Genomic DNA, 217,748 nt, shown 5'->3' with positions numbered 1-217,748 from the left:
GGAGTGGAGCGGAGAATTAAAGTGACAGGCCACCGGAAGCTCGGGGTCCTCTTTTAGTTTGGACCAAAAAAAACCGAATTGGACTGGGAAGCTCGGGGTCACGCTTATCGACTGAATGGAGGTGTTCCGCAAAGCGGTCACCCAATCTGTATTTGGTCTCCCCAATGTAGAGGAGACCGCATCGTGAGCAGCGAATACAGTACAGGTAGACTATCCTTTATCCGAAAACCTCGGGACCAGCCGAGTTTCGGATAAAGGAGAATTTCGGATTTCGGAAGGTGGGTCGGCGGGGGTCCGCGGGGTGGTCGGCGGGGGGTCGTGCGCACGACTTACGCTGATGCTCAGCGTAAGTCAGTCGGGGTCGGCGGTTGTCGGGGCTGGCGGGGTCGGCGGTTGTCGGGGCTGGCGGGGTCCGCGGGGGGGTCGGCGGTTGTCGGGGCTGGCAGGGTCGGCGGTTGTCGGGGCCGGCGGGGTCCGCGGGGGGGTCGGCGGTTGTCGGGGCTGGCGGGGTTGGCGGTTGTCGGGGCCGGCGGGGTCCGCGGGGGGGTCGGCGGTTGTCGGGGCTGGCAGGGTCGGCGGTTGTCGGGGCTGGCGGGGTCCGCGGGGGGGTCGGCGGTTGTCGGGGCTGGCGGGGTCGGCGGTTGTCGGGGCCGGCGGGGTCCGCGGGGGGGTCGGCGGTTGTCGGGGCTGGCGGGGTCGGCGGTTGTCGGGGCTGGTGGGGTCGGCGGTTGTCGGGGCTGGCGGGGTCGGCGGTTGTCGGGGCTGGCGGGGTCGGCGGGGGGTCGTGCGCACGACTTACCCTTTATCCGAACTTCCGCAACCGGAACCCTCTAAAAACCGAAGGTTTTTTCGTTCAGCGTAAGTCGTACGCACGACTTACGCTGAACGAAAAAACCTTCGGTTTTTAGAGGGTTTCGGTTTTCAGAAGTCCGGATAAAGGGTAGTCTACCTGTATACTAAATTGCAAGAAGTAGAAGTAAATCGCTGTTTCACCTGGAAGGAGTGTTTGGGGCCCTGGTCAGTGGGAAGGGAGGAGGTAAAAGGGCAGGTGTTGCATCTCCTGCGCTTGCACAGGAAGGTGCAGTGGGAAGGGGAAGGTGTGTTGGGGGTGATAGAGCAGTGGACCAGGGTGTCGCGGAGGGAGTGGTCCCTTCGGAATGCTGAAAGTGGAGGGGGGGGGCGGGAGATAGTTTGATGTCGTGATCCCACTACCACTCAACATCGAGTTCATCAATTTCAGACTATAACCTTGGCCCCTATTTTTTTTTCCTTTTTTCTTTTTTTTTTCTCTCACATGACAGCTGTTGGTGATTCTGCCATTGCCATTTACACCTCATTTAGTGTCATCTACTGTCTTTTAATCTTTCCAGCCTTCCACCCTATCACAGACCTTCCCTTTTGTTCTTTCCTCCCCTCCTCCCTTTCCCTGCCCCTACACTTGCTTAAAAATCTATTACCTCTCTAATTTTTTCCAGTTCTGACGAAGGGTCATTGACCTGAAACGTTAACTCTGTTTCTCTCTCCACAGATGCTGCCTGACCTGCTGAGTATTTCCAGCATTTTCTGTTTTTATTTCAGATTTCCAGCATCTGCAGTATTTAGCTTTTCCAATATTTTTATAACTAATAAACTAAAGTGTTCAAAGAAAATACAAAAACAAACACAATTGTTTTTAATGTCCCTATGAATTTTCTGCTGGGTTACTCGCAGCTGTGTCCAGAATAGTGTTGTTGGTGTGGGGGGATGGTGGGGGGGCGGGGGGTGAGGTGAATGGACAGGTGTTGCATTCTTGTCAGGGAAAGGGTATCATGTATTGAAGTGCTGGAAACATTGGGGAAACCAATCGCAGATTAGGTGGTTGCTTTCCCAAACACTTCCGTTCTGTCTGTAGGTGCAACCCTGAGCACCCTGTCATTTCCCTGTCGTCCCATTCTGAACTCTCCATCCTTGGCCTTTTACACTATTCTAATGAAGTTCAACGTAAGCAGGAGGAGCAGCATTTTTCATGGGCACTTTTCAGCTCTCTGGCCTTAACATTGACTTTAATTACTTCAGACCTTAACTTTAACTCCCGCTTTCTTTATGGCAGGAGATGCTGATGATGTGAGATTGGTTGTGTCAGTGTTTCTGGGGGCGGGGGTTAGATAGGTTGGAGCTTGAGGTGCGGACCCTCTGTTGGAGTACTGTGCTGACGAGCTCAGCCAGTCACACGTTTTCTGTAGCTCTTAAATGTCTTTCATTTAATTTATTAAGCTTCATCCTATTATCTCATGTTACTATCACCTCAGCCATTTAACTATCTTCTACTTTCCTATTAAGCACTTTGCAGGTCATTCTACTTCTGCTCTCATGTATTTTCCTCCTCTCTTCCCTTTGTTTGGCACCTTTTCAGATGCTTTTCATCTGTAATTCTTTTCCGTTCTGATGATGGGGGTTACATCTAAAATGATAGCTTTTAATTTGTCTTTTTTCTCCATGGATACTGATGAACCGCCGAGTGGTTCAGGCATTTTGTTTATGGGGGAAATATCTCATCTGTTTCTCTGGTAGGTGGCACCACATCACCACAAACTCCCGAAAGAGCTGCAGTTTTACAATTCTACTCATTGCTTCTACCTTAGAACAACTGCAACATTATTTTTGGAGTTCTTTATGCTGCCCAACAGAATCAGGAAATGCGCAGAAGCAGAGTCTATTTTTAATTCATCATATTATTGGAATCAACTTTTGAAAAGATTGTCACTTTGCAGATTTTTCCTTTTACATAAAGTTTTTAAGAGTTAACTTTTGCATATCTCTATAAAGAAAGAAAGACTTGCATTCGCCATTTGTCCCAGTGATCCCAAAGGAAAACAATCATATTCTTGCAGTTATTTACAGGTTTAAAAGTTTTTTAAAAAACTAGAAATTTAAACTAGCTTTGTGAGAAATCATTAAAATTCCCTCTGCAATAACAACAGAAGATGCTGGAAAAACTCAACAGGCCAGGCAACATCCGTGGAGAGAGAAACAGAGTCAATGTTTCAGGTCGAAACCCTTCTTCAGAACTGAGAAAAAAAGGCAGGAAATGAAACAGATTAAAAGGCCAGTTTGGGGGCTGGGAAATGGGGGAGGGGATGAAAGAACAAAAGGGAAGTGAAGAGACATTAAGAGGCATTCAAGGCGAGACAAGATGGTAATATCACAGGTAAAGAGACAAAAGATGGCTCTAGATGAAGTGTGAAATGCACTGGCAGAATGAGAGACAGCTGCCATGTGGGAGAGAAAAAAAGGAAAAGGCAAAGGTGTGGATAAAAAATATACAGAAATATAATAGGGGCCGAGGTTATGATCTGAAATTGTTGAACTCGATATTGAGTCCGGAAGGCTGTAAAGTGCCTAGTCGGAAGATGAGGTGCTGTTCCTCGAGCTTACGCTGAGCTTCCGTGGAACAATGCAAGAGGCCGTGAACGGTGAGGTCTGAGTGGGAATGGAGCGATGAATTGAAATGACAGGCGACCGGAAGCTCGGGGTTACCCTTACGGACTGAACGGAGGTGTTCCGCAAAGCGGTCACCCAATCAATGTTCCCTCTGAATTGTCTTTGTTGTGCGTGGCCTGTTCAGTTCAATGCGTAGTCCCTTTAAATTTTCTGTGTCTGCGTGGTATTTCAGACGGAAAAGCTCGTGAGCAGCCACGCGGTACCTTCCAGATTACTGCGTGGCCGCGCACGTGCGCAGCTTAGAGGGAACATTGGCACCCACCCAATATTTTAACTTCAATACTGATTAATGGGCTGTTCAAAATGGTGGATAGGATCTCCTGGGGTGGTGATGATAAGCTATAAATATATGGGGATGTTACAGTAGACCAGATGGGAAAAAAGGATATTGATAAAATAAACTTAAAAAGTGTATTTTTTTAATTGGAATTGGCAGATCTTTGAACAAACAATATACTTGATAGTAAATCATCAAAGATGCGATTCGTAAGACTTGTGAGTGAGGCCTGCACAACTCAATTATGACATCAATTCCATATTTATTGGCTTGCAATCGAGTAGGTGTGAAAGTGTAAAAAAAAACATACCAATGTAGTTTACGTAGTTCTTATACCATAATATATTTAAATAGCCAAACAGTGTTTGGAATGTTTGAGCAGATGTTCCTGTATGAGAGAATAGCCCATAGAACCAAACTGTCCTTGGGAAATATTGAGGCTGGATCTATGACTCATAAGAGAATGACTTCTAGAATAGCCTTCAGAAAGGGAGGGAATATGCTGGGAGAGAGGTAACTGATGCTTACCAGTGCTAATTGCATGGACATCAACAACAAAGGGGGTGCCCACATCTGTTCAGGCAAGTGTGGTAACGTTCATAGGAAAACTGAGAAACTAAAGGGAGCGCCAGCAGAGCTGTCATGTAACAGTGATAAGAAAGGTGGTGAGTGTCTTTATAGACAATACTTGGCCCATGTGATCTCCTGGTCTGGTTTTGACTGCATGAGGGGTTCGGAGAGGAATATTGCAGCTTATTTTTTTCCCTTATTGGCCCTGGTTGTTATTGTGCCTCTCCAAGGAGATTGCATGTCTGCAGCGAGGTGGAGGGGTGGGGAGGAAGTGTCTAGTCATGATGCTCCAGCTGTCATGGTGTGTGGGACGGGCTTGATGGACCAGCTGGTCTCTTCCTGCTGTCAATTTTGTATGTTCGTATTATAAAGGGAGAGCGAATACACCTAGATGGGGGGGCTACGGTAAATCCTCCACAGAAGAAAGAACTACCCAGTCGGTGTAGTTCGCAGGACAGAGGTAATCCGTTGCTAAGGTTACCCCCATAGCGGCAATGTAATGCAGTGTCCTGTTACTGCTCCGGGCGTGTTGCTGCTTTGCTGGAATTTTAAAATCCTCATCCTTATTTTAAAACCCTCCATGGCCTCGCCCCTCCCTGTCTCTGTAACCTCCTCTGAGATCTCTGCGCTCCTCCAATTCTGGCCTCATGCACATCCCCAATTTTCATCGCTCTACCATCAGTGGCCGTGCCTTCAGCTGCCAAGGCCCTAAGCTCTGGAATTCCCTGCCTAAACCTGTCCGCCTCGCTACCTCTCTTTCCTCCTTTAAGACGCTCCTGAAAACCTACCTCTTTGACCAAGCTTTTGGTCACCTGCCCTAATATTTCCTATGCGGTACGGTGTCAAATTTTGTTTGATAATGTTCTTATAGAGTGCACTGGGATGTTTTACTATGTTAAAGGCATTATTTAAATACAAGTCGTTATACTTGAAGTCTGTCATAAATAAAGATTACATTAATTTTTTTTAAATAGCAGTTGTGTGTGATTCGACAGCCCTGAACACAAATTATATTTAGAGACACAGTACACATATCATTTGACTAACTATTATTATTCCTTTTATTTTCATGAGGTCATGAATCTCATGAGGGGAAAAGGATGCAAATAATCATCTTCTAAAGTAGCCAGTGGACATTTGTAATTTAGTGAACAGTGTCAGTGGCACCTGGCATTTCAGTGTTTGCAACTGTTGTGATGTCAAACTTGGGCAACCTCCCTGCTCCTGAAATCAATACATGGACTGATGGAGCCAGGAGCTAAATTTGTGATTTTATATTAAGTAACATCTTAAGTATGAGCTTATTTCAGCACTTGGAAACTGTCTCTTTCAGCTGCTCGCTAGTGCACAGTACACACCATGGTTTGTATGCTTCCTCTTTTAGTTTTAAAAAGTACGATTTGAAATGGAGATTTTTTTCTTAGCTTAGCAGTAATAGTGGATTTGAATGTATATTTTATATTTTTCCTACTTTTGCACAGTTGCTGCAATCTTTAAGGAAACCTTTTCCAGAAACCCTAGCCCTCATGTTCACGACGTGGATTTTCAATGGTAGATTGCATGTGTTGGTGGCCTTGTTTTATTTTTAAATTAAAAAGTGTTTCTGTTTCTAGTCGCATCGCAAGTTCTCGGCCCCCAGGCACGGGCACATGGGTTTTCTTCCTCGTAAGAGAAGTAGCAGACACAGAGGGAAAGTGAAAACCTGGCCTAAGGATGATCCCAGCAAGCCTGTGCATTTGACAGCTTTCCTGGGCTACAAAGCCGGCATGACTCATATTTTGCGGGAAATACAAAGACCTGGCCAGAGTAAGGATTTGACTTATTTTACTGCGTTGACCCCTGTAACGTTCTGTACATGTAATGTTCTGTCCGTGTAAAGTTCTGTCCATGTAATGTTCTGTCCGTGTAATGTTCTGTACATGTAATGTTCTGTCCGTGTAATGTTCTGTCCGTGTAATACCATGTTGTCTGAAATATGGCACCTCCGACAGTGCAGCACTCCCTCACTGGTGTGTCAGTGTAGATCTTGTGCTGGAGTGGTGCTTGAACCTACAGCCTTCTGACTCAGAGGCGAGACTGCTACCCATTGATCCATGGCCGGAGGTTGTGGGTTGAAGTTCCACTCCAGAGACGTGAGCACAAAATCTACGCTGACACTCCAGTGCAGTACTGAGGTAGAAAACAGATTATCTGGTCGTTATCTCATTGCTGTTTGTGGGAGCTTGCTGTGCGCAAATTGGCTGTCGCGTTTCCTACATTGCAACAGTGACTACACTTCAAAAAGTACTTCATTGGCTGTAAAGCACTTTGAGACATCCTGAGGTCGTGAAAGGTGCTATATAAATGCAAGTTATTTCTTTTTCTTTCTTTAATGTCAGTCATTAATGCCATACGACTGCCTATTACTGGTTCTGATGAAGGGTCCCAGACCTGAAACGTTAACTCTGTTTCTCTCTCCATGGATGCTGCCTAGCCTGCTGAGTATTTCCAGCATTTTCTGTTGTTATTGCCTATTATTAGGTTTGGGTTTTGCACTATCTCTTACATTATATTTTGCTGTTAATGACTGTTTTGGGTACAATTTCTAACATATGCTTCACTTACAACAACTTGCTTGGAGGTGCCGTCACCTGTGATCCCACTCCACTATTGTAACAATGGCGGAGCATGGCTTCCAATGCACCTGGGAGCACAGTGCCTGACCCCCTCCAAAATTTCCAGGGTCAGGCAATTTGCACATTGTTTTCAGGCTGCTTGCACCAGTGTTAGTGCAACTGGGGCACCCGTTTACAAAAGCAAAATGCTGCGGATGCTGGAGATCTGAAATAAAAACAGAAAATGCTGGAAATACTCAGCAGGTCAGGCAGCATCCGTGGAGAGAGAAACAGAGTTAACGTTTCAGGTCGATGACCCTTCGTCAGGACTGGAAAAAGCTGGAGATGGAACAGATTTTTAAGCAAGTTTAGGAGCAGGGAAAGGGGGGAGGGGAGGAAAGAACAAAAGGGAAGGTCTGTGATAGGATGGAAGACAGGAGAGATTAAGAGACTTTAAGAGGCATTAAGAGAGATTAAAGAGATGGTGCAAGGCAAAAGGAGATGGTAATGGGATGAGTTAAGAATCAAAAGATGGCTCTAGATGAAGTGTAAATGGCACTGGCAGAATGAAAGACAGCTGTCATGTGGGAGAGGGAAAATAAATAAATAAATAAATAAAATAAAATAAATGGAAAAAAAGGATAGGGGCCGAGGTTATGGTCTGAAATTGTTGAACTCTATGTTGAGTCCAGAAGGCTGTAAAGTGCCTAATTGAAAGATGAGGTGCTGTTCCTTACGTTGAGCTTCATTTGAACAATGCAAGAGGCCGAGGATAGTGAGGCCTGAGTGGGAGTGGAGCAGACAATTAAAGTGACAGGCGACCGGAAGCTCGGGGTCACCCTTATGGACTGAATGGAGGTGTTCTGCAAAGTGATCACCCAATCTGCGTTTGGTCTCCCCAATGTAGAGGAGACCGCATCGTGAGCAGCGAATACAGTATACTAAATTGCGAGAAGTACAAGTAAATCGCTGTTTCACCTGGAAGGAGTGTTTGGGGTCCTGGACAGTGGGAAGGGGGGAGGTAAAAGGGCAGGTGTTGCATCTCCTCCGCTTGCACGGGAAGGTACCAGGTGAAGGGGAAGGTGTGTTGGGGGTGCTAGAGGAGTGGACCAGGGTGTCGCGGAAGGAGCGGTCCCTTCGGAATGCTGGGGGAATCCCGTTTGGTGAGGTGGGGGAGGGAGGGGGTCTGGAAAATGTGGTGGTGGCCAGCTGCCTGGGGGAAGAGCCATCAGGTCCTGCTGAAGATTCGAGTGCAGATTTCAAACTGGCCTCTTTATAGGAAGGCTGATTTCACATGAAACTGGCCTGAAATACTCTCGTGGACTCCTCTGCCACCAATGAAAAGTAGGGTGCATACAGTATTGTGGGGGCACTGAAGGCGGCACCAGTGGGAATTCCAGTGGGCAATGCCATCTGGCCAGTACCATCTCTATGTCTGATGTCAGGCTGCAACAACCACCTACCCACTGAGGAACTCCCAGCGATACATCCAATAGGCGTAATGGGGGCCCGCCTTAATTCCCACCCCAATTTCCACCTCCGCGAAGCTCCGCCCACACCAAATCTGCTGGTAGGTTTGTGGACTTTCAGGGACACTATGTTATGCAGCCAAACACAGCAGGCATTTTGTGTACAACAGTGTCCCACAAGCAGCAATGTCTAATAGGTGGATTAGCTTCCCCCATCTGTACTTATTGAGCGACATAATGATAAGCATTAGCAAACAAACAGAAAACTATTATTCAAATGATTTTGCGAAGTGGGTACCTTTCTATCCACTCTGAGCTATTTTTTTTGAGGTGTAGAGCATGTTTTTGAACTGGATATTTTAATATTACAGAGATTTCAAAACGAGAAGTAGTAGAAGCTGTTACTATAATTGATACTCCACCATTGGTAGTGGTTGGGATTGTTGGGTATGTGGAGACTCCAAGGGGACTGCGGACATTTAAGACAATCTTTGCAGAACACATCAGTGACGAGTGCAAGCGGCGTTTCTACAAGAACTGGTAATAAGAATTTTTCTCTTTTGTTTTAATATCTCCTTTCTGAAGTTCATGTGTACAGATAAATATGAGTGGGTGATTGGTCAAAAGAAGACACGCTGTAAATTTTCTGGCCCCTGGCTCGTTTGGCGCTCCACATCTCGCTGGGGGTACAGCCCGTTTGGACACAAGCTCCCTGCAAACCATAAGAAAGGCCAAGGATCAGAAGAAACCATTTGGCCCATCAAAATGTGTTGCTCTCCCATCCCAGCATCCAATTGTATTTTGAATCCCCCTAATGTGTTTAACTCTGTCATCTCACTTGCCAGACTATTCCAAATGTTTACCAGCCTTTGAGTAAAGAACCTCAAGGCCCTTCTCTCTATCACTTCCAGGGCTTGGATGGTTCCCTTGTGCTTTGAGGACCTAAACTAGACACAGTACTTGAAATCTGGAGGACTATGTGGCTTCAATGTGATGGCCTCAAACTTATATTTTTCTAGTATCTGCTTTAAACTTTAATTTCACTAACTTAAATGTATCTCTCTGGTCCTACTGAACAGACTTAACTTGAAGTAATATTCTCGGTTCACTTTATCTATACCATTCAATTCTTTACATATATCAATTTACCCCTTCCCACCACCGCCCCCCGCCCATCTTAATCTTCTTTTTCCTCTCTTGACTGTGGAGCTTAAGCATTCCTAATGCCCAGCGCGTACAAACATTTTTTAATGGTTCTCACTACTTGCATCAAGAAGATCTACACTCTCACTGGATTGCATAGGAACATAGGAACAGGAATAGGCCATTCAGCCCCCTGAGTTCCGCCATTCAAACAGGTCATGGCGGATCTGCAGCTTGACTTTTTTTGCACAGGCAGGACATTTGTGGGACATACAAAAGTGCAAAAATGAACATTCAAAAAGAAGGGCGAGGAAAGAACATAAGACGTAGGAGCAGGAGTAGGTTATTTGGCCCCTCGAGCCATCAAAGTTCACCTTATCTAGTGGACAGCGAAAGCTTGTGCACCATTCTCCAGGGGCTAACTCCAGGGGAATGAAGCAAAACCAGAGGGAAAAAAAAAACTTGTCACTTTCAGGATAAGCTCTGGGAAGTTCCTCACTGACTTCATAAGACAATCAAGCAAGTTCCAGGAGACCGTGGTTACCTTCCTCAGGGCATCGTTACGTCTCTTTTAAAGATCTGGGGTCCGATTTACGTTTCCGGCCCAACAAGGAAGGAGGCATTGCTGGATCTGGTTCTGGGGAATGAGGTGGGTCAAGTGAAGCAAGTGTCAGTAGGGGAACATTTAGGGGACAGTGATCATAGTATCATAAGGTTTAGACTAGCTATGGAAAAGGACAGGGAGCAATCTAGAGTAAAAATACTTAATTGGAGGAAGGCCAATTTCACTGGGTTGAGAACGGATCTGGCCCGGGCCCGGGCCCCCCCAAAAAGCTGTAGAAGCTACATCATTACATAAATTTAAAACAGAAATAGACAGTTTCCTAGAAGTAAAGGGAATTAAGGGTTACGGGGAGTGGGCAGGAATTTGGACATGAGTCTAGGTTCGGATCGGACATGGCCCTGTGGGTAGCGGAGCGGGCCCAGGGGCCGTGTAGCCTGATCCTGCTCCTATTTCGTGTGTCTAATTCTGTTAGATTCAGGAGATGGTTCTGTGATAGTAGATTGGCGGTTAGGATCAGATCAGCCATGATCTTATTGAATGGCGGAGCAGGCTCGAGGGGCCGATTGGCCTACTCCTGCTCTTATTTCTTATGTTCTTATGGAATCAAAGATTGGCAGGCAAAACTGTAACAGAACAATGGGCTGCCTTTAAAGAGGAGATGGTTCGGGTACAGTCGAGGTATATTCCCATGAGGGGGAAAGGTAGGACAACCAAAGTCAAAGCTCCCTGGATGACGAAAGCGACAGAGAGTAAGATGAAGCAAAGAAAAGACGCGTATGACAGATGTCAGATTGAGAATACAAGTGAGAACCAGGCTGAATATAGAAAGATCAGAGGGGAAGTGAAAAAGAAAATAAGAGGGGCAAAGAGAGAGTATGAGAATAGACTGGCAGCTAACATAAAAGGGAATTCAAAAGTCTTCTGTAGCCATATAAATAGTAAACGGGTAGTAAGAGGAGGGGTGGGGCTGATTAGGGACCAAAAAGGAGACCTACGCATGGAGGCAGAGGGCATGGCTGAGGTACTAAATGAGTACTTTGCATCTGTCTTCACCAAGGAAAAAGATGCTGCCAAAGTCATAGTGAAAGAGGAGGTCGTGGAGATACCGGATGAGATAAGAATTGATAAAGAGGAGGTACTAGAAAGGCTGTCTGAACTTAAAGTTGATAAGTCACCAGGACTGGATGGGATGCATCCTAGGATGCTGAGGGAAGTTAAGGTGGAAATTGCGGAGGTACTGGCCATAATCTTCCAATCCTCCTTAGAAATGGGGGTGGTGCCAGAGGACTGGAGAATTGCAAATGTTACACCCTTGTTCAAAAAAGGGTGTAAAGATAAACCCAACAACTACAGGCCAGTCAGTTTAACCTTGGTAGTGGGGAAGCTTTTGGAAACGATAATCAGGGACAAAGTTAACAGTTACTTGGACAAGTGTGGTTTAATTAATGAAAGCCAGCACAGATTTGTTAAAGGCAAATCGTGTTTAACTAACTTATCGTGTTTTTTGATGAGGTAACAGAGAGGGTTGATGAGGGCAATACGGTTGATGTGGTGTACATGGATTTCCAAAGGCGTTTGATAAAGTGCCACATAATAGGCTTGCCAGCAAAGTTGAAGCCCATGGAATAAAAGGGACAGAGGCAGCATGGATACGAAATTGGCTAAGTGACAGGAAACAAGAGAGTATTGGTGAACGGTTGTTTTTCGGACTGGAGGAAGTTATACAGTGGTGCTCCCCAGGGGTTGGTACTAGGACCATTACTTTTCTTGATATATATTAATGACTTGGACTTGGGCATACAGGGCACAATTTCAAAATTTGCAGATGACACAAAACTAGGAAGTATAGTGAACAGTGAGGAGGATAGTGATAGACTTCAAGAAGACATAGACCAGCTGGTGAAATGGGCGAACACGTGGCAGATGAAATTTAATGCAGAAAAGTGCGAAATTATACATTTTGGTAGGAAGAACGAGGAAAGGCAATATACACTAAAGGATACAATTCTAAAGGGGGGGCATGAACAGAGAGACCGGGGGTATATGTGCACAAATCATTGAAGGTGGCAGGGCAGGTTGAGAAAGTGGTTAGAAAAGCATACGGGATCCTGGGCTTCATAAATAGAGGCATAGAGTACAAAAGCAAGGAAGTTATGATGAACCTTTATAAAACACTGGTTCGGCCTCAACTGGAGAATTGTGTCCAATTCTGGGCACTGCAGTTTAGGAAGGATGTGAAGGCCTTAGAGAGGGTGCAGAAAAGGTTTACGAGAATGGTTCCAGGGATGAGGGACTTCAGTTACGTGGATAGACTGGAGAGGCTGGGGTTGTTCTCCTTAGAGCAGAGAAGGTTGAGAGGAGATTTGATAGAGGTGTTCAAAATCATGAGGGGTCTGGACAGAGTAGATAGAGAGAAACTGTTCCCATTGGCGGAAGGGCCAAGAACCAGAGGACACAGATGTAAGGTGATTGGCAGAAGAACCAAAGGTGACATGAGGAAAAACCTTTTTATGCTGCGAGTGGTTAGAATCTGTAATGCACTGCCTGAAAGGGTGGTCGAGGCAGGTTCAATTGTGGCTTTCAAAAGGGAGTTGGCTAAGTACCCGAAGGAAAACATTTTGCAGGGCTACGGGGAAAGGGCGGGGGAGTGAGACTTGCAGAGAGCCGGTACGGGCTCGACGGGCTGAATGGCCTCCTACTATGCTGTAACCATTCTATGAATCTATGATTCTATGACTTTGACTTTTGGGCGACCGACTAACTGCTTGTAACCACAGCCGATCACCTGTACCCGCCGTCGATTGCCTGCACCCATGGCCGATTGCCTGTCAATGTGCATCACAGAACTCTGCCCAGTATTCCACTTGGGGCCTCTTGATTTCTGCCCATAAATTGAGAAGAGCCAATTGGAAAATCCAGGCTTGTGATATAACTTATTGATGGGACTTTTGGTCTCATGACTTTGAACTGGATAATTAGTATATGTTCAATATAACATATGCTACTGTACATGTCATATCTCCTTGTACAATTAGGTATAAGAGCAAGAAGAAAGCCTTTACTAAATACAGCAAGAAATGGCAGGACGAGGTGGGGAGAAAACAACTGGAGAAAGATTTTGAATCCATGAAGAAGTATTGCAAGATCATCAGAGTCATTGTTCATACTCAGGTGAAAACTGTATTGTTTCTCCATTGTCCATATTTATCTTTCCCATTTGTAACCACTCATATTTATGTACCTTTCACAACAGGGAGCAGAGTAGGTACCAACATGATTTCAGAGGCAGTGCTGCTGTGGGGGACTACGGTCTCCCGCGTAAAGAAATAGGCAACACAGCGAGCTACAAGAAATAGGTCTTTACTCCAACTCTCACAATATAGTACTGAATTCGTAAAGCCCGCGAACCTGTGATGACTCACGGATTGGTCACCTGCTGAAACCTGATTGGTTTTCCTTCTCTCAGCAGCAGGCAAGTCTGAACATGCCTTATTCCTCTCAGCTTGCAACTGTCTTGCGGGGGGAGGGGAATACAGCAGTTAAAAGGGGATTATACAGGTTTATCTACATACACACAGTGTTTCCCCAATGTGGCAATACGCCCCCCCAGAATCCTCGTTAACTGTAAAAGTCAGTCTCTGCGGAGGTTTGACCAAGCGGCCGTAGCGGCTGTAGTAGCCATCTGGCGTGTGAGGAGGGCTGTCTGGGAGGTTGGCCGGTTGGTTCGTCGGCTGGTCTGGCGGCTGGTCTGCCGGTGGGCTGGCTGGACGGGCTGCCGGCGAAGGTGGGGCGGCGGCCGGGAAGTAAGGTTCTGGTGTGTCTTGGTCCTCTTGTGGGGCCGCCGCCAACGCGGGAGGTCTGCCCCGCCGTGGGGGAAGAGCCGGCCGAAATGGGAAGCTGAGGTCCAGGTGCGCCGGTTTGAGGCGGTCTACTGAAATAAGGTCCGGCTTCCCGCCGACGTCGATAAGAAAAGCTTTGTCCCCCGTCTCCAATACTGGAAAGGGGCCGGTGTATAGTGCCTGCAGCGGGCCTCTGTGCGCGTCCCGGCGCACGAAGACGAACTCCGCATGTCGTAAGTCTCGAGGCACGTAGGACGGCTGCGGGCCATGTTGCGAAGTGGGCACTGGACGGAATTGCTGGGCCGCGTCCTGGTGCAGGGAAAGCTGTCTGGCGGCCGACCACGGCTCCGTTGTCAGGGGGAGGAAGTCGCCTGGTACTCTGAGCGGTTGGCCGTAGACCATCTCGGCCGCGGAGGCGCGGAGGTCCTCTTTGGGCGCGGTGCGCAATCCCAGGAGGACCCAGGGTAGTTTGTCGATCCAGCTGGTGTCGGCCAGGCTGGCGCGGAGGGAGGCTTTCAAGGAACGATGAAAGTGCTCGCAGAGCCCGTTGGCCTGCGGGTGGTAGGCTGTTGTCCTGTGCAACTTGGTGCCGAGGCCAGCGGTGATGGCATTCCACAAGTGGGAGGTGAACTGGGGGCCTCTGTCCGAGGATATGTCGGTCGGCACGCCGAACCAGGCCACCCATGTCGAGACGAATGCTCGCGCGACGTCGGTCGTGGTGGTGGAGGCGAGGGGAATCGCCTCGGGCCATCTGGTGGTGCGGTCGACGATCGTGAGCAGGTGTGTGAAACCGTGCGATGGCGGCAAGTGGCCTACCAGATCGACGTGGACGTGGTCGAAACGCCTCTCGGGCACCGGGAAACACTCCAATGGCGCCTTGGTGTGCTGCTGTACCTTAGCGCGCTGACACGCCACGCATGTGTTGGTCCAGTCTCTCACATCCTTGTGGAGTCCAGGCCAGACGAACTTGGCGGACATGAGTTTCTGAGACGCACGCATCCCTGGATGTGAGAGGCCGTGGATGATGTCGAAAACTCGCTTGCGCCAGGCAGATGGGACGACCGGCCGAGGCGAGGGGACTGAGACGTCGCACAGGAGGGTTGTGCCTGCTGCGTGGAAGTGGATGTCGGCCAGAGTGAGGCTGGTGGTTGACGTCCTGAGGGCCTGGATCTCCGCGTCGGCGGCCTGGTCTCTCGCCATGCTGGCGTAGTCGACGCCCAGGTGCACTGCGTGGAGCGAGGGTCTTGAGAGGCAGTCGGCCACCAAATTGTCCTTGCCGGCGACGTGGCGGATGTCCGTGGTGAACTCCGAGATGAAGTTGAGTTGGCGCTGTTGGCGCGCGGACCAGGGTTCGGTTACTTTGGCCATGGCGAAAGTGAGCGGCTTGTGGTCCACAAATGCAGTGAACGGCCGGCCTTCCAGAAGGAAACGGAAGTGCCGGATCGCCAGGAACAGGGCCAGGAGCTCTCTGTCGAACGTGCTGTAGGCCTGCTCGTTCTTGCGCAGCTGTCGGCTGAAAAATGCCAGTGGCTGCCACGCGCCTTCGACCCACTGTTGCTGGACGGCGCCAACGGCGTAATCCGAGGCGTCCGTGGTGAGGGCGGTCTTGGCGCCCGGGATGGGGTGGGCCAGTAGTGTGGCGTTGGCCAAGGCGCTTTTGGTCTGGTGGAAGGCTGTCGCCATCCCGCCGGACCAGGTGAGTTGCACTTTGCCCGTTTTGCCCCTGGTGGCTTCGTAGAGGGGGCGCATGAGTGAGGCGGCCTTGGGCGCGAAACGGTGATCGAAATTGACCATCCCCAAAAATTCCTGCAGCGCCTTGACCGAGGTGGGCTGGGGAAAGTCCGCCACCGCCTGCACCTTGGAAGGTAGGGGAATGGCTCCCCTTGGTGAGATTCTGTGGCCGAGAAAGTCAATTTGGGCTGCTCCGAACTGGCATTTGGCCGGGTTGACGATTAGCCCGTGTTGGCTGAGGCGCTGGAAAAGAGAGCGCAAATGCGCGATGTGCTCGGCCTTGCTGGTACTAGCCATGAGGATATCGTCCAGATAGACGAACAGGAAGCTCAGGTCCCGTAGGACGGAGTCCATGAGCCGTTGGAAGGCCTGTGCGGCATTCTTGAGCCCGAAGGGCATGCGCAGGAACTCGAACAGTCCGAAGGGGGTGATGACCGCCGTCTTCTGGACGTATCATGGTGGGCGGGGACCTGATGGTAGCCGCGAATCAGGTCGACCTTGGAAAAGACCGACTTTCCTGCTAGGTGTGCCGAGAAGTCTTGGATGTGCGGAATGGGGTATCTATCGAGCGTGGTGGCATCGTTGAGCCGTCTGTAGTCGCCGCAGGGGCACCAGCCACCACCCGGCTTGGGCACAATGTGGAGGGGGGATGACCAGGGGCTGTTCGAGCGGTGGATGATGCCCAGTTTCTCCATCGTGGCGAATTCTTCCTTGGCCACCGCCATCTTGGCTGGGTCCAGGCGTCTGCCTCGGGCGAACACTGGTGGTCCCGTAGTGGCGATGTGGTGCTCGACACCATGCTTGACTGCCGCGGCTGAGAAGGTCGGTTGTGTGAGCCTCGGGAAATCTGCGAGTAGGCGGGCGTAGTCATCATGCGCCGGGGCGGAGCAGGACCCGATGAGGGCCGGGCTGTTGCTCTGCTGGCAGGCCAGTGAAGCGAAAGTTGCTGCGTCGATCAGGCGCCTGTCGCGGACGTCGACCAGGAGTCCGTGGGCGCAAAGAAAATCGGCGCCCAGCAAGGGATGTGCCACCGAGGCTGTCACGAAATCCCACGTAAATCGCTGGCCGTTGAAACAAACCTCGGCCCGTCGCTTTCTGAAAGTAGCGATGGCTGCGCCATTTGCCGCCACGAGGGGTGGGCCGCTGTGGCCTGCCTGGATGTCGAGCTGGGAGGCAGGAATTATGCTGCATTGGGCTCCGGTGTCGCAGAGGAATCTGCGCCCTGAAAGGGAGTCGGTTATGTACAGCAGTTTACCTGCGGTGCCGATGGCCATCATGGCGGCGGGGGTGCGGTCGAGCGGGCCTAGGCGGCGGCGCGGGGCTGGTGCGTTGGGCCGGGCGGCCATCTTGGTTTGATCGAAAGAGCAGGGGTGCTCTGCAGCGTTGGGCCTTGTGGCCGAAACGCGCGTGGTAGTAGCATAGTTCTGCGGCCTAGCGTGGCGGCGCGCGCTCGGTGGTGTCGGGGAGCCTCGCGGCTGCACAGCCGAGTTGGGCGACGGCGAAGACTTTGTCCGTGGCGGCTGCCAGTTGTACGCAGTCCGTGATCGGGGACCCCGCGAGGGCAGTCTGTACCTGCTGAGGAAGCAGGCTGAGGAAAAGGGCCCGAAACAAGAAGCACTGCGGTTCCGAGCCCAGGAGCGCAAGCATTCGGCTCATCAACTGGGTCGGGGTAGAGTCGCCGAGGCCTGGTAGTGAGAGAAGCCTGCGGGCCCTCTCCTCACTGGACAGGCCGTAAGCCTGCAGCAAGCGGCCCTTAATGGTTGAGTACTTGCCGGTCTGTGGTGGGTTCCCCAGCAGGTCGAGAATTTCGGCGGCGGTGGAGCTTGCTAGTGCTGAGACTACGTGGAGGTACCTTTCTTCATCGTCTTGAACCCTGCGAAGGGTGAATTGGGCCTCCGTGTGTGCGAACCAAGCCGGTGCTTGGTGTTCCCAGAAGGTGGGGAGCTTCAAGGACACGGCGCCGGCCGACATCGGGCTGCTGCTGGTTGCCGTCGGGTCGTTGCTGGCCTCTGTAGGGCTGCGTGAGTCGGGGGCTTCGGCCGCCGACATTCGGGGTCACCAATGTGGGGGACTACGGTCTCCCGCGTAAAGAAATAGGCAACACAGCGAGCTACAAGAAATAGGTCTTTACTCCAACTCTCACAATACAGTACTGAATTCGTAAAGCCCGCGAACCTGTGATGACTCACGGATTGGTCACCTGCTGAAACCTGATTGGTTTTCCTTCTCGCAGCAGCAGGCAAGTCTGAACATGCCTTATTCCTCTCAGCTTGCAACTGTCTTGCGGGGGGAGGTGAATACAGCAGTTAAAAGGGGATTATACAGGTTTATCTACATACACACAGTGTTTCCCCACTGCCATGTTGACTGTCTAGCATGTTACATATTTAAGACAGAGTAGACAGCATCTTTGCAACTAGTGGCTTGGCCGAGAATTGTTGGAACTCACTTCAGCCACTTGCTGGGATTTCAAGCCTATGCTATTGCACCTTAAGCACTGTGCCTCAGCCCAAGCCCAGAATCTGAGCGGGCTACAGTATGATCTTACCAATATTAGAAGAATCACTTTTTTCAAATTTCAAAACAACTGTATGGTACTGACAAATTAAGTTGCAAAGAAGTTAGATGTAGCAAAATATACTTATATCAGGAATTGATACTGCCCCCCCTCCCCCCACACAGAGTCAGCAATCAGTGTAATCTCTCAAATCAGGGAAACTGACGAAAACTTCAGCTCTTCCGCAGTAATTACACTGGCCCAGAAATTCGAGTCTCCACGGGTGAGTACGCACAGGGTATTCACCCGTAAGCCCAATGGAAGTGCTGGTTTCCTGCATGCACTGCGCATGTGCGGGAAACCGGCACTTTCGTTCCCCTGAAAGCAGGGGTTCAGAGGTCGAACACGTGCGTGGGAGAGGCTGCGCGTGCGCATCGCACTTAGGTTTTTTTACAGGTTTTCCCGGGAGGGTAAGTCTCCAGAAGTTAGACATGTAAAAAGCAGGTGTAAGGCCTGCTTTTTACAAGGTAAGTGGTGAATTAATTAAAATTAAAACATTTTTCCACAGGTTTATTATTTTTAAATACTTTAAAGCAAGGTAAGTTTATTTTTAGCCCCGTTAGAAAATAAAATAATTTTTTCAAATATTTAAATTATTGTTTAAAATAGTTATTTCATGTAATTTATAGTTTATTTAAAAATGTGATTAAAAAAAAAATTATTTGAAGATTTAGTGATGTTTAGGGCCGTAGTATTTATAAGCTTTGACAGCTCTTCCTGTCAATCTTATGAATGGAGCATTCCCTGCTCTGATTGGCTCCCCATGGCCCACGTGATCTCAGGGGCCACATCGAACTAACTGCGCCCCGGGATACGCAAGCACTGCACGCCGACAGCTGGAGCAGGCCCCGGATCGGAATTCCACGCGGGCCCACAGCTCAACGGCAGGCGTGCAAAGTAAGTGCAGGTCGGGGGCTTGCACCCGCGGGAAGCCCCCGACCCAAATTTCTGGGCCACTGTTAAATTCCCCACTCAAAGTTAGACCCAAAGGGATTAGGTGTAACTAGGGTTTTAACTGCGTGTTAACTGCTAAATAAATGGCAAGGGCCTGAAAAACTGATTTTAATTTGGTGCAGTGTATAATTTATCCATTTTAATAAAAATTAAAACATTTTAAGAAACTTAAAAAAAAACTTGTTAAAATTTGAAAGTTAGCATTTTAAGAGTTTACTCACGTCCTTGTTCGCAGTCTGTGAGAATTCTGCATTTTGATTGGCTGCTTACACAGCTTGTTGACGTCACAGCAGCTCGCACTAGGGGATCCCCACTATACTCCGTTGATTTGAATTGAATGTCGGAAAACCTGAAGTTCTTGACACAGAGATCGCGAGATTCTTGTGCGAAGCTTACCTCCGGGCCACGGCGAACACTTTCTTTTTGCCGCTGACCGCGAATTCCGGGCCACTGCATTTAGTGCAATTCATAAATGTAATGACAATCATTCAAATTTTAAAGAAAAAGAAAGACTTGCACTTATATAGCACCTTTCATAACCTCAGGAAGTCCCAAAGTGCTTTACAGCCAATTAAGTACTGTTGAAGTGTAGTCACTGCTGTAATGTAGGAAATGTGGCAGTCAATTTGTGCACAGCAAGGTCCCACAAACAGCAATGTAATAATGGCCAGATAATTTTTTTTAATGCAGGTTGAATGATAAATACTGGCCAGGACACTGTTTATTGTTATTTTCATTCTGAATTTATGCTCACAAATTTTAGGTAAATACAGCACAAACTTCAAAAAATGTATAGATTAGCAAAAGCACTGATTAGCTATTGGGATTTTTTGTTTTCCTGCCTGCGTTGCATGGGTACCTATGGTTTTGTTGAGTGTCTAATGGATACTGATCAGGAAACTTTTTAAATCAGTTCTAAATCTGCCTGCTGCATGTATTGTTAAAAATGTATTATTGTGCCAGGTTTTGCTGGACTAATGCCTCAATGTTCAGGAGAGTGGGCCAGAGAGGATAAAATCAGGACACATTCTGGACTTCAGAAACTGTGGGATGGGATTGGCCATAAAAGTAAATCTGATGTAAGCATCTATCACATCATTGTAATACAGTCCACAATTAGTATGTTACATTATGTCTGCTGCGATTTCTCATTGAAGTTGTAGTCCATCTTATAGATAGAACAAGGGATAGAGCCAAGTTTCATCGAGTAACTTACTCGGTTTTTGGTGATTCATAGAAACATAGATACATAGAAGATAGGAGCAGGAGTAGGCCATTCGGCCCTTCAAGCCTGCTCCGCCATTCAATGAGATCATGGCTGATCATCCAAATTCAGTACCCTGTCCCTGCCTTCTCCCCATATCCCTTGATCCCTTTAGCCTTAAGAAATATATCCAACTCTTTCTTGAATATATTTAATGAACTGGCCTCCACCGCCCTCTGTGGCAGAGAATTCCACAGGTTCACCACTCTCTGGGTGAAGAAATTCCTCCTCATTTCAGTCCTAAATGGCTTACCCCTTATCCTTAGACTATGACCCCTGGTTCTGGACTCCCCCGCCATCAGAAACATCCTTCCTGTATCTAGCCTGACAGAATTTTATAGGTTTCGATGAGATCCCCTCTCAATCTTCTAAACTCCAGTGAGTATAAGTCCAATCGACACAATCTCTGTTTTTCTTCTGGATTAGAATGGTTTACCATATTAATCATTTTCCCATGAACCAAATTACATATAATAATAACAGTAACAGTTTGCATTTATATAGCACCTAAAATGCAAAAGGCTTTTGAAGGAGGGAGAAAGGTAGGATGATGGAAGGTATTAGGGAGAGCATTCCACAGTTAAGGCGTAAGTTGGAATAGAGAGTAGGGGGTGGGGGGGGAGGCGGTTTGCAAAGGAGTCTAACGTTGGGAGAGCGGCAGTAGCAAGCAGGATCATAGGGCTGAATAAGATTGCAGAGGTAAGGAGCGTGAGGCCATGGAGAGATTTTTAGATTCAGACAATGATTTTGAAATCAATGCATTGGGAATAGGAAGCTAATTAAGGTTGACAAGGACAGTGGTGATAGGGGAAAGGGGACTTAGAATGAGATAGGATGTGGGTGGCAGAGTTTTTGGATGAGTTGCAGCTTATGATGGGCTGAATACAGGAGGTTGGCAAAAAGAGCATTGGAGTCTGGAGATGACAGTGCACCAATAATGCAGGCTCTTACAGTCAGGGCAAGTGAATTATTTCTCTGACAGGAATTTCAACTAATAAGGGTTAGTGATCGGTGAGGGATTCTCTGAGCAACTGATGAATCTCATCAGACGTATGGCTAACAGATTCAAACTGTACCACAATTTTATAGTCACATATAAACCCTCCGTACGGCAGCACTCGCCCTGGTGTACTCTACAGCGGAGTACCACTCTCCGGCATGGCTATCAAGTCCGCATGTCAAATCCGTTGATGTCCAGCTGAATTCTACTATGAGAATTATCACTGGTACGCTTTTATCGACACCAACACCTTGGCTGCCCGTGCTTGCAAACATCGCACCACCATACCTACGCCGCGAATATGTAGTCTCCAGAGAATACAACTGCTACACCAGCAAAGACATGTCGATCCAGGCTGACTTGAACAACCTACCACCAACCCGTCTCAAATCTAGAAGGCCATTTTGGACTGTTGCCAAAGCCCTTCAGCGACCTCCCCTCAGCCTTGATGACCAATGGCGAAATGCTTGGAAGAACTGCGACATATGGAATGGATTCCTTATAGAGGACCCCACAGTACAACCTGAAGGATCAAACCTTCCTCGCAAACAGTGGACAACCATCAACCGCCTCAGAACCGGTCATGGTAAATGCTGCCACCTTCTCCATAGATGGAAGATTAAAGCACCCCCATCATGTGACTGTGGAGCTCCTAATCAGACCCTGGAGCACATCATTGAGCACTGCCCTCAGAGGAAATTCGCAGGCAGCCTACAAGATATCCACACTGTTACACCAGAAGCTTTGGCCTGGACATCTGACTTAGATATTGGTATTTGATTTGCTTTGCTACTACCACAGGAAAGAAGAAGAAGAAGTCACAAGGTTGTGAAGCAAGCATTTTAATTACTATACTGTTGGTCCATACTTTATTTTTATACTTTTGCTTGGAGACAATCACTGCCAGATTGAGCATGCACTGATGGAAGATGATACCGAGGGGCGGGGGAGGGGGAGGGATCCTATTTTGCTGCAAGCTGGGTGGAATATCCAATCTTGCACCAGCTCTTTACCCTCCCAGGAACTGGAATCTTTAAGCTGTAACTCAAATTAACTTTTTACCCTCATTCAACTCCTATGTCTCCATTTATTCTTTTGAAAATGGTGATGGTAAACTTTTAATCCAGTAAAAGTCTGGAGCTACCTTCATACTATGGATTCACTTCCACTAGGGGGTGCTTTTTGTACTGCTAGGAATCATTTCACTTTTACCATTAATAACCTTGGTTATTAAGGACCATAAGGAAGGTCCATAAGGTAGTCCTTGCGCTTTTTCTGTAGGCTGGATTCAAATTGGTATCTTCAGGGAAATAGGGGCTAATTATAAAGATCAATCCAAAAGCTTGTTCTGTTTGGAATGGCGTCCTTGTTGCAGTGTTACGTGCCGTACCTCAGTCCCCATACTTGTCTCTGAACTTACTCTGAATTTGCATTTGATAGGATTTAAGAAAAATTTTATTTGACGATCTAACCTCAAATCCTCTCTCCTTTAACATTCATAATCTGACTTCATCTAGTTTTGATAACCTGCCCCATAATTGGCTGTGAAGTGCTTTGGGACGTCTTGAAAGGCTCTATATAAATTCAACTTCTTTCTTCTTAACAGAATCATCTGTGGTCAGGATGTACCATTCTATAGATTGCATTGATCAAGGGGGTAGACTGAAGATGACTCCTAAATTACCATCTAATTAGCTGAAATATCCAGGCTGAATGTAGGGGCTGACCACAGAGAGACAGAGTAGAGGGGATAAGGAACAAAATCCCATTAAATTAAATGCTTAGGTCATGGTACTGCTGTCACTTGACCTTTTAACATTTTTTCCCCCATTAGATGAGACTGCTGCCTTTGCATCAGAAAAAGGCCCACATCATGGAAATCCAATTGAATGGAGGAACCATTGCGGAGAAAGCGGACTGGGCACACGAGAAACTGGAAAAACAGATCCTAGTGAGCACTATCTTTCATCAAAATGAAATGATAGATGTAATTGGTGTCACCAAAGGAAAGGGATTCAAAGGTAACTCAGACACTTGTTAACCCTCCAGGATTCTGCTGCAATCTTTAAATATAATATGAAAGTCAGTCGCCCCATTTAAAAAACCTTGGGCTAGAAATGGAATGGGCGGTATCTTTAGAAAAGTTTGAGAATTAGCGCCATACTTTAGACTGCAGCAAATTTCATGCTAACTGCTCAAAGAAATGATTGGAGCTAAATCAAACATTAAAGCCCAAACTCATTGGCGTTACAATCAAAGGGTGGACCAATATCGCGTGCAGTCTAATTGCAAGTCATCATTGCCACAGGCTAATTCCAGTTCTTAAAGGGGAGGTTCATTGATGCTGTAGAACTTCATTCTCAGCATTGCTGGCTGTGCAGCTGTCTCAGCAAGCAGCAACAGGTCAAGTAGAAGGAGCCGGTCGACTCAAGCAGCTGTACTGATGGCAGATCCACGCCCCAGGGAGAGAGCCCGCAGATTCTGTGATGAAGCATTGGAGGCGTTGGTGTTCACTGTGGAGAGACGGAGGGCGGCGCTGTACCCGGCAAGTGGCAGGAGACCCTTGCCCCAAGTCTTCCGCACCATGTGGAGGGAGGTAGCCCAGCACATCTTGGGCAACACTGTGGTCCCCAGGACCCATACACAATGCAGGAAGAAATTTAAAGACCTCACTCGGGTGGTCAGGGTGAGTGAATGCTTCAACAAATGTTCCATACCATCTGAACCACAGTCTTCACACGCTGCCCAAAGCACCACACCCCCAGCACTCACCCACCATCAATCTCTACCTACCAACACTCACACCCACATCTCACACCTTGCACACAATGACAGCTATTCAGCTATGGCAGGCACATCATCCAGACACATTGGTCCACACTCACTCACACACTTTCCTTTTTCTTGCAGGCCAAGGTGGCTCACAACAGGAGGGAGTGCACAGGCAGGGGACAAGCCGACACCCAATCACTGTCTCCGCTGGAGAATCGAGTGCTGCAGATTATTGGGCGCCAGGTGGTGGGCGCCGTGGCCACCGGCGACGTTGACCCCCTTGGGGACAACAATGGTATGTTCATCCCTACTCCTTCTTCTCACATTCCACCTCCCCCTCACCACACAAGCGTTTTGCACTTTCCAGCTAATCATGCTGTCTCCATGAATTTCTCCCTTCCTGCCCCCCTCCCCTCACCTTAACCTGACTCTTGTGCCTTTATGCTTTCAGATAATCAGCAAGCACGTGAGCAGCCTGTTCCTGAGGGCACCGTAGAGAGCGAGGCGGGATAAGAGGAAGAGGAAGAACACACCGCGTCACTGCATGTCTCACCCGCAGACACCAGCTCAGATACTGGCACTACGCATTCTTTAGAGGCTAGTATAGTAGCAGGATCTGCACAGGGTGAGACACTGTGGACGAGCGGGCTGCAGCAAGGCCAGGGGGAAAGGGCAGCTCAGGGGCCAGCTCCCCGGAGAGCGATTTCGTGCGCGAGTTCTGCTGCACAGGACTCAAATGAAGACTTTGATGGGGAGGTGTTTAGAGGAAGGGTGATGGGCATGCTCACGGACATGATAGGTGAAATGGCAAGGGTGCCCGAGAGCCTCTCGGCAATGGTAAGGAGCATGGAGGAGTCCGCCTCCAACATTGCACAAGGCTCTTTGCACACCATGGAGACCATCATTTCTAGGCTGCAAAGGATGGTAGACTCCCAGAGAGACCGTGGTGACCCAGACCTGATGCCGCGTGTGATGGGCGATCTGGCAGCTTCCATTGCAGCACAGGTGGAAGTGACGCAATGTCTTTGTGCTGTAATGTTGTCTCAGCTTGATGCCACACAAGCTCTGGCTGCTGCTATCGTGGCTGGGTCTACCAACGTCAACCGGGGCTTTCATGGTGTAGCAGCAGGCCAGCAATCTGTGCTCCAACAGATTGCTAGGGATGCTGAGATGCTGCCTCGGGCGAGTGGCGGTGGGTCAGTGGAGCAGAAGCTGCTGTCCTCTCTCAGGATGACAGCATTCCTGCTCCCACCACTGCTACTCTGCCATTGCCCTTGTCGCTGCCTGTCATCCAGCTAGCCCAGACTGCTGCCATGCTGAGGTGGTGCAGTCTACAGCTGGGCCTTCCAGACCCAGAGCTGGTCCAGGGCGTCCTGCAAGGCCATCTGAAGTCTCCTGCACAGACACTCGGCAGCCTTCCACCAGCCACAGTGGGGCCAACACTTTGTAGAAGCACTAGTGTAGGCAAAGGCACAGTAACGAGAGGCACTAAGGGATTGCACAAGGGTGAATAGTTAATATTAGAAACATAGAAACATAGAAGATAGGAGCAGGAGTAGGCCATTCGGCCCTTCGAGCCTGCTCCGCCATTCAATGAGATCATGGCTGATCATCCAAATTCAGTACCCTGTCCCTGCCTTCTCCCCATATCCCTTGATCCCTTTAGCCTTAAGAAATATATCCAACTCTTTTTTGAATATATTTAATGAACTGGCCTCCACCGCCCTCTGTGGCAGAGAATTCCACAGGTTCACCACTCTCTGGGTGAAGAAATTCCTCCTCATCTCAGTCCTAAATGGCTTACCCCTTATCCTTAGACTATGACCCCTGGTTCTGGACTCCCCGGCCATCATAAACATCCTTCCTGCATCTAGTCTGTCCAGGCCTGACAGAATTTTATAAGTTTTGATGAGATCCCCTCTCAATCTTCTAAACTCCAGTGAATATAAGCCCAATCGACACAATCTCTCCTCATACGTCATTCCTGCCATCCCAGGTATCAGCCTGGTGAATCTTCGCTGCACTCCTTCCATGACAAGAACGTCCTTCCTCAGGTAAGGCGACCAAAACTGCACACAGTACTCAAGGTGCGGTCTCACCAAGGCCCTGTACAACTGTAGCAAGACATCCTTGTTCCTGTACTCGAACCCTCTTGCTACGAAGGCCAACATACCATTTGCCTTCTTAACCGCCTGCTGCACCTGCATGCTTACCTTCAGCGACTGGTGCACAAGAACACCCAGGTCTCTTTGCACTTCCCCTTCTCCCAATCTATTGCCATTCAAATAATAATCTGCCTTCCTGTTTTTGCCACCAAAGTGGATAACCTCACATTTATCCACATTATAGTGCATTTGCCATGTTTCTGCCCAATCACCCAATCTGTCCAAATCGTACTGGAGTTTCACGACATCCTCCTCACAGCTTACCCTCCCACCCAGCTTTGTGTCGTCTGCAAATTTGGAGATATTACATCCAATTCCCTCGTCCAGATCATTAATATATATTGTGAACAGCTGGGGTCCTAGGACCGATCCTTGTGGTACCCCACTAGTCACTGCCTGCCACTCGGAAAACGACCCGTTTATTCCAACTCTTTGCTTTCTGTCCACCAACCAGTTCTCTATCCAAGTCAATACCTTGCCCCCAATCCCATGTGCCTTAATTTTGCACGCTAGGGACCTTATCGAAAGCCTTCTGAAAGTCCGTTGTTATAAATATGTGTTGGCTGATTATTAATTCAGTTTGGATTTTTTTTGTGGAGTCTCTCATTTCAGCTTTGCGCTGTGATATGGCTTGCGACAGGGATGGAATGATGGGAATGTGGTGAACAACGGGGATCCGGGGTTTAATTTATTTGAACCGCAGTCTGATGAGGCCGATTGAGTGACTGCCTCCTCCCTCGCTCCTGTTCCTCCTCCTCCTCCCTCACTCCTGTTCCTCCTCCTCCTCCCTCGCTCCTGTTCCCTCTCCTCCTCCTCCTCCATCGCTCCTGTTCCTTCTCCTCCCTCCCTCGCTCCTGTTCCTCCTCCTCTTCCTCCTCCTCCTCTCTCGCTCCTGTTCCTTCTCCTCCTCCCTCGCTCCTTTTCCTCCTCCTCCTCCCTCGCTCCTGTTCCTCCTCCTCCTCCCTCGCTCCTGTTCCTCCTCCTCCTCCCTCGCTCCTGTTCCTCCTCCTCCTCCTCCATCGCTGCTGTTCCTCCTCCTCCCTCCCTCGCTCCTGTTGCTCCTCCTCCTCCCTCGCTCCTGTTCCTCCTCCTCCTCCCTCGCTCCTGTTCCTCCTCCTCCTCCTTCCTCACTCCTGTTCCTCCTCCTCCCTCCCTCGTTCCTGTTGCTCCTCCTCCTCCCTCGCTCCTTTTCCTCCTCCTCCCTCGCTCCTGTTCCTCCTCCTCCTCCCTCGCTCCTGTTCCTCCTCCTCCTCCTTCCTCACTCCTGTTCCTCCTCCTCCTCCCTCGCGCCTGTTCCTCCTCCTCCTCCCTCGCTCCTGTTTCTTCTCCTCCGCCCTCGTTCCTGTTCCTCCTCCTCCTCCTCCCTCGCTCCTTTTCCTCCTCCTCCTCCTCCCTCGCTCCTTTTCCTCCTCCCTCGCTCCTGTTCCTCCTCCTCCTCCTCCCTCGCTCCTGTTCCTCCTCCTCCTCCTCCCTCGCTCCTGTTCCTCCTCCTGCTCCTCCCTCGCTCCTGTTCCTCCTCCTCCTCCCTCGCTCCTTTTCCTCCTCCCTCGCTCCTGTTCCCCCTCCTCCTCCCTCGCTCCTGTTCCTCCTCCTCCTCCCTCGCTCCTGTTCCTCCTCCCTTGCTCCTGTTCCTCCTCCTCCTCCCTCGCTCCTGTTCCTCCTCCTCCTCCCTTGCTCCTGTTCCTCCTCCCTCGCTCCTGTTCCTCCGCTTCCTCCCTCGCTCCTGTTCCTCCTCCCTCGCTCCTGTTCCTCCTCCTCCTCCCTCGCTCCTGTTCCTCCTCCTCCCTCGCTCCTGTTCCTCCTCCTCCTCCCTCGCTCCTGTTCCTCCTCCTCCTCCCTCGCTCCTGTTCCTCCTCCTCCTCCTCCCTCGCTTGTCCTCCTCCTCCTCCTCCTCCCTCGCTCCTGTTCCGCCTCCTCCTCCCTCGCTCCTGTTCCTCCTCCTCCTCCTCCCTCGCTCCTATTCCTCCTCCTCCTCCTCCCTCGCTCCTGTTCCTCCTCCTCCTCCTCCCTCGCTTGTCCTCCTCCTCTTCCTCTTCCTCCTCATCCTCCTCCTCCTCCTACTCTCCCTCTTTTTCCTCCTGAGGTGGTTCCGCAATCCCTGGTGGCAAGGGCTAGGCCCTCATGATGGCCAAGTTGTGGAGCATGCAGCAGACCACCATGAACTGAGACACCCGCTTAGCCGAGTACTGGAGGGCTCCTCCCAAGTGCTGAAGGCAGCGGAAACGTTGCTTGAGCCCCCCGTCGGTCTGCTCAATGATGTTCCTGTTGGCGGCATGTCTCTCATTATATGAGTGTTGGGCAGGAGTGTTGGGGTTGTGGAGGGGAGTCATGAGCCAGGTGGAGAGCGGATAGCCCTTGTCTCCGAGCAGCCAGCCGCGAGCTTGATGTGGTGGCTGGAAGAGTGCTGGCACACTGGTCTGGTGTAGGATGAAGGCACCGTGGCTGCTGCCAGAATAGCGGGCATTCACATTGAGGATTCGCTGTCTGGTTGCACACCAACTGCACAATCAGGGAGTGGTAGCCTTTGTGGTTACGGAAGATCTCAGGATTGTTATGCGGTGCCCGCAAAGGTTGCAGTCATTTGCGCCCTGCACCATGGGGAATCCCGATATCCTGGCAAAGTCACATGCATGCACGCTCGTCCTGTTTCTCACTGGTAATGGGGAAGGAAATGTAGTCCCTTCTCCTACCGTAGAGAGCCTCTGTGACCTCCCGGATGCAGTGATGGACAGTGAACTGCGAGATGTTAGCTATGTCTCCTGTTGCAGACTGGAAGGATCCGCTGGCGCAGAAATTGAGGGCGACGGTGACCTTGACTGCCACTGAGAGAGCCGTGGTCACTCTGGTCTGAGGCTGGAGGTCTGGGCGCAGGAGGTGACAGGGTTCTGTGACCACCTCCTAGGCGAAGCGAAGCCTTCTAATACACCGCTCCTCACTTAATTGGAGGTAGGGGAATTGCTCTCGGAATAGCCTCGGAGGGTAAGGCCTCCTGTTGAGAGCCCTGATGGCCCTCCTCTTTCCGCTGGCCACATGTTCCAATCTTTCTCGTTGCCTCTGCTCCCTCCTCAGTAGATCCTGGAGGGCGAGGTCGACTGCCAGTACAGCCCCCATTAATGTAACCAAGCAGCTTGATATTTTGTAAGAATAAATGTAACTACTTTTTAGTTACCACAGCACCCCTGATACAAAAGAATCTTTAAATTACTGAATTAAACTGTTTCACAATGTCAAACTGACAAGGAAGCAGTGAAACAGCACTAACCTGAGAGCTGTGACTCATTACTCATGATCCCTTTAAATAATGTCCCTGAAGCCGGCATCCGCCTACTTGATGCCTCCTCTCCCTGTCGCTGTCGGGGCGAGGCGCTAAGGTAGGTGGCGAAAATCAGTTTTGCAGATCGGGCGCCCAGTGAGCATTGCACGCTCACTGACGTCACGATCTGCCTGGTGTTGAAGTCCCCGACGGTAACTCGTACCGACGGCGCAACGGCGGGGGGGGGGGGGCTTATTTGTCGTGCGTTGCTGCAACAGGAGACATAGCTAACATCTCTGCATCCGGGAGGTCACAGAGGCTCTCTACGGTAGGAGAAGGGACTACATTTCCTTCCCCATTACCAGTACTGCATCAGCGCCCCATTACCTCCCTCTGCAGGCGCTAATGGGAGGCGCTAACCAGCTGAATTTTTCCCCCATTGTTTTTCAACTGTTTAAAGATTAGTGACAGAAAGTAAAGGCTTTAGCACTAATTACAAGTTCTACAGTAAAATTCACCAATCCGAGTTGGCAGCCAAGCTCAAAGGGCGCCCAGTTTTGCCAGAACACTACAACATTCTCCCACCTGCACTCACTCCCTGGGAGCGCAGGATCCAGAGCCAGCTTTATTCTCCGATGGACTAACTGCAAAGGAAATGTTCTAATGTTAGTGGGGCTTGGACTCCCTTAGGACATCATTCATTCTAATGTTTGATAGTTGACCAAACATTGTAAGTAATTGAATTATATGCAAACAGTTGTCAGCATAAGTGGAATGGTGGGGGTGTATAAGCTGAACCGTAGTGCATAAGTTCGAGGAAGTGTTACTAGAACACTACAGAACGCCGTCGAGACATGAAATATTACGGTACATTTTCTGAGACTCCATGTCTGGCAGAGTCTCACTCAACACGGACATCCATTAGAGAATTGGGTGCTGAGGTGAGCTTGCCCGTTTTCCGAGCTGTGCGATTTGTTTTGGCTGTTATTTTAAGGGCGGGAAAACCAGCAGGGCACAAATTGCTGATGTTGGTCTCCACACCCAGCTCTCTGACCAGTGATCCTGTTAGGTCTGCCATGGAGTCTCGTGAAATTGAAGCTAGTTTTCCAAATTTACAGCACAGAAACAGGCTAGGTCGATGATCAGCCATGATCTTATTGAATGGTGGAGCAGGCTGGAGGGGCCGTATGGCGGAGCAGGCTGGAGGGGCCGTATGGCGGAGCAGGCTGGAGGGGCCGTATGGCGGAGCAGGCTGGAGGAGCCGTATGGCGGAGCAGGCTGGAGGGGCCGTATGGCGGAACAGGCTGGAGGGGCCGTATGGCGGAGCAGGCTGGAGGGGCCGTATGGCGGAGCAGGCTGGAGGGGCCGTATGGCGGAGCAGGCTGGAGGGGCCGTATGGCGGAGCAGGCTGGAGGGGCCGCATGGCGGAGCAGGCTGGAGGGGCCGCATGGTGGAGCAGGCTGGAGGTGCCGTATGGCGGAGCAGGCTGGAGGGGCCGTATGGCGGAGCAGGCTGGAGGGGCCGTATGGCGGAGCAGGCTTGAGGGGCCGTATGGCGGAGCAGGCTGGAGGGGCCGTATGGCGGAGCAGGCTGGAGGGGCCGTATGGCGGAGCAGGCTGGAGGTGCCGTACGGTGGAGCAGGCTCGAGGGGCCGTACGGCGGAGCAGGCTCGAGGGGCCTTATGGCGGAGCAGGCTGGAGGGGCCGTATGGCGGAGCAGGCTGGAGGGGCCGTATGGCGGAGCAGGCTGGAGGGGCCGTATGGCGGAGCAGGCTGGAGGGGCCGTATGGCGGAGCAGGCTGGAGGGGCCGTATGGCGGAGCAGGCTGGAGGGGCCGTATGGCGGAGCAGGCTCGAGGGGCAGTATGGCGGAGCAGGCTGGAGGGGCCGTATGGCGGAGCAGGCTGGAGGGGCCGTATGGCGGAGCAGGCTGGAGGGGCCGTATGGCAGAGCAGGCTCGAGGGGCCGTATGGCGGAGCAGGCTCGAGGGGCCGTATGGCGGAGCAGGCTGGAGGGGCCGTATGGCGGAGCAGGCTGGAGGGGCCGTATGGCGGAGCAGGCTCGAGGGGCCATATGGCGGAGCAGGCTCAAGGGGCCGTATGGCGGAGCAGGCTCAAGGGGCCGTATGGCGGAGCAGGCTCAAGGGGCCGTATGGCGGAGCAGGCTCGAGGGGCCGTATGGCGGAGCAGGCTCGAGGGGCTGTATGGCCCACTCCTGCTCCTATTTCTTATGTTCTTCTGTTCTTCTGTTATCCAGCCTGACTGGTCCGTGCTGGTGTTTTTATGCGCCACACGAGCCTCCTCCCACTCCCATACTTAGGATAAGACACTGAGGAAGTGGATTGGATTCCCGGAAGGTTGCAGATTTTACATGACTGAGCTGGGGAAACACTTAAAAAAAGCAACGCTATGGGGTGTAGAGAAACACGGTTGAAATTTTTGAAACAGTAGATGGGATCGATGGGGTTGGATGTAGAATTATTGTATGTAAAGACAGGAGATTTCTACAATACAAGAGTGACTCCATTTCAAAAGCACTTAATTGACTGTAAAGCACTTTGGGACGTCCAGTGGTTGTGAAAGGCGCTATAGAAATGCAAGTCTTTCTTTCTTTCTTTTATTATTATATAAGCTATCAAGTTTACTTAATAACAGACACACGTTCAGTAGATTTGCTGCAAAATATTCCAATATTGATTGGAAATGTAACTCGAAAAAAATCTCAATTTATTTCTTGTTTATTCACAGGTGTCACCTCCCGCTGGCACACCAAAAAGCTGCCACGGAAGACCCACAAAGGTTTGCGAAAGGTCGCTTGCATTGGGGCCTGGCATCCAGCTCGAGTTGGGTACACTATTGCCCGCGCAGGGCAAAAGGGTTACTTCCACCGTACAGAGACCAATAAGAAGGTAATACTTCAAATGCACAGGGCAGGTGCACCTTACAGCTTTAGACTTTGCGCGGGAAGACCTTCTCCATTTTATATACTTCACATCCAATTGTAAATTCTAAAGACGCTGTTAACTGTTTCATTACCAATAGCAAACAGAGGAAACCTTCCCCCATCCTATGCTAGCTTTTCCGTGCTCAAACTCCCAGAGCTGCACTCAGGATAAGACAACTCACGTGAGATTCCCCACCTCCTCCCCCACCACACCCCAAAAGTGAGATTACTGAGGTTCCACTGTACATTGGGATTTAAGTCATTACAGGCTGGGTTTCCCTCTGGGGTGTTTTTAACCGCTGGAGGTGGGTCAGGTGGGACTTCTGCCCGCTTCTCCTATGTGCCTCACCCATTTACCTGGATCAGACTTAATTCAAGGTGCAGGGTGGGCTCCCACCGAGAACGCTACCACGTTACTACACAAAGGGAGCCTGTCACTGCAAGGAAGGAAAATCCACCGATGCTGCAGTGGGACACCCGCTGCACTGCCAAAAGGAGATGGAGGCAGCAGTAAAAGGGGTCCATTCCTCCACAAGGCTCTGCATGGGCCACGGGCACCTTTGGGCAGGAGGGAGGGGAGAGGTGGCTGCTACCAGACCTTCTCCGTCCATCAGTGTCTTCGGCAGTCTTTCCAGTGCTGCCCCTGCATGTACCTCCACCTCTCTTCTGGCATTGGCTTGGCTCGGTGTTACTCCACTGGGGAGGTAGGGAAATGGGCAGTTTCCCCAGCTCTGCCCCTGCTCTGCCATCATTTAAATGTGGTGGGTCTGCCAAGGGTCGGGTGGATGAGTTCTTTGTTTGGGTAAGAGGGAGAAAAATCTGAGGTGTTGATTTCAGCGGTGGGCACCTGGTAGTAGGACTTCCTGTCCATTTTCCTTCCTCCACCACCGTTATAAACTCCAGCCCCACATTTTCAGCGTTAAATTCTTACCCCTTTAAGCTTCTGACAAAATAGAACTTCCATGCCGTTCTGAATCGCTTTTCAATTATTTAATTCCATGTCTTCCAAACAGCAGCACAATCATGCACACGTGTTTTGCTCTATTGGAACATGTCACCATGGTACAGTAATGAACCACATCAAAATTACACCACTGCAGAGGCTGCATAACAACGGTTATAGGGAGACCAAGTGGGAGAAGCAATCAACACTTTTTGCTTTGCAGTTTGCAAAACGTCTGAACGAGTTCATGTATGTGGGTCATTTCAAAGTTAGGCACGTTATAAGGGCCTGAAGGCTTGCTGCGTACGAAAAAGTTTAAAATCTTTTGGCAAATTCTGAACTATTTTGGGGGCCTTTGAAGTTTCAGTGATGTAATTCCAAACTTACAGCCCATCCCGATTCCCCACCTAAGCGTGCATTGATCACGCGTGAGCCCCGACAGCAAGAGCCCTAAGCAAAAATCCGGTCCTCGCCTTATGTCCACGTGTGCACTTCTAGGAAGGTCGGCAGATAATGAGAAGGTGCAGGAACGCAGGCCAATTTTTACTGCCTTAACCCACAGGCACTGAAGGTGAACATAGCACCTGCTTGCTTTGTTACAAATGATCAAAGGACCACACTTTGAACACCCCTGGCTGTTTTATTTTCAAAAACAGCTCTTTGGGCTACATGTTTAGAATTGTCTCTTCATTCCATCTTTTCATTTTTGACTTAGTGAAATCCTGCAGTGTCCCAGCTGATCCATGTAAGGGCTGGGCTGCAGGTCAGGCCAATGCATTTCCTGGTTTGAAACTGCCTCTAATCCTAATTATTGCCAGGCGGGCTACTTTTTCCTTAAAGTCTTAAAAAAAAAGAGGTAAATTCTTTTAATGCCCATCCGTAGATACCACAAGAAGCATGAAACCAAATTTAGAAGCCTGCATGCATTTGTTATAGAGTAAATAAAAATAAATAAAATCACTTGCACTAATGTTATGTAGACAAACATGGCAGCCAGTTTTGTGCATAGCAAAATCTACAAATGCAAATGAGACAAATGAGCAGCTGAAATGTTTTTGCTGGTGTTATTAAGATGGGACGCTGGCCTAAATAGAGTCAGAACGGCACAGAAGGAGGCCATTCGGCCCATCAAATATGGCGAGACCATCTTGCTCTTCCTTGAATAGTGCCATGGGCTCTTTTAAGTCCACGTGAAGAGGTAGATGGGGCCTTGGTTTTATGCCTCGTCCCAGAGGCAGCACCTCCGATGATCCCTCAGCACTGCGCTGAGTGTCAGCCTAGATTAATGGGCACATTGTTAATTGTAAAAACCACCTGAATGTTTTTCCACCAGATATATCGCATTGGACAAGGTATCCACATAGAAGATGGCAAAGTTATGAAAAATAACGCTTCCACTCATTACGATATGACTGATAAGAGCATCACTCCAATGGTGAGTCACTTTGAACAATCTCACTTGTAATAGAGCAGATATCTGCAAATTGGCAAATTGGAGGTCCAGTAAAATGGTCACTGTCCTCCTTACACACCATCCTGAGCTCTTTCACTTGGACCACTTCATTTCTCAGCAATATTGGGGGGGGAGGACTTTTCCAGGGGGTCAGCGGGTGCAATCGGTGGTGGGTCGGGTGGGAAAGTGATTTTTTTTGACAGCGGATCAGGACCCTGCTGTCAACCCGCCACCACGCGCCTTTACCAAATGTTGAGTTTGTCAGCGCTGAGCAGACCAGACACGCAGCGGTGGGGGAGGCAATTCAGGTTATTATGACCTTGTTAACAGAGGATTAACAACAATTTTGAGCTCACCTTTATACTTTCCCAGTTCGCCAACGGGGTCCACGCTGCTCAGGGATCACGTCTGTTAAGCTGGGCGGGAGTTGAATGGCCATGGAATCATCTCATTACTTGACAGCTTGAAATGTGCTATAAAAGCTCCCATCTCACAGCTGTTTATTTTCCAAGCTCAGAGGCTGTTGCTCACTCCATTTGGAAGACAGATTGAGCTTTATGCAGGTTGCAAGTGTTTGGAGCAAACTCTCTGTCCAGTGTCACCTCAATGGAACAACCTCTCTCACCATTGACAGATCGCTTCTGTCATCTCAACCTCACCTGCCATCTATTCCATCAGCATGGGTATGGTTTCTACTCTCTCACCTTGGTTCTCAGAATCTAACGACAATCAGCCCCAACACCAGTATCACCAGGCACACCAGCAGCACCAACAACAATAGCAACCTTCTCCGCAATGAGCTGGTGCTGCACAGGACAGAGGTCATCAACACCCGAGCACATTGTTGCCCGGGACACTAGGAATGGTTTCACCATGGCCAGATTTACTTCACTTGACGCTGTACACCTTGGCTGCCATATGATGCGCCAGGTTGGCACCACCCCACACCTACAACATAAAGCATCCCGACAATATCCAAGCCATTCCTTTTACACTCATCAGCATTGCGGGGGTACCGTTATGTCACACCATTCACTGCAACTCACTAAGCCACTTCCAAAGGTGTACACATATCTGTCCAAGAACGCAAAGTGTTGAAAATAAAGATTTCAATATTTGACAGCACATTAACAGAAACTTCACATGAATATTGGCTAAAACACACAAGTACCTACCCTTGTGTGTTGTTAGTTGGTATGTTTGGGCTAGGATGAGGGTGAGTGTACGTGGTAGCTAGTGAGATGGGGTAGTGATAATTTAGATAGAGAGGGATGGTTGGAGGTGCAAGATAAGTTGGTGTGAGTAAGGATGTGCAGGAGTAGGGTAGAGAAGGCAGAGTGATGGGGATGTGATGAGTGGCACAGCAGGAGGAGGTTGAGTGTGGCTTTGCAGTAACGTTTCGTGATTATTGAGATCATTGAAAGGTTTACGGCACTGCAGCCTTGTCCTCCTGACCACATCCCTGCTTGTTCCCTCCTGTGCAATGTGCAGCCAGGCTGCGTTGGTCTCCTGGGGAGGCCTCTTCTGCCCATTGGAAGGGAAGGGAACCTCCCTGTGTGTTGTCATGGGAGAGCCTGGGTGCAGCCGTGCACCTCTGTGCAGTTTCTTGTCAGTGTTTGTAGCACCTCAATGCTGTAGAACACTGACAGCACAACTGTCTAAGTAAATTTGCGCATGGCCCCTTTAAGGAAACCGGCTGATGACGCATCATCAAGAGATGTCATCAGACCCGCTTCCTTCAATTGGACCGGGAAACGCGCTGGGCGGGCTTAACACACCCAATCAGGGGAAAGTCATGTCAGAGGCTGGGATGGAGCCAGCAGCGAGGCCGCGACCCGCCACTGACCTCACCCGCCACAGACTGGCCAAGGTAGGGAAAATCGCAGCCATTGTATCTGTAATTGGATGGCCACTAAATACTGTGTCCATAGATACAGACAATACAGTTGTATTAATGTGTGTGTAAACAAACAATACACACTGTACGTGCAATTATTATTATAATAATCTAACAGCATGCACAATAACAATGGCCTAAAATTTATTATTTGCAACAGTAAAATAAATGGTCTAACACCTGTGTTAAAATAATGGAATGTCATCCGTTAATATTACTGACAGTAAAGGGGTGGATTTTGTGCTTCTCCAGCTGGGAGATGTCGGTGCTGGTAAATGGAAGATTCCATTGTTTGTACCAGTGCCAATATGAAGCACTCTCAGGTCAGGTAAATGTTCACATTCGATGCAAAGTGAAGCTACCTCTCCTCTGCCCAACAGTGTGCTTTAACCCCAGCTGCAGAAGAACCCCACCTGCTGTACCAGTCTGATGTTTTTCCATTTTCTGCCCTAATCTCTCTTGATGTATCAGGGTTGTTTGATCTAGCATCTCTCGCTTTCAAAGGGGACCGTTACCTCTTTTAAGCACATCCTCTGTTTCATCGCTCAGCTAAGATTGGGAACTCACCATCTGGCACACTAATGTCCTCCAGAGAAGAGGGAACATGCCACCCCTACTCGATCTGGCCTACATGTGACTTACATCCCAAACCATGTGGTTGGCACTTAATATCCTCGGCGCAACTAGGGATGGGCAATAAATACTGGCTTGCCGACATTGCCTACATCCCTGCCCAACTGATTCAACATCTCACCGTTAAGGGTGCATAAAGAGATATAAATGGATTACAGTTTAATGGGAGAGTTGTGTGAATCAACAGTTCATTTTGCTTTGAATGTTCAACTAACTGAAAGCTGCTCTCATGCTATCAATGCTGATTCCTTTGTCTGTCAATCATGTTTATAACAGTCCGTTAGTATTACCTTATGCTCTGTCGAGTACCAGGTTCAAACACTGTACGGCTAATTCAATCAATGGGCATTTGCAATTTAGATTTTATCAACTGTACCGTTCACAAACACAGACACTATCCAATAATGTTGTTGCAATATTTAGGTTTAAGTTACTGGTCTATTCTTGTGCTTTAAACAAAATGGATGATGATACAGTTGATTTTTTTTGTTCTAGGGTGGGTTTCCACATTATGGTGAAGTGAACAATGACTATGTTATGGTAAAAGGATGTGTTCTTGGAACAAAGAAGCGTGTGCTTACACTCAGAAAGGTACAGCATCCTCTTCAGTGTATGTTTGGCAATGTGGTGGGAGAATGAGCATTTCTAATTTTGCTGGCACATTTGGAACATTTTCCCGTCACTGAATTTTTCTCAGTCTATTCCTAAGCACCGAATGCGCATTATCAAAATAATTCTTTGCATGATGGATGGGAACAGCGGCCCAGAAATTGGATTGGACCTGAATCGGGGCGTGATCCTGGTGCAGCGCACACTGCAGGTGCTCAGTGGAAGGACCACAGCAAATTGGTCCACCGGCCTCATTCGGATAGTACTGGCGAGCTGCGGGCGCCAGTCACGGCCCAGGCGGCAGCTCGCGGTCCCGGTCGGGGGGGTGGTGGGGGATGGGCAGCAAGATCGGCTGGCTTGGGAGCCACCTGAGGTACTTAGGAGAGCTCGGGAAGGGAGCTGAAGGAAGGCGGGGTGGGTGGTGAAGGTAATCAGGAGGGGGCAATGTGGTAGGCAGCACTGGTCCACGGACTTAATCTCCTCCCGGCTCCACAATAAGGTAAATAATAAAAGTTCAATCTTACCCTTTCAGGTGGCAGCCTCCAGCGGTATCTTTAAGGACTGTTGTTTCTTTTTATTCGTTTATGAGATGTGGGCGTCGCTGGTGAGGCCAGCATTAATTGCCCATCCCTTATTGCCCTTGAGAAGATGGTGGTGAACTGCCTTCTTGAACCGCTGCAGTCCGTGTGGTGATGGTACTCCCACAGTGCTGTTAGGTAGGAAGTTCCAGGATTTTGACCCAGCGAATAATGAAGGATCGGCGATATACTTCTAAGTCAGGATGGTGTGTGACTTGGAGGGGAACTTGGAGGTGATGGTGTTCCCATGCACCAGCTGCCCTTGTTCTTCAGGGTGGTAGAGGTCGCGGGTTTGGGAGGTGCTGGCGAAGAAGCCTTGGCGAGTTGCTGCAGTGCATCTTGTAGATGGTACACACTGCAGCCACGGTACGCCGGTGGTGGAGGGAGTGAATGTTTAAGGTGGTGGATGGGGTGCCAATCAAGCGGGCTGCTTTGTCCTGGATGGTGTCGAGCTTCTTGAGTGTTGTTGGAGCTGCACTCATCCAGGCAAGTGGAGAGTATTCCATCACTTTAGTTTGGCTGCTAAGCGCCTGAAGAAACTGACCGCTGTATGCACGCTGTGGTCATACCCAATCGAATTTTACAAAGGGGGCCTTAAGCAAGTGTTAGGCCCCCGATTTGCATATGCAAAGGCTTTGACACGCCCATGATACCTATAGAGGAGCTGTAACCAATATGGGGGGGCGGTAAAACAGGCACAGCACAATCCAATTTCTAGGCCAGTGAGTTTAAAAAGGGAAAATTTACGTCCTTGAACAAAGCATGAGATTTCCATGGAATCATCGGAGAGGACAACACGGGAGTCATAAGAACAGGTAAAATACCTCAGCAATTACATGGCTGGCGGTCTATGTAAAGTACAGAAGGAATAACATCACTGAGCATTGGCGTTTAGTTAATTGTATATTGTTGCCACTTAACATTCTAAATGCATTCATGATTCTTGATAAGCAAGTGGGTGAAAGATTATCGGGGGTAGGCGGGAATGTGGAGTAATCAGATCAGCCATTATCTTATTGAATGGCGGAGCAGGCTCGAGGGGCCAAGTGGCCTACTCCTGCTCCTAATTCGTATGTTCGTATGATTCTATTATTTTACATAACAATTCTGGTGTAGCTGAAAAATGTATATTCAGGGTTGATGTCTACTTTTCTATTACAGTCTCTTCTGGTTCACACTAAACGGAGTGATGTTGAATCAATTGAGCTCAAGTTCATTGACACAACTTCCAAATTTGGCTACGGACACTTCCAGACGCCCGAGGAGAAGAGAGCTTTCATGGTAAGCTCGCTGAAGAGCCCTACAATATAGTTTGAACTCCGTGGGGTAGATTTTATCTTTGTGCGATCATGTAAAACAGATGATAGTGATTCGGCAGCCCATTTAAAGATCGCATGGATGAACTACAGAATTTGTTCATCCCTGTTTGGCATAAAAATAAAACAAAAAAGGTGACTCAACCGTGGCTAATAAGGGAAATTAGGAATAGCATGAGATCCAAGGAGAGGACATATGAATTGGCTAGAAAAAGCAGTAAACCTGAGGATTGGGAGCAGTTTAGGATTCAGCAAAGGAGGACAAAGGGATTAATTAAGAGGTGGAAAATAGAGTATGAGAGTAAGCTTTCAGGGAACATAAAAACTGACTGTAAAAGCTTCTATAGATATGTGAAGAGAAAAAGATTGGTGAAGTCAAGCATAGGTCCCTTGCAGTCAGAATCAGGGGAATTTAGAATGGGGAACAAAGAAATGGCAGACCAATTAAATACATACTTTGGTTCTGTCTTCACAAAGGAGGACACAAATAACCTCCCAGAGATGTCGGGGAACATAGGGTCTAATGAGAGGGAGGAACTGAAAGAAATCAGTATTTGTAGGGAAATGGTGTTAGGGAAATTGACGGGATTGAAGGCTGATAAATCCCCAGGGCCTGATAATCTACATCCTAGGATACTTAAGGAAATGGCCCTAGAAATATTAGATGCATTGCTGGTCATCTTCCAAAATTCTATAGATTCTGGAACAGTTCCCATGGATTGGAGGGTAGCTAATGTTACCCCACTATTCAAAAAAGGTGGTAGAGAGAAAACGGGAATTATAAACCGGTAAGCCTGACATCGGTAGTGGGGAAAATGCTAGAGTCCATTATAAAAGATGTAATAGCAGAGCACTTGGAAAACAGTGACAGGATCGGACAAAGTCAACATGGATTTACAAAAGGTAAATCGTGCTTGACTAATCTACTGGAATTTTTGGAGGATGTAACTGGGATTGGGGGCAAGGTACTGACTTGGATAGAGAACTGGTTGGCAGACAGGAAGCAAAGAGTTGGAATAAACGGGTCTTTTTCCGAGTGGCAGGCAGTGACTAGTGGGGTACCGCAGGGATCGGTCCTAGGACCCCAGCTATTCACAATATATTAATGATCTAAGTTTGCGGACAACACAAAGCTGGGTGGGCATGTGTGCTGTGAGGAGGATGCCGAGAAACTCCAGTATGATTTGGACAGGTTGGGTGATTGGGCAGATGCATGGCAGATGCAGTATAATGTGGATAAATGCGAGGTTATCCACTTTGGTGGCAAAAACAGGAAGGCAGATTATTATCTGAACGGCAATAGATTGGGAGAAGGGGAAGTGCAACGAGACCTGGGTGTCCTTGTGCACCAGTCGCTGAAGGTAAGCATGCAGGTGCAGCAGGCAATTAAGAAGGCAAATGGTATGTTGGCCCTCGTAGCGAGCGGATTCGAGTACAGGAAAAAGGATGTCTTGCTGCAATTGTACAGGGCCTTGGTGAGACCACATCTTGAGTATTGTGTGCAGTTTTGGTCGCCTTATCTGAGGAAGGATGTTCTTGCCATGGAGGGAGTGCAGCGAAGATTCACCAGACTGATACCTGGGATGGCAGGAATGATGTATGAGGAGCGATTGGGTCGATTGGGCTTATACTCGCTGGAGTTTAGAAGAATGAGAGGGGATCTCATTGAAACTTATAAAATTCTAACGGGACTAGACAGACTAGATGCAGGAAGGATGTTCCCGATGGCCGGGGAGTCCAGAACCAGGGGTCAGAGTCTAAGGATAAGGGGTAAGCCATTTAGGACAGAGATGAGGAGGAATTTCTTCACCCAGAGAGTGGTGAACCTGTGGAATTCTCTACCACAGAAGGCAGTAGAGACCAATTCATTAAATATATTCAAGAAGGAGTTAGATATATTTCTTGAGGCTAAAGGGATCAAGGGATATGGGGAGAAGGCAGGGACAGGGTACTGAATTTGGATGATCAGCCATTGAATGGCGGAGCAGGCTCGAGGGGCCGAATGGCCTACTCCTGCTCCTATCTTCTATGTTTCTATGTTTTACATCTCTCCCGATTTTCCATTGAAGTCCGCGGGATTACAAATCGGGAGAGATTTAAAACGGGCTGCCGATTTGCTATCACCTGCTTTGCACTATCGCACAAAGTCAGGATCTACCCCAGAGTCAAAATGTGCTGCAGAGATGATGGATGTGACAGGGCTTGGGATTAGGCATGGCTTGCTGGAGATAGGGATGTTATAAAGAGGAGAAAATGGTGAAAATCAAATAATTATCAAGGAGGGACCTCACCATAGCAATATGAGATGAATTTTGGATATTTCAAGTATATTTATCCATAATAATTTTTTTAGTATATAGTCATAACTGGTGCAGTGTATATGTTGAAACACCCTCAAAGCCTCCTTGAAAAAGTGCAACATCCCCACCGACACTTGGGAATCCCTGGTCCAAGACTGCACTAAGTGGAGGAGAAGCATCCGGGAAGGTGCCGAACACCTCGAATCTCTTCGCCGGGAGCAAGCGGAAGGCAAGCGCAAATAGTGGAAGGAGTGCACATCAACCCAAGCACCCCACCCACCCGCCCCTTCAACCACCGTCTGCCCCACCTGTGACAGAGACTGTAGGTCCCGCATTGGACTCATCAGTCACCTGAGAGCTCAGTTTTAGTGTGGAAGCAAGTCATCCTCGGTTCCGAGGGGCTGCCTAGGAAGAAGAAGAACTGATCTGATCTCACCAGATTTAATTTGTGAGGGACTATTTTATTTAAACAGAGTACATAGTAATCATTTTTGAATTAAAAAATGTGGAAACCACATTCTGCATGGTATGCTATAGTATTGAAGATAAGTTAATGCTGTACATTGGAGATCAGAATAGGAGGCAAATCATTTAAAATTCAATCATTATTCTCTTTATTCAGGGGCCACTCAAGAAAGATTTGTTGCAAGGGAAAGCCAGTGTCCCGATCGATTCTTAACAGCTACAGATATGAAGAACCGTGTCTGTCACTGAATTGCTCACAAAGCTGATAATAAAAAATCATTTGATGCTCAGTCTCTGTTTTTTATTAAGTGACTCGTTACTTTGTCTTTATTGCTTCATATACGGCGGCAGCACTTCACATGAAAATAAAACAAAATGAGACTTTATTCAGGAAATACTGTCAAGTGATGAAATAATCAACGCACTACATATTTCTACTTTCTGTAATATTTAATAATATGACAAAAAATAAGCAATTTTAAAGCTGAAAGCAATTTTAGGTAATGCAGTTTAGCTTTCATTGCTATCCCCACACACACACCGAATAACTAGTAGTGGTAGCTGCAAGCCTCAACTGTTCTCTCTTTTGCAGTCTGTTGTCTCCCTGGGGGCAATTTTCAACATGTCAGTCACCCATTCCTTACTCGAGAAGCAGGCAGCCAGCAGGGGGAAGGGGCACTTTCGTCATTCCAAGGCCTGTCTAATGTACTTTTCAGGTGGGCCTGTAAAGGGCCGAGCAGCCTGCCGGCCTGTTTTGGGCGTAAGGTTTCTTAAATATGCAAATCTGCGCCCTACGCCAGTTGTAGGACCCCAATTGCAATTTTTCAGGTACAAGTGGACAGAGTGCGTGCTGGCCTTGCTCCGCCTATTCGTACCAGGTGTTGAACAGCCTAACCAGTGGTCTTCAAAAGCAGCCGAGGAAATTAAAAATGTTGTTGGGTCAAGAGGAGCTGGTTTTGGGCCGCTCCGCTGACTTCACGCCTGTTTCAGGCGGATGTTGAAGATCGGCCCCCATTTGACTTCTGAAACACGTTAGAGAGACGGTGCCAAATAACGTCCTGTACCCGCCCAGGAGTCACGGTACTGTTAACCTGCAGCGATGGCAGTGTTTACTCAGAGTAATTTCAGCTCTACTTGCCCTGTTGTTGCGGTTTAATAACTGAATTCGTAGATTAATTTATAGCATCATTACTCACGCCCAGCCATCCTAATCATCTAAAGAATTCAGTTTGCTCCGGGTAATGTTGTTTTATTCCTCGAAGTAGTTTCGTTTCAATCTCTATTTCAAATTTTTGTCAGTCTTCCAAAATCCTTTAATCAGTAATATAACGGACAAGTGACCACTTAATCTGGTTCTGGCGCTGTTGCTGGAGGGGAGGAATGTTGACCAGGAATAACGCTGTGGAATCTTTTACAATCCAACTGAACCACCAAGAATAGGCAGATGGGACCTCAGTTGAATGACTTCTGTGAAAAATGGCATAACAATGCTGCCCCCCCTCAGTGCTGCGCTGAAGTGCCAGTTGAGAAAACACTCAACATGGCTTGACTTTAACACTGATAAGTTGTGTTGCTTTTAACCTCTGTGGCGCATTTATTGGTTATTGAATGGTGCCCACATACATGTGTACATCTTATACAAATAGAAGAAAGAAAGATTGCATTTATATAGCGCCTTTCACGGCCACCAGATGTCTCAAAGCGCTTTACAGCCAATTAAGTACTTTTTTTTTTAAAGTGGAGTCACTGTTGTAATGCGGGAAATGCGGCAGCCAATTTGCGCACAGCAAGCTCCCACATACAGCAATATGATAATGATGAGATAATCTGTTTTTTGTTATGTTGGTTGAGGGACAAATATTGGCCAGGACACCAGGGGTAACTCCCCTGCTCTTCTTCGAAATAGTGCCATGGGATCTTTTACGTCCGCCTGAGAGGGCAGACGGGGTCTTGGTTTAACGTCTCATCCAAAAGACGGCACCTCCGACAGTGCAGCACTCCCTCAGCACTGCACTGGAGCGTTAGTCCTTGGTTTATAGTATAATTACTCACTCAAGTCCCTGGAGTGGGACTTAAACCCACAACCTTCTGACGCAGAGGCAAGTGTGCTACCCACTGAGCCACAGCTGACACCGTCATTAAACCTTAGCGATATTAGCGGAGCTGATTGAATTACAGTTTTTTCGTTGTATTCTGGGAAATCTGTGGAAGAATGACAAAATTTTATAAAAGCCATAACCACTGGCTGAAAGGGTGTGGAAGCAGATACAGTGGTAACTTTAAAAGGGAATCGGAGATATACTTGAAAAAAAAAATTGCAGGGCTATGGGGAAAGACCAGGGGAGTGGGACTAATTGGATAGCTTTACCAAAGAGCCGGTAGAGTCACGATGGGCCAAATGTCCTTCTGTGCTCTATGATTTTGTGATTCAGAGTCTTTTGTAATGCAGATAACAGAATTCAGTCTCTTCTTGAGCAGTACATTACTATACTAAAGTGTTGGACCACTGGACCTCTTACAGAATGTGCTCAAAATGTAAAGGGAGTCCCCCAAGGAACAGGATGGCACACAACTGATGATGCATTAATGTCATAACTTCACTTCAAGTACTCGCTTACCCTTGGGCGTCCTACACTTTAGACCAACACCAGCATAAAGCGCTCTTAATGTAAACAATGTCCCAAGATACACCTCTTTACAGATATGGACAGCAAAATAAAAAAAGCTGGTAATGTGTGGCGATGTGAGAGAGAGAGAGATGGGTGGGTGAAAATTGGATATGGCCCGTTTACGAGCCCCAACCGGGAGGCCCATAGCCGTCCCTAAATTGGTCCTCGGGCCTCATTAACATTCCTTGCGTGAGGTGCTGTGCCTGTCATGCCTCCACAGGCAGCTCGGGCATTTCATTAAAGTAGAGCCTGAAGGTAAGGCCCAGAACGGAGTTTGGAGCGGCAATCATAAGGACTGTAGAGTCAAGGAAGCACTTCTGCTCCTCTTGGCTCGTACATAAAGTATCTTTTGGTGACCTTCACTGCTTAGGTCGCTGCGACCGCTTAAGAATCCTGAGCTGATCAAAACCACTTTTTTGAAAGTGGGCTTGAAAGAGACATTAGACCTCTCATTGATATATGTAAGGGGCCTAATGCTTGTTTCAGGTGGCCGCCTGCAAAGCCACCTTTACCAATATAGCAGCTTCCATAACGCCTGTCCATTTTTGCTCTTTCAGGTGTCTAGAGAACCATAAAAGAAACACAAGAAAGTTGTAGCTTGAGGTCAAAGCCAATCAAGACCAGCAGAAAGCAAAATGCCCTGGGCACAACTTTCCAGAAGAATATGGCTTGGGCATGGCACATGGATGACATCTCCGCCAGGGCATCAGCCAGGCCGGTCCAATTGTGAGCCCTCTGGGTGTATGGATATAATGATCCACTGAGTCTGAAGGTTGTGGGTTCAAGTCCCACTCCAGGGACCCCATCGCATAAAGCTAGTCTGACACTCGAGGGAGTGCTGCACTGTCGGAGGTGCCATCTTTTGGATGAGACGTTAAACCGAGGCCCCGCCTGCTCTCACAGGTGGATGGAAAAGATCCCATGGCACTATTTCAAAGAAGAGCAGGGGAGTTATCCCCGGTGTCCTGGCCAATATTCATCCCTCAACCAACATAACAAAAACAGACTATTTGGTCATTATCATTTGGTCAGGCGTTGTGGGAGCTTGCTGTGCGCAAATTGGCTGCCACGTTTCCCACATTACAACAGTGACTCCACTTCATTGGCTGTAAAGCGCTTTGAGACGCCCGGTGGTCGTGAAAGGCGCTATATAAATGCAAGTCTTTCTTTTTTTTTTCTTTTTCACTTCCTTTTCCCAGATACAGTACTGTAAAATCCCTTGTGATTTGGTTGGTGTGGACAGTGGAGAGGGGATTCTGAAGAACTCGGCTTTCTCTCTAAGCCTGCCGTTCTGTTATAGCCCATGGCATGCTGCTTCACTCTGCTTCTTTCTCAGGCTCTGAGCTGTTTCTCTGAGAGTTTGAGGCAACACATTGCATTCATACAGTGCCAATTTAATCAATACCAGAATTAGTTGGGATTTTGTTCTCCTTCAACACTTTTGAAGAAAAAGTCCCACTGCTTTTCAGCATTGGTTCTGAGGAGTGGTTGGCAGTCGGTTAAGTTATGTTTTTGTCTCCCTGAGCCACGTTTTAATGGTGTACCTCCTCAATCTTTTATTTTGTCCGAATTACCCGTGATGTGTCAGGGTATCACAGCAGCTCTACTGCCAGGATCCCTTTTTCATCCGTTTGCCATTTTTGCTGCTCCCATTAGTGCACCGGTCAGCTGTGCACTGACCAGCTCTCGGTCATCAGAGGTTTTGCAGAATTTAGGTGGGTGATGTTTTCTGCTGAATGAGGCAGCCCAGTGAGCCCGTCTGTAATCCCAGCCTTATGTTCTGGACGGTTAGAAGCACGTTGGGAGGTTCAGCAGGACTGACAGATGGTCACTTCCCCACCCTTGGATCTGAGGAGCTGTTGGGCCACATCTGGTGTTACAATGGCATAGCCAAACATGTCTTGGGAGTTGAAGCTGCTTCTGTGATAAATGGACTCTGTGGGTTTGAGGATGCTGAAGCCCAGATCCTCAGTTATGTCCAGTAATTATTTGCCTTAAGTGTTAATGGACTGGATGGATCTCACACGGGATATTTTGCATTGATGTCCCCAAGGAGTGGCTTGTTGTTTCCAAATGGAAGAGGTCTCCTGAATAGCTCCCAAGGTGGGAAAGACCGTGGTGGACAGTAGACAGACATAGGTCCTCATTCCAGGTAAACTTTGGTACATACTCCAGGCCGCAGGTAGCACCCAAGACATCAGTTTCATTGTACCCCAGGCTGCGGTGTATGAGGAGGGCTGTTCAGTCTCCTATCATGTCTGTACTATAGCTTGAGAGAATGCCAAACCTATAGAAGTTAAGCTCACACATATTTGCTCAATTTGAGTGAAACCGCTCTATAAACTATAGTGGTTAATGAGCATCTTCACTTTCACTTAGGTGAATGGGTAAACTTCATCTCCGTGAACATTTTGGGATACAGTATATGAGTAATTTGAGACATGACATGCGGTAAGTGTTGTATTCTTAGGAGCAACAGTTGACTTTGGACCTCTGGTTCCCAAAGCTCTCCATTAATGGGGTTTTCTTTGTGTCATGCCTGGGTCCATTGTAGACTAATTGATAAAGATTAATTGCCATTGATTAGTCAACAACTCCATTATTGTTGTATCTTGCGAATCCTAGGATGGTAGAAAGTGAACAACATGAACCTTGGTCTATTTTTGTCCAGCAATTCTTATGCTATGAAATGAATCTGTTTAATTGCATTCCATTCCATTGTAACTCATTAATACTTGCTGTGTACATTTGTTACGTGCCTTTCCCACCTATGAAAGTATTGCCATAATGAACCCTTGCCAGTGCAATATGTTGTATGTAATAATGACAGGTTCATTTAGGAAGAGGCCGCACAGAACTGCAAAATTTCCTAGGCATCAGTAACACCAGTAAATAAGTTTGCTCCAGTACCACACAATGAACCTTTTGAAATTCACAGTCTGCAGGGGTAACTATATATTTTTGCTTTATTTAAAAAATACCACATGCATCTTTCTTTACATGAATGCCTTCTGGCGATAGACCACTAATACAAAGAGAATTCTTTAAAAAGAAAACACACTATTACTGTACTAGTGACATTAATCAGGATTATTGCACTTAACACGGTGGCTTATTACACCCAAGCCTCAATAAACAAGACATGATGAATAGGCAACACATTTCTTTGTACGAATACCGTAACATGCATGAATAAAAGAGGGAAAGTGTTTTCAGTTTGTACCAAAAATTCAAAGGGTTTACAATATCACTTTTCTATCCTTTGTAACCGAAGAAGCTGTCCAATAAATTATTATGAATCGTTACATGAATATTTAGGGTAGACGATCATTTCAAAAGTAGCCCCCGCACACTGACTCTCTTGCAGGTCATTTCTCATGCAGACATTTTTGATAAATACGCACAGTGTTTTAGAATGAGCACAAATCCCGCCACCAAATCTGAGCTTATCTGAGCTTGAGCCGTTCCAATTGAACAAAGCATAAACTGTGCTTCACGAGTTCTGGTAAATTCCCGTTGCCACTGGGCTCTTATATCTGCCGTGAAATAGAAATGTGTGCAGCCGAGCAGATCTTTTAGTCTGGGGGGCGGGGGGGGTGGGGGTCAGAGCGATTTTGCAGCTGGATTTGATGGGAGTCACACTCTTCCATACCCAGCCAGCAATCCGTAGATCCTAGTGAGAGGATTCTTCTCACTTCGCTGCAAGATAATCTTTTGTACTGGTAAGCTGCGGGATTTTGGTTGTTTAAGCTGCATCAGCGCTTGAGGTTCTCTCGGCTTTGCCTCTTATCAACTTTGCGCTTAAATTCTCTGGGCTTCTGTAAGTGGAGTACGTCCATTTGGCGAGAGAGGGTGCCCTACTGTAGTGGATTGCTCAGTAGTTTGGTTTTGAGGTTCTGAAGCATGTTTTTGGGTTCCCATGCATGGTGCACACCCAGCTGCCAAAAATAAAAATCATTTTCTCTTTTGCAGCATATACACACCACCACTCGGGATATGAGAGAGATTGGAGTTTGGGTGGGACTTTGAACTCCTGGGCTGGAAAGTGGCCTAGCGAGTGGCCGGGAGATTTTAATGGCAAACAACAGGAAAAGCGGAGGGGAAGTGGTAGAAAGTCAAGCCGCCCAAAGTAAGTGCGGATGCAGGAATGGGGGGAGGGCGGAGCGGGAGTTCTGGGCATTCAGTGATTTGGAGAATGGCGGTGGGGGGGGGGGTGAAGAGTCTGGGCAGGGAAGGCCGACTTGTGGGGCCCAGGGGAGAACTCCTAATCCTCCTGGCCCCAAAAAGGAAAGTTTAAAACCTAGCTTACTAGGCCTCTTTCGATAGTCTGACTAGCCTCTTGCTGTAGGTGCGCCTGCTAACTTCCTAGTTAAGATGGCGCCGGGGTCTTATTGACATAATAGCGTTGCATAAATTTGCATCAATGTATGAGGCTCCCAGCTAACTTCGACAGGGGCTTTAGACACCTGAGAAAACAGGCATTTTAAAATCACAAATCAGGGATGAAGCAGGTAATGCCCCCCACCCAACAGAAACTGGGCAGGGGAAGTTAAAGTGCTGCCCTTTGTGTATGGAACAGGGGGGAAGGATTTTCGTGTAATTTTATTCTGTACAGAAGGACGGTCGTTGTATTAAATAAATTGTCCTCTGAAATCTATAAATTTAGCAAAAATTCATTAAATTTTGCAATTAAGTTTATAGATTTTAAGAAATAATTCTTCCCCTTTTCCTTGTGTGAAAACTTTTTTATTTAAAGACATCCATAGCAGGGTAAATAAGTTGAGACTGTGCAAACCAAAACAATAAAAATACCAACTATCTGCACCAATTCCTGAATGTTGACTATAAAATATCCAGCTCAGGGAAGGATAAACAATCGAGGGTTCCACTTCCCACCCTTGATTGCCATCCAGTGACTTCTGTTGGAAAGTGTATGTGTGCGGGTGCTGGGTGAAGACAGAATCAGGCTCAGCTATGAAGCTCTCCATGTTTGAATGAAAAAGAAAGCCTTGCATTTATATAGAGCCTTTCACCTCCTCAGGACGTCCCAAAGTGCTTTATAACCAATGAAGTACCTTTGAAGTGTAGTCACTGTGGTAATGTAGGAAACGCATCAGCCAGTCTGCGAATGAACTATCAATACTCACTGCCTACTGTGACACGTGTAAAACAGACACCTCACCTAAGTGCTGAAGGGTCTCTGGTACCCACGGCACTGGACCCCCAGCATGAATCACCACTGTCAGGAGCAGAAGGAGGAAAAGGGAGACATTTCAGGTAGGAAAATGCACAGTGGAAGTCTTCTAGAATAAACTTGGATGCTCCAAGTGCTAATTCTATATTTAGTGCCTCACAATACATTTTGAATGCTACGAATGGAGGAACCATTCACACCCACACACAGCTCAATCATTACCAAAGAATATGCACCAAAGGGGGCACAAATTCAAAAAGGAGCCAATTCGATCAGATTTGGTCCTCCATTTGCAATTTGCGAGCATACTGGGGAGAGGGGAAAACAATCCAGTTTTCTTGGTAGACTTCAGTGGGGAAAAAATAAATCACCTTTCCCCCAAACTTTTCTATTTCCAGGAACCAGTTCTTAGAATCTGTCGGCAGAGTCAAAGGAGGCTTCTCTGGTGACTTCCTCTGGAGATTGCCTCGACTGGTCTGGCTTATCAAGGCCAGAGTGCATGATAGGAATATAGATATCGTCCATGTTTGGCATCACAAAAACTTTCTGTAATTAAAAAGGTAGACTGCATTAGGATTACAGAAAGCGAACTTCAATTCATGGTACATGCATCTTACTACAAACTAGATGCAGGAAGGATGGTCCCGATGGCGGGGGAGTCCAGAACCAGGGGTCACAGTCTAAGGATAAGGGGTAAGCCATTTAGGACTGAGATGAGGAGGAATTTCTTCACCCAGAGAGTGGTAAACCTATGGAATTCTCTACCACAGAAGGCAGTAGAGGCCAATTCATTAAATATATTCAAGAAGGAGGTGGATATAGTTCTTGAGGCTAAAGGGATCAAGGGATATGGGGAGAAAGCAGGGACAGGGTACTGAATTTGGATGATCAGCCATGATCTCATTAAATGGCGGAGCGGGCTCGAGGGGCTGAATGGCTTACTCCCGCTCCTATCTTCTATGTTTCCTTGTTTCTGTACTACAAGTCCATTGGCCCATCATAGTTTACCTTTCAATTATCTCCTTTCTCTTCTGTAAGCTAACTTTCTACATCATTTTCACAATTTAATAACCATGAGTTCTTTCATATGTCATGAAAAGTATCAGAAAATCACCTGATAAGGAGATTAAATGTGGATTGAATAATTTAGACCTGGGGAATTACTGCAGTGTGAATTAAGCTAAAACTTTTTTTGTTTTTCCAAAAACCTAGCACTCTTTCTCTAGTGGTGATATTACTGAGGCTCTCAGTCGGCCTGATACATTGGCAGTTGCTCACTGTCCTCAGTTGCCACCCCATTCACGCTTAGAATTAGTTTCCAAAATTTTGACCTAAGACATGGGTGAATAAATGTAATGTGAGCAGGATCTTATAGGCAGAAAAGCATTGAAAAAGACTGAATTAACATGTGGCATAAAAGCTTTCTCCCCACTTGTAGTCCACGAGGAAAAGTTACTTCCTACGGTGGCACAATTCAGTTTGAGATACGTTGATCCCTCAAAGAAGTGATGAAGTGGTGATAAGTGGGCTCTACTGAGAAAAGGCAGAATTATGATTATATGATTTCAAATGCCACTCAAGTCCTCAGACTGTTAAAATGTCAAATTCCTGTTAACAGATGGGAATGCCTTCTGATTCCTTCCTACCTGGAACTCGTGCTGCAATTTCTTCTCAATCCACTCAGTCACATGTGTGAAGGTCACCTCCCGTTCGCCCAGCTTGGGCCGCACCTTAAATTCCAGTCGAGGAGGAGTCCGGAAACTGTACCTAATTACAAGAAACACAGCTAGTATTAGTGTCCTTTTTTCCCATTAAGTTTCTCAACCCATTCGATGATCTTGTTTTAGGATGTAGTTATACTGTCTATGCAAAGACAGTCATGTTCAGCCCCTATTATTTTTGTATAGTTATTTCATTACTAATAAGAGGTGTGAAAACATATTTGTTCTCCAATAGTGAAAAGTCACTCATAACTTGTAAACAGATAAGCAGCTAATTCTCAAATGCTTGCATTTTGCTGTAATGTCGCCCCGAGTCCAGCTTGTGTCCTTTTTTCAGTAAAACACAACTCTTATTCTTAAATGTTGTGGTATTGGGACTCCCATTCTGATCTAATGCGGCAAAATAAATGATATGAATGGGCTACCCCTGTCCCAGTAATATCACAGAGTTGTTTTAAAACAGTGTTCTGTTGTTCACTTGAGTAGTAACGAATTCAGTCTTCCGGTTATAGTCATTTTATTCTTTAACTTCACCATACATAGCAATTTACAAGCTGAGTATAGTCACAGATAGACACGCAAACCTAGGCATGGGTCCCTTCTCGTGCTCCTTGAACAAAGGAAAAAGCTTATATTTATGCACTGTTTTCTTATCAAACTGGAACTGGCATTTTCTTCAACATGCATCAATAATGTTAGATGCATGTAAAAACACTGTGGCCTTGCTGTGGTAAGCATAACCCTTCTAGTCTCTAGACATTCTTATCATAACATTTCTCATCTAAACATTCTTTTATAAACATATCCAAGGCCGGTTGGTTGCGAACACCGGCTGTTGCCAAGTGGAAATCTGTATCTCTCTCTCTCTCTCTCTAATGATGCCAACCACATTTTTTCCTCCTATTACTGAATTAACTAAGCATGAACACCTTTCAGAAGCTGAATTAATGGAGTTCCATATGCCAACATGCTGCCGCTCGATCCCTTGACTATTAGGACTTCACTTCTTAAAAAAAGCAGATTCATTTGTAGTAAGAATAACCTCAGAACCTCACATTTAAACTTGCAATCAAAACATGCAACATTTTTATTAATGGAGAGGGGCCCTGGTTCAATTTGAGCACGAGAACAGAGATGGTAATATACAGTCCACTGTCCCTACTTGTCCATTGTCCAGTGTTTATTGTTCCACAGTGTCCATTCCATTATATTTACATCACAGAAGGGAAGGGAAAAATGTGCACAAACTGTCTACTTCTGGCCTGCATGGACCAAAGTATAAGGTCAAGAAATGATTAGGAAACAGTGCTAAGTATACACATAGCTCTAACATTTGGATCTGTGTGCTAAATCAGACAAAATGGTTCATAAATCATCCCCGTCTTCATGCTTCAATGTAGCAGGTATCAACATCAACCTAAGCCTCAGCGTTGTGGCCGATTTTCTCAGTTAGTGAGGAACTGCCACGTGTGGCACTTTGCCATACAGACCAAGTCGCTTAGGTTTGTTTGTCATGTTTGTGGGATGCCAGGAGGGGTAATACAATTAGCCTCAGCATCCCTGGGCTAGAGGGGGGGGGGGGGGGGAGGGGGAATTGGCCAAGATTTGAGCTCGCTATTAAACAACTCTTGGAAGATATGCACATTTGGAAGTTTAATGAGGACAGGTCGAATGTGATGGCCCTTATGTTGGAATAGCATGTTTTAGCTTGAGAGCAGGCAAAGGATAATACACACTTCTGCATGGGAGCATTGCATATTGATGATGAATTTAAATTGGCCCGGTGAGCTGCATTGTTAAAAAGAAGTGATTGATTTCTGAGTAATAAGAGATAATTAGACAAATAAACTGCCTAGGATCTGAATCTAATTGCGTCAAATCTTGTTTGACAAAACTGAGCACTGATTGAGGTTGTTTATACTCGTGAATTCCCCTTTGGCTCTAGTCTGCCACTGCAGGAAGTAATTCAAGTAGGTCAGTTTTGATTAATTGGGAAGAACATTAAAAAAAAAAATCTTTCTTTATTGTAGCTTGGACATCAAATTAAAGTGAAAAATGTTCTCCCCTGTTCTTCAGTTTTCCTATTTTGTTGTGCCACTCTAGGTGTTGGAGGCTTATAGGGATTCTGTGAAGGTTGTCATCATGGATTCGTGTTCAAAAGATGCTCAGGAGAACTGCTTGCACTCAGATAAATGGCCCGGATATTGCGGTCAGCGGCAAAGTGACGGCACTCGCCGCTGACCTCAAAGAAAGCTGCCCACAAAGATTTAATGGTCTCTGTGGCATCGATTTCACTTTTCCTGACGTTAATTTGAATCTGACGCCAACTCTAGGGGATCTCTAGTGTCCAGCAACAGTGATGTCATCAAGCAGGCTAAGCAGTCAATCACATTGAAGAATTCTCACAGACAGCAAACCAGGAAGTAAAATGCACTGATTTTCCTTCACTTTTTAATAATTTTACAGAGAGTAAAATAATGATTGGGACATACCCATGGGATTAAGGTGCAAGCTGAAATATCATAAACAAACTTCAAAAGAAATTATTTAAAAACATGGGCCGCGATTTTGCCGGCACTCAGAGTGTGGGTTTGGAGGCGGGTCCGCTGTCAAAATCAAAATGATTGACACCGGGTTGGGAGCCCGCTCCGAACCTGCCTCCATGTAAGTTTCCAAAGTGTCGGGTCTGCGACTTCAGAACAGACCCAACGCCAAGCGATGGGGGAGGCATTTAAGATAGTTAAGTGCTTGTTAACTACTATTTTGTCAGCCTATTTCTATTTTCCCACTTTTTTAACTGGGTTCACATCGTTCGGAGATCACGTCAAGTAAGTAGGTCGGGTTCTCTGTCTCCCCATTGCTGTGAATAGGTGACAGCTGCAAAAGTGGTATGAAAGCTACCATTTCACAGCTGTTCACTTTCCAATGTCAGAAGCTTGAGCCTTCAGGACTTGGAGGACAGATTGAGCTTTATGCAGTTTGGAAGTGTTTGGAATAAATTCTCTATCCACTGTCACCTCCTTGGAGCAAGCTCTCTCACCATTGACATATCACTTCTGTCATCTCAACTTCAGCTGCCATCTATTCCAGCAACCATCGGTGCCCTTGAAAAAATCTCATCTTGGTCCTCTGAATCCCTCCACGATCAGCCCCAGCATCAACATCACCAGGCACACCAGCATCACCAACAACAATAGCAACCTTCTCCGCAATCACCTGATACTGCACAGGACACAGGGCATCAGCTCCCGACAACATTGCTGCCCGGGAGGCCAGCGATGGCATCACCATGGCCAGATTTACTTCACTTGATGCTGTACACCCTGGCTGCCACATGATGCGCCAGGTTGACATCACCCCACACCAGCAGCATAAAGCATCCCTATAATTTCCAAGCCATTCCTTTCACACTCATCACAATTGGGGGGGGGGAGAGGCGGAGTTATGTCTCAACATTCACTGGAACTCACTAAGACACTTCCAAAAGTGAGCACAGATCAGTCCAATAAGGTAAAGTGTAGAAAATATAGATTTCAATGTTTGACAACACATTAACAGAAACTTCACATGAACATTGGCTAAACCACCCAGGTGCCTACCCTTGTGTGTTGTTAGTTTGTATGCTTGCAGTAGGTTGACGGTGAGTGTGAGGGGTGGCTAGTGAGATGGGGAAGTGATAATGTAGATAGAGAGGGATGGGTGGGGGTGCAAGGTGAGTTGGTCTGAGTAAAGATGTGCAGGAGTAGGGTAGGGAAGGCAGAGTGATGGGGATGTGATGAGTGGCACAGCAGGATGAGGTTGAGTGTGGCTTGGCAGTAACGTTTCGTGATCTGCTGAGATCATTGAAAGGTTTACGCCACTACAGCCTGGTCCTCCTGACGACATCCCTGCTTGTGCCCTTCTGTACAATGTGCAACCAGCTGTGTTGGTCTCCTGGGGAGGTCTCTTCCGCCTATGGGAAGGGAAGAGAACCTCCCTGCGTGTTGTGACTCCCTCCATAAGCATATGGAGGGAGTTATGGGAGAGCCTGGGTGCAGCCCTGCACCTTTGTGCAGTGACTGTCAGTGTTTGCAGCACCTCAATGCTGTAGAACACTGACAGCAGAAATGTCAAAATCAATTTGGACATGGCCCCTTTAAGGAAACCGGCTGATGACACGTCATCAAATGACGTCATCAGACTTGCTTCCTATTAATTGGCCGGGAACCTCGCAGGGTGGGCTTAACAAGCCCTATTAACGTAAAATCACTTGGAGCGTGCGGGCTGCAGTAGGCAGCGGGCTAGGACCGCAACACCGACCCCGGCCGACCCGGACCCGCCTCAGTTGGCAAAATCGCGGCCATGGAATTTTTATCATAATGGAAAAATTTGACATTCCACAAATATAAAATTAGGTTCCAGGGACAGAACGGTTGTTCAGCAGTAATTATGACTTAGTACGCCATTAAAAACCCAGTTACACCTCATTCAACAAGGCTTAACTTTTTCGGGGTTTTTAAAGAACGTTATTCCAGTGTAAAAGCTTAAGTTCTCGTCCATTCAGTGACTTCAATTGATTGCTGGCTCTGGGGAGTTCAACATCATACCCTGTGGAGGAGCAGGGAATGACTGACAGTAACTTCTGGACTTCTGCGTTTAACCCCGCATGTGCAGACTCCAGAAGTTGCTGTCTGATTCACAGAGTAACGACAGCAAATGCTGATAGTTACAACTGCAAATTCCAGGTCCTTGTTTTTTGAAACAAATAGTTTTAAATATTGAGCTTGTTCTGTTTAACTGCTGATTCATTATTGCATCTGTATAATTTTACTTTTTGCAATAAACTCAATTAATAGTTTCCATATGGTCCATATATTCAAAACAGAAGTCAATAGATTTCTGACTAGTAAGGGCATCAAGGGATATGGTGATAGGGCCGGTGAATGGAGTTGAGGCAGAAGATCAGCCATGATCTCATTGAATGGCGGAGCAGGCTCGAAGGGCTGAATGGCCTAATCCTGCTCCTATTTCTTATGTTCCTATGTCTGCTAGTGTGGTGGTTTCCACTGATTTGGAGACAGCCAGAGAACACAGTTAGTGGGCTGTACTGTCTCTGATGTATACCTCAATGGTTTAAGTTTTTTTAATGCATTCATTTTGGGGATTTGGGTGTCACTAACAAAGCCAGCATTTATTACCCATCCCTAGTTGCCCATGAGAAGGTGGTGGTGAGTCTTACTTTTTGAGCTGCTGCAGTCCATGAAGAAGGCTCACCGCGCAGACCTTCTCAAGGACAACTAGAGATGGGCAATAAATGCTGGCCTTGCTAGCGACACCCATATCCCGAGAATGAATATTAAAGAAGAATGTGGTAATTGTTTGCTCGGTGGCATGCTATCTCATATACTAACATAAGATTAAGGTGTGGTTCATAGGAAATGCAGGGTTGCTTGTGGTGCTGACATTTTGCCTTGAACATGAGCAAGAAATATTGGGAAGAGGCCTAGATTTTAACAATGGCTTGGTGCCAATGGAACTGTCTGCTGGCATGAATCAGCACCTGCAGGAGAGAATATTTTGGAAGAAGAAAACTGATTTTGCCAGATATCTTTCATTCTGTGAATGACTATACTGTATTTATATATAAATTTATATATAAATGGAAATACACATTTTTGGCATTTAATAATGAGACAAGTTTCACAAATTCAGCACAACCTGAAAATAAATTGAAACTTCTTGTATTTTTAATGACCGTGCTTATTATATTTTACTAATCGTTATTCATTACAGAAGTTGATTACGTGACCTTATCTCCAGACACAAGCCTGCTGGTTGTTTTTTAAGACGGGTCTTTGACATGATAAATGTGGGCACTACAGGTTGAAGTCTCTATGGCGCCTTATTCGTTTGTGAAGGTCAGTTTATCTCAATTTACTTCACCCATTCCATTAGACTGCACGCAGTAGCTGCAGGCATATAGATTGCTAGTAGAAGTGAGCTGCAGCTGGTATCCAGTCACATTCACTTTCTATTAAAGGTACTTAGTGATTTACTGAACCCCCCAGGCCCAAGACGATTGAGCACTTAAAGCACAACTGAGGTGTAAGGACGGTTTTCTCATTTACCCGGGGAGCTGCCATCTGCAGAACTGCCCATTGCTTCTTGTGGGTGATTGGAATACAGCATTCCCAGAGCTTCAAAGGTGGCGAGTTCTGCTGTTCAACATGCCACTGGTGAGGACTCCCTCTTACCTGCTGTCCACCTGGTGAGGACTTCAAAACCTGTGCTTGTCAGTTGTCTAATGACCAACATGTGCCTATACTCAGGGGGAAGATAAGTGGGTGATTTTGAAGTTGAGGTGGTTCCAAGATGACACACCTGGCAATGGAATTTTATAATCAAGTTAACCCTCAGTGGTGCAATTGATAATCCAATACCTGTACCATGCAGGTCCACAGTGACGTAATAAAACTCACTACGCACATGGTTCGAGTATAAAGCAAGGCTTTAATCAACTTGTTTCAGAACATGGAGGTCTAGTTGTACTTCACTAGTTCCTGCCTTACAAAATGTCCCTGAGCAAGCTGGGCCCACGCCCGAGTATTTATACTCCTTGGACGGCGCCACCAGCTGGCCGTCCAGTGTTATTTCAGGAGAAGTTTCTTTATGCTGATGAGATTTATAATACACAGTACACCAGGAGACTGTCGATGATTAACCAGCCAGCCAGCCTAGTATATAAACAGAATCTGGTGGGGTAGACCTGTCGCTGGAGCTAGGATTCTTCCTACTTGCTTCCAGATATTCAGATAACCCTACAAGTCAATGGTTGAATGGATAGGGTTATCCTAGCTGGACATTCAATGGGAAGTTTACCAATACTTTGAACTGATCAGCTGGCTGGTTTTGGCTGAGAAAACCCAACCAGTACCCCTGCGCACATCTTAGGGTCAACTGTGCCTGAGCTCTCCAGATTCAGATAAGTCCAGCGTGTCCCTATGGGGAAAGTGGGCGTATTCCATACTGGGCAAACAAATTCTGCAGGAGTAGATATCCCAATAGCTTGCTTTGGATACTCTGAAACATGGTGTTGGGTTTCTGTGCATGTCAGATACCCAGCTAACCAAAAAAAAAAAACAAGGTGCTGGATTTCACGTGAATCATAACAAATATGAAACATGGCTGTATGACAAGACTGGGTAGTTACAATATTAATAGAGAGGTCAGTGGTAAAGGGAGGGGACTGGAATGCGAATGGTAATAAAGAAGTTCCAATTGGGACAGTTAAGGATGGACTGGATTCTGCCTGCAAGTCAGTTAATGTGAATAAGACAGAAATACCATACCGAGTTCTGCATAGAGCGGGCTGCTTGCTTTGTATAAGCTGCGTTCTTCAAGAGAATTTCTTGATGTCAATCAATAAACTAATTTTAAACCAGAACTTTACTTTACTGTCAGTTTATACATCCCTGTGTTTGGGCCACACAACAGTGTGTGAGAACAATGTGTGAGAATTCTTTAAATATTAATAAATCGTGAATAAAATATATTACTTTTGGTTTGTTTCTGCACCGTACATATGGAATGGTATAAATAGCGTTTGTACTATTTTGTGAACTCAAAAGACACGTTTGCTCATCAGTGCTAAAGGTGAAAGTGAGTTATGACAATCTTCGGCAAAGAAAGGAGATTGAAAAGAGCGGGCTTCATAGCTGCAAGGCTTTAGCTGTTGGATTGGGAGACAGAGGTTTGAATTCTAGCCATGACTGACAGTTGCCTGAAGGCTTCCTCTATTAGATGAGTGCATCATTTTTGGTCATGTCATCTATGGGAGCTGAAAACTATGTTTAGGCGGGGCCCTTCACAACCCCAACCAAGCAGTCAGGATAGGAGTGCCACTGAAGACTCCCATAAAAATACTTAGCGTTTTACCATCTCGCCTTCTTAAACAAAGCGGACAACATGGATACACAGGCCTTGGGGAGAGAAAAGGGGAAAATTGTGGGTAGGGAAAGAAGGCAAGAGAAAGGAGATTTATGAAATGTTATAAAAGTACATGTGAAAAGCAAACCTCAATAACAAAGAGAGGTGACTAACGGGAAGCAATGAGATCTGAATGATGTGTAATGTGTGCAGGACCCAAAAAAGATTAAAATATATCATGTCACAAATATTTTGAAAAACATAGAAGGAAACCGCTAGTTTGTTTGGTGTTTTGAAGATTTACCATAAACTAACAGTGTCTGGCCTGAGGGCTGGTGTTCTTTCACGACACTGAAAGCATGGTAACTCATGAGTTCATTATTTTGTCACCTGATTAGTTGTCTAGCTTCACAAGTTCCCCTTGAAAATAACATTTTGATTGTGGATTTTATTTTCCCATTAGGTGATGTAGCTGAAAACTGCCTCAAAAAATTGTTTCACCTCAAAAATAATTCTTACATCACATTTATTATATAAGAACAAGAAAATGCCATTCAGCCCAACTAGCTCACACTGCTGTTTTAGATCTATGTACAAGGGCATGCTCCAGCCAGCTTCATCGCCATCCTGTCCTAGTACTTGCCCATATCTACATAAGAACATAAGAAATATGAGCAGGGGTAGGCCAATTGGCCCTTCGAGCCTGCTCCGCCATTCAATAAGATCATGGCTGATCTTCTACCTCATCTCCACTTTCCTGCACTATCCCCATATCCCTAGATTCCCTTAATATTCAAAAATCTATCGATCTCTGTCTTGAATATACTCAATGATTGAGCCTCCACAGCCCTATGGGGTAGAGAATTCCAAAGATTCACCACCCTCTGAGTGAAGAAACTTCCCCTCATCTCAGTCCTAAATGGCCGACCCCTTATTCTGAGACTGTGACCCCTGGTCCTAGACTCCCCAGCCAGGGGAACCATCCTCCCTGCATCTACCCTGTCAAGCCCTGTAAGAATTTTGTATGTTCCAATGAGATCACCTTTCATTCTTCTAAACTTTGAGAATATAGGCCTAGTCTACTCAATCTCTCCTCATAGGACAATCCCCCCCCATCCCAGGAATCAGTCTGGTGAACCTTTGTAGCACTCCCTCTATGGCGAGTATATCCTCTCTACTTGCTATCTAAAACAATCCGCAAATGCTTTGGTTGTCTTCGTCTTGATTCTCGTACGTTAAGCCGATTGCCAAGTGGCGCATAACTGCCTGTTATTCATGCTGTGAGTTATTATTTTACTGAGCAAGGACACTGCTCCCCTCTACCACAGAGCAGGGAGAATTGGAACGGTTCACTTTCAAGTGGCAGTATGGGACGTACCATATTCGGTCAGTAGGAGGAGGTGGAATGTTGACAGCCAGCACTCCCGCTAGCTCCTGGACCTCTACGGTCAGCAGCAGTGGCGTGTTCGACACTTCCTCTATTTTCTTCTTGATGAACTCATTCTCTGTGGCTTTTTGAAAGTATTTTGATTTGGCAATCTTATCCACAAATCTGAGAATCTTTCTGCTGGTGCTGCTCCCTGCAGCATACCTGAAAGAACAAGGAAGTTTAGTTGTACAAATGGCGTGAGTTATTTCTTGGTCTCTTTTAGTCTTTCGTGGGCTGCATTCCACCCCTCCCTCCCTCCCCCACCCCCATTAATCCTCCTTCAGGTGAAATCAAGCAGTGGCCTGCTCTGTGTGACGCCCCTTCTCAGCAGCAATAATGCACGTCACATGAGTGAAAACAGGATGAGAGTTCGCTGTCTGGTTGCCATCAGCTGTTGAATGAGAAGCCTCATGATAAGCAAACTGTTCCCTTCATCAAGCTGCTTCTGTTCAACCACAGAAGTCAAGAGAATGAATCAGGTATTCCAGCTAACATGGTGCCTCGGAACGGGAGTGCCCTGTACTCTCACAGCTATATTTTATACTGTTGGAAAATTGAGAACACTGAACAGGTGGAAGAAAGGATTACTAAGCTGTACCACAGTTGAGAGGTACCCAAGAGTGAAGCGCAAGCTACTTACAGTCACCTTAATCACAAGAGTGTATTATGGTCTTGAATACATTTTCAGTAACAATATACACAGTTAAAGTGTCAGCTGTGGCTGAGTCAGAAGGTTGTGGGTTCGAGTCCCACTCCAGGGACTTGAGCACATAAAGCTAGGCTGACACTCCAGTGCAGTGCTGAGGGAGTGCTGCACTGTCGGAGGTGCCGTCTTTTGGATGAGACATTAAACCGAGGCCCCGTCTGCTCTCTCAGGTGGATGTAAAAGCTCCCACGGGCACTATTTTGAAGAAGAGCAGGGGAGTTATCCCCGATGTCCTGGTCAATATTTATCCCTCAACCAACATCACTAAAACAGATTATCTGGTCATTATCACATTGCTGTTTGTGGGAGCTTGCTGTGTGCAAATTGGCTGCCGCGTTTCCCACATTACAACAGTGACTACACTTCAAAAGTACTTAATTAGCTTTGAGACGTCCGATGGTCGTGAAAGGCGCTATATAAATGCAAGTCTCTCTTTTTAATATATGCCCTTTATTTGTTATTTTAAGGCTTTACAGTAGGACCCTCATATCTTCCGTTACTGCTGCTATTAGGTCATCTGATCTTTTCCCTGTTGCGCCATGACACGTAATGGTCTAAATGTCAGAGATTATGACAGAATTTGAATATATAAATATAATTCATCATAAATGGGATTATGTTTGCAATGGTCTCTATACAGACCTGCGGCTCCATAAAATAGCTATTTTAGAACTAAACCATTCCAGCTTTTTAAAGTTATAATAAATGCCTTCTTTTGAAAAAAAGTACAAAAATGTGAAATATGCTGGGTGAAGACTACCCGCCAGTCCACTGTGACAGAGTAACAGCAGCACTGCCCATAAACATCTACCGGATAATGAAGAAGATCCCAACTTACACCTCCACACCAGGTGGACCTAGTTTGTCTCCAATGCTTCCTTGTGGTTCTGCTGTAGGCAATTCCTCTTCGTCTGAAGATCCAGCACTTGAAGATTCCTCATCACTGTCTGCCAGCACAAATGCCCGGGGCTTAGATCTGCAGGAAGGAAGAGGTAAGCATTAGCATATCAACACATCAGCAAAAAGGCAGACTTCACACCCAAAGTGATTAAATCCATCAGCACGATATTTATTAGCTATTGTCGCACCCAATTTCTTCCCTTAGTCCTGCCGGAAGCATTATTTTAGTCATCAAATAAACTCAATCCGTGACAGGCGGACCGCCAGCGATTGTAATAATGAGCTCCAGCTCGGCGAGTTGTTCTCATTAAGTGATTCCCCAGAGGCCTTGCGCTGCCCCAAATACGCCAATCACATCTTGCTGCTCTTTCCTGCATTGATGGCTGAACGAGTGGAGCTTCCTGGGACCACAAAGACACGAGGATGCAATGGTCGGAAGGCCTGAACTTGGAGAATGTGGCTGTTTGTGAGGAGCGGCTCCGGAGGACCACGAGCGGGAAGAGCAAAAGGTGTAATTTCTCTCCGCCTCTGCTTGATTCCCAACATTGGAATTCTCATGGTGAAGGATCTCCCCACTGGTAAGGGAAAACACATTGCTGGGCTTCTGTCACATGCCCATGTGTTGCCTGGCCCCTTTGTGAGCTGTTGAAGAAGAATGACCCAGCAAGACCCATACAGAGAGAAAATGGATTAAAAAAAACCTGAAATAAAAAATAATAGAGTGCGGCTATTTGTAAAATAATAAATATAACAATGAGGGAGCACTTTAAATATATCCTGAAATGATTTACAAGTTGCTGACTAATCATTCTTTCTTCCCACTTTGCAGGAAATATGACTACTAGTCACCAGAAGCACTGTCTTCGCTAGTTTATTAGATCAATGATGAATATCTCACGCTGCATGATTTTTGACACTGTGATTTTTCGATTGCCATTGTTTTAAACCAGCATTAAAATAATGCCCAGTTGAAAATCTAGGCTTGTGTGTAAAAGGAAAGACGAAACGAAAGGGTGTGGGGACAAATCAAACAATAAATAGCATCTTAAAATAATTATCTTAAAATAACTGTTGTTCTTATTTATCTAGTCTCTTTATTGTTTTATAAGGCTGATTTTCTGAGCTCTTGTTGCCGGGGGAGACATGACCATGGGTCACACAGCCCATGGCTTTCTGCCAATTCAGCGATGATTGGGGGGGAGGGGTGATGGGGGGGGGAGGGAAGGGGTGATTGGGGGGGAGGGGAGCGGTGATTGGGGGGTGATTGGGGGAGGGGAGGGGTGATTGGGGGAAGGGAGGGGTGATGGGGGTGGAGGGGAGCGGTGATGGGGGTGGAGGGGAGCGGTGATTGGGAGGGAGGGGAGCGGTGATTGGGGGGGAGGGGAGCGGTGATTGGGGGGAGGGGAGGGGTGATGGGGTGGAGGGGAGCAGTGAATGGGGGGGAGGGGAGCGGTGATTGGGGGGAGGGGAGCGGTGATTGGGGGAGGGGAGCGGTGACTGGGGGGAGGGGAGCGGTGATTGGGAGGGAGGTTAGTGATTGGCAGCAATTGGGAAGGGTAGCGAGGGGCGGTGGGGGGAGAGACGTAGTAGAGCAAATAGACCTACTTTGTGAAAAGACATCCACTGATTTGTGATACTAGAATAAGCTCCAAGATTGATTCACACCAGTTTCTTTAGTGACCAGATTTCACATCTTAAATTACATAACGTTTTGAAAAGAAATCTCTGATTCCCATAAATCCCATTATACAATATCACAACGAGGATATAATTATAAAATTAAAGAGCTGCCGCAGCAAAAACAGCCTTATCCATCCACCTAATTTGCTAAAAACTTACAGTCACACAATCCTGTGCGACTTTTACTAATTTAGAATTTTCCTGAACCGTCACAAAGGCTGTCAAGTCAGCCGAGCAGATTTTCTGAATTGCACTATCGCAGTAATAAACATTGGAGATTGAAGAAGGGATTCAGTGACATTCAGCTTAGAGCATGACCTGAATAAAGCAAATGAACACTGAATCAGAGTGAGGTCTCCTATCTTAATCCGCAGTGTTTTAATCATGCCACAGTATCACCACAGCTTGCCATCCAGATGAAGCAAATGGATTGCGTTGGATATAGTGGATAAGATAGGGGAAAGCTTCCACACTGTGCTGCCTCAGGTAAACTGGCTGAAACAAAATAATATACCAATGAGAAATATTCTCCTGCCTGACACAGCCATGCCCTTACATTTAAAGATAGGAAGAGTTGGTAGAACGTGCAGTGTAAGAAGACTTTCCTTTTTCATGAGAATTTATTTTGTAATAGCATATTATTTCCTTTCTGAATTAATAGATGTAGCAATGCAGATTGAACAGTCGCTATGTTGCTTTTGTGGGATTTTTCTATACTTCTGGGTAATTACTAGGGACGAGAGCTCAGAAACATTTACAATTTCAAATTTGGACTGGAATAGCACAAAAATCTTGGCCCTGAAAATCCACACAAGGGTGGATTCCACTTTAAGAGTTGAGTCGCGCCCACTGGGAATCTCTGCCACAGGCCTTGTTGGACTTTCCGGGGACATGGGGGAGGTTCCCTCGCTACGCTTACCAATGGCACATGCCCTGCGCCACTAGAGATGCAACTAGGATGCCCATCATAGCTGGAAATCCTGGCAGAGGCTGTCAGCTCCAAGAGGTTGCCAGGTTCCACCACCCCCCCCTTCAGAAAGAATTGATAGGTGCCTCTCCCATGGTCCCACATATGCCATTCGGCAGCGTGTATGCCACCGCTGGACCTACGTTTGGTCCCACTGGGAATGGACTGGGAATGAAAGAACTTCCGATGTGGGGAATTCCCTGTCCCTCCCTCTTTACGCAGACAGCCATGATTTGGGCAGGCAGAAGCTCTTCCCCAGCAGGACAATTGGGAATTTCCAACTTTTTAAGGTGATGACGTAAGAAAACTACTAGGCACTTGGTCTAAGCGTTAAACAAAGCTTTAATCAACTGTTTTTCAACATGGAGATCTAGTTGTGTCCTTCACTAGTTCCTGTTAAAGAATGTCCTGAGCAAGCTGGGCCCATGCCCGAGTATTTATACTCTCCCTGGACAGTGCCACCAGCAGGCCACCCAATATTATTTCAGAAGTCATTTCCACATGAATGACAAGATTCATGTCAGGTGGTACTTGGCTTATCCTGGTCCCAGGCTAACTTGTGGTTCCTTTTGACGGACTCCTGTTGAAGTTCCATCAGGAGTATGCCAGAAGAGCTGTGGATTTTTGGGCGGTGTCGGCCAGCTGTACAACTGGGGGCGGGGGGGGGCAAGCCCCAAGCCCGATCCTGCATTCATCTGGCGTCCTCACCTTTCCGTCTGGTTCTACAACAGTGACACAGCACCAGCTTTCTAAGGTAAGCCTCGTCAGGACAGGCTAAGAATTGTGTGAAAATTCAATGGTCACAGCCTTGGGGCAAACTGTCCATCAACAAACATGTGTATCCACGTGTATATGTACGCCCATGCATATACGTGTGACTGGGAAGATCATTTTGTTTGGATGTAAATGGCAGGGGCTTATAGAAAAGATTAGCACTAGATTGTACAAAGTATTGAGCAGGTACAGGAACCAGGACCGGAAACGTCCAGCAGTTTTTGGCTCCACTCAAATCTGACAGAATTTTTTTTTGACTCGTCAGATTTCCTGATGGTTCATCGTGGTCCTTGTTCATTTCCTGTGGTCTTTGATCAGTGCGCTGCATTTCCTCAGTAGTAGAAGGAGGCTCTTTCCCAACTGGACACCTGCATTTTAAATTAATTTCAGATTTGGATTCTCCCAAAGTGCTACTAGGGAGGGAAGGTGAACAAAATTCAATCGAGTTTCACATGGGTCTTTCCTACATCATTATCTACAGCGCATCTTTTATGACCAGTCAGACGGTGAAAGCAGAACTTTGGTTTCACTCACATAAAAGCACCTTTTAATAATTTTCTATTTGTGCAATAAAGTAAAACAACAAATGTTGGGGTGTAGAGCAAGGAGTATAACATATAAATCTAGAGAGGTCATTTTAAAACTGTATTTGGCACTGGTGAGGCCACGTCTGGAGTACTGTGTGCAGTTTTGGTCTCCCTATTTCAGAAAGGATATTCAGTTATTGGAGGGGGTTACAAAGGAGGGGGTTACAAAGGAGGGGGTTACAAAGGAGGGCTGCACGGTTGATCCCAGAACTTAAGGGAATGACGCATGAGGAAAGATGGACTACCATGTGTCTTTTCTCCCTTGAAAAGAGAAGACCGAGAGGGAATATGATAGACATGTTTAAAATGATGAAAAGGTTTGGACAAATTGGATCCAAGCAAGCTTTTCTGCCATGTACAGAATTTAAGTATGAGGGGTCATATTTACAAATTGAGAACAATAAAAATGGGAAATGCCTTTTACTAAACTAGTGGCGTATGTGGAACAGATTTCCAGCACAGGTGGTGGAACAAGAAATCTTAATGGGTTTTGAGAAGGAACTTAGAGAGGTTCTTGCCAGCAAATGGGATTTGGGGTTATTAGAAATGGACCATGGGAATACTCTGTGGAATTGGTGGGCTAGATGGACCAAAGGCTGGGCCCGTGCCCGAGTATTTATACTCTCCCTGGACAGCGCCGCCCGTAGGCCACTCAATATTATTTCACAAATCTTTCTTTCATGAATGACTGATTCATGTCAAAGCCCACAATCTATCTGACTTGAATTCAATGGCAAGTTATGCTGGCCGGACACAGAGTGGCATTGGCAGTGGCTGTCAGACGAGGGTGTTTCAAAATGTAGCTGGAGAAAACGGGGGGGGGGCGGGGGGAAGTATGAAAAGATCATTCAATTTATAGTTGTGTTTTATATCGGGTAAGAGTTCTAGCTTGCGTACTTTTCAGTCATGAATATAATAATTTTCAGGTTCTTGGGTTTGCTAGTCAGGCAAACATCAGGAATAAAATTCAGAATCTGCTTACCCTTCTGTTCTTGTGTCCGCCAGTCTCACCCCCTCCGGCACCGACTCTTTCCCCAACTTGCACAAGTTCATTTTGGTTTCCAGCGTCATCTGCAATACCCCGGTGTACGCAATTTCCAAATCCACCCACAGCCCTGTGAAAGGACAGAGCCAGTGACACACACAGTCATTCCTTTCAAAAGGAACCCTTCCTCCTGAGGTTCTCCTCTGATAGCAGCACCTCCATTATACGTTCTCCAAATAGCCGCCAGAATTAGGGTTCCCAACTCTGGAGCTTTCATCACAAGACCTCGTCCCCACCATTGGTCACCTGATAAGTCCACCCTCACAAGACACCACCTTCCCACATTAATTGGAAAGTGAACAGACTCTTCATTACTTGATTGGAGGATTCTTGACTGTCAGACAAATTGCCTCTTTTCAAATCTCCAATACTTTATTAACTAGCAAACAAAAGTTTTCGAACAAAATGAAAAAAAACATTGGCCTCGAAATTCAGTTGTTTGCGCCAGCCGGTAACGCCTTAGGAGGAGGAGATGTTGGGCGCTAGGCGGCTAGTGGCCGGGCGCAGCGTGATCTGCGCCTCTCCCCAACTTCACTAAAGATTTAGCGGCGGCGCAAAGCCTTTGCGCGCGCTCAGCTGCGCGCGCAGATCCTGACGTCATTTCATCATGCAACGCCCTTTGCTCGCCCCAAACCGGAAATTAAGTGGCGCCGCCCTATTGTGCGCCTGGCGCCCCTAGCGACTGGTAGAAGGGAACGGTTCTCAGTCGATGCGGGGCGCGGGGGGCGCAAATTAAAGGGCACTCCTCCTGCAGTAGAAAAGGCAGCCATTTTGCAGGACTCCTTTTGCAGAGAGACAAAGGTAGAGAGCTTTCTGCTTTGGCTCAACACTCGCACAGGTACTTGTGGCTTCAGGCCACAGCTTTCCACTTGTCTTTACCTTCAGTGTCATATCATTGATTGCAAACATATAATGGGGGCTGCAATGGGTGCAAACGTTGGCCTTCTCCATTGCATTCAAAGGGCTCACAGACGCCGTGAGAGAGTGGCAGTCATGGCCAGACGGAGAGGGGGCAACAGGCGTCGGCAAAGGAGGCCTTACCCACCCAGGGTATACCGCCAGCAGTTCTCCTATCTGAACATGTCTGACGAGCAGTGTGTTCGGAGGCTGCGATTCCGAAGGGCGGTGGTCACTGAGATCTGCCACCTGCTTGGCGGTGGTCTGCAGCCACATCTGAGGAGCAGGACGTCTCTATCGGTGGCAGTGAAGGTGACGGTGGCTCTCAACTTCTATGCCACCGGCTCCTTCCAATCCGCTACTGGGAACATTTCCAACATCTCCCAGTTCGCCGTGCATTGCTGCATCCGCCAGGTGACCAATGCCCTTTTCAGAAGGAGACGTCAGTTCATCTCCTTCTCCATGGCCCTTGTCAAGCAGCAACAGCGTGCAATGGGCTTTGCAGCATTAGCGGGCTTCCCCATGGTGCAGGGCGTCATTGACTGCACGCATGTGGCTTTGCGGGCACCTCTGGAGAATGCCGAGGATTACCGCAACCGGAAGGGCTACCATTCGCTCAACGTTCCGCTGGTGTGTGACCACAGGCAGCTCATCCTAGCTGTCAATGCCCGCTTTCCAGGCAGCAGCCACGATGCCTTCATCCTGCGCCAGACTTCTGTGGCAGACATGTTCCAGGCCCAGCCTCATCCACGAGGATGGCTTCTCAGGGACAAAGGCTATCCTTTGTGTACCTGGCTGATGACCCCGCTCCATGCGCCCAGCACCCCTGCTGAAGAGGGATACAATGACAGCCATCAAGCAACCAGGAACATCATTGAGCAAACAATCGGCGTCCTGAAGCAACGGTTCCGCTGTCTGGATCGTTCCGGAGGAGCCCTACAATATTCGCCGGAGCGAGTCTCCCATTTCGTGGTCGTGTGCTGCATGCTGCACAACCTGGCTATCCGCAGGACTCAGCCACTGCCACCAGAGATTGGAGGACCACCTGAGGAGGAGGAGGAGGAGGAGGAGGACCAGCACAGGAGGGAGGCAGAAAGTGCAAGGCCCGCCCGTCGGCGGCTTATTGAACGTCGGTTCTAGGCCCCCTCTCAGGGAATGGCTTGTGCCAATGTCACCAGATGAATGTAGCCGCTCCACAAGCCCTCAGCCGAGCAGGGCAACCAGGACTTGCAAAATAAAGCATGGGCAGTGCGATTTAAGAACATTTATTACTTGGAAACCTCTGCCCTTCCCACATTACAAACTAATGGAGAGACGCCCCCTCCAAAAACACAAAACGAACAGTCTCGGCCTTTCCAAAAACACAAAACGAACAGTCTCGGCCTTTCCAAAAAAAGAAATACACCAGTGTCGGCCTTTCAAAAAAAAGACAACTACACCAGTCTCGGCCTTTCAACAAACACAAAGCATTTGGCCAGACCTTCTACTTTTTGCCCTGCGAGGGTGATGCCTTTCGCATCCGTGACTGGCCCCTGCCCGCCCTGCAGCTCCTCCTCAATGGGACCCCAGTGGCTGCAGCAAGGCTGGGGGAAGGCTGCTGAGGGTCAGATGGCGAGACGGCAGATGCCCTTGGGGGTCGGCCTGGACCAGCTCTGGCCCTGGAGGGGCCGGCTGCTGACTGCTCCAACTCTGCTTGGGCGGCAGCAGTCTGTCCAGCGGCTGGTGGCAGCTGCAATGGAGGAGTGGCAGTGTCGGCTGCAGGAATGGTGCCAACCTGACAGATCACAGGTACTCCCTGGTCGCCTGAGACATTGGCACTCGCACGGGCCAGCACTGCAGCATGCGCAGCAAACTGCTGAAGAACAGACTGCTGGGCTGCTGCTGCGCGGCGAGTGCCCTGGCGATGCCTGGCCGATCCAGCGAGGGTGGCAGCAGTTAGTGCCCGTGTGGCCCTGGTCTGTGTCCGCATGACACCAGCCAGTGAATGGACGGCACGACTGAGCACTTGGCTAGAAGCCGCCTGTGCTGCCGCAAAGTCCTGCAGACTCCTGGCCTGTGCTGCTCCGAATTCCTGCACACTCCTTGACAGAGACTCTATGGAGTCAGGCATCCTTGCCACTGCAGCCATGAGCTCAGTGTGCCTGCGCTCAGCCTGGACGGCCATTTCCTCTAGGAGGCGCACCTCCTCTGCGCTGACCGTCGCAGGACTGGAGGCCGCACTCACCCTCTGGGGAGAAGTCCGCCGAGCTTCCCCACCCCTCCCGCGTTGCTGCAGGCCGCTGGGCCCCGGAGCTTCACTCTCCTCCGACCCTTCCCCCCGGCTCCCCTCCAGGGAAGACGTGTCCCCTTCATCGCCATGGGCTGCCTCGGCTGAGGGTGGCACTGATGGGCCGGCTTCCTCTTCCTCCTCCTCGAATTCTGAATCACTGACAGTGGCAGCTTGAGGGCCCGCCTCCTCACCTGGCGATTCACCATCTGAAAGCAGGGAGGCACAAGAGTTGCTTTAGAATGAGGACAGGGCGGCAGCGAGGGAGGCATGAGTGCTGCCATGCACTGCATTGGTCGGACAGTGGCAAAGGATGCTGTTCTGAGGCGCAAGTGGAAAGAGAGAGGTCAAAAAGGTGATGCCCTTACCATTGGGGCCCAGAACAGGGTTGGCATCTCTACTGGCGACGGGGCCAATCAGCCGGCCTGCCATAATGCGCTCCACATGCTGGTCGAGGTCGGAGAGCTCTTTGAGGTCAGGACGGCCTCCCCCGGTCTCACGCTGCTTCCTCCGGTTGTGCGCCACCTTGGCCTGCAAGAGAAAGGACGGCCTCTAAGTTCAGTGTGAAGCCCTGATCTTGTCTGCACTGCCTCCCATGGTGGACTAGCCCTGACAGTGTGAAGCCCTGATCTTGTCTGCACTGCCTCCCATGGTGGACTGGCCCTGACAGTGTGAAGCCCTGATCTTGTCTGCACTGCCTCCCATGGTGGACTAGCCCTGACAGTGTGAAGCCCTGATCTTGGCTGTACTGCCTCCCATGGTCGAATAGCTTGTACAGTGTGTAAAGTGCTGAATGTGCAAGTGATTTTCATGACAGTCCCATAGCTGCTGGATGAGGGCTGGCCATTAGGGCTTTCAGGTCCCTTTGCCCATAAACTGAGGTGCACATGCAGGGATGAGGAGGACACTGGAAAGGGTACTCACCCTGACAACCCGAGTGAGGTCGTTGAACTTTTTCCGGCATTGCACAGGAGTCCTGGCAACCACGCTGTTGGAGGTCACCCTGTTTGACACCTCCCTCCAGGCTTTCCGGTAGGCGCTGGGCAGCGGCCTCCTGCCACCTTCAGGGAACAGAACATTGTGCCTGCGCTCCACTCCGCCAACCAGCACCCTCAGGTCGCCGTCGCTGAAGCGCTGCACTCTCTCCCTGGCCTTCTCCATAGCCCTGAGCGTTGCACAGATGAAGCAGAAGTGGTCAGGCCTAGCTTCAGGGCTGCAGTGTGCAGGGCGTGGCAGGCAAACAAATCCACCCTCCCCCTTTAAGAGCTGACCGGCGCCAGAGTGTCTGCCGTCAATCAGCAACTCGCCGCACCTGCGCTGCGCCCGCCCTCGGGGGTATCGCCCCGGACCGCCGGCTTAGCGCCTAATGATAGTCGTGCATCGCCTGTTTTAGCGCAGCAGCAACCTCTTGGGGCGATGCGACTATCGGCGAAGGTGGCGCGAACTTGCGCCGTGCGCAAACTTTAGCGGCCGCCCGACTGTAGCGCCCCGAACGTGGCTATACTGAATTTCTAGGCCATTTTTTTTAAAGCCCCTATGATTTTTCTCCTGGGTTGGTCACAGCAGTGTCCTGGAGATTAATCCTTAATTCCTGGAGAATCCAGGGCAATCCTGGATTGTCGATCCTGATGTTTCCGTTGTTGCTGTTATTCCATCTCCTTTTCTTGGTGAATAATTTGACACATTAAGGTCAATTCTTGTCTTCGCCGCAATGCCGATCTTACTCGCTACCAGGCTGACGGCCGCCTTGACCTGTCCATCCCGTTTGTCGAGATTTCCATCCGCCTGTTCTACGTCCCACGCGATTTGCAAGCCATTGATTTCGATGGAATGAAAATCGTACGGGTTCTGTAACAGGCGGGCGAAGCGATCAGCCAGATTACTGCCCATGTGGTGAAGACAAATTTCCCTGAATGTAATGCTTCTTTTATTTGTTTTATACCTTCCTGTGCCTTGGGTGTTGCTGCGCTACATGGGTACGACCAGATTCTCACTTATCCGCCAACTTCTAACGGCGCTTGATGTCATCACCATATGATACCACTAACTTTGCTGTAACGGTGGTTTATGTGAAAGAGAATGGACTTAAATATCCAACCGTTGAGCTCAGACACAGTGGCCAGGATTTACCACTTGTGCCCTCCCCAGACTGCGATTCACCCTCTCCCCCCACCTCATTCATTATAAATGACAGAGAAATCACGGGCTGGCAGGTGCATAAGTGGAAAATCACAGCCAGTAGTTTGTTCAGGAGGTCAAGTAGTTTCTAACCTATGGCACATGCCCCACTCCTTCCCGACCAAGTTCAGAACATAAACACCACGTTGTTGCTTCATTTCCCCCTCTCCATTCGCCACTGTCAATAAACTCATTCGACATACGGTGAAGCAAACTGAGTCAACACTGGCAGGTTTGAGGCACTTTTCAGTATAACTGGACCACAGATGGAAGGAGCCCAGGATTGAGCTGTAGAGGCAGGTTAATCTTTTGCCTAATCCAGATAAGCACAACCGAATGCATATGTGAGAACTGCAGATAAAATCAGACCGTTTTCATCACAGATTACACAGAACAAAGCAGAAATCATCTCAATGAAAATAATCTACAGACGGATAGCCTTTTAGAAAGGTTGCACGTTTCAATCTAACTCATAATTTACAAATTTAGGAATTCCTTGGGCTATTCCTCTGGATAGCCAAGGGGATAAGTAACCTGCAGGAATTCATGCAAATTCACATGTCCACATTTATAATTGGAAACTGCCTATGTAAACTTATAATGCTGTTATTACACCCTCCCGCCAGTGGTAGCGCTGCAGCACCACTGCTGGGCGGAAGGTGCGATTACAGCGTGACAGGTTTACATAGGCAGTTTCCATTATAAATGTGCATATAGGAATTTTGTAGTGAAACAGTTGACAGGAACTGCTCAGAGAGGCGAGATATTTTTTTATATATTGTGGATAGCAATGTTGAAATGTTAATATGCAAACCACTCAGCTGAATTGGCCTACAGGTAACAGATTTTATTATTATACACATCAAACACTAAGACGGAAGGAAGGAGAAAGCACAACATTATCATTTACTGCATAAGATCACGTGGACATGGAAAAGCATCAGAAAATATATTTGTTTATTTTTTTTTTTAAACGATGGGCCAAGGCCCAGGGTGTCTAGACTATATACAACCTTGCTACAAAATACTGGGGTCAATTTTAACTGTTCCTGTCGGGCAGGAATCAGGCTGCAGCAAGTCAGCTACCGGTTTCACCCTTGGCAGGAACATTTAGGGCTGGATTTTAATACTGGAGGCGTGTAGGAGGCGGGACTGCAACCTTTGGGGTTGTAGTCCCGCCTCCATTGAGTTGTGGCCAACCCACGCGATTTTCACTTGATTGACCTTGTTGAGCCCCCGCCCAACAGGCTCAGCAGGCCAATTAAGGGCCACCCGGCAACAGGTGACATCAGAGATTGACATTTCATCTGTCAAAAGCTTTTGACAGATGAAATATCAGCGTTTAACAGCTCTGTGAAGCTGTCAAACACTGACAATCTGCACTCCAAGTTAATTCCTTCCTGTCAGGATGATTTAGAGATCTCTCCAGAACAGAAAGCTGAATGCTGCAACTTTTGACAGCTCGCGGCCATTCTGCTTTCTGTGCCAGTGAGATGAGGGACTCCCGAGACCTGAGGGAAGGAAGGCTGTAAAGGTAAATAAAGGTAAGTAAAACTTCTTTAAACACTTTACAAACACCAAACACACTTACCTCTGAACTCATGCACCCATCACTCACCTGAACACTGGACCTCTCGAGCCCTCCAAGCCCTTCAGCCCGATGGCCCGCCTCGCTAACTTGGTGTGGTTTGGAGCCGTCGGGCAGCCCACACTTCAGGGCCAAAAATAGGGATTAGGCTAAAAACTGCCTGTTAACTACCTATTAACAGGTAGTTAATTGGCACTAATCCCCTTCCCGCCTCGGGGAGGCGGCTCCCAGCACAGATCGGGTATCCGCCTCCTTTGAAACTGGCATGGAGGTGGGTTGGGGGCGGGAAGGGTTCATGCCCCCTGATTTTGAGATTTTAACCCCCCACATGCCTCCAATCCCGCCTCTACGGCCCAATGAAAATCCTGCCCTTAGAGTCGACCTCACTATTAATCACGCAACTCATCTCACCTTGGCACAATTCTGAATCTCATAGGAGAGAGTGGGGCTCAGCATGCTGAGGCGGATATCTGTGGCCTGAATATATAAATGGACTATCTTCCTCCTGAACACCCTCATTTTAAAAGTCTTGGAAAAACATGAACTGCGCATTTTGCATCGGTTCCCCTTCCCCAAAAATTCAGTCTATGTTGTGTTCTGTAAGCATGAAAAGGCAAACAATATTCCCAGAAATGTGCGATTCATCCCCTCACTTCCTGCTCCACTAACACAGTTACAGATGAATGATGTGAATGGGTAGTTTGAGTCTCATTCACACAGCTGCTCAACTAATTGAAATAAGGTTTTAGTAAATTTAGTAAACCGAAGGAGCTATCTAAGGATGGATTTTTTTTAAATGGTAAAGCATAAATAAATATTCCAAATGGGAGAACAATTAGGGCACCAGGAGGAGGAACATTGCTACCCTGAAAACCTCTGTATAGCATCTAAATTTTATTAGGCAAACGAGTCTCACAGTTAAAGTTCTTTTTCTTCCTCCCTGCCTCTCCAATTATTTCTGTGGTACATGAAGCTGCTCTTGTGTATTTTTGCCCAGGTGGCCATTCTTCAAGTGGGACCCTTTGAACAGGCCATTCCATCATGGAAGCTACCACAGCCAGATCTGATCCTGCACTCGCCCAACAGCCACACCTGTCGACTTTGCAGCAGAGGTCGCCGCTGACAGTCTGAAATTGGGAATCCGAACCGATTTCTTTCTCCCCTTCCCTATCCCGGTGGTGCAGAGCTTAATTTAAGTGCCCCTATCAGTGTCTTGCCTGAGATCAGCTCAGTAGGAGCAGCGCAGGGATCAAACTTGTGACCTTCTTGGTATGGCTTAATATATCTACACACTGAGCAACAGCTGGAAGTCCGCCTGGTGTTGTGTGCGGGTGCCTGTGTTGGGAGTGATAGCTCTTTTCATTGCTTTGCTGCAAACTCTGTACTGCTAATGCAAATCCCCAGCTAATCTTTAAGCATATGCATCCGATACTTCACAACCATGAACAGCAGCCGAAAGTACAGGAAAACATTCAAGATACATATAGACACCCAGGCGGCTTGAGAATCGAGCCCATAGGATCGAGCAAGCATATCATTGCTGCAAACTTCAGGTTTCTGTCCTTTCAAAAGGGACAAACTGCAACTGATTTTATGCAACTGACTTCAACTTAGGAGGAAATGAGTTAAGGATTTGATTTTATATATACGCAAAACTTTACTGTTTGAGAATAATGAAATAACCGGTACTCTAATTATTGATTGTTACCTCGTCTGACCTAGCAGTTCCCTGATGATGATGATAAACAGCTTTGTTGTCTGCCAGGAAATTCTGAGTAGCTTGAATCTACTCACCTTTTTGATTGACAGATGGGCTGGAAGTGCGGATGACCACAGGTAGCGATGTCCCCATGTCCAACTCTGTGAGCGTGAGCTCATTCATAAAGTATGGCAGCTAGTATAAGATATAAAGTCAAATAAAACTGCTTAATAACTCGACTGCATTCTTAAATAACATTTGACATAATTGATATACTAGTCCGTGATCATCTAAATTTTCAATTTATTGTCAACAAGAACTTGCCTTTATATAGCACCTTTAACATAGTAAAATGCCCCAAGGTGCTTCATAGGAGTATTATCAGACAAAAATTGACACCGAGTCACATAGGAGATATTAGGACAGGTAATTTGGTCAAAGGAGGAGGTTTTAATGAGTGTCTTAAAGGAGGAGAGAGAGGTGGAGAGGAATTCTAGAGTTTAGGGCCTAGACAGCAGAAGGCATTGCCGCTAATGGTGAGGCGAAGGAAGTGAGGGATGCTCAAGAGGCCAGAACAGGAGGAACACAGAGTACTTGGAGATTTGGAGGGCTGGAGGAGGTTAGAGAGATAAGGAGGGGCGAGGCCATGGACGAATTTGAACACAAAGATGAGAATTTTAAATTTGAGGCGTTGCTGGACTGAGAGCCAATATAAATTAGCGAGAATAGGAATCACAATTACAGCCATTAACACCACTTTATCAAAGTATGGTACATTGGCAGTGGACAGCAGCACCAGAAATGTTACCCTTTCTCGGTGTCAGAGCTAAAATGGATAGAAACAGATTTCTCTACAGCAGGGCCTTTGACCATGTTCAGTAGTATGGACACATTCCCACTGGAAGGTGCAGCTTGTCTGCATGGCCAGGCTGGAGGGAATGACTGGACGGTGCACGGAACAATGACTGCCCAGGAACGATTACAAGGCAGCTGTCTGATTGAAAGGTTCAGACGAAGCAATAAACTACAGAGTCAGACTTCAGCAGTTTTAAACTTTAATCTGAACTCAAACACCCTTGAAATCACTCCCATGCGTTGGTTATTTATATATAGTCTGTTTTTCAGACAGTGACAGGTGTCACGACAGACGGAAACCATTGCACTTAACATGGACGAAGCAGGACAACATGTTCAATAATGGATTAATGATGGTGAGAGAATCAGTGCAAATTTATTGAGTGATACACTGGGAAATAAGATGCAGTATATATTGAATATGTCTAACAAAAGTCTTGAATTCAAAGGTTCTGATCACATACCAAATCACAAATTGAAGTGTTTCAGATTATATTCTTGTTTTCCTTAACCCTTTCTTGTCATTTTTTCCTGAAGACGTTTAATCCCTGCTGAGACACTTTTCCAAAGGTGTCACATGCTCTCAGGGAACGTTGCGCCACTAGCCTTGTTCACGTGTGAACCTAGACAGTGAGCGCTGGTAAACTATTTGACCACGGGCAGCATCACCTCTGAGACCGCTATTTCCCTTACCCGTTGTGCATACATGTATACTTCCAGCGAGGGGTTGTTGGATAGCAATCAGGATAGGGGGAACTGTATAACATTAATCAGGGCCAGTGTGGTCTCCTGGACTAGTTTCGATCACCTACGGTGGATCGGAGAGTAATTTTCCAGCCTTTCCCCCTCTCCCCCCCCCCCCTAATGTTCCTGGGTTTATAATCTGGTTTTTCGCCTCTCCCAGGAGATCACATGGTTTCGGGTGGGGAGTGTATCTATTGTGATGCTCAAGGCATCACAGTTGTGTGGGACAGGCGGGATGGACCAGTGGGTCTTTTCCTGTCCGTAAGTTCGTAACCCTGGCCAGTTTTCACCTTCATAAGTCAGGGGCACCGAGACCAATCGTAGCAGCCCACAGACCGGGAATTTTCCTGGACTGAGCTACTCGCTGGATGAACTGGCTGAGGCAGTCTGTATTTGCTCAGAATATATAGGGTCGAACTTATTCCAATTATTCACAGGACGTTTCGGGTAATGAGGCAGCCGCGTCCCGCAACCAACCATACAACTGGGACTGATTTACTATTGAACCACATGATTTGAGCTACAGTGGGGCTGAGTTTATTTTACCGCATGTTACAGGCCAACAGCAGTCTCTGGACAGGTACCAGCTCATACGTCTGTTACCCAGAGTTAAGTTGATGACTTCTGGTCTTATCAGTGCTATCAATGGTGTCAAAGGTACTGTCTCACTGGTAATAGCTCGGGCTGCTCCATGTTACTTCTCAGACCGCACAGCCTCCCTATATAAAAAAAGACTGTGTATTTATATAGTGCCGTTGATGAACTCAGGATGTCCCAAAGCGTTTTATAGCCAATGAAGTCCTTTGGAAGTGCAGTCACTGTTGTAATGTAGGAAATGTGACAGCAAGCTCCCACAAACAGCAATGAGTTCATTGCCAGATAATCTGTTTTTAGTGACGTTGGTTGAGGGATAAATAGTGGCCAGACACTGGGGATAACTCCCCTACTCTTCTTCGAAATAGTGCCACGGGATCTTTTACGTCCGCCTGAAGGGGCAGACGGGGCCTCGGTTGAACATCTCATCTGAAAGATGGCACCTCCGACAGTGCAGCACTCCCTCAGCACTGCACTGGGAGTGTCAACCTAGATTTTGTGCTCAAGTCTCTGGAGCGGGACTTGAACCCACAACTTTCAGACGCAGTAGGAGGCAAGAGTGCTACCCACTGACACTGTGATTAGTGAGTAGAATGAGACTGCTCTCTTCAGACCAGATGTTTTTATAATGTAAATCATGTTTTTCTTCTTTTTTGTTATTATAAGAATAAATCCACTTGAAGTGTTAGCACAGGTACGCTGGGCCAAACGAGTTCCCTCTGTGCTGTATTTTTTATGATTCTACTAATGCAGTAATTTGCACACCAAACTTAACCTGAGAGAGCTGGTTGATGCCAGTATCCGTCGTGCTGAGAGGCTCACTGAACTCTGCAGCCATTTCCATTACACACAGCAGCCACTCTGAACATTCATTCAGCTCACCCTGATCTTGCTTAGTTTCTTCTGAACTTTGCAAGCAACTTGATCTGCCCAGTACTTTTCCCGTAAAAAGTCCCAGAAGATCCGTCCAATCACTGCGTTTATCCAGGACACTTGGGGTTCCCCACCGACTGGGACATCACCAGGCATCTGAGAGACAGAGGGAAAAAAGCACTGAAGTCAAACAGGAGCTCGTCAGATAGGATTTCTTGCAGGACACGCAAGAAGAACATTTTTGAGTACTGCTTATAATGGACTGGTTTGATTGTGAGTGATTTGTCCATTATGCACAGCTGTCCGATTTATCCCTCAAGGAACAGCTGGCACAGAGTAAATTAAAACTGTGGGGGGAATTTTAACTCAACGGCCTGGCAGAAACTGGGCAGGGGGCGCGGTTAAAATGGAATGGGAGACTTACCCGCTGGCCTCCCGGCCTGATCCTTCTGACTGCCATTTTAACTTGCACGTGCCAAGGACACTTGTTTAAATATGTAGATCGGATCCCGATGACGTCATTGGGACTGGACTGCAATATTAACCCCAGGCCTTCAGAGAGGATGTTTCCCCTCGTGGGGAAATCTAGAACTCGGGGGCACAGTTTTAGGATTAAGGGTCTCCCTTTTAGAACTGAGATGAGGAGGAATTTCTTCTCTCAGAGGGTCGTAAATCTGTGGAATTCTCTGCCCCAGAGAGCCGTGGAGGCTGGGTCATTAAATACATTTAAGGTGGAGATAGACAGATTTTTGCAAGATAAAGGAGTGAAGGGTTATGGGGAGCGGGCAGGGAAGTGACTTTGAGCCCAAGATCAGCCGTGATCTTATTGAATGGCGGAGCAGGCTCGAGGGGCCAAGTGGCCTATCCCTGCTCCTATTTCTTATGTTCTTATCTCTGCCCGACACACCTGCCTGGAACAGGAGTCGGGGCAAGAAGAGGCCCAAAAAGGTAGATCTGTTTAAGTTTTTTGTAGTTTCCCTGTAGGACAGCAGAAGCAGGATTGCTCCTCTGGGCCCTACAAAAAACCCTGCCCAGGCCTCCCTCCGCCCAACTGGAATCGCCTCTGGATCTCCCCCCCGACCACTTACGTTATACTAAGGACCGTTCCCTTGGGTTCCTGCTGCCCGCCGGCCTCATTATTTGCGCCAGCTTCGGGCAGGAATCCGTCCTGCAGAATAATAATGAGGCCCGGCCGCTAAGATCGTCTGGGCTTCCCGCTGTCACTCATGGACCGACCGACCACTCGCTAGCCCACGTTCCCACCAGGGAGTCAAAATCGGCCCCCTGAACGTCAGGACCAGCTGTAATATCAGCGGCAATGCACTGGCAGTTCCAGGTGCACCTGTAGCTGCCCTTGAATCCCTGTTGACATGAATCTTGTCATTCATGTGGAAATGACTTATGAAATGATACTGGGCAGCCTGCTGGTGGCGCTGTCCAGGGAGGGTATAAATACTCGGGCACGGGCCCAGCTTGCTCAGGACATTCTTTAACAGGAACTAGTGAAGGACACAACTAGATCTCCATGTTGAAAAACAGTTGATTAAAGCCTTGTTTAATACTCAGACCAAGTGCCTAGTAGTTTTCTTACATCACCTGTAATAGCATTGCTAGCTGTGATGCCATCTCTGTCACCGCGCTTAAATGACCGCAGATATGTTCGACAGCACACAATACCCATAATGTCTATACTTGCAGTGCCATTAACTGCCCCAGTATGAGAAAGTACTAGATGACTTCCATCCCAGGAGGCTGTCATCCTCCTTATTTCTTCCTCTCACGGGGGAAGCATTTAGATGGAGCACATGAACAGGAAGTAGAAGGCATGCATCATACATCATCATAAAAGGGGAAAAACGGAAGGGGGCGGGGGGATCAAAAAAAAGACTGAGCACACCTGCTCAACACAGTGTAAAGGTTCATAGATTTTGCTCAACTAGGTGTCATGAGAGTTCATTTGGTAATAACCAACATTCATGTAGTAGCGAAGCACAGCAGTGCTACTCGTAGGTGTTCAAATAAGCTGAAGGCAATGTTGGGTTTGCAAAAGTTTTGGGCACATGTGCAGTTGACTGTTCTGTCTGGGATATTAGAGAGACTTAAGTGAAGGTGTCTTCAATGAGAGCTGGCTTTATGACTCTTGCAGGTTGTGTGGGTGGCTCGGCATGATTCACCGATGAACTGTAGATTGAAAGATTTGACATTCATCTCCCACTCTTCATTGGAAAGACTCCATGGCTAAACACTTCAAAGCAGCTGTCATCTTGACAGACACTCAGAGAGCTGTCATGTCCTGAAGCAGCTTCGAAGCCTGGCTGCAGGAGACAGCACAGTTCTGTCATGGACTCACTTGGGAAATGAAGGGGGGGGGGGATTTGCAGCAATCAGTAAATTGGTTGGGCGGTGGGCAGGTGCCTGCTGGAAGTCTAAAATTGCAGCGGGGTCCTAAATGCACTTTAGAACCCTGATTTAAATATTTTAATGAGGCTCCCACCTATTTTGGGCAGAAGCACTGGCCGCCTAAATTGAGGGCTGCTCAAAAATTGCATCAGGTGGGCCTCGGGCACAAAATCGGCACAATTAATAAAATAAAATCATTTTGAGCCGCTATCACCCTATTCATACTGAACAATAGGGAAGAAAGTTCGCTCCAAAGTTTCTAAAGGCACATCTCCTGAGGTATAGCCAAATAACTCATCTTTGGCCAGTGTAAATGGGATGCCTCATAAGTGCAGGTCCTTATTGATCCTCTAGTCTTCTGCTTCTTGGTTCCTTTTCTGCAATCCATTCAGTTTAGCTCCCCAATTCAACCGGCTCCACAGAAATGCCCCTTTACCAGGCAAGATTCTGTAAGGTGTAGCAGACCGTAGTAATCTTGACCAGTCTGTAGGCAGAACTCTGCCAGATTTGTCAGTAAACCAGGATCTTTGCTTAAGCATCCAAATCACATCCTCCATCGAGATTCAAGCAGCTCTGTACCTTTCTTCAGGTTTGGCCCATGTTTCTCAAAGGGGTCATTCGCCTTGTCCCACTAGCAAGCATCCATCTAGTTTTCCTGGCACCCCAATGGGGCACAACTGATTCCTGTAAAATGAATGAACCGGGCGGTGGGGGGGGGGGGGCGGTTGGGAGGTGGTGGCAAGCATTAATGTGCGTGGTTTTCTTCCTGCGGTCATATACCAACTGATGCAGTGGAAGCCTTTTCTGTTCATAAAGAGGCACCCTCTGAGGTTAGGTGCTCATATGGTCAGATGAGCGCCATCAATAATGGCCTGCACTTTAGGATTCCAGCCAGACGGTACAAGTGCAGGGCTCCTTCATGCTGCTGACTGTTTTCCATAGGGAAATTAATGAAGTCATTCACCCAAAACAAAAGATGTTGGTTAACTGCACAATGCACTGATAAATTGCAGAATGAAACACCATGTGCACTACCAGCCTTATTTGTGCTTCCCTTTTCCATCAACCACAACTACGACCTTTAGCAGATTTTCTTTTAAAAAACACTGACAATTTATCATGTTATTCATTTAAAGAAAAAAACTTTATGGGATGCCTTTTAAGAACAGAGCTTTCTTTGTACTTAACAGGTATTTGAAAAATATTAGAAAAATTTCTTCCATTTGGAAGGATTTCATGATGAAAAACTTCAAGGCAGCCGTCATGTTGACTGCCATTCAGTGCTGCCATGTCCTGGAAATGGATTCTAGGGCTGGTTGCAGGAGATCGCACAGTTCTGTCATGGTTGCCCTCAGTTTCCAAAGATATGCCTCCTCAGACTTATCCAAATAGTCATCCTTGGCCAGGATGAATCAGTGGCCTTATAAGGGCAGGTTCTTATCGATTTGCCTGTGGAGTAAAAAAAAACCTCCATTTCACATCTCCCCTGATCTTCTTGTTCCTCCTCCTGTGTAGGTACAGAGGGGTGTCCAATGGGACAGCCAACCTTAGGCAGTGCAATAGCAGTGCTGCATTGCCTCACACTTGGCAATGGGAGATGAAACGCAGCTTGAACAACCTGGGAATACATGCAACACAACAAACAAGGCAAAACAAGTCACCGAATCAAACTATGGCTCCTTCCTGCAACGACAAAACTGCATCCCTTAAAGAAAAGGCACCCAACAGAGCAAAGGGAACATGTCAAGCTGCACCCATTTGAAGAGGGCGCTCCGCGATCTGAGCATTTATAAGGCACTGAGAACACATTACAGGGCCAAGACTGAATTAATATTTTTTACATGGCTTTAATGAGGCTGTGGTACATCTGATGCGCAGCCCCTCAGTGTCACAAGTGCTTCCCTACCACATTATTATGTGCTGTACATAAGGATGCACAGCAGGCCTTAGCACCTGACAACACAGCTACAGGCCCCAGTATATAATGAAGCTTCACGTTCTGCAGTTCAGCTTATAAAAGAGAAGGCTTAACATTTAATCAGGTATTCAGCCACTACGACCCCACTATGATTTGTACTCAATCATTTTATTCTGAAAGGCAAATATGGGAGTAAATCATTGACCCGTTACTTAATTCAGCTGCAATCAAAAGTATATCATTGTCCTCCCTACACATTGCGTGCTCAACATTTTTTTTTACTGCAAATATGTATCGTATATCACTTTTGAAAAGTCTCGTAAGTTCTTATGGGCAGTTAAAGAGAACAGGGTATCTGATTTAAAAGCATAATTACAGGTAAAAATGTTTGCACTGATTTCTACACATTTAGTGCAATGTTTCTGTTATAAATTTAACTTGGGTTAAAATTGTTAGCCTTCACAGAATTTTAAGATATTTGATCAAATGAATCTTTCTACCGAGACCTCTGGTTTTTCTTATCACCTCCTGCTAGCTGTAATCCCTCTTGTCCTGTGTTTCTCTATTTGCAGGTCAGTCCTCATATCTTGGCTCTGTTTGCTCCGCTCCAGGGGAGGTTTTTCCCTCCTGTACTATTATAGCAGCAGCCATTTCCCAGATGGGCAGACAAAATGAAAGCACAGCTGAATCTTGGTTAATAACTTGCCAAGAAAATGTACGCCGGGATCAGGATTTCTATCCACACCAGTTGAAAATGGGCAATTACAAAAATCTTTGTGTCAGTACCTCTTTCATCAATCATTCAGCATTTCAACATAAATTTAAAAAAAACACTTCACATAAAGTGTATTTGAGACAAAATTGACTATACTTCTAAAATGTGCCAATGTCCCGAGGTAGGGTTTGGCAACAGTTTGACTCCATCTAATGTGCTGAATATTTCAACGTGAATGGGAACAATTTATATTTCATTATAAATGTTATCAGGAATTCTGTAGAATGGAGGTGAATGGGACATAAGAAATAAACAACAGAAAATGCTGGAAACACTCAGCAGGCCAAGTGGCATCCATGGAGAGAGAAACAGAATTAGCGTTTCAGGTCTGTGACCCTTCGAAGGGTCACAGACCTGAAACGTTAACTCTGTTTCTCTCTCCACGGATGCTGCCTGGCCTGCTGAGTGTTTCCAGCATTTTTTGCAGTTACAGGAAACTCTTTGTTATCCGGCACCGACAGGACCGGCGTGGTGCCGGTTGATCAAAAAGTCCGGATTACAGAGAGGTATACTTACTAAGGTACGAGAGCCCCGTACACGGCCACAGATCCAAGCGTCCCTGTTGCATGGCAACAGGTGCAGGAACCCCGGTTACATGGCCACAGATCCAGGAACCCCGGTTACACGGTCACTAATATGAAGTAAAACTTACCTGAACCTACTGCTGAATTTTGCCGGTTAAGAGAGATTTCCGGTTATTTAGGTGCCGATAAAAAGAGAGTTTCCTGTATTTCAGATTTCCAGCATCCGCAGTATTTTGCTTATTGTGAATGGGACATAGTTTGTAATGTTGGAAATGTACATTTAAATCATGAGGCAAATAAACTTTAACAGTAAAATGATTCTTCATTCTCTGCACTGTTCAGCAGCTCTATATCTTGGCTATAGTCTCTCACCTTTGGCTGATGCCTCTACATTCTGAGGGGAGTTATAGATAAAGCTGTAATTTGTTCACAGGATTTTAAAATTAAAATGGTGGTGCAGTCAAAGTAAACAATGTCAAAATTCTTGCTGGCACTGCTTTCGAGCTAAGGAGCAGCAAAGGAGTGCTGTGAGATACAAATCTGTGAATTGGCAAACTGCTTCATACGTATGTAGCTAGCCAGGTATTGGCCTTCAACCTGATCGACTGTAACTTTCCTAGACAGAATATAGCCCTATTGATTGATATTACAGAAAATGGGAAAAAAGAGGCTGGGGAATATTTACTGTTAACATGGTACAAATTGCTGAAGAGTGTATGTGTGTATATATATATATATAAAAGATAAGAACTTGCATTTATACAGCGCTATTCACAACCTCAGGACATCCCAAAGGTCTTTACAGCCAATTAAATACTTTTGAAGTGTAGTCACTGTTGAAATGTAGGAAACGCAGCAACCGATTAGCGCACAGCAAGCTCCCGCAAACAACGTGGTAATGACCAGATCATCTGCTTTTAGTGTTGATTGAGGGATAAATATAGGCCAGGGCACCAGGCCAATATATGTGTGTATAAAGCAACAAGGGACCTTAGGAAGGCTTAGACAGAGCATGAAGCAACATGAAGTGTAACTGCAAAGTACATCAGAAGTAAGAGGATAGTAAAGAGAGGGGTGGGGACACTATGAGCCAATAAAACGGTTCCCATGGAGTGCTCGGTCGCTGCTGTTGTTCAGGCGCGAAAGAGGAGCAAATTAAAATGAACCTCAGGGCAGACCACACCCATACCCACCTGCGCAGGTGGCATCCTGGAGCCATGACAGATTGTTGGAGAGGCTGTACGGGGAGGGCGCAATTCTCCACCTTTTCTGGTCATTCCCAAAGATCCGGCCTTGCTAGCTTTAGGTGCCATTTGACATCAAGAAAATCACCTAGCAACCAGAGCAGTGCACTGCCTCATGGGCGATCAGAATGGGAAGGCCCTCGATCCTAACACTGGCAAGCTTTTTGTCTTCCACTTAACCGTAGTACATTGGCGCAACTCATTAAGGTGGCAACGTTAGGACCTCCAACCCACCAGGTGGATTGAGGCACGTCGGAGAATCGCTCAGTGTGAGGAGGTCACCTGAGGTAAACCAGGAGAAATTGTTCAAAATTCCTTTTCCTGACTTATTGCTAGCAGCGAGACTGCACATCAACAGCAGCCGCCCCCCCTCCCCATATATATATGCAACACATCATGCACCTGGATGCAGTCCACCCTGCCCAAATAAGATAACTGTCCAAGACTTTGTGGCACATTGAAAAACTACCAAACACTTGCACAGTGGGTGAGTTCAGCAGGACACACGAGCACCATGGTTACTACCTGGAATCAGTCCCAGGGTAGTTCACAACTCCAGCTGCTCAGTAAAGGCTCACCCATTACCACAATGTACGTGCCGTGTGCACTGTACGCTATGGGCCTGAAACTCTGGGGGCCAGAGAGAGTGGAGAGCAGGGATTCGGCCCCGTGTAACCTGCCCAAGAAATTCTAAAAGAGGGAGGAGGAGTGGGTGAGCATCCACCCGCCCCCTACCTCAAGGTGGTGCATCTGGAGGAGTTCTCAGGCTGCTACCAATTCTGCACTTTATGCCCGTGTAAGGCCCAATGAAACTCTCACCAACTGTGATCTGGCGTAAGTTCTACTGAGGTCCATGGAAAGGCTTCGGAACCAGCCCTTGTACGGCCCAATGAAACTCTCACCAACTGTGATCTGCCGTAGGTTCTATTGAGGTCCATGGAAAGGCTTCAGAACCAGCCACCACTAAGGTAATCGATCCCTGAGAGATAAAAGTGCATTTTGTCACTAGGCTACCCATTCCCTGATCTTCGGGGTATATCTGCCCCCTTTAAACGACTGACCACCTCTTCTGGTGCTGCAGTGCAAGCCCCCAGAGCACTGCTGGGGTTGTGTGGTTGGGAAGCCCCCTCTTAGCGACGGGCCTCGTCAATGACCCCTGACCCAGGGTTGGGGGTTAGGGTGGAGTCAGAGGGGTGGGTGAAAGTCTGGCCCTGCTGGCACTGCACCCCGAGCAAGAGAATCCAGCCCTGTATATTTTCACTGTTTTTAATGGAGAAGGCTATCAATAACCACAGGGAGAGAACTCTGACTGCCAGCCTGCGAACCGGCGCCATCTCATCCGCCATGAGCAAAATATTGGTTAGGTCACCGTTAGATACTGAGTGCAGTTTTGGGCACCCCATTATAGAAAGGAAATTAAAGCATACAGCATGGATTCACCGGGGATGCCAAATTATATTTATGATGACGAGATACTACAGAGTGATTGATTGATGTTTGGAAAGCAGGAACTTCAGATTTGTACAGTTTAAAAATAATTTTTAATGGTTCTTTGGCCAAAGGTCCAGCCCAGTAATATCTTGGCAATGACAAGTTCAAAGCCCCTGCCAGTGTGGACACCACAGTAACGCTGGAAATGGTGCAGGCGCTCACCCTTCTATGCAAACGACACCAGCTCTGGTGTTTGGGATAGGGTCTGGGCCACAGGAGATTGTCAGCTGGAAGTCCCACCCTGCCATACTTCCAGCGGTGGAGGGGGGCCTCAGAAATGTTTCCTAACCGTTGCTCAGTTTCTCTGACACTAGGGATCAGTCTCATGGTCCTTCTCTGCACCACCTCCAGGACTTGGATGTTTCCATTGTACCATGGTCCTTGTGTTCAAATCGCTCCATGGCCGCACCCCCTCCCTATCTCTGTGACCTCCTCCAACCCTTTGAGAAATCTGTGCTCCTCCAATTCTGGCCTCTTGAACATCCCCGTTTACTTTTGCCCTCCATTGACAGCCGTGCCTTCAGCTGCCTCTGCCCTAAGCTCTGGAATTCCCTCCCTGACCTTCTTCCCCTTTCTACCTCTCTCTCTCCTCCTTTAAGACGCTCCTTAAAACCTATCTCTTTGACCAAACCTGATCTAACATCTCCTTATGTGGCTCGGCGTCAAATTTTGTATGATTACTCTCCTGTGAAGCGACTTGAGACGTTTTACTTCTTAAAGGCCCTAAGGGGAGAAATTGGTTACCTTTGCGCCTCCCGTTATTGCCTCCAGGGGGGCGATAACGGGGCGCTAACCACTTACCGCCCAGGCACGGCGAGAATATCGCCTCCCGCTAAATTTGTTGGGAGGTTTGTGGCGGTGGTATGGCGTTGCGCCCCGATTTCCTTCACCTGGAGATCGTGACGTCATTGCTGCGCGCATCGCCCCGGTTGCACCCCGGACCCGAACTTTGGTTCCGCCCCCTGCAGCATCGCCGGGCGACAACGCCGACAGCTGCAGGAGGCGTTGTTCGGAAGGCCGGGCGCTTCGGGGGCAAAGGTTAAAGAGGAGGTTGCCGAGGTAAGTGCCTAAACTTTTTTAACTGTGTGGGTCAATTTTTTTCCTTCTCCTGGGCTGTGATCGATCAGCCTGGCACTCTGCCTCCATTGGGGCCCAGCTGACTGGTCCCAATGAAGAGCCTGCAGCGATGGCCCTTCCCTTTAAGGGAGGGAAGGAGCCTCGGAACGCGGCAGCGCTGCACAACCAACGTCCCGCCTGCGTCCTTTAGTGCTCCAGGAAGGAAGTGGAGCGCTTGATTTAGTGTTCCACTTCCTTCCTGGAGAGCTAAACCTAATTTCGCGAAAGATGGGAATCATTAGTGCCTGGCGCTATGTTTCCCAGCTTTCATAAGAACATAAGAAATAGGAGCAGGAGTAGGCCATTCGGCCCTTCGAGCCTGCTCCGCCATTCAAAGAGATCATGGCTGATCTTCTGCCTCAACTCCATTCACCGGCCCTATCGCCATATCCCTTGATGCCCTTACTAGTCAGAAATCTATCAACTTCTGTTTTGAATATACCCAATGACTGAGCCTCCACAGCCCTCTGGGGTAGTGAATTCCAAAGATTCTTCTCATCTCAGTCCTGAATGGCCTACCCTTTATCCTGAAGCTTGGCCCCTGGTTCTAGACTCCCCAGCCAAGGGAAAAATTCTCCCAGCATCCACCCTATCAAGCCCTGTAATAATTTTGTATGCTTCAACGAGATCCCCTCTCATTCTTCTGAATTCAAGAGAATACAGGCCTAGTTTACTCAATCTCTTCTCATACGACAGTCCCACCATCCCAGGAATCAATCTCGTGAACCTTCGTTGCACTCCTTCTATGGCAAGTATATCCTTCCTTAGGTAAGGAGACCAAAATTGTACACAGTACTCCAGGTGTGGTCTCACCAAGGCCCTATATAATTGGAGTAAGACTTCTTTACTCCTGTACTCAAATCTTTTCAAAGGTTACCACCCCCAAACATGGCGATAATGAATTTCTCCCCCTATATATATGCAAGTTGTTGGTGTTGACTGGAATTGTACACAATACTTAAGATGGGACCTAATCAGAGCCTCAGTCTTATACTGTACTGATATGACAGTACAGTTCAACATTCTGTTTGTTTGGTTGGTTATTGCAGAACCAAAGCCCCTAGAACTCTTTCAGTCTCTTCTCTAGCCAGTTCAACATTATTGAGGAAGTATGTCTGCATTTCTTCTTCAACCTTGTACTTGTAGTTATCTGTATTGAATCACATCTTCCATAATTCTACTTAGCTCCCTCTAGAGTTCCTCAGCTGCTTCATCAGATTTGACTGCATCCCTTCCCCGATCTGCCAAATTGACCAACTTGCATTGCATTTCTGAAGCCAAGTTGCTTCTATAGATTAGAAATGGCACCAATTCCTGGGGCAGTTCACTCAGTACAACTCCCGGCCTGGCATTATTTCCCTTCCTGTCTTTCAGCAAAGATTAAATAACCTGCAGGAAGTCTATGATCATGCAAGTTGGTTCAGTCCATTGAATTGGCTCAATGCTTGAATGACCCTTACTTGGTCAAAGTTTTCTTTTAACTGTTTTAAAATCTTACTGTTGCATGTGCTCTAACTGACCTTTTGTGTTATTCATGGTTTCACTGATGACACCGTACCAGTGTCAATGCTGGACTGACTTCATGCCCGAGTGGCTTCTTTTGTTGTCCTCATCCATCTCCAGGCCACCAAAGAGCCTAGCATGGTGACTTTAATCGCTGCCCTTTGGCATCTCCCCTTTGTATTTGTGCCGCTGGATTTCAAAAATAATGTATTCCATGAGCTAAACCAAAAACATTCCAGTTACAAAGTGAGTGCAGCGCTAGGGTTAAAAGAGAAGTCCCTGAGAGTCTTGATAGATTCAGAAAACGTTCCTTTAGATTGGAAAATTGCACGTCACCCCGCTATTTAAGAAAGTTGAGAGAGGGAAACCATGGAATTATAGACCAGTTAGCCCAACACCTTTGCGGGAAATTACTAGTGGGAAAAATTCAGTTGGTTGCGACTCCCGTTAGCGCCTTAAGAGGGCGCTAACGGGACGCAAACCAACTAGCGCCCGGGCGCGGCACTGCCCACGCCTCCCGCAAAATTTAGCGGGAGGTTAGTGGTGGCGCTAACCGGTAGCGTCCTGTGGCGCTGCGCCATTGGCGATGATGTCATTGGTGTGCGCAGCGTTCCACTCACGCCCCGGCCACGATCTTCGGGAGCGCCCCCTGATTTACCGCCGGACGCTATGTCCGACGGGGTCAGGGGGGCGTACCTGTGGCCTGGGAGGCGCAATTTAAAGGCGAGGTGCAGGGCGGCCATTTTTGTTACTGCGTTCCTGTCCCAGACCTCCTGAAACACGCCCCCCCCACCGTGGAGTGCTGGCTGCGCTCCAAGAGTCCGGCACTTCTCTTGAGTGCCGGGCTCTTTTGCCTGCACTCCCGATCCCCGGGGGCCCAGCTGGGCCCCAGGTCGCACTGCACAAGGCCCCTCCCCTTTAAGAAGGGGAGGAAGGCCTGCAATACCGTGGTGCGATGTGCCGCAGCGTAACGCCGCAATATTGACTCACAGCGCCCCAAGAGGGATGCGGGGCACCTCCAGTAGCACCCTGCTTCCCTCTTTGGGCGCAACCACTCAATTTCCGGCGCGGGGACGCTAATTTTTCCAGGGCGCTACTTTTAGCGCCCCGGCGAAGTTAGATTGGGGCGCTACTCAATTTTTAGCCGCTAGAGTTTATAATTAAGGATAGAGTGACTGAACACCTTGAACATTTTCAGCTGATCAGAGAGAGCCAGCATGGATTTGTAAAGGGTAGGTCATGCCTAACGAAGCTGATTGAATTTTTTGAAGAGGCGACTAAAGATGTGGACAGGGCAATGTCTAGGGATGTTATTTATATGGACTTCCAGAAGGCATTCAATAAAGTCCCTCATAAGAGACTGTTAGCTAAAGTTGAAGCTCATGGAATTGAGGACAAATTATTGACTTGGTTAGGAGATTGGCTGAGCAGCAGGAGACAGAGAGTAGGGATAATGGGCAGGTACTCTAATTGGCAGGATGTGATTAGTGGCACCTCACAGGGATCTGTGTTGGGGCCTCAACTATTCATAAGAACATAAGAAGTAGGAGCAGGAGTAGGCCATACGGCCCCTCGGGCCTGCTCTGCCATTCAATAGGATCATGGCTGATCCGAATCTAGACTCACGTCCACTTCCCTGCCCTCTCCCCGTAACCCCTAATTCCCTTATCTGCTAGGAAACTGTCTATCTCCGTTTTAAATTTATTTAATGTTGCAGCTTCCACAGCTCTCTGGGGTAGCAAATTCCATAGATTTATTACCCTCTGAGTGAAGAAGTTTCTCCTCATCTCAGTTTTGAAAGGGCAGCCCCTTATTCTAAGATTATGCCCCCTAGTTCTAATCTCACCCATCAGTGGAAACATCCTCACCGCATCCACCCGATCAAGCCCCCTCACAATCTTATATGTTTCGATAAGATCGCCTCTCATTCTTCTGAACTCCAATGAGTAGAGGCCCAACCTACTCAACCTTTCCTCATACGTCAACCCCCTCATCTCCGGAATCAACCGAGTGAACCTTCTCTGAACTGCCTCGAGAGCAAGTATATCTTTTCTTAAATATGGAAATCAAAACTGCACGCAGTATTCCAGGTGTGGCCTCACCAATACCCTGTATAACTGCAGCAAGACTTCCCTATTTTTATACTCCATCCCCCTTGCAATAAAAGCCAAGATTCCATTGGCCTTCCTGATCACCTGCTGCACCTGCATACTAACTTTTTGTGTTTCATGCACCAGGACCCCCAGATCCCTTTGTACTGTAGCACTTTGCAGTTTCTCTCCATTTAGATAATAACTTGCTCTTTGATTTTTTCTGCCAAAGTGCATAACCTCACACTTTCCAATATTATATTCCATCTGCCAAATCTCTGCCCACTCACTTAGCCTGTCTATGTCCTTTTGCAGGTTTTTTATGTCCTCCTCACCTCACTGCTTTCCCTCCCATCTTTGTATCGTCGGCAAACTTGGATATGTTGCACTCGGTCCCTTCCTCCAAATCATTAATATAGATTGTAAAGAGTTGGGGTCCCAGCACTGACCCCTGCGGAACACCACTAGTTACTGATTGCCAGCCCGAGAACGAACCATTTATCCCAACTCTTTGTTTTCTGTTAGATAGCCAATCTTCCACCCATGCCAATATATTACCCCCAATCCCGTGATTTCTTATCTTGATCAGTAATCTTTTGTGTGGAACCTTGTCAAATGCCTTTTGGAAGTTCAAATACACTACATCCACTGGTTCCTCTTTATCCACCCTGTTTGTTATGTCCTCAAAGAATTCGAGCAAATTTGTCAAACATGACTTCCCCTTCGTAAAACCATGCTGACTCTGTCCTATTAAATTATGTTTATCCAAATGCTCTGTTACTGTTTCCTTAATAATGGACTCCAACATTTTGCCAACCACAGATGTTAGGCTAACTGGTCTATAGTTTCCAGCTTTTTGTCTACTTCCCTTCTTAAATAAGGGTGTTACATTAGCAGTTTTGCAATCTGCCGGGACCTTTCCTGAGTCCAGGGAGTTTTGGAAAATAATCACCAATGCATCCACAATCCCTACCGCCACTTCTTTCAAGACCCTAGGATGTAGGCCATCAGGTCCGGGGGATTTATCCGCCTTAAGTCCCATTATTTTACCGAGTACCATCTCCTTAGTGATTTTAATCGTGTTTAGCTCCCCCCCCCATTGCCCCCTGTTTGTCCAGTGTTGGGATATTTTTAGTGTCCTCTACTGTAAAGACTCATACAAAATATTTGTTCAGCGTCTTTGCTATCTCCATGTTCCCCACCACTAGTTTCCTGGTCTCATCCTCTAAGGGACCAACGTTCACTTTAGCCACCCTTTTTCTTTTCATATAGCTGTAGAAACTCTTGCTATCTGTTTTTATATTTTTTGCTAGTTTACTTTCATAATCTATCTTCCCTTTCTTAATTAATCTTTTAGTTATTGTTTGCTGGCTTTTAAATGCTTCCCAATCTTCTAACCTCCCACTAGATTTGGCTACTTTATATGCCCTTGTTTTCAGTCGGATACTATCCTTTATTACTTTACTAAGCCACAGATGGCTGTCTTTTCTTTTACTCCCCTTTTTCCTCAGTGGAATATATTTATCTTGAAAGATGTGAAATATCTCCTTGAATGTAGACCACTGCTCTTGTATCGTCTTACACTTTAATCTGTTTTCCCAGTCCACTTTAGTCAATTCTACTCTCATAACTTCATAGTCTCCTTTATTTAAGCTCAGTATGCTGGTTTGAGATCCAACTCTCTCACCCTCAAACTGAATTTGGAATTCAACCATATTATGGTCACTCATTCCAAGGGGATCCTTTACTAGGACATTTTTTATTAATCCTGTCTCATTACACAGGACCAGATCTAAGGTTGCCTGCCCCCTGGTTGGTTCAGTTACATACTGCTCAAGGAACCAAATTTAGTAATGACTTGGATGATGGGATAGAGAGCCACATATCCAAGTTTGTGATGACACAAAGATAGGTGGCATTGTGAGCAGTGTAGATGGAACCATAAAATTACAAAGAGATATTAATAGATTAAGTGAATGGGCAAAACTGTGGCAAATGAATTTCAGTATCGGCAAGTGTGAGGTCATCCACTTTGGACCTAAAAAGGATAGATCAGAGTACTTTCTAAATGGTGAAAAGCTAGAAACAGTGGAGGTCCAACGAGACTTGGGGGTCCATGTACATAGATCATTAAAATGTCATGGACAGGTACAGAAAATAATCAAAAAGGCTAATGGAATGCTGGCATTTATATCTAGAGGATTAGAATACAAGGGGCAGAAGTCATGCTACAGCTATACAAAGCCCTGGTTAGACCACACCTGAAGCACTGTGAGCAGTTCTGGGCACCACACCTTAGGAGGGATATACTGACCTTGGCGGAAGTGCAGTGTAGATTTACGAGAATTATACCTGGATTCCATGGGTTAAATTATGAGGAAAGATTGCACAAACTAGGGTTGGATTCCCTGGAATTTAGAAGATTAAGTGGCGATCTGATCGAAGTTTTCAAGATATTATGGGGAACTGATAGGGTAGATAGAGCGAAATGATTTCCACTGGATGGGGAATCTAGGACTAGGGGTCATAGTCTAAAAATTAGAGCCAGACCTTTCAGGAGTGAAGTTAGGAAACACTTCTACAGGCAAAGAGTGGTAGAAGTTTGGAACTCTCTTCCGCAAATAGCAATTGATGCTGGGTCAATTATTAATTTTAAATCTGAGATTGGTAGATTTCTGTTAACCAAAGGTACTAAAGGATATGGGCAAACCCAGGTATATGGAGTTAGGTCACAGATCAGCCTTGATCTCATTGAACGACAGAACAGGCTCGAGGGGCTAAATGGCCTACACCTGTTCCACTGTTCCTACATTCCTGGATGTGCACAATTTTAAAATGTCTGTCTCAACAAAGAGTTATGTTTGGAGCATAGTAGATTCTTAACACATATTTGCCTCAAGCTAAATGTACTGCAGTATAATGTGGATAAATGCAAGGTTATCCACTTCGGTGGCAAAAACAGGAAGACAGATTATTATCTGAACGGCAATAGATTGGGAAAAGGGGAAGTGCAACGAGACCCGGGTGTCCTTGTGCACCAGCCGCTGAAGGTAAGCATGCAGCTGCAGCAGGCAGTTAAGAAGGCAAATGGTATGTTGGCCTTCATAGCAAGAGGACGAGAGTACAGGAGCAAGGATGTCTTGCTGCAGTTGTACAGAGCCTTGGTGAGACCACACCTTGAGTATTGTGTGCAGTTTTGGTCGCCTTATCTGAGGAAGGATGTTCTTGCCATGGAGAGAGTGCAGCGAAGATTCACCAGACTGATACCTGGGATGGCAGGAATGACGTATGAGAGATTGGGTCGATTAGGCTTATATTCGCTAGAGTTTAGAAGAATGAGAGGGGATCTCATTGAAACATAAAATTCTAACAGGACTAGACAGACTAGATGCAGGAAGGATGTTCCCGATGGCCGGGGAGTCCAGAACCAGGGGTCACAGTCTAAGGATAAGGGGCAAGCCATTTAGGACTGAGATGAGGAGGAATTTCTTCACCCAGAGAGTGGTGAACCTGTGGAATTCTCTGCCACACAAGGCAGTTGAGGCCAATTCATTAAATATATTCAAGAAGGAGTTGGATATATTTCTTGAGGCTAAAGTGATCAAGGGATATGGGGAGAAAGCAGGGACAGGGTACTGAATTTGGATGATCAGCCATGATCTCATTGAATGGCGGAGTGGGCTCGAGGGGCCGAATGGCCTACTCCTGCTCCTATCGTCTATGTTTCTATGTTTACTTCTCATCACCGTTTTGCTACAATTACCTGACTTGATTTTGCTTCAAAGCACTTTATCATTTACTAGCGGTTGCTAGGCAATAACCCAATAACCTAGCAACCTGCAGTAGTTTTAGAAAAAGGGGACTAATAATGTCAGTATTAGCGTTCATGGTTTGGTGCCTCTAACATTAGAGTGTCAGACTCCTGCACAGAGTCCAAAGCCAAACAGCATTGATTACTGATGCTTGAACTCAGCTATTCCTTCTTGGTGAGAAGGTGGTTCAGGGTTCGAATCCTGCTCCAGACAGTCCCGGCGATTGGAGACTGGAGCTCTGGCTCTGAATCCTGGGTTGACATCCAACGGGATACTCACGACCGGTGGGTGTAAGAGGCCTTCCCTCATCGCTTGGGTTGTGGTAACCCACAATCCCCTCCTCTCTCCCTTGCCATATAGGACTAACCACCCTATTGGCTGGTATAAAGATGGTAAAGACCATGGAAGAAGCGTTCAGATCGCAGCCTGTCAGACTGTTAAATCAGCCTGTGAGTCCTTCTACAACAACAACTTGCATTTATATTGCGCCTTTACAAAGGCATCACAAGGCTCTTCAATAGGTGCGAAATCAGACAAACAAGTTGACATCAAGCCAAAGAAGGAGACATTAGGACTGGTGACCAAAAGCTTGATCAAAGAGATCGTTTGTAAGGAGCCTCTTAAAGGAGGAGAGTGAGGTGGAGAGGTTTAGGGAGGGAATTCCAGAGTTTATGGCCTAGATAACAGAAGACATGCCTGCCAATGGTGGGGCAAAGGAAGTTGGGAATGCGCAAGAGGCCAGAATTGGAGGAACGCAGAGCTCTCGGAGGCTTGTAGGGCTGGAGGAGGAAACAGAGATAGGGAGGGGTGAGGACATGGGAGGGATTTGAACACAATAATGAGAATTTTAAATTTGAGGCATTAGTGGACTGGGAGCCAATGTAGGTCAGTGAGCACGGGGGTGGTAGGTGAACGGAGCTTGGTGCCACTTAGCTGAGCTGTCAATCTCAGTCACATTGGCCCCGACCTTAACTAGGGCAGGTTTGGTAAGTGGGGGGGGGGCGGAGTTTCGGTCGGGAAACCCAGAAGTGCATGTTGCCCAGCATGCTGTTGAGCTTTGACTCCACAGTGTGTGTATTTTTTTTTTTACAGTAGGATCCCTGCCCAGATGTCAACCTGATTGACAGGCTTGGCTTCCAGTTGGGCGGGGAGCACTCCGGAGCAGGCAGCAGCCCCAGGTAAGGAGCCTGCAGCTGTTAGTGGGGGCGTGGGGTGGGGGTGGAGGGGTCCGATCTCTGATCCTGGGGGTTCCGATCCCTGACCTCGGGGGTTCCAATACCTGACCCCGGGGAGGTGGGAGGTGTGATCCCCGACTCCGCGGCAAGGTCAGATCCTGGGGGGAGGTCCAATCCCCGATCCGGGGGAGGTCCAATCCCCGATCGGAGATGGGCGGGTCTGATAGGGGGTGTTCAATCCAAGGGAAGAAGGTAAGCTTGGGGAGGCCTGGGGGGGGGGGGTGTTGGGGGAGAAGCACTCCTACTCCTCCTGGCCCACACAAGTGTTGTAAGGGCACTTACCTTTTCCCCAAAGCTGTCCTCGCCTCCCTTGAGCTTCCTAGTTTCCCGAGGCCTGGGAAACCCAGCTGGCCAGGGGGAAATCTTTAAAACAGGTTAAATCTGAGGCTGCCATCCTCATTAAAATATTTAAATGGCCACTCCACCTCCTGGGAGCGGGTTGGCTACCCGCCCCTTGTCCCGCCTCCGATAAACCCGGAAGTGGGCGGGCTGGAGGCGGGTTTGAGATTTAAAATTTTTTAACATCTCATCCGACCCCCAACCCACAGGTTTTTTGGGGATTAAGATTCACGCCATAGTTTTAGGTGGGTCTGCACGGAAACAGGGAACTTTTCCACAGGAGAATGGAAAGTAGAAGATTGAGTTGCCTTCAAGGCATTCTCGTACATCTTCTAGTGGCTGGTGGAAGAGGAGGATCAGTGGAGACCCAAAAAGCAGGTTCCCCCTCCCCCCCTCACTGCCTTGTCTCCTGCAGTTGGTACATGACCTGGGAAAGGTCCGTGTAAGGGGGGGAGGGGATAACATGAAAGCGTAAACAGGTATAGACTGTCACTAAGTGCACCTGTATGTCGATTTTACAAATATTTTAAACAAGCGAGTCAAACTTTGTTTGGAGTAAATAATTCATTTAAAATAAATGTATTACGCTCAGCCTTTGAGTCAGCGCCCCAGCTGTTTTAAACAGGAGAATTAGGGGAAATAGGGAAAGCTGGATGAGTGCATGAGAAAGGAATAGAAGGTTATGCAGGTAGGGTTAGCTGAAGGAGGCTCGTGTGGAGCAGAAACACCAGCCCAGACCTATTGGGCCGAGCGGCCGGTTTCTGGGCTGTAAATTCTTTGTGATTAGTCATTACTCGCAGAAGTTTCAGATCCAGTGACAGGAAGAAGTACAACTTTTCTCTTCAAGTGTAGTTAAGGCTGTTTTGTTCTCAGTTGAATCAACAATCTAAATAAATTCCCTGCGCTGGTGGATGATAAAAATGTAGAGATGAAAGTGGGGAGGAGGGGAATATGCTTTAAAGGTTTTCAAACTGCCACTGTAAATGCTAGTTTCAATTTTCTCGGTGGAGGCGAGTGACATTGAAAACTGTAGTGTATGTACCTTTAAGAGAGAACTACTTTTACAGCTCCTGTATACTGTAGTACCGGCAGTGACCACACCTGTATATAAGCCTTGAGCATGCCTCTGTACCCCAGTCTTGAGACTACCCTACTCCAGTAAATACCTGTTGATTGTTAAGTTACAGCATCCGTGTGGTTATTGAAAAACATCATACTCTCAGAATCACGGATCTAACAAAAACCAACTTGCTGATTTATTTTGTACAGCATGCATTTGACAATAATCTGGCAAACCTTCTGACAAAGGCCATTGCGACACAGCGGTGAGGTTTAAAGGTCTTGCCTACACAGCTGGCCCCACAGTGCTCAATGGGCCAGCTGTGTGCATGTTATTAACACTGTGCTCGCTTATCTTCACAAGCCCAAGTGCGCGGTAGCTTTTTCCCCCTTTTGTCTTACCTGGTTCTTGGTGGGGCTGCTGGTGGCGCTATGGTCGGGGCTCCGCAAAGGGCTGGAGCTGTCGGAGGCAGTCAACTTCGACATGTATGTGCTGTAGTCCAGCAGAATCTTCTGCCTGATGTTTCCAGCCAAGTCCTTGGTTTTAAAAAGGGAGGGGAGATCTTCCGAGCTGCCTCTGCTGCTGCTGTTGCTGTTGCTGTAAGCCAATCTCCCCAACGGGCTGGAGCCGAGATTCGGTGCAAGACCTGTAAGGTAAATTAAATGGTCTAAGCAGGCAAAAAATGCCACAAGCCTCAGTTTGCGCAGTTTCCCGAATTGCACACTTTAGGGGTGCAGGGGTAATTTTGATTTTGGGCAAAGGTGTAAAACGTGCGTTATCAGCCCGACCATCCGTTAAACACCTCTCCTGATATTCATTTCTGTTGTAGTCAATGGAAAATCGTCTAAAAAGTCAAAATTGCCTCCCTGACGTGCATCAGGAGTGGAAAAAAGGAAGATCTCTCCTACAATAGCAAAATACTGCGGATGCTGGAAATCTGAAATAACAAGCACTCAGGAGGCCAGACAGCATCCGTGGAGAGAGAAACAAGAGTTAACGTTTCAGGTCGGTGACCCTTCGTCAGAACTGGAAAAGGTTAGAGATGTAACAGGTTTTAAGCAGGTGCAGAGGCGGGGAGAGGGGGAGAGGGGGAGAGGGGGAGGGGAGGAAGGAATTGAAGGAACGTTCTGTGCCAGGTTAGGAGGCAGGAGAGATTAAATGTTGCAAATGGGGATGGCAGAATCATCAACAGCCACCTGAAAAATGGGGGCAGGGGTTATAGTCTGCAATTGTTGAACTCAATGTTAAGTCCAGATCTCTCCTAGATGTGCTGACTGCTTATAACTTCCTATTTTCCTTATGGTAAATAAAATATTCAGAGCTACATTAACAACCAAGCAATAAATACAATTATGCAAGATATTAGAAACATCTTTCTTAAGTAATCATGAATAACAACTGCCCTCACAAAATGGACATCTTTAAGTATTTGGGGATTTAGGCAATGTTTTCTTGTTCCCTTCCACCCCCGCACCCCCCCGCCCCTCAGTTTAACGAGTTTTCAACTTGCTGCTTCAGCTAAGAACTTTTTTCACTAGGCCACAGGCTGTTGCCATGGCTCTAAGCACCAGCCTTTCTGCGGGGATTGTCCAGCACATGGCTGCCACTGTACAGAACCTCAACAAAGTTTTTACCTCCGAGTATTTTACACTATGTCAGACAATCAAAATACACCAGGCATTTAACTTTAAAGCAGTTTTAAGTAGAGTAAAACCTGGTATACAATCCACAACTCCGGGCATGTTTGTATATCTGCTCAACATAGCGGTGTGATAGAGTTTTATGGATGGGGTGAGCATCAGGTTATGGGTGTGACATTTGCATTAGTGCAACCTATACACTGAACTTTATCATAATTATAATACTGGTTAAATTAAAATTAAGTACACCAAATACCTGGAGTATTAGCAACAAAACTTAGACAGAGCACTGTAAAATAAAATGGATGATAAGCTTGTTGAATATATGAAAGATATTTTTGAGAAAGTTTGGACAGCTACAGTAGAAGTAATTCAACACTTCTAAAACTCAACCATTATTTTGTTAAACAGGAGAAGAGACAAAATAAATGATGGGTTAAAAGTTGGGTGATGCTAAGCTTGGATTTTAAAAGTCTGTATATTGTAGAAATGGAAGAATCAGGTAAGTAAGGAGTTCCAAAATGTTGCGGTCCTGAGTAAACCCAAGTTAGAGAATGAGACAGCACTTTAGTTATTGCATAATCCTGTACATATATATCAAAGTTTGTGTTACTGCTCAAATCAGCATCAATGCAAGTTTTATTACCAGGTTTTCCACCTCCCCTGCTGAGGTTCTGCCTGTCCTCGGATTGCATTCTCGAAGCCAGCAGGAAGTATCTAAACCATTCTTCTTTTTCCCTTCCTGTTCTTCCAAAGAGGAAAAGGGCACTTTCCCCGCCTTCCCCGGGAGGTCTCAGCAGGACCTCTGGTGTCGGAGTTTGTCTTGTGATTTCTGGCTTCTCCCTCTGCTCTTCAGCGTCCATATCTGTCTTCAACTCTCTGTCTCCAGAACATTTGAATTTATAGGCCTCAGACTCACTGAGGAAAATACAGATTGGGTACTTCTTGTTCCACATTCTTTTCTTTGCAAGGCCAGGTGGGACGAGAAAAATCTGCAGAAAAAGTAACAACTTAAGAAAGAACACATGAAAAGACAAAAGGCCATTTAGTCCATCAAGCCCATTTCTTCTGCGACCCATGTACAATCTGCACAATCATGGGCTCTGCCCAAATCATTTCATTTCCTGAGGTAAAGTTGTTCCAACTTTCTCCCTACCCTTCCAAGGTAAATCAAACAAAACTTCAGAATGCTATCATTGTCACATTGCCAACCATTCAAGAACCATCACATTACACAGAAATATAGCTCAGAAACAGGACATGCGGTGTTTATACTCCACACCAGCCTCCTCCCACCCTACTTCATCTAACCCTATCCTTCTATTCCTTTCTCCCTCATGTACTTATCTAGTTTTCCCTTGAAGCATTTGTTCTCCATCTCTATCTGCACTTTTTCTTATGGCTTTCAATGCTCTTCCTAAACATACATTCAGCCAGCTCTTTGTTACAGCTGTTGATTGACATTGCATTAAGTGCTTTTACAGGGAGTGAGCAGCGGACATCAATTCCTCATATCTATCACACTGAGAAAGAAAAGCATTCCTTTCTAACTTTACTTGAGGCAAGTAGCATTTGTGCTCATGTCCTCTAAGTTGCACTTAGTGTGTTAGTGCGCCAGCTCCCGGCACACAGCTCACACACAGCCAGTGGCAGCACAAGAATAAACTTATCACACTCTCTGAGGGTTATTTGTAACTTGGTTTTCCCAGTTTCAACTGAAGTAGATCCGACAAGTTTATGTCGGAGTTACCGTCGGCTACGTGAGACTTGCATCAGGATCCAATGCGTTGGCACAGGATTGAACAGCTTATCTGCATGGCTGCCATTCTCCCGGGTCCCCAGTGCAATGGTGCAGTTGCAGCAATGTGAGACTAATGCCCACCAACATCGAAGGAGGCTGATCCTGTGAGAAATCCTGGGGTCAACCAATTTAAATAGTGCTAGTTGAGCAAGAGTGAAATTCCCGGCAGCAGGGGGCCAGATACTCCGTGGGAATGGTGGAAAATTCAGGAAATTCTGACAGGACTGGACAGACTAGATGCAGGAAGGATGTTCCCGATGGTCAGGGAGTCCAGAACCAGGGGTCACAGTCTAAGGATAAGGGGTAAGCCATTTAGGACAGAAATCAGGTGGAATTTCTTCACCCAGAGAGTGGTGAACCTGTGGAATTCTCTACCACACAAGGCAGTTGAGGCCAATTCATTAAATATATTCAAGAAGGAGTTAGATATATTTCTTAAGGCTAAAGGGATCAAGGGATATGGGGAGAAAGCAGGGACAGGGTACTGAATTTGGATGATCAGCCATGATCTCATTGAATGGCGGAGCAGGCTCGAGAGGCCGAATGGCCTACTCCTGCTCCTATCTTCTATGTTTCTATGTTTCTATGAAAGGAGCAGAACAAGGCACAACTTCCGTACTTAATGGGTTGAATGCAGTTCAAGGGCTGAGAAGGTTCTTGGACTAGGCACTGAAATGGCTGGTGTAACATCTAACTTCTCTGAGGCTGATGTGGAAGTGCTGCTGTTCCGAATTAAAGAAAGTAGGCTTGCAATAGTTGGAGTACCAGAGAAGAAGCCATCACATGTAGCGGCACAGGCCATGTGGAAGGAGGTGGCTGTGAGTGGCACCTCCATAACCCCAAGGACCCCACTGCAGTGTTGAAAGCAGTTTGATAGCATCACCAGGTCAGCAAAGGTAAGAGTTTTTTCAGATGAATAACAGGACAGATAACTGAATCATGGGGGTATTCCCTAGAACGATAGGTATGCAATCTCCTTCGGGGTGTCACATGGAGCCATGTCCCTTGCCCCGCTTGGCGGTACTCATGTCAAGTGTCTCACGCCCTGGAATGCATGCTAGGACATTGAAGTCTCCCATCCTAGGTCCTTGCTCCTTTACACCTACCATCCGTTCGTCAAATCCTAACTGATTGTGACTGCTGGAGACTGCAGCAACCAATTAACGCCATGGATTCGTCCTGCAGATGAAGACATCACACGATGCCAGGGAATGCCAGACCACTAGGGGAGGACGTGCAAATGTCCAATATTTGATACAACATGGAGAGGAGGTAAAGGCAAAAATTAGCAACACCTCTAGCCTGGCAGCTGGTGTTGGAGATTTGCGAGTCTCTGTGCCTTCAGTAGGCTAGTGAGAACATAAACCTTTTCTTATTTAATGTTTCTATGTATTCTTCACCAGCTACCAGTTTCCACATAAGACAGCCACAAAGTTGCTGGTAAAGATAAAATGCTGCTCAAGCCCACCAAGGTTAACTCCAGGACACAGCTGGGAAGATGGCTGCAGAATAAAGCCTTGCAGTCCCCTCTACCTTTGGGAATACTGGTGACCACACACTACCTTGTTATTCTTCCTTGCATTCAGCAGCCCAGTGGCACCTGCTCGAGGGAGTACGGATAGTGTAGGTGTGGAACTGACACATGGTGAGACACAAAATACAAGGAAACCAGAAGATGCAGATGTGGAAGTGGAGGCTCATGTGGTTGGACAGAGGTGTACACCATGTCAGCCCCTGGCTGCAGAATAGCCAGGTGATGATCTCAGGGATCACGCCATGAAGAGAAGGAAGCTAGCAAAGCATCAGACACATATGATGGTTCTATGCAGCCTCTCCCAAGATGTGCAGCAAATGGTTGGGACTGCCCTGCCATGCACCAACATTCAACTCATTCAACAGAATTAAGGACTTGGCTGACTGTCTGGAGAGGTTTTTTCACCTTTGAAGCCAGGAAGCACATCGGTCCAGAGTAGAGAAAAAAGAAAGAGTTGCATTTCTATAGCACCTTTCATGACCTCAGGCCATCCCAAAGCACTTTACAGCCAATTAAGTACTTTTGAAGTGTAGTCACTGTTGTAATGTAGGAAATCCTGGCCTAAATACAATGCCCACTCCATTGCTCTGGCAAATTACCTGAACCCCACCCTCAGAAATGTACCTTCTGAACCATTGTAATGTGCACAGTTCTGGACTCCATATTACTAAAAGGATATAGAGGCACCAGAGAAGGCACAAACAAGATTTACAAGGATGACACCAGAATTTAGAGGTTATACCTATCAGGAAAGATTGAACAGGCGGGGCCTCTTTTCTCTAGAGGGGTGATCTGATCGAGGTCTCTAAGATTATGAAAGAGTTTGATAGGGTAGACGAAGAGAAGACGTTTCTGTTTGTGGGGGAGTCCAAAACTAGGGGCCATAAATATTAGATAGTCACTAATAAATCCAATAGAGAATTCAGGAGAAACTTCTTGACCCAGAGAGTGGTGAGAATGTGGAACTTGCTACCACAAGGAGTAGTTGAGGCGAATAGTATAGATTCATTTACGGGGGAAGCTAGATAAACACACGAGGGAGAAAGGAATAGAAAGTTATGCTGATAGGGTTAGATTGAAGAGGGGTGGGAGGAGGCGCGTGTGGAGCATAAACACTGGCATGGACTAGTTGGACTGAATGGCCTGGTTGGACCGAATGGCCTGTTTCTGTGTTGCACATTCTATATCATTCTAAGTAACACTTCCATCTCCAGCTTTTATAAATTCAAGTTATGAGGTATTTTGCGTTCTTCAGCAAGTGGAATACCGGCTACTGGTGTGAAGAATAATTCTGGTATACACCAAGTTTTTAGGAATATTGAGGCTCTTGCATTTGATGGGATGAGATAAAGAAAAGCTCAGAGCTTTTCAAAGAAAATTCTCACCTACCTTGCTGTCAGCTAGGTCACAAGATCGATGGCTGACGAATGCCACATCATGTTTGCCTTCATCAAAGGTTGCACGGCGAGAGATATTGCTTCTTGGGTAGGACAGTTTCAGTGCCGTGCCCTCGAGTGTCACATAGGCGGAAAAGGTCAGTGATGGATGGTAAGTCTCGGGATCATAGTTATAGATTTCATTCATCCAGCCCTGTAATAAAGAGAGACAGACAGATAGGAAAATGCAACACCTGACTCGCCTGCTATTGTGCACGCAAAATCCATACATACTCTGAAATCGGCAAGAAGTTGTCCTTTGTTAGACTGCACAAAATTGACTTCCTGAGGCAGATGGAGCAAGGCAACTGTTTAGAGCTACGTGCGCCCCATAAACATAATTCAATCAATTCCTGTGCCAAAAGTTATGCTTTTGTTTGTAAGATATGTGTTTATTGATGAGTGAAAGGTTTTTGTCGTGCAGGTTTTTGAACCCATTTGGGTGAAATCGATATTGCGGCATCAAATTTTCCTGATTAAAGGCTATAGGATTGAAATTACTCAGATTTGTGTCACAGCCTTGCAGGGTAGTACAAGGATCAGAGTGCTGCTTTATTACAACCGGTATCATCACAAATACAGTCACAAAGAATTCAATGTTGTAATATCTATATTTGCTATTTTCTGAGATGTTAATAAGGAAACTACACAGAGGGTGGAAGTTGCATCTTTTAGTTTCTCCTTCTCTGAACTCGTGGTAGAACGTGCTTGTATTAAAATCACGAGGATTATCAATTAAAGAGATAGACAGAATGTAATGATCTAAATATTGTAAAACTGTTATTACCAACATACTGAACATTGACAATACGAGTTTCTAGTGTCAGCTGTGGCTCAGTGGGTAGCACTCTCGCCTCTGAGTCAGAAGCTTGTGGCTTCAAGTCCCACTCCAGAGACTTCAGCACAAAATCCAGGCTGACACTCCAGTGCAGTGCTGAGGGAGTGCTGCACTGTCGGAGGTGCCGTCTTTCAGATGGGACATTAAACTGAGGCCCCGTCTTCGCAGGTGGATGTAAAAGATCTCATGGCACTATTTCAAGAAAAGAATGGAGTTTTCACTGGTGTCCTGGCCAATATTTATCCCTCAACCAACATCAATACAACAGATTATCTGGCCATTATCTCATTGAAGTTTGTGTGCAAATTGGCTGCTGCGTTTCCTACATTACAACAGTGACCTTGCTTCAAAAATACTTAATTGGTTGTAAAGCGTTTGGGGCGTCCCGAGGTTGTGAAAGGTGCTATATAAATACAAATCTTTCTTTCTTTGACCACCCTGCTACTGCTTGATTTCGGGCTGTAGCGGGGCACAACATTCATCCTTGAGTGTCAATAGGCTATTGGACCATGGGGATATGACAGCTAGGTCCATTCCTTTCCTCACTTGGCATTCACACATAAGCCTTTTCCATCAGGAATCACTGGACAGTGATCATGATTGCCAACCATGGCTAATTTTCCTCTCCCTCCCTAATTTCAGGAATGCTGAAGCCAATTATAGCACTCCATAATGCTGCCCCAGTTGAGATCAATTTGCTTTGTATTTGTGACTTGCCAGTGAGTCTGGGTCCTATCTGATCTGTATGGCGCATTTTCACACTGGGTATTGCGCTTACCAATGAAACCATTGGGGAGAACTCAGCCCCCCAAAAAATGCGTGATCCAATGATCCCGGCAGTTATGCTGGGATCCTTCCCGTCGGTAACCTCAGCTGCCAGAGAATGTGGAGTCAAGAGGAGGCGTCCCAATTTAAATACCAGTGGTGGGTATTATGTCCGTGTGTAATTGAGACACGGACTGCAGGAGTTGGTTATAACAGGTCTTTACTGAGTGGAGACAAACTGGAACTACTATGCAAAAGTTACTACACAGGCTTATATACAGGGGTGGTCACTACTGGTACTGCAGTATACAGGGGCTGCAGAATATAGTTCCTTCTGCAAAGTACATACACTACAATTCCTCCCCTTTTAGCTAAACAGTACATAACATTCGATTAATAATTAAATAACATATTTACAATTACAGTTGCTAGATACATTAGCTGAAGTTAAGCAATTATAAGTTCAGTCTTTGAGGAGGCTTCCTGATTCTGTCTGGATAACGCCTCTTTGGGGTATCAGGTTCTTCTGGCAAAGTTGATTCGGGATCAACGTTGTTGTTTGGGTCGTCTGCTTCTAATATCACCGATTCTGAGGTAGATGCAATTGGTACTTCGGTTTCATCACCAGGTGTATCGGATCGTGGTGTGGAATTGACGTTTTCCAGTGACTCTAGAATCTGGTCAGCATGGCGTCTTACAATGCTCTCTCCAACGTCCACGGTATACATTAGAGGTCCTTGCCGTGTACAGATCGTTCCTGGCTGCCATTTCTCTGTGCGGTAGTCCCGGGCCAAAACTGGTTGACCTATCTTAAAACTCCTGGTCGGCCTTTCATTCATATTCTGAAACTGCCTGTTCTCCACATCTCTTCTGATGTTTGGCTTAACCAAATCCAAGCGGCATCGTAGTCTTCGATTGAAGAACATCATGGCTGGAGTTTGGTTGGTAACCGCATGTGTCGCATTCCGGTAGGCAAACAAGAAGTTATCCACCTTGTGTTGTAGGGGTATGTCTTCATTACACATTGCCTTGATAGCCTTCTTGAATGTTTGAACGAACCTCTCAGCCAATCCATTGGTGGCTGGATGATATGGGGCGGATGTGTAATGCTTAACACCATTGTTCTTTAAGAACCTCCGGAACTCTTCAGACACAAACTGTGGTCCATTTTCGGAGCAAATCTATTCAGGCAGCCCATTTCTGGCGAATATGGTTTGTAAGACTGTGATAGTTTTTTCTGTGGTGGTTGAGGACATTTTTATTACCTCTGGCCACTTTGAATGTGCATCCACCGCAATTAAAACATCGAGTCCATAAAGGGACCAGCAAAATCAATGTGCACCCTTTGCCATGGAGATGAGGGCCACTCCCATGGATGTAGAGGGGCTTGTGGTGGGGCGTTTTGGACCTTCTGGCATCCTGTACAGCTCTTGGTCATCTCTTCGATTTCTCTATCGATTCCCGGCCACCACACAAATGCTCTGGCTAAGTTCTTCATTTTTACCCCTCCCAGATGACCCTCATGAAGCTCATTGAGCACTCTATCCTTCAATTTGGGTGGAATTACTACTCTGGATCCACACATCAAGGTTCCTCGGCACACTGACAGCTGTTCTCTTCTCGGCGAGAATGCTGGCAACAGTGGTTCGCCATGTGCTGGCCATCCCTTCACCATTAAATCATAGACCCTGGAGAGTGTCGGGTCATTTCGTGTTTCCTTTTCTATGTTTGCATTCGTCACAGGGAGACATTCGACTATGGTCGAGTGGAATACACAGGCCAGTTGGCCAACTCTGAATTAAAGCCTATGTTGAGAGCAGTGGGAAAGGAATGAATGTTTTAGGCACGAAGGGCCGAATGGCCTACTCCTGCTCCTATCTTCTATGTATCTCCACTGGATCCACTGCAGGTGCTTCTTCCACCGTCGGCAACGGTAGGCGCGACAATCCATCAGCATTTCCATGCTGCTTAGTTCCTTTGTACTCGATGTCATATTGGTGTGCCCCTAGGAAAAGGGACCACCTCTGTAGCCGTTGTGCTGTCATTATCGGGACGCCCTTCTGAGGGTTGAAAATGGAGACAAGAGGTTGATGATCAGTTAGTAGAGTAAATTTCTGACCGTGCAGGTAGTGATTGAACTTCTTCAACCCCCACACCAGGCTGAGGGCCTCTCTGTCAATCTGGGCGTAGTTACGCTCGGCTGAAGTTAACGAGCGTGACGCAAAAGCTATCGGCCTCTCTGAACCATCAAGGAATTTATGTGACGGTACCGCTCCAATGCCGTAGGGAGACGCATCACACGCCAGTCTTATCGGTAGTGATGGGTTGTAGTGAGCCAATACTTCTCTTGAAGTGATTAGGTCTTTACTCTTCTGAAAGGCCCACTTACATTCATCGCTCCATTTCCATGCTACTCCAGTTTGTAGTAGGGCGTTCAGTGGGTGCAGAATTGTGGACAAATTCGGCAAAAACGTATGGTAGTAATTCACCAATCCGAGGAATGACCTCAGTTGCGACACATTTTCAGGCGCTGGAGCCTTAACTACCGCTTCAATTTTGTCAGGGGACTTATGAAACCCCTCTTCATCAATCACATGGCCACAATACGATATCTGTTTCTTAAAAAACTCGCACTTGGGGCGATTGGCTCATAGCCCATGTTCTCTTAGTCTAGTGAGCACCTGCTCTAGGTTGGCAAGGTGTTCACTGTCATCTTCACCTGTCACTAGGATGTCGTCCAAGTAACATTGAGTCCCCGGAATCCCTTGCAGGACTTGTTCCATCGCTCTTTGCCATATCGCCGGAGCTGATGCTGCTCCGAATACCAGTCGATTATACTGGTAAAGACCTTTGTGAGTGTTTATCGTGAGATACTTCCTAGAGGATTCTTCAACCTCCATCTGCAAATATGCTTGTGCTAGGTCAATTTTTGTAAAACGCTTCCCTCCAGATAATGAGGCAAAAATATCTTCTATCCTCGGGAGAGGATATTGTACTGTGTGAAGGACTGGGTTCACTGTCACCTTGAAGTCCCCACAGATGCGAACCTTCCTTGGCTCCTCAGACTTATTGTTTAACGTTTTCTTCATGACAGGAATGATGGGTGTTGCCCACTCGCTCCAGTCTACCTTAGATAACACGCCTGCATTCTCCAGATTCTCCAGCTCTGACTCGACGGCTGGGCGAATTGCATATGGTACCGGTCTTGCTTTGAAAAACTTGGGAATTGCATTCTCTTCTATTTTTATCGAGGCGGTTACGCCTTTAAGAGTTCCCAGTTCTTGTTGAAATACCTCTTTGGCATTAGCTAAGATTTTTGACAATCGTCCAGGTGTGACTTCGTCATCCTTTTTACCAGCCACCGTCAGTGCCTGAATGGAGTGCCAGTCTAAACTTATCTTTCTGATCCATTCACGTCCCAATAATGGTGGTCCACCATCTTGCAGTATGTACAGATACAATTTCTGTATTTCCTTGCCGTTGTATTCGACAGGCACCCTTATTTTCCCTCTGGGGTATACTTTTTGCCCCGTATACGTCTTCAAGACAATGGATGTCTCTTTCAAGGGTATGTGTGAGAATAGCCGCTCGTAGTCTCGTCGATTCATGACGGTCAGGGCTGATCCTGTATCCAATTCCATTTTGACTTGGGACCCTGCTATCATGAGGGTGACCCAAATGGTTCGGTGATCCTCTTTTGCGATTACGTTGTGAAGTTTGAGACAGCTTAGTCTCTTGTTCCCGGATTCACTATCGCTCATCTGGTCTTCGGAACTACTGTCCGTCATCTTTTGTACTTTCCTGTACTGTTCCTTAGTAGCCTTTTTGCTGTCGTTAGTCTTCTTCCCAGACCTGCAAACTCGTGCAATGTGTCCCATCTTTCCGCATTGCCTGCATATTTTGTCCTTGGACCAGCAGTCCTTCTGGTCATGGGTTGTTCTGCCGCAGCGATAACATTTTTCAAATCCCCGTGTCATTTCGTGGGTGCCGTATTCCTGTGGCTTTTGCTGTATTTCCGCAGCTCCCCTTGCTGCTGCTTCGTACGATACTGCCACGCTGAAAGCCTTATCTAGCGTCAGCTCTTTCTCTGAGAGTAACCTCTTCTGGGTTCCTTCACTCAGGAGTCCACAGACAAATTTGTCCCGTAGGGTATCTGCCAGTCCTGCTCCGAACTGGCAGTGCTTTGATAGCTTGCGTAGTTCCGTAAGGTAATCAGCATTGCTCTCATCTTTATGCTGATTTCTCCTGTGGAATTTAAATCTTTCTGCTATCAGCAGCGGTGTAGGATTTAGGTGTTCCTGTAGGATATCAACAATTTCGTTAAAACTCTTCGCCATTGGTTTGGCTGGAGTAATCAGGTTCCACAATAGGCCGTACGTTCTTGCGCCCATTAAGTTTAGTAGTACCGATGCCTTTTTCTCATCAGCTACTTCGTTTGCCTCGCAATATACTTCGACTCTTTCCACATACGTGGTCCAGTCTTCTATTGCATTATCGAAGGCAGTGATATTGCCAGTCTTCGGCATCTTGGAAATCTAAGATGGCGCCTCCCGTGCTTTGCCTTCTTCCCCGATTTAACAAAATGGCGCCTCCCGCACTTTCCGTCTTCCCCGCTGCTGCTAGCGCTGTTGCTGGCGTTTTATGCCTTGATGGCGACGCCCTATGGTCTTCGCGCACTTCCCCCCGCGCTGCTGCTAACGCCGCTCTCTGCAGTTCCCGTGGCAAACTGCAGCTCCTCGCGGCTTTCTGCGCTTCTAATTTCTTTTATTTCCCCGTCGTCGGAGCAACCCTGCGGGACACTTTCCTCCCTCTTCTCGGGTCTGTACGCTGCCCGGCTTCGTAGCACCGGCCGCGCCCTGTGTGCTCCACCCTCTCTCTCTCCTCTTCCCGACAACGCTGCTCGGCCCCGTTGAAAAGCCACCCGATCGAGCTCTAGCCCGCCGCAGCCCAGGATGGATCAGTGTACTACCTGCCACCAGCCCGATTAGCTGGAACACCATAGACAGGATAACCAAGCCCCGCTCTCGACAGCCTCGCCTGCAAATCTTCAACTCCGATGAATCAGAGGCGGTTGCCCAGAGTCGACGCCCGTTTCTTCTGTTTGTTTTATTTATTTATTTATTTATTTATTTCTTCCTTCTGGCCTCGACCTCTGACAACTTCGCTTCAGGGATGGATCCCCATGAGGTGGTGCAGACTGTAGGTAAGTTCGGATCTGCTCGTCGCCAGTATTATGTCCGTGTGTAATTGAGACACGGACTGCAGGAGTTGGTTATAACAGGTCTTTACTGAGTGGAGACAAAACTGGAACTACTATGCAAAAGTTACTACACAGGCTTATATACAGGGGTGGTCACTACTGGTACTGCAGTATACAGGGGCTGCAGAATATAGTTCCTTCTGCAAAGTCCATACACTACAGCGGGTGCCTGTGACTATGAGGGGGCACCAGACCTGGCATAAGAGACTGAAAACTGCTACCCTGGTGCCCAGGCTGGGAGGTGTGCCAGGCCCAGCACCGAGAAGGAAGCACACCGTGCCTCTGGTGAGCTGTTTTGTACGGGAACAGTAGGTAACAATTAAACAAAACAAAATGACCAGTCCACTTCGGAAGTCCAGGCCACGGTTCTCAGACTGGACACTCATGGTGGGCCCCACAGCAACAACCGGTGCTCCTCTTTCGTCTCGGCATACCAGCTTCTGGGCAGGGGTTCCACCACAAACAAAGGCCAGAAGAATCTTCACCTTCAGACTGGGACCCAGCACATCCGGCTGCTGGTCTGTTTCCCGACACTTCTGCCGCACTCCCATTGGAGTTATGGTGGGACTGTGCCATAAAGGCCAAAGACTTTCAGCCCCCTTCTCTTTTTTTGTACCAATGGACAAGCTATTCCAGTGTCTTGCTGCTCCTCCCCCCACCCCCCCAAGCAGGGCGACAAACTGCAATGTCACAAATGAAACGTCTCCCCAGTGGAATGGCTGTTAGTGGATGCGCGATGGTACTCGTGAATAAACACTGTCCTTTCGACAAAGCTCTCTGTAAAGGAAAAGAAGATGGAAGTTGGAACCCTTGACTCATCATTAAAGCTATCCATGGCTTATCATTCTTAAGTTTCCTTTCAAGTAATTGGCATTCTGCTTTGACATTGCCTGCCGAGGCTGTCGTATCTCTCGGAATCTGCTGACGCCACTGTCTTGAGACAGAGACTTGGATTAAGACCATGCTGCAGAACCGGTGGCTGTGAAGAACCTTCCTTCAGATTTATCAGCCGATCAGCTTGCACCATTATCAGAAGACATCTGACCCGGGAGGGAGTTATTACAGCTGAAGCGAGCTAGGTGCGAGGAAAGCCTGAACTCGATGTAACTCGCCGATTTTAAAGACAATCCCATAGCCTTTACATTCAGACTTTTGTTTACTATCGTGGAATGATTTGGCATCATGCGTAAAAATATTATCGAATTATTCAGAAAATGGTGTAGATCAGCACTGTGGCTGTGCACACTCCTGAACAAATTGGATCTGGTCCAAGCTGTGTACCTATACATGGAGTATACTTGCACAGAGTTTGATGCATACAGCAAGTGACGGATAGGATTGGCTGCTTTTCAACAGCAAAAATTATGTCAGCTTGGTTCAGTTGGTAGCAGGTCAGAGGCTGAGTATTCTGTGGCGAGTGTCTCACCTCCTGACTCCCCAAAGCCTTTCTACCATCTACAAGGCACAAGTCAGGAGTGTGATGGAATACTCTCCACTTGCCTGGATGAGTGCAGCTCCAACAACACTCAAGAAGCTCAACACCATTCAGGATAAAGCAGCCCGCTTGATTGGCACCCCGACCACCACCTTAAACATTCACTCCCTTCACCACCGCTGTACTGTGGCTGCAGTGTGTACCATCTACAAGATGCACTGCAGCAACTCGTCAAGGCTTCTTTGACAGCACCTCCTAAACCCACGACCTCTTCCACCTAGAAGGACAAGGGCATCAGGCGCATGGGAACACCACCACCTCCAAGTTCACCTCCAAGTCACACACCATCCTGACTTGGAAGTATATTGCCGATCCTTCATCGTCGCTGGGTCAAAATCCTGGAACTCCCTCCCTAACAGCACTGTGGGAGTACCTTCACCGCACAGACTGCAGCGGTTCAAGAAGGCGGCTCACCACCACCTTCTCGAGGGCAATTTGGGATGGGCAATAAATGCTGGCCTTGCCAGTGACGCTCACATCCCATAAATGAATTAAAACAACCTCTCGCCTCTGAGTCAGAAAGTTGTGGATTCAAGCCCCCGCTGCAGGACGTAGTCTAGGCTGGAGCCTCAGTGCAGTACTGAGGCGGTGCTGCATGGTTCGAGATGCTGCTCTCCAATGAGATATTAAACTGAGGCCTCGTCTGCCCATTCCAATGGATGTAAAAGATTGTATGGCGCTCTTTGAAGAACACCGGGGCATTCTCCGTGGCCTGGCTGGTTCTCCCAGTGCCGTGGACAAAAGTCTTCTCTCACCTGACACCACCAACAACAAATTAACTGGGCACTTGCAAATTGGCTGCCATGCTTGCCTACACACACGGCCACCCCTCAAAAGTAATTTGTTGTTTCTAAAGCACTTTGAGACATCCCGATTTCTTTCTTCCTTTCGCAGGTTGTATCGTGTTTTAGGTCTAAGCCCTGATTGTTGCGCACTGGCTTCATTTCATATTATCAAAATTCTGGCATCTAGCGCACGTTCATCATTATTAAAGGTGTTCACACTTCAAAAACAACACACCTCAGTAAGGCAAAAAAAAAAAAAATCACGATTGGCTCAAGTAACCACTCTATCTGTTAAGTCAACCACACTGGTCAGCTCACGTATCCCATTGACTAAATGTGAAGCAATCAAAAACCAATTCCCTTCACGAGGCAGATAAGAAAGCTTCTAATGGGCAACAAGCAAGCAATACAAAACCACCCAGTCAAATTACTCATTTTATTTAAAACCGTCAATCTGACATCAGCAATTGCAAGAAAACGAGTCAATCCATTAGTTCAAATAAGTTCTTCATACTTTTTTTTTGGCTGCCATTTTCCTTCTTTGCATGAGAATGACATGTATGACACAATAAAAGAATTGCTTAATTCTGGGGGGTGGGGGGGGGGGGAAATCACTAAACCTACACATACAATTGATCTTTTAAGAATTGGCCTGGCCTACTGGGGCCTGGGGCTTGATTTGGAAATTTCACCTGGGCCCTAAGTGTTGCAGATTCCCAGCTACTGTAAGCAGATTCTGTGCGTGTGAGAGGCGCATAAAGGGAGTTGTAGTTCTCACGTGCCTCCATTGGAACTACAGCACCTGGAGAGCACCATGACAACCTGTGCTACATGACTCCCGGGTAGAAGATTTACCAATTGCAACTGTGAGATTCGAGCAGCCGGGGGGAAACAAAATTGCTTTTTTTTTTTAACAATTAAATAAAATTTCTGAATGGTTGCGTATTCTTTGTGTCATTGAAGGGGGAGGGGATGCTCTGGGACCATGTTTGCTTTGGGACCAGAAGGAGATGTTTGTGAGGTATTTTGTTGCTGACTGCAGACATTGCTGCAGGAGTTAGCCAGTCAACCAAATCCAAATCATGACCATCTGTTGAAGGTATTTGTCATTGGAGACTCGACAGTGGGAAGGTCTCCAAGTGCTGTGCTTCATTAGTGATAGCTTCAGCAAGAACTATAAATCACTTTTAAAAGTAACCGGGAGACAAAAAATATATTTTATAATCAAGTAAATGAGGTAAAAAAGGGAATGGCTTAAGGGAGGGAAGAATAACCAAAGAGATGAGGTTCTTGCCATCTTAAGCAGATACTGTAAATCCACCATGGGAGGTAGAACAAAAAATAGAGCTAATTAACTGCGACTAAGGGGTTTTTAAGGGAGGAAAGAACAAAGTTACATTCATCTTAAGCAGGATTTGTACAGCGATAGGTGAATGGAATTATAAATATTAGAGCTAATGAACTTCCTCGCCAAGCGATCCCAGGGGTTAGAATGTCCTGAGGAATTTGCAGGGTAAGTGGCAAGGGAACCTCATTAGCATTGTGCAGGAGGGTGTAAGCACCACTGTGGATGCATTTATGGTGCTTGTATTCTCCATGCCCACAGAAACATTATCGCTTGCCTGCCTGGGTGGGGGCGGGGTTGCCAGACCCTCCCCTGCCTGACCCTGAATACGTTTCCCTAGTCAAGGGGGCCAATCTGGATTTTTTAAATTTCAATTTTCTCTCTTAAGGAATCCAGGCTGCTGACCTGGCCTGGTCCCCACTGGTGGGGGGCGGGGGGGGGGGGGGTCGCATAGGCCCTTGTGGAGCCTGGTATGCCTCCACTCACTCGTTTTACCACCCTCCACTGATACTCTGTATCCCCAAACCAGCCTGAGCACTGGGAGAGCCCGGAGTAGGAAGTCCCCACCCCTGGCATCGAGACAATGGGGACCATTTTTAACTTTGCCTGTGCATTAATGTGGCAGAGCTGATTTTCCCACAACCCCCCCCCCCCCACTCCCCCAGCATAGACCTGCCAATTTCAATGGAGCAAAAATCAGGTGGGCTCTAGAACAGACGAAAGATTTGCTCCGCCAGGTTATGGGGTTGAAAGTTACCCCCCAATCACATAGCACGGGACGAGAGTTAAATGCAGTTCAGGCCAAGTAGAGGTGGCAGATTCCCTTCCTTGAAGGATGTCAGTGAGCTCTTTTAAAAATATATAAATATCTCAAGATTCAATATTACTGTATCCCTATAAAGCTGATGACGTTCATAGGTTGTGATAGCAGATATAAGTTTTGCACAGTGGCAGCTTTACATTCAGTCCAAACTGTGTAAATATTTGCATATAATGTTACCATTATGGACACCCTTCATCATGTTGTGTGGCACTACCACCGTGCTAAATGGGATAGATTCAGAACAGAAATGGCATCTCAAAACTGGGCATCCATGAGGCGCTGTGGTGTATTCCACCACAATCTGTAACCTCATGGCCCAGCATATCCCTCACTCTACCATTACCATCAAGCCAGGGAACCAACCCTGGTTCAATAAGGAGTGTAGAAGAGCATGCCAGGAGCAGCCCAGGTGTACCTAAAAATGAGGTGCTAACCTGGGAAAGCTAAAACACAGGACTACATGCATGCTAAAATACGGAAGCCGCATGCTATAGACAGGGCTATGCGATCCCACAATCAACAGATTAGATCAAAGCTCTGCAGTCCTGCCACATCCAGTCGTGAATGGTGGCGGACCATTAAACAACTAACGGGAGGAGGAGGCTCCATGAATATCCCCATCCTCAATGATGGTGGAGCCCAGCACGTGAGTGCAAACGACAAGGCTGAAGCATTTGCAACCATCTTCAACCAGAAGTGCTGAGTGGATGATCCATATCGGCCTACTCCTGAGGTCCCCACCATCACAGAAGCCAGTCTGCAGCCAATTCAATTCACTCCACGTGATATCAAGAAACGGCTGAGCGCACTGGATACAGCAAAGGCTATGGGCCCCGACAACATCCCGGCTATCATGTTGAAGAGTTGTGCTCCAGAACTAGCCGCATCTCTAGCCAAGCTGTTCCAGTACAGCTACAACACTGGAATGTGGAAAACTGCCCAGGTATGTCCTGTCCACAAAAAGCAGGACAAATTCAACCTGGCCAATTACCGCCCCATCAGCCTACTCTCAATCATCAGCAAAGTGATGGAAGATGTCATCGACAGTGCTATCAAGCGGCACTTACTCACCAATAATCTGCTCACAGATGCCCAGTTTGGGTTCCGCCAAGACCACTTTGCTCCCGACCTCATTACAGCATTGGCCCAAACATGGACAAAGGAGCTAAATTCCAGAGGTGAGGTGAGAGTGACGGCCCTTGACATCAAGGCAGCATTTGACCGAGTGTGGAATCAAGGAGCCCTAGTAAAACTGAAGTCAATGGGAATCGGGGGGAAAACGCTCCACAGGCTGGAGTCATACCTAGCACAAAGGAAGATGGTTGTGATGGTTGAAGGTCAATCATCACAGCCCCAGGAAATCACTGCAGGTGTTCCTCAGGGCAGTGTCCTAGGCCCAACCATCTTCAGCTGCTTCATATGGCAGCACAGTGTTCAGCACCATTCACAACTCCGCAGATAATGAAGCAGTCCATGCCCGCATGCAACAAGACCTGGATGATGTTCAGGCTTGGGCTGATAAGTGGCAGGTAACATTTGCGCCAAATTTGCAGACGACACAAAGCTGGGTGGGAGGGTATGCTGTGAGGAGGATGTCGTGAAACTCCAGTACGATTTGGACAGGTTGGGTGATTGGGCAGAAACATGGCAAATGCACTATAATGTGGATAAATGTGAGATTATCCACTTTGGTGGCAAAAACAGGAAGGCAGATTATTATTTGAATGGCAATAGATTGGGAGAAGGGGAAGTGCAAAGAGACCTGGATGTTCTTGTGCACTAGTCGCTGAAGGTAAGCATGCAGGTGCAGCAGGCGGTTAAGAAGGCAAATGGCATGTTGGCCTTCGTAGCAAGAGGGTTCGAGTACAGGAACAAGGATGTCTTGCTGCAGTTGTACAGGGCCTTGGTGAGACCGCACCTTGAGTATTGTGTGCAGTTTTGGTCACCTTATCTGAGGAAGGATGTTCTTGCCATGGAAGGAGTGCAGCGAAGATTCACCAGGCTGATACCTGGGATGGCAGGAATGACGTATGAGGAGAGATTGTGTCGATTGGGCTTGTACTCACTGGAGTTTAGAAGATTGAGAGGGGATCTCATCAAAACCTATAAAATTCTGTCAGGCCTGGACAGGCTAGATGCAGGAAGGATGTTCCCGATGGCCGGGGAGTCCAGAACTAGGGATCATAGTCTAAGAATAAGGGGTAAGCCATTTAGGACTGAGATGAGGAGGAATTTCTTCACCCAGAGAGTGGTGAACCTGTGGAATTCTCTGCCACAGAGGGCGGTGGAGGCCAGTTCATTAAATATATTCAAGAAGGAGTTGGATACATTTCTTAAGGCTAAAGAGATCAAGGGATATGGGGAGAAGGCAGGGACAGGGTACTGAATTTGGATGATCAGCCATGATCTCATTGAATGGCGGAGCAGGCTCGAGGGGCTGAATGGCCTACTCCTGCTCCTATCTTCTATGTTTCTATGTTTCTATGTTTGCCAGTGATGCCCACATCCCATATACGTATAAAAAAAAGACTCCTGGTTTTTTGGGTCTTGTCAATCCACAAGCAAAATGAAGCTCGATAGCACCTTTCGTGACACACTACCCCTTTACTCTTAAGTTTTGAAAACATTGGGGGCTAAATTGGGGCATGTAGCGCCGTGTGGCCACCTAATGCTTGAAAATGAGGACTAAGATGCATGTGTACACTTCCGATGGGAAGTGTGCAGGGCGCCATCTTGGTAAAGGGGGATTGTGTGCGCGCACCTCACTAACGTCGGCAGCATGCAGAGCAGCGAGATGATGACATCAATCAGTGTGCATCGCTAATTTGATGCCATGCTGCCATTTTCTAACTGCACACTCCAGCCAACACCCTGTCTTAACCTCGAACAACTGGGCACGACGTTAAACGGCACGAAGGACATCACCCCCCCTCCCCCATGCTGCAGCGCTATTTAAAGGGATCATGAACTACCTACAGGTTAGTTGTTGGATTATTTCTTCTGGCTGCTGGTGTAATTGTCTGTATTTTTGGAGCTTTCCTATACTGGCCTAAAGTTTGAATACTCTACAGGGAGCGGTCTGGCTGGTCTTGAAGTCATTCTTTGGTCATTTAAAATCTTGTGCTGAAACAAGTTGCTTCCAGACATGGGTGGCCTGGAGGGCTTCCTCCTAGAATTGAACACGACTGGGAGAATGAAGAGAGGCCACGCAGAGAAGGACAAGCTTCTAGAAGAGGAAGGAGGAGGAGGGGGGAAGAGAGGATCTCAGCAGGAGGCCAAATATGCCGAGGATCTTCAGTGAGCAATTCTCTTACCTCACGCGAGGATCAATGCATGAGACATCTTTGCTTCACAAACGAGGTCGTGACTGAAATCTGCCAACTGCTGCAGCCATAACTGTATCCTCAAAGTAGGGCAAGGACAACATTGCCTGTGGCTGTCAAGGTGACCATGGCTCTTAACTTTTATGCGTCTGGCTCAGTGGCTGTAGCATGTGTGATGGAAGGCTGCTGACCTCTAATTGAGAAGGCTGCAGATGGCCTTGCAGGGCGACCTTGAGCAGCTCCGGGACTAGACGGCCCGGGTTCAGACTGCAACATCTTGTCCTGGGCTGCAGCAGTCTGGGCTGGCTGACTGACGAGCAACAGCAAGGGCGCTGGCGGAGTGGCAGAGGTGGGAGCAGGAATGCTGTGATCCTGAGAGAGGACTGCAGGTTCCAGGTCCATGGAGCCACTGCCACTCTCCCAGGCAGCACCTCAGCAATCCTGGTGATTACATAGAATTACATAGGACATGCAGCACAGAAACAGGCCATTCAGCCCAACCAGTCCCTGCCGGTGTTTATGCTCCACTCGAGCCTCCTCCCGTCTTTCCTCATCTAACCCTATCAGCGTAACCCTCTATTCAATTTTTCCTCATATGCTTATCTAACCACCTCTTAAATGCATCTAATCTATTCGCTTCAACCACTCCCTGTGGTTGCGAGTTCCACATTCTCACCACTCTCTGGGTAAAGTCGTTTCTTCTGAATTCCCTATTTGATTTCTTGGTGACTATTTTATATTGATGGCCTCTAGTTTTGCTCTTCCCCACAAGTGGAAACACTCTCTCTGTATCCACTCTATCAAAATCTTTCATGATTTTAAAGACCTTTATTAGGTCACCACTCACCCTTCTCTTTTCAAAATCTTTTGAAAATCTAGATAAATTACATCTACTACATTACCTTTGTCTACTTTTTCTGTTACCTCTTCAAAAAATTCAGTTAGGTTGGTCAAGCAAGACTTCCCTTTTGAAATCCAAGCTGACTATTTATTATTATATTTTTCATTTCTAGATGTTCTTCTATTTTCTCCTTTAGTAGGGTTTCCATTATTTTCCTACCACTGATGTTAAGCTGACTTGCCTTTACTTCTCTGAACATGTTCTATTTCCCTTCTTAAATATAGGTATTATGTTAGCTATCCACCAGTCCTCTGGCACTATACCTTTTTCTAATGAATTACTCAATATGTGTAGTAATGCCTCTGCTATTTCTTCCCTAGATTCTTTTAAATTGCACGGATGTAATCCATCCGGACCAGGGGTTTTATCCTCTTTGAGTTTCATTAGTTTATTTAGTATATCTCGTAATTTTATTTTAAATACAGTTAACTCATTACTAATCTCATCATCCAATGCCATGTTCTATATCTGTGGTAAATACTGAAGCAAATTAATTATTTAATATTTCTGCCATCTCTCTATTGCTGTCTGTGGTATTATCCTTTCCATCCCCTAGTGCCCTATTCCCATCCCAATCTTCCTTTTTCTATTTATGTGCCTGTAAAATATTTTACTATTTTGTTTTATGTTCCTTGATAATTTAATTTCATAAGTCCCTCTTTGCCTTCCTAATTGTTTTTTTTAAATTTCTCTCCTAATCCCTTTATATTCTCCCTTATCATGCTCTCCCCTGCTGTCCATGTACTTAACATATGCCTCTTTCCTTACCCTCAGTTTTTCCCTTATGGCATTATTAATCCATGGTGTCTCATTAGTGTTACATAAGAAATAGGAGCAGGGGTCGGCCATTTGGCCCCTCGAGCCTGCTCCGCCATTCAATAAGATAATGGCTGATCTTCTACCTCACCTTCCACTTTCCTGCACTATCCCCATATCCCTTGAATCCCATAATATCCAAAAATCTATCGATCTCTGTCTTGAATATACTCAACAACTGAGTCTCCACAGCCCTCTGGGGGTAGAGAATTCCAAAGGTTCACCACCCTCTGAGTGAAGAAATTTCTTCTCATCTCAGTCCTAAATGGCCGACCTCTTATTCTGAGACTGTGACCCTGGTTCTAGACTCCACAGCCAGAGGAAACATCCTCCCTGCATCTCCCCTGTCAAGCCCTGTAAGAATTTTATATGTTTTGGAGAACAGATTGATGGACTGCTGTGATGCCCTGGAATCCCCTTTGAACAGTGGTATTCAGTGCCATGATGGCAGCAGTCTGAGGTTGCAGTGCAGCAGTCCGAGATTCACTGCAGCACTCAGACCTTTGATGGAAGCTGCTTGTGCTGCAAATGAAACGGTGATATCAGCCACCAGATGCTGCATCATAGTGGATTCCACAGGTGTGCTGATGGAGGTGACCACCTGTTCTGTGTTGGAAAGGATGGGCTCCAAGCTCTGTGCAAAGCCCTGTGCCAAGTTGGCCCATCGAGTTCCTCATCCGAGTCCTCTGCAGCAGAACTAGTGTGAGACCTCACCCTCCGGCGCTATCCTTTCCCCCCCGCCCTGCCTCCTGCGCACTTGTGCTCAGTGTCTCACCACGTGCCAATCCTTCCTCTATCCTAGCTTGCAAATACATGCAGTGTCAGTCTCCGAGATGTTGGCTGCGAGTGTAAGATCGAGTGACGGTGTGTCTTCATCTTCACGGTCTTCTTCCTCTTCCTCCTCTGACTGGGAAGGTTCCAGTTCTTGTCCCTTTTTCATTTCAGTTGTCCGAGGGTTGGGTTGTGGTAAGGGGAGAGGAGAAAGTAAGAAGTGCATACTTATACCATCTGCAGCTTGTGAGTCAGAAGAGATTGTGGGATGAGGGAGAAGTGGAAGAGAGAAGGAGGATTAGGTATGCAGATACCCTCATTATTGATCCCTCCAGCCCCACCAGTGTCCATGGCCTCAGCAATGCTCCTTCCCATGAAGACCAGCACTGTCTCCTCCATGGGAGTTAAAACATGCAGGTGCGTTTGTCCTCCTCCAGTTCTTTGCTGCTGCCTCCTGTTATGTGCCACCTTCTCCTGCAAGAAAGAGGGAAGTGTGTCAATGAGTGTCATGCAATATGTTTGGGTGATGTGGCTGTCATGGTTGAATAGCTGCCAGTGTGTGCGAACTGTAAGTTGTAGGTGTGAGGCTTGCAACAGTGCTACGTGTGTGAGGCTGAGGTAAAGCATATGAATTGAAGGGTTGAGTACTGATTGATAGAAATTGTTGGTAGGTGGGTGATGGGGGTGTAGTGAATTGAGGCTAGTGGTGCAGTTGGTAGGATATGCCATTTGAAGTTTGGATTCGCTCAACTTGACAACTCACGTCAGATCATTAAATTTCTTCCCGCACTGCATCCGTGTTCTTGGAGCTACACTCCTGGCATTGACCTACATTACTTCTCCCCACTGCTTCCCCACCAGCAGCCCTACCCCTCCAGATATAGGATGTCTCCCCTTCTCGCACCAATACCTCCCGTACATTGTCAGAAAACCTTGGTGCATGCTCTCTCGCATGTTCAGCCATTCCTCAAAGTATCAGAGCATAGATTCACTTTTCAAGGGACTCCCACTACTTCTTGCAGCCACAAAGCACCTCCCCTTTAAGCTGTGCAGGCTGCCTTTAAGTAGCACTAGCCACTCGCGCTATGGGGCTTTATTTACCGTGCTGTTTGCATTGTAATGAACAGGCATGGGTTAATCACATATTTTCGGGTGTTATCCCATTTAACTTCACTTAAGTCAAACGTAGCATGTCCTGAAATAAAAACAGAAAATGCTGGAAACACTCAACAGGTCAGGTAGCATCTGTGGAGAGAGAGAAACAGAGTTAACGTTTCAGGTTGATGACCCGTCATCAGAATGTAGCATGTCCTGACACTGGTCATTTATATAATTATATTTTGATTTCTGAAAATAACTTTAAAACCTGCACTAGGCTAGTCGGAAGTTCCAAAACTATTTACTTATTCCTTTCAAAGGCTGGCAATGCTAGAAATCTGAAATATAAACGGGAAATGCTGGAAATACTCAGCCGAATTCATATACTCATAAAATACTTATTCCTTTCACATTGTTATTATTAGTGCCTGCCTATTGTACCAAGCAATTCACTTTATCGCATTATACGAAGCGATTAGTCTTCTTTGCTGAAGCAATAATCTTATAGTCTTGATTACATGTTTGTACAATATGGAAACAAAACCTTCAGCTGCCTTTGCAGCTGAAAAGATAATAAGAATATTTAGCAATCATTTTTCATTGTAAAATGCTGCTTCTTTGCAATTCATTTTAAAAGTGATATACCTATCAATTCATCCAATGAAAAGCGACGAGTTAAGATAGTAACTATAGGTTTTTATTGGCTAAATAACAGAGCCCACCCTCGTGGGTGATCGGGTCCAACAAGGAGGAATACCAGCCAGTTGACCACCTTTATACCTGGGCAAGCAGGCGGAGCCATGGGCGGAGTCAGCTGTGGTCAGCCCAGGTATAACAGCGTGACAAGAGGTGACTTTGTGTAGTGACACAACAGTGTAAACAGTGATAACCATAGTGTAACGATATAAACAGTGATAACCATAGTGTAACGATAGTGAACGATAAAAGTGGTTTACCACAAAAAGTATAATGTCCTGGGAATGCGCAGGCTCCCGGAGGGGAGACTGTCTTTGAATCGCTTACTCATATAACTGTATCTACTTTTTTTGACAAGCTAATGGTATCTGTGGGCACAACCGAAAACAGTCTAAATGACTTTGAAAACCAATATCCGAATTTTCAGAGGCCGCCTACAACCAGTCTGTGTTCGCCAATGATTCAGCTCCTCCCTCGAGGGTGATGGGTATATTTTGTGAATCTAGATTCTCCCAGATTTGCTGCTCACACCCCTGAGCTCCAAGGATTGCAACATTGCATTCTTATTCTTATTATAGCCAGTCTATAGATCCAGTCTATTCCAATCAGTATGCATCAGGGAGCCAAGGGTTTGGGTCTGCAGACATATTGATAAATTGATGGAAACTGTCCTGGAAAAAGCAATTTACAAGAAAAGATAAATAATATTTTCCACATGTATGTTTCTCATATAATTTCAAGTGGGAGGAGAAAACGTATGATTCCCCACCACCTGCACGCTCCAGTTGCCCTGGATTTTTTTAGCCCTGATTTTAACCCCCTCCAGTGCCCAACGGGAAAGGGGGGGGGGTGTGGGGATTTAAAATGGCCACCATGACCTACTCCCCCAATCAGCGCATTTTAGCAGGCACGTAAATTGGATGCTGTAATATTTAAGGTAGCGGCTATACCAATTTTTGATACATCAAGTGGAGAAAAAAACAACAGCACCGATATGATGAGCCAAATGGCCTGTTTCTGCACCGGAACATTCGGATTCCATGTTGTTAGCGTGAATGGTTGAACATTCTTGTGTCCTAAATAACAACAGAAAATGCTGGAAAAACTCAGCAGGCCAGGAAACATCCATGGAGAGAGAAATAGAGTCTTGTGTCCTATATGTGGTGGTATTATGCTCTTTTCATATCGATCAGTTGTACACTTTCTGAAATTATAGATGGGTGCCACATAAAATTCAGTTTCTTGACTAGATCACAAGGAAAGCTTATTGTAGTGTATGTACCTTGAAGAAGGAACTATATTCTGCAGCCCCTGTATACTGCAGTACCAGTAGTGACCACCCCTGTATATAGCCTGTGTAGTAACTTTGTATAGTAGTTCCAGTTTTGTCTCCATTCAGTAAACACCTGTTATAATCAACTCCTGCAGTCCGTGTCTCAATTACACATGGACGTTACACTGGCGATGAACAGATCCGAACTTATCTACAGTTCTGCACCACCTCACGGGGATCCATCCCTGAAGCGAAGTTGTCAGAGGTCGAGGCCAGAAGGAAGAAATCCAAAAAGAAAAAAAACCCAAAAAACAGAAGAAACAGACGTCGACCGTGGATACCGCCCTCTGATTCATCGAATTCGAAGATTTGCAGGAGAGGCTGTCGAGAGCTGGGCTTGGTTATCCAGTCTATGGTGTTCCAGCTAATCGGGCTGGTGGCAGGTAGTACACTGATCCTTCCTGGGCTGCGGCGGGCTAGAGCTCGATCGGGTGGCTTTTCAACGGGACCGAGCAGCGTTGTCGGGAAGAGGAGAGAGAGAGAGAGGGTGGAGCACACAGGGCGCGGCCGGTGCTACGAAGCCGGGCAGCGTACAGACCCGAGAAGAGGGAGGAAAGTGTCCCATAGGGTCTGCTCTGACGACGGGAACAGTAATTAAAATTAAAGAAATTAGAAGCGCAGAAAGCCGCGAGGAGCTGCAGTTTGCCACGGGGACCGCGGAGAGCGGCGTTGGCAGCAGCACGGGGGGGAAGTGCGCGAAGACCATAGGGCGTCGCCATCAAGGCATAAAAACACCAGCAACAGCACTAGCAGCAGCGGAAAAGGCAAAGCGCGGGACGCGCCATTTTGTTCAATCGGGGAAGAAGGCAAAGCGCGGGAGGCGCCATCTTAGATCTCCAAGATGCCGAAGACTGGCAATATCACTGCCTTCGATAATGCAATAGAAGACTGGGCCACATATGTGGAAAGAGTCAAAGTATATTGCAAGGCAAATGAAGTAGCCGATGAGAAAAAGGCATCGGTACTACTAAACTTAATGGGCGCAAGAACGTACGGCCTATTGCGGAACCTGATCACTCCAGTCAAACCGATGGCGAAGAGTTTTAACGAAATTGTTGATATCCTACAGGAACACCTAAATCCTACACCGCTGCTGATAGCAGAAAGATTTAAATTCCACAGGAGAAATCAGCATAAAGATGAGAGCAATGCTGATTACCTTACGGAACTACGCAAGCTATCAAAGCACTGCCAGTTCGGAGTAGGACTGGCAGATACCCTACGGGACAAATTTGTCTGTGGACTCCTGAGTGAAGGAACCCAGAAGAGGTTACTCTCAGAGAAAGAGCTGACGCTAGATAAGGCTTTCAGCGTGGCAGTATCGTACGAAGTAGCAGCAAGGGGAGCTGCGGAAATACAGCAAAAGCCACAGGAATACGGCACCCATGAAATGACACGGGGGTTTGAAAAATGTTATCGCTGCGGCAGAACAACCCATGACCAGAAGGACTGCTGGTCCAAGGACAAAACATGCAGGCAATGCGGAAAGATGGGACACATTGCACGAGTTTGCAGGTCCGGGAAGAAGACTAACAACAACAAAAAGACTACTAAGGAAAAGTACAGGAAAGTACAAAAGATGACGGACAGTAGTTCCGAAGACCAGAAGAGCAATAGTGAATCCGGGAACAAGAGACTAAGCTGTCTCAAACTACACAACGTAATCACAAAAGAGGATCACCGAACCATTTGGGTCACCCTCACGATAGCAGGGTCCCAAGTCAAAATGGAATTGGATACAGGATCAACCCTGACCGTCATGAATCGACGAGACTACGAGCGGCTATTCTCACACATACCCTTGAAAGACACATCCATTGTCTTGAAGGCATATACGGGGCAGAAAGTATACCCCAGAGGGAAAATAAGGGTGCCTGTCGAATACAACGGCAAGGAAATACAGAAATTGTATCTGTACATACTGCAAGATGGTGGACCACCATTATTGGGACGTGAATGGATCAGAAAGATAAGTTTAGACTGGCACTCCATTCAGGCACTGACGGTGGCTGGTAAAAAGGATGACGACGTCACACCTGGACGATTGCCAAAAATCTTGGCTAACGCTAAAGAGGTATTTCAACAAGAACTGGGAACTCTTAAAGGTGTAACTGCCTCGATAAAAATAGAAGAGAATGCAATTCCCAAGTTTTTCAAAGCAAGACCGGTACCGTATGCAATTCGCCCAGCCGTCGAGGCAGAGCTGGAGAATCTGGAGAATGCAGACGTGTTAACTAAGGTAGACTGGAGCGAGTGGACGACACCCATCGTTCCTGTCATGAAGAAAACGTTAAACAATAAGGCCTAGAAATTCAGTTGTTTGCGCCAGCCGCTAGCGCCTTAGGAGGAGGAGATGTGGGGCACTAGGCGGCTAGCGGCCGGGCGCAGCGCGATCTGCGCCTCTCGCCAACTTCAGTAAAGATTTAGCGGCGGCGCAAAGCCTTTGCGCACGCTCAGCTGCGCGCGCAGATCCTGACGTCATTTCATCGTGCAACGCCCTTTGTTCGCCCCAAACCGGAAATTCAGTGGCGCCGGCCTATTGTGCGCCTGGCGCCCCTAGCGACTGGTAGAGGGGAACGGTTCCCAGTCGCTGCGGGGCGCGGGGGGCACTAATTAAAGGGCACTCCTCCTGCAGTAGAAATGGCAGCCATTTTGCAACACTCCTTCTTTGTGAGAGACGGATCTTTGCAGAGAGACAAAGGTAGAGAGCTTTCTGGTTTGGCTCAACACTCGCACAGGTACTTGTGGCTTCAGGCCACAGCTTTGCACTTGTCTTTAACTTCAGAGCCATAGCATTGATTGGAAACATATAATGGGGGCTGCAATGGGTGCAAACGTTGGCCTTCTCCATAGTCCTGGGCGTTGTACAGATCAAGCAGCAGTGGTCAGGCCTTGCTTCAGGGCTGCAGTTTGCAGGGCGTGGCAGGCAAACAAATCCACCCTCCCCCTTTAAGAGCTCACCGGCGCCAGAGTGTCTGCCGTCAATCAGCAACTCGCCGAACCTGTGCTGCGCCCGCCCTCGGGGGTATCGCCCCGGGCCACCGGCTTAGCGCCTAATGATAGTCGTGCATCGCCTGTTTTAGCGCAGCAGCAACCTCTTGGGGCGATGCCACTGAATATCGGCGAAGGTGGCGCGAAGTTGCGCCGGGCGCAAACTTTAGCGGCCGCCCGGCTGTAGCGCCCCAAACGTGGCTATACTGAATTTCTAGGCCTAAGTCTGAGTAGCCAAGGAAGGTTCGCATCTGTGGGGACTTCAAGGTGACTGTGAACCCAGTCCTTCACACAGTACTATATCCTCTTCCGAGGATAGAAGATATTTTCGCCTCACTATCTGGAGGGAAACGTTTTACAAAAATTGACTTAGCGCAAGCATATTTGCAGATGGAGGTTGAAGAATCCTCTAGGAAATATCTCACGATAAACACTCAGAAAGGTCTTTACCAGTATAATCGACTGGTATTTGGAGTTGCATCAGCTCCGGCTATATGGCAAAGAGCGATGGAACAAGTCCTGCAAGGGATTCCGGGGACTCAATGTTACTTGGACGACATCCTAGTGACAGGTGAAAATGACAGTGAACACCTTGCCAACCTAGAGCAGGTGCTCACTAGACTAAGAGAACATGGGCTACGAGCCAATCGCCCCAAGTGCGAGTTTTTTAAGAAACAAATATCGTATTGTGGCCACGTGATTGATGAAGAGGGGTTACATAAGTCCCCTGACAAAATTGAAGCGGTAGTTAAGGCTCCAGCGCCTGAAAATGTGTCGCAACTGAGGTCATTCCTCGGATTGGTGAATTACTACCATAAGTTTTTGCCGAATTTGTCCACAATTCTGCACCCACTGAACGCCCTGCTACAAACTGGAGTAGCATGGAAATGGAGCGATGAATGTAAGCGGGCCTTTCAGAAGTGTGCAGATCGTTCCTGGCTGCCATTTCTCTGTGTGGTAGTCCCGGGCCAAGAGAAGTATTGGCTCACTACAACCCATCACTACCGATAAGACTGGCGTGTGATGCGTCTCCCTACGGCGTTGGAGCGGTACTGTCACAAATCCCTTGATGGTTCAGAGAGGCCGATAGCTTTTGCGTCACGCTCGTTAACTGCAGCCGAGCGTAACTACGCCCAGATTGACAGAGAGGCCCTTAGCCTGGTGTGGGGGGTGAAGAAGTTCAATCACTACCTGCACGGACAGAAATTTACTCTACTAACTGATCATCAACCTCTTGTCTCCATTTTAAACCCTCAGAAGGGCGTCCCGATAATGACAGCACAATGGCTACAGAGGTGGTCCCTTTTCCTAGGGGCACACCAATATGACATCGAGTACAAAGGAACTAAACAGCATAGGAATGCTGATGGATTGTCGCACCTACCGTTGCCGACGGTGGAAGAAGCACCTGCAGTGGATCCTGTGGAGATATTCCACTCGACCATAGTTGAATGTCTACCTGTGACGAATGCAAACATAGAAAAGGAAACACGAAATGACCCGACACTCTCCAGGGTCTATGATTTAACGGTGAAGGGATGGCCAGCACATGGCGAACCACTGTTGCCAGCATTCTCGCCGAGAAGAGAACAGCTGTCAGTGTGCCGAGGAACCTTGATGTGTGGATCCAGAGTAGTAATTCCACCCAAATTGAAGGATAGAGTGCTCAATGAGCTTCATGCGGGTCATCTGGGAGGGGTAAAAATGAAGAACTTAGCCAGAGCGTTTGTGTGGTGGCCGGGAATCGATAGAGAAATCGAAGAGATGACCAAGAGCTGTACAGGATGCCAGAAGGTCCAAAACGCCCCACCACAAGCCCCTCTACATCCATGGGAGTGGCCCTCATCTCCATGGCAAAGGGTACACATTGATTTTGCTGGTCCATTTATGGACTCGATGTTTTTAATTGCGGTGGATGCACATTCAAAGTGGCCAGAGGTAATAAAAATGTCCTCAACCACCACAGAAAAAACTATCACAGTCTTACAAACCATATTCGCCAGAAATGGGCTGCCTGAACAGATTTGCTCCGACAATGGGCCACAGTTTGTGTCTGAAGAGTTCCGGAGGTTCTTAAAGAACAATGGTGTTAAGCATTACACATCCGCCCCATATCATCCAGCCACCAATGGATTGGCTGAGAGGTTCGTTCAAACATTCAAGAAGGCTATCAAGGCAATGTGTAATGAAGACATACCCCTACAACACAAGGTGGATAACTTCTTGTTTGCCTACCGGAATGCGACACATGCGGTTACCAACCAAACTCCAGCCATGATGTTCTTCAATCGAAGACTAAGATGCCGCTTGGATCTGGTTAAGCCAAACATCAGAAGAGATGTGGAGAACAGGCAGTTTCAGAATATGAATGGAAGGCCAACCAGGAGTTTTAAGATAGGTCAACCAGTTTTGGCCCGGGACTACCGCACAGAGAAATGGCAGCCAGGAACGATCTGCACACGGCAAGGACCTCTAATGTGTACCGTGGACATTGGAGAGAGCATTGTAAGACACCATGCTGACCAGATTCTAGAGTCACTGGAAAACATCAAATCTACACCACGATCCTATACACCTGGTGATGAAACCGAAGTACCAATTGCATCTACCTCAGAATCGGTGATATTGGAAGCAGACGAACCAAACAACGACGTTGATCCCGAATCAACTTTGCCAGAAGAACCTGATACCCCAAAGAGGCGTTATCCGGACAGAATCAGGAAGCCTCCTCAAAGACTGAATTTATAATTGATTAATTTCAGCTAATGTATATAGCAACAGTAATTGTAAATATGTTATTTAATTATTAATCGAATGTTATGTACTGTTTAGCTAAAAGGGGAGGAATTGTAGTGTATGTACCTTGAAGAAGGAACTATATTCTGCAGCCCCTGTATACTGCAGTACCAGTAGTGACCACCCCTGTATATAAGCCTGTGTAGTAACTTTGTATAGTAGTTCCAGTTTTGTCTCCATTCAGTAAACACCTGTTATAACCAACTCCTGCAGTCCGTGTCTCAATTACACACAGACGTTACACTTATATACTTAGGCGTCATTCACCAGGTGATTGAAAGTGAAGAATATTAATATTTAAAACGTTTCAACTGTTTAGCCTCATTTATAGGCACATAAACACAAATGAAATAAAGCTTAGAGCAAGGAAGCCTACAGCTGTTATGATTCAGATATTTGGCACCTCACGATGGAGTTACAAATTGTGAAAACTCAGTAATTGCATCATTTATTTTTCTTATTGTGAACTGGTTTGTGCTGAGACACAGAGCTCCACAATGTCACACAATGTCAGTTGGATCACAATCAAAGGGCGGGCAGGCAGGATGCTGTTATAATGGGAGATTAATCACAAAGCCTGTAACATCACTGCAAGGCTTATTTTCTGATTCTCGGTAATTGGCTCCGGCCCTGAAGCTGAGCAAAAGGCAAAGATCAGAAGGCGAGGAGAGCTGAAAGCAAGTCGCACGAGTTGCTGGCCCCAGTCTGATGCAGTCTGCTTGACGTGCGCGGCCCGCATGATGTGATGGTCCAAATCGATCAGTTCTGCCGAACACGCAACAGAAAGTTGTTTTGCTGGTGATGATTCAGATATTTAACACCTCACGATGCGCGACATACAAAGTATGAATAAATTAGCGCACTGAGAAGACAGACTCAATGGCCTACAAATTTTTGTCAGGCAGTGGTACAAAGCGGGCGGTATCGGATTGGCCACCCGTTATACACAGCGTCCTATATCGGTTTCATTGCAGTCATTGAAACTGAATACCAGATGCTGCATCTAACGAGACAAATTTAACGGATGTTGTTAATTCCTTATACACAGCCGCATTTTATTTTCGAATGTATATATTTTTTGTATCCCTCACTTTGGTTATTTTCCTTCATCTTTAAATCTCCTGTGCCCCATATTATTTTTCTAGTTAATTATGCCTCTGAATCCCTGGCCTGCTTGCCACAGTTGGGATGAGTTTCATCAGCTCCAGTCTGGATTCTGAAGTGAACCGTTTGTTAACTGCGTCACCTCCATTTTCACCATGTAGCCCAGACGTGTGCAGGCGGCTTGGCCGAGCCGTCCCTTATTGAAGCTAAATAAGAATGGCACAGGTTGACGCTCCTTCCGCTTCTCCCACTCTCGCTGTCGGAAAGAGCTCAACTTCCACTCCCGGCTCCCACTGAGAGCTTAGCAGAGATCAAAATTCCCCCGTGTGGGGAATCTCGGCTACAAAGCTATGTCCGAGCACTCCACAGGGCATTCTATTACTGTGATTTTCCATAACTATATCCTGCAAATACCAGGGTCGGTTACTACTGGGTGGGAGAGTGTGCTGTGAGGAGGGTGCCCTGAAAATCCAGTATGATCTGGACAGGTTGGGTGATTGGGCAGAAGCAGGGCAGATGCAATATAATGTGGATAAATGCGAGGTTATCCACTTTGGTGGTAAAAACAGGAAGGCAGATTATTATCTGAATGGCAATAGATTGGGAGAAGGGGAAGTGCAACGAGACCTGGGTGTCCTTGTGCGCCAGTCGCTGAAGGTAAGCATGCAGGTGCAGCAGGCGGTTAAGAAGGCAAATGGTATGTTGGCCTTCGTAGCGAGAGGGTTTGAGTACAGGAACAAGGATGTCTTGCTGCAGTTGTACAAGGCCTTGGTGAGACCACACCTTGAGTATTGTGTGCAGTTTTGGTCGCCTTATCTGAGGAAGGACGTTCTTGCCATGGAAGGAGTTGAGCGAAGATTCACCAGGCTGATACCTGGGATGGCAGGAATGACATACGAGGAGAGATTGGGTTGATTGGGCTTGTACTCACTGGAGTTTAGAAGAATGAGAGGGGATCTCATTGAAACTTATAAAATTCTGTCAGGACTAGACAGATTAGATGCAGGAAGGATGTTCCCGATGGCCGGGGAGTCTAGAACCAGGGGTCACAGTCTAAGGATAAGGGGTAAGCCATTTAGGACAGAGATGAGGAGGAATTTCTTCACCCAGAGAGTTGTGAACCTGTGGAATTCTCTACCACGGAAGGCAGTTGAGGCCAGTTCATTAAATATATTCAAGGAGTTAGATATATTTCTTAAGGCTAAAGGGATCAAGGGATATGGGGAGAAAGCAGGGACAGGGTACTGAATTTGGATGATCAGCCATGATCTCATTGAATGGCGGAGCAGGCTCGAGGGGCCGAATGGCCTACTCCTGCTCCTATCTTCTATGTTTCTATGTGTTACTCTTCCTGCAGAAGGGAGTCTTTCATCAACCCAATATTTAAAAAGCAAATGTAGCTGCTGATTAACCTGCCAATCTCAGTTGATAGAAAGGACTCTTATTTGGATCTAATTTTTTCTGATGCTAACCACTCTTAAAAAGTGCCCCCCGCCCCGCTACATTTCTTTAAAGGGGGTTTGCAATCTGGAGGGGATTTTGCCAGCCCTGGGGAGGCGGGTTTGGAGGCGTGACTGTCGGGAAAATGGCAGAATCTGGGGGCGGGTACCCAACCTGCCTCCGTGCCATCTTCCCAGGAGGCGGGTACCCGACCCGCGCCGGGTCCCATCTCCTGGAGGTGGGAAGGGGATTACAGCCACTTAACTGCCTGTTAACAGGTAGTTAACAGACAGTTAAGAGGATTATCCCCATTTTTCAATCAGAGGTGTGGGCTTCCCGGCATTGGGAAACCCCGCCAGGGTCAACGTAGCGAGCAGTGGGTCTGCGGGGGTCGGAGGGGTCCAAAAGTGCGCTGTGGAGGTGAGTGATGGGAGCAAGTGTGGAGAGGTGAGTATGTGAGGTGAGTGAAAAGTGTTAGAAAAAGTTTACTTACCTTTGTTTCTTCTTGCAGGCTTCAATCGTTGGGGATCCGGAGGCTCCGGCATCTCCACGGCAGAGATGACAGAATGGCTGCTGCATTCTCCAATGCAACCGCCATCTGCTTTCTGCTCAGGAACTAGGTTTGGTGAGCCTTGAGTACAAGAACTCACCAAACAACAGAGAATGTTAGTGTTTAACAGCTTCTCAAAGCTGTCAAACAATGACAATTCATCTGTCAAAAATTTTTGACACATGAAATATCATACGCTGACGTTCTCTGTCACCGGCTTCCCCTTAATTGGCCTGCTAAGCCCACTGGGTGGGCTTAACAAGGTCAATCAAGGGAAAATAGCGTGGGTTGGCCACAAGTCGATGGAGGCGGGACTAAAACCCGACAAGCAGCAGTCCTGCCTCCAACGCGCCCCCATTGGCAAAATCACCCCCGTACGTCACTCTTTCTAATCACTAATCTCACTCCTCATATTTCTTCACTGTTGGCAGACTTACTGCTGAATGTAGCAGCGTTCACTGGAGGCTATATGGCTCTCCTGGCTGAATAACAGCAGGAGGTAACACATTTGCACGCCGATTCACCTGGTCATCCAGACAGGAGCTGATAAAACTCATTCCAACTGTGGCAGGCAGCCCAGGGATACAATGACACGAGGGACTGGTGGGAATCCAGTACTGGAATTAGTAAGTAACCAGATCTCCTTACATGACATTTTCAACTACGCAAATAGTAAGCTCAGTACATTGGGCTGAAATAGAGCACTCATGGCAGATATTTGAGACACAGGGTTCCCTACATTTCTCAATGTAAGGGCTTTCCTATGCAGAGAGCTGAACTTGACACTTACCCACAGTGGCGTGTAAAGCAAAGCGGTCTGCACAGAGTGGGATTAAACGGAGTGGACTTGAACAGAGTGTTTTATTTGGGAATTTGGAAAGAGTGGGATTTCGGAGAAGAGGGGGAAGGAGTTGTTGCTTTTTGCCTACACTACTTGTAGTGCATTGTGTTACAGGGTAGATATTTAATTTCAGTACCCTTAACTTAATCTAGATCAAGTAAGTAGTCAAGAAACTACACTGTAAACGAAGTTACCTAATTACAAATTTAATTAAATTTAATTAAATAAAACAAGGTCATATAGGGATGGCAGTGCAGGTGGTGTGCCGTAACTGCAGCATGTGGGAGTTTGTGGAGAGCACTGTGATCCCAGACAACCATGTTTGCAGTAAGTGCCTGCATCTTGAGGAACTTCAGCTCAGAGTTTTTGAGCTGGAGTCTGAGGTGCAGATATTGCGGGGCATCAGGGATGGGGAGAGTTACCTGGACACTTTGATCCAGGAGACAGTCACACCCCTTAGGTTAAGTAGTGGTACAGGTCTGGTTAGTGGTCAGGGACAGGAGGGTGTGACTGCAACTCAGGCAGGTAAGGGGACCCCAGGTGCAGTGCTGGAGGAGCCTCAGCCTTTGCCCTTGTCCAACAGGTATGAAGTTCTTGCTGCCTGTGTGGATGAGTGAAAAGCCTGCAGGATGGATGAGCAAGCTGACCATGGCGCAGGAGGCCATTCAAGTGTGGGGAGGGAAAGGGAATGTAGTTGTGGTAGGGGACAGTATAGTCAGGGGGATAGATACAGTTCTCTGCAGCCACGACCGAGAGTTCCGAAAGTTGTGTTGCCTGCCAGGGTTAAAGACATCTCCTCGCAGCTGGAGAAGAACTTGGAGTGGGAGGGGGAGGATCCAGTTGTCGTGGTCCAAGTAGGAACCAACGACATAGGTAGAACTAGGAATGAGGCTCTGCTAAGGGAGCTTGAGAAGCTAGGATCCAAATTAAAAAGCAGAACCTCAAAGGTAATAATCTCTGGATTGTTACCTGAGCCATGCGCAAATTGGCATAGGGACAAACAGATTAGAGGTTTAAATGCATGGCTCAACGAGTGTGTGGGAGGAAGGGGTTTCAGTTCAGGGGCACTGGCACCAGTATTGGGGAAAGAGGGAGCTGTTCCATTGGGATGGGCTCCACTTAAACCGGGCTGGGACCAGGTCCTGGTGAACCAAATAACTAGGGCAGTAGACAGAGCTTTAAACTAATGAAGGGGGTGGGAGGATTCAGGAAAGAGTAAATTTAAAAGCAGCGAGAGAAGTGTCAAGGCTCTAGAGCAGAGTAGAGTTTTGGGTAAAAATACCCAGAGTGGGTCGGGAAGGGACAGAGAGAGTAACAAAGGTAATAGGGCATCAGTGACTAAGGTGACATCAGGGAAAAATAGAAACATGTCAGAGCTAAAGGCATTATATCTGAATGCACGAAGCATTCGCATCAAAATAGATGAATTAATAACGCAGATAGAAATGAACAGGTTTGATCTAATAGCCATAACAGAGACGTGGTTGCAAAGTGACCAAGGTTGGGAACTAAATATTCCAGGATACTTAACTTTTAGAAGAGATAGGCAAAATGGAAAAGGAGGAGGGGTAGCCCTGATAATAAAGGATGGGATGGAGACAGTAGAGAGAAAGGATCTGAGCTCTGAAAATCAAGAAGTAGAATCAGTTTGGGTGGAGCTAAGAAACAGCAAGGGGCAGAAAACATTGGTGGGAGTTGTTTATAGGCCCCCAAACAGTAGTTGTAATGTATGGCAGAGTATAAATCAGGAAATTAGAGGTGCATGTAACAAGGGCAATACCGTAATCATGGGGGACTTTAATCTACATATAGACTGGGCAAACCAAATTTGCAGTAATAGTGTGGAGGACGAATTCATGGAATGTATGCAAGATAGTTTTCCAGACCAGTATACTGAGGAACCAACTAGGGAACAGGCTATTTTAGATCTAGTATTGCGCAATGAGAAACGGTTTATTAATAAACTTGTATTAAAGGGGCCTTTAGGGAAGCGTGACCATAATACGATAGAATTTTATATTGAGTTTGAAAGTGATTTAGTTAAATCCGAAACTAGGGTCTTAAATCTAAACAAAGCAAACTACTTAGGTATGAGGGGCGAGTGTATAAGGTAGATTGGGAAACTACATTAAAAGGTATGACAGTAGACAAGCAATTGCTAACATTTAAAGAATTAATACATAATTTCCACCAAATATACATTCCTTTAAGGCACAAAAACCCCACAGGAAAAGTGGTCCAACCGTGGTTAACAAGAGGAGTTAAAGATAGTATTAGATCAAAGGAAGAGGCTTAAAATGTTGCCAAAAAGAGCAGTAAGGCTGAGGATTGGGAGGATTTTAGAATTCAGCAAAGGAGGACCAAGAAATTGATAAAGAAACGGAAAATAGAATACGAGAGTAAACTAGCGAAAGACATAAAAACAGACTGTAAAAGCTTCTACAGGTATGTAAAAAGGAAAAGATTAGCGAAAGTAAATGTGGGTCCCTTATAGGCTGAGACAGGAGAAATTATAATGGGGAATAAGGAAATGGCAGAGAAATTAAACAAATACTTTGTGTCTGTCTTCACGGAAGACACAAAAAACTTCCTGGAAATAGTGGAGAACTAAGGCTCTAGCGAGAATGAGGAACTGAAAGAAATTCGTTTTTGTAAAAAATATTACTGGAGAAATTAATGGGACTGAAAGCCGATAAATCCCCTGGACCTGATGGCCTACATCCTATGGTTTTGAAAGAGGTGGCTATCGAGATAGTGGATGCATTGGTTGTCATTTTCCAAAATTCCATTGATTCTAGAATAGATCCTATGGATTGGAAGGTAGCAAATGTAACCCCACTATTTAAGAAAGGAGGGAGAGAGAAAACAGGGAACTACAGACCAGTTAGCCTGACATCAGTAGTAGGGAAAGTGCTAGAATCTATTATTAAGGACGTGGTAACAGGGCACTTAGAAAATAATAATAGGATTGGGTAGAGTCAACATGGATTTATGAAAGGGAAATCATGTTTGACAAATCTGTTAGAGTTTTTTGAGGTTGTAACTAGCAGAATAGATAAGGGGGAACCAGTGGATTTGGATTTTCAGAAGGCATTCGATAAGGTGCCACACAAGAGGTTATTAAACAAAATTAGGGCTCATGGGATTGGGAATAATATACAAGCATGGATTGAGGATTGGTTAACGGACAGAAAACAGAGAATAGGAATAAACGGGTCATTTTCAGATTAGCAGGCTGTAACTAGTGGGGTACTGCAAGGATCAGTGCTTGGGCCTCAGCTATTCACAATCTACATCATTGGACAAATGGGACCAAGTGTAATATGTTCAAGTTTGCTGATGATACAAAGCTGGGTGGGAATGTAAGTTGTGAGGAGGATGCAAGAAGGCTTCAAGGGGATACAGACAGGCTAAGTGAGTGGGCAAGTGTGGTAAACCACTGTTGTTAGTATTGTTGTTCACCACTGTTGTTAGTACTGTTGTTCACTGTTAGTACTGTTGTTCACTCTTGCATATTGTTGTACTTGTCTGTGCATGCCTCAGCTGACTCCGCCCCTGGCTCCACCCTCATGGCTGGGTATAAAGGTCGCTGCTCGGCAGCCCCCGGCCCTTTTGGATACCAGGCAACCACAAGAGGCATGCTCTGTTCTTTGGTAATAAAAGCCTGTTTATTACTTCCAGTCTTTTGTAGCAATTGATAGTGCATCAGCAAGTACATGGCAAATGGAATATAATGTAGAGAAAGGTGAAGTTATCCACTCTGGTAGGAAAAATAGAAAAGCAGAGTATTTTTTAAATGGTGAGAGATTGGGAAATGTTGGTGTTCAGAGGGACCTGAGTGTCCTTGTACACAAATCACTGAAAGTTAACAAGCAGGTACAGCAAGCAATTAGGAAAGCAAATGGTGTGTTGGCCTTTATTACAAGATGATTTGAGTATAAGAGTAAAGATGTCTTACTGCAATTATATAGGGCCCTGGTGAGACCACACCTGGAGTATTGTGTACAATTTTGGTCTCCTTACCTAAGGAAGGATATACTTGCCATAGAGGGAGTGCAACAAAGGTTCACCAGACTGGTTCCTGGGATAGGGGGATTGTCCTATGAGGAGAGATTGAGTAGACTAGGCCTATATGCTCTAGAGTTTAGAAGAATGAGAGGTGAGCTCATTAAAACATACAAAATTCTTACTGGGCTTGACAGGGTAGATGCAGGGAGCATGTTTCCCCTGGCTGGGGAGTCTAGAACCAGGGGTCACAGTCTCAGAATAAGGGGTCGGCCATTTAGGACTGAGATGAGCAGAAATTTCTTCACTCAGAGGGTGGTGAATCTTTGGAATTCTCTACCGCAGAGGGCTGTGGAGGCTCAGTCGTTGAGTATATTCAAGACAGAGATCGATAGATTTTTGGATATTAAGGGAATCAAGGGATATGGGGATAGTGCAGGAAAGTGGAGATGAGGTAGAAGATCAGCCATGATCTTATTGAATGGCAGAGCAGGCTCGTGGGGCCAAATGGCCTCCTCTTGCTCCTATTTCTTATGTTCTTATGTTCAAATGCTTTCGTTACTCTGCCGCTTATACTGTGATTAGTGTCTTTATGTGGATTGGATGGGCTCACCAGGTTAAATCCGCTAAAGAACATTAGACAGTACTTATCAGCGCCTTGCATAAATATATATGCCTTCAACCTTAGAGCATTGCATGACTGCAGTGAATTATCTAAAGTTACCTGACAGAGAAAACCTTAACACTCTAGTATGTTTCTAATGCATGCGGCAATATGTTAGTATATAAGCTAAAGGCAGGGTTACAAAGAGAGCTCAAAGCAAAGCATCTTAAACTTGGGTTTGTCGTGTTCTACAAATAACTGCCCGCGTATAAATATGTGGGTAAATTCACTGATCACATGCTCCTGTAACCCTATAATTGCATAACCGACTTATTGTTAGTGATTAGATTGAAGATTTAATGCCGCCTGGATATTGCCATTTCCAATTTTAAGTGAGGTTGCGAGACAGGCAGCTAAGCTGTTTGCTCAAAGTCGGCGGGTCCCAATTCACAAATACTATTTGGGGTTCGATGACATCACTAGGCCCTGACAGTGATTTTTAACTTCACCCTCGCAGATAAACTGGCGCGCCTTTCCCGCCAGGTGAAGAGAATTGGGAAGCTGAAAAGGCCCTCCAAGTAAGTTTTATTTCTAACTTTCCTTTGTGGGTCCAGGAGGAGCAGGAGTACTCTTGCGGGCCCCACAAGGAAAATTTAGGCCTCCCCTGCCCCAGACTATCTCCGCACCACCCCCACCCCCCCACCCCCCTTCTCGACTGCAAGAACCCCTGGAACCCTCTTCCCTACACGAACCTGAGTGCTGGAGATCAGAAAGCACTTCCTGCCCGCCTATAGACCCTGATTTCACTGACCCTGTGTTTGAAAGGAGCTTGCTCTGCTAACATGAAATGCTTTTCCACAAACACTAATTGGGGTAGAGACTATTGCATCATTTAAGGGGAAATCGAATAAATATTTCAAGCAGAGGAGGATACAAGTTTTGCGGAGAGACAGAGTGTAGTGGTTTTAGTTTTTGATTGCACTAGCAAAGACCCGACACAGATATGGTGGGCCAAATGATCTCCTTCTATGTTGTAAACTTCTACCGGCTCTTGGAGCATGGTAATACTTTCTACACTCAAACTATTTTTCGTCCAGATCACACTATGAGAGGAATATCCAGAGTATATTGAACAGCTATTTACGTGTGCCTTTGTTGATGCAAAAAGCCCACTCTTTGTTCAAAAGTGAAATAACTAGATTGAACTAAGAAGAAACTATTTTGGTCACTGTGCGGTCTTTACCTCCTTTGAATGCTCTTCCGCCATGATCGTTAGCCATGAATATGCGCCCTCCATTCAGATTTAGAGAACAACAAAGGGATCACATTTGGGGTTACTTGCTTGATTGAAAGGAGCATCTGCTGCCGCATTAGACGGATAATCAGTCTTCACTGACCCAGAAGAGGACTGGTGAAACTCACCCCACACACAGTAAATTGTACCAGAGTACAATAGCTTCAGGTCTACAATTGCAAGAACAAGGCAAAAGTTGTCTGAATTTACTATAAAGCCTGGCAATGAAACAGTCAACAGTAGCATTTGATTGCTACCGACTGCACCTCACTAACTTTTTGATGCTGAGTCCTTCTTTATAGCTTGAAAACTTCAGGCCCCACTGACAGGTAAATAATTTTGTCTATCTTAAAAAAAAATGAAATTGCCAGCATATAGGCTATTTATTATATAAAATTATACAATAATAAAATGTTAATAACAGAAAATTTCTTTGACATTTTCCTGACAATTTGTTTATTTTATCTCCCATTTTATTTACAGTACATCAACAGTGGAAAAAAGTGCTTCAATGATTCTATCAGTCCTGCCATTTAATGAAAGAAATACTCACGATATTGTGATTGAATCGTGATGCATAATGATCCAAGTGTTTTCCCCAAAGAAGAAAATCTGTTAAGGAAAAATCCTACCATAACACTTTGGAGGACAGTGTGTAAAATATTAAGCCTGTAATATAAGAGCGATTTACCTTCACAACTTCAGGATCCTTGGGTTCCCTAATTATGTTATCCGATTGAAGATTTTCATTACCCAGGTGGATTACATGGATAGGTTGTGAGAACCGAGGTGTGTGCAGCGAGATAATTAGCAGGCCCATCATAAATCCACAGGCGAGTCCTAGGCAAAGGCCAGAGAAGAACGATGGCAACGGTAATACAAAATAGCTGTAGGCGAGAGTGGCAAAACACATTAGAGTTTTACTTGGCACTTTTGGAGAAGGCGGTAGTGGAGTCAAGGTTTTGTTGGAGTAGGAGAACATTGGTTCTTGTCTGCACAGCGTGCTGTCTTCACTGGGCTCTGTTTCTACAACCTGTAGCACATCCCCATATGAGCAGATCTCATACCTTGAGCTGTTGGTGTCCCCATAACCCCGCGTAAAGGACAGACATTGTTTCTTCTGCTTTCCCTTTGTATGTTTTCCAGGAGAAGTCTCTGTGTTAGACGTTCTATCGCTCTCTCTCTTTTCTGCTTTAAGTATCTCCATTCGGAACTTCTCAAGCCCAGACCTTATGTTCTTACTACCTGTATCGTTGCTGCAGCCTTCAGGCCCAGGGACGCTGAAGGAATCAGTGCTACAGGTATTTGATTGCGATGCTCTGGATTTGGGGCTTCCACTACTTTCATCTCCAATGATCTTGCTTAGCATATTCAATGGTTCTTGTAGAGCCTCTGAGAACTTTCTTTTTGTATCTTCCAGTTTGGCTTCTACTTCAGGAACTTTGAAAAAACTAATTTTGCTCTCCGCGGGTGAAAGCAGAGGCGATGGCGGAGCTGTTTTTGAATCTCCATTTCTTCCCTTGGGCTGAGTTAACTGGCGCCAAAGGTACAGGTTTAGCTTGGAGTCTGATTTTGACTGCGTAACTTCTGGCTCGTGGCGTGAAATTTCAGTGGAAATAGACTTAACCAGGTTTAGCAAAGGCTTTGGTCTCAGGGAAGACGTATCTCTGGATTCGATTTCTGTGGACAGAGACTTAACTAGGCTAATCAAAGTCGTTGATTCTGAACAACTACAGGAGTTTGCTGAAGATGGTATAGGAGAAGATACTGTTGGGAAAAAGAATTCACCTAAAAATCCGGAAACAGAAGGGGAGGAAGGCAGGGATGAAGCTGGCAAGGGTAAGTTTAAGCATTCCTCAGAATGGGGAACATTCCGCTCTGATATTCCTTCTTTGTCCACTGCCGTAGTTATTCCATCACCCTCCCTAGCCATCGGAAAGGTCAGTTCATTTTCTTCTAAACTCTCCCAGCTCTCACTGTTTGCTGGAGAAGTTAAATGGATGACTATACCTTTGCCCTGGGAAACAACAGGCTGCTTGTGCTGTTCATGCATCTTTTCTTGTACTGTGGGTGCTGGTGGAGAGCAGGAAGGGTTTGACAGCACTTCATGATCCTCCTGTTCCTCGTTTCTGAAATCTGCCATCATTTACGGCCTGAAGATTGATCGGCGTTTCTGCAGAAGAAAATGTATTGGTTATTATAATCACTCACTTTAATCTGCAGAATCTGTTCTTCTGCTGTATGTGCCACATGCTGACATATTGATCATTACCCCATGGTGGCATGAGGTGAATTCTCAAAATGCAGGTGTTAATTCGGCATTTTTGTTTTAGTGGCTTCAATATCAAGACTGTACCTGTGAATTTATGAAAAGCAATATTGTAAAGATTGTGGTGGGACTGCACTCAATTATCAATCTCAAAATTGAAATGTCTGGTGTGCGTGATTTACGCCTTGAACAATCTAGATAATTAAAGTTGAATTTCTTTGTCACTGTTCCAAATTCACCCTCAGTCTCTACGGTCAGCCCCAGAAACATCAAAAAAAAAGAGGCGAATGTTCACATCCCCTGCAACTCCGGGGTCTTTTAACTCCAGGGCCTCATTTAAATGGGACGGATCCACTTCCCGCCTGGAATGGGTTGGGAGAGGGCCCAGAGTGGCAGCCAAGAGGGAAAGATCAGGCATCCTTTAGACGCCCGCTGGCTTGTTGGTAAGTGGTGGATAGGGGTTTTCGAGAGGTACTCCTGGGAGGGGGGAGGAGGAGGGTGGGAGACTTGGGTGGGGGGGGGTCCAGGACAGCGGAGGCCGCAACTTTCCCTGTGGGGCCTGGTGGAGCACTCCTGCTCCTTCTGGCTTGATTAAAGGTAAGATTTACGCGGAGGGCCTCTTTGTCCTTCCCACCAGAGGCTGACCTGCTTCAGCCTGGTAGAACAGCCGTAGCTGTTTCCCCACTCAAGTTCCAGTTAAAATGCCATCAGGATCCTATTGACGTCAGAGGACCTCAATTAGCATTTATGCAGGAAGCCCCCGCCTGAGTCAGACAGGCGCCTCATCTGCCACCAAAACCAGCCGCGCTAAAATAGGAGATCAGTGGAAGAGAGCGGGAAATGGAGCCATCTCATTTTAACTGCTCACCTGTTTCATTCCCACTGTGTAGGGACAGTTAAAATTTCCTAACATCGCAAGCTTATGCAACTGAGCGTATTTTGCAAAACCACCTGGTAATGCTATACAAGACACTCAGTATCAAAGGGGGGAAAAATGTGGTGCCTTAGCGCCTTCTGTTAGCGCCAGCAGATGGCAATAATGGGGCACTAGAGCATTATCGCTGGGGCAAGGCGAATCCAGCGCCACATGCCAAATCCCGCCACCCCCCCCCACCCGCAGCGCCGCCGCTAACAGTTATCGCTGGAAGCCTCAACACCAAGTGGATCATGACATCAGTGAGTGTGCAATGCTCACAGACCGCCCGATCTGCAAAATTGACTGTCCCCACCTACCTTAGAGCCTGGAGGAAACAGGAGAGCTGGTGTGAAGCACCAGGAAGCCAGCTCCAGGGACGTTATTTAAATGGATCATCAGTAATGAGTCGCTGTAGGTTAGTGGAGTTTTAGTGTCAGTTTCGCATAGTGCAACAGTCTCATTCCATGATTTCAAGGGTATTTAGTATCAGGAGTGTTGTGGCAACTAAAAAGTAGCTGCATTTACTCTTAAAACAATCAAAGTGCTACACTTGGTTACATTAATGGGGGCAGTACTAGCAGTCGACCTCACCCTCTAGGGTCTACAGTGGAGGGAGCAGAGGCAGCGAGTAAGACTGAAACATGTGGCAAGAGGAAGGAGGAGGGCCATCAGGGCTCTCAACAGGAGCCCTTACCCTCCGAGGGTTTTCCGAGAGCACTTCTCCTACCTCAAATTAGTGTATTGAAGGCTCCGCTTCACCAAGGAGGTGGTCACAGAACTCTGCCACCTCCTGCAACCAGACCTCCAGCCTCAGACCAGGGCGACCACGGCTCTCTCAGTGGCAGTCAAGGTCACCGTCGCCCTCAATTTCTTCGCCAGCGAATCCTTCTAGTCTGCAACAGGAGACATAGCTAACATCTCGCAGCTCGCCATCCATCGCTGCATCCGGGAGGTCACAGAGGCTCTCTACAGTAGGAGAAGGGATTACATTTCCTTCCCCATCACCAGAGAAAAGCGGGACGAGCGTGCATGTGGCTTTGCTAGGATAGTGGGATTCCCCATGGTGCAGGGCACCATTGACTGCACCCACATGGCTTTGCCGACACCGCATAACAATCCTGAGATCTTCCATAACTGCAAAGGCTACCACTCACTTAATGTGCAGTTGGTGTGCGACCACAGACAGCGAATCCTCAATGTGAATGCCTGCTATCCTGGCAGCAGCCACGATGCCTTCATCCTACACCAGACCAGTGTGCCAGCACTCTTCCAGCCACCACATCAAGCTCGCGGCTGGCTGCTCGGAGACAAGGGCTATCCGCTCTCCACCTGGCTCATGACTCCCCTCTGCAACCCCAACACTCTTGCTCAGCACTCACATAGTGAGAGCTATGCTGCCACCAGGAACATCATCGAGCAGGCTATCGGCCTGCTGAAGCAACGGTTCCGCTGCCTTGACCGCTCGGGAGCAGCCCTCCAGTACTTGCCGGAGTGGGTGTCCCATTTTGTGGTGGTCTGCTGCATGCTCCACAACTTGGCCATCATGAGGGCCCAGCCCTTGCCAGCAGGGATTGCGGGACCATCTCAGGAGGAGGAACAGGGAGAGGAGGAGGAGGAAGAGGAAGATGAGAAGGAGGAGGAACAGGAGCGAGGGAGGAGGCAGCCACTCAATTGGCCTTCCCGAAGGTCGGCCCGTGACCGCCTCATCAGACTGCGGTTCGAATAAATTAAACCCCAGATCCCCGTTGCTCACCACATTCCCATCATTCCATCCCTGTCACAGGTCATATCACAGCGCAAAGCTGAAATGAGAGAGACCACAAAATAATCCAAACTGAATTAATACATTTATCAATAATCAGTGAACACATATTTACAACGAAAATATTAACTATTTACCCTTGTGCAATCCCTTAGTGCCTCTCGTTACTGTGCCATTGCCTACTCTAGTGCTCCTACGAAGTGTTGGCCCAGTGGCTGCAGCACGGCTGGTGGAAGGCTGCTGAGTGTCCATGCGGGAGACTTCAGATGGCCTTGCAGGATGCCCTCGACCAGCTCTGGGCCTGGAAGGCCCGGCTGTAGACTGTACCACCTCAGCATAGGCAGCAGTCTGGCCTGGCTGGATGACAGGCAATGACAAGGGCAATGGCAGAGTGGGTTAGGGTTAGGGTTAGGGGCAGTTAGTGGAGTGGCAGCGGTGGGAGCTGGAATGCTATCATCCTGAGAGAGGACAGCAGCTTCTTCTCTACTGACCCACTGCCACTCCCCTGGGGCAGCACCTCAGCATCACTAGCAATTTGTTGGAGCACAGATTGCTGGCCTGCTGAGACACCATGAAAGCCCTGGTTGATGGTGGTAGACCCAGCCACGATGGCAGCAGTTAGAGCTTGCATTGCATCAAGCTGAGACTGCATGAGAGCAGTCTGAGAATCAATGGCACTAAGCATAGACTGCATTACAGCACTAAGACGTTGCGTCGCTTCCGCCTGTGCTGCAATGGAAGCTGCCAGATCGCCCATCACACACGGCATCAGGTCTGGGTCACCACGGTCTCTCTGGGAGTCTAGCATCCTTTGCAGAATGGAAATGATGGGCTCCATGGTGTGCGCAGAGCCTTGTGCAATGTTGGAGGCGGATTCCTCCATGCTCCTTACCATTGTCGAGGCGCTCTCGGGCACCCTTGCCATTGCACCTATCATCTCCTTGTGCATGCCCATCACCCTTCTTCTAAACACCTCCCCATCGGAGTCCTGTGCAGCAGAACTCGCGCGCAAACTCGCCCTCCGGGGAGCTGGCCCCCAAGCTACCCTTTCCCCCTGGCCTTGCTGCAGCTCACTCATCCTCGGTACATCACTGTGTGCAGATCCCGCTACTATACTAGCCTCTAAAGAATGCGTAGTGCCAGTATCTGAGCTGATGCCTGCGGGTGAGACATGCAGTGACGTGGTGTGTTCTTCCTCCTCCTCTTCTCCCGCCTTGCTCTCTACGGTGCCCTCAGGGACAGGCTGCTCTGGTGCTTGCTGATTATCTGAAAGCATAAAGGCACAAGAGTCAGGTTAAAGTGAGGGGAGGGGGGCAGGAAGAGAGAAATGCATGGAGACAGCATGATTAGCTGGAAAGTGCGAAACGCTTGTGGGGTGAGGGGGAAGTGGGATTTGAGAAGAAGGAATAGGGATGAACATACCGTTGTTGTCCCCAAGGGGATCAACATCGCTGGTGGCCACGGCGCCCACCACCTGGTGCCCAATAATCTGCAGCACTCTATTCTCCAGCTCAGACAGTGGTTGGGTGTCGGTTTGTACCCCGCCTGTGTGCTCCTGCTCCCTTCTCTTGTAAGAGAAAGGAAAATGTGTGGGTGAGTGTGGACCAATGTGATTGGGTGATGTGCCTGCCATAGTTGAATAGCTGTCATTGTGTGCAAGGCTTGAGATGTGGGTGTGAGTGATGGTAGGTAGAGATTGATGGTGGGTGAGTGCTGGGCGTGTGGTGCTTTGGGCAGTGTGTGAAGGCTGTGGTTCAGATGGTGGTATGGAGCATTTGTTGAGGCATTGACTCACCCTGACCACCCGAGTGAGGTTGTTAAATTTCTTCCTGCACTGTGTGTGGGTCCTGGGGACCACAGTGCTGCCCGAGACATGCTGGGCTACCTCCCTCCACATGGTGCGGAAGACTTGCGGCGAGGACCTCCTGCCACTTGCTGGGTAGAGCACCGCCCTCAGTCTCTCCACAGTGAACACCAACTCCTCCAATGCTTGATCACTGAATCTGCGGGCTCTCTCCCTGGGGCGTGGATTTGCTATAAGTACAGCTGCTTCAGTCCGCCGACTCCTTCTCCTTGACCTGCTTCTGCTGGCTGAAGCAACTGCACAGCCAGCAATGCTGAGAATGAGGTTCTGCAGCATCAATGAGCCTCCCCTTTAAGAACTGGAAAAAGCCTGTGGCAATCATGACTTGTGATTAGACTGCACCTGATATTGGTCCACCCTTTGAGTGTACTCTCTTGATGCACACTAAGCCAAATAAACTGTAACTAAACTTAAAACATTAAAGCAAACTTAATAAATTAAATTAAAATTTGGTTGGCCGGGGTGATGAAGCACTCCAGTCCCTGCGGTGCCCACCGGTCCCGGAAGGCCTTGAGTGTGCCAGTGGACACCGCGTGCTCCATCTCCAGGGCCACCCGGGCGCGAACGTGGCCGCGGAAGAGAGGCAGGCAGTCGGGCCGAACGACTCCCTCGACCGCCCACTGCCTGGACCAGTTGATGGCCACTTTGGCCAGGTCCAGGAGCAGTCCTATGAGGAGGTCCCCTTTGAGTGTAATGCCAATGAGCTTGGGCTTAAAGACTTGAATTAGGACTCCAATCATTTCTTTGAGCAGTGAGCACGAATTTTGCGTGCAGTCTAAAGCATTAGCGCCTGGCGCTAATTCTCCAACTTTTCTAATTGTACCGCTCATTCCTGGGCTATGAGTTTCTAGCCCCAAAAGCTTGTTTGGGATAGTTTTATGTCTCCTTACCATATTTTGCAGCTAAAGCTTGCTCAGCGAACTTCTGTCCTTAGATTCTTACAAAAAATATTATTGAGAACTGAGATAAGTAAAAATATCTTTGTGGTACTTGTTCAATAGGAATTGTTAAAATATTCTACTGTGGTTTAAATGGTCAAGTACACCAGGCGACTTTGGGTTAACATTTTAGCCAGAGAGCATTGTGAAGGATTGGGGTGGGGTTTGAATCTTGTCCCTGCTGCTGGAGTGAACGGACGAAGCTTAGAGACAGAGAATGCTGAAGTTCTCTTTGCTGTAACTCCTAGGTCAAGAGGAGACCCTTACCTAGATAAGAAAGCTGGTTGCTGGGAGACCCACATACCCCAACATGGGAAACTGCTCGCACTCGTAGGACTTGACAGCCATAAAATAACTAGTGCTTTGATAACATAGTCTTATGCATTCCTCAGAGGTACATACTGTGTCTCCAGCCAAGATAAGAGTTGGGGCCACAATATCAGCAGTCAGCTAGAGAGTTAGAATGATGGGACAGTTTACTACTAAAAGATAAGAACAGGGGTGTGTGTGTGTGCAGCATAAGGTTGCCGAATAGTATGAAGATAGAGCTTGTTCCCTCCCTAAAGTTAGAGCGTTCTCAGGACAGGTCGGAAGTCCATAGCCAAATAGGCAGCCTAGAGAGTCGGAACTGATCACTCCGGAGTCCAGGAACCAGCTTGTATTACTTGCATGTAATATTCTTGCCTGTCATTTAATGTAATACTGTAGAACAGTTGTATAAGAACAATACTGTTATTACTCAATGGCCCAGAAATTTGGGTCGGAGGCTTCCCACGGGTGCAAGCCTCCGACCTGCACTTACCTAGCACGCCGGCCGTTGAGCTGTGGGCCCACGTGGGATTCCGATCCTGGGCCTGCTCCAACTGCTGGTGCGCAGTGCTTGCGTATCCCAGGGGCGCAGTTAGTTCGAAGCATCCCCTGGGATCACGTGGGCCATGGAGAGCCAATGGTAGCAGGGAATCTCTATTCATAGATTTGACAGGAAGACCTGTCAAATCCATGAATACAATGCAGCCCCAAAACATCACTAAAACTTCAAATAAATTTTAAAAAATCACATTTTTAAAATAACTATAAATTACATAAATAATTACAATTTTTGAAAAAATTAATTACAGTTTCTAATGGGGCTAAAAATAAACTTACCTTTCTTTAAAGTATTTAAAAATAATAAACCTGTGGAAAAAATGTTTGAATTTTACTTAATTCACCACTTACCTTGTTAAAAGCAGGCCTTGCGATTGCTTTTTAAAAGCGTAGCTCCTGGAGACTTACCCTCCCGGAGAAACCTGCAAAAAAAAGGAAGTTCCAGGCATACACGCTGCCTCTCCGGCGCACGCGTTCGACCTGTGAACCCCTTCCTTTAAGGGAACGGAAGTTCCGGTTTCCCGCGCATGCGCAGTGCATGCACAAGACCGGCACTTTCATTGGGCCCACGCGTGAGAACCCAGCGTGTACTCACCCGTGGGGACCCGAAGTTCTGGCCCATTATACATTAAAGCTTGTTGTTTGAAACCACTCGGGCCAGAGTTGCACGGAAGTTATTGTTGCAGGACTAACAACACTTTGTTGAGACAGTAACCCAAGTAGAATTTATCGGCTTTCAGGAATGTAGGACCAAGCTGTGGCTCAATCCTTTTGAACGAAGGTGGTGTAGATAGGATGAATCACAAGCCAAATTTGACATCAGAAATAAAAAACATAGAAACAAACCAAATAAAGAAAGACTTGCATTTATATAGCACCTTTCATAACCTCAGAACGTCCCAAAGTGCTTTATAGCCAATGAAGTACTTTTGAAGTGTAGTCACTGTTGTAATGTGGGAAACGCAGCAGCCAATTTGCGCACAACAAGCTCCCACAAACAGCAATGTGATAATGATCAGATATTCTGTTTTACTGGTGTTGTTTGAGAAATAAATATTGGTATTGGCCAGGACACCAGGGAGAACTCCCCTGCTCTTCTTTGGAATAGTGCCGTGGGATCTTTTACATCCACCCGAGAGGACAGACGGGGTCTCGGTTTAACATCTCATCTGAAAGACGGCACCTCCGACAGTGCCGCACTCCCTCAGCACTACACTGGGAGCGTCAGCCTGGATTTTATGCTCGGGACTCTGAGTGGGACTGTGAACCCACAACCTTCTGACTCAAAGGCGTAGCTACTACCCATTGAGCCTCAGCTGCTGCTCAGTCAATTATCCAATTCATCATCCGATAAAAATCCCAATCAATTATTCCCACAGGCAAATTTGGATCATGGAAATGTTCCACCTGCCACTTTTGAAAGGAAACAGTGTGAAGGAAGTATATTGAAACAAATCAGCAGCTGAGGGGCAACTTCACAGAGCCCAGGAGACCGAGTAAAGAGATAGGAAGTACTTTATTGTGATTACATTAGACAGGTACCTTTGAGAGATGCTGGTATTGAGTTGTGCACTTCAGCAGCATATACACACCAATCAATGGCTGTTTTATTCTAATATCTGTCCCTGTTGTGTGTTGCTGTTGGTTTGTATAGAAAGCAGCAGCATTCGATGGGGACGGGTTAACAAGTAAAATGCCTCCCAATCAGCGTGCACACAGAGCAAGCAAATGGTGCTCTACAGTTATTGAACACATACTGCGCACATCCACTGCCTGCCATCAGTGAAGTGCGTCAGCTTCACATCTGCTCTAGTAAATAGTATTTCTAATAACGTGTTAAAGCCCCATTTGAGAATAAGGATGGAAAGTAAATCAGCGTATGTTGTTTCGGAGTAGAAAACACCATGGGCTCGACCAATTTATAGTAAATTAGCATAATGACTACTATAGGAATTCACAGAATCGTAGAAATTACAGCACAGAAGGAGCTGATTGGGCACATTTTGCCTGTGCTAGCCTTTCAACTGCAGCTATCTATTGTAATCCCATTTCCCTGCCCTTTCTTCATATCCTTTTATGTAATCTTCCTTTTCTGATACTTATCCAATTCTCTTTTAAATGATGTTAGTCTCTCTGTCTCACTAGGCATCTGTAATAAAACCTTCCACATTCTAATAACCTTTCATGTGGAAAAAGTAACATCCCCCTTTGTGCTTCTAGTGATAATCCAGAGTTGTCTCCTTGTTACCCCAACTAGCCAACCAGTGGAAACAATCTTTCACTATTTACCCTCTCAAATCTTATCATAATTATGAAAACCTCCATTAAATAGAGCTAAAGTATAGATCAGCCATGATCGAATTGAATGGCAGAACAGGCTTGAGGGGCTGAACGGCCTACCTATGTTCCTATTTCCCCCTTAACCTTCTCTGTTTTGGTGAAAGAGCTACAGTTTTTTGAGCCTTCACAGCTATATACTTTCATCCCTGCTTTCGTCCTAGTCAATCTTCACTCTACTCTTTCCATGGCACTAATAATATCCTTCCTAAAATGGAGAGCCCAGAAATGTATGCTGTGCTTAATCTGTGGCCTAACCAATGTCTTGTACAAATTTAACCTTGCTTTTCTATTTGATGTCCCGTGTACAAATCCAAAAATTCCATTTGACCTTTTTATGTCCTTTTCTACTTGCCCTCCCAGACTTAAACATCTATGTACCTCTGCCCCGAGATCTCGTATTCCTCAACTCTTGTGTAACAGAAAACAAAAATTAAGCTTGTTAAAAAACAAGAATGCATTTCAAAATAAGTAAGAAATGCTCAGACTTGTCGTTAGGCAATGACCCCCTGTTGGAAACTGTGGATTTTGAGAATTAGTAACAAGATGCCAAAGGGCTTGGCACAGATTGCCCATAGTCTATCAAGTCCTCCAGCAACTCTGGTTCAACAAGTGATGACTAACTCTGTATTTAGGTTTCTGGAAAAAGAGATTCAAGCAACAACACAGGTAGGAGAACCGGTGTGAAACTTTGCTATTGGTTTTCTGTGCAGATTTTGTGGATTGGTGCACACTGTAATAGTTTTTATGTTACTGCCATTAACATAAAGGCTTGGCTTAGATGCCAACAACATCTCTCTGATCATAATTGCGTAGAGAAGTGACAACCTGGCCACATCTCTCCAATATTGCTCTGCTCCACGTTCGTTTATTTTCACTTCCGCCAAGCTCCTTGGGGCATTTTATGATGCTAAAAGCACTATATAAATGTAAATTGTTACTGTTGTTGCAAAACGTGGGTTCAGTTAGTGAGTAGATCACCCTCATCAAGTCCGTAAGGGTGACCCCGAGCTTCCAGTCGCCTGTCACTTTAATTCTCCGCTCCACTCCCACTCAGACCTCCCCGTCCTTGGCCTCTTACACTGTTCCAATGAAGCTCAAAGTAAGCTCGAGGAACAGCACCTCATCTTTCGATTAGGCACTTTACAGCCTTCTGGACTCAACATAGAGTTCAACAATTTCACACCATAACCTCGGCCCCTATTCTTTTTTATTCCCCATTCATTTTATATATATATTTTTTTTAATTTACACTTCATTTAGAGCCATCTTTTGTTTCTTAACTTGTCCCATTACCATCTCCTTTTGCCTTGCACCATCGCTTAATCTCTCCTGCCTTCCATCCTATCACAGACCTTCCCTTTTGTTCTTTCCTCCCCTCCCCCCTTTCCCTGCCCCTACACTTGCTTAAAAACCTGTTCCATCTCCAGCTTTTTCCAGTTCTGACGAAGGGTCACCGACCTGAAACGTTAACTCTGTTTCTCGCTCCACAGATGCTGCCTGACCTGCTGAGTATTTCCAGCATTATCTGTTTTTATTTCAGATTGCCAGCATCCGCAGCATTTTGCTTTTGTACCCTCATCAAGTTGACTGGTTCAGATGACTTTGGACTAATCTGAATTCAGGAGCAAGATATGGGTGGTTAGAACTTTACTGGGCCCTTTGCTACCAACAAGGTAGAGCTGGGTGTTGTCAGCGAACATAAGGAACCTGTCTTCAGATGATATCCGCAAAGAGCAGCATACGGATGAGGAAGAGGAGAAGAGAACCCAGAGGTAAATGGTGCGGGTGAGAAGGGAAGCCATTGCTGGAGATGCTCTGGGTATGATTGGATAGGTAAGAGTGGAACCAGCCAAAGACAGTTCCACTCAGCTGGACAACGGAGGAGAGGCGTTGGAGGAGGATGGTGTGGTCAACCGTGTCAAAGACTGCAGAGAGATCAAGGACAAGGATGGATAGTGTACCACAGTTGCAGTCACAGAGGATATTATTTGTGACTTTGATTAGGGTCATTTCTGTGCTGTGGCAGGGGTGGAAACCTGATTTCCTGACCCACTATCGAGGTAAACTATATCAATATCCAGGGATTGAACACAGAACCCTTGCCACTGGCTAACAGGAGTATAACACATGCAGCCAAGTGATTCTCCTCTCTTTGGTAGGTGGGTTGGGCATACACTCTCTCAGAGTGAGACTCAGACTATAAACCAACAGACAATGAACTACTTTTGAAGAGCGATCGTTGTTGATTGATGATGTGCATGGTTTAGCTGTGCACTGTGTTGACCAACTGGGGAGCCGATTCAACCATTCATTTGCAAATCCAATTGTAACAAAAACAGAAAACACTTCACAGAAATAAATTTTACACGGAAGTCATGACACTTCTAAAATGTCTCAAAGACTAAGTGATATTGTACAGTGGTTTAGTATGTAAACATATTAAAAATTGAATAATGACGGATTTTTTAATGCTCCAATCAAACACTGTTCTGCGATTCTGTGATTCTGTGTTCTCCTCAGAGGCCCAGTCGCAATGAACCATTTTGTATTAAATTCACTGCAGGTTATGTCAGTCCCATTTGTTTTTAGTGAATGCTGCGTTAGGTTTGCAGCAATTCCGACTGCACTGTTCATTTTGAGGGAGCACCAAACATTTGCAGCACAAAGACGTGACTGGGTCGCGATAACTAAACGATCATATTATTTTACAAAAAGGTGACAATTAGCAATAAAGAATGACATCATTGCAAGGTTGAATAGGGACCTTATTATAATAACTGAGACAATGGAAAAATGGCAATATCATTATTTACACGAGGTGCTGATAAAATTTAAAACTTAAGAAATAGGAGCAGGAATAGATCATTCGGCCCTTTGAGCCTGCGCCGCCATTCAATAAGATTATGGCTGATCCTCTACCTCAACTCCACCTTCCCGCATTATCCCCATATCACTTGAGTCCCTTAGTAGCCAAGAGATGTGTTGCTTTTAATGAATGAATGGTCTCATTATGTTACAATCTAGTTTGCATATTCATGACAATTTTGGCAAAAGCTGTGACTGAATAATAATTTGACAGGATCTTGAAATAAATGTGATATTAAGTGACCTTGATTAGCAAGTAGATGAAAATCATTTAAACATAGAAATGATAGCCAAGAATAATCTTGGCATTCACCTGTAGTCAATAGGTGATTTTCTATATTTTTTTTTACAAAGTTCCAACATCTAAATATGCTCCCAAAGATTAATATTTTTCAATATTACTTGATTATTCTAGCTAAGTCAATTTAATTCAACTATAGTCTGCTGAAAGAAGTTCCATATATCGAGTGGCGTTTGTAAACATGGAGGCCGCGATTTTGTCATTGGATGCGGCTTGGGAGCGGATCAGGTGGTTTCCGGGTTTCAGTCCCACCCCCAATTGCATCCGGCCCACGGACGTGATTTTCCCTTGATTGACCTTGTTAAGCCCGCCCTGCGGGCTTGCCAGCCAATTAACAGGAAGCTGGTCAGATGACGTCATTTGATGACGCGTCATCTGCCGGTTTTCTTAAAGGGACCACGCACAATTTTACTTTGACAGCTCATTTCTCAGTGTTTGACAGCATTGAGGTGCTGCAAACACTGACAATCACTGTTCAAAGGTGAGCTCTTGCACCCAGGCTCTCCAATGACTCCCTCTATAGGCTAGAACAGATGGCAGCTGCAGGTGAGGTTGCAGAAGCGATCTGTCACTGGTGAGAGAGGTTCTCCCAATGAGGTGGGACTAGACATCCAATTCAAAACTTGTTACCTACAGAAAAGTGTAAATGGATTAAAAATGATTTTCCCAACATTTTCTTACCTCTGAAACTCACCAGTGCACCATTGGATCCTTCAACCCACTTCTGCAGCTGTCATCAATGCAGAAACATTACAGCAGACTCACAATACGCCACACTTACCTGGCGTGATGTCCAGATGTCGGGAAACCCGAGGCAGAAGCAGCAAAATTGAAAAAGAGCCTGTCAACTATTATCAAGTACCTGTTAACAGGCAAGTAAGTAGCTTTAATCCTCTTCCCTTCACTAGGTGTCGGGTCCATGCATAAATCGGGAACCCGACACTTGGGAAGATTGATTGGAGGTGGGTTGACAGCAGGTTTCCTGCCCGCTGTCAAAATTTGCAATTTTGACAGTGGTCCCGCCTCCAAACCCACACTCTGAGCACCGGCAAAATTCTGGCCGGAGACTTTAGTGATTTAATACAATTAGAGGATTAATTAGATGTAAATTGTCATAATAGGCAACTTCATTTGTGTTAATAGAACGAATAAAAAGAATGCATTACGTTATGATTCAAAAATTGCATAAGGTTTTTTGTTGTAATTATTTCAAGATGGAACTTGACCAGTGAAAGTGTTTCATAGAGTGTTTCCACTTTGCCAGCACAGTGAGTGTGTATGTCAGCAAGTGTGGTTGGTCGTGCACCCACTTCTGGGGCAGAAAGTTGTGGATTCAATCCCACACTAGGCTTTGAGTTCATAATCTAGGCTGGGACTCCAGAAGTGCTGCATTGTCAGAACTGATGTCCTAGGGATAGGACGTATAACATCTGAACCACTCAGTAGGGCTTTAGTTTAAGATCCCATGGCACTATTTAAAAGGACAGGGAATTCTTCTGACGTCCTGGACAACAGTCTTCCCTCAGGCATGTTATGAAGTGCCGTGTTCGTCTACATAACAGTCACTGCACTTCAAAGTAATTTATTGTGTGAAATGCACTAATTGAGGGTGGGCAGGTCTATCTGAAGGATGAGGGGACATGCTGGTTGAGTCCCTTAATTTTTCTTTGCATTGTTAATTTTACAACATGATAAGGATGTTGTCTGCCATTAATATTCAATCAACACTTAGTATTTCAGAATTTCTACTCGTGTTCAAACTGTAGTGGAAACTCTCCATTGCCATTGGAGGGGAAGATCAGTTGACTCAATCACATATTATAGCATCTCGTTGGGGGCTTCTCAATGGAATGTCAATATATCATCTTCAACCAATCGGAATGCAGCATTTTCAAAGTGTCACTAAATTATACATACATTTACTTAACACTTACAGTTGTAGATTTATTGATATTTCAGACCTAATTAGAATTAGTTCATCGATTTATTCTGCAATAAATGGTATTGTTAAGAAAACTTTACAATAGAGCAATTCATAAACTCCTAAATTGCCATAATAAAACATTTTCAAACAAACTCACCTCATGTCAATTTATAATCAAACCAGCTAAGCTTGGTACCATTAATTATTGCTGCAAGGTTGAAAATATTGGCACGGATTGGCTATTTTACATGGTTAATAATTCATTACTGTGCATGATGTACATTTAAGGTGAAGACAACTTTACAACCTGTCATATAGTTTGAAAGGGCCTTGTTCTGAGCCATCACTATATCAGAAGCCAACACAGGCTTTCCCAGATCTGTTATTAATTGTTACATTAATCCACTTAGCATACAGAGTCCGTAGCACTTTCTAATGTTCACATTCACCGCAGAGATTGCTCTACATTTTCATTCTGTGGTACTGCCTAAACTGTGTTATAATGGGAGCCTCTGAGCTGGATTAGCCTGTCACGCTGATGACATCAGAATGAAGTATAAACGTTTGCAAGTAAATGACTCATTTGAAATGTAACTTCGGTATTTATAAGATTATCAAAGTCTGGCCTTTCTATTTAGCTTAAGTCGACAGTTCTCCCAACTATCCATCCCAATTAGAACAGGGAACTGTTGGAAATTTTCCACTGATGGGAAACAGCATATAAAATTACAATTTTTTTTTAAGGACAGATTTCTTAATTGGGAATATATTTGAAATAAAGGCAATATTTTTCAGTGCAGTCAAAGGGTTAGAACCAGGTGGCCTTGCCAATTTATCGTAATTCATAACAGATAATGTGCAAGGCTTGCCTTTCTGTTACTGAATTCCAATTTTTCAATTTGAAGTTGAACCTTATTTGTACTTGAGAACCTGACATGCCATTACAGTATAACACAAAGTCCCATGATACCTAACATTGAGTAAAAGGAATTTGAGCCATTACTTGGTGTTGTTTGCAGTATGGAAACATATAGAGCTTCAGTCAGTACTTTATCATTGATTATAGGAAATGACTTTTAGATTAAAACTGAGCCAATGCACTAGGTTTATGAACTCATTCTCAATGGCATTACTGACATTTTATGGATTGCGAGTAATGAGCACAACCAAAACCCTACATTGCAGAACTTAAGATAACATTTTAGACAGCACCTCTACCACCTTGAGGGACAAGGGCAGCAGCTGCAGGGGAACACCACCACCTCCAAGTTCCCCTCCAAGTCACACAGCATCCTGACTTGGAAATATATCGCAGTTCCTTCATCGTCGCTGGGTCAAAATCCGGGAACTCCCTACCTAACAGCACTCTGGGTGTACCTTCACCACACGGACTGCAGCGGTTCAAGAAGACGACTCGCCACCACCTTCTAAAGGACAACTAGGAATGGGCAATAAATGCTGACTAGTTAGCGATGCCCACATCCGCGAATGAAGTAATATTTAATTTAGTTTGATAGATAAATAAAATCATAGAGCTTCACACTTAGTACATAAGAACATAAGAACTAGGAGCAGGAGGCGGCCATTTGGCCCCTCGAGCCTGCTCCGCCATTTAATGAGATCATGGCTGATCTGATCTTGGGCTCAGCTCCATTTCCCTGCCCGCTCCCCATAACCCATCACTCCCTTATTGTTCAAAAATCTGTCTATCTCCACCTTAAATATATTCAATGACCCAGCCTCCACAGCTCTCTGGGGCAGAGAATTCCACAGATTTATGACTCTCAGAGAAGAAATGCCTCCTCATCTCAGTTTTAAATGGACAACCCCTTATTCTGAAACTATGCCCCCGAGTTCTAGATTCCCCCATGAGGGGAAACATCTTCTCTGCATCTACCTTGTCGAGCCCCCTCAGTATCTTATATGTTTCAATAAGATCACCTCTCATTCTTCTAAACGCCAATATGTATAGGCCCAACCTGCTCAACCTTTCTTCATAAGACAACCCCTTCATCTCAGGAATCAACCGAGTGAACCTTCTCGGAACTGCCTCCAATGCAAGTACAGTAAACTCTTTCGTATCCGGCACCGACGGGACCGGGATGGTGCCGGTTGATTAAAAATTCCGGATGACAGAGAGGTAGGCAATTTTTAACACAAAAAAAATTAAAACCAGTGACTAACTCGGCCACCGCGGGAAACTCGGACTTGGAAAAACGAAAAATGGATGGATTCGGCAAGATTACCGGCTATCTATTTTGCCGGTTATTAAAGAATTCTGGTTGATTAGGTGCCGTTTAAACGAGAGTTTACTGTATATCCCTCCTTAAATAAGGAGACCAAAACTGTACGCAGTACTCCAGGTGTGGTCTCACCAATACCCTGTACAGTTGTAGCAGGACTTCCCTGCTTTTATACTCCAACCCCCTTGCAATAAAGGCCAACATTCCATTTGCCTTCCTGGTTATTTGCTGTACCTGCATGCTAACTTTTTGTGTTTCATGCACAAGGACCCCCAGGTCCCTCTGTACTGCAGCATTTTGTAATCTCTCCCCATTTAAATAATAATTTGCTTTTTTATTTTTCTTACCAAAGTGGATAAACTCACACTTTCCCACATTATACTCCATCTACCAAATGTTTGTCCACTCACTTAGCCTGTCTATATCCCATTGCAGATTCTTTGTGTCCTCTTCACAACTTGCTTTCCCACCTATCTTTGTAACATCAGCAAATTTGGCTAAATTACACTTAGTCCCTTCATCCAAGTCGTTAATATAGATTGTAAATAGTTGAGGCCCCAGCACCGATCCCTGTGGCACTCCACTAGTTACCGTTTGCTAACCGGAAAAAGAACCATTTATCCCGACTCTCTGTTTTCTGTTAGTTAGCCAATCCTCTATCCATGCTAATATATTACCCCCAACCCCATGAGCTCTTATCTTGTGCAGTAACTTTTTATGTGGCACCTTATCGAATGCCTTCTGGAAATCCAAATACACCACATCCACTGGTTCCCCTTTATCCACCCTGCTTGTTACATTCTCAAAGAACTCCAGCAAATTTGTCAAACATGATTTCCCTTTCATAAAACCATGCTGACTCTGCTTGACTGTATTATGATTTTCTAAATGTCCTGTTACTGCTTCCTTAATAATGGACTCCAGCATTTTCCCAATGACAGATGTTAGGCTAACTGGTCTATAGTTTTCTGCTTTCTGTCTTCCTTCCTTCTTAAATAGGGGCGTTACATTTGCGGTTTTCCAATCTGCTGGGACCTCTCCAGAATCCAGGGAATTTTGGTAGATTGCAACCAATACATCCACTATCTCTGCAGCCACTTCTTTTGAGACCCTGGGATGCAGGCCATCAGGTCCATGGGACTTGTCCACCTTTAGTCCCATTATTTTACAGAGTACTTTTTCTTTAGTGATAGTGATTGTTTTAAGTTCCCCCCTCCCTATAGCCCCTTGATTATGTATTATTGGGATGGTTTTAGTGTCTTCTACCGTGAAGACTGATACAAAATATTTGTAATTATTAACTCTTTCGCTCATCTATATAAAGCCAGTGTACAATTATCAAATGTGGGTTTTAATAGCTCTCTTTGTCTTTTTAGAGTTTATGGGACACTCAACTGTATCTGATATGCTTTGTCAGTTTCTAGCTTAGCCATTAGCTGGGATGTCTCATGGATCTTGCCTTTATGAAAACTGACAATTTGTTTCCTTCACCTTTTGATCTACTGGCTTCCTATAGACTCTATGGAATAACAACCTCTTATATTTCTATAGCACTCCTCGTGTATGGGGAGGAGTCTCGGGACACTTTAATGGGCAGTGGACAAAAGAGAAAGCTACAACAGGGTTTGAGTCTTTTCCCAGCTGCAGGAAGATGCACAGAGATGTGCAGCCACGATGGAAATAGGCAAAAATGGAGACAACTAAGCAAAAGTACATTTAGCAGATTTAATTTCAATTTAAGTGGAATGATAAAGATTACAAGCAAGAAATTTCTGTTCCCAGACAATCAGTGGTAGAATGAGTTCAAGAGTTTGGTGAATTTATTTTGTACTGTTCCTGGTTCAATGCTGTTATTTCCAAACAAACAACTATTTAGAGAGTATCCCTAAGACCCTATGGGGGGAGAAATTCGGTACCTTAGCGTCTCCAGTTAGCGCCTCCGAGGGGCGCTAATGGGGCACTACCGGCTTTGCGTCCGGGCATGGCAATAGTACCGACGCCCGCAAAATTGACGTGAATGTTTGCGGCGGCGGTAACCACTAGCGCCGCGATCTCCTGCGCCCGTAGATCGTGACATAATCCAGATGCGCAGCGCCCCGGTGGCAGCCCGGCTCATAAATTCACTCTCGCCCCCTGCCTGAGCGGCTGCCATTAGCAACGACTGGTATTGGAGGCAGTACGCAGTCAGATAAGCGCTGGAGGAGCACTATATAAAGGCGTCATCATCCAGTTTATTTTTAGTCAGCAAAGAATGCCGCCTTGTCAGTTTGACATAGGCAAACAGGCATTTTGAGCGATATCAGCATTTTTCACTTGAAGGAGTCTTCTGCCTCAGAAAAATTATTCAATTCAATCAGGTGAGATTTTTAAAGTGCAACATTCCCGTACTTTAATGAGGGCTGTACTGGCACTGGACCTCGCCCTCCAGCGTCAACATCGGAGGCAGTGAAGGCAGAGAGAAGGATTGCAAAATGTGGTCAGAGGGAGGAGGGCCAACAGGGCTCCTTACCCTCCCAGGGTATTCCGGCAGCATTGCTCCGACATCAATTTCACTGAGGAAAAGTGTCTTAGAAGGCTCCGGTTCACCAAGGACATAGTCACAGAGCTCTGCCACCTCCTGCAGCCAGACCTCGAGCCTGAGATCAAGACCACCGCGGCTCTCTCAGTGGCAATCAAGGTCATTATCACCCTCAATTTCTACGCCAGTGGATCCTTCCAGTGTGCAACAGGAGACATATCTAACATATCGTAGTTCGCTGTCCATTGCTGCATCCGGGAGGTCACAGATGCTCTCTACAGCAGGAGAAGGGACTACATTTCCTTCCCCATCACCAAAGAGCAGCAGGACGAGCGTGCATGTGGCTTTGCCAGGATAGCGGGATTCCCCATGGTGAAGGGCGCCATTGACTGCACCCATGTCGCTTTGCGGGCACCGCATAACAATCCTGAGATCTTCCGCAACCACAAAGGCTACCACTCAATGTGCAGTTGGTGTGCGACCACACACAGCGCATCCTCACCATCAATGCCTGCTATTCTGGCAGCAGCCACGATGCCTTCATCCTGCGCCAGACCGGTGTGCCAGCACTCTTCCAGCCACCACATTAAGCACGTGGCTGGCTGCTGGGAGACAAGGGCTATCTGCTCTCCACCTGGCTCATGACTCCCCTCCACAACCCCAACACTCGTGCCCAGCACTCATACAATGAGAGCCATGCTGCCACCAGGAACATCATTGAGCAGACCATCGGAGTGCTCAAGCAACAGTTCCGCTGCCTTGACTGCTCGGGAGAAGCCCTCCAGTGAATGGATAATTACTAGTCCTAGCCCTTTTCGGGCTACCCCAGATCAGGCATATTCCCCAGACGTTCACCTTCAACTAAAGTTAAAGATATCCAAATTCTATAAGGCACTTAATTGGGTCTAAAAGTTCAGACTATCTCTCCCTAAAAGAAAGGAATGACATGAAGATGTTACCGTCCTCCGGATAGCACTTTTAATAAGTTTAACTAGACTGTAAACTTCCGGATATTATGAGGGTCTGGAAAACCCACCCAGAATTCTGCAACTCCTTACAAAAGAGTACAGAAATTGGGTTCGCGAGATTGATACAGAAATACTCTGAGACAATTCTAAAAATATATAGTTTTATTTAAGAGCTGACATACAGTTAACAGCTTTTGAGTCAATCGCAACATTAACAGTTCAAAAACAAATAGCTTACATTTCTTATCCTCAGAGATTCTTATTCTCAAATCTTAACTTCGTACATTTTTATATTTCTTATTCTTAATGCTAATCCAGGATATCCACCAAAATCAAATACCTTGATTACCTGAGACTCAAGAGTGGTTCTGAAGCCGAGAATTGCTTGCCTCTTCCCAGCGACTTCTGACTGTCTATCTGAAAAACTCTTATTTTTATACCTTTTTTTTTTACTGGTTTATCCTTTGAAGTTTTCTGCTGATGTAAGCTAATTATCTTTATTCATTTTCCTGTTGACTTTTTTCTATTCTTACTGTCAATTTAGCCGTTAACTTTTAGAATCCTGTCTCTGTGTTTAGGTGTTTCAAAAACTTATCATAAAATGGTTATTACAGATTTATCTCTTTGATGCCATTCTCATGAAGATCTTTCATTCAATTCTTAACATTGGCTTAACTGGTTATTAGCAGACGTTGTGACTCCGTGGTGTTCCAAGTTCAATACAAAAGCCATGTGATTGCTTGGTGCATCTATTGAAGTCATATCTTCAAAGTGTTCTGTTGGTATCATATTTACTACATGTAAATTAAAAACACTTCAACTAGGGTGTTTCATGCATTTCTAGCTATCTCAATTGGTTGCATATACAATCTTATGTTTCCTGTCTTTCATTTGATGTTACTTATACGAAGGCACATGCCTCTTTTAATGTTTCCATGTTTCTGTTCAACGTGTTAGTTTATAACACTTTACTTGGGTCATTCCATTGTGTTTCTCCCAAACTCCAAACCTTCTGGAAGTGCCAAACTGCTATTTCAATAGGGCCATTGTTTTAGCATTAGCAATCAATTCCCATTTCAAAAGCCAGTATGGGTTTTACAGCTTGTGTTATCAAACCATCCCATCTCAGAAGCCTGTTTTGACACAGCTTGGTCGCCAAGGCTTTAGATTTTTAAACCCAGTATATCATATATTAATAAAATCAGAAATCTGTTCATATGATGGTGTATCTCTTGGAATATGGCTTATTCCATCACACCAGTACTCAGCTGAGCAAGTGTCCCTTTTTGTCATCGTCCACTGCATGCTGCACAACTTGGCCATCACTCTTCTTGTGAATGCCTCCCCATCGAGCTCCTCATCTGAGTCCCGTGCAGCAGAACTCATGCGCGAACTTGCCCTCTGGGAAGCTGACTCCCAAGCTACCCTTTCCCCCTGGCCTTGCTGCAGCCCGCTCGTCCCCGGTGCATCACCCAGTGCAGACTCTTCTACTAAAGTTGCCTCTAAAGATCGCATAGTGCCAGTATCTGAGATGGTGCCTGGGGGTGAGAGATGCAGTGACACGGTGCTTTGCTCCTCCTCCTCTTCTCCTTCCTCACTCTCAATGGGCGGCTCAGGGACAGGCTGGTCATCTGGTTGCTGATTCTCTGAAAGCATAAAGGCACAAAACTCATGTTAAGGTGAGGGCAGAGGGGCAGGAAGGGAGCTAGGAATGCAGACAGTATCAGGAGCTGGAAAGTGGGAAAGGCTTGTGGTGTGAGGGGGAAGTGGGGTGAGAGCAGGAGAGGGGCTGAACACACCGTTGTTACCCCCAAGGGGGTTGACGTTGCCGACAGCCATGGCGCACACCACCTGTTGCCCAATGAGTCGCAGCACTCGCTCCTCCAGGTCTGAGAGCTGCTGGAGCTGCTCATCACCCCCGCCTGATCTCTGCTGCTCCCTCCTATTGTGGGTCATCTTGGCCTGCAAAAGAAACAAGTGCGTTTGAGTCAAAGTCCAGCTGTGTGTTTGGGAGATATGCCTGCCGTAATTGAATAGCTGTGATTGTAGGCAAGGCGTGAGATGTGGATGTGAGTTTGGGTAGGTGCAGATGCTTGGTGGAGGTGTGGTGGTTTGTGCAGTGTGTACAGACTGAGGTTCAGATGCTGGTATCTAGGACCTGTTAAAGCATGTACTCACCTCGACCACCCGAGTGAGGTCGTTGAACTTCTTCCGGCACTGTGTCAGGCTGCGTACGACCGCACTACTGGCCGAGACCCCCTGGCCCACTTCCCTCCACATTACCCTGAATTCCTGGGGCAATGGCCTCCTTCCAGTGTCCGGGAACAGCACTGCCCTCCTTAGCTCCACTCCCGCCACCAATGCCTCATCCGTGAAACGACGAGCTCTCTCCCGGGGAGTGGGATCAGCCATCACGATCAGAGGATCGAGTTGGTTGCAGGTCACTTTCACAACCAGCAATGCTGATAATGAGGATCTGCACATTGATGCAACCTCCCCTTTAAGAGCTGGAAGGGGCCAGTGTGAAGGATCATTCCTGATTGCATTGCACCTGAAATTCATTATCAATCTGCTGGTAACACCCCTGTAGCACCTTACTGAGGTCATTAGCGCTTGATTTAGCGCTCCAACGCTTTCCTGGAGCGCTAACAGCCAACTTAGGAGAAGCTGAGAATCCTTAGCGCCTGGCGCTAATTCTGCATCATTTCAAAAATTAGCGCCCCAAATGGGACGATACCGAATTTCTCCCCCTGTGTATTGTACGAAAAGCCAGTCGAAACCATTAGAGTTATTAACATCCAGTAGCAAAGACTGCCAGGAATCTCATTTTCAACATTGATCCCAATGACTAATTCGCGGAGTTAATGGCATTTTTCATGCACTTTCAATTGATTTTTTCCATTTATTTTCGCAACAAAGCATTAAAAGTGGTATTTCACTAATGTTGCTGCTTGCCAACTTCCTACACAGTTGGTGAGATTGAATTTATTAACTGAAGAATGTGCAGTTGTCCAATCCATGTTATTACTGCCTGTCGTTTAGTCAGTGATATACTGAAGAATATTTTTTTAGCTTCTCATTCGCTATTTTCCAGTTTAACTTTCAATGTTCTCAGTTCTGTTGTGGAGACGGGGGACCAGTGGTGATTTTATCCACATGTCTAAGTAACCTCCAACAACGTTGCATCTAAATGTTTCCTTTATAAAATTCTAGCATTTGTTTCATTTTAAGACAAAAAAAGGGAATTATTTTATTTTATGTAAGCTTTTGTGATCTCAAATTATATGGAGTGCATAAACGTCTGATTAACTATATAATTAACTTTATGAAATCTGATAATTACCATTCCGCACCTGAAAGATGAATTTCTTAACACAGGTTAAACCCACAAATGCGATTATTATTTTCAAGCCAAATGAATGCATCAGATCAAACTACTCTGTGCCTGCCCTCACCATAAGTGGGTAGGATGACTCACATCACACAACACACAGCATGCTACGTGATGATAGACCACCACTTGTTGATCCAATGCATTGCTCACTGTCACATTGAATGTACTGTGGCTTCCAATTCGCTGTGATATCCTGATTGAACCTGATGGACATTCGGTTTTATTATTTACCTGAGAAAACATGGATTTGTTTGCAGCTGGCTTTACCCACGTTTTCTGTTGCGGGCTTGAATTCGCGAAAAAAAAATGAACCACCAATAATCAAATAGTTTAATTGCATACAACAAATAGCTCAAAAGTGGCTCAGTTGATAGCACTCTTGACTCTGGGTCAGAAGGTTGTGGATTCAAGTCCCACTCCAGAGATTTGAACACAAAATCCAGCAGGTCACTCCAGTGCAGTACTGAGGGAGTTCTGCACTGTCAGAGGTGCTACCTATTGGATGAGACAATTAAAAAAATTTGTTTAAGGGATGTGGGCGTCGCTGGCAAGGCCGGCCTTTATTGCCCATCCCTAATTGCCCTCGAGAAGGTGGTGGTGAGCCGCCTTCTTGAACCGCTGCAATCCGTGTGGTGAAAATACTCCCACAGTGCTGTTGGGGAGGGAGTTCCAGGATTTTGACCCAGCGACAATGAAGGGTTGGCGATTTACTTCTAAGTCAGGATGGTGTGTGACTTGGAGGGGAACTTGGAGGTGGTGGTGTTCCCATGCGCCTGCTGCCCTTGTCCTTCTAGGTGGAAAAGGTCGCGGGTTTGGGAGATGCTGCTGAAGAAGCCTTGGTGAGTTGCTGCAGTGCATCTTGTAGATGGTACACACTGGAGTCACGGTACGCCGGTGGTGGAGGGAGTGAATGTTTAAGGTGGAGGATGGGGTGCCAATGAAGCGGACTGCTTTGTCCTGGATGGCGTCGAGCTTCTTGAGTGTTGTTGGAGCTGCACTCATCCAGGCAAGTGGAGAGTATTCCATCACACTCCTGACTTGTGCCTTGCAGACGGTGGAAAGGCTTTGAACCAAGTCCCCCTCTGCCCTCTCAAGTGAACAGAAAAGATCCTATGGCACAATTCGAAAAGGAACAAGGGAGTTCTTCCAGTGTCGTGGCCAATGTTTATCCCTCAACCAACATCACTAAAAACAGATTATCTGGACATTATTACATTGCTGATTGTGGAATCTTGCTGTGCACAAATTGGCTGCCGCATTTCCTACATTGTTACAGTGACTACACTTGAAAAGTACTTCATTGGCAAAGCGCTTTGGAATGTAATGAGGTTGTGAGGTTATTATAAATGCAAGTCTTACTTTTTTAAAAGGTCAGTCTGGAGGTTGCACTGATATTTTATCATGTCATAAAAATATCTCAATTGAATTTTAGTCTTGTAACTCACTCCCAGCTATTATTCTATATATATCAGCTACTTTATCAAGTCATTTATCCTATTCTATTTACAAGAGATTATTGGGCCAAACCTGATATAACCTGTACAGGCGAGGGAGAGAAATTGGGCAGGAAGTCGTTCTACGAACTCCCCACTACCCGATGCCACTTCCAAAGCTTTCCTGCTAGAAGTGACCGTGGGCATATAATACTTTCTACCCAAACAGAGATGGGTGTATTATAATGGGAGGATAGCAACAGGATGATACCACACATTGTATTCCCCATCATTTGCACCCTAGCAACAGTGGACACAAGGGATGTCTGTGAGTCCCTGGTATCCAGTGTTGCTATAGGCCGGGAGAGAGGATTGAGGGGGGAGATTAAGGAGTAGATTTTCCTGGCGCCGTCAGGCGGGGTTTCAGGCGTGTGGGGGGGGAAAATCCCGAATTCGGGGGTCCCGACACCATCCCGCCCAAAACCCGCCTCCACGTAAGTTTCACAGGAGGCGGGTACCACCCCGTCACTGGGACCCGCCGACCAGAGGCGGGAAGGGATTAGTGCCAATTAACTGCCTGTTAACAGGTAGTTAACAGGCAGTTTTTAGCCTAATCCCTATTTTGAGGGGTGTCGTGTGGGATTCCCGACGGATCCAAACCACGCCAGGTTGGAGCAGGCGGGCCGTCGGGTTGAAGGACTTGGAGGGGTCGCGATGTTGGTGCTCAGGTGAGTGATGGGTGGATGAGTGCAAAGGTAAGTGTGTTTGGTGTGTCTAAAGTGTGTAAAGAAGTTTAAATTACCTGTACTTACCTTAACAGCCTTTCTTCCTCTAGGCTGCGGGAGTCCATCACTCAGCCGGAACTGAAAGCTGAACGGCTGCAATCTGTCAAAAGTGACAGCCTTCAGCTTTCAGTGCCGGTGAGAGTTCTAACTGAGTCTGTGTAGAAGGACTCCGGTTAGAAGTCAGACTGTCAGTGTTTGACAGCTTCAAACAGCTGTGAAACGTTGATATTTCATCTGTCAAGACCTCTTGACAGATGAAATTTCAGTCTGTGACGTCACCTGTTGCCGGGTGGCCCTTAATTGGCCTGCTGAGCCCGCTGGGCGGGCTTAACAAGGTCAATCAAGGGAAAATCACGCGGATTGGCCGGACGTCGATGTAGGCGGGACTAAAACCCGAAAGTTGTAGTCCTGCCTCCTTCCCGACAGCTTCAGGAAAATCTACCCCTAAATGTCTGGTTTCCTTGTGATTTTGGTTTCATTTCAAAACTTACCATAATATATGGCCTATTGGATCTTTTCCTGTATTCTGATTGGGAAATACAACCGGACTTACTGAGTGCCAGTTACATGATGCTGTAAATGTTCAGCCCTTGCATCACTATCGCTTGTCTTTTGATCACAGCTGCATTACACAAAGTGGCAATTAAAAAAACCATTTCACGGTATTTACAATCCTACACTGCAGCAAGGCACCAGAGCAATTCCCTGCCCCGCCACCTGAGACAGGTGCATCAGCAGCACCGTTAAAAGGCCCCGGTTGGTGCCCACCTTCAAAATGCAAGTGACCCTCACCCCAGCACCCCAGCAAGGGACGGTCACAAGTCTCGACCCGGCAAGGATCCACCGCCATTGCAGCCTTCAGGAGATATCTCTAAATGACACATTTGATTGTTAAAAGGTGCAGATTATATTTCTGTAATTGTGCATCTCCATCAGAAACCCATTGCACACTTGCCGTTGCTACAGCATAAGCCCGTGGCTCTGTGTTGCCAACGGCCTCCGTTCCAGTGTAGTTGCCTCACACCTAGGAGCTGTCAGCTACTGTGCATCAACAGAATTGAGGGGAAATGTATTCTGTATGTCTAAATAAGTCAGTGATAAATTAATAAATAATTAAGAAGTTGATGAGTGGCCTCAAACCAACACTGACCGTTTATTATGTCTATGGAAGAATGGTAAACACCGCACACTCAGATGGACGTGTTGTCCTCCACAGACGTGAGTATGGTGGGATAGAACACTGAATCGTAGATAGGGAGAAACTGTTTCCACTGGCAGGAGGGTCGGGTAACCAGCGAACACATATTTGAGATAATTGGTGAATGAACCAGGGGAGAGTCGAGGAGAATTCGTATTACGCACCAAGCTGTTATGATCTGGAATGCAGGGTCTGACAGGGTGGTGGAAGCAGACTCAATATTGACTTTATAGCCACATATGTTTTTTTGGGCTAAAATTAGTGGATGGAGGAGAGTATACTTCATGAAATATTACAAGTGTTTCTTACATCAAAATATGAAACATTTTTATTTTATTAGTAAATGTAATTCTTCTGACTGGGAATAAACTGTTTTATTTAACATTTAATTCCAACAGGATTGAGATGATTTTCTGTGTACTCTTTGGTAGATGATAAATACCCATGCGATTTTCTATCCATCACCCTCAGATGTGCTTTTTAATCGCTGCTTCTCTGCCATTGTATTGCATCTATTTTTGTGGAGTGTTCCTGTTCTTTCTGCATGTTTTGTGACAGCTTGCTTCAATAAAACTGGGGCAATCTCCTTGGCTTTATATCTGGGATTTCTATTCAGCTCTTTGTCAAATGCTTTGGCTGTCACTGGGCTGATTATTAAGCCTATCTGCTCAGTTGTGGCTCTTCCTTCTCTTTTGTACTTTGTCACAATGTACTGAACTGCGCTGCTGGGTAAATTCAGCCGGAGACTTTTATTTTTTTCCCAAAGAACCATTTCTGCTTGTCACATTGAATCAGTATCGTCTTACCTCACCACTGTGCCTGTTGATCTTCATTCTGTCATTTCATTGACTATCAGTCAATACCAATACTTGTAAAGAATATATCATTCTCAGGGACTCCTTCATTTGATTACTGGAGATGGTGAGTTATGCATTTTCCCCATCCAGTTTCTGCACAATAATGTTCTTGGACCAGTAAGAACCCTTATTTTGCCCTCAACGTGTCCACATTGTTTGGTTTGTTTCTTTTATAAAATAAACCTCTGATGACCTCCTCCAGCCCTACAACCCTCCGAGATCTCGGCACTCCTCCAATTCTGACCTTTTGCATGACCCCTATTTTCGTCACCCCACCATTGGTGGCCCTCCCTGCAGCTGCCTAGGCCCTAAGCTCTGGAATTCCCACCTCTCTCTCCTCCTTTAAGTCGCTCCTTAAAACCTACCTCTTTGACCAAGCTTTTTTGGAGCCAGAATTAGAGGAGCGCAGAGATAATATTGTTATATGACCGTCACTATTTCATTGGTAAAAATCTAGTCAGTGATTTTTCCACTCCCCTTTGTCTGAACTCTCCTCCGTACAAGTGTTGGATGATAGTGATTGTAAATGAAATGAGAAGAGATAGATAATAATGTAAAACAAAAAGCTGTAGATGCTGGAAATCTGAATAGATAATAGTGTAACTTTTTATAATTGAAGTGATGGTATGCTTTTTAGATTTTTTAAATGGGAGTATAAAACATCCTAATCGATCTGGCGAGTATGGTTTTAAAGAAAGGCACTTACCTCCTGGATCCAACAATTCTCACCTTCCTTTAGCTGTCGGGTTTCCCGAGGCCTGGGAAGCCCGGCATTAAGTTTAAAATGGCGATTCAAAATGAGGCACGCAGCCTTATTATAATATTTGAAGTGCCAACCCGCCTCCCGGGAATGGGTTGGTTGCCCGGCCCCCAACCCGCCTCCGTTAAAACTGGAAGTGGGCGAGTTGGGGTCAGGATTCAGATTTCTACTGCTTTAACCTCCCACCCGAACCAAACCTGCCTGTTTTTTGGGTTAAAATTTCCCCTGTTAATCTTCATGCATGTTATGTCCTTTATCCTGATAAACATAAGAACATAAGAAATTGGAGCAGGAGTAGGCCATTTGGCCCTTCGAGCCTGCTCCGCCATTCAATGAGATCATGGCTGATCTTCTGCCTCAACTCCATTCACCGGGCCTATCGTCATATAGAAACATAGAAATATAGAAGATTGGAGCAGGAGTAGGCCATTCGGCTCCTCAAGCCTGCTCTGCCATTTAATGAGATCATGGCTGATCATCCAAATTCAGTACCCTGTCCCTGCTTTCTCCCCATATCCCTTGATCCCTTTAGCCTTAAGAAATATATCTAATTCCTTCTTGAATATATTTAATGAATTGGCCTCAACTGCCTTCTGTGGTAGAGAATTCCACAGGTTCACCACTCTCTGGGTGAAGAAATTCCTCCTCATCTCTGTCCTAAATGGTTTACCCCTTATCCTTAGACTGTGAGCCCTGGTTCTGGACTCCCCCGCCATCGGGAACATCCTTCCTGCATCTAGTCTGTCTAGTCCTGTTAGAAGTTTATAAGTTTCAATGAGATCCCCTCTCGTTCTTCTAAACTCCAGCGAATATAAGCCCAATCGACCCAATCTCTCCTCATACATCATTCTTGCCATCCAATGTATCAATCTGGTGAATCTTCGCTGCACTCCCTCCATGGCAAGAACATTCTTCCTCAGATAAGGCGACCAAAACTGCACACAATACTCCAGGTGTGGTCTCACCAAGGCCCTGTACAACTGCAGCAAGACATCCTTGCTCCTGTACTCGAATCCTCTCGCTATGAAGGCCAACATATAATTTGCCTTCTTAACCGCCTGCTGCACCTGCATGCTTACTTTCAGCGACTGGTGCACAAGGACACCCAGGTCTCATTGCACTTCCCCTTCTCCCAATCTATTGCCATTCAGATAATAATCTGCCTTACTGTTTTTGCCACCAAAGTGGATAACCTCGCATTTATCCACGTTATACTGCATCTGCCATGCATCTGCCCAATCACCCAACCTGTCCAAATCATACTGGAGTTTCTCTGCATCCTCCTCAAAGCACACACGCCCACCCAGCTTTGTGTCATCTGCAAACTTGGAGATATTACATCTATTTTGCTCGTCTAGATCATTAATATATATTTTGATGAATAGCTGGGGTCCTAGCACCGATCCCTGCGGTACTCCACTAGTCACTGCCTGCCACTTGGAAAAAGACCCGTTTATTCCAACTCTTTGCTTCCTGTCTGTCAACCAGTTCTCTATCCAAGTCAGTAGCTTACCCCCAATCCCATGTGCTTTAACTTTGCACGCTAATCTCTTAAGCGGGACCTTATCGAAAGCCTTCTGAAAGTCCAAATACACCACATCCACTGGTTCTCCCTTATCTATTCTACCAGTTATATTATCAAAACATTTCAGTAGATTAGTCAAGCACGATTTACCTTTTGTTTATCCATGTTGACTTTGTCCGATCCTGTCACTGTTTTCCAAGTGCTCTGCTATTACATCTTTTATAATGGACTCTAGTTTTTCCCCCACTACCGATGTCAGGCTTACCAGTCTATAATTCCCCATTTTTTCTCTACCACCTTTTCTAAATACATTAGCTACCCTCCAATCCATGGGAACTGTGCCAGAGTCTATCGAATTTTGGAAGATGACCAGCAATGCATCTACTATTTCTAGGGCCACTTCTTTAAGTGCCCTAGGATGTAGATTATCAGGCCCTGGGGATTTATCGGCCTTCAATCCCGTCAATTTCCCTAACACCATTTCCCTACAAATACTGATTTCATTCAGTTCCTCCCTCTCATTAGACCCTATGTTCCCCGACATCTCTGGGAGGTTATTTGTGTCCTCCTTTGTGAAGACAGAACCAAAGTATGTATTTAATTGGTCAGCCATTTCTTTGTTCCCCATTATAAATTCCCCTGATTCTGACTGCAAGGGACCTACGCTTGACTTCACCAATCTTTTTCTCTTCACATATCTATAGAAGCTTTTACAATCAGTTTTTATGTTCCTTGCAAGCTTACTCTCATACTCTATTTTCCCCCTCTTAATTAATCCCTTTGTCCTCCTTTGCTGAATCCTAAACTGCTCCCAATCCTCAGGTTTGCTGCTTTTTCTGGCCAATTTATATGTCCTCTCCTTGAATCTTATGCTATCCCTAATTTCCCTTGTTAGCCATGGTTGCGCCAACTTTTTTGTTTTATTTTTATGCCAGACAGGGATGAATAAATTCTGTAGTTCATCCATGCGATCTTTAAATGTTTTCCATTGCCTATCCACCGTCAACCCTTTAAGTAACGTTCCCCAATCCATCCTAGCCAACTCGCGCCTCATACCATCATAGTTTTCTTTATTTAAATTCAGGACCCTAGTCTCTGAGTCAACTACTTCACTCTCCATCTTAATGAAGAATTCTATCATATTATGATCGCTCCTCCCCAAGGGGCCTTGATCAACAAGATTGCTAATCAATCCTTTCTCATTACATAATACCCTGTCTAAGATGGCCTGATCTTTAGTTGGTTCCTCGACATATTGGTCCAGGAAACTATCCCGTATACACTCTAGGAATTCCTCCTCCACAGTATTATTACCAATTTGGTTAGCCCAATCTATGTAGATTAAAGTCATCCATGATAACTGCTGTGCCCTTATTGCACGCATCTCTAATGTCCCATTTAATGCCATCCCCAACCTCAGCATTACTGTTTGGGGGTCTGTATACAACGCCCACTAACATTTTCTGCCCCTTGTTATTTCTCAGCTCTACCCATACAGATTCCACATCATCAGAGCTAATATCCTCCCTTACTATTGTGTTAATCTCCGCTTTAACCAGCAATGCTACCCCACCTCCTTTTGCTTTTTGCCTGTCCTTCCTGAATATTGAATATCTATCGACATTGGTTTTGAATATACCCAATGACTGAGCCTCCACAGCCCTCTGGGGTAGAGAATTCCAAAGATTCACCACCCTCTGTGTGAAGAAATTTCTTCTCATCTCAATCCTGAATGTCCTACCCTTTATCCTGAGGCTGTGGTCCCTGGTTCTAGTCTCCCCAGCCAAGGGAAACATTCTCCCAGCATCCATCCTATCAAGCCCTGTAATAATTTTGTATGCTTCAATGAGATCCCCTCTCAGTCTTCTGAATTCAAGAGAATACAGGCCTAGTTTACTCAATCTCTTCTCATACGACAGTCCCGCCATCCCAGGAATCAATCTCGTGAACCTTCGTCGCACTCCCTCTATGGCAAGTATATCCTTCCTTAGGTAAGGAGACCAAAATTGTACACAGTACTCCAGCTGTGGTCTCATCGAGGCCCTATATAATTGGAGTAAGACTTCTTTACTCCTGTACTCAAATTCTCTTGTAATGAAGGCCAGCATACCATTTGCCTTCCTAATGGCTTGCTGCACCTGCACATTCACTTTCAGTGACTCACGTACAAGGACACCCAGGTCCCTTTGAGCATCTGCATTCTTTCACCATTTAGGAAATACTCTGCCTTTCTGTTTTTCTACCAAAGTGGATAACTTCACATTTATCCACATTATATTCCATCTGCCATTTTCTCGCCCACTCACTGAGCCTGTTGAGATCCCCTTGAAGCCTCTTCACAGCCTCTTCGTAACTGACCCTGCCACCTAGCTTTGTATCATCAGCAAATTTGGAAATGTTTTACATTTAGTCCCCTCATCCAAATCATTGATATAGATTGTGAATAGCTGGGGCCCAAGCACTGATCCTTGCAGTACCCCACTAGTCACAGCCTGCCATCCTGAAAAACACCTGTTTACCCCTGCTGTTTGTTTTATGTCTGTTAACCAATTCTCAACCCATTGTAGTATATTACCCCCAATTCCATGTGCCCTAATTTTGTTCACCAACCTCTTGTGTGGGACCTTATCGAAGGCCTTCTGAAAATCCAAATACACCAAATCTACCAGTTCCCCTTTGTCTACTCCACTAGTTACATCCTCAAAGAACTCCAATAGATTTGTCAAACAGGATTTCCCTTTCATAAATCCATGTTGACTCTGCCCAATCTTACTTTTAGTTTCTAAGTGCTGAGTTATTGCATCCTTTATAATAGATTCCAACATTTTCCCAACTACTGATGTGAGGCTAACAGGTCTGTAGTTCCCCGTTTTCTCTCTCCCTCCTTTCTTAAATAGCGGGGTTACATTTGCTATCCTCCAATCTGCAGGAACCATTCTAGAATCTATAGAATTTTGGAAGATGACAACCAATGTGTCCACTATCCCAATGGCCACCTCTTTCAAAACCCTAGGATGCAGGTCATCCGGTCCTTGGAATTTATCGACTTTTAGTCCCATTAATTTTGCTGGTACTGTTTTTTTACTAATAATAATTTCTTTAAGTTCCTCATTCTCGTCACATCCTTGGTTTTCTCATATTTCTGAGAGGTTTTTTGTGTCTTCCTCCATGAAGACAGAAACAAAAGTATTTATTTAATTTCTGTGCCATTTCCTCATTCCCCATTATAAATTCACCTGTCTCTGACTGTAAAGGACCTACATTTACCTTCGCCAGTCTTTTCCTTTTCACATACCTATAGAAGCTTTTACAATCCATTTTTATATTTTTCGCTAGTTTGTGCTCATATTCCATTTTCCCTTTCTTTATCAAATTCTTGGTCCCCCTTTGCCGATTTCTAAAAAGATCCCAATCCTCAGGCTGACTGCTTTTTCTGGCAACTTTATAAGCTTCCTCCTTTGACTTAATACTAGCTTTAATTTCTTTTGTTAGCCATTGTTGGATCACTTTTCCTTTTGGGTTTTTATGCCCTAGAGGAATATATGTTTGTTGCAAATTAGGCATTATTTCCTTGAATGTTAGCCATTGTATGTCCACCTTCATACCTTTTAGTGTAGTCTCCCAATCTACCATGGCCAACTTGTCCCTCATACCCTTGTAGTTTCCTCTGTTTAGATTGAAGACCTTAGTTTCAGATTGGACTACATCACTCTCAAACTTAATGGCCCAGAACTTCGGGTCTCCACAGGCGAGTACGCATGGGGTACTCACCCGTAAGCCCAATGGAAGTGCCGGTTTTGTGCATGCACTGTGCATGCGCGGGAAACCGGCACTTCCGTTCCCCTGAAAGAAGGGGTTCAGAGGTGGAACACGTGCGCAGGAGAGGCAACGCGTGCGCATCGAACTTACTTTTTTTTTTTGCAGGTTTTCCCAGGAGGGCAAGTCTCCAGCAGTTACACTTTTAAAAAGCAGTCGCAAGGCCTGCTTTTTACAAGGTAAGTGGTGAATTAATTAAAATTAAAATATTTTTTCCACAGGTTTATTATTTTTAAATACTTTAAAGAAAGGTACTGTAAGTTTATTTTTAGCCCCGTTAGAAAATAAAATTATTTTTTTCAAAAATTTAAATTGTTTAAAATAGTTATTTCATGTAATTTATAGTTTATTTTAAAAATGTGATGTTTTTAAAAAATTTATTTGAAGATTCAGTGATTTTTGGGGCTTATAGTATTTATAGGTTCCTGTCAAACTTATGAATGAAGCATTCCCTGCTACCATTGGCTCTCCATGACCCACATGATCCATGGGGACGCATCGAACTAACTGCGCCCCTGGGATATGCAAGCACTGCGCGCCGGCAGTTAGAGGAGGCCCAGGATCAGAATCCCATGGGGGCCCACAGCTCAACAGCCGGCGCGGTAGGTAAGTGCAGGTCGGGGGCTTGCACCCACGGGAAGCCCCCGACCCGAATTTCTGGGCCAATGTAAAGCTTAATGTAATATAAATGGCGTATATCACGTTATAAACCCCTAATCTGTGATTCAAAATATTAGCTATTTTGCGAAGACTGCCTACTGTAGCATTACAAATTAGAGAAATTATTTCCATAGATATTTAAAATTGCGACCGTATTTTATTTCTAGTCATGATTCTACCCAGTGTTATTTCCTTTATTTTGAATTATGTAATCACATTTTGCCATATGCAAGACAATCACCAGCAACCTTTTGCAATACATTGCACTGGATTCAATCTTATCCACTATAAAACTCACTTAGTCACAGAGATTTAAACCTCACAAGCTTCCTTTTTGGATTAATGAAAGGAGCATTGGCTTTCAAATATGATATTGAAAAGCAACAGAGCTTAACAAGAAGCTATTTTTAGCGGTGTTTTTATGTGAACATTGGAGCTTGGTTTGTGTGTGTCTGTGTGTGTGTGTGTGTGTGTCTGTGTGTGTGTCTGTGTGTGTGTCTGTGTGTGTGTGTGTCTGTGTGTCTGTGTGTCTGTGTGTGTGTCTGTGTGTCTGTGTGTGTGTCTGTGTGTCTGTGTGTGTGTGTGTGTGTGTCTGTGTGTGTGTGTGTGTGTGTCTGTGTGTGTGTCTGTGTGTGTGTGTGTGTGTGTGTGTGTGTCTGTGTGTGTGTCTGTGTGCGTCTGTGTGTGTGTGTCTGTGTGTCTGTGTGTGTGTGTGTGTGTGTCTGTGTGTGTGTGTGTGTGTGTGTGTCTGTGTGTGTGTCTGTGTGTGTGTCTGTGTCTGTGTGTGTCTGTGTCTGTGTGTGTCTGTGTGTGTCTGTGTGTGTGTGTGTGTGTGTCTGTGTGTGTGTGTGTCTGTGTGTGTGTGTGTGTGTGTGTGTGTGTGTGTGTGTCTGTGTGTGTGTGTGTCTGTGTGTGTCTGTGTGTGTGTCTGTGTGTCTGTGTGTCTGTGTGTGTGTGTGTCTGTGTGTGTCTGTGTGTGTCTGTGTGTGTGTGTGTGTGTCTGTGTGTGTGTCTGTGTGTCTGTGTGTGTGTGTGTGTGTGTGTCTGTGTGTGTGTGTGTGTCTGTGTGTGTGTGTCTGTGTGTGTCTGTGTGTGTGTGTCTGTGTGTGTCTGTGTGGGCTCAGCACTGCATGGGCGTACTTATTAAATTGCGAAGTGACATTGCTGAGGAATGGAATATTTTCTATTTTGCATTCATTACAGTACTCGGTATGACCTGAGCAACAATGGAAAATGTCCCATGCGGGCTGCTCACCGGCTTTTCCATTGTAAATACCGCGCAGGTGCAGAAATTTCAAGGGACCGCGCATTAAAAGAAACACGCCGCGCAAAACAAAGCGCAGATTACGGGGAACGTTGGGACCCGAGTAGATGTAATGCTGGGGTTTGTCTAGCTTCTCCTGATCGTGTGCCCTAAACCCGATCACTGAAGCGTGCTCCAACTGCGCCAGTATCCGAGATTCCCCCAGAAAATAATCACCACAGAGCTTGCAGTATCGGTAAAGCATTTTCACATTTTTCAACTAAACATTACTTTGTGTAGCTCTTACAACTGCAATTCACCTCAAACTTGAGTCCACAATTTTAAAATGAAGCAATTAGGAGCACTGTGTGCCTTTTCTAATTAAACCAATAAGGAGACACTGGGTTGCCTCAGTGTTAGAAACAAAAAAAAACAACCAAAGTGCCCCCTTTTTAGAAGCACAACTAATAAAGAATTAAACCATTAAAAAAAACCAAAGGAAACTTATAAACTTAAATAATAATATTATTCCCTGTATCCACTACACACTCCAGTCCCTGCAGTGCCCACCAGTTGCGGAAGGCCTCAAGCGGACACCGCGTGTTCCTTCTCCAGGGACACCCCGGGTGCGGACAAGTCTGCGGAAGAGAGTCAGGCAGCCAGAGCTCCCACCCCCACAGGCCTACCTGTAAATGGAGCGGCACTGTATGTCGCAGTCAGTTAGCACACTGGTCTTTCAACACTAGGGCACTGGGTTTCAAACCAGAGCAGACTCCTGTGATGAAAATCTCTTCTTGTTGGATGTACAAGTTGTGTTTGAGATGATTTTAGGCAGCCTCGATGTAGTTCCTAATGGACCTGAACCCACAGTGTGACCTATTCCAATTTGGCACAGTATTGGCAATCTCATTCAAGAGAGGAAATTAGGATATCTGAGGCAGTAGGAAGTGCTCTTCTGAGTTTGGGGGTTAAGGCATTTGTTGGGCCAAGTAATAAGATCTTTACTCTGCATCTGTCGGTACTGTTAAACTAAAGTGCAATGCGCAGCCGACAGACCTGAGTTATACTAGTTGCCAGGTTCACTGTGCCTTGCATTCTGCCCAGTGGGGAGAGAGCTCCGTGCATGTACACAGCCAGCTAACTTTTAATGTTAGGGGAGCACGGGCATGAGTGTTTGTACTCCCTGAAGACTAGAATTATTCAAAAGTTTATGGAGTACCTGAGAGATCTCGTACCTTCTTGCATTAGTGCACTTGTGAGGTAAAGTTGATTCCTGGCTTTCATGTTATACTGCTGCTTGCTCATTGATATGCACCTGAAACTGCTCCAAATCAATGTAGAAACAGTTTTACATTGACACAAAACCCAATAATGTAACAATGCTTCAACTGAGCTCTGATACTGATGGCGCCATCATACCCTGATCTGCATATTTAAATAAGGACCCTGCCAGCTTCAGGTGAGAAAGAAAGACTTGCATTTATATAGCGCCTTTCATGACCACCAGACGTCTCAAAGCGCTTTACAGCCAATGAAGTGGGGTCACTTGTAATGTGGGAAATGCAGCAGCCAATTTGTGCACAGCAAGCTCCCACAAACAGCAATATGATAATGACCAGATAATCTGTTTTTGTTATGTTGGTTGAGGGATAAATATTGGCCAGGACACCGGGGTAACTCCCCTGTTCCCTGTTCTTCTTCGAAATAGTGCCATGGGATCTTTTACGTCCACCTGAGAGAGCAGACGGGGCCTCGGTTTAACGTCTCATTTGAAAGACGGCACCTCCAACAGTGCAGCACTCCCTCAGCACTGCACTGGAGTGTCAGCCTAGCTTTATGCACTCAAGGCCCTGGAGTGGGACTTGAACCCACAACCCTCTGACTCAGAGGCGAGTGTGCTGCCCACTGAGCCACAGCTGACATGTGCCACTTGCTCAGAGGAGCAGGTTAAAGTAGAAGATGGTGGGATTCAGGTAGGACGTCAGTGGGTGAGACATCTGGCCAATTTTCACTGCCTACCCGTCCGGTTTCTACTGGGCATGTAGGATTAAAATCGCCCCTTGGGTGTTTGAAATGGGAAAGTGTTCGAAGACTTCCTCAATCTCCTTGGGATTAAGCCAATGTTTAAATTTCTAAATTGTCTCTAAATTGTCAGACTACTTGTCCGACATCCAGTTCTGGATGAGCAGAAATTTTCTCCAATTAAATATTGGGAAGACTGAAGCCATCGTTTTCGGTCCCCGCCACGAACTCCGCTCCCTAACCACCGACTCCATCCCTCTCCCTAACATCTGTCTGAGGCTGAACCACACTGTTTGCAACCTTGGTGTCATATTTGACCCTGAAATGAGCTTCCGACCACATATCCGCAGCATAACTAAGACCGCCTATTTCCACCTCAGTAACATCACCCGTCTCCGCCCTTGCCTCAGCTCATCCACTGCTGAAACACTCATCCATGTCGTTGTTATTTCTAGACTTGACTATTCCAACGCACTCCTGGCTGGCCTACCACATTCTACCCTACGTAAACTTGAGGTCATCCAAAACTTGGCTGCCCGCGTCCTAACTTGCACCAAGTCCCATTCACCCATTTCCCCTGTGCTCGCTGACCTACATTGGCTCCCGGTTAAGAATACGCCTCGATTTCAAAATTCTCATCCTGGTTTTCAAATCCCTGAATGGCCTCGCCCTTCCCTATCTCTGTAATCTCCTTCAGCCCCCCACAACCCCATGAGATATCTGCGCTCCTTTAATTCTGGCCTCTTGAGCATCCCTGATTATAATCACTCAACCATTGGTGGCCGTGCCTTCTGTTGCCGAGGCCCTAAGCTCTGGAATTCCCTCCCTAAACCTCTCCGGCTCACTACCTTTCTTTCCTCCTTTAAGACACTCCTTAAAACCTACTCCTTTGACAAAGCTTTTGGTCACCTGCCCTAATTTCTCCTCATGTGGCTCGGTGTCAAATTTTTTGTCTTTTAATACTCCTGTGAAGCGCCTTGGGACGTTTTACTACGTTAAAGGCGCTATATAAATACAAGTTATTGTTGTTGTAAATAAAGGAAAACTGGGTTTGAAACAATTTGCCCCAGTTGATAGTTAATTAGGAAGGAGATGAATATCTGCTCCACTAACAAGTGTTTTGAATGATCTCTTGAAAACAATAAGTGGCTGCTAACAGGTTAATGGAAAACATTCCATTTGAAATTTTTACCTTTGTAGGTAACGATATGAATCAGTGTTGGAAAATGATGGGTGTTTCGTGTACCAAACTGCTTCACAGTCAGAGGGGTAGATCTTGACTTTGTGCGATGGTGTAAAACAGGTGAGAGCGAGTCGGCAGCCCATTTACTTCTCTCCGATTTTTATTCCCGTTGACTTGCTGTGGTGCAGTACGAGAAGCCAATTGCTGAATTAACAGCAATTGTTCTAATTTCCTGTTGACTAAAAATGAGGAGACAGCTTCCTGTACACAAACCAAACCCGGGTCAAATCCAACCAACCATCTCTAACAAAGGTTAGCCCAGAAAGATTCTCAGCTTGATCCCTCCACTAAGAAAAAAGAGCTGAATTTATATATAAACTGAACCTAATAAAGCCAAACTTTGGTTCAGATAAGGTCAGAATTTGTGTTCCAATATGGCGCTCACCTGTAACTGTGGCAGTGAAGGTCACCGGTAGGGTCAACAGCTCTGCTGACCTGGGCTATTGCCAGGATGCGTGTCATCCAGACCAATGAGCAATGGAGGGGGGAGGAAGGGAGAGTGATGCGAATCAAGGTGAAGAGGAAGGAAATTTGTTTTCAGACTCAGCTCTTCAAAAAAGATAAAAGCCAAAAACATTCTCCAGCAGAAACGAAAGAGCAATGTGTTAGGACTTTGACAGCATTTGCTGTTTCATCCTGAAGAAGTAAACAGTCAACTAATTACTATGCGTACTTGCCAGCTTTTCATCATTATCAGAATCACTTAGCTCTGCAGGGCCTTAATCAACCATAAATAATTGAAAGCTTCAAGTTTTTCAACAGACTAGATGGGATCATGATATAATGTTGGGAGTAATGAATCTGACCATCATTATTGATTAGAAGCTTAGACTTTGACTTGAAATTTTGCTGTGTTTACACGTAGGCGCGTAGTATGATGCCCTGTTATACAGATCGCACTGGATGGGTGCTCGAGTTCTCCCTTTCTGCCTTCTCAACATTGTTTGCACCATACATGAGACAGGAGGAGATAGAAGGCTTCTCATTTTCCCAGTCATAAGCAGAAGAAGAAAGAAAGAAAGAGCTGAGGGGAAAAGAAATTGCATCACATTATGTGGAATGTTGACTGCTTAAAATGAAAGACATGGAGAAAAGTGCCAGCCACTTAGGGTCCTGATTTTATTGTTTGTGGTGCTGGTGCAAGCTATATTTTCTGCTTTAACACAGGCAGAGTCTCACTCCCAAAATTGTATGAATGCTTATTGTGTAGGTGGTAACTGATACCCCCCATTGCTCTGCTGGCAAGATTCAAAGCAAGACCCTACTACAAGCGTTGAATGCTGATTTTGCGTTCATAAGCTAAGCAATGGATTAGGGATTGTTTGTTGCATTCGGTTTTATTTATACGCTGGTGAAAATGAGAAACTAATGAAACTTTATTTGGTTGTAACTGGTTTCTGCTGAAAGGTCATCGACCCGAAACATAGGCCGCGATTTTGCTGACCTTGGCGGGTCCGTGGTAGGCGATGTCGGTGGTGGGTCCCGACCCCGCTGCTGGCTCCATCCCAGCCTCCGAAATGAATTTCCCTTGATTGGGCTTGTTAAGCCCCGCCCAGCGCGTTTCCCAGGCCAATTAGAGGAAGCGGGTCTGGTGACGTCATTCGATGACGTGTCATCAGCCGGTTTCCTTAAAGGGACCATGGCCAACTTTATTTTGACATTTGTGCTGTCACTGTTCTCCAGCATTGAGGTGCTACAAACACTGACAATCCCTGTACAGAGGTGCAGGGCTGCACCCAGGCTCTCCCATCACTCCCTCCATATGCTCATGCAGGGAGATCCTCTTCACTTTCGATGGGCAGAAGAGACCTCCCCAGGAGATCAACGCAGCCCGGTTGCACATTTCACAGGAGGGCACAAGCAGGGATGTGGTCAGGAGGACCTGGGTGCAGTGTCGCAAATGTTTCAATGATCGCAGTAGATCACGAGATGTTAGTACAAATTCACACTCAACCTCATCCTGCTGTGCCTCTCATCACATCCCCATCACTCTGCCTTCCCTGCCCTACTCCTGCACATCCTTATTCACACCAACTTACCTTGCACCTCCACCCATCATTCTCTATCTACATTATCACATCCCTTTCTCACTAGCCACCCCTCACACTCACCCTCATCCTCATCCTCGTGCAATCATACCAAGTAACAACACACAAGGGTAGGCATCACTGTTCCCGCTGATGTGTTCCCACTGCGGCTGCGCACACGTCCCAGAGCTCGCGCGCACTTCAAATTAAATGCTGCGCAGAGAACTGGACTGCCGGACAGCTGGAGCGAGGGAGGGGCCCAATACACAACAGCCCGGAATGCAGACAGAGTCGTTTGTGAGTCTTGTGACCTCCGAGCCGATCCCAATTGAAAATTAACAAAATAGTTGGGGCAGCGGCCACATGAAAAGGGAGTGGGTGAGGGGTTGGTTGTGTTGGCCTCTGGGAAGTTCCATGTGCTGCAGGCAGAAGCTGTAGAGGAGCTGCGCTTTGCCAGTTGCCATGGTGATGAGGGCAGCATCTCCCTCCTTCTCCTTTGGCGCCACATTTCCAGGGGCCTTTGTTACACAAACTCTGCGGTCCCAGCGGAGCAAATCGGAGCGGGGCCAGTGTGAGCGAGGCCATTCCTGTGCGAGGCCAGTCTGAGCGGGGGCAAATCGGAGTGGGGCCTTACTTGAGTGGGACCATTCCTGAGTGGGGCCATTCTGGAGCGGGCCAGGTCAATGCAGCCAGCCACCGCTATGGGGCTGGCCGAAGCTTTAAAAATCGGTGGGAGAGATTGGTAGATAACCACGTGTACCTCATCTTATTAAGCCTGTTACAGGTGAGTGAGTTGTCAAGTTTTACCTGCAAGAGGTGAGTAAGAAGGTTGCTGTCGGATGCAGTGACAAGTTTTAGGCAAGGCAATGAGAAACGAGTTTGTGCGAATTTTGAGCTGTATGTGAATCCGCTTTTTAAAATAAAATGATCCTATGGTAGATGGGTTTGTAAGATCAGGCTTTCAATCATTAGGTGAAGCAAGGGAGCATTTGAGCAGAAAGAAGAACAGTGATTAACACAAGTTTAACTTACTTTTATTAGCTAATTTTTACTAAATCCAATATTGCACCAGGGGTGGATTTATGGTTTTAATCTTGTTGCTGATAAAAGCTAATAAAAACATTAATAACATAAACAGTGGGGAAAATTGGAGCTTGCTTTTGAAAATCAGAATTCTGGCGTCAGCTTTATATAGGGCTAGAAATTCGGTGCATTTGCGCCTCTCGTTAGCTCCCCCGGGAGGCGCTAACAAGAGGCGCAAACGACTTTTAGCCCGGGCGCAGCACCGCTAACACGACTCCCGCTAAATTCAGCGGGTGTTTAGCGGCGGCGGTAACCGGTAGCGCCCCGCTCCGCGGGTGATGAAGACGCCATCACCGTGCGCCACGCTCCGTTTTCGCCCCGCCTGCAAAATTGTCCCGCGCTTCCTGAATCTGTGCCGGGCGATGACGGCGACCGAGTCAGGGGACGTGAACGGTGCAGCAGGAGGCTCGCAGGGCGGTAAGTAAAGGGGAGGTGGTGGGTGGGGGAAAAAGAAATCGTCCGGCTTACTTGTCGCGGCCCGTTGAGTCTTTGAATGCGGGGTCCGTACCGCGATCTAGCAGCCTGGCACTCCTCTTGTGTGCCGGTCTGCTGGCACGGCGCCCCGCTCCCCGGTGGTCCAGGTAGGGCCCCGCAGAGTTATGGGCTTGTGCCCTCCCCTTTTATGAGGGGAAGAGCCCTTCCATGCAGCAATGCTATGTGGCCCAAGCGCAGAACTGCAGAACACACCACCAAAATATTCGGGGTTAGTGCTCTAAAAAGGAAGTGGAGCGCTTGAATTAACGCTCCACCTCCCTCTTGGGGCGCTAAAACTGAATTTACCGATTGCCGGCACTATTTTTCGCCGGCGCTATTTTTCAGCACTCAGGCAATGTTAGCGACCCAAAATGGTTGCTAACGAATATTTCTCCCGTATTTTTATAAATGTTCATGCACCTCACTTTCTACAGGCCAGTCCAATTAGCACATCTGTCTGCTGAAGAATTCAAACCGCCTGGAGGGGCAACAAAGGTTGCCTTTGTCAGAAACAAAAATATGAGAATTTTTTTTTAAATTCGGAAAATTGTTTAAAGCCATAAAAAAATACGGGAAGTGATGTTAATTTTACCGTAAACAAACTTGCAGAATGGGCATGTAAATGACAAATTAATTTCAGTATAGATAAGTGTTTGGTGGTGCATTTTGGTAGGAGGAATAAGGAGGCTACCTACTGCTTGGAAAATAAGAGACTGAATGGGGTAGAGGTGCAAAGGGATCTAGGGGTATAGATTCACAAATCATTAAAAGTAGCAACACAGGTTAAAAAAGCCATAAAAGTGCAAATAAAGCACTGGGGCTCATTTCTAGAGGAATAGAATTCAAAAGCAGAGAAGTTATGTTAAACTTATATAGAACCTTGTCTGATTGTCTTATGGTGTGGGAACGGTAGCGTAGTGGTAACGTCATCTGGGCTAATAATCCAGACTAGACCTGAACTAATGATCCACAGATATGAGTTCAAATCCCACCATGGCAGCTAGGGAATTTAAATTAAATAAATCTGGAATAATAAGCTAGTATCAGTAATGGTGACTGACGTAAGAAAACTACTAGGCACTTGGCCTAAGCGTTAAACAACTGTTTTACAACATGGAGGTCTCGTTGTGTCCTTCACTAGTTCCTGTTAAGGAATGTCCTGAGCAAGCTGGTCCCATGCCCGAGTATTTATACTCTCCCTGGACAGCGCCACCAGTAGGCCGCCCAGTATTATTTCATATGAATCTTGTCATTCAGGTGGAAATGACTTATCAGTGACCATGAAACTATCGGATTGTTGTCAAAACCCATCTGGTTCACTAATGTCCTTTAGGGAAAGAAATCTGCCATCTTTACCCGGTCTGGCCTATATGTGATTCCAGGCCCACAGCAAAGTGGTTGACTCTTAACTGCCCTCTGAAATGGCCTAGCAAGTTGTAGTGTCCGTGTGTTGATAAAGACACTAAAGACAGGAGTTGGTTCATAGGTGTTTACTAAGCAAAGTCTGGGTGGGGGGGGTTCTAACGGATATACACAATATACAGGCTTATATAGCCCGAGTGGCAATTACCAGCATTACAGCACACCTGGGGCTCTTAAAGGCACATACACTACAATTCCTCCCCTTTTAGCTAACCAGTACATCATATTTTAAGTAATTATTAATTACATGTTATAAGAAAAATAATATACACATTGCTGTAGTTAATTAATTATAAGTCAGTCTCTCAGGAGGCTTCCTGACTCGGTCCGGATAACGCCTCGGGGGGTGTAGTAGTTTCTGGTGGTGTAGTAGGTTCTTTTGGCAAGGCTGATTCAGCTTGAATGCCAGTGTCGGGTTCATCGGGTTCCAGTATCACCGGATCGGAGGTAGATATGGGTATCTCTACTTCATCGTTAGACGTATAGAGTTGTGGTGTAGGTTGTCCCTTTTCGGATGACTTTATGATTTGGTCAGCATGGCGCCGTATTATGCTTTCTCCGATGTCCACGGTATACATCAGTGGTCCTAGTCATGTGCAGATAGTTCCAGGCTGCCATTTCTCGGTACGGTAGTCCCGGGCCAAAACTTGTTGACCTATCTGGAAGGTTCTAGTTGGCCTTTCATTCATGCCTTGAAACTGCCGGTTCTCCACGTCCCTTCTGATGTTGGGCTTGACCAAATCCAGCCGGCATCTTAGGTTTCTATTGAAGAACATCATGGCGGGAGTTTGGTTGGTAACCATATGTGTTGCATTCCTGTATGCGAATAAGAAGTTATCCACCTTGTGCTGAAGTTTTATGTCTTCATTACCCATGGCCCTTATGGCCTTCTTGAAGGTCTGGACAAACCTTTCAGCCAATCCATTGGTGGCGGGATGGTATGGGGCGAACGTGTAGTGCTTAACCCCATTTTTTTAAAGAACTTTCTGAATTCTTCGGACACAAATTGCGGTCCATTATCAGAACATATCTGTTCCGGCAGCCCATTCCTGGCAAATATGGTCCTTAATACTGTGATGGTTTTTTCCGTGGTGGTGGAGGACATCTTTATTACCTCCGGCCACTTGGAGTGTGCGTCAACCGCGATTACGAACATTGAGTCCATAAATGGACCAGCAGAGTCGATGTGCACCCTTTGCCAGGGAGATGAGGGCCACTCCCATGGATGTAGAGGGGCTTGTGGTGGAGCGTTTTGGACCTTCTGGCATCCTATGCAGCTCTTGGTCATTTCTTCGATGTTTCCATCGATACCTGGCCACCATACAAACGCCCTAGCTAGATTCTTCATTTTCACTCCACCCAGATGCCCCTCGTGAAGCTCCTTTAGCACTTTATCCTGGAGTTTGGGTGGAATCACCACTCTGGATCCACACATCAAGGTTCCTCAGCACACTGACAGCTGTTCTCTTCTTTGCAAGAATGCTGGCAACAGTGGTTCGCCATGTGCTGGCCATCCCTTCACTGTTAAATCGTAGACCCGTGAGAGAGTCGGGTCATTTCTCGTCTCCCTTTCAATTGCAGAATTTGTTACTGGTAGACATTCCACTATGGTAGAGTGGAACATCTCTACTGGGTCTACTGTAGGTGCCTCTTCTACCGTTGGCAACGGTAGGCGCGATAAACCGTCAGCATTCCCATGCTGTTTTGATCCTTTGTATTCTATGTTGTATTGGTGTGCCCCTAGAAAAAGGGACCACCTCTGTAGCCTTTGCGCTGTCATAATGGGAACACCCTTTTTAGGGTTGAATGTGGAGATGAGGGGTTGATGGTCAGTCAACAAGGTAAATTTTTGTCCGTGTAGGTAATGGTTGAATTTCTTCACTCCCCATACCAGGCTGAGTGCTTCCCTGTCGATTTGGGCATAGTTACGCTCAGCTGAGTTTAATGAGCGTGACGCAAAAGCTATCGGCCGTTCTGAGCCATCAGGGAATTTATGGGATAATACTGCTCCTATGCCGTAAGGGGATGCATCGCACGCCAGTCTGATTGGCAGTGATGGGTTGTAATGAGCCAAAACTTCTTCGGATGTGATTAAGTCTTTGCATTTATGGAAGGCACGTTTACAGTCTTCGTTCCATTTCCAAATCACTCCTGATTGTAGAAGTTCATTAAGAGGGTGTAGAAGAGTTGATAAGTTCGGTAAAAATTTATGATAGTAATTTATTAATCCCAGGAACGACCTTAATTGTGAAACATTTTCAGGTGCTGGGGCTTTTATGACCGCTTCAATTTTTTCAGGTGATTTATGCAACCCTTCATTATTAATTATGTGGCCACAATATGATATCTGATTTTTGAAAAATTCGCACTTGGGGCGATTTGCTCGTAGGCCCCATTCTTTCAGCCTAGTGAGCACCTGCTCCAAATTGGCAAGGTGCTCGTTGTTGTTTTCTCCTGTTACAAGGATGTCGTCTAGGTAGCATTGAGTCCCCAGAATCCCTTGCAGGACTTGCTCCATAGCTCTTTGCCAGAGAGCTGGAGCTGATGCTACTCCAAAAACCAGTCGATTGTACTGGTACAGGCCTTTGTGTGTGTTTATCGTGAGATACTTTTTAGAGGCCTCCTGAACCTCCATCTGTAGATATGCCTGTGCCAAGTCAATTTTGGTGAAACGTTTCCCTCCGGATAGTGAGGCGAAAATATCTTCTATCCTCGGAAGAGGATACTGTACTGTGTGAAGGATCGGGTTTACAGTCACTTGAAGTCTCCACAGATGCGAATTTTTCTCTGTTCTTCAGATTTATCATTATTCAATGCTTTTTTCATGACTGGAACGATGGGTGTTGCCCACTCGCTCCAATCTATTTTGGATAATACGCCTGCCTTTTCCAAATTCTCCAGCTCTGACTCGACTGCTGGACGAATTGCGTATGGTACCGGTCTTGCCTTAAAAAATTTGGGAATTGCTGCATCTTCCACTTTTATTGAGGCAGTGATGCCTTTCAAGGTTCCTAGTTTCTCTTGAAACACTTCTTTGGCGTTGGCCAAGATGTCTTTTAATCGTTCAGGTATGATGTCATCATTGTTTTTTTTCCTACTGGTCACCGTCAGTGTCTGAATGGAGTGCCAGTCTAAACGTATCTTTCTGATTCATTCACGTCCCAACAACGGTGGACCACCATCTTGTAGAATGTATAAATACAACTTTTGTATTTCTTTGCCGTTGTATACAACAGGCACCCTTATTTTTCCTTTGGGGTATACTTTCTGCCCCGTATATGTTTTTAAGATAATGGATGTGTCTTTTAGAGGTATATGCGAAAATAGCCTCTCGTAATCCCGTCGATTTATTACGGTTAGAGCTGATCCTGTATCTAGCTCCATTTTAACTGGGGACCCTGCTATCGTGAGGGTAACCCAAATGGTTTGGTAATCATCTTTGGCAAGTACATTATGTAATTTGAGACAGCTTAGTCTCTTGTTTTTGGAGTCGCTATCGCTCTTCTGGTCTTTGGAGCTACTGTACGTCATCATTTGTACCTTCCTGTGCTTTCCTTTATTGATTTTATTTTTCTGTCTGTGGATTTATTTTGTCCAGATCGGCATACCCGTGCAATGTGTCCAATCTTTCCGCATTGCCTGCATGCTTTGTCCTTGAACCAGCAGTCCCTCTGGTTATGGGTGGATCTGCCGCAGCGATAATATCTTTCGAAACCCTGTGTCATTTCATGGGTGCCAAAGTCCTGTGTCTTTTGTTGTATCTCTGCAGCTCCTCTTGCTGCTGCTTCGTATGATACAGCCATACTGAAAGCTTTGTCCAATGTTAAATCTTTTTCAGAAAGCAGCCTTTTTTGTGTTCCTTCACTTAAGAGACCGCAAACGAATTTGTCTCAAAGATAATCTGATAGTCCTGCCTCGAATTGGCAGTACTTTGATAGCTTTCTTAATTCGGTTAGGTAATCAGCGTTACTTTCATTCTTGTGTTGATTTCTCTTGAAGAATTTGAATCGTTCTGCTATCAGCAGCGGTGTTGGGTTTAAGTGCTCCTGCAGGGTATCAACAATTTCTTTAAAATTCTTGTCCTTTGGTTTGGCTGGAGTGATTAAATTTCGTAACAGCCCGTATGCCTTTGCGCCCATTAGGTTCAGCAGTACTGAAGCTTTTTTTTCATCTTCTATTCCATTTGCAGTGCAATATACCTCTACTCTTTCCACGTATGTGGTCCAATCTTCTATTTCGCTATCAAATGCATCAATATTGCCAGACTTAGGCATTTCAGAAAAGATATGGCGCTTCCCACGCTTTTCTTTCTTTTCTGCAGCAAAGATATGGTGCTTCCCGAGCTTTCCCGCCGCTGCTACCGATGACAACGCTGTTTCCCGCGGTTTCCGTTCTTTTAAAAAAAAAATATTTACAGTTGGAGACTCGTTCCCGCCGGACTTTCTCTCCAGGTCTGAACGCTGACCTGCTTGCCGTGCCGGCCGTCTCCCGAGTGCTCCCTCCCAGTCCGTTATTGCTTGCCTCCAATTTCGCTGCCTGTCTCAGCAGTAGAGCCAGCCGCTGGAGCCCCAGCCTGACGCCCAGGAAGGATTAGCGCAGTACCTGCCACCAGCTTGGCCAGCTGGTGAAACCACAGCTTCTCTCACTTCCTTGAGTCTTCTGGACGCCCGAGGAATCGATGTCCTTGAGGTGCTGCCGAATTGCAGGTAAGTCCGTTTCCACTTCGTCGCCACTGTAGTGTCCGTGTGTTGATAAAGACACTGAAGACAGGAGTTGGTTCATAGGTGTTTACTAAGCAAAGTCTGAGGGGGGGTTCTAACGGATATACACAATATACAGGCTTATATAGCCCGAGAGGCAATTACCGGCATTACAGCACACCTGGGGCTCTTAAAGGCACATACACTACACAAGTCACTCAGTTGTAACCTTCACCACACGGACTGCAGCGTTTCAAGAAGGCGGCTCACCACCACCTTCTCAAGGGCAATTAGGGATGGGCAATAAATGCTGGCCTTGCCAGCAATGCCCACATCCCATAAACGAATAAAGAAAAAAATGATTTGAGATGGTGGGGTGTCAATATGGCATTGCAGTATATATGCTTTCAAGTGTTTGTTGTTGCTGTTGTAAAATTTGTCCACGGACGAAAAGGTCACGCTCAAAGGGAACATTGGTAGGCACTTGGGTGTTTTATGTAATGTTTATGGAAAGTTTCTGTTAGTGTGGTGTCAAACATTGAAACCTTTAGTTTCAAAACTTTGCGATCTTGGACAGATTTGTGTGCACCTTTGGAAGTAGCTTAGTGAGTTGCAGTGAATGGTGAGACATAATGGTACACCCCACAATGGTGATGAGTGTGAAAAGAATGGCTTGGGCATTATAGGGATGCTTTATGGTGTTGGTGTGGGGTGGTGCCAACCTGGCACATCATGTGTCAGCCAGGGTGTACAGCGTCAAGTGAAGTAAATCTGGACATGGTGAGGCCATCCCTGGCCTCCCAGGCAGCAATGTGGTCAGGTGCTGATACCCTGTGTAGCACCAGGTGATTACGAAGAAGGTTGGTGTTGTTGTTGGTGATGCTGGTGTGCCTGGTGCTGCTGGTGTTGGGGCTCATTGTGGTCTGATTCTGAGGACCAAGGTGAGAGAGCTTCAAGGGCACCAATGCTGATGGAATAGATGGCAGGTGAAGTAGAGATGACAGAAGCGATCTGTCAATGGTGGGAGAGGTAATGAGGTCAGACTGGATGGAGACTTGGAACTATAGTTTAGAAAAGCTAATAGTTAAGGGAACATTTCTCAATCAGCTGGGAGCTTTGACTTGACATTTGAAGCTGTCAACTCATCAGCTGATTCAATGGCCACTGACCTCCCGCCTCAGCTTCACAGATGAGGTCTAGGCACAGCAGAAAACTGGTGGACAAGCTGTAAAATCCAAAAAGCTGGGAAAAAACCATGGATAAGTGGCTGTAAACAAGCCACTAATGATTTTAATTGCCTTCCCCACCGCTACGTGTCGGGTGTGCTCAGCGCTGACAGACCCGACATCAGGGAAAGGCGCGTGCCAGTGGGTTCCCGACCCACTGGGGAAAAAATACACTTTCCCACCCGATCCGGTCCGATCACGCCCGCTGACTCCCCCCCCACCCCCGCAAAATCCAGCCCATTATCTCCGTTTAGCTCTCCACAGATGCTGCCTGAACTGCTGCATGTTTCCAGCATTTTCTGTTTATATTTGAGATTACCAGCATCCACAGTATTTTGTTTTTGTTTTAGTGTATAAATTGGACATCTGTACTGGTTAGAATAGCAATGAGATATGTAGTGAACTGGATCTATATTATTGCCAGTAAATCGGCCCTGCAAAGAGATTAGAAATATGGAAATTTCTCCCAGCTTGTTCTTATCTATACAAAAGTTTTGAGAGCATCTGTCGCACTTCAGATGCCGCCATTATCAAAGCTTCAAAAATATAGAATAAAAGAGAAAGAGAACCATTTCACGTTGTTTCTGTTCTGAACTGGAGCCGGCCGGAAATTCACAAGCACTTTCTAATCTGTAAAGTGCCCTCACCAAAAAGCAATTAATCTCTGACTGACCTCGAGCTGTATTTACTTGCATCAATTAGACTTTGTAGCTTTAAACGGACAGGGGAGCTTAAACACAGTTCCACTTTAGCAACAGAATAATTCATTGTGTATTACGTGACATAATACTAATGTTAGTATCAAACAGCATATCATCTGATCTACTGTGAGCAATGGCACAGGAGATCCCATTGTTCTACAAATGAACATTACTGCCATAGAAAGGTCCAGTAGCAGCATTCTGATGTCAATAAGATATTAGAGGTGTCATTCAACCTTTTGCTACATATAGAAGTTTGGTAGTTAAAGTGTATGTCCTGACCAGATGGTTGAGATTTGAGTTCCAAGGAGCCACTAGGCACAATGAAATTAATTCACAGCTGGACTCACAGAAACTGAGCAGTACGTTAAATGCAATAAACCATGAAAATAACAAACACATAGGCTGTGAGGATCCTAGGCAACACATAGGTAATCTATTTATACTTTCTTATAGACTTGAAATTATATAGCACCTTTCAAGACCTCAGGACATCCCAAAGTGCTTTACAGCCAATTAAATACTTTTAAATAATTAATCACTGTTGCAATGTAGGAAATGCGGCAGCCAATTTGCACACAGCCAGGTCCCACAAACAGCAATGTGATAATGACCAGATAATTTTTTTTTAGTGATGTTGGTTGAGGGATAAATATTGGTCAGGACACCGGGGAGAACGCCCCTGCTCTCTTCGAATAGTGCCATGGGATCTTTTACGTCCACTGGAGAGGGCAGACGAGGCCTCGGTTTAACGTCTGAAAGACAGCACCTCCGACAGCGCAAACTTCTGACTCAGAGGCGAGAGTGTTAGGTTGATTGGCTATGATAAATTGACCCTTAGTGTTAGGGGGATTAAATATGTGGGGTTACGGGGATAGGGTGGGATATGTGCTGGTGTAGGGGTTACGGGGATCGGGTGGGATATGTGTCGGTGCAGGCTCGATGGGCCGAAATGGCCTCTATCTGCACTGTGGGTTTCTGTGATTTCTGTGAACTGAGCCACAACCCAGGGCTTTTTTGTAAATATAATTGATAAGAGTTGATGAGAGTATAGTAATTTTACTAGGTTAAGTCTGTAGGCCAATCTAAACACAGCAGCGGAATCAGATTATATTTGAAGATGTACTGAATTCTTCAGTTTTCTCATTGTGAAAGGAAAAGCAGGGGTGGTTTATCGTTACTTCATACAAGCTTGCTTTGGCCAATCACAGAGCAGTTTTGATGTTTGCTAGAAAACTGTTTCTGCTCTTCACAGCCCCATTCTTCAGCCGAAGTAGATTCTGTTATGGCAAGAGATTGTGGTCAACATTTGGGATATTCTGTGTGACCGAGTTAATGTAATTGATAGGAAACAGGAATTAAAGTGGCACATTGTTTTAAGGGGTCAAATTGTTTTAATATTTTAAAATATTTTATAAAAACAGATAAATGTGCATGGAAAGTTGGCAACAGTTACAAATTGTTTTTAAAAAGAATGTTCTTTCTTCAATCTTTTTCACTAAGGTGTTAGCCTTGGCTCAGTGGTATCGCTCTTGCCTCTGAGCCAGAAGGTCATGGGCTCAAGCCTCACACTAGGACTTGAGCACGTAATCAGGCTGATACCTCAGTGCAGTACTGAGGGAATGCTACACTGTCAGAGGTCCTGCATTTTAGATGAGATGTTGCACTGAGGCCCCACCTATCCTCTCAGATGGACATAGAAGATCCCATGGCACTATTTGAAGAAGAATAGGGGAGTTCTCTTGGTGTCCTGGCCAATATTTATCCCTGAACCAACACCACTAAAACAGATGATCTGGTCATTTATCTCATTGCTGCTTGTGGGACCTTGCTGTGCACAAATTGGCTGTTGCATTTTACAACAGTGATTACATTTCAAAAATGCTTCATTAGCTGTGAAGCGCTTTGGGATGTCATGGGGATGTAAAAGGCGCTGTATAAGTGCAGGTTCTTTCTTTCTTAGAGTATAAACTGTATCCTATAATATAATGTACATGGAGCCTTCACTCACACCCCAGTTCCTCTTGGTACTCTTGTAACTTTGAAGAAATAATTATTAAAATTTCCCTTTTTGTCCCAGTTATCAGGCCCTCACCCTCGCTTGGTGTCTCTCCTTTCCACACGTAACCTACTTTAGTTGGCTGAGCGGGGTGTGTGCAGCACGTGGAGAACAGTTCACCGCTAATGTAGCGAGTAATTGGCAGACGCCAGTAGGAGTGAGAGATCTGTCAGGGGGTTGGGTCTAAGTTGTATTGCTGTCAATAGCAATTGTCAGCTGTGTTGGGATGCAGCACTTTATCTGTCTGGTACAATATCCAGCCACCTTTACTGCAGTTCTTATCCAGTAACTGGCTTCCAATTTTACAAACAATCCCAGCATTTCAGCAAACATTTTGAAATGGGTGAGTTCATCAAGAAGAATATCAATTGTCAGAGTTTTGCTGTTGGAGGAGACACAGAGGAAGGATCGCAAAACCTCTTCCCTTCACAAACAGACGGTTTGTCGTTTAAAAGCTCAATGCCAGTCTTTACAGCATTGGTTTGATTCTTGATTTTCTGCAGTGATGTCTCTGTTTTTACCACAAAATATAAACTGATAGTACACTGCACTGACTGCTGGCAACAACTAGCTGCTTCAATAATAATAATAACATATTAAAATTATTACATTCAAAAGACATCTAAAGCCGGCACAGGCTCGACAGGCCGAATGGCCTCCTTCTGTAACCATTCTATGATATTCAGTGACTCACTTTTGATCGTTTCATAATCTATTTAACATGAATTATTTGTTGTCAAAAGGTTATTAACTGTGCTATACATGTTCTGCATATGAAGTAGGAGGTGTGTGTTTGTCATGCCGTTTGTGTACAGATATTTTCTGACCTAGTGGAGAGTCAAGGGGAGTCTCGAAAATCCCAACTGTGTCGGGAAATTTAAGATTTTTGTTTCAAATGGATGGGAACCCTCAATATTACATAGAATGACATAGAATTTACAGCACAGACACAGGCCATTTGGTCTATGTGGGTGTTCATGCTCCACACAAGCCTCCTCCCACCCCTGCTTCATCTCAACATATCAGCATAGTGTCAGCTGTGGCTCAGTTGGTAGCACCCTCGCCTCCGAGTCAGAATATAGCACCCTCGCTTCCGAGTCAGAATATAGCACCCTCGCTTCCGAGTCATAAGGTAGCACCCTCGCCTCCGAGTCAGAAGGTAGCACCCTCGCCTCCGAGTCAGAATATAGCACCCTCGCTTCCGAGTCATAAGGTAGCACCCTCGCTTCCGAGTCAGAAGGTAGCACCCTCGCTTCCGAGTCAGAAGGTAGCACCCTCGCTTCCGAGTCAGAATATAGCACCCTCGCTTCCAAGTCAGAAGGTAGCACCCTCGCCTCTGAGTCAGAAGGTTGTGGGTTTAAGTCCCAATCCAGGGACTTGAGCACAAAAATCTGGGCTGACATTCTAGTGCAGTGCTGAGGGAACGCTGCACCGTCGGAGGTGCTGTCTTTCGGATGAGATGTTAAACCGAGGCCCCCGTCTGCTCTCTCAGGTGGATGCAAAAGCTCCCATGGCAATATTTCGAAGAAGAGCAGGGGAGTTATCCCCCGGTGTCCTGGCCAATATTTATCCCTCAAATCAATCATCATTAAACAGATTATCTGGTCATTATCACATTGCTGTTTTTAGGAGCTTGCTGTGTGCAAATTGGCTGCCACGTTTCCTACAATACAGCAGTGACTACACTTCAAAAAGTACCTCATTGGCTGTAAAATGCTTTGGGACATCCAGTGATCATGAAAGGCGCTATATAAAGGCAAGTCTTTCTTTTCTTTATCACCTTCAGTTCCTTTCTCCCTCAGGTACTTATCTAGCTTCCTCTTAAATGTTGATAAATGAGCAAAGCACATTTTGTGCTGAACAACTCATGAGATAGGTATATCCCCAGCCAACATGTACAAAATTGATATGATGGTCAGAGGCTCTCAGCGCAACATCTTTCTCAAAGTGGCTTTTAGTTCTGTATTGTAGCAGCATGATCTCTGACTTAAATGATTTAGCATTACGCGCTGTTAGATGACACAATGATTTTGCAATTTCAAAAGCAATCAAAGTGGCTTTCAGATAAAGGAAGCTTTCCTCTATTAGAGCTGCTGTAAAACCAGCAACCAAGGCATGCCCTTATTTCTGTCAGATTCTAGTCAAATAACAGGTCGAAGATATGTAATTATAAATGCCACTTTGACTTGTCTATGGGGGATGCATAATGAGGCACAAGTTTTCAACTCACACGTCCAAATCTGACCTGCAGTTAAAATTGGGGCCTACATTTTCAAAATTAGTTGCTGGGATTTTTAAAAACGGGTACATCACCCACTGCCCCTTAAAAGGACATCTCAAATTTGAGTGCTTTAGCTTATGCTTAATCATCCTCCAACATATGTTCTCAGGAATTGATTTCAATGGGATGCCAGCTGCTGATGGTCTTGGGAGTGGTATGGTGATGAGGGAATTTTGACTATATGGGAAAGTCTGTTGGAAAATGTTACGCTGCGGTTTCATTCAGATCAGATGCTTTTGTTCCCTCGTCAATACTGCCAATGTCTCCTATCAAGCCAAGCAGTTCACTAGCCTGCTTCCCTGACCCAAGGTCAGGGCACAAACAGTAATGTTATGCTTATAATTTCATGGTTGTCAAGCTCCTTTTGAGTTTTGCTGCTTGTAATGCAGAAGAGTAAAATTAAGTATTGATCCATTTTTTTAATGATCTACATTTGAGAAAGAGCCAAGTTTAATTTAAACAGAAACAGTATAAACTGTGGATAATGAAAGGTGTTGCTAAATTATGCACTGTCAAAATAATGATTGTAACATAATGAATTGAAAAAGATCATTATTGCTTGACTTTGAAGCTTTTTCTATACCCTATCCAAAGACATTATTCTTGAAACACACGTTGCTGCCTTTTCTTGGGAACAGGGAGGAGCCTACGATGACCCCACTGACCTGGTAATCAGTAATACATAGACTGATTTAGTCACAGGAAAAGAAGGTCTGAGTGTAAAAGCACCTGAAGGGGCAGGAAATTAAGAAGCAAGAAACAGAAATAATGGGAAAGGAACCCCCATCTGCAGGCTTGAGACCACAGCTGACTAACTCTGTCACGAGCTGTGACAGCCCTAGAGGAAGAAGTAAAGAGCTTGCATTTAAATGGCACCTTTCACGACCCCCATCCCAAAGGCTTCACAGCCAATGAAGTACTTTTTGAAGTGTAGTCATTGTTGGAAAATAGGGAAATGCCAATTTGCACACAGCAAGGTCCTTCAAACAGTAAGGGGGTGAAATTCAGGACGCTAATTTTTCTCAACATTAAAAAAAATTGTTTTTGCGCTCCAGGAAGGAAGTGGAGTGTTAAATCAAGAGCTCCACTTCCTTCCTGGAGCGCCAGCAGGCGAGGCTGTAGGTGAGCACACTGGGCCGTGCAGCGCTGCCGCGTTGGAAAACTCCTTCCCTCCCTTAAAGGGACAGGCCATCGCTGCAGGCTCTGCAAGGGCAAACCTTACCCGGTCCCAGATGGCAGCCGCGATCCGGCCCAATCAGCCCAATGCACTGCGGCAGAGTGCCGGCCGGGCTGATCGATCGCTGGCGAAGACAAGAAAAAAAACCAGAAAACGAGCATTTAATTTCCCCCCCCCCCCACCCTCGGTCACCTCGCCTTTAAGTTTCACCCCCGAAGCGCCCGGCCTCCTGATGAACGCCTCCTGCAGCTGCCGGTGTTTTCGCCCGGCGATGCTGCAGGGGGCGAAACCAAAGTTCGGGTCCGGGACGCTACCGGGGCAACGCATGCGGTGATGACATCACGATCTCCGGGTGAAGGAGGTCGGGGCGCAACGCCAAACCACTGCCACAAACCTCCCACCGAATTTAGCGGGAGGCAATATTCTCACCGCGCCCGGGCGGCAAGTGGTTAGCGCCCCGTTATCGCTCCCCAGAGGCAATAACGGGAGGCGCAAAGGTAACCAATTTCTCCCCCTAATAACATTAATGGCCAGATAATCTGTTTTAGTGATGTTGGTTGAGGGATAAATATTGGCCCGGACACCAGTTAAACTCTCCAGTTCTTCTTTGAATTGTTCCATAGGATTTTTTACATCCACCTGAGAGGGCCTTGGTCTAATACCACTTCCAAAGAACAGCACCTCCAACAGTGCAGCACTCCCTCAGTACTACACTGAAGTGCCTGCCTAGATTATGTGCTGTATTTTCTGGATTCATGAACACACAACCTTGCGACTCAGAAGGAAAATGTCCTACTACTAAACCAAAGGTGACCTTAGGGTGGATTTTAGCAGCAGGTGTCCTTACAGAAGATGCCACAACTCAGTATCTGGCTCTCTGCTGGCTCAGATCCGGTGAAGAGACTTCCACAGAGTCTTTTCCAGGTAGATGCGATACGGGCGTTGGCATCTTGGCAGGTGAAGCCAGTCAGGCCTTATGGTAATGAGTGGCATGATATGCCTTCTTTTGGTGCAGTACCTTATAAAGCATGACATGTTGTGATTAGAATGCCTGTGAAAAAACGTCCAGCAGTGCCAGCTGTGCTTCCGCATGCCTTAATCATCTCCCAAAGCTAGGTCTGGTCACCTCTGTCTGAAGATGCACGTGTGAGGGTACTGGCACTGGGCGTGTGGGCACAGAGCACATTGTAGACCTTCTTTCCATACAGGGGGGATTCCTACTGGAATGGATAGCAATTCTGCCGAGGGCATAATAACAAAACAACTGGTACAAAGGCTCACGAGAACCTAGGTGCCGGGAAAAATAAAAACAAAAATTATGGAAAATAGGTCAGTTGTTGAAAGAATCTTCTTTTTTGCCCTTTAACTTCACTTAGCTGTGGTGCTCAGCCCTCAACAGTCATGGATACCCATTTGCAAAGGGCATTAATTTCAGTTACTGTACAATCGCCACCAAGGGCAGCAAAAGATGCAGGCTGCATCAGAATGGCATTCGTAACACATACCTACTTCATCCCCTTCACACTAAATTGGCAGGAATTGTGTGCATACCAGCACTCTCCTTCACTATACCACAGGGTTTGAGCAAAAAGACACTCCTCATGAAAAACTGATGCAAACCACAGAAATAGGCATAAAATGGATGAACATTATTGAGCCACCATCACCTTTATTTCAGGAGCTCAAAAAATCCACGACAACCTTAATAAACAGAAATGTTTCACAGAACAATGGAACTGCTTTGCATCTTGTTCGTTGGTATTTGCATTTTTTAATTAGATTGATCAAATTCAAAATAGCATATTCAGATTCAGATTTTGGGTTTTGTACATATTTCTAATAATCAGTTTCTGTTATACATTCACTCAAGTGTTATGGTTCTATAGTGAATTCAGAGACATCATCAATGAAACCTTGATTACCAATGAGTTCCTTCAATTGGAACAGCCTTAAAAAAATTTAAGATTGACGTAAGAAAACTACTAGGCACTCGGTCTAAGTGTTAAACAAAGCTTTAATCAACTGTTTTACAACATGGAGGTCTAGTTGTGTCCTTCACTAGTTCCTGTTAAGAATGTCCTGCGCAAGCTGGGCCCGTGCCCGAGTATTTATACTCTCCCTGGACAGCGCCACCCGTAGGCCGCTCAGTATTATTTCATAAGTCTTTCTTTCATGAATGACTGATTCATGTCAAAGATTATCTGGTCATTAATCTCATTTACACTTGAATTCCTCAACAGTTTAACGGTATGATCTTTGCTGTATGGCATTGGGTGGCAGTGAGGATAAGAGTTGACAATACTTCATAAAGCATTACTGGCATAAGGATGGACTCTAACCTTACTATGTTTTATGGATTATTGATTTTCGAAATTTATCAGCAAGTCTTGAGAAGGATAATGTCCAGGATGTCCAAGCTGCAAGGAACAGCAGAACATGTAATGGTTCCAAAGATACTGGTGAACAACAGGAACACACAAATCCACAATCCTGATGTAAGCAAAGAGAAATCTATCTGTATTTTGAATGTGCTTATCATCCCAATCCATCTGACATATCACAGACTGCGCCAGAAGATACACAATCTGGTATAATGTTTCTAGCCATCTTGTCCTCAAAATAATTCCACACATGGAATAAATCACCATTTCCAGATTAACCGTGTGTTTTTTCACCAACATGATTTACTCGTGGACAAATCTCCTATTTGTCTGGAAATGTGAGTTCACATTAATAAAAATTGGATGACGAACTCTTCAATGAATGAAGTTCAAATCCCTTGTTGGTTTAACTATGAAAAACTGCAATATAATTTCTCCACCAAAATTAAATGGATTACAGTTACAATCCTTTGATCTCATTCTAAAGTACGCTATGAATAAAGAAATGTGTCGCTACAGTTCCCTACTTTGATCCAGCATTAGAAACTCACACAAAATCATTCTCGTGTGAAAGAAAAGCTGCCTCTATTTTATAAGCTGAAAGAATCTTTCAGTACCCGTAGGGTTAACAGTGTTCCACCGTTGCAAGACAAAATGTACAGCAAATGGAAGATTTAAATCACAGTAGAAATAATTGTCTAAACAATTAACCATCAAATGGAAAATAATTGACCTGTGAGGCAGATAATGCAGGTTTTTTCAAAAATGTGCATGGCAACAGCAAGCAGTGTACAAGAAGTCATCAGATGTTAGGGTTGTAACAATATTGCCCTCTGGTTTTTAATGCAGTGGTACAAGAGAATAGCTGAATTGAACACCGGAGATTAAAAACCATCCTGTTTTACGGATTCATCTCAGATTTTTTTTAAATTAAATATCATTGTGTTAAACAGTTGGCTTTTTCGTCACGCAGCACACAAGCTCAACTAGTTTCCTGTAGTTAATTCTTGATTATATTGTATTGACTACCCTGTACAGATATTAATAACTAAACAGAAGAGTTAGCTTTTTAAAAAAAACGGAGCTTACCAGTTTATTAAGAGAACAGCAGCACTGGGATCCATTCCCGGTAGATATACGAAAAATAGCTCAGAGGTGCAAAATGATCCTGCTTCATTGTTTGACTGTTAACAAATGTTCCCACCGTAAATTTCCTGCTAAGAAGTCAGCTTTGGCATTTTATTCCTTCGTGAGAACAGATTCTTATCTTATCATCAACGGTTAGTGGCATTTTCTTTGCTCCCTTTGTGGTTTTTTTTTGCTCAAGTCTTCTGAAATGTGAAATAGCACAATGTGTGTGGACTGGACCTGGCTCATAATATGCCGCAAAAAGAACCCCCCCCCCGCCGTCTCAATGTTGTCTCCTCTGTGTTGTGGGTCAGGCAGCTGCAGCCGGAGGTTGCACACATGTGATTATCCTTTGCTCGAGCCCTGCTTAGCCAGCATGTATTCTGTGTCTGAGCTGCTTTCCAGATTTGAAGTCGTTCACGTCGTTAAGCCTGCCCCATTTGGCAAGCTCTCCACTTAGAGCAGGCCCTGTTGTGTGATGTCAGGGGATGACGCCACCCAGCCCCATCCCCGAGCCGACTTTGCCAACAGTTTGCAAACTTGAGAGCATGCAACAAAGTGAGGATATGCTTGCTGAGAGAGATAACCGAAATGGCATTCATTTTGTTAAACATTCTTTAATATCTACATCAGCTTCAAAACAAAAGCTGCTCGTCGAATACCCCGACCCGAAGGCTGGTGTACTCTTTTGATAGGGGTGGATAAACAAATTATCTGTAACTTAATAAAACTTTAAATAAAACTTAACAAATTTAATTGAAATTTGGGTGCCAGGGGGTGATGGTGCACTCCAGTCCCCGCGGCGCCCACCGGTCGCGGAAGGCCTCAAGTGTGCCGGCGGACACTGCGTGCTCGATTGGGCTAAATGAATCGCTGCAACATTCTATTGTTTTAGGATTTTTCACTGTATGGTACAGGAAAACAACATCTACATGTATTACATGGGGATCTTCTTCTTCTTAGGCAGTCCCTCGGAACCGAGGATGACTTGCTTCCACATTAAAAATGAGTTCTCAGGTGACTGATGAGTCCAATGCGGGATCTACAGTCTCTGTCACAGGTGGGGCAGACAGTGGTTGAAGGGGCGGGTGGGTGGGGTGCTTGGGTTGATGGGCACTCCTTGCGCTGCCTGCGCTTGGCTTCCGCTTGCTCCCGACAAAGAGACTCGAGGTGTTCGGCGCCTTCCCGGATGCTTCTCCTCCACTTTGAGCGGTCTTGGGCCAGGGATTCCCAGGTGTCGGTGGGGATGTTGCACTTTTTCAAGGAGGCTTTGAGGGTGTCCTTGAAGCATTTCCTCTGCCCACCTGGGGCTCTCTTGCCATGTCGGAGCTCCGAGTAGAGCGCTTGTTTTGGGAGTCTCGTATCGGGCATGCGGACGATGTGACCCATCCATCGGAGCTGATCGAGCGTGGTCAAAGCTTTGATGCTGGGGATGTTGGCCTGAGCGAGAACACCTATAGGGGATCGCCTATGACATGTCTCACAGTGAATTTTTCCGTCTTTCGGATGAGACTTTAACTCGAGGCCCCGTCTGCCCTCGTAAAAGATCCCATGGCACTATTTTGAAGAAGAGCAGGGGAATTCGGCCGGTGTCCTGACCAATATTCATCCCTCAACCAACATCACTAAAAAACAGATTATCTGGTCATTATCTTATTGCTGTTTGTGGGGCCTTGCTGAGCACAAATTGGCTGCTGCGTTTATACATTATAACAGTGACTACACTTCAAAAAGTGTTATAGTTGGCCTCCTAAAGAAACAATATGGCAGCTCAAAGAAATCGTTAAAAAGTTTGTAATTAAATTGGTTTATTTGGTGGCAGTTGATGGTTCCAGGTTGTCCCATCTTCTACCCGCCATAAACTTAAACTCATCCAAACCTCTGCTGCCCGTGTCCTAACTCGCACCAAGTTTCGTTCACCCATCACCCCTGTGCTCGCTGACCTACATTGGTTTCCGGTTGAGCAACACCTCAATTTTAAAATTCTCATCCTTGTCTTCAATCCCCCCATGGTCTCGCCCCTCCCTATCGCTATAACCTCTTCCAGCCCTACAATCCTCTGAGATATCTGTCCTCCTCCAATTCTGGCCTCTTGCGCATCCCCGATTTTAATCGCTCCACCATTGGCGGCCGTGCCTTCAGCTGCCTAGGTCCTAAGCTCTGGAATTCCCTCCCTAAACCTCTCCGCCTCACTACCTCTCTTTCCTCCTTTCAGGCGCTCCTTAAAACCTACCTCTTTGGCCAAGCTTTTGGTCATCTGCCCTAATTTCTCCTTATGTGGCTCGGTGTCAAATTTTGTTTGATAGCGCTCCTGTGAAGCACCTTGGGACATTTTACTACGTTAAAGGCGCTAGGTAAATGCAAGTGGTTGTTGTGGCTGCTTTAAAAGAAATTATTGATTAGCTCCTGAATCGTAGCGTTCCCCTGCTTATTTTTTGAATAGATTAGCAGATTGATGCGCCATCAATTACTCAAAAGCGAGTAACAACCAGGCTTTTATTAACTAAAGAATGAAGGTCTTGTCTCGAGTGGTCGACCCGTCCAGAATACTAAGGGACTGGGAGGTAGTCACTTATATACCTGGAATAGTGGGAGGAGTCAGCCGAGGCATGTCCAGACCTGTACCTAGTGGAATACACATACACATACAGACAGGTATAACAGTGGTTTACCACACAGAGCTAGTGGTTATTTCAGCCAATCAGACTCCTAATGAATGCGTGCTTCCTGCCCGCCATGTTGGAGGCTTAGCCGCCCGGTTAGCAGCGGAACACAGACGTGTCTCCATCGAATTTCTAGGCCATTTTCTGCATGGGAGATACTATTTCTACCTGCATGAATACAAAGAGTTGATTGATCAATTGCCCCATAGAAATCAGCAATTCAGCAGACAAAACAACCAGGATGGTAATGCAATGTAAGCCATTAAATTATTAATGATTTTCAGCTGCAATTTTTCCTGATGCAAATAATTAGCAATTCATAGTTCAGATCTTTTCTGGAATTGTCCTCTTCCTATATCCTCATTGTTTACCTAACACTGACAGAATGCTTTTCACACACATATGCGTGTGTACATGATTTAGGTTTAATATATATATTATAATAAATAAATATATAGAAGTAATGCAGGAAGTAATGGCAAAAAAAAAATAGACTTTTTCTCTCCCGAAACCTCTTCGTCTCTCTATCCTCCTTTAATACTTTCCTTGAAACCTACCTCTTTGGCCAAGCTTTTGGTTGCCTGTCCTGATGTCTCCTCCTTTGGTTCGGTGTTAACTTGATTCTGATTTACGCTCCCGTGAAGTGCATTGGGATGTATTACTATGCTAAAGTGGTTGTTGAGGCTACTGTAGCATGATGCAGTGGGAATAACGTTCAAACTAGGTTAATAAACTGGTAGGAGAGCTAAAATAGAAAATCAGATTAGCATAACAGAAGAATTTTAAAAAGGCAAGTGTTTCGATAAATATATTTGGAACAAGCAGGTGAAAAATGGAACGGTGGGGGCCAGTGAACAATCCCAAAGGAGCAGTCCTCCTCCTCCTCCTGTTTTTTTTTTAAACTATCAACTTTTGTTGGCAGATGTGGGGGGCCACTGAAGAATTCTGAGCCCAACGCTTGTCCTGTTCGTCAATAACTAATCTTATAAAGGGGTCTGTCATGAATCTTACCATTCGTGTAGAAATGACTCATGAGATAACACTGAGCGGCCAGCTGGTGGCGCCGTCCAGGGAAAGTATAAATACTCGGGCGTGGGCCCAGCTTGCTCAGCACATTTTTGTAACCAGGAACTAGTGATGTAACTAGAATCTCATGGTTGTGAAACAGTTGATTAAAGCCTTGTTTTATACTCAGACCAAGTGATTAGTAGTGTTCTTATGTCAGGGTCCTTAAACAGGAATTAGGCTCCTCCTTAATATATTTAAGGGGCCTACGAATGCCTGCTTTAGGCATCCACCCAAGACGCCTAAAATATGGTCGCCACGAAGTTAGAAGTGGGATCAACATCTGTGCAGATTGGGCGCAGGCCATCCCACTGCTACATCGGTATGCTTTTGCATCTGTTTTACGTCGTAAAATGGGTGCAATGCATGCCAATTTCTACCCCAATTACTTTCCCCAGAGTACGAAGGAACCTTTCATGACCTCAGGACGTCCCAAAGTGCTTTACAGTCAATGGAGTGCTTTTGAAGTATAGCCACTGTTGTAATGTAGGAAAATGCAGCAGCCAATTCACGCACAGCAAGGTCCCACAAACAGCGATGAGGTAATGACCAGATAATTTGTTTTAGTTCGTTGGTTGCGGGATTAATATTGACCAGGAGACTGGGATTGATAGTGCCATGGAATCTTTTACATTTAGCTGAGAGGGCAGATGGGGCTGTGGTTTAACGTCTTATCCAATAGACGGCACCTCCGACAGTGCAGCAGTCCCTCAGTACCGCACTGAAGTGTCAGCCCAGATTATGTGCTCAAGTCTTTGGCGTGGGACTTGAACTCACAAACCTTCAGATGTAGAGGCGAGTGCTACCGCTGACACCAAGAGGGTGGTGAACATGTAGAACACACTGCCCAGAGAAGCAGTGAGGGCAGACAGTGTGGAAATATTTAAGGAAGAATTAAGGGAGTGCTTGTTTGAGGCATTAGTTTTTGGGACTTGTGGCTGGACTGCAGAATCTTTTCTTGTCCTGAACTGTACTTTCCTAACTGAACAAGCACAAATAAAAAGGATTCTACAACCACCAACAGAGATAGAAGACTTTTATCCCATCAATCTGAGCTGAATTCAAACTTAAGTCCCTGAAGTGAAAGGAATTGTGCTAACGTACTGTGCCATTTAGATCCTCTTATCTCCTTTAAGCCCTCTTCAATGATCTGATTTTGTAGATATTCCGGTGCTACTGGTTATTGAACAGAAAACTCCGATAATTAAGTCTCTGACCAAATGCCCACTCAGCTGTTTAACGAGCCACACTGTGGTTGAAAAGCAAATGGAAAATACCATAGTAACTGACGTAAGAAAACTACTAGGCACTTAGTCTGAGTATTAAACAAAGCTTTAATCAACTGTTTTTCAACATGGAGATCTAGTTGTGTCCTTCACTAGTTCCTGTTAAAGAATGTCCTGAGCAAGCTGGGCCAATGCCCGAGTATTTATACTCTCCCTGGACAGCGCCACCAACAGGCCACCCAGCATCATTTCATAAGTCATTTCCACATGAATGACAAGATTCATGTCAGTAACCATTAATATATATACAGTGTACAGTAACACAATCGTTCATTGTGATGGTTTCCAGTCCTTATCCATTGAAATATTTAATCATCATTTCACCCAAGTATATTGCAAGGGATCAGTCTGTTTGTGAGCTTGCCAAGCTTTCAAAAGTCTGTTTAAACATCAAGTATATGGGGTTTCCATAAAAGATTGTTTTTATTTAAATCATTTGAATACTGTGCAGAATTATGTCACTTTAATTTCCTGCATCAGAGGATCTTTTCCTTAATGCTTCACCAAACAGTTTCATAGTTTTCAATATTCCTTTATGTTCTGTTAGACAAGAAGTACTTTAACATTACTTTAAATATTACTTGGGAGAATAGTCTTTAAATAATATTTGCTACTTATCCAATAGCTATAGTTTTTGCTATTGCTTAACATGTTCTAAATATAGGAAGGAGGCTCCCACACTGAAATCTACCCAGAAACACTAACAGATAACAGATAACATTTCTGAATATGTGCTGGTGGTTGCCAACCTCGCCAATTGCTGGCGCGTATTGGACAGGGCGGGTTTGGTCAGGGATTCATAGTCTTGCTCTGTGAGGATAATAGGTGTAGAAATGAAGGTGTCATACTGGTACAGTGTGGGGGCAATACCTGAGATTGGGATTAAGGCATACTGTGGGGACAGAATAGAGGGAGCTTTACATTATAAATTGCCTCTGAGTTATTAGTGCTTTACAGTGACATAGTGTGCCACACACTGGAAAGTGTTACAATCTGATGTTTGCTGACTACAAAAAGTCACCCCAGAACTCCAATACCTAAAATATACAATATAACAACAGAAAACACTGGAAAAACTCAGCAGGCAACATCCGTGGAGAGAAACAGAGTCAACGTTTCAGGTCGAAACCCTTCTTCAGAACTGAGAAAAAAAAGGCAGGAATGTATATGGACAATATTTTCCCCTAAAATACAACGTATATGCTGCACTTTGGGCAAATACAGCACAAATGCCAAAACTAATAATCCTGGCACTAACTAACAGTTTAAATGTTATTTAAATAAGAAACCTAAATCAGCTCCTGATCCACTTCACTTACCATTAGAACCAATAGCAGGAGAGGATGCAATGACTACTGGTGGTTTTACTATATCAATTTAGAGACCATAAACACTTTTTAAAGTATTTTTGGAACTCGTGTCTTATCCAGTACTGGAGTCCCACGTGTTTTTAAAATAATCTTTTTAAAATATTCTCCTCCTTGCATCATTAAAACATCACTGGAGATTGCCATACAGCTTCAAATAGGGCCGCCTTCCTTTAACCGCCTGCAGCGGGACTGTCATCTCTTCAGTATCAGAGGAAGCAGTGTTTCTCGTGTCTCTGTTTTGCCACTGTGAATAATTTTGCATATCCATCCCAACTTCCTCTTTAACAGTGAGCTGCAACCCTTTAAGAGCTGCTGCCAGATTTTAAAATTCACAGTCAAGTGTGCTAGAGACAAAATTCTCCGGACAATCTTTTTATGTGCCAGTACATGAAAAAGAAGGGGACTTATATTAGATCATTTGGTGCAGCCAAGCCTTTAAACTGTTGCACAACCGCTTTTTGGCTGGAATCACAAATGTGGGGCTGTTATGCATTTCATATCTACATAGAGGGGAATTTTTTGGGGGGCAAGATTCAACAGAGCACAAAATTATGGCTGTCCAATGAATGATATCAACTTTATCCAATATGCCATTTGTACTGGATGTAAGCATCGGAGAAAGCCAAAAATACACCAATGCAAGGACACATAGTCAGAACATTTACTTGGACTATGGCTGCAAAACCGCATCTCGGGAATTTAATGCAGCATATTGCTTTCCCTTTAGCATCAAGCAGAAAAGTGATAAGCCAGCTGGTGTTGTCGAAGTAACTTTATGTTATTTACTAAGTACACAGACCACCGCCTCAGGAGGCTGCATTGTCTTCTTAGAGACACTTCATTAGTTTGTAAACTTGCAGACATGACGTCAATGGATGGTCCAAGGACCAAGATGAAAATGGCTTCATTCACTTCTGAAAAATATGTGGCCATTCCTTCTTTAGTTTTCAGATATAAGTCTAGTGGTATGAAAGTAGAGCAGAAAGACATGTTAATGAGTATATTAATATAAAAGTTGGCATGTTGGTAGCACACCATGGTAAGAAATAACTTTCACCTGTTTATCCCACACCTGGGAGGAATGTTTCCTCTGTATGTTAGGTGCAGCAGAATAGTGCCCGTGTTCTTTCTAAACACATTTACGATTTTGTTACAGCTAGTGCACAGAGGATGCCTTCTCCTTCTCACCCCTGCCCCCATGATGAGTTTATGGTCTTGCCTGTATCACTATGGGGAGGTTTGATTTGGGGTATCACCCCATACACTTAGAGAAGGTGTAATGTATATAATACAGAGACCCAAAGCTAGAAATTAGCAATAATAGTGGATGAACACATAATGTGATCATATGACATTCCTTAGCCTGATATTTTATTGGAGCCATTAACGTATGTTAAAATAGCAGAGAGAAGAAAGCTATACAAACCCAAGTCTGCTATTATCACCAACAGTAATTACTAGCCTTTAACATTCATATTCTGATGCTACATCTATCTATTGCTGCAGTGGGTTGCCAATTTTGTTTTTATCTTTGAAAGCCACAAACCCATTTAGTGAAATCTAACAGATTACTTTCTTTAGTTATTGATTGAGATAATGCATTAAATAAAAAATTAAGTTGATTAGGTAGCAAAATCTATAAGGCACGAAGAACTGGCCTCAAAATGTCAATACTATTTCAGCAAGCACTTTACTGAGCCTCCTGCTACACGGGTTCATTTTCAAATACTAGCAGATCACTTCACTGCGTTATTTTTCATGCCTCTTTCACCAATGAATTCTAAAAGACATCTTGATTAGCATTCCTGGCTGGCATGTCTACCTATTAAAGAGAGTCAATATTCCAATCTGGCTAGCTTAATTTTTTCCTTTTAAAATCTATTAATTGAAACAGCAAATTCAACAGACAAGAACCCTATGAATGGTCTAAGTTCTAAGAAAACCCTAAGATTAATTGCACTGTGCATAGAAACCATTATAGAACATAGTAGGGGTTTATGTCTCTGAACAAGCTTTTAAAATTAGCTTTTCAATTCACACCAAAACTTCAAAAAGCACAGCCCATTGGCCTTTCAATTTCTAATGAATCTGAGACTTTGAGATATTCCATAAAAGTTTTTAGGCCAGAAATTGTAATCCAAATAATTGGCCGGTGGCCCTGAAATGACTTCGACAGAGGATAAAGGGCATCCGTTGTGCCACTTGCACAGTGCTTTGAGGGGGCACGCCAGATGCCTGGCATGTGCTCCTGCTCTTGAGAAATCACAGTCTAATTGCAGGCCGCATCCAGCTGTCACCATTCCACTGGGCTCTGGACCTGTATCTGCACCGATCAGCTGGTCTGAAAGCCCCAACGAGACCGCAGCCTGCAACTCAACCCTTAAAGTTGATTAGGTAGCAAAATCTATAAGGCACGAAGAACTGGCCTCAAAATGTCAATACTATTTCAGCAAGCACTTTACTGAGCCTCCTGCTACATGGGTTCATTTTCAAATACTAGCATGCCTCTTTCACCAATGAATTCTAAAAGACATCTTGATTTTGGTGCAGCAAGCTGGACACATATCAAACATGTACTGGCCCATTCATGCTGGGATGATCAGGAGGAAGAAAATCACAGAAATCACAGAAACCCCACAGTGCAGATAGAGGCCATTTCAGCCCATCGAGCCTGCACCGACACATATCCCACCCGATCCCCGTAACCCCTACACCAACACATATCCCACCCTATCCCCATAACCCCACGTATTTAATCCCCCTAATCCCCCACACAACGTCAAAAGAAAGTCCACAAGCATCACATTTTTTTATTGGTTGTACCTCACGTGATGATATCAAGGATGGCATTCTTTTCACTTTAACTCGGGAGGGGGGCGACGTCGGAAACAAAGACTTTCTGATGGGGGTTAGGTGATACAGCTGCTGCCAGGCCTTTCACTAGGATCTTGGTGAAGAGATGAAGGAAACCAGGACCCAACTGTGACTGGTCTCCGGTTGTTAATATCTTTTCATTCTTTCGGAACAACAATGCCAATAACATCACTGTTAATGTAGAAAAATGGCCCGTGCTGCTTCACAATGGTGTCATTGAAAGAATGGACGCTGAGCCAAAGAAGGAGGGGTGAACAAAAGCTTGGTCAATGAGAATCGAACAAGAAGATGCCGGTTTTTAAAAAAAATAAAAAAAGTTGAAGGAGGGAGGAATGATGAGATTATTTTAAATGCAAAATATAAATAAAATGTAAATAATTTGTAGAAAAGGAAGTAGAAGCAAGCATTTCATACACAAAAAATTATACTGCAAACAATCTCCTTCCTTCCTTTCTCAAATGGTTGCATCAAAAAATCCTTGACAAGTTTAGACATGTGAGGCTGACAGAACAGCGTGATGGTTCTTACAGCAATTCCATCTGCAGCGTTTGGCTTAAAATACCACAGGCAAGTGCCAGGGCGCACTTCAGCATTCAGTTTGAATCAAGCAATAGTCTAAAAGAAAAGACAGACATGTATTTCTATAGCGCCTTTCATGACCTCAGGCTGTCCCAAAGCACTTTACAGCCAATGAAGCACTGGTAGTTTTGCTGGTCACAGATTCAATTTCAGCTGCACCTGGGGCCTATCCTGTCCTGAACCCAGCACCTCCCAGTGACAATAATTCATTCTGCCCAGTCATACAATTTAAGTACATGTATTAAGCATACCGAATATAATTCTGTCACTGGTTCAGAACAGTTGTCTATTAGAGCTCCTTTATTGTGCTGTTTGACAGCACAATCCACTTTTTACTAGAGCACTTTAAAAGGACCAACGTATTTCCAACTCATTTTAAATGGTATAGTTATTTGCCTAGAAGAAAGCTTGTTTATTTTCTTTCCTTTCTCCAGCTTAAAGCTTTTCATCTACTGCCACATTAGTTGTATTCAGACACATCCAAGGGGGGAATTTTAACTTCTTCGACCGAACGGAAAGCAGACAGAACAGGAATTAAAATCCAAGTGGTGGAGTCACCGCTCCTTCCCCACCATTGTAACAGCGCTGTTTTCTTGGGCGGTTGAGGTGTCCGCCTGACTCAGGGAGCCTGATGCAATTTTAACTGCCATCGTGGACACTCCGCACAGTAAAGCCTGGTGGACACTGATGTAACAAAAGAGTCTCACACATCAAGGAACTTTAAAGTAAGCTTTAAGCAACTTATAATTAAACTATATACAAGAACGGTCTTCACCATGCCTCTAGGTGAAGCCCTTTTACCATACTGGCAGTTCAGTATTTATACTAGTCCAAACACAGGAAGTGACGTATGCACAGGAAGTGATGTATGCACAGAGTTCACAGTTCACAGGAAGTGATGTGCACATAACTTCCCGGAAGTTATTATTATTATCACAGACACCTAGCAGAGGCCCTGTCAAGTTATCTTTGTGGGTTAAGGAAGAGTAGGACTGCTTCTCCTGGACCCAGAAAGAAAGGTTGAGCCATAACCACTCCCACACTTTCGACCTGCATAAACCTCCTGAACTGCGCCACCTCCCCCGCCCCGCTTAATTACCTGACTGCTGAACTGGCAGCCCATGGGTTCAAAGAATGTTAATGAGGTCCGACCATTAAAATGACCCAAGCCTCCCGCTGTAGTTTCTGGGCGGCATCCCATTGACTTTCTGCCCAGGAATTAGAATTTCCCCTCGATTATTTTCGCACCAAACACTGGTCAATTTTTAACCATTTAATTAATTTATTATTTTGTTGCAGGACATATAAAAAAACACTGGGCTGGATATTTACTGGGGTAGGTGGTGGGAGCGGAGTTTCAGACGGGAAACCCGGAAGTCTGGGTTTCCCTGCATGCTGTGGAGATTTAACTCCATGGTGTGCGACTTTTGTCTTTGACAGGTTCCCTGCCCATAAGTCAGCCTGATAGACAGTCTTAGCTTCCAGTCAGGCAGGGAGCACGCACTCCAGAGGAGGCTGCAGGACCAGGTAGGTCCAATCCCCAACCACTGGAAGAGGTCTGGTCGCTGACCTGGGGGATCTGATTCCCAACCTCTGGGGGGGGGGGGCGCAGGGATACGATCCCGAAGGGGGTCTGATCACCGACCCAGCTCTACCTCACCACCACCTCTCTCGGCCGCTCCACTGTCTCTAAATTGTCACACTGCTTCTCCGACATCCAGTACTGGATGAGCAGAAATTTCCTCCAACTAAATATTTTGAGGATCAAAGCCAATGTGCAGGATTTTCATTGGGCCGTGGAAGCGGGATTGGAGGCGTGTGGGGGGTTAAAATCCCGAAATCGGGGGGCACGAACCCATCCCACCCCCATGCCAGTTTCAAAGGAGGCGGGTACCCAACCCGCACTGGGACCCACCACCCCGAGGCGGGAAGGGGTTTAGTGCCAATTAACTGCCTGTTAACAGGTGGTTAACAGGCAGTTTTGAGCCTAATCCCTATTTTCATTGTTGAAATGTGGAATTCCCGATGGCTCCAAACCACGCCAAGTTAGCGAGGCGGGCCGTCGGGCTGAAGGGCTTGGAGGGGTCGAGATGTCCGGTGTTCAGGTGAGTGATGGGTGCATGAGTGCAGAGGTAAGTGTGTTTGGAGTGTTTAAAGAAGTTTTACTTACATTTACATACCTTTACAGCCTTCCTTCCCTCAGGTCTCGGGAGTCCCTCATCTCACTGGCACAGAAAGCAGAATGGCCGCGATCTGTCAAAAGTTCCAGCATTCAGCTTTCTGTTCTGGGGAGAACTCTAAATCATCCTGAGAGGAAGGAATTAACTTGGAGTACAGATTGTCAGTGTTTGACAGCTTCAAACAGCTGTCGAACGCTGATATTTCATCTGTCAAAAGGTCTTGACAGATGAAATATCAATCTGTGATGTCACCTGTTGCCGGGTGGCCCTTAATTGGCCTGCTGAGCCCGCTGGGCGGGAGCTCAACAAGGTCAATCAAGTCAAAATCGTGTGGGTTGGCTAGAACTCGATGGAGGCAGGACTACAACCATGAAAGTTGTAGTCCCGCCTCCTACCCGACGACTCAATGCAAATCTAGCCCAATATCTTCAGTCCCCACCAAAAATTCTGTTCCCTAGCCACTGACTCCATCCCTCTCCCAGACTGAACCAGACTATTTGCAACCTTGGTGTCATATTTGACCACAAGATGAGCTTCCGGCCACATATCCGTGCCATCACTAAGACCGCCTATTTCCATCTCCATAACATCACCCAACTCTGCCCTGCCTCAGCTCATCTGCTGCTGAAACCCTCATCCATGCCTTTGTTACCTCTAGAGTTGACTATTCCAACACACTCCTGGCTGGCCTCCCATTTTCTAGCCTCCGTAAACTTGAGGTCATCCAAAAGTCAGCTGCCCGTGTCCTAAATCGCAACATGTTCCATTTACCCATCAGCCCTGTGATCACTGACCTACATTGGCTCCCGGTTAAGCAATGATTTTAAAATTCTCATCCTTGTTTTCAAATTCCTCCATGGCCTCGGCCCCTCCCCATCTCTGCAATCTCCTTCAGCTCTACAACCCTCTGAGATATCTGCACTCATCCAATTCTGGCCTCTTGAGCATCCTCGATTTTAATCACTCCCTCATTGGCGGCCGTGCCTTCAGCTGCCAAGGCCCTAAGCTCTGGAATTCCCTGCCTAAACCTCTCCGCCTCTCTTTCCTCCTTTAAGACGCTCCTTAAAACCTACCTCTTTGACCAAGTCTGCCCTAATATCTCCTTATGTGGCTCGGTGTCACATTTTGTTTGATAATGCTCCTGTGAAGCGCCTTGGGATGTTTTACTACGTTAAAGGTGCTATATAAATACAAGTTGTTGTAATACATTCTGAAGTTGGCATCACTAGCTAATTATACTCTGACGGTAACGTAGCTAGCTAATAGTATAAATTCTACTAACTTAATTATTTAAGATTTGTTAGCATTGAAACAGCTACAAGATCTAATGTGAAGGAATAAGCCATATAACCTATTCAGAAAAATACACCATTCTATGAAAGAATTCTGGCCTTACTAAAACATGACAAACTGGGTCTGGAAATCTAAAAACCGAACAATGGAGACGCTGTATTGTTAACAGCATTCAGGCTATTGAGATAAGATAAGTTGTTGACACTGAATCAATAACCTTATTGAAACAGAAAGTTGGAGGCTCCTGATGGTCTGAATCTTTGGAAAGAAGACAATGGTGCATCCTGGTTAAGGTGTTCTAAGTTACGCTCCGTAAAGAGGCACATAAAATTAAGAAACATATGCCTTCGTAAAAATTACATTAATTAAAAGAAACACCTGCCGTCACACCGTTTTTGTGTTAAACTTAGAACACCTACGGAGGAGAGACACGATTCTGTGTTACAACCAGCTGAGGTGACTAAGAATTGCATAGATCACCCTAGTTAAGGTGTTCTAATTGCAAGAGCACAAGCAGAAGGCCTTAGTAAAAATGACATCAAATAGAAACACCTGCTGTCACACCGTTTTTATGGTAAGCTTAGGACAACTAGGGTAGAGACATGATTCTTAATGCTACCAGTTGAGATGGCTAAGAATTGCAGGGGTCAGCAGAAAAATGACTAGAGATAATTAGTTTACAGCAGCAGAAAAGCTTAAAGAAATACCACTGGAAAAGGGTATAAATATTGAACTCTCAAATAGGATACTAGACTCGCTGTAAAGGGGCAAAGCGATTCTTGGCTTCAGAGGCAGGTTCTGTAAGTCAACAACTCTTTGTATTTCGGGGATCAACGGTACTGTATTTGATTATGGTGGATATCCTGAATAAACTTTAAGAACTGTAAAACTGTAACGAAGTTAAGATTTGAGAATAAGGATCTCTGATAAGATTGTAAAGCTTTCTTTTTTTGGAACTGCTAATGTTGCGATTGACTCACCAACTGTAAAATACATGTCGGTTCTTTAATAAATCTATATATTTTTAGAATTGTCTCACATAATACTTCTGTATCAAACTCACAAACTCAATCTCTGTACACTCTTTGGTGAGGAGTTGCAGAATTCTGGGGGAGTTTTCCGGACCCTCATAATATCCAGAACGTTAGTCTAGCTAAACTTATTAAAAGTGCTATCTGGAGGACGGTAACATTTTCAGGTTGTTCCTTTCCTTTAGGGAGAAATAGTCCGGATCTTT

General features: G+C 46.0%; 2 protein-coding genes across 2 annotated transcripts; one reads left to right on the top strand and one right to left on the bottom strand.

The window, feature by feature from the left end:
- The first annotated feature begins 5,587 nt into the window (after positions 1-5,587).
- Positions 5,588-43,058, top strand: LOC147110414 (large ribosomal subunit protein uL3-like). The gene is made up of 10 exons (XM_086000391.1): positions 5,588-5,689; positions 5,941-6,133; positions 8,762-8,930; positions 13,134-13,269; positions 23,278-23,464; positions 32,379-32,539; positions 34,851-34,952; positions 37,996-38,091; positions 39,849-39,968; positions 42,926-43,058. The coding sequence occupies exons 1-10, from the start codon at positions 5,687-5,689 to the stop codon at positions 42,980-42,982; spliced, it is 1,224 nt and encodes a 407-aa protein (XP_085856517.1). The 5' UTR covers positions 5,588-5,686; the 3' UTR covers positions 42,983-43,058.
- A 5,319-nt stretch (positions 43,059-48,377) lies between these two features.
- On the bottom strand, positions 48,378-203,653 carry tex2l (testis expressed 2, like). The gene is made up of 12 exons (XM_086000390.1): positions 203,163-203,653; positions 142,523-144,004; positions 105,911-106,111; positions 101,833-102,178; positions 99,948-100,192; positions 80,049-80,195; positions 77,069-77,168; positions 68,283-68,415; positions 63,231-63,368; positions 61,636-61,848; positions 52,278-52,398; positions 48,378-51,177 (listed from the first exon to the last, which is right to left on the bottom strand). The coding sequence occupies exons 2-12, from the start codon at positions 143,975-143,977 to the stop codon at positions 51,040-51,042; spliced, it is 3,237 nt and encodes a 1,078-aa protein (XP_085856516.1). The 5' UTR covers positions 143,978-144,004; positions 203,163-203,653; the 3' UTR covers positions 48,378-51,039.
- Positions 203,654-217,748: the final 14,095 nt, after the last annotated feature.

This window comes from Somniosus microcephalus, chromosome 11 (assembly GCF_052327205.1).
Source record: "Somniosus microcephalus isolate GS21.2 chromosome 11, FLI_Smic_1.0, whole genome shotgun sequence".
NCBI lineage: Eukaryota > Metazoa > Chordata > Chondrichthyes > Squaliformes > Somniosidae > Somniosus > Somniosus microcephalus.
The sequence above is the reverse complement of the archived record's forward strand: the minus strand, read 5'-3'. Positions and strand labels throughout refer to the sequence as shown.

Bases quoted from the DNA above. Each gene is read 5' to 3' on its own strand.
- LOC147110414 (XM_086000391.1), top strand. The intron at 38,092-39,848 runs GTACAGCATCCT...TTTCTATTACAG, and splicing joins GTGTGCTTACACTCAGAAAG to TCTCTTCTGGTTCACACTAA. The intron at 39,969-42,925 runs GTAAGCTCGCTG...CTCTTTATTCAG, and splicing joins AGGAGAAGAGAGCTTTCATG to GGGCCACTCAAGAAAGATTT.
- tex2l (XM_086000390.1), bottom strand. From the start codon at position 143,977: ATGATGGCAGATTTCAGAAACGAGGAACAGGAGGATCATGAAGTGCTG. The intron at 102,179-105,910 runs GTAGGTGAGAAT...CTTTTTCTGCAG, and splicing joins GTGACCTAGCTGACAGCAAG to ATTTTTCTCGTCCCACCTGG. The intron at 51,178-52,277 runs GTAGGAAGGAAT...TTTTAATTACAG, and splicing joins AATTGCAGCACGAGTTCCAG to AAAGTTTTTGTGATGCCAAA.